We start from the raw sequence: 280575 nt of genomic DNA on the forward strand, positions 1-280575 counted from the left end.
GCTTTATGTATGCACATAACATCATGCCAAAACCTCTATAAATCAGATCTCGATTTATAGAGGTTTTTGCATGATGTTATGTGCATACAGCTCAAGAGTTGTCTGCCATAGCAGATGTGACACAACCACAGCTACAGAGGGAAAATGTGCATTCCCTGACTGGTTGTCATGTGGTTCCTGGTGGTTGTTTGCTGTCACTAGGCAAAACTGGTTGCCAACAAATTATTGGGGTTGCCCATAGTTTGCATGGAAGATGCAGGCATGTCTGCAAACACTTGCTAACTACTAGCAAAATGGCAGTAAAGCTTGAAAAAGTGCAAAACAAACTATAAATGGAGACTATTTGACGTCAAAGTAAAAGTTGTACCTTAGAGCTGTGGTCAACGTGTTTCAAAAGCCACAGCTTTTACTTTGAAGGCAAATGGTCTTTGTTTCTGCTTTGTATCACACTTTTCACAGTTTCACTACTGCCTTGTAAGTATTTGGTGAGTGTGTTCCATGCAACTTGGAACCAAAGAAATCACAAGGTGGTCTTCTTTAACATGGCAAAGAATGTATATTCTTTGTAACCGTATGTCACAAATGGTCCACAAATTAATGTCATGTGGTTAATGATCATGTGACCACAAAAAAAAAACAAACTTAAAATAAGGACTATACACAATTACACTTATTCGTATGCTAAGTATGACAGCATAACATATGCTAATAGCCCGGTGAACAGAAAATGTTAAATATGTTATCCAGCAGTGAGTCTTATTATCAGCTAAGGATAGCTCTGGTTGGCTATCAAGCTTAGTTAGCAAGGCACTCACTAATTGTACATCATGATATAGGATGCAATGCACACATTTGCATGGTCAAAAACAAGTGTAAAACAATAAGTAAGGCTAAATCCTTAGAATTTATTTTAGTTGAATGGAACAAAACCCTTCAAGAATCAAATCCTGTTACTTGGTAGCCATCTTGGGCATTTTCTTAGGTAGCATTAAAAAAGTAACTTTAATTTCAAAACTGCGTATATAAAACTTCAAATCTGACATAAAATGCTTAAACAAAATAAGATTATAAAAACTTTTTTTTCTCCTGCATTTAAGGATCAAAAGGCCTAAAAAGTCAATGACAATCAAGGACTTTAGATGATTACAAGCGAAATAACTGCTAGCAACGCTAAGCGGGCGGTGACCGAGTTAATGTTTTATAAACTTTGAGGTAAGGAGTTGAAGTGACTATCAGTGACACCCTCCAATACACTCAGACAGTAAGCTGCGTAAACAAACTCTCGCGAGATAAAATGACGTCAAATGATACTAATGTATCAGCCTGACCAAAGGTAAACTTTCGTCCTATAAAGGGGATTTAAAGGTAATTGGTCGCAGTAACAGAACCCTGCGGCCACTTTAAACCCGGGCAGAGTCGGTTTCCTCGATGTGAGAAGTTTACTCTTCCGCTTGCACGCTCTCTATTTCGTAAGCGACCTACTTTAGGTGAAAGGGGCAGGGCACTTAGACTGTGAGCAGACGTCTTGAAGTGGTTTAGCAGAACTTCGCACCTGCACAGGTAACAGAAACTCACCTGTGTAGCAGCTGTGAGTGATCCGCTGTCAGATCTGAAACCATGGAATACGATTCGGTGTCGAGGGGAGCCCGAGCCATGTTTTTCATGCTCACACCGAATGAATCATCTTTTGAGGAAGTGGAGGATGTCCCTCAGTATGTGCAGCAGGTGGGTGTCGCCTCGTTCTCGTTCACAACTAATACATCTGGTGTTTTAGGGTTATACTGAACCCGCCCCATTGTCCCCTCACTTTATCAGATACAGTTGACAGAGCCTTTTCACCTGGTCAGTAAAGTATCGATTTGAGTTGAGTCAATCAACTCAAAATCGGCATATTTAAAACCGTTGAAGTATTCGTCAGAAGAAAAAGGGTCAAACAGTCTGTTTTGCTTCTTTCTAAATGAGACTTTTGAACTGAACAGTTTTTATTCAGAGCACTTAGAGCTCTGGGGAGTAAGTGCATGAGTAAATATGAAGTGAAATTTGAAGTTTAACTTAATAAATGTCAACCTATGGAGAATATTGCATTAAGTATGGAAAAGTTACATTTGTATCAACACAGTAACCAATCTGCTTCAAAGGAGCTTGCAAATAAAAGCGTCTGGACTTCTTTAGGTTGCTTGAAGACGTTTCACCTCTCATCCGAGAAGCTTCTTCAGTTCTAAGGTCAAATGGTGCAAGCTCCTTTGACTACGATGACCTGGATGACTGAGAACCTTCACAGACATAACCAATCTGCTCAACTTGTATAAATCTAATTACTTCTGCCTAATGAAAAATTTATAGCAACGTTCTTTCTTTTCTCCTTCTGTCACTTTACAGCATCTCAATTACTCTTTTATTGTGACAAATGGCTGGTGCAGGTTTAACAACACATGTTTGTTATGAGTTTTTATGAGCAAATCAGGGGAGGAGAACAATTACCCTCGCAGCAGGAGTCCTAAAAATCCACTAACAAGTGTGATAAAGCAAATTTGTTGTTGCTGCAGGGCTTACTGGTGATTAATATTTTGCTTGGGCGTGCCTGAGCAGTTTAGTGACTCGGCACTGTTTACAGCATGTCGTTAATTATTCTTCACCACTGTCATTCTGTGATCCCAACAGGCCAAATTAGTCAAAGGGGGGAAAATCACAATGCAATCTTGTGATTTTTGGAGTTATTTGGAATTGTGGGCTGGGTTGTTGCCAGTTCTCTCAGCTGTTTGGTGATTTGAATGCAAACACAAAATTTCTCAGACAGCAGTGATAAAAGTGTTTTGTCAGTCTGCATGTTTTTAGCCAACATCACTCAACTGTGACCTTTTAAAATGGCTGTTTGGGGGGGGGACATCTGGTCCACAAATGTCATTTTCCATGTAGGTTTGAATTCAGAAGAAAATAAAATACAATTATTACAACGCCACAACAAACAGTCCACACAAGCTCAAAGTATACTCAAGTTTAAAAGAAAAAAAGGCTTGTGCAATTTTTAGTTCAAAATATAATTGCGAACAGTGTGACCGCATGCAAGATCATAAAGAACTGAAAATAAAGAAGGTGATGCAAGTATTAAAAAGACAAAATAATGAAGAGAAGCTTTTTTTTTTTTTTTTTTTTTTTTTTTTTGATGCGCCGTTTGAGAATCGGCTTGCCTTGCTGAAAAGTCTTGCCGCAAGCTGTCAAGAACTCAGGGGTGCAGCGGTAAAACTATCTGCTAGATAGGAGAGGGGGGTGATGTCGGGGGGTGGGGGTTTTAGGCCAGCGTCCAGAATGATAATCTCTCTCTCAGCGGGTTTGGAGGAGGTCTGCCTACGCAGCGAGCCCATTTGTTTGCTGCAGCTTTGCAGTCTGCTGCCAGATGTTGGAGTGTTGCGTGTGATCACTGGTCTCTGGTGGTGCTCTCGCCTCTGCTTGTGCGCACACATTCACACACACACTTGCATCACACACCTGCATGTTAAAGTTGAATCATTCACATGGGGATTTGTACACGCACACACACTCTCACTTTAATCCACACATGAATACGCACACTTCCTCCCTCCTCACCTGCAGATGTGCTCCTCTGTGGTCTCGTCACGCCTTTCATTCCTTGCTGCTCTTGTGGGGGCCGTGTGTCCCCTTTATGACTGCAGTCACTTGGTCAATGAGCACATTTGAGCTAAAGCTAAGCAGCAGGGCTCACATGCTGCCAAAGTCGTTGTTGTGACCCGTTTGCTAACCCCGTTCCTCACTAATTTGTTCCATGTTTGACAAACCCATCAAGAGGTTATTACGGCTTTCCACGACTGTTACAAATAAAGGCATGTCACTGACTGTTTGCTTGGTGCTCACCATTTGTTTTGTCAAAAGCAGTTATTGTCATGTGTTCATGGCAACTTTTTCTGTTTGCTATTTGGTTCTTACAATGTAAGAAGTTATTCTTTTAAAGTAGGTTTTATTCATTTACAGGCATTTTACCCCATGAAACTCTTTCTGCTGTTGTTCGTTTCTCTTTAAGTGTGAACTTTCAGTTTTTAACTATGTATCTTTAAAATGAGTAAAAGTTGGTGCACATCTTTCCAGATGAGTGTTTTCCAACTTACGAAAACACCAAAAGTTTATGTACAGTCCATTACAATTGAAAAAGATTATATTTATTTGACTTATGAGCATTTTAAACTGCTTTTTAAAATTATCAAACATTCATCTGAAAGAAAAAAAATACTAAAAACCAACTTGCATAGCAGATGAAGCTCTTCTTAAAATATTATTTGAGGTTATGCTAAAAATGCCATATTTGTTTTCCGAGACTTAAAGAATGAATTTCTAGGCACAGCCAAGTGTTGGGGGGGTTTCCAGTTTGGTGCTTTTTGCAGATTATGTGGTGGTTCTAGCTGCTTCAAGCAGTGACCTCCAACTCACAAGGTTTGCAGCTGAGTATGAAACAGTGTGATAACAATTAGTCCCAAGTATGAATTAGTCCCAATTAGTCCCGAGGCAATGCTTCTCAGCCAGAGAAGGGTGGAGTGTGCACTCCATTTCAGGATCAAACTTCTGCTCCAAGTCAAGGAGTTTAAATATATTGGGACCTTCTTGACTTAGTGGAGAGGGTGTAGAGAGCAGCGTCAGTAGTAACATGGCTGCTGTACCATCTGTTGTGGCGAAGAGAGCTAAGAATGAAAGTGAAGCTGGCAATTTACTGGCCAGTGTACTTGCCTGCCCTCCTCAATGACTGTGAACTGTGAGTATTGAGTGAAAGAATAAGATCATAGATAGAAGTAGTGAATATGAGTTTCTGGGCTCTCCTTTAGAGATAGGCTGAGGAGCTTGGTCATTCAGGAAGGGTTCAGAGTAGAGCTGCTACACATCAAAAGCAGAAACGTTGATGTGCTTTGGGTATCTGACTAGGATGACCCCGCCCCCCCGACACCTAAAACCTTAGACGTCAGTTTGCCTGAAACGCTCAGCTGTCATTGTCTCTTTTTTTCCTACCAGTGTGCCTACCTGATGTCAGCTCAAAGAATTCCATGTTTCATGAAACTGTGGCTCAGAATGTGCATTGAATACAAAGGTGGATGAATCCATGTGTAGATCAGCCAGTTAGAAGAAAATTTGACTGTTTAGGGAGGATGGCCTTAAAGTGATAATGAAGTGGGTTGTTTCTAATAGAAGAGGAACTTAAGAATTGCATAAAGGCACAGTATAAGGTGAGTAAGAATTCTACTGAAATGTGAATCATGCAAAGTTGATTTAGTAGAGGTCCATGATGAAATTGTGGAGCTGGAAAAGGGCACATCAGCCCTTTACGTGTTCCTGTAACATAAGATGCGTAGCTTGTTTACCTGCGGTCTCCATCTACTTACGTAGCCTAACAGACTTAATGCGCTCTCTCTGAACATGTATGACTTTATATTATCAGTGAGCGTGAAGACAATTAGGTTTCTTAAAATAAGATCTTGCTCCTCATTCTATTTTGCTTGGGTTCTGCCTGACATCACTGAAATGAAAGCTTGCTGTTGGTTAGCACTGATGTTTAATTCATCCACTGAGATAATTTCTACCTCCACTGCTGCCGTGCTTGGATAAATGTTTTTGTTCACCAATCTGCCAATTGGTTGTGGTTTTATACCCGTTGCTCCAGGCTCATACAGTGAAACAAACATCATGGATCACAAGACATGAAAGTCCTGCAAGCTTTTAGCTCATCTGCCAAAACAAATGCTCAACACAACGGGTAATGGCAACAGAGGACTTGGAACAGTTGTGTTTTCATGGTTTGTAACACTGCTGAATCATGATTTTGTGTCTGTGCAGGCAACTCCTTTCTTTGTGGGACTGATGACTCTGGAGCTGGTGGTGGGCTTTCTGAAGACGGGGGCCCCAGTGATCACAATCAGTGACGGAATCACCTCCCTATCTGCTGGAATGGTCTCCAGACTCCCACTGTGAGTGTTTAGGCAGGTCAGGTCACATAGCAATAGTGCAAGTAAGGCATAATTTGGCTTCTGTTCATTTTAAACACCGTGTTTTTTTTTTTTTTTTTTTTTTTTTTTTTTTTGTTTTTATATGGCTGAGCAATGTGGTTTTTTGTTTGTTTGTTTGTTTGTTTGTTTTTTAGTTTAGGTTTTTTAGTTTATTTTTTTAGGTGCTGTAACTCTGGATCTTGTATTAAAGAACCATTACCTGTTAAAAGTGAGTTCATGTGAGGAGGCCAGCAGGGAACAGATAAATTAGGCGATAAAAGCATGCAGTATGGCAGGTTTAGGATGTGCAACAGAACTGAATATAACTATTAATCAAACAAACTTCAGCTTACTGAAATTGGTTTTAAGGTGGTTCTTCTAAAATGGTTCTTATAGTGGTTCATCTTCAATGTAAATATAACGTTAGTTTCAAAGTTAGTTGAACATAATCTTTTCTAGTTCTGCATCGTTTTAAAATGTGGATTGAAATGGGGAGCAGTAATACGGCTGAATGATGGGAACTCAAACAGGGGAGGCTTTGTAATACCTGATGTACAAAATTACTTACAAATTAAACAAATTTCTGTCAAGGTAGAACACAAGGTGAACAGATGACTATCGTGATCCTTGGAGCGCAGCTGTACATGATCACAAACTGAATGCTGTACTTGCATAAGCACATTTGAGCCGACACTGAGCTTTGACCTTTCCTCTCCACAGCTTGCTGATGAGAGGCTGTGAGCTGAGCGCTTACATGCATGTGTGGAACCACTACCGCTTGGTGGAGCTGCCCTGGGACTCTGCCTGGACCTGGTGGTTCACCTTCTTGGGAGTGGACTTTGGCTACTACTGGGTCCACCGTTTTGCTCACGGTACCAGTCGTACACTCACCCACAGCTGAAGGGAATTTATTGTGCAGATTTTAATTTACAAAAAAAAAATGTTTTGTGTAACAAGCTATGTTAATAGTTGTTGTTTTTTGCGTGTGTTCTGAAAACACAATTGCTCCTTTACCTGAAGGGTGCAGCTAAAAAGTTCTGAGTCCCGCCCAAAAAAAACCAACGACATACCTGATTTTAAATTTGCGTGCTCACCTTCTGTTGTGTTCACCATTGTTAGTCAGTCAATACAAACTATAGCACAGGAAGAGTCTCTTTTGTTACATGCTTGTTTGTTTTTTTGTTTTAATTACAAGTTTATAGTCATTATTTCTTTGGCTGAAAAATTTGAATGTAGACACATTGTAACATATTAAATGCGAGATTCTATTTATTCAGGAATTTCAACCATAATGAGCACAGTACATTCAAAATATTCTTACCTGTTCCAACAGGTAAGGTTGTTAATTGACAACACATCTTGATTTTGTTTTACTCAACTAAATATCACAACAGGAATAATAGCAAACCAAATCTAAAGTTCAGTTAATTGACTAAAATAGAAATAATAAAAGTTGGATCTTTTTGCCGCTAAGTTGCTCCACGTGGTTTGCGAAGCGTCTTGTTTTCCCTGATATCACACGCAAAATGTTTCCATTCGTCTCTTCGTCCCGTGTTGACATTACTTTTCATTTTCATGGGAAACGGAGCATGGGAGCTAGTTGTACCGTTTCCAAAAAAACCACTGTGCAGTTTCCCAGGGTTGGATTAAATGTGCCCGTCTAACCTTACTGCACAAGAACATTGCTTGTGATTGCATGACTTCCACATTGGTCGCACCTTTCTACACAACTTGATTGGGTCTAGTCTCTCCACAATATTTTCCTTATAGTTGAAGCAAGTGTTCATACATGTCATCATCGTTTTTGTCCTTGTGCGTTAGTTTTTATTCATTGTCTGCATTTCTTTAGAAAAAGGTCGTTGACAAATAATTGCTTTACAGAATTATCACTACCTGGCACCATTGCCACTGGCAAAAGCATAGACCTGAGATATTCCGGTCATTCAGTTGGGGTTGATCCTCCATTTCCATGGCTTATTTCTTCAAGATGTGTCTTGTGTTCCATAACTCCAGGTGCACAAGTATCTAGATCCACACTGTTTTGTAACATTGCTTGAAATCAACTTATAAAGAGCATTGTCCTGGTCAAGGTTGGTAACTCCTGTCAGTTTGGATTCATGGTGTTTGTTGTAAAATATTCACAATGAGCAATTTGTCAATAGTAATAAAACCATTTAAAACATGTATCCAGGTTAATGCTGCTGAGTTGTGAATCACTCTACTGCTTTTGGCTGCTCCCTTATTCACAAGAGGATGTCGTAGCAGGTAGCTCTGCATGTTTGATTGTTAGTAGATTTTATTTCATTTTTTTTAATATACACAGAATGCTCTACCTCACAAAATGGCAAAGGGATTTGTCTCCTCTTGGGATCAAACTGGTGATCTTACGCTTGTTAGGCCAGTATGTAAAGTAATAACAAAAGCTGCAAAGTTAGCTGATGATAAATGGCTGTAAAATATTGATTTAGTTGCCATCCCCACAGGGAGGAGTCGTGAAGATAGGATGCACATCATGCTTTTCTGGACGTTGTAGAGGAAGCAATTATTTTTGAGTTACATCCAGCTGCTTTAGAGCTGTGCAGATGTGAGAGGCCATGGTCTCCAGAGGACTCCGGTCTTAACCCAGAGTTGTTGCAGCAGCAGGCTGTATAAAGTCATGTCTCAGAAGTAGCAACGTCCTTCAGAATATGTCTTAAAAAAAAGAAGCATATTAAAAAAATGTACATGTCAAAGAATTTTGTAGAGTAGTGGCTCTACAAAAAAAGGCTTCTCCACATGTCTTGTCTGATGTTCATGCCAGATGCTCAGCTGCCACTCAGCACATCGGAAGAGAGCTATTTATCTGTGGCCTGCGCTGATGTTTATTTGTGTCAGAGGCACATCAAGCTGACCGCTGTCTAGTCCACATAGCTTTGGATGAAAGTCCACTGGTTCTGTGTTGATGTTAGAATCTGACTAAACAGAAGCTGTGTTTTTTTTTTTTTTTTTTTTTTTTTAACTTTCTGCCACAGCTGAACTGGCCTCTGTGCTTTTGAGGTGACTGAGAACATCAGCTCAAGATGCTGGTGGTCAGTTTTACTTTGACTTTTACTGTGCACTTTCAGAGTGCAAGACATATAACCATCATGGTTATGTCTTTGTGTAAGTTGGAGTTTAGGCACTTTGGAATACAGTGTAAGATGGTAAATTACAATCAGACATTCAGTGTCTGGTGTAACTATGAATGATGAACATACAGCATTCAAGTTTTAAAAATCTACACGGCAACCTCTGTAGTGCCTGCAAAGATGAGTAACTTGGATTTTTTTCTTTCAGTACACACTGTTTAATTGAGGAATAGCTTTAGATGCACACATATTACTTTATTATTTTTATAGGGACATGAGGGATCCTCGTTTCTTGTTAGCATCACCTGCACACTAAACCTTTAAATGATCAATGACCTGGTCATGAAAACGAGTGTCAAAGTACAGATGCGAATTACCTCGTCTTACATGGACTGGGACTGCACCACACTTTCCTGGCAGGATGACAGGATGCTCATATTTTTCTGTGAGCTGAGGAACTCATGAGTCCATGTGGCATCTGTTTTAAAAAGCCTGCTTTCCTTTTAAATGGGAAATGCATGAAAGAAGAAAAATGCATTTTTAAAAAAGTTTAATAACTTAAAAGAAGCAAGTGAATCTGCAAAAAGCCAAAGTTGCAACATAAGACTTGGCTAATGAATACAAAAACATCAGCTTGTGTCAATGTATTGCATCATATTTGAAAAATGAGAAAATCTGTGTAGCTGCTCAGCAGCTGTATTGATGATGATAAGCTTTTATGTTGTCTGGATGCTCACCAGTGATTCAAAGTATCTGTAAATCATTGAGGCAGGGATTGGCAGTCCTATTAATTGGGTCTCTCAGTTCAACTGTTGGGACAGAATAAATCCAAACCACTACCTGATCTGGGAAAAAAAAAAAAAAACTGGGCAAGGATCAACTTTCTGACTGGAAAAGTGCAGAGTCCATCTATCATGTATACAAAGCTCCAGATTTTCGTTTTGACAATCCAAGAAAACTGAGTTAAGTAACATTCACTGATTTTAAGAAGTATTCTGTCTGCTGAATAACATCCAATAACACCTGAAAGGCGATCTCATGACGTTTTCCCACTGTTGTCGTCCTCTTGGTGTCACATGATGCAGAGGAATGTCGCCAATACTGTGACGTATCTCTGTGGTGTGTTCGGTTGGAATTATTTTATTTTTGAACTGCAGAATCAGTTTTATGTCTCAAAAATGTTCCACTTACTTTCATTTCCTCTTTCTCCAGCCTCTTTGGGTTGTTATTATGGAAGATTGTGAGGTTGCAGATAGTCATCTGGTGCAGTGCTTGCTCAGGAATATAAGCTTTTTCCCTTGTTACCAAAGGGAAGTGGCTGTCCCTGACCACAGGACAGGGCCGGCACGGTCCTCACTCCTCACTCTGGTCAGGCGAGGTCATCTTGGTCAACCATTTTCTGACCTCCAGCTTCTTCCAGAGGAAGGTTCAACCAAAATGTTCCAATGTGAGTGAGGCATGTTTCCTATAAAGAAGCACTGAAGAATGAAATGGATGTAAGACGAGCACTGTTGCCATTTGTTGCCTCAACAGTCTGAACACTGCAACTGTAATTGTAGTGTCCAAATGAATAAGATAGAACTTGTAATATTGCATAATAAGAAAAAGATCACAATAGAAAAATGCTAGAAGAACCAACTACATGCTTGGAAACGTCAGCCTCAGCATGAAATATCACTTTGTTTGACCAGCTTTATGGATATTTTCATAGTTTCCCCTCTTTGACTTCCACATGAAAAGATGATTCAAAGATAACTGGAAGGGCAGCAGTCGTCTGTGCTGATGCCATCTTTACTAAGGAGACCTTATTAATTTGATGTTGCTCTTTCCAGACACTGATCTTGGGGATAACATCAAATTAAAGAAGACTGAGCGGTCCAATGTCCAGCTCTGTTTTTTAATTTGAGCTGGATGAAACTCGGGATTCTCATTCACAAAAGAAATGGCGAAAGCCTTTTACTACACTGTATTTATGGCCTTTGGCACTTGGTGTGATTCTGCTTAGGAAAACACCCGTTGTGGTTAAAGTTGAGGCAAATCTGGAATTCCAAACATTTGAATGACCTTTGCGCACACACAGGCTCAAATGAAGTGTTTGTTTATGCTAACTCCCGATATCAGTATTTGCTTGATCACATTGCTAATACCAGAATTTTCACGAATCATTGCTGTAACTTTACTTGGTACTGCTTGGTAATGTTTATCTATCTTTTCATGAAAGAAAAGATGTAAGTGTTCAATTGCTGACAGATTTCCAGAAAATTTAACTCCTCTGGCCTCTGAAATAATATGACCCTTGGTAAACATTTAGCCGCTAGTTTATCTATTAGCAGCCATAGAAGCCACCTTCTATAAACGCATTGATTCAATAACCTGATGACTGACAAGAATAGAAAACAGATTCCCATTTTAACCCCGCGCTTTTTTTTGGGTTCCTTCTCCCCACAGTTCTTTCAGCAGCAGACGCACTATATATGTTAAAAACGCTGCTATTATGAACCAGCCTGAACGCAGATGGTTTTGGGTGAGCAGCAGGCTAGCTTGATTCAGATGCGACCATGTTGTTGACAGCACTGTTGATTCTGTTTATTCTAACCTCATATCGCGAGTGCCACTAATAGCAGCTCTGCTCTTGGGCAGCATCTATATCCAGGCATGCCTGCCAGAGTAAAGCCATTAATCAGCTAGTCAGCTGTCTGTACTCTGATTATATGTGAGGTAATGGAGTTATGCTGCAGTTGTCTCACCACAGTAACTGCTGCTGCTCACAGAGCTCAGAAACACCAGAGCATCACTTAAAGGTCCTGTGAGATGGTATCATTACTTCCACAAAGTGATGTATTTTGAGACAAGGGCAGTTTAATCTGATTTTAACAGCACAGAACTGGAATTGGTAAACAGTGTATGTTGGCATTTTTAACTGGATTTTTTTTTTTTTTTTTTTTTTTTTTTTTAAAATACTGGCTAGTGCATTTCTAGATTAAAGTAGTTTTGGATTATTCATGATGCAAGCTGGAACAGAAATATGATAAGAAGTAGCACTCAAAATTCAGTTGTATATGTTGTAATCCTTATAAAGTAGTGCACTTTACATTTATCCATGATAAAGCAAAGGAACTAAACTATATAAAGTGGACACAGGATTATTTATCTTCTACTTTCGGTGACAATTAGATAGGAGTACTTTAAAAAAATTTTGGTTAATCAATTTTAATGTTTACACACGTAATATTAACCCTGTTAATCATTACTTTTGGTTCAGAGAGGACCATTATAGTTAAAGATGTTTATTTACTTCCTTATATTTGTCATTATGCCTCTAATGTGGGCCCTCTCTGACTTTCTCTGCATGCACAGTAGATCAGAAGCAGCAATATCCAGACAGTGGTGTTGTTTAGTTGGTCAGTGACAACAAATTGTTTTGGTCTGATGCAGCATAGGAGGAGGAGAAGCTGGGTAGAGGTAGGTTTCAACATGGATTGCGGTTTAGCAGCAAATATGATGCAGCTGCACCACTGCAGCTGATACTATGTGACATTTTCCAGTGTCACATATCAGCTGAGGCATCAGCTTGATGGCATTTTATTTTTTATTTTTTTTAAGCATACAAGTTAAAATGATTTAGAGTCAAGGAAATGGATGATTTATTACGCCCACTGTTTTAAAAAGGCCCAAAACATCATAAAAGACACCTCACATCCTGGCCACTCCCTGTTCGAACTGTTGCCCTCAGGCAGACGGTACAGGGCAATCAGAGCAAGGACTAATAGACTCAAACACAGCTGTTATCCAACTGCAATAACACATCTGAATACTACAAAAAAATGTCCATCACGCCACTCTTGTGTTAATCTATGCACGGTCTGAAGCATGTGTGTGGGAATGTATGTGAATGTTTTACTGTTATATCTTATTAGTATTTTAAGTATTCTATCTATTTTATTTATTGAATTTTATTATTTTATTTATATTTTGATATTGCTAGGGATGATGCAATGATCGGGGACCATTCTTAATTTTGTTGTTCTCATGACAATGACAATAAAGTTTCTGATTCTGATTCTGATTAGTTCATACAGACAATTAAATTTAGCTGCAATCCCAGTAGATAACCTGAACTCAACTCGACAAACAAACCTAACTTTAACTTTCTGCTGGTGTGTCCAAACACCCGCTGTCATTCAGCCCTGCAGACAGCAGCAGTTGTTGAGACAAACAGATGTGCTTATCACTGTCCTCCATCCCAAAGGAGAGCTGGGTGGTGTGGATGTTGTTTAAAGAGAAGCACCTTCTGGCTGTGGGGCAAGGTTGAGAGGGTCTGGGCCTTGAAAAGGCCCCCAGGCAGCCAGGTCTTCATAAATCTTTATTCTGACAGCAAGTTCCTGGCCTAGTGCAGGTTGCAGGGCCAACAGAAGAATCTGGACTCCTGCTTGGTTTGCTGGTTCTGTCTGTACAGTTTGGTCAGGATGTGGGAGTCTCACTCACGCAAGCAGAACAGAGCAAGTGAAAGACCTCATGGGAGGTAAAGATAACATCAACAGTGATCTATAGGCCTCTTTGCTCATACTGTCTGCTCTGTGTGCGTTGAGAGGGAAAGAACTGTAGAATGAGACCAAGAAAAACTGGTCTGATTGAACCTACACATCACAAAGAGATAATATCCACAGTGCCTGTATGTACAGCTTTAACCAAAGTGTGGAAAAGAAGTGTGTGTTATGATCACTGAGAGGGTCGCTGAGCTCAGCAGAGGCCAGAGTCAGGCTGTCTGCTGCCCTCGTGTGCTCTGCTCGCTGCATGGACAGACTTCCCTCTGTCAACAGTTTTGACAGAAGAGGTGATTTCAGCTGCAGACAAAGCTGAGGACAAACTTCCACTGAGTGGAGAGATGAAGTGTGAATGTGAAAAATGAATATGAGGATAGATTAGTAAAACTTTTTTTTTTACTTTTGAATTTTAACCAAACCTGCATTTTTACGTAGGATTTTCTCATTTCCTGTTAAATTTTTCACTATTACTACATTGCTTGTTCTTGAGTGGTAAGACATTACTTCAGCAATTATTGTTTTTATTTGATTTGCTGGATATAGTCTTTTTATGTAACATTTAAAATGAAAAATAAAATAATGTCTCTCCTTTTCATGTGAATGGGGTCTGATTACCTGAAACATACACATGCAAAACAGTTATTGAAATTTCTCTTTAAACTTGGACATTATAAATGTCATTTAAACTCTTATTATATACTAAAAACTATAAATGGGTTCAACTGTAAATGTTTTTGTCTTTTCATCATATTATCATAACCCTGCTAGCTGAATAAAATGTAACTAAATATATCTGAACTCTGTATTTAATGGACAGTTTTACAAAGGAAACATATCAAATGCTGAAACCAAAATTAAATTTTTTATAATATACTCAGTTTTAATTTGATGCCACCAAGGCATTTTAATGAAGCTGGGAAAGGTGTATGCTAAACAGTGTTTCACCACTTTTTAAACAGTTCAGTAAACCTCTGGGAACTGAAGAGGTGGATTCTGATGTTGGGTCTGCAACAGAAAGCAATAAAAGGGAGGGCAAAGAACTGGTGCTTTGGATTTCAGCACACTGAAATAATGGACGTGGAAATATGATCAATTAAAGCACAATGTTGATATAACAAAATTAAACAGAAAATCAATTTTATTTCTCCTGTCACTTTCTTTGCATAGTTTTTACACCCCGTTTGTGAGAGCTGCAAGTGGGCCTGACCAGGGTTAGTGTGTTTACTTTAGAGTGTGTGACTGAACTGTGTGGACAGCATGAAGTATGGCAGAGATGGAGGAGAGTTGGCCGACCATCCCACTGAGCCCTGCGTTGCTGTTTGGGTTGGCACCCTATCCAAGAGTCCTCCAATCCAAACACTGGAGAGCTGTTCACAGCCCATTAGTCCTGTGATTGACAGGGCAGCCCACCACTCAGAGGGCTGCACATGATGGCTGAAGGATGTTGCTTATTACTGCCAAGTGTTTGTCTCTGCGGGTGATGATTTAGACATCTAATTGATGTAACTGTAAAAGCATTTTATATGGTTAAGAGTGTCAGTTTGGATCTACTCCTATGGTGATTATTTTTCTTTTATTTAGTCATATTTTCTTCTTATAGAAGCATTATTCAAGGTATAAATTGGCACTTGTAGGGGCTTGGTGGTGGCCTTGACTAGAGCTAAATTTATGGATCTCAATTGGACTTTGGCTCTTGTGTTTACATGACTCTGGTTATATAAACACTGCTCCTGACATGGTTTGGATAGATGTAAACAGGCCGTGTCAAAGTTTAACCTAGTCACATTACATGACTGATTATGATTTCATTATTATGGACCTTGATTACGTGCCAGATAATGATTCTAAAAAAAGTTATAACGTAGACGTCCTGCAATATCTCTTCAATTGAGCCCATGTACTGGGACAGTAAGTTTCTGCTGCTGCAGTGTTTAAAATGTTGCAGAACAAACTGTTCAAAAGATGAATGAAAAGGAAAAACATGAACATTTACACTTAAGGGATTCTGTGGGTATTTTATCCTGGATGAACCCCCATTTTGTTGCAATTGACTCTAGGTTGTAACAAAAAAGTGTGTCCACAATATTGAGTTTTAAGTGATTTATTTACAGGAGGAAAAGGAAATCAGTTGTGTGGTATGTGGTGAGTCTGTTCTTTAGCCTAGAAATCTCTCTTTTGTGAACAGAGAAGAACAAGAATAAATCTCCAGGTCACAAATGGTCCCCAGTGACGGCCAGCTGTTCAGGCTTCCTCTGCTCCTGCTCAGGGTCACATGACGTTAGAAGGCAAACTCTGCCATCACATTTTCTTTCCCAAATAAAATGACATGAGTGAGTGTTATTAAAATTGGCTTCATCACACACTGGATTGTTTATGACTTTGAGACCCTGACCCAGGGGAAAATTTCACTTCCTTTAATAATTTCCTAGTTCGAGACTTTCATCCTCAGCAATATTTGGTCTTTAGTGCCCGTTAGTTATTGCACTAATAGGTATAAATATGCCATAGTTGAAACCTTCTTTTTAGCATTTGCTTACCTATTAAACATCACATTTTAAGTGTTTCTATTCTCGGTCTGTTAGCAGGCTTCCATTAGCATGGCAGCAAAGAGCCCAAAATCCATTACCATTTTTAATCTTAAATCGTGAGTTGTTTAAATTAATAAACTTAAGTTAACTAATTAATCAAAAATCTTTTAGAAAAACATTTGAAAGTTCAAAAATGCCTTTATTCCAAGTGAGTCTTTTTTTGGAGGGGGGGTGTTTTGTTGTTTTGTCTGATTTCGTTTTAACGCATATGAACCATGTGCTGTGGCCATACTTATGTGGTAGCAGTGTCTTAGAAAAGAGGAGCGAGCTTCAGGAGAAAGTTGCAAGTTTTGCTTTATCTTTTAGTTTCTTTAGCTTTTCTGCTAGCGGCCACTTTTAAATATCTGCTAGTTTGGGTTCAAGACAGAGATCCCCTTTTTGATTTTTACGATTTGGCTTAAAACCCTTAATAAAGCTTAGTTGGGGTTGAACCAGGTGACCCTGAGCCATCTCTTAGTTGTGCTGCTATAGGTTCAGCCTACTCAGACTTCCAATGTACTGAACACTCATAAGCACACATAAGTGAAACTACGGTTGCATATCACAATCGTAACCTTTTTAAAAAAAAAAAAAAAAATGCTACGCTTTTATTACCCATCTATTTCACACCTGTGACAGTTGATTGTTTCTCCCTGAAATTGGTTCTGCTGGAGTGGGGGTGGGGGATACTACCACCCTATTTATACCAAGTGCCTTCACATAAGGGATTGTCTGGTTGTTGAGGTTGTTTTTGCTCTAATATTGTACGTTCTGACAATAAATAAAAACTAAATGAACTAAATAAGATTACAACTGCTTTTGGTACCTGCAGTTACACTGATATGCACTAGGGGTTAAACAGTTGAGCAAAGCAGTGGCACATTTAGGTTTCCCAAGTTTACTGGGGAACTGACAGTCACAAACATGTATCTCCTGTGGGTGTGGTAAAAAAGTGTCATAAATGTCCATCACCTGATTAGTATGCACTCATCCTTGTTGTTCCCTAGAAATCCTGATTTAAGGCTCACTGGAGGACAGATGGAAGGGCCGTCCACAGCATTTCTGTGCTCTTGCTGGGAACGTGGGCTCTGTGGCACTGGTTCTCACCATTAACGGGGCTTCCCTCCTGAATAGACCCTGCCAAACTATGCAGTGTCCCGCCGAGTCCAGAGATGAGGACATGGGCTTGCAGTGAAGCTTAGCTGTTCCAACTTCCTATCAATGACAACAAACATCAATCTTAGCCGCCCTTAGTCTTGAACCCCGCCAAGCATGACTCCAGTTAGAAGAAAAAAAGCAAGAGCTTCAGGCTGCTGGAATTGAACAAAGGCTGGCTTATCCTCTGAATATGTCTCTTAGCAGGACAGTTCATCTTTGAATACCCTATGGTTCAGAGCGGAAGAAATATCATAATTTTTGTGCTTGACTGTTGTAGTTCAGTCACTCTCCTTCCTTCTTCCTCTCCTCCCACACTTCTCTCCTCTGCCTCATCAGCAGATTTCAGTGGCACTTAGGTTTAATAAAGTTTGAAACAAAATCCAACCCTGTTGCTTCCATTTTGAGTCAATCCAAAATATGCCATTTAACACGATAAATGACACTTCCAAAAACAGTCTGTTACATTTATTCTCACACCTGCTGAAGTCCAGCAATAACCCTGTTAAATATTAGTGGTGTGGACTTTTGCTCAGGAGCGGTAGTTTTCTGGTTGGTTTTCTGAAACTGAATTCTGCCTCACTGTCACTGATTAGAAATGTGTTAGAACAGATCACCATGCTCCTCCGCTCTCTTACCACTCACCTTAGGTTTTCAGCAGTTTGTTTGTTCAGGTGCAGAGACCCGCGACCCATTTTTGTTTCATGACTGCTGGCCTTAATACAACTCACAGATTTGTGAAATGGAGAGGAAGGAAGAGTTAAACTTGTCAACATTATATATTTGTAATTTTCTTGTTTTTTCTATAAAGGTGTCACTGAGCTGTTCATAAACCATTGTCCTCGAAGTGTCTCTTCCTGTGTAGTGTCCTTCCATTAACAGTGTTCTAATTGGTTTGTACAGTGAACACATGAACATCAATATCAGCAACCTGCAAAACGTGAGGCTCTTGGGTTCTTGTTCACAGCTTTCATCTTTATATGGTGTTCTCATGTATGATCTGGTCCTTGGAAATCCTTAGTAGGCTTCTGTAGCTTCTATGTAATGCTTATTCTTTAGTCATTTGTAAGCAAGACATTGCTAACACCAACCAATCCGTAAATGACGAGCAGATTTGTCAAATATTGATTTACAACTTTATGTATTGATGGGTAATTTTACAACCCGTATTTTTAATTTCACTTGGACATGTTAGTATGGAAGTTCTTGTAATTATTATTTTATTTTTATTAAGCCTGGACTGTGATTGATTTTGCTCTTGTCTACAACTGAGATGTGAAAAGAACCTTTTACCATCCTTCACTTCAGGGGTGGTCATGAAGTGGTTGACAAAGTTGCCTGACAACAAGGTTCCTGATTTGAGTTTTCTATTCTGTGTGAAGGTTGCATTGTAGCCACACTAGGGGCATGCTCAGGTTAATTGCTGCTCTAATTTGGCCATCTGCATCAGCTGTGACAGGTTTCAGGCTGTGAAAGTCTTAGATGAAGATTGACTAATCAAATGTAGTCAATGTTGAAGTCCTAGGAATTCCAAAGAGTTGGCGAACCTAGACAGAAAAGATATGGGCATGTCTTGATGAGACAACATTTAGATGAATGAATAATAATAATAATAAAACAATATAAAGTGCCGTTTGAGCCAATTCTAAGCGTAGGTTATTTAATTTTCAACTACCCAATTGTGACCACATTCACACATCCTAATGCCTAATTTAACTCAAATGTAATCGCATTACACAGCAAGGCTGCCATATGAAACTCAAACCTAATTTAATCGCTGGGGCTTTTACTATAAGGAATATATTACCATATATAGTCTGCATATAGGGTTATGTGGTTCTGAAGTATTTGAAGGTTACTATTCTCCTTGTACAGCAGCAGAAGCCAAAGTAGCCAGGAGGTGCCAAAAAGCACAGACCAGACGGGGTGGTCCGGAAACGATCTGGAGATCCAGTGAAACTTAACAAGCATGTTCCCTTTGGATGTTAAAATGAAGTGTAACACAGATATTAATGTAGCAAGTATCACAACACAGCAGAGGAATGTAAACTGGAGCACTGGGACATCAAGCTGGACGCTAACCAGCTGCAGCCAAATACCCCCATAGTCATAATAGCCTGAAATCCCTACCCCCTTATGACCAGCAAGGCTCAGGTCTCAGGTTTTCTTCACAGCTGGCCAGAAGCAAGGTTAAAATGGCTCCTCCTGGGGATAAAAGTGTATAGTTGCTTATTTGGGGATTGGGCAGGGTTTGATTGGCATAAATCATTTGTTATACTGAGAGGCTTTAAGGCTAGTGCATGAATTGTATATAGAGGGCTACATGGCTGCTGTCTAATCTTTAACAATGTGTGTGTATGATTGCTCTTCAGAGGTTGCTGTCCTTTGGGCTGCTCACCAGGTTCATCACAGTTCAGAGTACTACAACCTTACCACTGCCCTCAGACAATCTGTCACCCAGCCGTTTACCTCATGGGTAAGACAATATTCATTCTTTTAAAGGATGTTTCAAGTGATAGCCTTTGTTTTAAACACACAGATTTTTTTTTTCTAATAGAACAACATGATTGCATTCAAACATAAGTTACAGTATTAGACAGTTGTAATTTGAAAAACGAGATTCGGCTAACTACAGTAACTAGCTATCTCCAAAGAGTCTCTCATTCCACAGTCAAACTCCAAGTCCACTGTAGCAGACTGCATCTTTTACTGCTTGTGGTGTAGAAACCTGCTCTGAGCTGGAGGGCCACTCTAAACAGAACCTGTGCCAGGTGCAGACCTGTACAGCTGCAACGTAGAACATGGACTACCACCAGTGCCAGCAGTAGTTTTAGGTTGATGAGATGATGACTTCACTGAAGAGTCAGTTGATGTCATTGTGACATACGTTTTTAATTTAAGCCTGGGTGCATCAAGTGTCATTGCTAACAACAAGAATACAGTGTAATTTCATGGGAAACATTGGATGATGAACGACTGAAATATTGTCTGCATATCCAAAACTTGATGTTTTTTTTTTTTATTTCTCTGCACCATGGAGCTGCCTCATTGTCCAAAAACAATGAAAAAGAAATCTAGTCACACTTTAGTACTAGATAACTTGATTCTTCTGATCACAGTGGACTTGGAGTTTGACTCGTTTACTCAAGTGCAATCCAACTGCTGTAAAGACTCTTGACCACCAAATCTGCCCAAAATATGTCCCTAACAAATGGACTCCTAATATATAACGTCTAATATAAAACACTTTGAGGCAATTGACTATTGGGATTTGGCGCTACATTTAAAAATTGAAATAAATGACAATAGATGGAATAGAAATATTAATTTAAAGTGCTTCACTTAAATCTTTGAAAGCTTCAAGACTCAAATCTCTGACTGTGGAAAGAGTTTTATTCAGTTTTGAATAATAAACACTTAAACCTACAGGACATTGTTACCTGGATTGTTTTACTTTTGTTTAACATAGTCAGTCAGGAAAATAATAAAAGCATCATTTAGCAAAAACAGGCTTGTAGTTCCACCTTATTGGAGCAATAAACCTGTGTTATTGGGACTCTGTCACATTGTACTCTGGTTCCATTAGATTTCTGTTGAAATCTTTCTTTCTTCAGGTTTTCTATTTGCCGATGGCTCTGGCTGTACCTCCATCCATATTCGCTGTTCACATACAATTAAACCTGCTCTACCAGTTCTGGATCCATACTGAGGTAAATGCCAAACAGGCTCATTCAACAGTGTATGTGTTTGTTTTTTTTTGTTTTTTTTTCTGTGGAAAAATGCCAAAACAAGGACCTGATTTTAATACTAACCCACGGTAGTTTTCCATATTCTTTGCTTACGTTTTCACTAGGTGTGTATTTATAAGAGATTTGGTGTCAGTATATTATAAATATGACACTGTTTCTGTTTAAAGGTTTGGAATGGCATTTTCCTATAAAAACGACTCACTTGTTATGTTTTTATGTATATATATTTTTCCCTTAAACTGAATCTAAATCATTACTGACTCTGGATGTATGTCGTCATCAAACTGCATTTCCTGCCTGGTTGAGTGGTTGCTTGTAGGTTAATAGTCATTTTTCATGGAAGATCTAGAGTTGTCTGCAAACACCTGCTACCTACTTTCTGAGGAGTAGTGAAACTTAAAAAAGTGAAACATTCCCAAAAAGGAGAACGTTTGCCTTCAGAGTTAAAGTTGCAATATTTTTAAATTGTTTTGTTTGCAGCTGTAAGAACAGCTGTTACTTTGAAGCTAAATATTTTAGTGCATATGTAAGAATTCCTTTTCTAACAATAACGAAATTTCAATGAGGTACAATTAAGTGCTGAAATGAAACGTTTTTGCATGTTATATTTGGTTCTACAACAGACTCTAAATGCCTTCAGGCATTTTTGAGCAGTTATTTAGAAGCATTATCTAAATAGACATTAAGTAGTCACCTGGCTATAGACATTGGATGTTGAGAACTGGCAGATAATCACCTTACCGTTGGGGAATTCTTCTGCAGATTTCAATTCAGGGTAGTTTTTCAAAGTTCTGTTTATCTATGGTGACATAATGTCTGGAAAAATGCTTATATGTCAATTATTCAATGGCATAATTCAGTAACATGGCTGCAACTTCATTGTTTAGTCAAAGAGGTATAACACCTCTATGATGCAATTATAAAATATTTTCAGGCAGCATGTAGCACTACCAGATTAGTATTACCTGAATTAATGTGGTTGTTGTTTAAAGAATCAATAGGAAAATAAAATCTGTAAAGTTGTCTGTCTCTCTGTGCCAGTGCTAATCTGTCTGTTAAGCCAGACTTTTGTGGACTCCATGTTGCAGTGGAGCCTGTATTCAATAAAAAATAATGAGATTTTATGAAATATTCCAAACAGAAGCATGACCATTCTGTCTGCCTTTTAAAGTGACTGAGAGTATCACTTTTACAATCCCCACAATCGTTAGAGGGAATGAATGGATTTGGAACGCCCTCGATCTTTTAGTGCGCTATTAGTGAGAACAGTCGTAATAGTCACAATTTTCTGAGGGATGTAATTTATGCCTTCTCTTTTTTTTTTTTTTTTTTTTTTTGATGTCATAGAATTTACTGGCTCACTATTCGCTGCAGCTTCAGAGCTGGAGTGAAGTGGTGGAGACCCCTTTCATTCAAGATAAAACTCTCACGCTCTGCTGCCAGGCGCAGCCATTATGTGGAAATAATGAATCGCAGAGAAATTCTGTCCAACCACGCACATTTCTCCGTCTGTCATACTGATGTGATCCATCGAAATATGACTTGCAACCAAAAGAGAAACATGAACTGTGTGAAATATGCTCAGTGTGACCTCTTTAATCTATAATGACTCACGGAGGAATCAGTTTGGTACCTTCCAACAAGAAATGAATAAGAAAATGTATTCCTGATGGTTTAAACCTCATGGGTGTTGGACTAGACTGTGTGTGTGTGTGTGTGTGTGTGTGTGTGTGTGACAATGTCTTTAACCATTGTCAGGAGTTTTCTGCTATTGCCACAAAGTCTTTTTTCCAACACTGTAGTTGTTGTGCTAACATCACCATAAATAATATTATTTATTGGAGAAATTAACTCTTTTGAGTGTGTTAATCAGGGCAACAAATGTAATTATGGATGTTATGAATATTTGAAAGTGATTCTGACAGCTATAGTAAGGCTTCCAACAGCAATTTGCTGGAATATTTAACTTTTTTTAGTACTAGTTTAGATTTAAAGTTGCCCAAATTATTTCCATCGGCCAGTCTTGGTAGCTGGGTATCGGCCCGCCAGGACCTCTGCTCCTGGCCGCCGCCTGGCTCACAATGCACCCAACCCCTATGGCACCTCCTGTGGGGTCTCTCTCTTAGAGATAGGGTGAGAAGTTCGGCAATTCGGGAGGGGCTCAGAGTAGAGCCGCTGCTCCTCCACGTTGAAAGGAGACAGTTGAGGTGGTTCGGGCATCTGACAAGGATGCCTCCTGGGCGCGGTGTTCCGGGTATGTCCCACCGGGAGGAGGCCCTGGGGCAGAAGGAGGCCCTGGGGCAGACCCAGGACACGCTGGAGAGATTATATCTCTCAGCTGGCCTGTGAAGCCCTTGGTGTTACCCCGGACAAGCTCTAGGAAGTGACTGGGGAGAGGGCGGCCTGGGCTTCTCTGCTTAGGCTGCTGCCCCCGGAACACAGCCCCGGATAAGCGGAAGAAGATGGATGGATGGATATTTCCATTGGTCAGAGAAATGGTTTTGCCAATTGAAAACACTAGGGCAACAGTTTTATTCAAATTCAAATAAAGTTTCATCATTCCACTATTTAATGTTTGTTTCTTAAGCATCCACAGTTTTCAAGAAAATTCATTGTGATCATTGACAGTTTTCTTTGTGGTAGCTACATGAATACTTCTGTGCTGCCACCATCAGACCAGTTATACCAGTTGCCTTCACTTACAGTACTGTAGCATTCCTGCTCTCCAGAAGATGAAACTTCGTGAGTTTACCCACTGCAGCAAAAGGGTTTTCTGTCCACTTCATTCCAAGCAGAATTGTTATTGCATGTAAAGTAATATATATTTGGTACTATTGCTCTGTTTTGGGACCCCCTGCGCCCTTCAACATACACACAGGTGTTAATGACTGCAGACATTACATTGAGATGACTGAATGGGACCAGATGGAAGAAGAGTGATTATTCTAGTGTTTCGACAAACAGGCAGTTGGACTAGTGGCAATAACAGCAACAACTGTTTCATTCTGGTTTCTCTGGGAGATGGAAAATAATAAGTTAGGGTTACTGTCTGAATTTTGTCTTTACTGGAGCATAAATGAAGCAAATAGGACAAAAAGAAATTAAACACGTCAATGCTGTCACTGGGAAACCAAGTAAAGACGGTTTATTTGTATTTTAATTTGTATAAGGAAAATGAAACTTTATTACTTTAAAGTTGATTTTATATCTTTCTTCCAGTTAATCAGAGACCTTGGACCTCTGGAGTGGATCTTGAACACTCCAAAACACCACAGAGTTCATCATGGTAAGAGGACGGTAATTTTATCCAACCTTACGCTGTTTACATCAAACATTGCATAAGGACTGAAAGATTGAATGAGTAGACATGTTGGAGATGTTTTATGGATCAGAGTTAATTCTGAAAATGTTTATATCTATCTATCTAAAATGTGAATAAGTAATACAGCAACCTCACGAATGTAAACTCAACAGGGCGGAACCTTTATTGCATTGACAAGAACTATGGTGGTATTCTGATTATTTGGGACAGATTATTTGGTAAGTCATTTGTATTTGCTTCTTATTGTTTTTCTTTTGAATGCAAGTGAATGTACTTTATTTATGACAGTGTAACTTTTAGTCTGTGATGGCATTTGTAGAGTGTGACAGCTGGATCACCACTGAGTTGTATCAACATTTGTATCTGTTCTAAAATAATAAAATTCCTACAATGGGATTAATTCTTAATGCCACCAGTGCTGCCCCCCACATCTGTTTTGTGCAAAAGGCAAATGGTTCTTCTTGCACTGACTATACCATTTATAGCTGCTGTTGACATGCATTATTTTTAGCCACACAGACCTCAAATACACAAAACTGCATAGTAACCCTTGCACGGGAAACTGTATTTCTATAGATTTTTTCTAAAATTTGAAATCTGAACTTTCCCTTCAAAGATTCAAAGCATTCAGGTGAAATACTTTAATTATGATCAAATTTCTGTATGATGGACTTTCTGTACCATGAAAGTCTTCCAGGTGTTGTTAGTTTCTCCTGTCTGTGATGATCTTGATTACTTGAGTTCAGAACAACTGAAATTCTTTGGTTTATGAAGATATTTTACCTCTCATCTGATTTTCTTTAGTTTCAAAAACTATTGGAGACCCCTATTGAGGTTGTCCCTTCGGAGGTGGTCCTGAGAGTGATTGTGAGTCTACATGAGTGAGGCTGTGAACCCAGGCATGGGTCATTATGCTCACAGGAGTAAAGATGTGGAGTCTGAGACATTGCCATGCCACACGGCCATAAAAGTTAAGGTCATCTGGTTCAAGGTTTGAGTGGGGATTGAAATGCCTGCAAAGGGATGTCAAGACTGTGACTTATAGGTGGGGAATATTTGGTGTCGTATGCTTCAATTTGGTGATGATGGCTCACAGTAGAAATAGATGGCCTCCTCTCAAATTGTTGTCATTGTCCAAAATATGAATATTCAGAGGCACTCCTCCTGAAATACCTGGGACTCCATCAGTTTTTAGAACCAAAGAAACATCACAGATGAGAAGTGAAACCTCTTCATGAACTTGAAAAGAAATCCTGTTCCTTTCAACTCAAATGCTTAAGACTACCGTGGCCTACATAACTGAGAACATGCAGACATACCTGTGATGCTTGGGCTTGAAAAATTAAGGTATCACCCAATACTACAGTGATGAAAATAAAACAGTTTGCCACAAATGTCTGTGCAGGGTATCTGTTTAAATCATGAGAAACACACTTCTCTGTAGTTGATGGTGGTTTTATAGATGTTGAATAGATGTTCCTGGTGTTTTTATAGTACCTTATTGTTTTTAGGGTATATGTTCAAAGAAAAGTCAGTTTATGCAAAGGATACTGACTCAAAGGAGCGTTTCTACATTCCCTTAGTAGCATTTTCACTGTTAAACTGGAGGCCGAATTAACCTTTGTTAACCATTGTCTGTCACTAACCCTCTCAGAGTTTTAGCATCTTTTAGTTCATTTTCGTTTTACACTTCAGTTTTATTGTCTTGGTCAAGTGAACAACAGATAAAATCAATGAAAAGCTGGTGAACGTGGAGCATTTAGCAGCTGGGTGGAGGGACAAATAGCTTAAAGATGAAGAAAATGCTAATAACAATAGAAACATGTGATTCATTTCATGTTTGTCTTTCTGGTGACACGTTTTCTTTGTTGGATATTTAAACATCTTAAACTTTTAAACCTTAATGTATTACCTCAGGTTTTAAGAATAAATAACAGGAATAGAAGTTTGAGTCATTTATTCACATCATTTTGTTTTGCACACCGCTATTCATACCATCCCCAGGTACCTTTGCTCAAGAAGCCAACCAAGTCGTGTACGGCCTGGTTTTCCCCATCAAAAGATTTGAAATCCTCTATGTGCAGGTTAGTCTCATCTTTCATCATTGATGTGGCTACCACAAGTTGGCGATTGGTCAAGCAGCTCACCTCCATCTGGGTATAAACACCTTTGGTAGATGAGGTGTGAGCTCATGTTTCCCTCACTGGCCGAGTGTCCATTTTGTAACCATAACATTATGACTCTACTCTAAACAAACTGCCCAGTTGAGGTGAAAGACGCCAATAAAATGTAATGCCAGGTGGATGTTATGATTATTTTTGCTGCCATCACTGTTGGCAGAGCACTGCATGAGCAATGTTCTGCCCAAAGAAAATAGAAACATTCATTCTAGGATTATTGCTGTTCCTTTGTTAGCATTCATCAGTTAAATGTAGTGTTTGATTATGTATTAATGTCTAATTTGGTTGTATTTTTTTCCCTTTTAGTTGCATTACTACTTGTATTTGTGGAAGAAATCCAAAACCTACAAAACTATCAGCAACAAACTGTCAACTTTCCTCAACGGTCCAAGTTGGAAACCTGGTAAACGTCGGCTGGGTGACCACAATGACAATCCAAAGGTTTGCATCATTTCTAAGGACAAAATGCCCTCATGCTTCATTACCCATCATTTTGACAGACACAACACACAGGCCTAAATGACTCAGAGCATTCCTTATTGAAGGACTCGTATATTCTGCCAGTTTTACAAGAAACTGCCACATCAAATAAAAGCTGCAAAGCCTTTGTAGAGGCGACACAATAAGTTTAGTTTCACTGTCTTTAAACACAGTCTGCGTGAATAAAACCACTTGCAGTTTAGCGTAAATGTGCATGTGTGTGCGTGACTTTGTGTGTATGCAGAAAGAAATACAGGCTCCAGCTGAATGCCCCGGTGGTTAGCTTTGAAATAACGCTGATGGTGTCGCATATTTAGTTCCCTCATGCTTCAGACTGCAAAAAAAAAAAAGTCCCCTTTGACTTTACGATTAAATTGGCTCTTTAAACCCAGCAGGGTAATTCTAAACATGGTCAGAGCTGGAACTTAACTGAAATATCTTGAAAGGCTTTATGTAGGCGGCTACTTCTTGATATCTGCTGGTGAAGGAAAGAGGAAAAAGAGGGGAGTGAAAGAGGAAAAAGGGTTCAACGTGTTTCAACTCTGAGAATAAGCAGAGCAGCAGACTGGAATATCTACAGGGTTGGGGATGGGATTTTGAGGGGGAACCCACATGTGATGGTTTGGTTCCTCAAAATCCTGGGAAACCCCTGAATGAGAAACAGGCATTGCTGATTAGCCAGTTATTTTTCATTCCCATAAAGTCCTCAGGGCTTAATTACTTATTGTCTTGGACAGAAGGGAAAAACAGGTCAAATGACTCAGGGAATTCTTACAGAAGGACTCAGATATTCCTCAGTGTTTAAGGGAAACCGCTGCACCCAATAAATCCTGGATGACTTTGTAAATGGAAAACAACAAGCTAATTTTCACCAGTTCTGAAATTCCACTAGTAGGATGCTAAAGAAAGAAAATGTCTTTTTGAAGAAAGGCACATTGGGTGGGTTTACAAGTTTGTTTGTTTTTTTTTTTAATTAAAGTTTAGCATCTTTTCCTCATCTTTATCATACCCTTTTGTTTTGTTTTTCACCACCAGCATGCAGTGTTTATACATGGCATATTCTCAGAGTTAGCCACTGGGTGCAATTGCATTCTACAAATGGCATTTTCTTTGTTTCTGTTATTACTGGTAGAGAATAATTTTGCCATGCATGACTCAGATGATTTGCTGGAAATGATTCATGCACATATCTGAACATGCTGCAAAATGGTGACATGCATTTAGAGAAGAAAGTTTGGTGGTTGCAGACGGTTTCCTTTAATCCAGTCTGTTAACCTAATATGAGACGACTGGACCGCTTAGCTCGTTATTTGTTCAACAGATTCTGTTGTTGTTTATGTTCTGTTGCATGTCATAGTACCCTTAAAGTCGTCTTTTTCTTTGTCCAATGGGAGCTATGTGTATCATTTTAAGGCAAACTAGCGTGAGGTGTAGCAAATAATAAAACCTATATTGACCTAACACCCTACATCTAATGTTATTAAAAATTAGCATAGCATTGCTGTCAGTACCTGTGTGTCAAATGTTAAGGAACATGCCTCAAATGCCCAAGCATGCAGTTGTACAGGGGTACGTTGCTTGGGCATGGGTGACTATAACTTTGTTTGTGTAAACATAACATCTGAGAAAATTTATTGATTATCAATCTGAAATTTTTAGACTATTGTGATAATGCCACAATCATAAAGCAGACATGTGTTGTTGTTGTGTGTGTGGACGAAGAAGCCTGTGAATAGTCTTGGTGCATGTTCTATCATCATTTGAACTATTTTAACTATTCACAGGCTTCTGTGAATGTGGGGTAATGTGTCACTGGTTAATGGCTTCAGTTGTTTTTTGAGTCAGAAATAATAGCATACATGATGTTTTTAGAAGATTTTTTTTGTACTAGTTTTGAATTCAAATGACAGCATGACATTAAAACTGTTACCATCAGGGTAAAATTAGTATTTAAGCCTTGTTGGCTGTGAGAAACTGTTCAAAAATATCAGGGTTCGGGGAATTAAACATGTTTATTTTCCATTCACAGGTTACCGGAAAGGAAGTGCCTCATAATCCCAGCTGGTCACTGCCTGTACAAATTTATGCAGTCATACATTTCCTTTTGGTGCTGAAGACTTACCATGATTTGTTTGAAAACAAGATGGTATGTATTTGTCACATTAGACAAAGTGATTGTTATTAAACTTTATTTGGAGGGTGACACTTCAGCTCCCTTCATAGAGTTCTTTAAATTCCCTTTTTTTAGTTGGATTTGTCAGATATATAGGATTAAATCTGGGGTAGCTTAGTCTAGACTAACTACTGATTTGTTTAGGCTACTGTAATCCCTCAAAGTATGACAAGGTGGTCCAGAGTTCCCAATTTAAGACTGAGTTTACGTGTTTGTTTTCCAACACTGATTCATCCAGTTATCCAGTTTGTTGTGGCTGGTCCATAATGGAGCAGAGTCCTCTACTTAGCCAGCAGAAAAAGACTAGCTGTGTCTAACATCATGACAGAATGACGGATCAGCATTCCCCTTTAAAGCAACCTTGTCTATTATTTTCCACCCAACAAGCCAAAAGACCCCCTTCCTCCTCCTTCAGGAAAAAAAAGAAAGAAAAGAACCTCCCCAGCAGTTATCTTTGGAAGGATTTTTTTCCCCCAGGCACAGTTTTGGTTAGCCAGAAAGAGCTGTCACACCAAACCTCTTCAAACTCTAAATAAAATGCCCTGTCTTCTCTCCCCCCCTCCCCCCCCCCCCCCCGATTGCTACCTCCATTGGGGCTCTGTTAGTTGTGGTCACCTCTCACACACACCTCCTCTCCAGCATCGAGGGATCCCCTCCCTTTTGGCGAACGAAACACCAGCTGGTGGTCCAGCAGTGAACACAAACGCCTTAATTGTGTCGAGTCAACCATTTCCCAAACCAAATAGCCTTCAGGATGCAGCAATCAGACTTGGAGGGAAAATAACAAAGTGAGCTCCTTGGCCCAACAATAAATCATGTCACTCTTATGTATTTATACCCACATGTTCGCTAGCTGCTTATTTAGCTTGACAATTGAAGACACGCTGCCGGACAATTTATGTGCTTTGTGTTAATTCGAAGCCATGAAAACATGGCTATTTCAAACAAGTGAAGCTACTCTTCAATTACATCATCATCAGGCCAGTGTGTATGCTTTACATGTACGTATTTTAAACGGTTATTATTAGAGGCAGTGAGGGAAATTGACCATCAGAACTTTTTCTCATTTAAAGTATGTTTGGGCATTTCTACCCAGCAGACCAAAAGTGAAACACACACACACACATGCACAAACACAGGTTTTGCTTTCACTCTTTTGAAGTTTTTGCAAATTACCGAAAGTACAAAAATATTCACTATTTGAGCAAAAGTACTGAGCTTCACTGGTAATCTCTGAATTAAGGTGTTCTCAATAGCATTGCCACAGGTGTATGAAATAAAGCAATAAGTGCACTGTGACTTTACAAGCAATGTTCTAAAGAGCTCACTGAATTATTTTGCTAATATAATAGGATTCACTGATGCAACAAGTCAATTTTTGAGATTTTTACTCTGCTAGATATTCCACGATCAGATGGTGGTATTGTGAAGTATTTCAGAACAGCTGCAACGCAGATTGTAAAGTTGAAGAGTGCATATAAGAGTGCATGTAATAGTTACCAATGCTCTCAATAACTGACTTAATAACTACAGACTCCCAAACTGCCAGGCATTAACATCAGCACAAAAGCTGTACGCCAGAAGCTTCATGGCATAAAGTCCCATTTGGAGCCTTATAAGTGAAAGTTTTTTTTTTTCTTTTTTCCCACCACAGTACATTTCAGATTTTTGAAGGTAGACACATGAGCATGGGGGCATTTCTGACTGTAAAATCAAGAGCTACTATAAGCTCATTGGCTAATGAATCACACAGTAGAGCAAGCCCTGCTTTTTTCCCCCCATTTGAATCTAATACAGTAAGAGTGCAATCAGTTCTACAAAATATAAAATGCTGAGACTACTTTACTTTAGAAGAGAGGTTTATTCAGATGTGTGGTCACTTTGGATGATGTCGTTTGTAGAGCTGTCCTTGTTACTTTACATTAACAGGTGTGTTATTTTGTTATCCCATTTAATGGTTTGCTGGAAACACACTCTCCTTAAAATAGTTCAGTATAACAGGAATCATGTTTACTTACCTGATACCTGATTCATTATTACATGTTACTGGCACTGTTTTTTTTTTTTTTTTTTTTTGGTTTGCTTGTTTTTTCCTGTTTGATCAGTCTTCATCAATAATGGCCTGGGTAATTAGTTAATTTGCTCATCTCAAGAGACAACATAACACAATCAGTCCTTACAGTGTTGCCACCAGATGTTAACTGTCATTTCCGACCTCTGCTGATATTGCTACAAGTTGTCAGTTGATCACTTGAAAAATTACCATGACAAAAGAAGCACAAAGTGTTTCTTTAAAAACTCTTGGAAATGAAATGTGAGTTGATGACACTTAGGGCTTTATGGAGGAATTTCTCTCTAGTGTAGTGTCTCAGCTGCATGCCCCCTGGATGATAGAAAGACAAACAAACAACAACAAGAAATAAAGATTAGGTTACTAAATACATCTGGTCTGCTGAGCCTCTCGGGTTATCAGACACAGAAAAGTTCACATAACCTTTGATATCAAAACAATTCTCCTCTCATTATACGCTTACCAAAAATAATGGTATCCATAGCCCTTGAACTCCATTGCAGTGATTAATCTGCCTTAATAAACTATGAATGAAGGTCACCCTAGACTGTCAGTCCTTCACAGATGGACTGAGCTCAAATTATTTCCTTGTCTGATTCATGGAAAGCATTATTGTATCTGTGTTCCTGTAAGAGGCTCCTGGTAATATTGTGCTTATGGCAGCTTATGGGTTATGACTTGGATAAACGTATAGAAATACAGTTTTATTGCATCCTGTTGATGGGTTGATTTTTGTGCTGGCAAGCGCGAGCCCTCTGGGTATTTACAGCATGGGAGCAGTCAGTGAGATTTGGCTGTTAGACTCTGTATTGAGTGTCAGAGAAATATAAACCAAAGCTGACAGCCCACAGCATCCTCAGGAGACAATGGCTTTCCAACGGCTGCCCTTAGCCAAGGCCATAGGTTGGAGAACACAGATTAGAGCGTACGTTACTCTTTGTGTTTATGCAAGTCTGTTTGTGTGTATGTTCCAAATAGCTTGGAAAGGTCAGTGAGAATCTGCATTGGATTTCTCCTCCAAAGTTGGTTGTTTTGGCTCCATTTAGGGGATTCAAACTACAGTCTCTTCAACTGTGGTCAAGTCCCCTGTCAAGACCCATCTGGGATGATTAGAGCGTCTATGTAAACTAGGCATGTCAGTGTAAAGTAAGAGGCAGCATATCGTGTGTGCCAGTACACTTATTCCGAAGGTCAGACATGTTTTGGTTGGCATTACAGCTCTGCGGTTTATGACTGCTCTCCCAGTAAGGTCTCCTGTGATTGTAACTTGACTGGCCATGATATTGATTTAAGGGTTTGAATCTAATGTATTTTTTCCTGACCGCATTTCTCATGGTATGCAAATGTATCTCAATCCTAGATACTGTCCCAGTTAACTATTCTGGGTATGACTGGCTACGTTCTGCTCACTCTCACGTCTCTGGGGTTCCTCATCGACCAGAGGTACAGTACAGATATTTCTTTATGGATTCATTTTCAAAGAGACTTTTAGAGGATTTAAAAATTAGACTAAACAGTTAAAAATGTCTCGGGGAGGTTAGAGAAAAGCAAGACTGAGAACTATTCTGGCTTTGGTAGAGGTTCTCAAGCTTTGAGTGGCAATCATCCAAAGACTGAATTTGAAGGAATACAAAATGTGGAGTGTTAAAATTAGCATTGAAGTAAAAATGCCAAGTTGATTGTACTTATCTGTTTAGATTTCTTCAGTTGTTCTTTATTCTCCTCTGAGCTGCTAATTCCTAATAATGTATTTGCATCTTAAACTCAATGATTCTGAAAATGGCTTGCTTTTAGACAGTCCAACCTCTTTTGGGGTCCAAGAACGAATCAAAGAAAAACTCTCAAAGAATCTCTGGGAGCCATAGGTCTTTGCCAGCCCAGAGTTAAAGGTCTGAACATTAGTATTAATATTACTGTGGGGTGGTCAGCAGTATGTACCCTTGTTTTCAGTAACTAAACTATGAACCTTGCATTGAATCATTTCATTTCTCTTCATTGTTACCAAATAAAACTCTGCATACTTAGCTTGTGAAATTCACTAAAAGAAACAGAAACAAGATAAAGACACACTCCTACTATACATGCTTTGTTGTGAGTGAATATAAGATTAAATTCAGTTGACGCAAGTACCACAACACTGGAGCTGACTTCAAAGTGGGGCGACCGTGGCTCATGGGTTGGGAAGCGCATCTGTAACCGGAAGGTCGCCGGTTCGATCCCCGGGCTCTCTGTCCTGGTCGTTGTGTCCTTGGGCAAGACACTTTACCCTACCGCCTACTGGTGTTGGCCAGAGGGGCCGATGGCGCGATATGGCAGCCTCGCTTCTGTCAGTCTGCCCCAGGGCAGCTGTGGCTACAACCGTAGCTTGCCTCCACCAGTGTGTGAATGCGAGAGTGAATGAATAGTGGCATTGAAAAGCGCTATATAAATCCAATCCATTATTATTATTATTATTATTATTATTATTATTATTATTATTATTATTATAATATATCTCAAACCAAATCTCTCCTCATCAACTCTATTTGATCAGCACAGGAAGTTGATATTAGCTCACATTAAAATATAATTATTCCATCTAAGTGATGCGTTGTTGCTTAATGTGTCCTTATATTCAGGCCATCATCGGCTGTCTTGGAGCTATTTCGCTGTGTCGTCATGATGACATTGCTGAGGTACAACTACATGAAGCCCCTTGCACCTTCACTGGCAGTGCCTACAGAGGTAAGTGCAACTGTAATGTGTGGAGTGCAGTTTAAAATAGGCAGCAGGACTTGAGATTTTCTTTTCATTCTACTTAAATAATAAGCAAATATGTGTGCCGTATATGGAAGATGGAATTGGTGTTCATATCTGGAAAGTGAAGCCAGTGCAAAAGTACCTTAAACCTGCATTTAAAAAAATAGATGGGCTGATATTTTATATTATAAATAATAAATATATAAATAATAAATAGGTGCGCAGGGAAGAAAAAAGCCCTTACACTTAAACACATCTGTGAGCTCTGTCTTGAGAATTATTTAATCCATGTTGCTAGTTGCAAGTCTTGTCTTATGCAGCATGATAATGCAATTTAGCAATTCTAAGCACCTATTATTGCTGGTGTACAGCAGGTGACTTGGAATGTAGGACACACATATTAACAAGCATACAGTTCATGGAAAAACTCTGTTCGTTTGCTTTTTTGGCACTTTTTTTATGATTATTAGACATAACTTGTCTAGGACTGCCACGACAGACACTATAGGCAAAAGTATCGGGCCACATCTCTTAATCTCTGAATTCAGGGGATTTCATAGCACCTAGCTATGAAGTTTGCCTTTGCAAACATTTGTGAGAGAATAGGTTATTTTACGGAGCTCACTGAATTTGAGTGTGGTATTTTTAACAGATGCCACCATTGCAACAAGTCAGTTTGTGAAAAGTCTTTAGATATTCCATGATCAACTCTATGTGGTGCCAGGAAATTGCAGCTCAGCTTTAAAGTGGCAACCAACCTAAAGTTACAGAGTAGGCTCGCCGTGTGCTGAGGCAGACTGTGCATTAGTCGCTAATGCTTTGCTGAGTCGGTCACTGCAGCGCTCATAACTTCCTCTGGTCTTAACATCAACACAAACTGTATGCTGAGGGCTTCGTATTGTTTCCACAAACAAACAGCAAACTGGAACCAACTGAGCCTCAGAAAGAAAGAAACATTTAATAGTCATCGTACTGCGGCTTCAACACGCTTTATGGCTGGCTACTGCTAATGACACGTACTTTTCTGTTTCTGTGGCAACCCCATCAGACCTGCTAAATTGGACTGAGTCAGTTGCACAGATGCAGTTATGTGACAATTCATAAGACAGGTGAACTATGGAGGATTTATATATTTAATTAGCAGTTTATCTGCTCATTCCTGCTGCTTCTCGCTGTTTTCCAAAGTAACACATTGCTTTATTACTAGCTGCATTGTTAAAATGTGCTACTGTGCACCCTGATCTTTAGAGTCACTGCAGTTTCTGCTAAATTTATGATTACAAATACGTATTGCATATTTCAAAGGCTGTTCATTTGCTGGTTTAGCAACATCTTTCTTTAGCATTTTCTTTTAGCAGAATTGATTATTAGTGAATAATGGTCTGTCTTTATGCATTCCTTTGATGGTGTTAATACATCCTGGTAATGATGTTTGCTCTTAGTTGATATGCAAGTTGTAACTGGTTCACATTGCCCATTTGATCCACTAAACAATTTAGTTAAATTTTATCCACTGATTTTGTGATATCATCACTATCTTGAGTTGTTGTGCAACAATAATGGCGGCACCGTTGAATTAACAGCCACCTGTCTAGCTGCCATTTCCCTGTCTCAAAATGAGGTATTCGTCTAGATTACTTACAAAGGTGTTGTCCCTTTCACGAGTTAAACAATCTTTGATGGCGTGTCTACATGCACTGGTCCCAGAGGCCATGTTTACCCATTTTTAAGTTTTTAGTTTGGCCAAGTCTTGGAAATAACATTAATTAGCCACAGTGAAGTTGTTTTTTCAGCTGCAGATATTGGCGGTTACCAGTTAAAACAAAGAATGAAATCTGATGTATTAATCGAGTGCCCGGATCAGCAAAATGCGATGGCCTTATTGCTAAAAGAAAAAAAAAGTAGCACTAAAACATGATGGTAAAATGGATGTTTAAAAGCAGCGCTGTCGACAGAGAAAAATTTAAATTTGGCTAAAATCTTACCTTGAGTTCTCTTTTCACGTGTGTGTGTGCGTGTGTGTGTGAGCTTTTCATCACACGGCATGATGTTGTTCATCCGCAGTCTGATTTTGCTCATTCATCAGGAAATTGTAGCTGTTTGTACTACTATGTTTCTTTTGGCTCAGCAGCCGAGGTTCAAAGATCATGGAAACAGCAGTTGACAAAACAAACTAACCTCAGGTTAGTAGCTGTTCTGGAGCTTCCAGTCATATCGCATGACCTTTTTATTTAGGTTTTTTTAAATACCCCATACCCCATGGAACTTATACCTTTGATATTCACATTCTCAATGTGGTGACCTTCCGAATAATTTCCAAAAACTATTTCATATAATTTTTCAAAGTACCATAATTACATGTGGTGGAAATCCTTTATTCATTTGACTTGATATAGTGTTTGGCCGCATGTGTAATTCCCTCCATCAAAGCATAGTTCAGCTTGAAAACGAGAACCAGTTTTTGTCCAAAATACATTATATGCAACATTGAAACTGTCTAAACACAAAGTCCAACCAACAACACCTAATTAGTCTGTTATTAGGGTGTAGAATAAAGACTGGGTATACAGTGAATCATTGCATGAGCATGTTTTTCTAAGGCTACTTACTAATTGCTTTCTCTGGTGGTAGTATGTTTTCTATCTCTGTGCATGTTGAAACTAGTTTTATTTAGCATCAGTCTGATTATATACTTGGAGCCTAATTCCAGCTTGTTAACTATGGAAAATACTGAAAAAAATGTCTTAAGATGACAGTGGTATGATTTTCACAGTACAGCACTTAGAAATCCTTACTTTATGAAATCATTGAGGAAAAATATGTGAAGCTCTGGTATTAAATGCGCATATGCCTCATGTATCGTGTTTCTTCGGTTTGTGTGTGTCTAGCCTGTTTGCCTGTAATTGTGTGTGTTGTGTGGTCTGTGTTGTGTGTGTGAAATGTGTGAGCTGGGTGCTAAGTCCAGCCTCGCAGCCCTGTGATCTATGAGTCCAGATGCGTCGCCCAATTGACCATAAAATTGGCGTGCCTTTCTGGCTCTGGCAGCTCAACTGTAAGGCGGCTGACCTCTCATTACTTGCCCTCCCTTGCAGCTTTTTTTTTTTTTGTCCTCCCGCTTTCTGCCTCCGCTCACCGCTTGCCGTCTCAGCTAGTGTGAATGAGAGCAACACTTCTGGAACCAATTAACGTCGTCTGCTGCTAACTAGCGCTGGCTGATGAGATTTGCACGTGAGATTTGCAATCGCTGCTTTTATGTCCTCTGACTGCACATCTGTGGCGCTCAGGTGTTCAAATGACAACCCGAGACTCTCCAACCTTTTCTTTTTCTCACCATAAAATGAAATAAAACTGAATGAATAATAATTCATCTAAAATGAACCGCGTAACCAATCACCCCGAGAGCAACGAAACGGGGTGATTTATGCTGCACATGCTGCACGGCTGTGTCACTTTGACAGGGCTGTAAGTTTTATGCAGCCGTTTCCTTAAGCAAATCATTAGGCCTCATTTCAAGTCATAGTACATCAGTTTGAGCTGAATGAATGTCTTGCTTGCAGGTGGGGCTCATTGAAAATCCTCACAATTTACTTGAAATGGTTCCTGACATGTTTGTGCCCTTTGTTCAGAAATTCAGCAAAGGGGAATATGGTTGAACCACCCCCAGACTTTAAGGTACTCAAGTGATATATGGATCTGACGCGTGTTACAGAGGGAGGGCTTGTTTTGAAGTCGAGCCAATCAATTAACAGTCACTCGAAATGTAAAAGGGGTAAATTCCCATTTAATTGTCTTCAGACTCACTGTACATTTGAGAGAGGGGGAGGGGGAAGTACAACAAAAAAAACTAGGTCGGTTTGTGGTCCTTCAAAACCAGTGGTGTGATATACTGCACCCTTAAAACTCACAGTGGTATTTATAGTGGCTCTGGAGATTTCCCTTGTAAAGCTGCAGGCTTGACCTGTAAACCAGGGCTGCCTCTTGCTCCCAGCCGCCCACTCGCCCGCCCAAACCCACGTCTGTGCGGCTCACATGACGGCCTCACTGCTTCAGAGGAGACTAAGCTGGTAACCAGGGCTGATGGAAGCTTTAGCTCTCTGTGCATGTAATATTTATTTGTATTTGTGTGTGCTGTTAGCTTTAATTTGCTTTAATTTATGTCATTTAAATAAAATTTTAATTACATATACATACCACAAAATATTGCAGCTTATAAATATAATCTGTGTCTTTCTGGTGCACAAACTATAGAAGAATAGAAGTTTAAATTACAGTCAATATTTAAGCACTTTATTGTGCGCAACATACTGAGTTTAAGAAATCATTTATACATTAATGTCAGCTTGGATAGCTTATCAGATTTGCATGCATGATAGACAATTTTAAAACATCTAAATAAACAAAGCCTGTTGTGCTGTGGCTGCACAGTTTAATCATTTAGGTTTGAAATGAGTGACATTTATTTAAGAAGGCTATGAATAACTGTACACTGGTCACAGCGCACTTCTGGGTTTTCTGGTCACACCAACACAACCTTTGCTAACCAGCACTACAAACCAGATTTTTCTTCCGATTATTTCCCATTCTCCACACTGAAACATAAGCTAAAGAGTCTCTGTTTTGATGCAGTGGGCAAGTTTGGGCGTGCATGGGGGTGTGCGAGTTGAAGAGGTCAAAATGAGACTTTCTCAGGGTGAAATAAAAATAGCCGCAGTGCAGGGGTGCACAAGGAGACGGGTCAAGTTAAAATGTTATTTTTCTTTTTTAAGCTTTTGTTCGGGCGGACCTCCTTACACCTCGTAAAGGCAGCTAACCGTGGCATTTGGAGAATATGTAATTTATGCTTAAAAATTGATTTAAATAAACATTTCTTTAAATCAGTAATTTGATTCTAAATAACTAAACATTTAATCGATTTAACCACAACGTTGTGCAGTTGAGGATGTCATCACCTAAAAGCTATATTTTTGCCTATGTTTGACCTCAAACATTTTGTTTTATTCTTTTACCCTTTGCGTCACCTATATTTCTGTGTTTGCAGTGTGGCTGGGTGGGTGGGGCATTTGCACTGTGATGTAACACATGGTTTTATGCTGTGTGGGCCTCTGGTTTTGCCTGAAGGCACAAGAAAACAGGCCACAGAGCAGATCGTAGACACTCTGTATCCCAGAGTAATTATGCAACTATTCTCTCAAAGACCACTAACAGCAATTCAAGAGGAGAGCTCATAAAAATTCACCTGCCAGGCTCAAACCAGTTTTTTGGTTTTAGTAAGAAATAAAAAAACAACAACTTTGTTTACAATTCGTTCCCCCCCCCCCCCTCCATTATTCTTGATAGCTGCAGATGGATGTAAAATTTTAAAAAGGCATCCAACTAAAATAATTTAAAAAAGCCAGAGATGCTTTTATTATGGTCTGCTTTTCTTTTCATTTACAGTGACTGAATGGTTTCCTTGTAATAAAAGAATTTAAGTAGTTTATTAGCTCATGCGGGTTTGACTCTTGAAGGAAAAATAAATCTGTGTAATGCCTTTGATTCCAAAACGTATACATGTAAAAAATGTTTTAAACCCTTTAGGATTTTCACTCTCCGTTCTCCTGCTGATACCACTTGCCAATCTCTCAGATCCCTTTTCTGTCAGACTAAACGGGAAGATGAGGTGCTCCACAGCTAAATGAAGAGGTCACAACAATATTATTAAGTTCATGTCAAACACAAAGGCTTCGCCTCAACACACATTCGCTTTATCTTCAACAAATCACCATACTTGTCTTTAAAAATTACAGCTCACACCCCGGCTTTCCCACCATCCCAGCCATGAGTGAGCAGATAAGGCAGTCGGCGGTGAGAGGTCGCTGTGTTGTTTCCACTGGACAAAACTCAGGTGCGAGGGGTTAGCGGTCTCTTCTTTTGAAGCAGGAATGTGTGGTGGCAAGAGGCAGTGCTGAGGTTAACAGGCTTGTTTGGGCCTGTGGAAACTCTGCGAGCATGACATCATCTGAGAGCTCGCAGGAATGGAAAAGGAAAGGAAATCTCCTCCCAGAGAGAAAATGGAGGGATTTGAAAGAGAAATGCTGGGTAGGACTGTTCCATTGGAGTAAACAGCGGGGTGGTCGAGCATACACAGTGTGAAATATTATCACTCAATGTGCAGGGGATCGTGCCCGTCAAAGAGTAACCACTTGGTTTATGTTGTCAAACCACTTGCCAGGTAAAGTTATGGAAATCTAACAGAAAGTGGACCTTTGGGAGATTTCTAGGAATATTTAGTTTGGCTTTTGCGGTATCAGGTTTTCTGGTCTACAGTGGCTTTCTTTTAAATTTGTATTCCTATTTGTGCTTTAATTCATGGGTCATTCAGTTTGTGATATAGCTTCCGAGCCAGCGTGTGAACCTGACTGAACCTGACAAAAGCTCTTCTGGTGTGTGCACGTGGTTTCTCTCTATTCTAAAAGGCACCGAAAGCTGATTTCAGAGAACTTGAATGCCGGTTTCCAAAGAAGTCTGCTCGCAAATTCAAAACATTACAAATTATAAAAGGTTTAAAGTTCAGAATAAATTAAAGTTTTACACTGTAAAATGTTTCGATAGTGCTGAATGAAGGCTTAGCATATTAATTTAGCTATCTTTATCGCAGTGCAAGCTTTCATCACTCAGGACTCAGTTTATTAATCTCTCTTTCATTGGATTACTGGCTAACAATCACACGTCTGATTTTGTAGTAAAATTCTTTGTGGTGTATTTTTTTCCTTAGTAGTTCAAGCTACAGCTTTTTGCCTGAAGTGAGCTGGAAAATGTCTCCTTCTGCCAGGATTTGTGAGCAGTGGGGGGGTTTCAAGTTTGGAAAGTCTTCAAATCTGAGGCTGTAAAAGTTTGAGTGGCTGCTATCAGAGAAGTGACCACAATAAGCACATTCTCTGCTGTCCGGTCACAAAACAAACTGCATGAACTGAGGCTCAATTAATATTTTCTACCCTGACAATTAAAAAGGTGTTTTAAAAAACAAAAAGGTCTGTTTGCCAACAGCATTTTTCTTCTTGGAACTTCATGTGGAACTTTCAGACTTTGTTTGAGTCCTTATCTACCACTTAAAGCCAAAATCTCCAATCCACATTTTAACACCTGCCACATGTTTCTCATGCTGGGGTCCAAACATTCAAGCATGCACCTGCACTTTTACAATCATATAATTGACATGGACCTGGTTTTGGCCACTCAAAATGTGACACATTGCACTACACAGGCAATGCTGACTGTGTGCAGCAGCTTGTTGATAATGTGGTTCATAGTAACAAAAACCAACCAAAATCTTGTTCCTTTCAATGAGCCATACTTTAATGATGAAGATGATAATAAATATAATAATAATAATAATAATAATAATACAGTATATTTTTTGTGACTGTCTTTCAACTTTTCTTTGGATACTAGCTGCTCCCTAACTCCAGTCAGCTCCTTGTACTCGATCATTTTCAAGGGATTTTTTTTTTATTTTTCATTCAAACATAAAAAGGCACCTAACTCAAACAAATTTCCAATTTTATCTTAAGGCTGTTGCTACATCACATTTGCCAAAGATAACAGTTGGACAGTCGTAAAATAGCATTTTTCCAACAGCGTGATGATTCCCAAAGAGCTATTTAGATGAAAACTTGGCGTGTCGTTATGTGATGTGCAGCGTGTCCTTTAAGAACATGAGGAAATTGGGCAAATGGAGGAGAAAGACAGTGACGTGTCTTAAAAAATGTACAGCACATAAACGGTATCAGAAAGTTATGTCCTTAAGAAATTCAGCAGTTGCTGTGTACAGAAAAGACCTAATACAGGACCTGAAGTCTGTCTACTGCTTTGCCAAGGTCTCAGCAGTAGCCATAACAAGGCCACTTATCATTCTTAGATAGTTTTTGTTGGACAAATCCTTCTCTGTAAAGACGAAGGTCTTGAAGCTCTGAGACAGTGACTTACTTGCAAAGGTGACCAAACTCACTAATACTTTCCTAAAATGATGGACTTCTTCCTCTGCAGAAGCTAAAGCTTCATTTTTGCTTATGAAAACCAAATTATCATCTTTGCACGGACGTGTCTTACTGGCTCGTGGTAGATTTGTGTCCTTCTTTCATATTGCTGCCAAATTCCTTAATGTTATCTGTGCTGCTGATTTACGTGTTCTTTTGAAGAGGTCTGATTTTTGTTTCAGATTGCCATAGTTAAATAAACTTAAACTGGGCTGTAGATATTTGTAGAGAAGTTTTGCTGCTGTACCAGTGGTTTGGCTCAGGCCTGTAGAGATGCACTTGGCACCAAACTCCACAGTAGGAATGTACAACAGAGACTGTTTTAATTTTTATAAATGTCAGTGGGTGGATTATAGAAATCAGGGTAAAGATACACGTCTTAGAGGCCCTTGGAGGCTCATTCATGTGTACTTCTTCTTAGAGGAATGTATTGAGCTAATCCACAGTGGACCCAAACATCTTCTCTCGGCTTCATAAAAATACAAACGGGGGCTTCATTTTGCAAGAGCATAACCTCCTGTCTGCTCCATACACTGTTTTTGCTTTCATTTCCTTTTCTGGAGTTTTGCCAAATAGCTCGCCTTCTGCTTTCCTGCTGGCTAGTGTGCTCTTTAGCAATTAACCAGCCAATCTGGCCACCCAGGGAACCATGGTTAATACTGAGGTGATGACTTCTTCTCTTATTGAGGCTGAAGCGGTGCCAGGCTGCTGGACTCTGAAGTGTGCTGAAGAGATATGAAAGCTGGTGTCCTCTGGGTTTTCTCGTATGGTCTCAATGAGGCATAGTGGTCTGGATGAGTTGTAGCTGACCTTACATGTGACCTTCGAAGAGACACATGGTAGATGACTGCAGCTCTCCAGATGTGTAAAGTAAAACTTCTAAACAACTGTATCACTCTAAACTAGCATATCATCAGGCCACTTTGTGTTTTGCTACACTTCGCCATGCAGCCACTACTGTTTCACATGTGTTTTGTCTGGCTGTGTTGTGTGTGCGTGGGAGCGTAACGGCGATATTTCTCATGGCAGCGCTACAGAGTAGGCACTACACTCATTCTCTGGTGGGACGTTAAACTGCTCGGCGTATCCTTCCTGAGTCTGCTCAAACAACCAGCACAGAGACTGTATATCTGCTCATAATGAACAGACAGGAAGTCGTGTGTGTGTGTGTGTGTGTGTGTGTGTGTGTGTCTCTCTCTCTCTCCCTCTCTCTCTCTGTACACATGTTTTGTGTATATGTGCAGGTGTACTTGTGTGGGACTGTGCACAAAAAGCTACCTATGCTCATGTGTCCATACTTCTGTAGATGAAAATGGTGATTAGTTAACTTCCAAGTGTAAATTTCAAACTTCAACTATTATTTACCGCAAGTATGTACAGAGTAAACGCACTACTACAACTGTAAAATTATGTTAAAGCTGTAATGGAAAGTGTGTAAATATTAATAGAAAAAAAGATTTGGTGTTAAAAGAAATGGATAATTAAAACAAAAATCAGATAACACAGAGATGACAAAATGCAAAAACACTGGAACTAAGTGGATGATCTTATTAAACAAGAGGATATGAAAGAGTAACCTGGGGGGGGGATTATAAAGACGTCAATGTTTGGCATTTTAATTAGTTTTATTACTCATATATTTGGTAAAGGTACTTATGAACTGTATACAAAACCTGTGGGCTAATTGAACCCATGTGAGAGCAACTTTGAACGTTTTTCCTAGTCCCAGAATAGTCCCACCAGAATTTTTAATGGTTAAAGGTCACTGTTAATTTGCATCATTCCACACCATGTGAGCAAGTGACTATTTCCCCTTGATAAAAGTTTATATAAGACAGGCTAAAATCTATAATATTGTGCATGTGTATAATATGTGCACTCTGGTGACAGTGGCAGAGAAAGGACATTAAAGAAACTGATGGACATTATGGACAATGCCAGGCATCCTCTGCACACGGCCATTAACAACCAGAAGAGTCTGTTCAGTGACAGGTTGCTTCTCCCAAAGACAAGAACTAACAGACTTAAAAACTCCTTTGTCCCACACGCCATCAGACTGTTTAACTCCTCTCTGGAGGGGAGAGGGAGGGGAAACAGGAGGACAAAGGAGGGGGGAACAACTAAGCTGTAGTGCCTCTTCACCTCATATATATATATATATATATATATATATATATATATATATATATATATATATATATATATATATATATATATATATATATATATATATATATATATATATATATATATATATATAAAATTAATATTCTGTAACTTCTGTCGGTGCTGTGCTTTTTTGGAAATCGAATTTCCCAGAGGAACCCACCCGAGGGATTAATAAAGTTCTATCTAATCTAATCTAATGTGTATATTTTATATACATGTATTTAAAAATAAAATGCAGTACATAAATTTGCACAATTTATAAAATCTTTCTTGCCAAAACCCCCGAAACTTAATTTCTCCCATGTTTTTGTTTGAAGTAAAGAATGCAGAAATTCGTGTAACAATATTCAGACTCTTCAAGATGCTTTTTCTGATCTTAGTGGGTGTTCGTGTCAATCTGAAACTCATGTTAATAATTTTTAACACTACATGAACCTCCAGTAATTAACACCTCACCAGTGAACTAATCAGACACCTGTGTCTGCATTTCTGTTTATTAACAAATGCTATCAAATGTGGCGTAGTTGCGTTAGAGCGCTGGTACGTGGCAAGCAGCACAGAGTTGCTATATAAACTTAAAATTAACCAAATTGTTATAACAAATCAAACAGAATGCAAACTGTAATTTCATTTCTCTTAAGATGCCGCCTAAGAGGAGCAACGTTAATGAGGAGGAACTGGAGGACATAAAGAAATCCCTAAACTTTATGTCTGAAGAAATAACAACAATTTCAAAACAACAAAAACTGATACTCAATTTAATGGATGATATTAAAGAACTAAGAAGGCAGAGCGAGGAAAAGGACAAGAAGATTGCTATGCTGGAAGGACGGGTGTCAGATCTGGAACAATATTCAAGAGTAAATGATGTGATAGTGACAGGACTGGAAACCAAGCATCAGACATACGCACGGGTAGCAGCAGCAGAGAGAGGGGAGCCACCCGAGCAAGAGCTACGCTCTTTGGAAGAGCAGGTAATGGCCTTCTTTAAAAGCAAAGGTATAGAAATGGACAGTAAAAATATTGAGGGATGCCATCCTCTTCCGAGAAAAAATCAAATACCTGCCATTATCATTCGTTTTGTTAATAGAAAACAGAAAAAAGAACTGCTCAAGCAAGGAAGAAAGCTAAAAGGTACAAATGTTTATTTAAATGAACACCTAATCAAGAAAAATGCAGACATTGCAAGACAAGCAAGAATATTAAGAAAACAGAAGAAAATACAGTCAACTTGGACGTCAGACTGTAAAATATTCATTAAGTTAAATGGAACACCAGAGCAGGCTAAGGTTCTAGTCATCAAAGAGATGACGGAACTAGAAAAATATAACCGATAAATGCAAAGCAGTGCTAAATATGATGTGACCGTCCAAGTGCACAACCAACGCAGATGTCTGACAATTTTCAACTAACAACTCATATAGATATTGAAAATAAGACATTGATGTATGACAGCAACATAGATCCTGATTGTAATTTCTTTAACAATAAGACAAATGAATGCAATTATTATACAAATGAGCAACTTAAAAAGGAATTCAAGGTAGAACAGGGTATAACAATGGTTCACTTTAATAGTCGAAGCTTATATGCAAACTTTCAATCCATCAAAGACTACATAACACAGTTTGAACAGCCATTCAATGTGATAGCCATATCGGAGACCTGGATAACTCCTGGAAAAGAAGAAGACTTTAAAATAAATGGATATGAATTCCTTCATGTAGACAGGATCAACAAGAAAGGAGGTGGGGTGGCACTTTACATTGATAAAAACCTAAAGTACAAAAGAATGGGAAGAATGACAACTGTTATTGATGGAGTGATGGAATGTTTATCAGTGGAAATAATTATAGAAAAAAGGAAAAACCTAATTGTCAGTTGTGTATATATAGAACACCAGGATCTAAGATTGAGATATTTAAGGATAATATGGAGGACTTATTTACAAATATAAATCAGAAAAGAATGTTTATTTGTGGGGACTTTAATATTGACTTATTGAATCCAAATCATAATAAGAGTACAGAAGAATTTATTGATTCCATGTACAGCATAGGTTTATTTCCACTGATAACAAGACCGACCAGAATAACATCTCATTGTGCAACTCTATTAGATAATATATTTACAAATATAATAGAAGGAAAGATAAAAAGTGGGCTGTTAATCAATGATATAAGTGACCATTTACCAGTCTTTGCATCGTATAATTGCCATTATAAAGTGAACAACGATGGACATAAGATTATTTACAAAAGAATAAGAACAGAGAAGACCTTAAATTGTCTTAGAAATGAACTTTTAAAGCAAGATTGGAATATTGTATATGAACAAACAGAAGTTAATAAAGCTTACGAAGGATTTTTAAGAACATTTAACACATTACTTGATAAAAACTGCCCAGTAATTGAAATCAATAGGAAACACAACTATGCAGGAAGACCATGGATGACAAAAGGACTACAAAATGCCAGCAAAAAAAAGAATACCTTATATCGAGAATTCATAAAAAAGAGAACAATAGAAACTGAAATGAAGTATAAAACTTACAAAAATAAATTAACTAATATAATGAGATCCTGTAAAAGAGAGTATTACATTAAAAGGTTAGAACACAATAAAGATAACACAAGAGATATATGGAATGTATTAAACAGAATAATCAAAAATGAATCAAGGAATAATGATTACCCTGGGTACTTTATAGAAGGGACAAGAAGTATTAATAACATGGAGGAGATAGTAAATGGCTTTAATGAATTCTTCGTAAACATAGGGCCAAAACTGGCAGAAGAAATAAAGGTTGATGGAATAGAAAGGGACACTGGTGAAAATATTGAAAGGAATAGTAGCTCAATGTTTTTAAGAGCAGTGGAAGAGAAAGAGATTTATGACATGGTTAGAGGACTTAAGAACAAAACCAGTACAGACTGGAATGATATTGATATGGTAACGGTAAAGACAGTTATTGATGGTATCGTAAAACCATTAAAATATATATTCAACTTGTCGTTTCAAAAAGGAGTTTTTCCACAAAAAATGAAAGTTGCTAAAGTTATTCCCATTTACAAAACCGGTGAAAGACATAATTTTACAAACTATAGACCAGTGTCAATACTCTCCCAGTTCTCTAAGATACTGGAAAAACTCTTCATAAAAAGATTTGACAGTTTTGTGGAAAAATATGAATTAATGACAGATAGTCAGTATGGGTTCAGAAACAACAGATCAACAGCTTTGGCACTGATAGATTTAATGGAAAAGATAACGGAATGTATGGATAATAAGAGGTATGCGCTCGGAGTTTTCTTAGATCTAAAGAAGGCGTTTGATACTGTTAATCATGAAATTCTATTAAAAAAAACTGGAAAAGTACAGGTTTAGGGGAGTGGTTTTGGAATGGTTAAAAAGCTATGTAGGGAATAGGCAACAATATGTACAAATAAATGAATATAAATCTAATTTGATGGATATAGCTTGTGGAGTACCTCAAGGTTCAGTACTGGGTCCAAAAATGTTTATTATGTACTTAAATGATATCTGCAGAGTATCGGAGATTTTAAAGTTTGTAATATTTGCAGATGACACAAATATACTGTGTGCAGGTGGGGAATTGCCACAGGTTTTGGAAATGATCACACAGGAATTAACGATATTAAAGAAGTGGTTTGATATAAATAAATTATCATTGAATCTCGATAAAACCAAATTTATGTTGTTTGGAAACCAAAAGAAAAACATCGAAGTAGAAATATGTGTTGACAATGTATATTTAGAAAGAGTAAATGAAATAAAATTTCTTGGGGTGATCATTGACCACAAGCTCTGTTGGAAGCCACACATTACTTATGTTCGGGGGAAATTGGCACGGGGCATTGCCGTCCTGGGAAAAGCAAAGCATATGTTGGATCAGAAAGCACTGCACATTTTATACTGCACTGTAAACCCGAATAAGTTACCAGAACTCAAAAAAATTGAGGCAATCGATTGCCTCAATTTTTTTGAGTTGATCAACTCAAAAGTCAAATTTTTCCAGAACATAAAAGTTTGGATTACATGGTACTTGTATCTTTTGAGAACGGTCAACTCAAATATTTGCAGTTAATATGACTTAAAGTTTCAAGTTTACAAATTCAAAGAAATAAGTTCACAGAACTTATAAAAAATAAGTACACAACCACAACATTTTTATGTTAACAAAACTCAAATGTTTGTTAGTTTGTGTTGTCATTATTTTAAGTACACGTTAGTCAAATATGTTGACTACTTGATACTTAAAAACATGTGACCCAAAACTTAAAATTTTTGAGGCAATTGATTGCCTCAATTACACTGAGTATCGGTAACTTAATATGCAAAAGTCATAAACATCTGCCATTGAACAGTATCTTGCCTGCTCCCTTTTAGCACTATGTTGAAATTAAATACATTAAAAAAAAAAAATTAAATTAATTAAAAATAATTAACAAAAACATTTATAAATTAAAATAAGTAGACCAAAAATTGTTTAGTCAGGAAAACTGTCAGAGTAATGAAAAATAATGCCAAATAATAATTAATAATATCAAAATGTGCTTTTGGCTCTCTGGCTAATATCTGAATAAGACAACAAGGCAGCAATTTGAGTGAATTACAATGCTATTTGTTTTACATTAACCAGTATCAAACAGTGAAATTTAGGTCATCTTGCGCAGCCCACAATGTTTTGGAAATAGTATTATGAAAAACATTAAAACATACAAAACATTAGTGTTGCTTTGCATTATGTTAATGAGAACAAAGGCACATTGTATAGTTTGGACCTATTGGCTGAACACCTGTAGAGTAATGCAATAATGTTTTGAGGCATTATTTAGATGAAAGGAGAGAACTTTGAACTAGCCTTTTATAATGCTTCACCCTGCATCCTTCTTTCAGATGAGTTCCTACATAACCAAGTCATTCTTGAGGGTCTGTAACCTGGGTGACAGTTTACCACTTTCTAGACCAAATAAAATCTTTTGAGTAAATTCTAAAGTGTTGGTCAGGCCTTTGGGGTAGCTGAGGTGAAGTGCATAGATCAGTCCAAACATTACCAGGAAGGCTTCACCAAATCTGGGGAGACTGAACACGGCATCACTTACAATGACGACAGAGATTTTCACAGGTTGGTAGTGAACTGGACTTGTTGTGTCATGGTCACTGATGACAGTGAAGAGGGCCACTTCAACACCATCAAGCTCCAACTCATCAGATTCGTCCTGAATTAATGAAAAAGAGATACTAATCACAATCTAACCCAAGAAATACAACAGACGACATATAATTTCTCATTTTACCAACTCCCACTGAGATCCAATACCTCTTTTACAAGGGAGACCTGAGTCTCACTGTAAGAGGTGAAAAACAGAAGATCCATGTTCTGCACACATAAATCAGCTAATTCACCAGAGAATCAAGTGGTGTGAGATAGACTGAAACTAAGCTAAAGGAAATACACAGGAAAATGTTTTACTAAACATCTTATCACTTTCAACAAAACACCAATTCAGTTCATTCGTAGTGAGGAGACAGAAAAGACCATACATGGAAACCTTATGGGTAGACTAAACAAAGATAAGTCCAAACAGTGCATCAAAATACATGTTTGTACTTTGATGCACTGTTTATATACACAGTAGTATCTGTTAGATACTTAAGGACACTCACAGTGCAGGTTCTGAAAAATCCAGAGACATCCTCACGCAGATAGACAGGAAGGGCGTGGAGAACGGTAGTGCGCTTGGTGTGGATATCATGGATTTCCTATTTCCAGATAAAAACAGAATTGTATATACTGGTGAGTTTACTGAACAACAACAAAAACAACAGTCAAATCAGAACATATGTCCACAAATAACCTGTTCACATCTTTAATACAGTCAGACAAATAGCAAACACAAAGTGGAGTAATAGCAAAATTCAAAAAGCTCATTTAAATCATTGAACCTGTCCAATGTTCCACTGGTTCAACCTATGAAATGTGTAACAATCTATTATTACCTGTTCATTGTGAATTCTTAGAATTTCAGCCAGGGCATCTGCTGTCTTCCCAGTTTTTGATGCCCTGGCTGAATAAGGTCATCAGTCGAGGAAGATGGCGGTCAAGTTCAGCGTAGAATGTATTGGGCAGGTTCTGATTTGTAATCCGCTGAAACTCTGCATACAACTACTAGTGATGGGTCGTTCGCGAACGAAATGGCTCTTAGAGCCGGCTCTTTGACGTGAACGACGCGAGCCGGCTCCTTATCGCGAGCCGTCACGTGGGTTTTTTTTTTTTTTTTCCTTTCTCTCAGCCTCTCTCTCGCACTTTTTTTCCGCTTCACTCTGCACGCGAGCCTTGTGCTTTACGCTGGGCAGAGGGGGGAGGGGCGGTAGTTACACTCAGTAGCACAGGAACAGAGCCAGAGAGAGAGAAAGAGAGGCAGGGACAACAACATTAGAAAGGTATAGTAATCATCCACAACTATTTTCGGTTGCAGATGATAAAGGATTGAGAAAGTTTATTCATGCAGGTCCATATGACAGAGAATATGCATGTTCTTTTAGTTTTCATATTATAATTTATATTTAATTGTGTTGTGGTTTGCAGTGTTTTGTGTTCTTTTCACTTTAAATTTGTGAAAGGAAAAAGCTGAAAATTTAAATAGTTAAAACTTGAAATGTGAATAGTTGATTTTTGTATTATATGATTTATTTATTACATTTTATGTGGAGTGAATAAATAAAAGTATATTTACGGTGGCCCCTAGAGACAAAGCACATACAAACTTCAAATCACGTACGAACTCTGAAGCATGTACAAACTCCAAAACACGTAAAAACACGTACAAACTCCAAAACACGTAAAAACACGTAAAAACACGTACAAACTCCGAAGCACGTAAAAACTCAGAAGCATATAAAAACTCAGAAGCACATAAAAACTCAAAACACGTACAAAAGACAACAGAAGTGCTCCAGGATGCTGGGCGCAGTGTTGAGCCTTTGTTATCTTGTGGCTACACAAGCCAGCAAGTACCAACGACCGGATTTGGTGTGTGGTAATAACAGGTAAATGAACTTTTTTTTAAATTATTTGAATATATATATGAGTGCCTGTGTATAAATATACAAACAATACACACATGCTTTCAATTGTGTAATTTAAGTGATCTAGTAGCTCTGCTTTGGAAGTTCAGTTCATGCTAGAAATGTGTTTTGGAGTTTGTACGTGTTTTGTCTCTAGGGGCCACCGCATATATTTATATATAAACATATATAAATAAAACCACTTGTTTTTACGTTAGTAATTCCTTTTGTGCATAATTTTATATTATTGTTAATAATAAATTAATTAAAGCAACAAAACAACCTGAAGAGCCGGTTCGGAGCCGAAAGAGCCGGCTCTTTTTAGTGAGCCGAACCGAAAGAGCCGGATCTCTAAAAAGAGCCGGAAATCCCATCACTAACAACTACAGCAGAAGAACAATACAGTTCAATTTGAAGAATCTCGCACATCTTTATAAAGCAGCAAAAAGCTGCCACATGAGTAAGAATTACAATTTTCATTTTAAAGAGAGCTGATCCATATTACCTCAGACTCCATTTTTAGAGCAGGCCAGAGGTCCAAGAGCTCCTTCACAACCCTAACCCTGAACATATAGTTTAAAATATAGCGTTTCTAACAAAAAAACTGCTTGAAAGCACTCTCACTGCAGACAGGCATCTCCGTTGTGTAACTGCAGGGACAACGGGCTTGTTTGGACCCAACTATTCTGAGTCATGAGAGGGGGTTTAAAAATTTAGAGAGATTAAAATACTTTGTTTTATACTAGGCGACCAGGCGCCACCTCTAGAACAAGTAGTATCTAACTTTTTAAACAGCCTGCGACCCTCATTACAACAACTTAATGCTAGCTCTGCAAGCGCAGTTTCCTTCGGGGAGAGCAGCAAAGCACATAAAAAACACGGACCGACATTTCTGCTATTCTTTTCGACACGCACCCAAAATACAACTAAATATTCGTATTTTAACAATAAACTAATATCAACATTGAAAACTTACTGTAAGTCCAGTGATGCTAGTTGCTGCCGTTAGGTCCAACTTTCTCCAGTCGTCCGTGTTGCCTCTTTGGTGCTGTTCCCGCCCATATACCTTCACTTCTTCTGTGTTTCCTATTAATGCTCATTAGCGCCGCCTTCCGCTTCGGAGGGTGAATCAGAGATTAACTCGGAATAAAAATTGATTCCTGCAGCTGCTCAACACTTACGGAAAAAATTAAAAATATATATGTAGGACACATTGATAAAACAATGAATATTAAAATAAATACATTTTGTCTTCCACTAATGCATTTAAGACAATTTGATTTTACTTATTTGGTGAAACACTTTGAGATTTTATTGTATTTTAGCATGTGCTACATAAATTAAGTTTATTATTAAATCCTACTTGAAACAACAAAAATAACAGGACTTTACCATTCTTATATGTCCTAACTTAACTGTGTTACGTTGTGCTTAAGTTATGATTTTAAGTGATGCTTACTTAATATAGAAATAGTTCAATTCAATCAAATATTATTAGTTTCATTTACTCAAAAAGAAGAACATGTTATACGAACTTGACATATTTAAGTTAACAGAACTTTTTAAAGACTTTGAGTATACACTACTTAATCTGTTTAATTACTTTGAACATTCGGGTTTACAGTGTGTGCTTTACTACTGCCATATATGAGCTACTGTGTAGAGGTCTGGGGAAACACATACAAAAGTAACACACAAACAATAACTATAATACAGAAAAGGGCCATTAGATTAATAAATAATGTAGGGTACAGGGACCATACAAATGCACTCTTTGTCAAAATGCAAGCTATTAAATTCCAAGACTTGGTGAAGCTTAAAACAGCGCAAATAATGTATAAAGTCAGAAATAAATTGCTTCCCAAAGAAATCTGTAAATTGTTCATAGAAAGAGAAGGTGGGTATAACTTAAGAGGGAAATGGAATTTAAAAATACAAAGTGCTAGAACAACTTTAAGAACTATGTCAATCTCAATTGCAGGAGTTAAATTATGGAACAGTCTAACAGAAGAAATAAAATACAGTCAAAACATAAAACAGTTTAAAGTAAAATATAAAAACCTAATTTTAAATAAGTATAAGAATGAAGAAAACGGGGTTAACCCAGGACGGTAATGTTGCTGGTAATGGTGTTGCGGTTCTTTTTTGGTTGTTTTTTTGTTTTTTTGTTTTGTTTTGGTTTGTTGTTTTTCCATAACTTGTGTATCTGCAAATATACACATTCTGTATTTTTCATATGAAAGAAACTATACTGTGGTGGGGCTTGCTAATTTCTTGTTTTTGATTTATGTATGTTATGTTTTGTTTTACTTCATATGTTTATATGTTTCATATGTTGTTTGTTTAATTTAAGACAAAAAAAAATTAAATGAATGAGAGGTAAAACTTGAGGGGGTAGGGACAAATAAGTAAATACTTCAGCCTACTCCTTTTCAAACAAATAATGGAATGATATTTTGTAATGATTGTGAAGGCACATGTTTGAAATAAAAATGAACTGAACTGAACTGAAGTCTTTAGAAATGTGGCGTTTGGATTATTAACAAGAATTTTATATAGTTTATTTTCACCAGTTCAGCAATGTCCTGATGTAGCACGCTACACCCACACAGGCAGTTTCAAACAAAAAAAGCTCCGAATAATTTTCCGATGCAGTTCAGTCCAGGTCTGGTGGACTGTAGGCAGCCATATGGAGAGGGAGCTCTGGAAACATCCCATTACAGGTCATATATCACACGTCTGACAGCAGCCATTCTGCCTTGTTTTCATTTCAATCACGAGTGCAGCTGCATTGGAGAACAGCAAGACTCCGCCATGTTAACCCACTGAAGGCTGGAAGGTTGTTACTGTTATTGTTAGAGGACACTAAGGCGCACCCTGGGGTGTCTAATGTCTCCTTCATGCTTAATATCCATCAGCGGCACCCAAAATGACCCAGCTCAATATGGTGTTGGATGAGTGTGGTTCTCAAGGCCAATACATGTGTGGGAACTGGTCACATTGAAGCGACATTTCACTGAGAGTAAAGCACTAAAATGTTATCCAGGCAGAGATAATTGTTTACTTACAGTAAAGTTGGTTAATCGTGATTAAATGTAGCTTGAAAGAGACACACAATAGGTGTTGCAAGTCTTTAGATGTCAACTAATCTATATGTTTATGCAGACTTGAAATTTATACAAAGAGCCGCCATGCTTCATTTCATCCCTATTTTAGTTTTGTAGTTTTTGAATTTTTAAGCTATTGCCAAAAACAAGTTCTAGCTTAGCCAAGTGAAGAAAACAGTTTTTCAATGAATGCAGTTACATTTCAGGGAGATGCATTTTTATTATTTATCTGATCTCATTGATAATTTAGGTAAACAAAAACATGACATGACAAATGTCTATTTTTGTAACACGGTGCAGTTTATACAAATCAGAAACTACAGCTGAGCATCCTTATTAAGAATATTTAAACATTACCACTATACTACATAACATATTCGACTACGATAGAGTATTACTAGACTATTTTTTGGTATCTAATAAACTGGCATCTTGAAGTAACTGAGCTGCTTTTGAGCAAAACATGTGGTGTGCATCAATTTCTTAGTGGAGCTTGGAGCGTGACTACTTTCTAACCAGACTGGTATTGAAATGGAATAAGCAAAGGTAAACAAAGAAACAAGAAAAAACCTACAGAACCACATGTTAGTGGCTCCTTGAAGCACTACCCTTAACTAAGTGCTTTCTGCCCCAAACTGAGTGAGTGTGAGTCGATCTGCTGAGATGTCTACTTTGGGAGTCAGTGGTGTCTGGCCGTAGTGCTTATTTGTAGATGATCAAACCTGCTTCCTTCCACTATGTAATCTGTCCCACATGGATTTCCTACAGACTCTATATACATGTAGCATAGTGGCTCAAACGGAGAGATGGGAACAGGGAAAAATTGGTGCCCTCAACATGCGGCTTTGATAGAAACCTCTGTCAGGTTTCGGTCCTTAGTTTGAGTGAAATGTGATTTGCGAGGTTCTGCCAATTCTGCATACTGCTCTCGATCTCAATCCATCTTAGACAAACACAATGCAGCTTTACGGATTTGTAATCTTCCATCTGTTTTTCCTTCTGGGAGTTGTTGAAACTATTGAAATACCTCTACCCAATATTTTGCAGAGGCAGATCGCTGATTTAAAATTTGAGTTTCTACATGATTCTCAAGCCTTATCAAAAACACACTGAACCTAACTGAAAACATCTCACTTAGTGATAGTTTGTCTATAGCATGTTTTTGTCTTTTACTTAATAAATGTAGCAGTAAATTTATTTTTATTTTATTTTTTGCTGAAGTGTTGTTATCAGAAAGTGTTTTCTTACAACTTACCAAAATGTGTGTTGTGTTCCTGTTTTGCTAATCTTACCAGACAGCTGATCAGTGTTTGTATATCCGAGGTGAACTACGCTGATCAAAATGCTCACATTAAAAATAAGTATCTGCAGTTTCAAGGAGGTTTTCCTCTGACTTACATTCAGATATTTTTATCAGTTACTCAACTTTATGAAGATAGATATTATAATTAACAGTAACACTTCATTATTATTATTTTTTTGAGTCAGTGACCAATTATTTCTCTTAATTACGTTTTAATGAACTAAATAGAACTAATATTACCAGTGCATTATAAAAAGTTAGTCTTAGGTTCTTAAAAAAATTATAATACCCTTCTTTACAAATGTTCTCCAGAGTAAATCATTCAATTCAAAGTTGTTTGTATGAATGTAGGTATGTTTTTATTTCAGTAGTACTACTCATAAATGTATCAGCAACATTTTAATGTTAGATGGCAAAACTACAGGTATTTTTATCTACTTTATATACTGTTAGATGGTTTAATCTGTTTGTGTCAAAACACGTTTTGTAGAAAACCCTTGGTGGTGTAGCTGCCAATTAAATGTAGTGTGGAAAAAGTTTGATACCTTCCCTTCAAATCTATTTTCTTTTGTGTATATAAGTACTGGTGTACAGTGTTACAATCAACGTCATTTGAAAAATGAATGAGACTTTGGTTTGATTCTATCATCACATTCCGAGTTCCTTCTTTGCTTTTGTTTCATCCAGTGGTTCATTCAGCAGGGAGGCTGTTCTCAGAGCAGGTAGCGAGAGGTGGAAAAGCAGAGAGAGGTCTGTGCTGTACGTCCTCTCTCTGTCTCTGAGGAGAACAGCTGTCGTGTCCAGGAAGAAATGGGCTTTTTTTTCCCTATTGGCCTTTTTTGCCTATGATGGACAACGGTCTGATTTTGGCTTGAGTTGTAATGTAGGATGCAGTTTATGAGCCAGAACCCAGTGAGGAGTGGAGGCAAGGGCTGTTTTGGGCAAAGCCCCCCTTCGTTCTCTCTGAATAGCAAGGTTCCCTATGGCTGTGACCCTTGTGACCCTGTTGTGAGAGCATCTGGGGAGAAGCCCTGCTTCTTAACCTCTAAGCCTACTTTCTGCATCATCCTGAGACTGGCTGCATCTGAGGTGTCTGTTTTCTTTCAGTTGCAGCATTGCTTTCACAGTTTAACATCATGTTGTAATAGAAATTTTTTTTTAATCTATTTTTTTAACTCTTGTGACAGCACAACATTTTATAGGCTACACTTAAGCTTTGTAAATTAAAGAGCATGTATACATACAAAAGTGAGCAAATATACAGCTTATAGTACTTTCAGTGCTCAAATAGTTCTAAGTGGAGGAGACTTTTTTTGTAGCTTATAAACCAAATGAAGAAAACATTTACATAACATACAACATATTCTCTGTATATTGTCAAGCACCTATAAAATTGTATTACCACTATATTACAAATAAATTAGTTTTCATTCCAAGACCATCATGCCCTATAACTTGTATACATAAACTCAATCCATCCACTAGCGATAACCACATCTTGATCCCAGTCACGTAAAATGTTGCTGTTCTTTGAGGCACAAGAGTTCTGTTGGGCACAATTGTTAATCAAATTTGAATGTGAAAGTTATCAAATGTAAACATTTTCTTAGTCTTACATGATATTAATCACAACAATGGAGTTGTTTTGCAACAAGCTTTGCAGTCTTGTGGCCTGAAAGTGCGACCATATCAATAGTTCACAATTTAAAAAAATTGATCAATGACATAATCTCCCTAAATCATTTGTTACATCCATTTATGTAAATAGAAAGTCAGACTGTGAGCTCAGGAAGTTTTACAGAGTTGTTTTCTAGTCAAAGTTTGAACAGATTTCACTGTGATTTTGATAACACAGCGCTGCAGTTGCAAGTTTTTAGATTTTTAGTTTGTTTTTTAATTTTATCTCCCAGTAATGTTGGTGGTAATGGTAATCTTAACACAAGTATTAACAAACTGCGGTAGTTGTCATTTTGAATGAAATGGATCAACTCGAGTCTTCTGATCCTAACCACCTCTGTCAAACTTGTCCAGGCCTTTGTCTCCCTCTCTCTGCTGTACTGGGCTCTGCACAGCATCGTCTCTCAGCTGCTCGGCATCAAGAAGAAGGCTAACTGATCCAGCTGAAGATGGCACGAAGTGATGGATGGAAAACCTTTGGCATTGTCATTGCTGAAATAATTTCCATATTATCATGATTTTAATCATTTTAAACACTGTGCATCACTTTATGTAGTAGGGGAGACCGGGGATAGTTGTAACGTGGGTCAGTTGTAACACTTCCAATTTCTCCAATCAGGGCTAAGTTTCAAATGATGTGACTCATCCTGTGCATGCCCAATTCAGTTCTGCTATCACATGTGAAAAATCAGCACATTTCGTCAAACACAGACAATTTAACACGAAAAAAAGTAATTTGTATGTCAAAAAGTAAGTTTTTCTACTTTATTTCAATTTGTAATAGCATTATCTGCTTTGCAGTTAAACTCATCAAACTTAAATTATGTTATTTGTTTGTCTATGGGGATATATTCTGTGTAGGTCTTTAGTGCTAATGTTTTAGCCGTTGGCTGTAATGTTAGCTAGTTCATGGCTATAGGAGTCTGGGTCAGTTGTAACAGCAACAGTCTGGGTTAGTTGTAACAATAATGCAGATGTTAAAACTTACCACATATTACTTTAACTTATATTAAACAAGTTGGGGCAACGACATCAGCAGAGAGAGGTTCACTGGTCGCATTTGTATATGCGGTTAAGGCCATTGGCAACACAATTCCTCCACTGTTTGTGTTCCCACACATACATTATGCAGACCTCTGTGTCAGAGATGGACCAGTAGGAAGTACTGGTAGTGGAAATAAATCAGGATGGGTGCAAGAAACAGATTCCCTCATCTTTCTGAAGCACTTTGCAAACCACACCAAGGTAAGCCATGATAAAAAGTAATGGAATTGCGATGCTGGTGAACAACTACATTTTTTCAGCTTCATTGTTATGTTCAAAATTGGTGCAAGAGTTGTAGGTTATAATGCCCACTGAGCCAATGAGGCCAAACTCAAGGAAGACCAACCAAAATTAATGAAATATTCAGTTGCAGAAAATTCCATAATTTGTCTTTTTTGGGGGGTTGGTGTATGTTCAAAAGTTAGATTTCTGCATTCTGTCACACACACACATAGCTACATAAATGGATGTAAGTGCATTCATGTATTGAATAAACAAAGATTACATGTTAATATTTTGTTAGTACCCTTATTTCATTGTGTTACATTTCACCCCAGGATATGTTACAACTAACCCAGACTATGGGGTTAATTGTAACATTTCACTCTTCGTGTTTGAGACCATACCATGCAATGGGTAATTGTGCTGCAGAGAAAATAGCTGCACTATTTAATAGCAGAGACATGTAAATACTTTGCATTACATTTTGAATCCACTACCTTAAAAGAGCTTCAATTTACAGACAGAAATGCCAAAAATGTTACAACTATCCCCGGTCTCCCCTACTGATATCTATATGTTCAAGATAAAACTATTTTTTGCTTGATTAATTTTTACAAAATTTTATAAGTAACTTCAAGGTTCATCTTAAAGGTTTTTGTCATGTAAAACAGTCACAACCCAAGGCAAGGTGCTCACCATATGTTTTTGTTCTCCAAAACAACTCGTTCTGTTTAATGAAGTCATATTTTTTGCGTTTGCTTAAAATGTGTTCAAGTGGTGCTGCAGTAACTAACTCGCTTAATTTCAAAATAGTCACGTTTATTTTCTGTTGTTTCACATCAGTTACTATGCAACTATATATACTTTTTTAAAACAAATGTTCTCATTGATGAATGTTAATCTTGCATCTGAGTTTCAGTTTTTTGCACAACGTTGCACAGTGTTTTTTTTTCTTTGCTCAATTAAATAAAGCATTGTAATTTTTTGCCTTATGTAAGACTCCTTTAATGTCTTAAAGATTCTAGAGGGTGTGCAGCTTGTCAGATTCAACTTAGTTTTGAAACATCAGATTAGTCATGTGAATTATTCTTCCCAACCTCCAGATCTTGTGTGGGAGTGACAAACAGTCCACAGCAGATGGTGCTGTCATCACTCATAGTTGGTTTCTTTTCAATCAAACATCTTGTTCTCAAGAGACACCTGCTCAGCCTTTTAACATTAAGGCATTTATCAAAAGCTTGAGGTTGAGTAAAGGAAAACAAGCCTGATCAAAGAAAGCAACCACCTTATCGGAGTGCTTGTTTGATTTAAAAGACAAAAAAAACCCACATCAGTACAACATTTTCGGCATGGAAATTCAATTTTTTTTTTCATCTGGCTGCTGCTTAAGCTTCATAAGTCACCTTAAAGCCAGAGTCATGAAAGTATCTGGTGATCCAAATGAAAAGTGTGCATTTAAATTAATGTTGAATGAAAGCTGAAGGAGCAAAAGCTAGAAAAAAGGAAAAAATTGGAAAAAGGAAAAAGCGTAAGTGTATGGGAGTCTGACAAGAGCCATATAGTGATGGTTAGATGAGTGGGTCAGAGCTACCCCACAATGGTAGCTCTTGTGAGGTGTTCCTGGTCTGCAGTGGTCAGTATCTATCAAAGGGACCAAGGTAGAAAAAGTGGTAAACCAGCAATGGGTCTTGAGCAGCCAAGGCTCACTGAAGCACGTGTTGAGCAAAGGCTGGCCCATGTGGTGTGATCTTACAGACCAGCTACTGTAGCTCTAATTGCTGAAAAATTTGGGGGGCCTCCATGGTTCTTGTTTCTCTAGCAGATCTCACAGATGCTCGATTAGATTAAGAGCTGAGAGAGCAGGGAAGGGCGACAGGTAAGTGAAGAGAGCGATGCTGGAGTATCGTGAGAGACTGTGAGATCTCTGCATCATTGAACATGGCGCACCACTGAAAACATTTTAGCTACTGTTTTTTTCTGCAAGATTATTCATTGAAGGCTTTTAAGGCAACAACAGGAATTACAGTGGCTTGCAAAAGTATTCGGCCCCCTTGAACTTTTCCACATTTTGTCACATTACAGACACAAACATGAATCAATTTTATTGGAATTCCACATGAAAGACCAATACAAAGTGGTGTACACGTGAGAAGTGGAACGAAAATCATACATGATTCCAAACAAACCGTGACACTTGGACACTATTTTGAGTGTGTTGTTTTTGCGAAACCATGTAACAATGTAACTGTATTCGAAACAAAGCCAGCTTCATCACACAACAGCAACGTAGTGGACATGTTGCCATCCAAAAAAAAGAAAAAAAAAAAAACCCTTTCCATCTTTGACGCACGCCTGGCCATCCTCAAAATCCTCCATAAAGATTTTCAGGCATTACGCCTGCAGCAGGTGGAAACATTCAGGTCTGTGAAATTCCTCACTGAGGGTACGGCCCAGATCTCAGAAGAAATTTTTTTTTTTTTTTAATCTAAGAAACTGTCATCGAGCACCACATGAAGGACAACTTGGTGTTTTCATGAGTACCAGAGAAGGCAGAAGAGGACCCCAAAACAACAGCGAGTCATTTCATCCAGACTCACCTCAAACTTCGGAATATGTAGTTAAAAACATCAGCTTCCATCGTGTCCATTGTTTGGGAGGTTGACGAGCTGATGCACGCAGAAACAGACCAATTGTGGCTAAATTTGAACACTTTAAACAAAAAGAGCTGGTGAAGAACTGTGGCTGGGAGCCTGTAGGAACGGACTTCAGTTTCAATGACTGGTTTCCCAAAGAGATCCTAGTGCAACACAAGGTCCTGTTCCCAATCCAAGATAAGTTTATTCCAGGAGGCTCCTGACTTGTCATCACTAACATCGCGCCATGGCTGTGCCGAGTCAGGCGAAAAAACAATGAAGATTTTGATGTTGTTATTTTTCTTAAGTCACTCAAAATGGTTCTTGGGTGGCTGCACCACCTTATTCCCTTTGTCACCTTTCACATCTCTTCTTGTCTTCTTCTGTACTCAGCATAATTTATGCTATGTCTCCAGTGCTACAATTTACCACATAAACATATGGAAGTCATACAGCCATACCAAAAACACACACATCAATATACACAACAGACATACACAACCATAAACACACCAACATACAGCCATACAGCACCAAGCAGGACAGACGAGATCTGCAAAGGGTGGTGCGCTCGGCAGAACGCATCATTCAATCAGAGCTCCCTGACCTGCTGTCCATCTACACCAAGCGGTGCAAGTCCAAAGCTAGGAAGATTATGATAGACCTCTCCCATCCCAACAATGGACTCTTCTCACTGTTGAGGTCTGGGAAGCGCTTCCGCTCCCTTAAGGCCAAAACAGAGAGAATGAGGAGGAGCTTCTTCCCCCAGGCTATTCGGGCCCTGAACCAGGTGTAGGACTGGACTCTCCCAAACACGTCACTATAAGACTGGACTCTCACACACGTCACCACACGCACCACCACACATTTCCTATAATCCTATAATTCCTATAATTTATAATCCTTATCTTTATAATCTCTTCTGCTATTTGCACATTCTTTACTGTAAATTCCTAAGTTAATTTGTAAATTTTTGTAGTAAATTGTAAATATTGTAAAACTTTTCTTCTGTCATTTAATGGTCGGGCATTGTACAGCTACAAGCATTTCACCCCCATGTCATACTGTGTATGGTTGTGTGTGTGTGACAAATAAAATTTGAATTTGAATTTGAATACAAGACAGACAGACACACACCTCTTTAGTAAACATTCAATAGTCTAAACATGACCATAGTGAGGTTTGTCACTACTAATCTACAGTATCTCACAAAAGTGACTACACCCCTCCCATCTTTTCATGGGACAACATTAAAGATTTGGCACTTTGATACAATGTAAAGTAGTGAGGGTACGGCTTGTATAACAGCATAAATTTACTGTCACCTCAAAATAACTCAACATACAGCCATCAATGTCTAAACCACTGGCAACCAAAGTGAGTGAAAATGTCCAAACTGTGCCCAAAGTGTCAATATTTTGTGCAGCAACAATTATTTTTCAACACTGCCTCAACTCTGTTGGGCATGGAGTTCACTAGAGCTTCACAGGTTGCCACTGGAATCCTCTTCCACTCCTCCATGATGACATCATGGAGCTGGTGGATGTTCGAGACCTTGCGCTCCTCCACCTTCCATTTGAGAGTGCCTCACAGATGGTCAATAGGGTTTAAGTCTGGAGACATGCTTGGCCAGTCAAGTACCTTTACCCTCAGTTCATTAAAGCATGTTTGGGGTTGTTATCATGTTGGAATACTGTCCTGTGGCCCAGTTTCTGAAGAGACGGGATCATGCTCTCCTTCAGTGTGTCTTAGCCATATTACTGTATGTCTTGATGCATGCTCAATCATCCAGGTAAGTAAATCCCAAAAAAGTTGATTCTGTTCATGTGCATGTAGGATTTTCAATGGGAGAAACGTTTAACCACTCATCCAAGTGACTTCTTCAGTCCCAGCGGACTGCAGGTTTCTCCAACCTTATAAACAGTACATTTGCACAATTTAAACCAGCCCACTGAAGCCGAGGAGTGTTGCCCCATAGCAACAGAGAACGACCTCTCTGAGAGGTAGGATTTAAACCAAGTTAAAACCGTACCTTTGAGACCAACAACATGTTCCAATCTTGATAGAAGAATGTTGTGGTTAACCGTGTCAAAAACAGCAGTCAAGTCAAGTAAAACTAAAACCAAAGCCAAAGTCATAGCCAAAGTAACCATAGTAATAGCCAAAGTCAACAGTTAAGAGAAGATCATTAAAAACTCTAAGTAAGGCTGTCTCTGTGCTGTGGCGAGGTTTAAAACTAGACTGAAACTTTTCATTAATACCATTTGCATCTAAAAAGGCTTGAAGTTGTTTTAGAACTACCTTTTCCAAAATATTTTGGAATTAAAAGGGAGTTTGGAGATGGGCCTGTAGTTAGTGAGACCATTAGGGTCAAGATTTTTTTTTCATAATAGGTTGCACAACAGCATGCTTAAAGACAGACGGTACACAACCTGATGACAATGATGCATTCAGCAGAAATAAGATACAAGGACAAATAATATGTAAAGCTTCCTTAACGAAACGACAAGGAAGAATATCGTGTAGGGAACCAGAGATTTTGAGATGATCAATTATATCTTTTAAAGCAGAATAAGACACTGGATGGCTGCAAACTTTCTGCTTTTTAATTCAGATAAAACTGAGGTTATTGTACTCGGTCCTGAAAATCTTAGAAATATGGTATCTAAGCAGATTCTTACTCTGGATGGCATTACCTTGGTGTCAGGGACCAAGCAGTAAAGCATAAAGGACACAGGTGGTTTTAATTTAAAAAAAAACAAGGGGGGTTTTATTGACCCAAAAATATGAAAATAGATTTAACAAAGCCAAAACCTAAACAGGCAGACCAATAAAAGAGGTCAACTCAATAGACTAAACTCAAGATAATAATTAACAAAACCTCAAACAAAACCTATGAAAAACTGACCTGCTGAAATGACACACAGGGGAACTTAAATACTGGTTTAGCTAAACCAAATGACACACATGGGGGAAAACAAGATGGCTGCCGTATAACCAACTAATACAAAACAATTAAACAAACATGAAACACCCCCCAGGCAATGAAGCATGTGGTGCAATCCAATTAAGCTGTCAGTGGTACTTCAGGTCTCCCAGCCCTTTGCCACACCTTTTGCCAGACAAGAGGAGAAGCCAACCCCCAGGTAACTTAAACAAAGATGTATTAACATAACATAAAACAGAACTTTGACATTGCAAGGTTAATATGTGTGCACGCCATATAAACATTGGAAGGTGTGATGGAAAAATAAATACATTTAATAAAGAAACAATATTGAACAATAAGTAGAATATTTCAAAGTAGTGACTGTAAATTAAACTAAAGTGAATCAACGGGTGGTGAGGTGTGGAGCTTACCATGTGTGGCATGCCATCTCATACCTCCCCTCTTCAGAGCTCTCGCTGGAACAGCGAGAGAGCTAGTCAGCAGTAAGGTTCTCCTTGCCTGGTACGTGGTGGACAGTGAATCGGAATGGCTGTAAGGCCAGGTACCAGCGGGTAATTCGCCCATTTGTGTCCTTCATCTGCTCAAGCCACTGGAGTGCTTTGTGATCAGTTTCCAAGGTGAAGTCTCTTCCCAGTAGATAGTAGCGGAAGGAGTCCAGGGCCCACTTGATTGCTAAGGTCTCCTTCTCTACTGTGGAATACCGAACTTCCCGTGGAAACAGTTTCCGGCTGATGTAAGCCACTGGATGGCGGCCTTCCATGGTTTCCTGAAAGAGGACAGCTCCCAGGCCCCGATCTGAAGCATCAGTCTGTAATATGAACGGTTCATCAAAGTTGGGACTGTACAAAACCGGTTGCTTACTTAGTGACTGTTGTATGTCATGAAATGCTGCCACTGCCTCCTCTGTCCACTGGATGTGATTGGGGGAACGTGATCCCGTCAGGTCTGTGAGCAGAGCTGCCCTGTTGGAGAACTGAGGGATGAAACGACGGTAGAAACCTGCCATGCCCAAAAAGGATCTCAGCTGCTTCCTTGTTTGGGGCAGGGGGGCTGATTCCATGGCCTCGATTTTGCTGACCTGTGGCCTGATAACCCCCTTGCCGATGACATGCCCCAGGTATTCTGTCTCAGCAGCGGCGAAAACACACTTTGACGGATTCACCGTAACCCAGCTGAGTGCAGGTGGTCCAGAACAGTTCGCAGGTGTTCCACATGCTCCTCCCAGGTGTTGTGTGGATAACAATATCATCCAAGTAAGCAGCAGCAAAGTCAGCGCAGTCATGTAATACCTGATCCATTAGCCGTTGGAAAGTTGCTGGAGCTCCATGTAGTCCAAATGGCAAGACTGTAAATTGGAAAAGCCCCCATGGTGTTCTGAATGCTGTGAACTCTCTGGACCGTTGAGTGAGTGGGACCTGCCAGTAACCCTTACACAGATCTATTGTGGTCAGGTACCTTGCTTTTCCCAGACGTTCAAGTAGATCATCAATTCTTGGTGTCGGGTAGGAGTCAAACATGGATATGGAGTTCAGGTACCTGAAATCAATGCAGAACCTCATACTCTCATCCTTTTTGGGTACCAAGACCACAGGGTTGCACCATTCACTCTTAGATCTTTTGATGATCCCTAGGGATAACATCAAATCAATTTCCTTCTTCAATGAAGGCAACAGACATTCCGGGATCCTGTAACTTAATCGTCTCACAGAGGCACCTTCTCGTACCACAATATCATGTTCGACAATGTCAGTTCTCCCCGGATTCTCTTGAAAGACTGCTGATTTACACATTTCTCTCACATGCTGCTGCTTGTCCTCTGGGAGATGGCTGAGATCATAATCCAGAGAGCCAGCAGGTGGTAGATATTGCTCATCTGCTTCATCTTCTTCAGGCACTCGCCGTAGGAGCATTGCATCTGCCTTGTGTTCAATACGCTCCACCCACTCCTTCAGAAGGTTTATATGCAAGACCTTGCTGGAGCGCAACTGCCCTGGGGTGGACACCTCATATGTGGTGGGTCCCAGCTTCCTCATGACTTCAAATGGCCCCTGCCACTTTGCCAACAATTTGTTGTTGTCACTGGGGAGGAGCACGAGCACCTTTTGTCCTGGCTCAAACGCACGCTGACTAGCAGATTTATCATACCAAGACTTCTGCTGCTGCTGGGCCTCCACCATATGTGATTGAGCAAGTTCACTCATTTTCTCCAACCGTTCTCTCATCTGAATGACATAAGACAAAATGTTCTTGGGTCCCTCCTCCGCCTTGTCTCCCTCCCAGATCTCCTTTAACAGAGTTGGAGGGCCACGAACCTCATAACCATACAACAGCTCAAAAGGGGAAAAACCTGTGGAGGCTTGGGGGACTTCTCTATAAGCAAAGAGTAGATATGGCAGCCATTGATCCCAATCGTTACCACTGTCGTTGACAAACTTCCTGAGCATCTGTTTCAATGTCTGGTTAAACCGTTCTGTCAGCCCATCAGTTTGAGGGTGGTATGGTGAAGTTCTCAGACTCCGGATACCCAACAACTGATAAACTTGCTTTAACAAAGTAGACATGAAGTTAGTGCCTTGATCAGTTAGTATTTCTCGTGGAAACCCAACTCTTGCAAAGAACTGCACTAAACAAAATGCAATGGGCTTGGCCTTTATAGATTTTAAAGGGAACACCTCAGGATATTTTGTGGCATAATCTGTTACAACAAGCATGTAACGATTTCCTGCTTTGCTCCTCCCAACAGGCCCTACAATATCCATTCCAAGATGCTCAAAAGGAGTGCCGATGACAGGGAGAGGTTGGAGTGGAGCTCTATGGGGGATTTTAGCAGATGTTATCTGACACTGTGGGCAACTTTTACAAAACTGAGCCACATCTTTGCTAAGACCGGGCCAGTAGAAATGATGTTTGATGCGAGCTGTGGTCTTGTGTTTACCAAGGTGGCCAGCCCACGGAATAGAATGCCCTAAGGTGAGAATGGCGTTTCTAACCTTCTGGGGAACCACCAGCTGCAGCACCGACCCCTGCTGACAATAGAGAATGTCATTTTGCAAGATGTACTCACTGTTAAGAACCTGCTCCACTCCAGGTTCCTTTTCTTTGGCCTTCCGGAAAAGAGATATTAAAGATTGATCAGATTTTTGGAGTTCAGCGATTTCAGTTGGAATATTAAACCCTAGGGGTGACTGTGTTGGCTCAGCGTCTGTTAGTGTATCCACAGGTGAAAATTTGAATTTCTCCTGCCTTCTTTGTCTGCGGGTCTTCCGTGGCTTCACTACAGTTATCTCAAACTCCTCATTAAAAAAAGGAAGGGCACTCAGGGTCTCAGAGTGGGTACTGACTTGCTTAGCCTGAGCTCTGGTAACGGCTACATTGCACTCCTCAGTCTGCTCAGACTCCAACAAATCAAAAAGCACAGGAAGGTCACTCCCTAACACAGCAGAGTAAGGCAAACTGTTCACAACACCCACATTCAGCAGACACATCTGGTCCTGAACTTTAATGTAGATGTCAGCTGTCGGATATCTTTTCTCATCTCCATGGACACAACAGATTGAAATTGTATCACTGGTGCGAACAATATTAGGTGGGGCAAAATCTGAGTGAATAAGAGACCGAGAACTGCCAGAGTTAAGAAGGGCATTGAGTAGAACCCCATTCACTTCAATCTGACTCATTTTGATGGATTTGTCACTCTCCTACTCATGATCAGCATTAGAACGGGGGGCAAAGCACATTTGCACCATTTTAACAGAATTTCTTGGGAACATAGGTTTTGTATGGCCCTCAAATCCACAAAGATAACAAATGAGCTTCTTACCGGAGGCCTTTGGTGGTCTAGTGGTAGACTGAGGGGTCTTACTGGTGCTTGTATTTGCTGAATCCAGATGGTTTTGTTGAGGTATCTTCCGGGTGTCCCTCGATGCCTTCCATGCATTATGGCTCCATGCTTGGCCCCTCTTTCTGGCAGCAACAAAAACATCAGCTAACCGAGCCGCTTCCATTGCTGAACCAGGGTTGTGTAAAGAAACAATATGGAACAATAAGTAGAATATTTTAAAGTAGTGACTGTAAATTAAACTAAAGTGAATCAATGGGTGGTGAGGTGTGGAGCTTACCATGTGTGGCATGCCATCACACTTGGCCTCCAGTAACGCTGTGAGGAACCTTGGAGTCATTTTTTACCAAGACATGTCCTTCAACGCACATATTAAACAAATATGTAAGACTGCTTTCTTCCATTTGCGCAACATCTCTAAAATTAGAAATATCCTGTCTCAGAGTGATGCTGAAAAACTAGTTTATGCATTTATTACTTCCAGGCTGGACTACTGTAATTCATTATTATTAGGAAGTCCTAAAAACTCCCTAAAAAGTCTTCAGTTAATCCAAAATGCTGCAGCAAGAGTACTGACAGGGACTTATACAGCCGCATATCACCTAGCACGCAAGTGATCAGCATGGCTGAGGGAATGACATCAATGGAACATCAACAACAAGACTGCAAAAGGAAGCAATTAGGGACATCCGATCTACGAACTGAGCCACTGGAGCATCCGTATCTCACCTTCTATACAGACAGATATTCATACAGGGGAGGAAATTTGCTATGGAGAGATGTGGAACATCGGTACAAGGAAACATCACACAACCTGCCTTAGCTCAGATGGCAGAAATCGTGGCTCTCACCAAAGCTCTACAACTTTCAGAAGGAAAAAGAGTAAAACATCTATACAGACTCAGCAATTCATGTCAATGGACCACAATGGAGACAGTTTTTACAGCCAATATTCCAGTAAAACAGAAAGAACAATTGGAAGAACTGATACAAGCTGCCCAAGGGAAGTGGCAGTGAGGAAATACAAGGACATCAAATGAACCAAACATGGCGGGAAAAGGAAAAGTACCACCTTCTCTCTTCCACACTCTGTTCACCAGCATCTTGTTGTTTTTCTCCCTCTGCATCAGGTTTTCCTTCAGGTGTGACATCCATTATCACTGCATTCAGGGTTGCTGGATGACTGGTGTCCCCAGGTGTGCTGTCAGATTTAGGCAATCTAAAACAGTCAGGTAGTTCAGGGTAGAGTTTAAGCACAGTAGAAACTCCAGGAGTTGTAGTTGGCAGCCCAGTTCTTTGTGATGATGACTGTGATTTTTGGTCTTCCCCTTGTAACTTGCAGTCTGGATCTTGGATTCTTACTCGTCTTCCTTTTCCTCTTAGCATCCAGTAGCACATATCTATTGTCATCATGTGCTCTCGCTTTTTGTCAGTTTCCTTCCTCTTGGAGCCTCCTGATTTCCTTCCTTCTTCCTTCCTTTCTCAGTGTGCTTGCTCATATTCTTCATTAGCTTGTTTCTCTATTTGGAATATGGTTTCACTCCTGGGTATGTAATTTCTTGTTCCATTTGGGCGATCGTGGCTCAAGAGTTGGGAGTTCGCCTTGTAATCGGAGGGTTGCCGGCTTGGACAGTCTCGGTCGTTGTGTCCTTGGGCAAGACACTTCACCCGTTGCCTACTGGTGGTGGTCAGAGGGCCCGGTGGCGCCAGTGTCCGGCAGCCTCGCCTCTGTCAGTGCGCCCCAGGGTGGCTGTGGCTACAATGTAGCTGCCATCACCAGTGTGTGAATGTGTGTGTGAATGGGTGGATGACTGGATATGTAAAGCGCTTTGGGGTCCTTAGGGACTAGTAAAGCGCTATATAAATACAGGCCATTTACCATTTGTTATCCAGTGTAGATCTTGCTTTCTTATCCTTTATACCATCCAGCATCCGGTTGTTGACATATTTCTCTAATTGATCCAAATTCTCCATTCTGGGTGAAATTGCAATGCTCGCCATTACATTTTTATTTAAATTCTCTTTTTATTGTTTTTGTTCAAGTTCCTCCCTTTTTCTTTTTTTCTATCTGGTTTTTGTTTTCTTCTAGGAACAAGGGCTCCCTTACTCCCAGGTTTAATTATTATTACGTCTTTCTTTTATTCTTTGAAACCGAAACCGAAATTCAACTTCACCAATGACTAAGAATTAGACACTCAATGTCTATTTTGAAACGATGACAAAGCAATGGTTTTCTCTTTTCCCAAAACTGCAAATATCAATTTTAACAATAAAATAATACTGAAAATAAAAACTGCAAACTTAATGATTTTAATTCAAAGCAAGCAAAATCACAGCTATTCAACCCAGCTGGTAATTAATTCAAAAAAGAAAAACACTGTATTAAACTAATAAAAGATGAGATCAACCATGCCAAAATTCAGCTTAGGAATTAACTCAAAAAGAATCTCTAACAAGACTTGATAAGAAATTAATCAAACATAATAAGATTTGATTTATCAATAAACGTAACAGTAATTATTTCAGAATCGAACAAAACAAATATGAGAATGAATTGAGGAATTGATTCACTCAGTTAACTATACATTAAACAGATAAGAGTCAATCAAAGAAAATTATACAGCATAAACAGAATAGCAGTTAATTTAGAACTGTTAACATTTATCAGTCCGACAAAAATCAAATATAAGATCAAATGTAAAAGCAAAAACTAACCCCAAGACTATTAACTTGTCACCAACTGATAATGAAAAATTAATCTCAAGATTAACTGCAAGGATCAGAAACATATACCGGAAATTCTATAGCTTTCAGCTGATTACAGACAGATAACAATATCAAATTAAACTGATCAATATTCAAAAACAGACACGAAAACAAATGCCAAACTTTATAGCTGTTTCCTGATGTCAGAAATCAATTTAAGGGAGAATCAGAATAGAAACCCAATTAGCGGTTAACTCTATAGCTGTTAACTGATAACAACAAATTGCAAATCAGTAGAAGGATCAAAAATTCAAAAAATAAACATAAAACAAATACCAGTTAATTCTTTTAGCTACTGACTGACGATAACAAACAAAAAATAAGAGTCAATTTAATATTTATCTTCAGAAACACCAAATTGTTTATCAAACAAAACCAAGTCAGACATTTCACATTTAACCATATCAGATAAAAACAAAACCGTAGGTCAATTTAGTATTTAAGGTTTCAAAATCATTAAACTGTTTATCAAACCATTTAGCCTAATGAGACGAAAGTTAAACTTTCTGGAGATTTTTACTGTGCTATGCAAAAAACAATCACACAGCATTTCATAAAAAGAATATCACATCAAAAAAAGCAGTTGTGGTAGTCTAATGCTTTGGGGCTGCTTTTATGCTTTGGTAACTGGGTGACTTGTCATAGTTTAACATAAAAAAATATATATATTTTTTTCTAAAACATTAGAAAATCCTTCAGGAGAATGTCTGGTCATCAATTTCTGCCCTGAATCTTTAGCACACTTGAGTTATAAGGCTGAGCAATGATCCAAAGCACCCCAAATCTCTCTAAGTTTCACTATTCTCCTCGTTCTCTTGTTTCTTGGGTTGAATGTTCCATTGCAGTTTGAAATCAGTCAATCCTTGACTTGTTAGCTTGGCTCTTAGCTGTGATAGAATGGAAAGATAAGTAGGTTGCTCTTTCAGTTTTTGTTTGTTTGTTTGCTTTTTTTTTTTCCAGAAGCAAAAACAAGGATTTTACCTGCTGGAGGATCTGGGCATTAGTTGCAGAGTCACTTAAGTCAACATCAGTCACAAACTTCAGCTTCACTGTCGTCCTCAACTTTGCAACTTAGAAGGAGACATGTTGTTATAAAATAACAGTAAGTTTTGACAAATTGAGAAACAGGAGTTAGGGTTAGTCAGGACAAGTTTTCTTTATGTGTGTGTGTGTTATTGAACATTTACCTTGATGGCAAATGAAAACATATTTTATTGTACATATGTCGTCATCCCACACGTGGAGGTTATTCTCCACCACACAATGCTGGTTACCCGGAGGGTTATTTGGGCTGGAACTTCGCCAGTTTTTAAAGGAGCTCTGACTCTTGTCAGACCAGGTCCATGGCACTCGGTACAGACCGATCCAAATGTCATCACTGTTTGGTTTTAATGAACTGACCTCAGCGTTCTCCTCACTGTTTTCGATCACTGCCAAGTTCATGCTTAGTTTTATGCAGTGTTCTCGAGCAGAGGTCCAATTTTTTGTAGTAGAGATGTACATGTAGTTTTTCTTGTTTTGCTCTGTAACTGCAGCAGATAGAAAATGAACCAGTGAGGGGGAAACACATGAAGCAAGTGTTTAAGCATCCATGGCAGATGATAGATGTTCAATTTATTAGGGATATTAATCAGTTAGCATTGCAGTGAATGATTACAAGTTTTGGATAATCAATTTAATGTTTTCAAATAAGTTCAAACTTTTTGAGCTAAGGTTTTTCTTATATTTTATACAGCAAATCTTCAGTGATGCTTTCTGTCAAATCTGCCAGTGAAAAATGCAGGTGAAGTCAGTAGTCAGGTCAGTAGGTGAAATCCATGAATGAAAATATTTTCTTACCATTGTAGCAAGCAAAAGTTTTGTTTTCACCACAGTTTTTATCGTACCACTTTCCTCCAAGACCCATTATCACACAGGTTTCTTTTGCAAGATAATAATTTGGCTGAGTAGAGTCCCAGTTGTGGTAATCAATTTTGCTCGTTTCACCAGTTATTGCCCATCTCCAGGAGTTGGTGTCATTGCCTAACGTATTCTTCCAGGATTCAGGGTCATCCTGCAGTCCAATCCATGCCCAGTCGTAGGAAAAAGATGAATTTAGCCTGCTTATATCATCCATGCTTTCAATGGTGGCCAGGTCTGTGTACTTCTCTCTGCAGTATTGTTGAGCATCGTTCCAGCTAATTTTTTTGTCAACGTAGTAGTACTTACGAGGAGGGAACTTTGAGCAGGAGCAGAGACTAAATCCTTAACAATGATAATAGATAGTATAAGTAGTATTAGATTCCTCACAGTACACACAAGAAAAGGGTAAAACAAACATTAAAGATTCTTTTTGCCCTTATAATTTTTTAATTTTTTTTTTGACAGGCTACACAGGGTACCAGTCTACTACTATAAAAACTGCTAAAGGAGGGCAGTAACGTTGCAGTAATGACCAAATGTTATATGATCAATATTGAATTCAGTGTTTGCCATTATATTTGGGATTTAAGTATCTGCATACAGTTTTTGTAATAGAAAACATTTTTATTTTTAAACATATCCCAACAGCATATTTTACTTCGTTGCTGGGGTCATGAATGGGTCATAACTACTCGATTATCTGAAGACGAAACAATAATTCAAGTTTATTTCAACCGTGGCATATTTACCTTTTTAGTCAGAGCTTAGACACAATGTTAGAATTTAGCAACTCAGCGCTGAGTTGCTCCTGAAAGACTTGATTTTGGGCTCTTTTATGGATTCCAGTTCAAATAACAATGGGCAACACTGTAACACTGTAAGGAATCTTGAAATCATTTTATATATGTCCTTCCAGTATATATCCTTCTGTGTGCATATTAAACAAATATATTGGACTGCTTTTTTGCATTTACACAATATCTGTTTGTGTATGCTCTGCAGCTCTCCATTGAAACAGACACATGGAGCAGAGCAGTTGCTCATAAAAGAGAGACGTGAAGTTCTTGTCCCTGAAAATTTATGAGTGAGAGTTGAGGAAGTGTCTGCATGGGAGTAGTTCATGTTATGCACAGTGTCAAAGGTATAGCTTTAGAAGATCATTTTTAGGGGTTTATATAATGCCTGGAAAAGGAGTATCAAGTTATTGTTTCACCTCTTTGCACCTCCTCAAAGTTTTAATAAAATGAAACATATAATTCTTTTTGACACACTGTTTTCATAATTGAATGTTTTTTATGGCTTCCTTTTCAACTTTACAATTCAAATCACACATTTCCATTATACAAATTTGGGATCTTACCAAAGAAGAGGAGAGTCAGTGTTGGGAAACAGCCCATTTCTGATTTCACTGTAAAGAGAAGGAAATAGGTATAAATAAAACACCAACTTTAGAGCTTTTGCATTACTTTGCATTTGTTTCCAGTTTTCTCTGACTGACGTGTTAATCAGTTAAAGAATGACATAACATGCTTTTGAGAATGAGAATAAGCTCAGAAAATAATGACTTTAAAAGTTTACTTTGGGGATATGTTAAAAAAAAGAAGATTACTATTGTTAATAAATAAATAAATATTCTTAGTGCTTATTTGCTGATTATATATTCTTTTATGTATTTTAATAAGAGAGGGCCAGCTCTGAGTGTAAACTAGGTCGCAGGCTGACAGGAAACTGCATGCTTTTGCAGAGCACAGAAGGTGCAGACGGAAAGGTGCGATCTGATATGAGGCGGACACGAGACCGGTCTAAAAAGATTTAAAGGTAAGCACAAGCCTGTTCAAAGAAAATGCAAATTTGTGCACATTGGATGAATTCTAAATTATCTGTTCGCCGAATGGAAGATCTCAACCTTTAAATTGGCTCAGGAGTGGTTAAATTAAAGTAAATTATAAAATCTGGTAAGTAGATTTCGGGTGACATGTCCATGGTAATTTTGGGTAATTTGTGATAAATTAAATTAAAGTTTGGGGATATTTGATGAAAGCTTATTGTTGTTAATGCTGGGGTGAAGTTCAAAGTTGTTGTGACGTGTGTTTTGAAAATATACGACACTAGATATGGTAAATGGTAAATGGCCTGTATTTATATAACGCTTTACTAGTCCCTAAGGACCCCAAAGCGCTTTACATATCCAGTCATCCACCCATTCACACACACATTCACACACTGGTGATGGCAAGCTACATTGTAGCCACAGCCACCCTGGGGCGCACTGACAGAGGCGATACTGACAGAGGAGATACTTAAATTGTAAGAAATAAATGTATAAAAATTACAGTAAAAATTGTTCTAACAGTCTAATTGCCCAGATAAATTATTTGTTTACTTATTTTACTGTAGACACAAGAGAAATAAACAGATTTTTTTTTTATACTACATTATGAAAAAACAGGAACTTTTCTGTCATTTAATTGTTTATCTATTACTTCATCACTTTGATGTAGTTTGAATGGCTCTGGGGGACGTCTTACAGCTAAGAGTCCAAAAGTTAAGCCCTCTGTCACATTGTTGAAAGATGTCTTTCATTTTCTTTTTCAGTGTTTATTTTTGGTCAATATTAAACTAAAAAGAGACAAACACTGTTCATTTATTGACATAGAATATATGCAATAGAATGAATACATATTGTTCCATCTGTAATTTCTATGTAAAGAGACAATAAAAAAACATTAACAATAACAAAATCTAAATGTATTATAACACTCAAATGGTGAAAATATAAAGATATACTTACAAGTTTGTTGAATATTGTTTTAAGGTTGAGATCTGAATGCTCCACATATGAATGCAGACGATGAATTGGCCACCCTTCAGTCAGTCAGTCAGTCAGTCAGTCTTCGACTTTATTTTCATATGTAAATCATAAGACAAATTAGCTGGTAACACGCATCCAATAAGTCACTGTGACATACTTGACTAGAAGACCAACAGTGATGTTGTGTAAAAGAAGGAGATGAGATGAAGCTCAGATCACTTTCTACATGCAGCAAGATGTTAGAAAGCTTCAATCACTTCGCCGGTAGTTGGATGGGGCCGGTCCCTTCTGGGGGTCCTTAAGGATCAGGACTGTCCGGCCTTCTGTTAGCCAGAAGGTTCCACAGAGGCAAGCTCTGAGCACAAGATCTATAAAGGCTGGAGTTCATCACACCAGGCAAGATCCCATGTGCTGTGTAAAGATGCCCCTGAAACAATCCAGCACATAACAGCAGTGTGCAAGATGCTAGCAGGCAGGGCATACATGAAACGCCATAACTAAGCAACATATGTTGTATGTACTTGTGCAAGTAGTTGGACCAGTACATACACTGTAGGCAAATATGTGTTTATGTGCGCTTAACGTATAATGCAAACTTATAGATTACGATCCAGACACAAAAAACTTTGTGTAGTTCATTTTGATGGGGTTGTAATTCACATTACTGCCCCATGAAATCACCAGATTAATTACAGTTTTTGAAAAAAGATCAAAATGAGCAAAATCCCACAGAGCTGGAAACATCTGTTTCTTCTGTTGCAGATAGTGCTGATTTCTGTGGCTTCAAACATTTTAACTGATCTCACTTTAACCTCCAGCAGCTGTTAAAATCAAAACACTTACTGTGACATGACTGCTGAAAGGGATGTGGCCAAGCATTCAGCTTGCTGCAAGGGTTGAAACCAAGGTAGGGACCACATAGGACACATTTCACACATTCTTGTCCCTTTTACATTATGGTGGTACCCACAGAACTGTCATGCCTTGTGGTGTTTTCATCTCGCCAGCCTGCTTCACCTACTGAAAACATCATTTAACAACATTTCAGGCAGTCGTAACTAAAATGAACTTTTGTTTTTTCCTCCTCCCCCACATACTTACAAACATCCAAGTAATATTTCTTTGTAGTTGCCTGGTGTTAAAACCTGCAATGCAGAGGCAGTGTTCTGCTCAATGTAATTTAAGGTTGTTTAACATTCCTTTTTTCTAACTTTAAACCTTAGTAAACAAAAATTATTAGATAAACAGCTAATTGCCTCCAACTCTCACACAATGATAAAAGGTTTTTGCAGACTACCCAAACACAAAATGCAGCAATTCTACTTCAACAATTCAACTTTTTTTCAAGATCTATTGAGTCCAGAGTCCAACCTAATATTTCTGGCTCACAGTATTTCTGGTGCATTAACTTAAACATACAGCAAATGTAAATGAAAAAGACAGAAAACCAAAGATGCCAGTCTCAGTTTCCTGAATGAATGTTGTGCATATTCGTGCCTCTCAGTTGAGTCCTGGCAAAGTCTTCATAGCCTGTGTCCTGTTGTTGGGAAGGTTTACAGTAGTGGTGTTGACTTTAATAAATTACAAAATAACACAAGCAAAATAATATAGAGTATTGAAATTACATATTGAAGTATTTGCATTATTTTTTGCAAGGGTTATAACATGAATGTCAGCTGATAATGCCTTCAAATTATGAAGAAGTGCAAACAAGCTAAGTACAGCTCCATAACACTGGTGGTGAGGCCTGTGGAGGAGAATGATGCCTTTAGCTAAAGCTGTCACTCTGAGTGAAATTAAGGAACCTGATTATGTGATGGAGGGGATGCTGCCAATATCAAATATGTAATGACATAAAGTCAATACACTGAGAGGTCGATTTAATGAGCTACCAACTCTCTGAACAATATCACAAACAAATGGAATGGAATAATTATTTGTACAAATTTTGTTTCTGAAAGTAGGGCTATAATGTAATGGATTACTTTTTTGATAGTAGTAATCTTGATGTGGAGTAAAAGAAATTGTCTTTAAAAGTGATATTGCACAATGCTGCATGTGAATTTCTTTCTATGGTTGGAACAATCAATTTCTGACTAAGTCTGAGGACGTTTTTTTGCTATTCTTGATATTATATCTAAGGTTTTGTTACTATTACAGTTATTTTTCAGTTATTTATTTATAGAGCTAGAGTTTTAAAAGTTATATTTAACTTTTAGTTTTTACCTTTTGTTGGAATTCCAATAGAAACTAATTAACATTAAACATGATAAAATTTGTACCTGCTGATGTAATGAACAGTAATAAAAACTATTATGGAAAACAAATGTGTTGCTGACACCTTCAAACTGTTTTTCAAAATCCCGACTCCTCCATGCTACAGAATGGATCAGTCATTAGGCAGTTAGTTTGCTTCAGGCTCGTGTTATGTTCAGTCTATTTTTACAAATCATTTCTGAGGAGGAAAAAAAACTAAACAGAAATGCTATGAAAAGAGTTTGTTTACAATTCTCTTTTCTACAACAATAAATATGGAACAATGGAAACATTTTAGGTATAGGTGTAAAATGTGTCATTTTACTAAAAATATAACAATTAATCTGTCAACAGTCCTCCTCCTTTCAGCGGTGTTCGAATTCTCTTCAAAGGATGTATTGCTTTTAAATTTATCCACTGACAGAATGAGATGCTGGCATATTGAGCCCAGCGTGAATTAGCTTTCACCTTACTAAAGAGGTGTAAAGGGGATTCTGCCTAAAGCTTCAGTGAACAGATAGAGGAGGTGCTGCTCTAAATACTTGATCAATAAGACATCAATGAGAATTAGGTCTCTCTGGGCTTGTTGCAATGTAAAAGAGAACAAAAATAAACCAGGAATCATTTTGTCCTCCACAATATAATTGCTGTTATTTACAATGATAACCTCTGAATTACTTCATTTGGTTAAGTTAAAAATGTTTTGACCTAAAATTTGTTAGTAATGATACAGGTACGAGTGATGGCTGTAAACTTGTAAAAAGATGGAATATACAAAGGTCTTTCAGTGAAGTCATGGCTATTAATATCTGTGAGTCATACAACAGAGTTTTAACTCAAAGTTCAAAATCGATCATTCAACAGTTTTCATCTTTCCCCACCAGATTGTAGCTCTAAGTCTCGCCTACTGAAGAGATGCAGTAAATCATTAAACAGATCCAATGATTAGGTGCATGTAACAAGCTAAAACTTCAGTATAATTGTGTGTATGTGTGTGTTTTATGTTTTAATTGCTATTTGTTAGAATCTTTACATTATTTTAACAAGTGTTAAATTTTCTATAACAGATACAATGTAGACATCTTTTTTAGAAAATATTAGCAAATGTTATTTAAACAAGAGCAAATGGTATTTGAAGAGGCTATGTTCAGCCGTGGATTATTACACATTTGTTGCCCCAGGGAAGTATTTACTGCAGCAAATATGGAACCTAAGTGCGAACATCCATCACAATAAAGGGGAATCCATTGCTGTGATCTGCGACACAAAGGCTGTGTAACAGTTTAGATACAGGCAATATTAAATGAGTAAATTATGCATTTTGATCTTTTTATTGAAGAGATTTAAAAAAGAAATCACATGGTTTATTGAAATATAACACAAAAATATGTAATCCCTGAATGTACAAAACTGCCCAATAGGCAAACTATAAGATACTTTGGACCTGAAACTATCTGCCGGTGAGAGGAAGATGAATGATTGATGATTTTCCACAATCTGCAATGCTGCTTAATAAAATGTGTCATTCATTTGGTTCATCTTAGCAGCCATAAAATGTACTGCAGCAGATGTCCACACTGTTGACATTTAAGATGATGACTTCTTTCACGCCTTCTGGCTATGTAGACCATTTCAGGGTTTTTATTCAGAGGTCATGGACACTTGGCTCCATCCAGAACTCCTCTCTGCTCATAAATTTCTGCTCTGAGCGAGCTCTCCACACTTCAAGTCAGACACTAGGCCTAGTTTGCAGTATTTGTTTTTAAAGCTTGAAAATTTCAGAATCAGAATCAGAATACTTTATTCATCCCGAGGGAAATTAGGGGTTACAGCAGGCAGCACGCTAATGGCGCATGCGCACTCACAAAGGAACCTTCTGACCAACTTTACACAAACATCACATTGGGCAGACATGTCAGAAGGTAGGCTGATAGGAAAAAAACAACGAAAATACACTACATGAGGTAAGAGGAGGAGAAAAAAAACTCCACTCAGACTGAGCTCCTAGTGGGAGAACAGTTTGATAAAAGAAAAAACACCTCAGCACAAAAGCACATGACTATCAATACACCATAGAAACACGAGACAAGCAACAGGGGCGGGTAAAGGGTAAGAGAGAGCCGGCGTAGACAGCGCATCCGGTCCTGCAGCATCTGTGCTGGTCCAGTTGACTGCTATCATCCCCGGTAGGGCACAAGCATTGAAGGCGTTGGAAAGGGAGGGGGATGAGTGAGTGCTTATCAGTGTAAGTGTGTGTGTGTGCGTGTCCATAGTTTAGCTGAGACAGTGTCCTTCGGCCTATCAGGCTAAGTAAACAGTCCTCCAGCCAATCCAGGTGTCCTTCATGGGGCGGGAAGAATAGTCATCACACAGTCGTTATCAGGGAGTTGTTTTGGTGGGCTCCAGCCTTGGGCCTGCAGCTGGGGCCGTGGTGTCCAAATGTTGAATATTGTTGATTTCTCCTTTGTGAGCAGCTCGAATTCTAGCACTCCGAGGCTGGTCTCTCGATCTCCCGTTGAAGAGCTGCGAGCCTCCCCATGATGGTATCAAACTTCTGTTCCGTGGTGTTGTCAGTCTTTTGATTCTGAGACCTCACAACTGCAGTGATCCGTTCCGCGATGTTTTCCAACTGTCGCTCAAGGGTCTCATTTTGAGCAGGCCTCTCTCTGATGTTTCCTTCACAGCAGCTGTAAGCGTCTCCAAGGTGTTGACCATATTACGTTCGTTGTGAGAGGTCGCACCTCGTCCCGTCGCTTCGAATCCAGCGGGCAGCCTTGTGGGGGTTTGAACAGCCGGTTCCGCTTTCTTATTTCTCTGATAAACCAGGGCTAAGCCAACGCCGATCAGCATGAACCCTGTTATCATGGTTCCGAATAGGTAGATATCTTCAGCGTCCTCGATCGACAGTCCCGCCAGGCACACGGTCCTCCAGTTCTGCCACCCGTCCATCGTGTAACCGGCAGGGAAAGTCCCTCCAGGGCACTCAGGCTCTCCCGAGCCCCGACTTCTCGTTGAGAAAAGGGTGTCAATAGCACTCAGAGACCAGTTGATCAAATCCATAATTCTCTTTTAGGTTTAGAGAACGACAGTGAGAGACTGTTCCAGGGAAAGTAAATTCACACAAGACAAGACAAGGACATAGAGGCGAAGCAGGGAAGATAAGGGTGAGGAGGAGAGGAGAAAGTGCGACCGCCTTCGCTGAGAGCTTCTATGTCCTTGAAAATTAGCCAAGACCTTATCTGATTGAAGAGACAGAAACCATCTATCACCCTATAGATGAATTTGCTGACTAAACATCAGTTTCGAGAATCTCCAACAACACATGCTCTCGCTTCTTACAGTTTTTTGCAGAGTTGATTCCTCCTGCTTTGCACTCAGACAGTTTAATTAAATCAAGCACGTAAATTGATGGATCCTAAATGTATTACTGATCTTGTCATTTGAACTGCAAAAAAATAGAAAATGGTAAATGGAATGAAAATATGAGGTTGGAGAGACGGCGAAGAATGCAGCTCTTATTCTGCTCTGAATGAAGGTAGTGTCATGCCAGTTTGATAACATCGCAGCACTTGTTAGTGTAAGGATGTGTTCTGCTCACTGGGTCGAGGCCGATCACAGCTACAGTACCTGGAACAAACACACACCTGATCATTGTTAATATCGGTGCACAGTGCTGTATCTAAAACCTTTTGTTGCTTTTTGTTTTTGTTTTTTAAATCCACTTTTATTCAAATGAAGCATAAGATTTAGGAGCGCACTTCTGAATCGTTGCCTTGCATTGTTTTTATTTACCACTCAGAAAGTCAGCAGCCATTAAATATTTTGATCCTGGTAAAACAAACATTTGGAAGCAATCCATCATGACTGCTATGGTACTGATTAATAGTATTCAGTCAACCTTTATTATAACCATTATAAATTAATTAATAATCTTAAATTAAACTAATGGAACTTTTAGTTAACTGATTACGTTAATAACTGATACATAAAATAATTTATTACTTCTGTACCTTGTTTAACAAATAATAATTTTATGAATGTTAATATATTTAAAATGGACTCCATAGCTGATAAAAATGACATAATTACAGTGGCTTGCAAAAGTATTCAGCCCCCTTGAACTTTTCTACATTTTGTCACATTACAGCCACAAACATGAATCAATTTTATTGGAATTCCACATGAAAGACCAAAACAAAGTGGTGTACACGTGAGAAGTGGAACGAAAATCATACATGATTCCAAACATTTTTTACAAATAAATAACTGAAAAGTGGGGTGTGCGTAATTATTCAGCCCCCTGAGTCAATACTTTGTAGAACCACCTTTTGCTGCAATTCCAGCTGCCAGTCTTTTAGGGTCTGTCTCTACCAGCTTTGCACATCTAGAGACTGAAATTTTTGCCCATTCTTCTTTGCAAAACAGCTCCAGCCCAGTCAGATTAGATGGACTGCGTTTGTGAACAGCAGTTTTCAGATCTTGCCACAGATTCTATAGTAACCTCATTAGGTATATGTACAGGCAACAGAAAACTGAATATAGGTTATTTAGAAAGCTTAAGTTTGCAGTGGAAATGATTATATCTACAAATAAAGTCAAGAATTGATTTTTGCTGGTTAAGTATTGGAATTTTGTATTCAAGGATGTGATGAACTTTACATGATTTTTTATGAATAATATCACAAATGATCAGCTGACAGTGAGAGGAATTTATTCCCACATGTGAGGTGTTTTGAACTAAAGTGTGTCGAGTTAGCAAGAAGTAACCATGGCTGTTCTTACAGTACACTAAAAGCAGGGATCACTGTTGTTATGAATTCACACTATTTAAAAACGATAAAATAAAATAGAAATGATACCCAGTAACTTAAACCCTCATTTTTGCTGCCATTATATGAAGAGACACCATAAAACAAAGGCAAAGTTCCATACACACAGAACAGTTGAACTGTATGAATTAAGATCAAGATATTTGATACAGGACTGAGTATAGGGCGACCGTGGCTCAGGGGTTTGGGAAGCGCATCTGACACTTTACCCTACCGCCTACTGGTGTTGGCCAGAGGGGCTGTTCTGATATCAAAAGTTTTTAAGGTAGACTGTTTTCTTGGATTTGGTAAATGTTTAAATATGCAATTGTAACTCTCTGGTGCCACCTTAAAACCTGTAGTCTGTAATAGGACATGATGTCATTGGTAAACAGGAAGTAAGTCTGTGAATTAAGGAGAAGGCATGTGCAGCATGGTGGCCTTAGCCAGATAAATCCAGTGGCATCCACATACATCCTATGCCTTTGGTAGCATTGTGGGTATGTATAGACTTGTTTTATATTTTATGTGCATGTATAGACCACTTTCTTTCAAGTAAGTTCATTTTTCTGTAAGTTTAATGATAAAACCAATCTTATGCAGTTTAAGCTAGCAATCGCTTATGGAGCTAGTTAACCCTTTAAGACCTACCATAGAACCAAGTCCGCCAGAGCTTATATTATATTTTTACATGCTGTGGAGCCATTTTTGGGAGCATTTCAAGTTGCTATACATCAATACAACCATTATAGCCCAGATTTTAATAATATGTATTCATTAAGTGCATAGTAATTACATAAATTGCAAAAAAGTGCAATAAACTACAAAAAAATTGAAAATCGTTTTTGATTTTTTAACATATATTTGTAGTTAGAGAAATTTAAGAGTCTTATCCCTCAAAACTGTAAATACAAAAAAGTTGCACAAAATAGTTTCCCACCACAGGAAATTTATTTTGAGTGTCTTCATAGTTTTATTTTTGAATTTTTATACACTGCAGGAAAAACGAAAATAAATATTATACTGCAAATTTGCAAAAAAGCAGCATATGCATCAAAATAAACTATTTCCAGCAGTGCAATATGAGTCCTAAGCATCCCAGAAACGACACAGAAAGTCATAAAGTCAAAGATAACTTTTAAAAAGAGCAGTATAGGCCCTGAGGCCCTGATCGCAAAAAAGACTACATTTCCGCGAAAATGACGTCACTTCCGGTTTTGGGCAGGTAATGGCGGAAATGCAAAAGTTCGCGCTGACGTCTATTCCAACGTAGGAAGTGTTTTGAACAGCTGATCAGATCGGTAAAGCGTGTTTCTGGAATATTATGTTTTTGTTCCTGCAAGCGCTTTTTATGCAGTTTTTGCAAAGCTTTATGTGGAAGGAAACCGTGACCTAGGACAAGCTGATGGCATCAGATGTAAGTACAACTCCTCCGGTTTCATATGCAAAAAAAAATTTTTGCGCTAGCTTACGTGGTTGCAGTGCTACTGGGATTTAAAAATAGTTACGCATAACAGAGCGTTCCCGCTCCGATCGGCTCTAAAGGGTTAAAGGGGAATGACAAACGTATTGGATGCATTCATTATAGCAAGACTTGTTAAAATCATAATTTGATGTTTGTATTTGACTTAAAAAGGGAAGTAATTCATATGAACATTGCATGTTGACATATTAAAAAACTGGGTTAATATATTTTCATCGTTATATATGTACATGGTGAATAAGTACAGTGATTATGCCTTGTACTGTTTGTTACAGTTTCACCTTTCCCTGTGTCAATAAACCTGTGAACCGGGAATCGTGTCGTCAGAGTCTTGATGTGGGGAAGGAGTTTAGCTGACTGCCCAACCATAGCAGAGGCAGTACAGTGAAACCACACTTCCTAGCGGGCAAGATAACGTGGAAACGCCGACAGATGGTAGGGAGACCATCATCACAATCAACTAATGGACAATTAGCACATCTAAGCAGAGATTCGCTGAGAAATTGTTCAGTCCAAGTCAGAAGAAACAACCATGTCAAAAACGCATTCGCACGCTCCTTCTGTGCACTCCTATGCATCATCAACTGGGTCTGCTGCAGCCAAGGCACGAGCACGTGCAGAAGCAGCAAAGGCTCGTCTTTCTTATGCTGAGGAGGAAATAAACCTAAAACTAGAAAAGGCTAAATTGGAAGCCTCAATGCAAATGCTAGAATATAAGAAAGAAACTGCTGCAGCCATTGCGGAGGCAGAAGTGCTAGAAGCTGCAGCTGATATCAATAGTGAAAGACGTAGTTGTGACCTTGTACTAGATTCTGACCCTCTAGAAACTATTCAACGAACACAACAGTATGTTGCGGACCAAGGCAAAGTATCAGAGACAGAGCATCAGTGGCATGAAAGTGTTACGCCAACAAAATCACAGCCGTTCCCCAGCTCACATGGAGTTCAGATCTGTAAGGAAGAAGATGTTCACGAGCCACGACAAGTAAGATTTGAACACAGTTCTGCTACTCCAACCCAGAATCTCAGATCTCAAAATGACTATAGTGGTGCATTTCCCTCAGCCTATCCCATATCTCCTAACGCCAACTATGGCAGCCCCAACCCAAATGATTTTGTGAGATATCTTGCACGCTGTGAACTTGTGTCTACAGGCTTACTCCAATTTAATGACAAGCCACAGAACTACAGAGCCTGGAAACGCTCATTTCTATCTGCAACCAGTGGCTTAGATTTGACTGCGAGTGAAGAGATGGATCTTCTTTTAAAGTGGCTTGGCAAGGAGTCAAAAGAACACGCAGAGCAGATCAGAGCAATTCATGTTAATCATCCAGGAGCTGGGCTGGATATGATATGGGAAAGACTTGATAGAACCTACGGCTCAACAGAGGCAATAGAGGATTCTCTCTTCAAGCGCATTAACACATTTCCAAAGGTAGGAAATCGAGACTATACTAAGTTAACAAAGTTGAGTGATCTTCTGATGGAACTTCTTTCGGCTAAGGATGAAGGAGACCTACCTGGACTTTCATTCCTCGACACAGCAAGAGGTGTCAACCCAATCGTGCAGAAGCTCCCCTTTCGTCTGCAAGAAAAGTGGGCTTCAGCTGGCGCATCGTACAAGCGGCGAGAGCATGTGCCGTATCCGCCCTTTACCTTTTTTGTAGAGTTTGTTAGCCAGGAGGCTAGCATTGCCAACGATCCAAGCTTCAACTTCATCACTCAGACAGACATCAGCCCCAGGACTGAAAAGTTAGCGTGGCAGCCAAACAAGCATAGAAGAATCTCAGTCTGTAAAACGGACGTATCCTCCAGAGCTAGTTCTGATTCTAGTAAGTTCTCATCAAAGCTTGATGATTGTGATAAAGTATGCCCCATTCATGGGAAACCACACCCATTACGCAAATGTCGTGCATTCAGAGAAAAACCGATTGATGAGCGCAAGATGTTCTTGAAGGAGCACAATTTGTGTTTCAAATGCTGTTCAGCATCATCGCACCTTGCTAGGGATTGCAAGGTCAAAGTGCAGTGTTCTGAGTGCAAAAGTGAAAGGCACAACACAGCTCTACATCCAGGGCCTGCACCTTGGATAGAAGTGAAGGACCCTGCTCCAGACCATGGCGGGGAGGAAGTTGAAACTTTGCCTCAATCGGACATCACAGCCAAATGCACAAAGGTTTGTGGGGGAGATCTGATGGACCGATCCTGTTCCAAAATATGCCTCGTGAAGGTATATCCAGCTGGGAACACAGAAAAAGCAGTGAAGCTGTATGCAATTTTGGATGAGCAAAGCAACAGGTCGTTAGTTCGCTCACAGTTTTTTGAAGTGTTTGGTGACAAAAGCCCATGTGCGCCATACATACTGAGAACATGTGCAGGAGTAAAAGAATCAGCAGGTAGGAGGGCAAGTGGCTATGAGGTGGAATCTCTTGATGGGACTGTCCGCATTCCATTACCCAGTCTCACAGAATGCAATGAAATTCCCAACAACAGGGATGAGATTCCAACCCCTGATGTCGCTATTCATCATGCACATTTAAAGTCACTGGCACACCTCATCCCAGATCTGGACCCAAATGCCCAGATCATGCTTCTCCTAGGGCGGGACGTTATCAGACTACATAAAGTCCGCAAACAAGTGAATGGTTCACACAACCAGCCCTATGCTCAGAAGTTAGATCTGGGGTGGGTTGTTGTGGGCAACGTGTGTCTCGGCAGTGTCCATAGGCCATCAGCAATCAGCTCCTTCTATACAAATACCACAGAGCTGCGAAGGCCATCTATCTTTAACCCATGCCCTAATGTGTTTTGTGTTAAAGAAAGGTACAGCGCCATCCAGGTTGCAGACCATCTTCCAACATGTCCTGAACAAGAGTCCATCTGCGATGTTGACCATCTTGGATGCAATGTGTTCAAGAGGACCAAAGAGGATAACCAAGTTGCTCCTTCAATTCAGGACGCTTCATTCATGAAAATAATGAAGGCTGGACTACAGAAAGACACAAATAACAGCTGGGTAGCCCCTTTACCCTTCAAGAGTCCACGTCAGCAGCTTCCTAACAACAGGCCTCAGGCACTGAAGCGTCTCAAGTCTCTCATTCACAACTTTGAGAGGAAGCCTGAAATGAGGGAACACTTCCTTAGCTTCATGGAACAGATGTTCAAAAATGGTCATGCAGAGTTGGCTCCTCCGTTGGGTGAGGAGGAAGAGCGATGGTATTTACCAACATTCGGTGTGTACCATCCCAAGAAACCAAAGAAGATCAGAATAGTTTTTGACTCCAGTGCTCGATTCAATGGTGTGTCACTCAACGATGTGCTGTTGACGGGGCCTGATCTGAACAACACACTGCTGGGTGTATTGATTCGCTTTAGAAAGGAAGCTGTTGCATTCTCAGCAGACATAGAACAAATGTTCTACTCTTTCTTGGTCAGAGAAGAGGACAGAAACTTCTTGAGGTTTCTATGGTTCCGTGATAATGACCTCTCCAAAGATATCGTGGACTACCGCATGACAGTCCACGTGTTCGGGAATAGCCCCTCGCCTGCAGTGGCTATTTACGGCCTGCATCAATCCGTTCAAGTCAGTGAGTTCCATGCTGACCCTGATGTAAAGCATTTTGTGATGCGAGACTTTTATGTGGATGATGGACTGAAGTCTCTGCCTACAGTCGAAGCAGCTATCAACTTGTTAAAGAAGACACAGGATGTCCTCTCCAGGTCTAACCTGAGGCTGCATAAGATCGCAGCAAACAAGAAGGAGGTCATGAGAGCCTTTCCTTCAAGAGACTATGCAAGTGACCTTAAGCAAGTGCACTGAAGCACCGCAGCAATTTCCTAATGTTGTAAACCTGCTCAACATTTGGCAATAAACCCCTTTCTGATTCTGATTCTGATTCTAAAGATCTTGACCTTGATGCAGACACAGTACCGATGCAGCGCAGTCTCGGGCTCAACTGGAACCTTCAAACAGATTGCTTTGTCTTCAGTGTCTCCCAGGAGACGAAACCTTATACTCGCCGGGGAGTCTTATCTATCATTAACAGTCTCTACGACCCTCTTAGGTTTGTAGCACCAGTTGTCATACAAGGCAAGGCCATTCTGCGAGAGCTCACTGCTGAGAATGGTGACTGGGATGCGCCATTACCTCGAGACAAGGAGGAAGCTTGGGCCTCGTGGAGAGCTTCACTGACAGAGTTGTCAAGTCTGACGATACCCAGACCCTACACTGAAACTTCACCATCGACAGCTGTCAACAGAGAATTGTGTGTTTTCTCTGACGCTTCAACAAAAGCTATTGCTGCAGTAGCATATCTTAGAGTCACAGACACTGCTGGAAACCAGCATGTGGGGTTTGTCATGGGAAAGGCCAAGCTGGCTCCTCGTCCAGAGCACACAATCCCGAGATTAGAGCTCTGTGCAGCAGTACTGGCTGTTGAGTTGTCAGACCTGATCTCAGCAGAACTTGATCTTCAGCTTAATGCTGTGACTTATTACACAGATAGTAAGGTGGTTCTGGGCTACATTTGTAGTGAGACCAGGCGTTTTTATGTGTATGTAAGTAATCGGGTCCTGCGCATTCGAAGATCCTCCAGTCCACGCCAGTGGCACTACGTGGCCACAAACCAGAACCCTGCAGACCATGCAACGCGTTCTGTTGCTGCAGGCACTTTAAAAGACACCAACTGGCTTAGTGGACCCAGGTTTCTGTCCAAACCAGAGCAAGACATCCCTGACATCACCTTTGATCTTGTGGACCCAGGTTCAGATCCAGACATCCGACCGCTTGTGTCCACATTAAGCACTGCCACAGCATCCAAGCAACTTGGGTCCCAACGATTCACCAAGTTTTCTTCGTGGCAGTCACTGACTCGTGCAATCGCCCATCTGAAACATATTGCCAGTTGTTACAACATGATCACAACAAACAAACCTTGTAAGGGCTGGCATCTTTGTAAGACAGGATTTAGTGTTGAGGAATCCACCCAAGCCTCAGACATCATCATTCGAACAGTCCAAGAAGAGGTTTATGGCGAGGAGATCAAATGTATCATAATACACAAAGAGGTTCCCAGAAGTAGTCCTCTGAAAAGTCTCGATCCCTTTATTGATGCACATGGCCTACTAAGAGTCGGAGGTCGTCTTCACTATTTGAGTCTTGCTCAGAGTGAGAAGACTCCTGTGATTATTCCAGGGAATCATCATATTGCAACCCTGCTCATTAGACAGTACCACGAACAAGTTCACCATCAAGGGCGTCTCTTTACGGAAGGGGCCGTCCGTGCAGCTGGATTTTGGATAGTTGGTGGAAAGAGAAAAGTGAGCAGCATCATCTACCGATGTGTGACATGCAGAAGACTTAGAGCTCCAGTAAGCTGCCAAAAAATGGCCAGCCTTCCGGCAGATCGTCTCTCAACAGACCCTCCCTTCACAAATGTTGGCCTTGATGTGTTTGGTCCTTGGAGTGTTTCTGCACGCCGGACTAGAGGAGGCCTCTCACACAGCAAAAGGTGGGCCGTGATTTTTACATGTATGAGCGTAAGAGCCGTACATATTGAAGTCATAGAATCCCTCGACACATCCAGCTTTATCAACGCATTAAGGCGGTTTCTAGCAGTTAGAGGGCCGGTCAAAAGTATTCGATCAGACAGAGGCACTAACTTTGTGGGTGCTTGTTAGTCCTTGAAGATACCTTCTAACATCGACCACAGTGGTGTCAAGTCTTATCTGTCAGCCCAAGGATGCTCTTGGACATTCAACCCTCCACATGCCTCCCACTTTGGTGGAACGTGGGAAAGGATGATTGGTCTGGCTAGAAGGATTCTTGACTCCATGTTCCTCCAGCTCAAGGGGAAGCTGACCCATGAAGTGTTGGTAACTTTCATGGCAGAAGTAGCAGGCATCATTAATGCCCGGCCTCTTGTTCCTGTAACAACTGACCCCGACAACTCATTCATTCTTACGCCAGCTGCTCTTCTAACACAGAAGGTAAACTGTGTTCCTGCTCCTCCAGGAGAGTTTGGAGCCGCTGACCTCTACAAGCATCAGTGGAGACAAGTCCAGCACCTGTCCAACACCTTCTGGGACAGGTGGCGCAAGCAGTTCCTTCCAACATTGCAATCACGTAGGAAGTGGCAGTCATCTAACCCAAACATTAAGCCAGGGGATGTTGTTCTCCTCAAGGACAGTCAGGTACAAAGAAATAAGTGGCCACTTGGTCTGGTAACACAGACCTTCCAAAGCAAAGATGGTAAAGTTCGCCAGGTCGAGGTCAAGGTCATCAAGCCAGGAGGAGAAACATTGTTTGTGAGACCCATTACAGAAATAGTACTTCTTCTGGCTTCAGATGTCTAGGTGTTGAACTGTCATTGACAAAGTGTGGTGGCGTTAATCACGCCAGGCGGGGAGTGTTCTGATATCAAAAGTTTTTAAGGTAGACTGTTTTCTTGGATTTGGTAAATGTTTAAATATGCAATTGTAACTCTCTGGTGCCACCTTAAAACCTGTAGTCTGTAATAGGACATGATGTCATTGGTAAACAGGAAGTAAGTCTGTGAATTAAGGAGAAGGCATGTGCAGCATGGTGGCCTTAGCCAGATAAATCCAGTGGCATCCACATACATCCTATGCCTTTGGTAGCATTGTGGGTATGTATAGACTTGTTTTATATTTTATGTGCATGTATAGACCACTTTCTTTCAAGTAAGTTCATTTTTCTGTAAGTTTAATGATAAAACCAATCTTATGCAGTTTAAGCTAGCAATCGCTTATGGAGCTAGTTAAAGGGGAATGACAAACGTATTGGATGCATTCATTATAGCAAGACTTGTTAAAATCATAATTTGATGTTTGTATTTGACTTAAAAAGGGAAGTAATTCATATGAACATTGCATGTTGACATATTAAAAACTGGGTTAATATATTTTCATCGTTATATATGTACATGGTGAATAAGTACAGTGATTATGCCTTGTACTGTTTGTTACAGTTTCACCTTTCCCTGTGTCAATAAACCTGTGAACCGGGAATCGTGTCGTCAGAGTCTTGATGTGGGGAAGGAGTTTAGCTGACTGCCCAACCATAGCAGAGGCAGTACAGGGGCCGATGGCGCTTCTGTCAGTCTGCCCCAGGGCAGCTGTTGCTTCCACCAGCGCTATATAAATGCAGTCCATTATTATTATAGGAACATATATTTATAATTAATGAGGCCTACAGGCTGATGTCAGTATTCTCACTTTTATTTCACAACTTTTAACCTGCAGAATGTATATTTCCCCAGCCATGTACAATAAGCATACCCAAACCCTTTGATCTATGATCTATGAATTGTAGAGCAATGAAAAACACTGCAGTATTAGTCCCTATTAATTTTATGACATTAAATAGACGTTTTAAAGAAAATTCAATTCTCTTTAACGAAAAACGTTTATTTAGTATTGCACACATGTTGTTTGTTTTATATAAATGCTGTATAAATAAATCGATGTCATTCATCAGTTACAATGTTATTTGTCTGTGTGGTTCCCTGTTTTTTCTCCTTTTCCCTCATTACATGGCAGATGGGAAGAGTGAACAAATGTGATTTGCTCCCTCTGAGCCAAGAATGTTCCAGTGACTCATCCTAAGTTAATACTCTATAGTTCAGTGCTCTCCATGGGGACAGATAGAGATCCTACTACACAAACACTGGCATGAATTTGTAATTGTGGGCACATGTACAGAGGCTCCAACATTTCATGGCTATGCTGTATTTCTGTATTTTCGCGGCGTGTAGTGGATTGCCGTGCCCTGCAGTCACTACTGTCTGAGCCACAGGAAGATGTGGATGATGGGCACAAAAACCACAAATTTCTTAGATTTGTGTCATCTGATACATGAAGAATCTTTTTGTTTGTTTTACTGGTGCTTTAAACCTATAAACTTTGTTCACCCACAAATATTTTTCCACTGAAAAGATTTGCAAATTACACAAGCATAGTTTGTCACAGCTGAACATCTGAAAGATGCTTTTAGCAAACACTGGTGCAAATACCATGACAACAGAGACAAAGATACAACTATGAAACAATGTGTCAGTGGTTATACAGTCTGTGTCCTACTATATTATTATCACTATCACTAATATTATCAGTATTTTAAAAATACATTTGCATAAGACATTTTAAAATGGCTAGTATTTGAAGCTTGATATTCCTAACTTATTTTTATATGTTTTCTACATTATGCTTAAATCTTCTGGATATATTTTAATTCCCATTCACCAAAGATCATCAAAAGATCATTGCTCACATATATAAATATGGTAAATAGACTGATTCTTACATAGTGCTGTTCTACTCTCTGAGTACTCAAATCACTTTTTATACAGCGTGCCTTATTCACCCATTCACACAAGCACTTTCTCCTGTTCTAAAAATAAAATCCATCCATCTTCAAAGAACTGATCAAGCATTTGTTAAGAAAGATAAAATAACCAGCGAGGAAGACAAAATTGTGGCATGTTTACATTTAAATTTGCCACATTGGTTTGATGAAAAGTATCATATGTAAATATCAGATTGTATTAAGATTTTATCTCATATAAATGGTTGGAAGATCTTCAGCTGGAGTCATTTGCTGAACATTAAATCTGAAGAAATATTGCACTACAAGGTAGAGATTTTTTAGATTGAAAACTTAATGGATCTATTTGGACATCTTTAATTTCGTTATGCTTCTAAGTATTGGGAAGTCTAATTGTTATAACAGAGGAGTTACATCTTCTCCAACATGTTCAAAACTGAAATTAGTTGTGCATTTTAGTCTCCCTTCCATAACTTCCTGTACACACGGACACACTTCCTCAAAATGACTGCTGCCTAGTGTTTACACATGAATGTTGCTCTACCTCGTAAAGCTCTTTGGCTTCTGCCTGGGGATGGATACATGGCAAATAAGCCCCAGCTGTCTGTGACCTAGCCAGCATCAATCTGACCAACTCCTCTGGGAAGAAAGACCAAGGGTCAGCCTGTGTAGATGCTCACGACTTATATAATGGTCCCTTTATGATTCTGTCTATCTTCCACATCCAGGCTGTTATTTATAGCACAAAGGAAGAGTGAAGTAGAACTGATATGGGCTTTGGACATTTGTTTGAGAAAGAGGTTTGAGTCATAGAACCTAAAATTGCTTTCATTGCAGTATTGTGTAGAACAAAGGGTGTTTATAGTACTACTTTCTTCATCATTCAGTTAAATTTGGCTTTATAAAAACAAAAAAAATTAATGACTAAATGAATTAAACGTAACCAAAGAGATTTTTTTCCACCCCAGACCAGCTCCGATCCTGTCACTCAGGACAAGACGAAACTAACAGAAAGCTGAGTGTACTGTGTGTGTTTTTGTCTGTGTTTCACTCTATTTTTGGAGACAGAAGGGTGTCATTGAGGCAGAGAGGCTAATTCAACCTGCCTCCATTGTGTCTGCCCCACATGTATATAATGATCTCATAATGATGCAGGTCTGTTGCTCCTGGAGCTTAGTGACATCTGAGGGCTATCTTTTGTGTCATCAGGATCCAGAATGTTCTAAAAAAATTTCACAAATAATTCATTTTTTATAAAGAACTGAATTTGACTCGAGCTAAATTGGTGCCACTCTTTAAAATATTTAGGCTCTAAAAATAAAGTGGCTGTGCTGAAAAATCTATATTTGGCATAATGCCAGTAGGCTACAGCTCTACTTGAATTATTTATATTATAAATATTTATTTTTTTACTGTTGCTAAAACAATATTATGCACATCTAAACATTTACTGGAATAACAGTTGCAGTCTGTCACGTCCCTCCACTTTCTTGATGATACAAATATAATTCTGACAAGTCTGCACACATTCAACAAACCTGCCTACTTCCCTGCCTGGTCTATATAATCTAAACATTATTAATCCAGTAGGTCTTATTTAAAGCACATATACATTCATACAGTGTATTAAATACAATATTTTTTCTCTCTCACACACAAGACCTTCAGTCTGTGTTACATATTTATTTATTTTAAAAAATATATTTTAGTTTGAACTACTTTGTAAAATATTTTACTTGGTTAGCCCAACTGGTAATGTTAGGGTAAACGAAACCACCTTTGTAGAGCAGGCCTCACTTGTATTTGTGTGTATTTGTGTTTGGATTCATTAATATTTTGCAGAATCAGTATGACTGGTTTGAGAACAGGCCTTTGTTCATAGATTTTTTTTCTTTTTAATGTTCTGTTTTGGTTCGGTCTGACACGTCCCACTCCCTATAGTCTAATTTGAAACTACACTAAAAATTCTTTGATGAACCTGCCAAGCACCGCAGCAAACTTAGTAATCAGCTAGCTGGTAAACACAGCGGAACGTTTAGCATCTAAATGGCCAGACATTTCACTGAGGAGTTGTTGGATACCAAGCCGGAGGCAGTAAGTACTGACATTTAAAAGCTTGTGTTTGCCTGATATGCAAAGAGGAAGCAGACGCAGCAATGTTGGCCAACATGTTCATCATTACAGCTTTACAAGCTGATAAGAGCAGTGTCTCCTTACAGCTCGCTGCTTAAAGTTTACTTTGTGTAAATAAACTTTAATAGTGACACTTATGTAATTATGTTTTTCCTATAATAGATTTCTTTGTTTTAGAATGAACTTAATTATACTCAAATTATACAGTAAAATCGGCCAGATCCTGGCTGCACATCACTCTGAGAAGCAGATGTCTTGTAGTTAGTCATTGCTAGTCACATGTGAAGGACATGTCAATATTTCAACTGGCTCTGCCACTCTGACACAAATGTAAACGCCCACATGACCTACCCAGATAGCCTGGAGGCGCCACTGCCACACTGCCAATATCTGGGTCATTGTTCAGCAACCTTTTATGAAACTCAATTCATGCTGAGGCTTGTGGGTCGGATTAAATGCTGCTTCCAGTAGGTGGGAGGTTACATAAAAGGTTTCAATGTACAGGTTATCTAAAGGTGGGCTGGTAACTGAATAGGATATATTAGGTTTGTTCCAAGAAGTGAAATGCTTATTACTCTCAAGTCTTTTTCTCTGCACAACACTGAGTGAAAAGCAGAACTGCAGGGCAAGAACTGTTGCTGAGTCACCTTCATGTCTACTGCAGAAGTGTTTTGTTGTGAACATAGCACAAAACAATTCTGCTGCACACTTAAACACCTGTGTTTATGCGTTTGGCACTTATCTTTTAATCCAGGCCCCAAAATCAAAGTTGGAAGACACCCTTCATCATCTGAAATATCATAAAAAGGAGCAACGTCAAATCTTTATAACTACCACAATTTAAGCTATAGTGAAAAGCCAGCTGTCAGTTGAGCTCAGACTACAAAAGCACTTAGTGTGGCTGAAAGGGTTAAATGTGACTCATTCTTACGATAGACATTTCCTGCATCAAACCAACACTGAAACTTGATTTCGGTTAAATTTGTGCCAATTTGTGTCATTCTGTGCCACTGGGGAGATTTCTTACATTTCATATGTTAGTGGTGTGGCTTTAACCCTCTGACTTCATTACTATTGATTGCTTCAACTGAGGCCAAATTGAGCTAATTTGTATGTGAGCACTCAGCATGCATCTCTTTGAATAGGAGTATCAGCTCAAATGTCTAAAATGTCAATGACTGTGTTTTGAATATTAATGAAGGATGAACACCCATCACCTAAGGAAGCTGTCCCTCTTTTTTAAATACAGCCACAAAAGGAAGCATTATTTTAATCTTAGAAATATGACTGTTTGAAAGCCAAAGCAGTTTATTCCCAGTGAGGCGAAACCTTTATTTTTCTCAGGATAGTTTATCGCTCTCAGGAAAATTCTCCTGTGTGCTGTTATAAGTTGGTATGCCATCCTGTGATGCATCCAGTACACTATGTAGAAAAGTGGTAAAAAATAGCTCACCAAATAGTTCCTAAGTGGCCAGGCAGGCAGGACTGATTAACCATGCAAGATTTCTGTGAATCTTCAAGATAGAAACCGCACCAGTGCTAATGGCACATCCACACATGTGCAATAACACTAAGTGCAATAATCTTTTCTGGCATCGTTGTATTTTTACTCAGTTGTATATAGCATTTGTATTCTATTTTTATCTTATTGTATATTTTATTCTATTTTATTCTACTGTATATAGTATTTTATTTTATTCTATTCTGTACAGTTGTGTACTGTATTTATTCTTATTGTATTCTAATTTTTGCTTCATAACTTTTGCACTGTCCACTTCCTGCTGTGACAAAACAAATTTCCCACGTGTGGGACTAATAAAGGTTATCTTATCTTATCTTAAAACATCTACAGCTCCTCAAATGGCCACTTGACACTCCAAAAGCAAGTCAGACTCCCATGTTAAAGCATCTAGCTTGAGTAAAAATGAAGTTAAAATTTTTGTACAACTAGAAACAAAAGTATGTGGAGCCAATAGCCATTGGCTGTCAAGGCTTGAGTTACTGAACTGGACCTTCTAACTGTGTGGTGGCGTGTTGGTGACTTTTGGAGAATTTCTTATATAACTGTTTCTGGATTGCATCACTTTAAAAAAAAAAAAGGTGATGTAATCCAGAAATCGAGAATTCGTGAATTTAAGGTAAAAATTTGCATTGCACTTTTTTAAGCTTTATTACCGCTTGGCAAGTAGTAAGTGAGTGTTTGCAGACATGTCAGTTTTTTTCAATGCAAACTACAGGCAACTGTGACAGTCTGCTCGTGACCAAAGCAAATACAAGGAGGTTTTTGATACAGCAACGTCTTTGCAGACAATTTCAGCAACCCGCAGGAAATACTTGGCAATCGGTCAGGGATTACAGATTTTTCCCTAGCAACTAGTGATTATATCACATCCTGTTTGGCAGACAACTCTTGGGTTATTTGTTTATGACATCACATGAGAAACTTTTATAGGACCATCAGTCTTTTTGTAAGTGCTTTCACCACCAGTTAAGCCTTCAGATAGATTGCTTTTTCTGAATACATTTTCAGACACAGACGTTGTTTACTGTTTATAGCCAGAAACCAGAAGCCGATGTCATGGTGGTTACGACTTTTATACATATATGCAGCTTATACTGGTAACCCACCTATCTACCTTCTTTTAATGTTTAGCAGGGAGAGGTTCTTGCAGTCTGTGATTTCTTTGTTTCATCGATGCTCAGTAACAAATTGAGCTTTTACACCATCCTGGTTTAATCTCTGTAGGCTTTCTAATTCATGTTTAAAGTTAGTCCCAGTGCTATTGTGACATATTCAGTTTTAATGATTGTTTTGTGTTCAGGCTGTGTGGGGAGAAGTGGGCTGCATTTGTACGTAGATGTTCCAGTAAATCTGACTGTGGTGGTGGTGGTAAGACAGGAAATCCTTGATTCACACAAATAGGAAGTTATTGAAACCTATCAGCTAATGCAGAGCTTTAGTCAATACAAAGCATCCTCACATACTATGCCCTCTTCTGTTTAAGATAGGTCAGTGTGACATGGAGAGCCATGGTGATGGCATTCTCTCTGGATCTATAAGCTTTGTAGGCTTACGCTACACAGGGGTAGAGGAAGGGTGGATATGTTCTTTAATGCCAAGCACTTTGACATGATGGGTTTCTGAGCCACTAGTCAGTTAGACATCTGATGCTCATAATATACCTCATCTCATGTTGTTTTTGGTATTGTTGTTAATATTGTTGCTGTGCTTATTGTTGCATATCAACATAACCTATACTGTTTTTTTCTATACATATATTAAAATTACACTGTGGTTGAAGCATCTCGTAACTGTTTTGTGTGTCTATAGCTTCAAATTAATAACTACAAATGGATTTATAACCACCAGTGTTAGGTCCATATATTTATAGATCAGCTACATTTAACAAGCTATTCTAAAAATCACAAATATTCTCATTATTGACTATACTCTTTTGATGGGTACTGAAAACGAGCTTTCATATCTGTTTGATGTTATGTTTGTGTGTCCTCTGTGCAAAAATGGGAGAAGAGAATGGAAAAAATTGCTCACAAAAAGCGTGCCCTCCTCCTCCACCACCTCCTCCACCTCCTGTGCATCATCTCTGTCATTTTCTATTTCCACTCTATTTGTCACCCTTTTTCGTCTTTCATTCTCAACTTGTGCTTCACCCTTCACCCTCTCTCACATCTCTGTCTTCATCTTTCTAGTTTTCCCACCTTTTTTCAGCCCTCTGGAGAGAACATCCTACAGGTTGCTGCACTTACTGCCTGCCGTTTGGAATGCTAATGTGGTCGGCTGATGTGTGACACAGTGACCAGAGTGAAGATAGCTTGAAAGGAGGAGAGAATTGGGGAGTAGTAGGGAGGGAAATGAGAAAGCCAGAGTGAAAGCGAGAGAGCATAGGACCTCCGGGTTTTCAGGGGAGGGAGGAGAAGGTGAATAACAGAGCAGTAGAGGGGAGGGATGGAGGGATGTGACGTGAGCGAGCGGGAGTATGGAAACTGATCATTGCAGGCAGAGCAGCGCTGGATGATTTTACTCTCCCTCATCCTCTCTCTCTCTCGCTCTCTCTCTCTCACCACCCCACATCCCCTGTGATGCTGCTCTGACCAGACTCTGCCTCAGAGAAAAACAAACACTAACCCATCCACATACTCATACACTGACAGGAAGCAGAGAGGGCTGCTGCTGCTCCTTCCTTCCTCTTTTTCTTACACAGATACACACTCTTCCACTCCATCTAATTGCACAACACCCACCTTGCCTTGCAGCTAAGAGAAGATCAAGAGGAGGGCACGGCAGGAATGTGAGTGAGGAGCTGCATCTGAAAACGCCTGCCCAAAAGGACTCCTCCCTCATCTGTCTTGGTGATTAACTCCAGATCTGCAGCAGGTGAGCGAGGCATGTTGAATTCTCATCTGATTCCCTGTGTTGCATGTCGCAGTGGCCACTACCTACTGATTCTCTGTGTCAAAGCATTAGTGGTGTCTGAGCTAAGATCTTCTCCAAGTCGTGTGTAACACATGGTTCTACATGTTATCTCCTCACTGCACTACTAACTGATAATGAAGCTTATCTGATAACATTTGCAGAGCTGGGTTTTGTTCAGAGGATGCCAGCTGAGTGTTTTTGTGGAGATGCACTGCAGTCAGGCAACGCCGAAAAGGAGGATGATTACAGTGCAGTGCGAAGCAGGAACGTACTGCACATACCAGTACTATATTTGAGATTGTATCTCTGTGCTGGAATTAGACTCAGTGGAGATCTGATATAAACAACAAGATTTCCCATCAGCTCCTTTTCTTTTTTTTTTGCTGCCTGTGCAAAACATTAAGAAAGACAGTGCAGAGCGTTTCTAGTTTAAGCTCCAGAGGCAGATCAAAGTTTATGTGAGGGAGGCTGATTCCCACGCACGCAGTGTGTTAAGGCAGCAGCACCGGTGGCTTCATATTGTGTTGCTTTATCTTGGCTATATAGTGCATATAATAATAAAGACACTCAATTAAGTATATAGGCTTGATTTAGCCTATCACCTCTTCAGAGTAACTGTGGCACAAGCTTTCTGAACATTCATTCACATGCGTATTTACACACACACACACACACACACACACACACACACACACACACACACACACACACACACACACACACGATCTTAGATATGATTTCAAACTAAAGTACACAAATTCATACCTCATACCAAGCACATTATTGTATATTAAATATACACAAGCGTACAAACACACACACACAGTTATTCTCCACATGAATGAACACTTGTTGATCCAGATTTTCAGTTCCCAGTTATTGGGTCAAATGCTTCACAGGCAATGTGAAACACACGCGCACATACACACACCCACACAGATGCCTGAGTGACACCTACAGAAACATCCAACTGCATCCACATTCGTTCCACAAAAATAAAAGGGAAAGCAAGGTCATGTGGATCTGAACAGCAGAGCTGTGATTTTGGCTGAATTGGTACTACTTCAGAGATGTGTTTGCATTGCGTGGCAATTCAGTATTTACTTTAATTAAAGGGCAAAAATCAGCGAGGCATGTTATCCATTCTCTGATACGATATCTAATCCTTAATACTCTCCTGTCAAACCTGAAATTAATGTTTGAACACCTTTGTTTTACATGTGATTGATGTTCTGTGTTTTGCCTTTGCTAAGTGGAGCACAATGCTTTACATCAGCCACAGAGTCTGACACGTTTTGTTTGACATCATGCTTTAAAAGCTGTTATAATGCAGACAAAAGTACTGGTGAAGCACAAACATTGACGCTACTTAATTTACCTCCAGTGAAACCCTGGATGTTGGACTCTGCTCAAAAATGGAAGTACCTGCCTACAAAAACCCATTTAGCCTGAACTTGATCACGTTGTCTTCATAGCAACCGCTCAGGATGATGTTTTGAAGCAGCACCAAGGCGGATCTCTAATCTTTTAATGTCCAAATTAGGATTTTTTTTTTTAAATACAAGGATCCCTCCACTTGTTGCAGACATTTCGTGATGTAACCATTTAAGCAAAACAGATGAGCTGACTTTAGATTCAGGGCTTATTTTCTTTCCTGCAGCGCTGCATTTGAAACACCCGGGGCTTAGCCCTAAAGGGTAGTATGCATGTGGGATTTTTTTTTTTTTTTTTTGGAGGGGGGGGGGTGTAGAAATGACTGAAAGATTAATAGGCTCTGTTTTGAGTTTTGTTCAAAAAAGAATGACTTCATATAGGGAAATATATATATCACACATGCAGGACACCTTAAACTAGTTTTTTAATTGAGCAGCAAGGCAGAACGAAGTCGGGGCTGTATCAAGACACAGGGACTAAACCCCAATTCAACCAGACCCAGAACTGATCCAGAATTAAAACAGGACTACAACAGTTCAAAAGCAGGATTACTGAGGACTTAACCAAGACATAACCACAATCAGAACTAGATGATAGTAGCACTAAAAATCATCATAGACCTGCACTACACTTATTTATTTAATTCTACCAAAGTACAATATTTAGATTGAGAAAAGTTTATATAATTATTTAGCCTTGTTGTGCAAACAAGCCTGCATAACTTAATAAATATAGAATTTGAAAAATAGCAAACCTAAAAAGAAACACTAGGTACGAGATACATGAGTACCTATGATACAGTGATACTTTTAGTAAGCAACCATTTGACTAACATGTGTGTCTCACCTGCTCTTGTTCATCTCTGTTCTGTCCTCATTCTCCATCTCAATCTCTGCTCCTCTCTCTCCCTCTTTGTGCTGACAGTCATCAAATATACAGTTGAAACCAGATATTTACAAACTCTTCAGATCAAAACAAACACTTTTTTAATTGTAACATCAAATCAGACTAAATGTTTATTTTTTTAGATTGATAAATATAAAAACATATTTGTTAACTTTAAGAGTAAAGAGAGAAACTGTCTGTGTTTTTTAATTGCAAATGGCACCAAATTGTATTCAAACTTGAGCCACACTTATGGAGCTCCACGATTCTTTTCCTGGTGTTTTGGTTGACATCTCTTGATTTTCCCATGTCAAAGAAACAGACTCTGTGTTTTGCCTTATATGCATCCACAGCTGTGCCACCTGTTTACTCACATGGACTCTACTAACCTATCAGAAGCTTCTTCAGCTCAGAATGGAATCGTCTGGAGTTTCTTATTAATTAACAATAAACTTAGTGTATATGTACTCCTAAATTTAATGAAAGTGATAAAAAATAGAAGCTCTGTCTCTCTTTATTCTGACATTTAACTAATTCAAAATATATTTCAATATTTATCTAAAACAAAAGTTTACTCTAAATTGATGTTGTACAGTAAAAATGTTTTATGTTTTCTCCCTAAAGTGTAAATATCTGGTTACAAATGTGAATATCCTGCTGTGTACTGAAATCCCTCTTGTTTTGCATAGAAATATACTGAACAACATACAAAGCATAATATATAAAATAACATTTACCTGAGTTTTTTCTTTGAAAGAAGCCTCTAATGTCCATTCTTATATTTCAGTACATAACTGAAACCGATTTAGTCGGGGAGGGTAAGAACTGAAAATATGAAATAAACACACGTAAGCTAAGAATCTCTAAAAAATAGCATTGTTGTTGTTCGGCTTTTCATTTCGCCATTTGTTGATTCACTTGAAGAGCAAGTAAAATAATATTGGTCAAGTGATCAGTTTCATATCAATCTTTCGTGATGCACCGTCATATTTACATTATTTGTACGGTACGAATGATTTGCTTTGGTACCTGCTCAAACTTAAGCTCTCCTTAGTATGGCTGGCTCCGTCTCTCCAACAGCGCACTCACGGGCAGCAGCTCCCCCCGCCCCCTCGCTCAGTCGCTTAGTGCCTGAGCTCGGATCATACCAATATCAGGGGGGGATTCACGCACAGTCGTAAATTCCCACAGTGTGCACTATGTGCTTCGAATATTGTGTGTACTTTTTGTTTTATACAGTTGTCAGCCAGGCATCTAACTATGAAAAAATTACACTCCAAAAGACCCCGGGCTTCTGACAAAACAACCCGGGCTTAAGCCCCGTAAGCCACCCCCACGCTCCGCCCCTGATCACACCCATGGTCGAATTATGTATTTTTATAACTGGCTTTATTTTTTGTAATCTCTTTATTGAAATGCATATTCCAAGTACAAGGACCAAAACCACCAAAGCAACGATAGGCAGGAATATACTGCAATATTTGAGTTGTGACATTATGTATAACACAAATATTACACTTCCTGGGTTGATAGTCTTTAATTTTCATAAATTGAATTGTGAATACATGGGACTAGATATCACTTGTTTGTTTTTTAGTGTTGGGACTTGTTTCTATGTATAAAAAGATCAAATTTTTTAATGATAGTGTATTTTGTACCAACATGTCTTAAACTTTAAATTATTCATCCTGCTCTGGCTAACAAACACGAATCTCAATGCTTGAAACACCAAGATCTAGCAGAGGAAGAGGGACATTTTAGTTGAGATGGCAGCTGCAGAAGGAGGAACAGGCAGGAAGAAAAAATGTGCTCTGATTATCAGAGGAAAAATAATGTATCTATTTCTTTATTGCTTTAAAATGTGCCAGCAAATGTTTGCTTTCTCCAGCTAATTGGAGAATATATGTAATCCTGTTGTGTCTTATTCAGCAACAAAGCTGTTGCGTCTTACCAGCTTTGCTTTTTGTACTGACATTATGTAAAGAAAAGATGTCTGTGGGGGTGAATCGGGCTGATTTTGATGTCTTGTTGTGTTCCAGTGTGAGACTCCCTGCTGTGTGTTGCTGCACGGGGAATGCACGGTGGATATAGAGACGTGGCCTGAACACAATGAGCAGCCAGGACAAATGGGTCACACTGACCCCAGCTGAATTCGCCTTGCTACAGGAATACACTCAGTGTGAGTAGAGGAGGTACTCTCAGTTTGCATCTGACTGTGTTAAGGAAGCTGTGCTTTTTCTTCAGGGACAATAAGAGGTGACATTACACAGTCTGGTTGATATCTGTGTCCTTAAACTGCAGCCTAAAATGTATATTGTATACAAAAGTTGGACTTGCAACTGGTGTCTTCTAGTCTTACTGACCATTCAAAGTACTTTCACAGCGCAAACCACTTTATCTGCCTTACATAAGTGTCCAATTTAGAGTCACCAATCAATCTAACATGCATGTATTTAGAATACCAGGAACAGGGAGAAGTCAAAACTGCACACAGGATTGACCACAGCACAGGAATACAGCTTCAAGGTCTGAAAAGACAAACCAGTGCCTTAAACCTGGAATCTTTCTAATGGCCAGCAGGAAGATGACTCCTCTAGTTCCAAAAAAGAAGCTTGGTCATATGGAAGTCTATAGGACAATGACTGTTTGTCATCCTCGATGCCTCAGTAATTCTGAGCTCAGTCATTAGTTGCATGTGTTAATAAATACAACATGAATTTTGTAAATCCCAGTTAGAGCCAAAAAGGAAGAAAAACATGCAGAGCCCCTCTGTTTGTCAGTCAGATCAACCTTTTACTCATCACATCCAATTTCAACAGCAAAAATGCTCAGCCTTAATGTGTCACGACATGACAGTCTATGACCAGACTTCAGAACCATGGTAACCTCAGACAATTTGCTTAGATTCTTCTGAAAGGATGAATTTTGTTTCATTATTTTTTTTTCTTTTCATAATCACAGTCAGGTAGCTTGAGAGTCAATTATTACAAAGTATTTGTGATGATTTAACCTAACAGTAGGAGACTGGAACTTCAGTCTCTTGATCAAATGTTGGTAACTTGATATCTACTGTGTACTTTTTCCATGTTTTGTAGTAGAAATACACCAATATGCTTTCTTGGGAATGCTTAAAGCCAGATTCATTGTCTGGTTTGTGTCTGGTTTATTTAGTTCTTTGTCTAACCAGAGAGGGTTATGAGAATTAAACTAAGGGATAGGCAAAGGAGATGGACTTATGTGCAGTCTCACAAACACCGTGTCACCAAACAGTCATTATTATTCCCTCTCACCTTTTCTTCTGTTTTTCTTTAGCAAGCAGATTTGTTTACATCATACTACTCCTTATTAATTTTTTGTCCTGAAAGTATAAAGTTTTGTCTACATTCTGAGTGCAGGATTTAAGGTGAAAATCTATTTGGTGACATCTTAATAAACTGTAGATCACCTACAGGTTTAAGTTATATACACAGATCCATCTTTTAAACTAGTTTGTGTAAACTGTGTTTTCAGCCTACATTCGGACAGAAGTTAAATCAACAAGTTTCTTGATGTTCTGATCCAAACGATAAATAGTTGAAATGTTGAAGTCATGCACGGTGACTCCTCTGTGTGATACTGAGATCTAGAGTTGCCATTAAAACACTTCTCTGTTCAGGTCAGCATGAAACATGCTTCTCTGTAGATACGTCATGTATAATCAGAGGAGGATAGGAATATGAAAATGTTTCATTGTTTTGATTGAAGCTTAATGCTGACCTTGGTCTTTGAGCAGATGAGTGAAAACATTTATTGTGAAGAAGCAGAAAACTGCAATTGACTTTTCATCAGCAGATTTTTTTAAATAAAAGAGATACTTGGGATTAGATAACTGAGCCGGTAAGTATACACGGACATTTCCTGTAATTTCTCATCCCAGCATTCTGGAGAATATTGTTCTCTTACTGGGATCTATACAATAAGACTGGGCCTCATTCTGCACTTTATGCTTAGAAATGTTTTTCCTTACAGACAAAATGGATATGCATGCAAAATTACAGTTTCATGAAATGCATGCACCTCCCAGTTTTGTTTTTACCACCATGTTTGTCTTAGTGAACCAGAATCGTTTTAAATTGAAAAGCCTGCACTCTATATTTGGAATCAGCATGCTGTTACTGCCACATTTCGTTTACCTCAGGGTGTATCACAGGGAGAGCACTGAAACTGAGAAAAGCCCGATCACTCACTAGGCCAGTTTTAGTTATGGACAGAGTTGAGCTAATCCCACCCAAACCATCTTCCTGCACAGCCAATTGAAAAAAAGCACAGAAAACACTTCTGACTGGAAAGACAGATTACAGCCCACCTCCAAAGTCTCCTATTGCACAGCCTTTAAATGCAATCAGTTAACACACAGAGGTGCTCTTCTCCCTTAGTTAACCCACGCACTTTAACATAAGGGTAGATCATCACATCATGTTTTTTTTTCTGCAGTTTGGAAAATGAGTATTTTGCTTCTGCTAAGTCCATAGGAGACTTTTCCATTAGTGCTTCTTTTCTCACAGGCTGCATGGCACTGAGACAGAGCCTACGACTGTGTGACTGCATTTACTTTTCCAGTAGATGTGTGTTGCGCATTTTATTCTTTTTATAAAAGGATATTTTTACTTGTGTACTACCCTGGCAGTGAATGAGCATCATAACAACAAGAAAATAAAAAAATAAATAAAAAAAATAAATAAAACAATCCTGAGAGAGGAGAACCCACCAATTGAACAAGGACTCAAATCAGCATCTACAGGTTACATGTCAGCTGTTATAACATCAGGTCTTTGTGTTGCCCTCCTATTATTTATGACATGGCAGGCTGGAATTGAAAGCAAAGCTTAGTCTGCAATAACTAAGGCAATGAATGTTTTGTTCCCTGAGTGGTTGAGGCCTATAAAGATTAAAAAAAAAAAAGAGAGAAGGAAACCTGCCCTTGAGGAATATCACTTTTGTTGTTTAGAAATAAGGTTCTAATAGTAATTTACTCTACGTGCCTTTCATATTCAAGTAAATGTGTTTTGTAATGAATTTAAGTCACTCTTAGTTAGGTTCTAATTGGCAACAGGTCGACATAGTTTTCCTTATATAAAAAAGACGAGAATTTAACCTCTGCAACAACAAAAAAATGGCTATCCTGTTTGCTAACAGGCTGAAACATTAAAGCTGTTAGGATAAACATATCCTAGACTGATCCCTCCACAAAAAAGGAAATAGATGACGTATTCTGCTCGAACTCTCTGCTACAAAAGCAAAACAAATATGTTTAAGTATCTCCTCATTAACTCGTGTCACTGCTTTGTTTATTTAATTTTCTCCAATTCACACGTGAGTTTTGAGTTGAGGCAAGTTTTCACTTCGTCACTGGAAGTTCTTGGAAAGCTGGCAGGATTTCAGCATCATGCCTTCCGTAATCCTCCTCATAAATGGAAGCAAAACCCAGACGTTCCCGTGCACTACGCACAAACACATATTCTCTCCAGTAGCATCAAACCACCACGGTAACAACAACAGTGTGTCTGTTAATGTAAACTGCAGTGCAGTTAGAGTCGCTGTGGTTAACATCAGTTGTTCTAATTATATAATCTTGACGTTGTAATTGCCTGCTCTAACTTGTCTTGCTGATGTAGAAAACTGAAGCTGCTGAAGCGTTTAATCTTTGTGGCGAGCTATGATTGATTCATTTGCAGCCCAACAGTTGGCTTCCCTGCTCACCAGGCTGCGCTCTGGATTCCTGGAGTTTATGTTACGCTCCAACATGTTGACACATTTCATCATTTGAAATGGTACCAGGAATGGAAAATATGATGATACCTGGCATGCTGCAGGACGACGTGCACCACCCACGCATAGTTTTGGACAGACGCTGGAGATACGAACACCAGTCACAGTAAATCGTTTAAAGTGAGACAAATTATGGAACTAGCTGTGGAGAAGAATAGTTGTTACGTATTCAGTGTTTCTACAACCTAAGTGGTGTTTTTGTAGTGTCCTTGTGTAACGTCACAGTAGATGTTTCATATGTCAGTTATTTTCAGTCCCAAACAAGACATCTTTTAGTCATTTGAAACAATTTTTTATTTCATTTGCTCTTAGTTTGAATCTTAATAATTAATGCTTTCCATCTCTTTAGCTCTTGTACCAGCTTCTCACTTGGTTTAAAACAACATTGTTCTTCATTCTGTGAAACGCTCCTCTTCTTTTTGGCACATAGTGCATTATGGTGGGGTTTTTACGTGTTTTGCAAATATTTTGGGTTTGAATCATTCAAAATAGAAGAAAGGGGAGAAGGGAAGAAGTATAATAAAAAAAGAGACACATAGTGGTCATAATGGGCAATTATCTACACATGTGTGGAGGCACATGCACGTGGATGTGTGTGTGTGGAAGACAATTTCTGGATAATTATGTTTCAATGAGCTTGGGGCGATTCTTTGTGCCCTCTGCAGCTACAGGTTATTAAAATATCCCTTTATCTGAGCTATAACAATGGACATCACATCCCCTCGCCTTCCTTTTTAATCTCTACTTTTATCTCCCTTGTACTGCATCTCACCCTTCATTCTCATTAAAGTGAGGAGTTCACACTTTCATAACGATTTAATGGCCGTGTGCTGAGGCAGGCACCTAAGATCTGGCTCACAACAATTAAGAGCTTCTATCCATATAATAGATTTACTAATGCAAGTTATGTGGCAGTGAGCTGTTTAACAGAAGGGCAATTATTTACCAAAGAAGGTAAAAAAAAAATCCTCAGAGTGTTTATGAGCCTCAAAAACATTACATTTCTGTTCTGTTGTTCCTCATTATTGTGTGGCACAGAATGGTTAAATCATTATCCTGATAGAGAAAACACACTGTAATTCAGCTGTGCCTGCTGAATGTAACAGGCAGTGGATACATAATCACTCTGCTCGGTAATGGTTTTGCGTAGTTGGTGTGCTCATAAAGATGGTCAATAATGATGACACACAGTCAGTTCAGTGTGGGTTGTTTATTTCTAATCTGTATTGGTAAAATGCGTCCTGAGAAAATCAAAGATCCAAAGCTATTAGTGCAGGAGGTGACAAATTGCTGTCGAGAGGGCAAGAGAGCTCAAATGCAAATGCAAATAGAGACAGAATACCTGCTATTATTAGCAATAACACATAGATTTTTGGACATGTCTTTTCTTCAGAATCTGCAGTGTGGTAAATAAGGTCCAAGCTCTTGTATAGTAACTGGTGGCTCTATAGCAGACTACATCTATTTAAGGTCTGATTCTCTGAAATACGTTTTTTTTCTATCAAATTCTTTTTATACAGGTTTATTCTTATTTGCTTTATTTCCCTTCCTTAACTGCAAGGCTAACCTCTCAACAGATCAGATGATTATAAATCTGGGGCATGCTGTTCGGTTTCATAAACAGCAGCATAACCTCAGCTTCCCGGGCTGCTGGATTTACCTCATAGCAGGTTGGGATTTTAGTTCTAGAAACATTTATTCAGCTCAAACACACAAGCAGACAAACATATGTTCACTGGACACTTCAGTTATGCCCTGTTGGAACTGGATTGGAGCCCATTTTACCTTGAGAACTGTTCTAATTATTCATGGTACAGATTCAACAAGGTGCTGGAAACATTCCTCAGACATTGGTGCATATCGGCATGATAACACCACACTATTGCTGCAAATCCTTGATGTAAATCTCCTGTTTCAGCACACCCTGAGCTGCTCTAGTAGATTAAGATCTGCTGACAATGTAGTGAACTCACCGTCAGGTTCCAGAAACCAGATTTTCACTTTGCAACATAGAAATGGTCAGCGCCAATACTCAGGTGGCCTGTGGTGTTTGTTGATGCTCCACTAGTACTAAGGGGCACAACGTGTTTTTACATTATTATTACACAACCACATTATTACATCACTACCACCAGTAACCACTGGTACCATTCATGCTGTCTTATTGTTTGCACCCAATTGTAACCCTACCATTCCAGTGCTGCAACAGAAATCAAGACAAAAAGTGAATTATGTGAATTATAACCGCAGCTTCATGTTTTTAAGCTAACAGAAGTGGCACTCAGTGTGGTCCTCTGCTGCTGTGACCTGCTTCAGTTTTTTTGATATGTTGTGCATCTAGAGATGGTCTTCTGCATTCCTTGGTTGTAACAAGTGGCTATTCAGGGCTATTTTATTCTTCTGTCTGCCTTAGAAGTAGTACCTTATACAAGTTAAGTGTATTATGTTTGTGTATTATTTTATACTTTTTCCCAGAACTTGTAATTTACCACATTTTTTACATCTTAGGGGAATTAACCTGATGCATTTTCCTTTATCTAAGTACTAATTCACTTTGCAAGCAGCCTGCATATTTCATTAATGGTCCATCTCTTCCCTGCTGAAAATAGTTATTTGGTATTGTATTTGTTTTAGTATGTTATTGTGACCTTTACATGTGTTCACAATTCTGTTTTATCTAGTTGTTATCCCCGGTTGGTGTTTTCAACTCCTGCCCTGTATTTGAACTTGAGGTACTTTTACAAATGTCTGCCATGCCTGTTTACGTGTCCTGTTAAAGGCCATGGCTGGTTTGTAGTTGTACTAAATGTGGATGATATATTTAATGAAGCCCTGAATAATGGTTAATATAAAAAATGATCTAAAAGATATTAAGTCAGGTTTCATTCATGGTCTGACCTTTACAGTTGGTAGAGCAGAATACATCTTCACAGGTCTGACTCACATATGGAGGTGTGTCTCCCTGTAGGCATCAAAATGCTGCATCCAAGTTAAATCAGCAATACTGAGTGCATGACGTGCATGCCTCTATAGCACTTACAGGTGCATCCACACCTGCATGGGTACAGAAAAAAATGACACCTACTGCAGATAGGGTAACTCCATGAACCCACATTTGTTTTTATAAATTAAAAACCAGAAAATGCAAAGTACTTTGAACTATATAATATAACTGAATTATGTAGATATCAATCATATATAAAACATAACACAAATAAAGCATGTCTGAATGTTTTCTCATAGACTCAACCAAGAAGCTGAAGGATGTGCTGCAGGAGTTCCATGGAGATGGTGTGTTGGCTAAATACAATCCAGAAGAGGTATGTTCAGTTTATACTGGATTATATAACACATAGTTTATAGTCTATTGACTCAGGAAATGCCAACAGCAAGCATATATCACACTTCAGCATTTCTTTCCGAAAACATGAGTAAGTGATTTAGAGAGATTTTAAACATGCATACATTTTAAAGATAAAACAATAATCAAGAACGCAACTAAAATAAAAAAATACTCAACTACTAATTGCTGCATCATAACAGTTCACAAATCTCTAATTCAATAACAGATAATCACAACTACATAACTGCATTTTCAAAATGTGTGTAAATATGTGATGTGCTTATTTTGTGCATTTTAAATGACATAACCATGTGATACTTCCATGAATATGTCGCGATTCTTTCTTTCTTCAATGCTGCGGAGTGTAGAAGCAGGAAATTCTCAGCCAGGTATCTGCTGTCTCTTCCTCTTGATTTATTTTTCATTTATTGTCTGTGTTTTTCTAGTTTCTCTAATCACTAAATAATTGAACTCTCTTAAGGATTGTAGAAACTTCTAGAGGCAATGCAACCTATTGCAGGAAAATATTAAACCCTTAAAGTGTTTACCACAATCTGGCAATAACCATGTGCGTGAGCAAAATGACATTAAAAAAATAGGCTCACTGTTGTATCTGTCTGAACACAACTTGCAAATTGATACAGCTAGCAAAACACAACAAAACAAAAACAGTTGTCATCAAAGCTGCATAAAAAGGCATCTGTATGTAGGCCACACATAGTGCAGTAAATAAAAGAAGCTAAAACCCAAAACAATTCAGACATAGCCAAGTACAAAAATGTGCAACATTTTGCAAAATATTGAAAACATGATACTGAAAATCCTCGGCATTTCACTCAAACCTGAATTCAACAACTAGCGCTCTTATTTTTATTTTGTTTTAGGAGATTGACTTCCAGGGCTTTAAGGTCTTTATGCAAACATTCCTGGAGAGTGAACTCCCTGAAGAGTTCTGTCAACACCTTTACATGTCGTTTAGCAACAAAGGACCCAAACCCAGTCCCTCATCTTCTGACAAACCTCGAGTCTCTGGTAAGTGTAGAAAAGAAATTCTTTCCCTAACATGCCCTCAGTTCATAAACACAGCATGTTGGTGTTTTATAGTCAGTGATGTGTATAAGAAAACATCCCCACTTGTGTTGCTAAGGTTCAGCCAATATGTCAGTTATTCTCGTCCTTCACTGCGCTTCTTTTGGGGATTGTTATTGTCATCGTAGAGAATGAATCACTTTACTCTTCCTTTGCTGTGTGAAAAAAAATGGCGCCGTCACTGTTTCTGTTTTGTGCCATTGGACAATTTATTCAATTTAATGCCAAGTCCAGCCCGATGGCACTCAGTGTAAATTGTAGTGTAGAAGCTGCCAATTGACTTGGCAATAGTTTTGTTTGTTTATAGCAATATACTAATGTCTCATTTGTGTGTGGTAATGACTAACTGATATTAAAATAATACTTAACACTTCAGATCAGTCCTCGTTCAGACAGCATCTCCTGCACTGCCACTTGGCTTTGACACCTCCTTGACTGCCTACCAGCTCAGATAATTAATAATAAAGTCTGTCTCGTGTCACTGAGTGCTAAAAAGCAACATGTGTTTTATCTTCAAGTGACCAGGCTCTCTAGCTCTCATTAGATAAGGTTTTTATGAAGTTTCATTGTCCACAGAGGAAGGAGGTTGGGGTGGATGATTTGAATTTTTGAGACAATAAACTCAGAGTAAGTTGGGCAAAACTGTCTTGGTATTGTTTTTATTACACTTCTAATATTGGCGGCCTTTAATAAATCCTCAATAAAAATGTCAAAATACAAATGTAATCTTAATTTATGGTTTTCATAAACTGAACAATAAACTTGTATAACCATAATGTTCAGTTTATTGTGGTATATTTCTCCAGTGTGATATCATGACACACAAGGTGACTAAGCAGTGAGAACAGTGTGTATGTGAACTAGCTATTGACTATACTGCCAGAGCTTGAGTTGGCTAATATCCTGGTTCAGCTTTACTTCATGTATAATAGGTCCAAAAGGAAAACTTAAGCAGATCACTCAAGGTTTAAAAATAAATAAAAGAAAATGAGGGAGAAATATTTTCTCTTCCCATAATAAATAAAAAAGGTGTTTAAACATCTGTTTGTCTGCCTTATAAGAACAAATACATGAAACATATATAAACTTAATAGCAATGTTAACAATATTAATAATGAACTTTCGTGTGTGTGTGTGTGTGTGTGTGTGTGTGTGTGTGTGTGTGTGTGTGTGTGTGAGAGAGAGAATGAGTAGATAAATAAATAAAAATAAATACAATAAAATAGATAAAGCCCAAACCAAGAGATTCAGTTAAAACATAACATTTCTGGTACCAAATATTCTGAATTTTTTTGAATACATTCAACCATTTTTAAGATATAGCTTCTTTTCTTTTTACATGCAGTGAACAAATCTGTCATAAGCACTCTGTTTTTGGAGGATACCTTTTCTGGCATAATGCATAGATGGAAAATCATATCTAAGACATTAGTTGTAAGTGTATATTGTTATTTAAGTGGAGAACTTTTTGGAATAATGGGTTGTCTAACAAAAACATCAGCTTTGTTTCATGAAACAAGACAGCTGCACCATCTGTGTGAAATGTCAGCTTCAGATAAAGTACAACCGGACCTCATTCTAAGTGTCCTAACAATAATTACAAAACAAACTCAGAATTGTCATGACTCCCAGCTTTGGGAAAGATAACCTTGTAGTAGAGCTATTCACAAATTTCTGTTAAAACTATGCAAATAATGTGTAGCAAATGTTTGTGTAGGCTTGATTAAATGTAAAATTTTCATTACTAGGTTTCCTCCAAAAACATTGTATTGTTCCTAATTACTGTGAACTTAAATAACAATAACTAAAAATGATGTGTGATGATGTGTGTGGGCTTTAGTTGTTACATTTGATTTGAAGCACAGTTAAAATAATGGAATTGCCTCCCAGATTTAGACATGTTTCTGCCATTGAACCACAGGAAAAAATGAGTTTATTATAGAAAGGTTATATAAAAAAATGTTCTCCAGTTACTAGTCTTATTCTGTGACTGGAAATTGAAAACTTTCCTTGTGGAGATTGAGGAGTACTGGAGTACATTTACAGCAAAACAATGAGGTTTCTATAACTGCCATTCTATAAATTCATTTGTAGCCTTACATAGAGGCATTATTTTTTTCTTGAAAGTAATACTTGGTTAGCTGGTAGTGCATTAGTAAGTAAATTAATAATCATAAAGAGTGAACATAATATCCTAATATAGTTTGAATACACAGCCTGGTAATTGGTTTGATTCAAAGGTTTAAAGAATCTTAACAGGTTACTGTATTTACTCATGTATTAAATGTAAGTTTAACTCAATCAGGACAAAAGCTGTCCACAGAATAAAAAAACTTAGAAAAATAACAAGAAATATAGTTTACCTAAGGCCATTAACTTAGATTATTCATATCATGATCTTTTGCACATGCAGCATTTGATCACATTGTTTGCCCCAATTACGAGGCTGTGTGAAACTGGATCAGTGCAGCCTGTGCGAGTGTTTCGATTCGCCCTTATTGATCCAGCATGCTAGCTATAAGCCCTCCCATCACCCTTTGTGTCCATCTAATGACACAGAATGAAGCAAGTGATATGTTTTAAAGAAGAAACTCAGACATTAATGAGAAACCAAACCCAAATTCCTGTTTTCAGGTCCAGTAAATTTAAAGCTTAGTCTTCACAGTTCATTTGGTAGACGGTTGCCCTAATTTGTGTCATTAATAGCGGACCTTTTCTTGCACTTATAAAGGACATATTTTTCTAATGTATCCGTTTTCTCTTAAACAACAGAACTTCTCTATTTATGGTCACTTAAAAAACCCAGTATTCTCTTCAGTTCATTGTGTGTCATGACCTATGACATTTATCCACCCATGGGATGAATGTGAGGTCGTTATGGAATCATTATTGTTAAAGTTACCCAATCTCGCTACTGCTACTGCCGTCTGAGGAATTTTGCTAAGTATTAACTTTTAATGGCACTCATTTGTCATGATTGATTTTCCCTCTCAGTTAGGCCATTGTAACACTATTTAAACTGGTATCAATCAGAAATCAGTCAGTAAATTAAAAATGCAATAGAAAGACCCCTAAAAATTTGTTTTCAAAGTGACATTAAGATTTTGTTATTACTTTAAAGGCCCTTCATGGCCTGGGAGACAGTAGAATTGGAGAGACAGTAGAATTCATGTCTCAGCACAATCTGACATTTTGTCATTTTACTTCTTTAACTATTACATTTAGTTTAGGTTATTAGGTTATTATTTTGTGCTGTTTTGACTTTGCATTTGAGTCTTGCATGTCTTTATTGATGTGAAAATGGTTTCTAAGATTTAATCTTAGTGTTTAAATTTTTTAGTTTTTTAATCTTTGATTTGATGTTGTGTGTTTTAATTTTGTAAAGCTGGTTTTTCTACATACTCCTACAGAGTAGGAGTACAGATGTTACTCACTCCTGTAGGCTTTATTTTGAGCTTTAGTTTTCCCATAACAAGAGAAACATTATCTATTTATGTTTTCTGTTTGCTTTATTTTATTTTATGTGAGCACAGTGAATTGATAATGTAGCTAACACTACTAAGTGTTTGCCTCTGCCCTACCCTCTCTGCTCACACTGCATTTTAACACTGATAAATTTCGAGTAAATCTGTTCTCATTTGCATATTTTTCTCTTTTTGTTGTCACACTGTGGTACAAACACGGAATATTGAATGAAACACAACCCATTAAGACTAATGTAAAACAGCTGCCCCTTTCAAAACATTTATAACCTGCTTCTCTGCACAGCTAAAATCCCAGTGTTACAGCTTAAAAACAACAAGAAAGAAACAAACAAAAGACAAACAAACAAAACAGCTGATTGGGTTTTTCTACATGTTGTACTTGACTGTAATGTACGTGTTATGTACTATATTGTGACGTTTACAGCATTTTCACTGAGCAGCTTAGTTCTCCAATACTCACAAATGAGAGGCTGTCACAGTGGCATTAACCTTTATGTATATAACCACTATAGTCTCATCTTCAGTGGACCAGCTGACCTTTCAAAGGAGAGTGGGACCTTAAAAGGACAAGAGCTAAAGCAGAGTAAACAGCAGAGTTGCAGCAATGTAGAGCATGAAAATATGTGTCAATTTGTTCATTTTATGCCAAATTATGAGGCTGTAAATAATAAGTATATTGATTTGGACCATTAAACACAATGTGATAGGGCTGAAGTATTGTCATCCCTAGACACCATACACATGCAGATTGTTCTGACTATATATGACTGATATCAGACATCCAAACCCAGTAGCTTATTGGGCTAACATTAGAGGTGGCATAAAGGATGTTTTAACCTTTCATGTGTTGGTCCTGCAGGACTAAAGCTGATCAAAGGCAACTCCACCCCTCTGAAGACCCCTACTCTGCCCAGGCCCCTAGATACAGTGCAGCTTAAGGACATTGTGTGTTACCTCTCCTTGCTAGAGGGTGGGCGTCCTGAGGACAAGCTTGAATGTGAGTATCATCCTATGTCACATGTCTGGGGCCTATGTTAATATGCAGTAAACATCAGCAGTAATGTGCAGATAGTGATTGTACTTCTCCTAACACTATGCAATATGCAAAAAACACTGGGAACCTTGAATATACAAATAAAAAGATAAAATGCAGATGCCAAACAACTGAGGTACCAGTAGGCAGAAGAAATGTCACTGGTTGTTAGAGCTCAGTGGGTGAAAAGCAGTTTTTCAGGCCAAATAAGGTCAAACTGAAGCCCAGTGAAAAAGACAAGAGAGTGAGAGGGAGCAAGGCAGTGACTCCTGGCAAAGCAATATCTCTTTGTCTGTGGATGCATGCTCTAGTGTGTGCTTATTAGCAAAATAATAATAAACCACACATGCCTCATATGTACCAACCTTTCTGTTAAGAAACTGTGACTCTTTGGTCAAAAAAATAACTCATGGTCAAAAAATAACCAGTGTTAAAACACATCTCTGTGAACTGAATGAGATCTAGAAAAAGACTCGTAACAGTGTGAAGTGGTTCCTTCTGAATGTGCTTTTTTAAGTGTGGGGACAACCTTAAAAAGAACCTTCAGTAAAGGTTTGAAAAATGTTGACCTTTGTTCTCAAGCTGTGATTGTGCTCTGAAAAGCTCTCGGTCCTTGACTTGCCTATGGATGTTTAGCTCAGCCAGTTTTTCACATTTTCTTTTTCTGTTTGGGCTTTGATGAAAGATTTGTGGAATTCTTAAATCTAAAAATATTTCAGTGGTAGACTTTTTTTAACGAATACCCAAAGAAGATTTTTTTTAATGTAATATATTTCCTGTTGCAATAGTAAATGTTCATATAGACCCATTCATGTTTTGGTGAGGATTCAGTGCAGCTTTATTTTTTTAATTTTTTTGTATCCAGTAGGAGTTTGTCTGTATATAGTCCAATTTCTTTTAAACTACTTTGAAGTATAATTTGAGTGATAAAAACTTTGCTTCATGAGGTAGTCAATTGAAATGGTTTTCCAACAAGATCTCAAATTTGGACTCATCAGACCAAAGCACAGATTTCCACTGGTCGAATGTCCATTCCTTGGGTTTCTTGGCCCAAACAAATCTCTTCAGTTTGTTGCTTTTTCTTAGCAGTAGTTTAATAGCAGCTATTTGACAAAAACGGCCTGATTCACGCAGTCTCCTTTGAACAATTGATGTAGAAACATGCCTGCTACGGGAACTCTGTCTTGCATTTACAGTGGCTTGCAAAAGTATTCAGCCCCCTTGAATTTTTCCACATTTTGTCACCTTACAGCCACAAACATGAATCAATTTTATTGGAATTCCCCGTGAAGGACCAACACAAAGTGGTGCACACGTGAGAAGTGGAACGAAAATCATTCATGATTCCAAACATTTTTTACAAATAAATAACTGAAAAGTGGGGTGTGTGCAATTATTCTGCCCCCTGAGGCAATACTTTGTAGAACCACCTTTTGCTGCAGTTACAGCTGCCAGTCTTTTAAGGTACGTCTCTACCAGCTTTGCACATCTAGAGACTGAAATCTTTGCCCATTCTTCTTTGCAAAACAGCTCCAGCTCAGTCAGATTAGATGGACAGCGTTTGTGAACAGCAGTTTTCAGATCTTGCCACAGATTCTCGATTGGATTTAGATCTGGACTTTGACTGGGCCATTCTAACACATGGATATGTTTTGTTTTAAGCCATTCCATTGTTGCCCTGGCTTTATGTTTAGGGTCGTTGTCCTGCTGGAAGGTGAACCTCCGCCCCAGTCTCAAGTCTTTTGCAGACTGCAAGAGGTTTTCTTCCAAGGTTGCCCTGTATTTGGCTCCATCCATCTTCCCATCAACTCTGACCAGCTTCCCTGTCCCCGCTGAAGAGAAGCCCCCCCAGAGCATGATGCTGCCACCACCATATTTGACAGTGGGGATGGTGTGTTCAGAGTGATGTGCAGTGTTAGTTTTCCTCCACACACAGCGTTTTGCATTTTGGCCAAAAAGTTCCATTTTGGTCTCATCTGACCAGAGCACCTTCTTCCACATGTTTGCTGTGTCCCCACATGGCTTGTGGCAAACTGCAAACGGGACTTCTTATGGGTTTCTGTTAACAATGGCTTTCTTCTTGCCACTCTTCCATAAAGGCCAACTTTGTGCAGTGCACGACTAATAGTTGTCCTATGGACAGATTCCCCCACCTGAGCTGTAGATCTCTGCAGCTCGTCCAGAGTCACCATGGGCCTCTTGGCTGCATTTCTGATCAGCGCTCTCCTTGTTCGGCCTGTGAGTTTACAGTGGGGCAAAAAAGTATTTAGTCAGCCACCGATTGTGCAAGTTCCCCCACTTAAAATGATGACAGAGGTCAGTAATTTGCACCAGAGGTACACTTCAACTGTGAGAGACAGAATGTGAAAAAAAAATCCATGAATTCACATGGTAGGATTTGTAAAGAATTTATTCGTAAATCAGGGTGGAAAATAAGTATTTGGTCACCTCAAACAAGGAAAATCTCTGGCTCTCACAGACCTGTAACGTCTTCTGTAAGAAGCTTTTCTGTTCCCCACTCGTTACCTATATGAATGGCACCTGTTTGAACTCATCATCTGTATAAAAGACACCTGTCCACAGCCTCAAACAGTCAGACTCCAAACTCCACCATGGCCAAGACCAAAGAGCTTTCGAAGGACACCAGGAAAAGTATTGTAGACCTGCACCAGACTGGGAAGAGTGAATCTACAATAGGCAAGCAGCTTGGTGTGAAAAAATCAACTGTGGGAGCAATCATCAGAAAATGGAAGACATACAAGACCACTGATAATCTCCCTCGATCTGGGGCTCCACGCAAGATCTCATCCCGTGGGGTCAAAATGATCATGAGAACGGTGAGCAAAGATCCTAGAACCACATGGGGGGACCTGGTGAATGACCTGCAGAGAGCTGGGACCAAAGTAACAAAGGTCACCATCAGTAACACACTACAACGGCAGGGAATCAAATCCCGCAGTGCCAGACGTGTTCCGCTGCTGAAGCCAGTGCATGTCCAGGCCCGTCTGAAGTTTGCCAGAGAGCACATGGATGATACAGCAGAGGATTGGGAGAATGTCATGTGGTCAGATGAAACCAAAGTAGAACTTTTTGGTATAAACTCAACTCGTCGTGTTTGGAGGAAGACGAATACTGAGTTGCATCCCAAGAACACCATACCTACTGTGAAGCATGGGGGTGGAAACATCATGCTATGGGGCTGTTTTTCTGCCAAGGGGACAGGGCGACTGATCCGTGTTAAGGACAGAATGAATGGGGCCATGTATCGTGAGATTTTGAGCCAAAACCTCCTTCCATCAGTGAGAACTTTGAAGATGAAACGAGGCTGGGTCTTCCAACATGACAATGATCCAAAACACACCGCCCGGGCAACAAAGGAGTGGCTCCGTAAGAAGCATTTGAAAGTCCTGGAGTGGCCTAGCCAGTCTCCAGACCTCAACCCCATAGAAAATCTGTGGCGGGAGTTGAAAGTCCGTGTTGCTCGGCGACAGCCCCAAAACATCACTGCTCTCGAGAAGATCTGCATGGAGGAATGGGCCAAAATACCAGCTACTGTGTGTGCAAACCTGGTAAAGACCTATAGTAAACGTTTGACCTCTGTTATTGCCAACAAAGGTTATGTTACAAAGTATTGAGTTGTATTTTTGTTATTGACCAAATACTTATTTTCCACCCTGATTTACGAATAAATTCTTTACAAATCCTACCATGTGGATTCATGGATTTTTTTTTTTCACATTCTGTCTCTCACAGTTGAAGTGTACCTCTGGTGCAAATTACTGACCTCTGTCATCATTTTAGGTGGAGGAATTTGCACAATCGGTGGCTGACTAAATACTTTTTTGCCCCACTGTAGGTGGACGGCCTTGTCTTGGTAGGTTTACAGTTGTGCTATACTCCTTCCATTTCTGAATGATCGCTTGAACAGTGCTCCGTGGGATGTTCAAGGCTTGGGAAATCTTTTTGTAGCCTAAGCCTGCTTTAAATTTCTCAATAATTGTATCCCTGACCTGTCTGGTGTGTTCTTTGGACTTCATGGTGTTGTTGCTCCCAATATTCTCTTAGACAACCTCTGAGGCCGTCACAGAGCAGCTGTATTTGTACTGACATTAGATTACACACAGGTGCACTCTATCTAGTCATTAGCACTCATCAGGCAATGTCTATGGGCAACTGACTGCACTCAGACCAAAGGGGGCTGAATAATTACGCACACCCCACTTTTCAGTTATTTATTTGTAAAAAATGTTTGGAATCATGTATGATTTTCGTTCCACTTCTCACGTGTACACCACTTTGTGTTGGTCTTTCACGTGGAATTCCAATAAAATGATTCATGTTTGTGGCTGTAATGTGACAAAATGTGGAAAAGTTCAAGGGGGCTGAATACTTTTGCAAGCCACTGTATCTGTGCTCTAATCTGAGGTGCTGTTAACTTGCAATTTCTGGGGATGGTGACTCGGATGAATTTATCCTCTGCAGCAGAGATGATTCTTGATCTTCCTTTCTGGGGGTGGTCCTCATGTGAGCCAGTTTCGTCTTAGCGCTTGATGGTTTTTACGACTCCACTTGGAGACACATTCAAATTTTTAGCAATTTTCCAGACTGACTGACCTTCAGTTCTTAAAGTAATGATGGACTGTCGTTTCTCTTTACTTAGCTGATTGGTTCTTGCCATAATATGAATTCTATCAGTTGTCAAATAGGGCTCTCAGCTGTGTACTAACCTGACTTCTGTACAACACAACTGATGTCAACAAAGCAAAGGGAGACTACTTTGAGGAATCCAAAATATAAAACATATTTAGAGTTATTTATAAAAATTTTCTTGACATAATTTCTTGACATTTTTCTTTACATAATTCCATATAAATTGCTTCATATATCTGATGTCTTCAGTATGTGTCTACAATGTATAAAGTAGTAAAAATAAAGAAAAAACATTAAATGAGAAGCTGTTTCTAAACTTTTTACTCTAATGTATATATAATCTACTAACAGAAACCCACCTGCTGTTCAAACTTTTTGTTTGGTTGGCCGATGACAAGAAAGTTGGGTCGGAAGAAGGAAGAAAGAAGCTAAAACTGGTTCTGTAAGAAATTGGATGGATCGAATCATCCAAAACTCCTTGATTAGAGTCCAAGAATAAAATTATGGAATTGGAAATTAGCAGTTAGTTCCCTTTATTATAAATGATGCTCAAACTGTCTTGTTGCAGTCAAAATATTTCCTTAATAACTTTGTACCTGCTGGTTTCTTTGTTTGGTTTGCTTTTTTTTCTCAGCATTTTATCTGAGTGAGTCAGACTTTCCTGAGATGTTTTTGGTAATTAAGAAGTGCATTATTCTTTACTTAAAACGAATTAAGGTAAAATGTTTCCTCTTGCAGCCAGTCTTATCAGCCATTAACATATTGGGTTTTCTAAACTCAGAGGTTCTAATCTGGCCACAGCCTAAATGCCTATTTTATTATAAATGTAAAAATCAATCTTTTTTTCTGCATCTCCACTTTCTGTCTTAATGCAGATCACCTTCTTTTAAAGTGATCTTCTGAGCTCCCATAAAGCTTCACCAACAGGTGTTTGATACCTCATTTTGGCAGTCTATTGACACACCTCTTAATTGCAGTCATTGCATATATTATTCACAACGTTTTCTCAATTGGACAGCAGCCGTTTTTTCTGTGTTGCTATAATGCTCATGCTTCTGCTAAATTATCGAGTAATGTTGCTCCCATTAAGCAAAGGGGATTATTAAATAATTCAGCAGATGGTACCTGTGACTGGGAACACATTATGGAATTAACTACGGGTGATGTGTCATTGCTGCACCCTGTCCCTGTAAACCGCTGTGGGCTTTAACATGTTATTTCGGTAGAGGATGGCTCCCTCTTCTGGACTGTTTGAAAAGGCACAGCACAGATTTAAAGTGGTTCTTAGACACATATGTGCTGCTTTATTTACATCAGGTTCATTAAAAATTAAAATAGCTTTAAAAAAATACAAATTGCATGTAAATGTACAAATAAAAATGAGAAAGACAATAAAAATAAATTTAAAAATTCCCACTTTCAGGTATTTTTGCTACAGGCCATTAAAAACTTTAAGAAAACACTTCTTATGATAACAAAATGATTAAAGGTCAAAACTAACAAAAACTTACAATACCGTTTTTTCTTTTTATTGTTGATTTTTAAATAAAAGGTAGTTTATATCATTTAATTATTTATACCTAATATTTATTTCTGAAATAAAATGTGTAGTGAAGGGTTTGTAGTAACATTATTCCACTAATAAACAGGGGGCAGTAGTACACATATACAGCAATGCACCCACACTTTCTACTAAATGTGGATGCAAACTTAATCAAGTTGTGGCTTATTAAAGCTGTTTCTGTGGGGGAAAATTAATTTTGGCAGTTTGTTAAAGGTGAGTAAGTTTTTTATTAATTAACTTTTTAAAAATTATTTATTTATTTTCAATGCAGACCTCCTGGGACACATATCAAGTTTCACTTACAACTGTCACACTGCCGTTATTTATGTTTGATCCCTGTTTACAGTTTTAACTGGCCTCACCAAAGTCCATAAAATGTAGTTCTCATTTTTCTTTTAGATGATAACAATGACCTGAATAGTAATCAGGAAACAGCTGGGTTTGAGTGAAGATACATTTGAACTTATTTGCAGTCACAATTATTTTAAAGATTTGTATGTTTGAAAGAAATTTCTTTTCTTATTTCAGCCCATTTGTACTACATGGTATCATGTCAACACCCTTTTCGCTCTCTTTACTTTTGGGTCCTCTTTGATCACTACAGTCACCCCCTTCTAACACCCTCAACCTCCACCCAACAGCAGACACCAGGATCAGCCACCACCATCACCTCTGTTTCCCTGGAAACTGGCAATTAGCTCCTTGTTAGTGGCCTGACAAGCTGCCATGTGACATCAACTCTTTAGTGATGATGTCAGTAGCCACGATGTGCTGCACCCAAGCCAGGCTGGAGGTGGGGCAGTGTTTTTTTTCTATTTATAGGCATTAGCCTGAAACAGTGTGCACAGCCATTTCCTGTTGATGTTGTTGTCACAGCTCAGCAGGACTTATAGTACTGTGCAAAACCATTCATATCATTATATTTTGCAAGGAACATTAGAAATAGTTTTAGCGGCGAAAAAACTGCAAACACACAGAAATACATGGAAATACCATAGTAAGGCAAAAAAACAGAGTTTGTGCAATTATAACTAGCTTGAAAATAGCCACCCTTGGCTTTGATGTTGGACAAGCTTTTAAGTAGTTCTTCAAACTTCTTGGAGGATATTACAAAAGTCTTTGGGTGATGCTGGCTTTTGTGCTGTTCCCTGTCAAGATGTTCCCCCACTGCTTCAATAAGCAAATAAGGTCTGGGCTCCTTTCAGGTGCAAACACCAAAGACGTCTAGCTAGTATTTTTCCTGGAAAATTAAAAGTAGAGAAGTGCTTAAAACTTTATATAACTCTGCAAGAGATGCACATATGCACATATGCTATGTGTAAGGTGTTTTTGCCTCAAGTTGTGAAACAAGTTTGCGGTTCCCACCTTTAGCTGGAAGTTTTCTTGCATATTTAGCAAAATACTTCACTTTGTTGCAGTTTGATGAAGCATTTTAGGTACTAAATCATCATTGAAGGTTTACATGCAGTTCTGACTCTGTTGCTATTGCAACAACATTGCAATATGACAGTTTTGCATCAGGTAAAAATTTCTAACAGGCAATATGATATGCAGCAGGCCTAATTCCAATGTGAATCATAATCTGCTGATACCTTTCTGTGTTCATAATTTCATTAATTCCGACAATATCCCCAACACCACTGATTGAAATGCAGGCCCCAAACCATGACACAGCCTCCACCATGTTTTACACATGACTGTAGATATTCAAATTTAAATTCGTCACTCCATTAGGCCTGCTGCCACTGATTTTCAGTCCAGTTCTTATGTAATTTGACATACCCCAGGCTTTTCTCACCATTTCCTTTCCTTCTCCCGGGTCCTGTGTCAGGTTTTCAGATACTGTTTATATGCTCATCTGCTGTAAATAGGATTTTAGGCCTGCTACTTTTCTGTCCTCTACTTGCTCAGTTTCCCTACGGTTTTTAAGGACACACTGCACATCGTCTCGAAATACGCGTTCAACTCTTCGGGGATTCAAAAAACAAAAACACTATTTTGCCTATCAGACTGTGCTATCTTTTAAACTTTTTAAATAGTCAACTAAACAAATTGTAACAGTAGACAGACTACTAGTAACAAAGTTGCTAAATTTTCTGCTATGTGCTCCCTGGGGGGGGGTGGGGGGGGGGGGGGGGGGGGGGGGGGGTGGTAAGGGGTCTTTTTATGCTTGAATGATCCACAGATCATGGTTCAACTAGTCCAATACATTCCCCTGTAAGGTGCAAAGAACCAGACTGAAAATAAGAGCAAGACTAACCAAAAAATAAAGGTCAGAAATATTATTGTTTAAATCACAAAAAAAAAAAATTGCTTTTTGACACAAAAATATAAAGAAGTGAGGAATGATTCAAGATTTTGTCACAGCGCCATAAAATTACTGACGTTAAGAGATGATCAATCACATCTGTGATTTAGGAGCTGTCCGTTTCCATGGTGACACTTTTAAATGGTAATTGGGGGACACTTAAAGTTGCAGCTTCAGAGGCTGATGAGACAGCTGCTGAGATAAAGACTTTGGTTTTCCTCTGCGTACACTGACGTGATATTGGCACTGAAGAGTGTAGCCAAAGCTAGAGTGGCACTAAATACTGACCTGAAAGGCGGAGAAACTTTGGAGAATCCAGGATGTTACTACAATAAGCTGACATTTTCTTTTTGTCTCCATAGTCATGTTTCGACTCTACGACACAGATGGAAATGGCTCCTTGGACAGCTCGGTAAATATTTCCCTTTTGGAGTGTTTGTTTTGATTTACAAAATCAGGATCCTACCTCAGAATACTTTAGTTTTTAATGAGCAAAATGGTTTTGTTATTGTTTTTTTATGAGCTTTTATGGCATTGATAATATTATATATGCAACATTATATAAGCTCAAGTTCCACTTGCCAATTAGTATTCTTGACTGACAAATGGCTGACTGGCTACTGTGATTTACCCACATAAGCAGATGAGTTTATAGAGAAAACCCATATGAGAGAAACAGAAAAAAATCCAGCAATTATATGGGGAGAAATGGCTTGTTGATGCCAGAGGTCAGTGGAGAATGGCCGGATTAGTTTGTTGTAATAGGAAGGCAACACTAACTTGGCTAAGAACAGGAATCTGAGGCTGAAATTCACACGGGCTCAACAAAATTAGACCTATCTTCCCATGTGATGTCTGTGCTTTGGATGCATGGTTGGAGGGGTCCTATTTCACTGCAGGTGTAAACTTTGCATGTGACAAATAAAAGTCTCCATCCATCCATTCATCCATCCATCCATCAAACCAAACACTGGGAAAATGTTACCTGGCTTCTTGAACATGACAATGAGTTCACTGTACTTAAATTGCCTCCACAGTCACCAGATCCTATAGAACACCCTTGGAATGTGGTGGAATGGGAAATTCCTATCATGGATTTGCAGCAACTGTATGATACTATCGTGTCAATATGCAGCAAAGTCTCTGAGGGATGTTTCCAGCCCCTTTGTTGGATTTATGACATGAAGAATAAAGTTAATTCTGGAAACAAAAAGTGGTCCAAACTAGTACTAACAAGGAATATCTACTGTCATAAAGTGGTCAGTGAGCATTTAAGCAATCCAGTGGCTTGTCCGATGACATAGATTTTCAGTTTTTCAGGGTTTCTGAGACTTTTTTTCTGTCAGGTAACAGATATCCAGCTCTGTTCACCACTTAGATAACTTTTTAAATAAAAAATTATAATATTTAACAGCTAAACTATCATCAGATGATAGTCGATGGTTTCAAGGGTGGATTCATAATAATAGACTATATGATTTGCAAGCTGTCTTTTGTAAACGTAAGATAACGTTTTTTGCTGATTATCTTTCTAATATCTCTGTATTTTCTTCTTCAGTTCTTCTCCCTTGATCTTTTTTTCTAAATGTTATCAGTTAATCTCCATTTTTTTTAATCATTTCTGTCCATCAGATTCTATTTCTCTGTATGTCTGTTTCTCCATCAACAAAATCATTTAAATAAATTAAGTAAATTAATGGATGAAATGGGAAGAGTAATGGAGAAAAACAGGGATGAGTAAAATCTGTGGATTGGACATAGTTATGAATGAAAGAGCACTGCTCATTATCTGTCCAGAGTGTGTAGGAGGGGGTGGGGGTTTAAATTAAAGGGTTAAAAGGGAGATAGAGAAGGTGGAGTGGGTTTGGTAACGTATTCAATTATTAGTCATCTCTCACCCATTATTGGACGGCAGATAGAAAGCATAATAGAAAACAGAGGACTAATGAGAGGGCAGAGAGAATACAAATGTAGGCAGAGATAGCCATTCAGTGGGACCCAACTCATACTCAGAATTTAAGAGAAAATGAAAAAACAGTATGAACTCTTCATTTACACTCATACACTCTAGTTTTTAAAGATATCCTAAGTGCATCATAGTGATTCAGTGTGGTACTAGATAATAACATCACCCGCCTCTGCCCCCAAAAACCAACCATTGTAATTAAACCTTCAGCTTCAGAGTGCTTCCCACACTGCCTTTGTTTTTGCTGTGTGCAACTCTTCTCTGCAGAAGAATGACATTTCCAACCTGCTATTACGAGCTGTTCATCAGTCTATTCATGCCAAAGAAATTTAGTGACATTAACTTAAGGCTGCGACATACAGAAAGGTAAACACAGTGTTTTTGTGCCTATAATGACCGTCTGTGGTGTCGCCGCAGGAGTTAGAGCACATTGTCTCCCAGATGATGCATGTCGCAGAGTACCTGGAATGGGATGTGACTGAGCTGAAACCAGTAAGGAGTATATTCATACCCTATGTTGCTTGAGAAATAGAGTATGCATGAAAATATTGCTTACTAGCCTGAGACAATCATGTGTACTCAACTCAATATGGTTTTTTTTGTTGTTGTTGTTTTTACTGTAGATCCTTCAGGAAATGATGCAGGAGATTGACTACGATCACGATGGTACTGTATCACTGGAAGAGTGGATCCAGGGAGGGATGACCACCATCCCCCTGCTAGTCTTGCTGGGCCTGGAGACAGTGAGTCCACAGAGAGAGTCACATTTGGTGCTAATACTGAGAAGCCCAAAGCTTTCTTAGATGCACAGTGCTATGCTAGTACAGTACTATGCTAAAACTAAAATTCTCCAAGTCTTTAGAAATTGGCTGCTTTTTCACTCATTTCTAGCCCAGACGAACACTTTTTGTTTGATACAGCAAGCTGTACAGTAAGGCACATAACTCGAGGGATGAAGCTAGGCACAGAACCAATTTAAAGTTGACTATTTAAGTTGTAAATGTAAAAACATAGCATAGTTTAATTCCCAAAGAGCTACAGCATTAGCTGGACTTTTCAGTTCACTCATTTTCCACTAGGTGGAAGCATTTGACTACCTTTTAATAAAAACTTACCACGTATCCTTTTTTATGAATGAATATTACTACAAAAGCGTAACAGAAAATCATGCCTTCTGACCTTACTGAATTTAGACTGCTTGACCTAGAATAATATACAAAGAAAATCAAAATGCTTTGTCTTGATGAAATCCCCCCAAAAGTTGATTCTGTTAATCTGAATTCAGTGTTTTCAGTGGGAGAAACGTTTCATCACTCATCAAGTGACTTCTTCAGTCTCAGCTAACTGCATGTTTCCCAAATTTTATAAGCACTACAAATACATAATGACGGAATCTAGCACCATTTCCTAAGAATGAGCCATGAGGGTAGTTTCATGATCATTAATATGCAAATTGTCATCGCCATTGATTTGTGGCCATGAGAACTGTTCACAGAGAGTTGGAGAATGGCTGCAATCAAAGCTGTAAGCGAGTGAACAGCATCCCAGCGGACTGGGAAGCAGAAGAACATCATATCAAAGAAGCCCTGAGTAAATGTGGTTATCCCAGCTGGGCATGGGAAGCTGGGAAGAGGCTTGGAGAACACTCCAGGCAATCCAGGAGAGAAGACGGAAAAATGCTGCCTAAGCAAGAACCATTGGCGATCCGTTATGTATCAGGAGTTTCGGAACAGCCGAGACACATTTTTTCAAAACAGTCTCAATGACTTTTAAAGACCAAAAAACTCCAAAGATTCATCCACCGCAAAGACCCAGTTTCCTACCTGAAACAGAGCGATATGGTGTACACGATGAAGTTCAAGAGGAAACCAAACACAGCGCAACATGGAGGAGCTACCCTGTCAGGCCACTCATTCAGTGATGAAGATGTGCACAGGGAGGAAGGCTGGTTTGAGCATAGAGTCAAGGAGGCCATTTATGTGAAAAGGAAACAACGGTGGCTGAACCGAGGAGGGGGCCTGAGATGGTGAAAGATGGACTCTTATCTCATCTCTTGATTGCAGCTGTTTCACAAATCAGCTGAGACTGAAGAAGTCACTTGGGTAAGTGATGAAATGTTTCTCCCACTGAAAACGCTGCATCCAGAAGAACAAAATCAACTACAAAGTGCTTTTGTACAGAATTCAACTTGCGATAAAAGGAACAAATTTAGTCAATCAGATGATTAACTGGTGATTGTCCAGCCTGAATATGAAGCCATGTGATACAGCGGTGGATTAGTGACTCGTTGACTGTTCCATCAGTTAATGGTTGCACCTGTTTCTGTTGCTGCAGAACGTAAAAGATGACGGGCAGCACGTGTGGAGACTGAAGCACTTCAATAAGCCAGCCTACTGTAACCTGTGTCTCAACATGTTAATTGGACTGGGGAAGCAGGGTCTCTGCTGCTCATGTGAGTAATTCAGTCAGTGTTACAGGTTTGACAGATGCACTTATCTGTTTAAAAAGATGAAATGTAACATTGCAAGATCTGTAAGATCTGCGTGGCCTTTCATGCATGAAAGGTAGTGATAAGGATATTTACATAAAACAACTGACATCAAAAAGTAAATGTCTAATAATTTTGATTTAGTGCCACATGATTGTCTAAAACACAGGACAGGTGGAGATAAAGGAGAAGTAAACAGTTTAACAGAGACTTTTTATTTTAAAAGGATAAGACCTGCACGTGTTTCAGCCTCCTACAGTGCACCCTTTACTGAGTTAGAAAAAGATGAACAAACACATAACTCAAACCCTAGTGTACATACTTTACAACAAAAGAGAAGTTCTTCTTTGTTCTTTTGCTCATTCAAAACAATGTTTTTGTGTTTTGTTTTTTGCTCCAGTCTGCAAGTACACAGTCCACGAGCGCTGTGTGGCTCGCGCTCCGCTGTCTTGCATCAAAACCTATGTCAAGTCCAAGAAAAACACAGAGGTACGTCCAATTGGAGTGTTTACCAGTCGGCACGCTTGGATCAGCAGTGCTCCGTGGAGCTTAGGATAAGGGCTTCTCTTCCTCTCATGGAATTGCAACAACTCAATCTGCTACTAAGCATTTCTAATTACCAGGATAAACCTAGTTTAGAGACGGGGATGCAGACAGCACTGTTTGCTTTGCTTTCTCCTCCTCACTCTCTGTTTTTCCTTCTTGTTTCCTTCTTGTTCCTTCTTGCTTGTTTTTCCCTTCCTCCTTGCTTTCTTTAATTGTTGTGTCACTTGTGCTTTTGTATATATCTTGTTTTTCTGCACCATGTTTCTTTTCTCACTTTTTTCCCTCTCTGTGTGCTATCTCTCCTTTTCTCTGCAGGTAATGCATCATTTCTGGGTGGAAGGGAACTGCCCCACCAAGTGTGACAAGTGTCACAAAACCATTAAGTGTTACCAGGGTCTGACTGGGCTCCACTGTGTTTGGTGTCAAATCACGGTGAGCCGACACCCGAGGAGAGCCAGCCACCTCCTTATTATATTCCCACTGCTTCTTGTTGTTTAGGGTTTCATTTTTGCACCTCTCCTACCTCACAAGTCATCCCACCAATTTACACTCCCAAAACACTTGTTTGCAGTTGCACATTAATAGAAAATAAAATGGAGACAATGACACATGTAATGTAAATTAGTCTGGAGCATATACCTGAAATTGTACACTTAAACATGAACTCTTATTGACACGAGTTGGTTGTTAATAACGGTTGCCACCTCCTCCAGCTCCATAACAAGTGTGCCTCACATGTGAAACCTGAGTGTGACTGTGGACCCCTGAAGGATCACATCCTGCCCCCCAACTCAATCTGCCCCATCGTCCTGGTAAGACTTCACTTCTGATGGGTCAGCAGTCCCGAGGCTTGGTGAACCTGACCTCGTTTGGAACTGTTACCCGAGGATCCAATCATCAGCCTGTGTTCTCCCACTGAGCTCTGAAATGGCACCAAATTATTTTGTAGAAGTTTATTTCCAAACTTGTATGAGTGCGCTTCACGAGGAAGGACTCTTACTTACTCAATAAAAACTCCATTTAAACTTATGTGGGGAAAGTTTGCCAGAAAAGGTCAAAAGCCAACATAAAAAGTTACAACATTAATTTTTTATTAATAACCTCGTTGTTTTGTATTTATGTTTGTAACTTTTTATTTGGTTATGGCAGATTTGTAAGTTGCAATATGTAAAATAAGCTTTTCTTTCAGTGAAATTCTTCAACTAGCAACAGATTAAATGTGAACTTATAGGAAAACTACTGGGAAATTACAGATATATAATATTAAGATTGACAGTTTATATTCTGACTCCTTCTTTCTGCTAAAAGTAAAAAAAAAAATGTTAGAGATTACTAAATCTGCAGCCTACACTAAGCTGTTCACGTCATTGTAGTCATAAAACGATAGCAGGTCTCTAGAGACGACTTTACAGCAACAGATACGAGACACACAGTTCACTCCAATTCTGGCAGTAAACCATGTATTTACCTATGCACTATTCTATCCAATAATAATAATAATAATAATAATAATATCACGGTTCGATATTTTTTCGATACAAAAAAATGTTCATGCCGTTTTAATTTGTCATTTATTAAAATTATAAATATATATTTTAACTCAAAAGTACGGTTTTTAAATGTAATGTTGCTGAAACAACAAAATAATTTAAAAAAAATAATTTGTCTGATCGAGAAATCACTCATCTTTGGAAAAGAGAGTTTATTACAGAGAAATGGCTCTTTCCAAAATAAAAGCTATACTATAGCTTCTTCTGGGCTATATTCTCAGCAGCATATTAAACATATCAGGTCCCCATAAGGAGAATCACGTGCTAACGGCTGTCTAAATGACTCGGGTAAAGTTTGTAGCATGCGTGCTTGTTGTTTTTGTCTGCTTCCACTTGTCTTTGCACTAGGGTGATGTCGGCGTAAATGTGCAGTCATATTCGTTGTGTTCCCACTAGTGCTGTCTGCGTTAATCTCGTTAAAATGACGTTAACGCCATAACGCGGCAAATCTCCGTTAACGAGTTACCGCGGATCGCCCCGTGCATGGGGCTGGACGTCAACACGTTAACGAGCTAACTGCGCCAACGCACTAGTTCCCACCCATGTAATTGAGCATTGCGTGGCACATCTGACATACTGTTTTATGGTGGGGAGGTTTAATTTCGGCTACCATTTAGGCAGTTGCCATTTGCAACGACCTTAACTTCTGTCTCGCTAGCTTGTGCTGTGCTCAGTGGATCTGCGCTCGACAGTGCAGCCTAGGCGGAGTAGTTGAATGCAGATCCACTGAGCTCTCAACACAGACAGCATCATCAGAAGAAAAGTTGATAAAATAAATTACAAATTTTGAAATTTTGTATTGTTCGATACATATGCGTACTGAACCGAAAGCACTGTATCGATATGAGTATTGTTGCACCCCTAATGTATATATATATACACATACATATATATATACATATGCATGTGTATATAGAGCATTGTTTTTTTCCCTGCAATTAAATATATATATATATATATATATATATATATATATATATATATATATATATATATATATATATATATATATATATTTAATTGCAGGGAAAAAAAACAAAGCTCTTGTAATTGTGTGACCTTTGACCACAGGAAAGACAGTCTACACTGAGGAAGGACTCTCGGTCAAGTCAGTCAGGCAGAGGAAAGATGCAGAGAGCCAATTCTGTCACAGTCGATGGCCAAGGACTGCAGGTTGTACTCGAGACATTTGACAGTTTTGTGCCTTAATATTTTTTTATAGTTTTTATTTACTAATCACAATCCCATACTACAGTGAATGCAGAATTCGTGCTTTGTTGTTTATTTGTTTGTTTGTATTTTATTTGTTTTTAGATATTTCATTGATAATAAGGTTATGCTTCACAGTTTGAAAAGGCCCACAATGAGGAGAGGGGGTTTGAGAAACCCTTAATTTTCAGATTCATTAATTTATTTTAAAATTACAAAAGTTGAAAAATCTGTTAGTAGTTGGAAAAATCTGTTTTAATCCAGTGAAAGCACAAGTCTTCACTTCACAAACAAGCGAACATACGACAGTCCGATTATTTGGGGTGCAGGTGCAGAATAAGTGGTTATATGACCTGAAACGTTTTGTGGATGCCAAGAAATAGGCTCATTTTGAAATAAATAAAAACAAAGAGTAACTGAAATACATGTTAAAAAGCTTGCTTGCTAAATTCTGCACAGCCATAAATTGGATACAGTCGGATTATTTTAAGGTCCCATCCAGAAATCAAACCGTTTTTCATGAATACTGAGTTTTTAAAATGAAGCTCTGTATGATGGGACTCTGCAGGCCCTGCTGGTAATCAGTATCCCATGGCAGAGCCTTGTCCAGCCTGATGCTCTCTAATATCTGTCAGCCAGCATGTTGGCGATGGAAGCCTGCCGCTGTCTGTGGCGACTGCACGTCTACGCGTGGATGAGAGAGAAATATGATGAATCATATTCCAGGCACATCCATCTATGCTCCTCGCTGGCTAACCAGCGTAATAATCAAGGTTATTATTTATAATTACAGGAAGTAATGGATCACTCTGAACTGGACAGGGAGCTCATTAATTCACCCTTGGCCTGCTGGGATAGCAGGCAGGGGGAGTTAAGTGCTTCATCTGTGTCAGGGAGAGCACTGGGCGAGTTGTTGCAGACTAACTGCAGGAAAGGTAATTCAAACGGGGGCCGCTGAGTCAGAGCTTGTTTATGTGGCGCTTTGTGAGATCGGCCTCTGACATCGCAGGCTCTGCCTGTCCACAGATTCACTACCACTCAGAGACACTGGAAAATCCGTTCTCATGTCACTCAAGGCAAACTGTCTGGCTGATTAGAAAGCAGTCGCAAATAAGTACTTGGTATCAGGTTGAGTATTGACTGACTGTAAGATAGAGGACTTCTTGTTTTTTATGTCAGAGCATTCAAAAGTTGAGTTTAATAGTCCCAAACTTTAAAAATAATATTTAAAAGTATTTAAGGATAATGTTGTTGTCAGCTTGACATTTTATTGGTGTCAACAAAACCCCCAAAATAAAACAAAACAAGACAAAAAATATCAAAAAGTGATGCTCAAACATCAAGCAGGATATGGCTTATTTGTCTTTGATGTAGAGGTCTGTTATTGTCAGAATGTTTAAAGAGAACATGAATTAGTTTCTGTAACGTAAGGTGAGTTGTTTCCGTGAGTGATGTGTTTGTGACTTTAATTCACCAATCAGGAGTGGCACTGCCACACTTGTGTTTTGCGTAGTGTAACGACAATAAATGCTTTCTATGCTATTCTATTTATTGCTGCCAAAAACACAGATGCTGTAGTTCATTTTGAGGCAATCCTGATTAATTGTCCTGGACCTGGAGCTTCTAACCACTGTAGTTCACATGTATTAATTACCTACAATGGTGGTGCAATTGCCCACCGGTGGACAGTGAAGATACTGCAAGAAATTGTAATTAAAAATTTTGCAGTGGAATTTTACATTTTCATTCCAATTTTTACTTTAAAAAACATGTAAAACAGAAAACTAGAACCTATGAAACAAACCTACTGGATTTCAAAATGAGATGTTATTCATCATTTTCTGACCTATTCTTGATCATCATCATTAGTGGGGAAAAAGTTCAAATGGAGCGGTTGTTATGAGGTCGTAGTAAAAGTATTAACAGAGATATTGTCTCATGAAGCAAAATGAGGAAAAGATATAAATGAACCAGGGGGAAAAATAATGAAGGACATCCTTTGTCATATGCTCATCTGCTGGTTGAATATCCAATGAAAGATCTGAGTGGGTCGGCGTAAATTTGAGAATGACTTGCCTGCGGTGAAAAACTATATTTACTTGAATTATTTGAGTAAGAATGAATACATGATTTTTTTTGACAATAAAAAAGCAAAACAACGTTTCTTTGAAAAATAAAGGTATCAGTTCCTCAAAAATCAAGGGACCTGTGATAGTGTATAATGTAGTTTCAGAGATACTGGCTAAAATCTCCATCACAGCTCTTCCTTTATAATTAGACATTATAATTAACCCAAGATTAAGTTTTTACTCAGGCGAAGAAACATGAAGCACACACAGACATTATCCCAGCCAGGTAACAGGAAAACTGCAGTATGTAACGAATCAGATGACTGGCATGCCTTGAAAGTGCTGTATATACTTGGCAAAATTTCTGAGGGATATGGCTTGAAAGTGAATTCCTGTGAAGCATCCTGCAGTCTCCAAACACCAACAGTTTGTTTTGACATCTCCCATTCAGATCACAACAATAGAGGGCACTCATCCTCTGCTGGTGTTTGTCAATCCGAAGAGCGGGGGGAAGCAGGGAGAGAGGTAAGTACACAATCTGTCTCAACATGCTACATGAAGCCTCTAAAGCCCCGCTCCTCAGCCGCAGAGGGAAGGCAACAGCGTGGCCTCTGGCCACCAAGTGCTTTAGGCTTGCTCAGTCAAATAAAAACAAAATAACATTTACCTAAAGCACTGGACGCCTCTGCCGTCAGCTCTCTTTTCTTTCTTTCTCACACACACATACACACACACTCTTGCTTCAGACAGCCTTCTCACTGTCATGTCACTGGCTGGTTCCCCTTCTTTAACCCAGGGCTAATTGGGTTATTACTGAAACATATTCATTCACTCCTTATTACTCCGGCCCTCATTTGTTTAAATTATGAGATCAAAATATGACTTCAGCCAGTTGATATAATGAAATTGAAATTAAAATGAATTAGTCTTTCTAATGGTTTCTCCTCAAGGGGACTTTGGGTATGTCCCACCCCACTGCCCAGTCCACTGCCTCGTTACATTGTGATTGGACCCTGGACTGCATTTGCACTTAACAGGCTAAATTCCCTGAAGTGGAAACGAATGTGTGATGTTTGAGAGAGCGACATTTGCATTGCTTCTTAGTTTTTTCCGATGTTATTTTTTTATTTATTTCTTCTGTAGGATTTACAGAAAGTTCCAGTATCTTCTGAACCCAAGACAAGTCTACAACCTGGCTAAAAATGGACCCATGCCAGGGTACGTTGTTGACCAGATCATCTTTAGTGATATCTCACACATCTGTAGTGTGAGATACCGTTTTAAAAATGTATTATTTCCATGAAAGAAGCTAAATGTCAATATAATATATTTTTTCACAGGTTACTTTTTTTAATGTTTAAAGCATCCAAATTTCACACTCATATGACGATTGAGGTTTGCTTTTTTAAAGTGTTTCAGACACGAGAGGAAAAATCTGCAGCCCTTTTATCAATCTAAGATCTAAACCCTAAAAGCAGGTAGATATTTTCCAAAATGATTTGTGTTTAAAAAAAAAGATTATATTTAAAAACACTGTAGCTTATAACCACAGATAAACACAGAAAGCACATTAGCAGCCTTAACAGAAATGAAAAGGCTGTTTCAGTGTACTCATGAAAATCAGAGTATTGTTTTCTAATGGAATTAAAAAAGTGAACATGACTGCTCTTAGATTATTAAATCCCAAAACAACTGCCATGATACATCTAAAGAACTGGAAAAAATAATAAATAGTAATAATAACGACTATAGTATAAACAAAGCAAGAAAAAAGGAAAAATAAAGATTCACATTAGTTTTATATTTTTTGTTTTATGTGTTAATTTTTCTTTATTAGCTTTATAACTGGCAGCAGTATCTGTAGTAAGTTACTTTGCATTAAGAAAATTGTCTTTTTATATAAATTATTGTGGAAAAATTGAAAGAACTGTTTATAAAAGGAGAAGAAAATATAGGAAAAACACAAAATCTAAAAGCATCCCTTTGTTCGTTACCTCACTAATCAGATCAGCTAATGACCTTCTGTTTACACACCCAGTAGTGTTTTCGGTTGTTGCCCACATATAATAACCACCATCACATGCAAGAGAGGCCTGTAGCATTAAACCTCTCACTCGGTTCCCTCAGACAGAACAGACACAAATGAGGTGAGTTCACACATAACAAATCCTGGAGACGATAGCATCATGCTGACGAGCAGCGACTCCATATGCATAAGGCTGAACGCAGAGCTGGTGACACAAGTGACTGACGGATAGAGAGAGGTGAAACGCTCGCCATACCACATGTGATCGCGCATACAGACAAGCAGCTCACTGCAGGCTGGTGGTGTGGGCAGCTCCAGGTTTCCTATGGTTCACATTTGTGATTAAGAAAATGAATGGATGATTTACATGCACAACGCTCCTCCACTTTGCTGTTTGCGTCCAGCAGCGTTTAAACACACAGGAATGCCTCAGCATCGTGCTGCCACGTTGTTTGGCTTTGATTAGATGTGAAAACAGAATCTTTGTGTCTTATAAAAAATAAATACACAGCAGCACTCACAGGGTAAAAAAAAACCCTCCACGAGGTTTAGACTGGCACAGCTTTCACTGCGCCAACGCAACTCCCAAGTTTTAGGGACTGACCTTGTGGCCACTGTTTGTTTCTCTGTTGATGTGGCTGAAGCGTCACCTGCCTCTCCTCTGCAGTCTGGGGTCGAATCCGTGGCTTCTTCCTAGAGTTGAGAACATTCCAGATGACCTTCTCCTACTCTAACCTTGTTAATATTTTGTCAAGTGTACTCACTGCAGCACACATTAGCAGGGTGAACGGTCACCGTCGGACACTGCAGGCCGAGGCAGCCGCACGCACTGCTGTCAATTAGCTGCCTCAATAATGCAATTACAGCAAATTAAGTGTTTGTTTCTTGGTATTTAAATATCCCCAAAGTTGCCTTTCATGTTTGCGGCCGTCTGTTTTGCGTCTAATATGGTTTGTGGTCCCAGTTGGAGAGTAATTGAGCGAATCATTTACCCGCCATACGAGGCTTGGAGGCTGGCTCATTCAGTTAGGGCTTTGTTATTGTGAAGGAACGGAAGAAGTTGGACTGAACACTGCCTGTCATGATCCAATTAGGCCTCGAACAGGCAGGCTAGCTCACTGAATGAATAATTATCAATGCGACATGTGTTATTTTGTGGGATTAGATGGGGGTTTGCAGTGAAGCAGTGTGCTGTTGCAGTAGGCTCAAAAATATGCTCATAATATGCACACTGTGTCTGTGTCATGTGAATTTTAAACGCAAGAAAGACTGAAAAAAGAGACATTTTAATGCACCTTCACTTTTAAAATCATTTTCAATTATTTTCAGGGAAAACTGAAGATAAAAGATATCTTCTGTAACCAGTGCAAGACATCTAAAAGTAAGACGTTTGTTACAGGTTGAATTTCTTCAGAGATGTTCCTGATTTCAGAGTGTTGGCCTGTGGAGGTGATGGCACTGTGGGCTGGATCCTGGACTTCATTGGTACAGAATATGCTACTTTTCAATTTTTTTTTTATTTTGTCACAACTTTGCCAAGAATTTGGTCCTCATGTTCATTCCAAAAAAAAAACAAAAAAAAAAACTGCAAGCCTTCTGAGGTGCTACAGTACATGTGCACATACTGCATTCAGTTACCTGTAAAGTAATAAACATAGTACTGTAGCACTTAAACACCCCATTTCCTTTTTTGGCAAAATTGCCTTTGTTTTTATTATTTTTCAAAGGCTGCAGCACTCTTGTTGTCCAGCCTGAAATGGTAAAGCGTAATAAATGGGTTGTATATGAACACTTTCATTACATCCAAGCCTGTGTATTCAGAGGTGGTAAAATGGGATGATTACGTGAGTTGGAAAACAACATATTAGTCATCATTTGAAGGGAAAAAAAACACCCGGCCTTCTCTGTTTGGTCTTGAAGATGTGTTACTTGTTTGGGCTCTCAAAAATTGCCTCAATTTTTTATCAATCAAAACAAAGAGAGGTAATAACTGTCAGGCAAAATGTGCCTCTTGAAATAGACTGTACAACTGGACATTCATGTTGACTTCTAGTATTACTAGTTGGGCTGAAAAAGGGATTTGATGGTTTCTTTGCAAGTTCTTGCAGTGAGTTTGTTTTCTTGGTTTGGCCTTGTTTCACATCTTGTTGTGATATTTGTCCTGCTGCTCTAGATAAGGCCAACCTGGACAAGAACCCCCCTGTGTGTATACTTCCTCTTGGCACGGGCAATGACCTGGCAAGATGTCTGCGATGGGGCGGAGGTACTGACAGAAAACAGATACATAACAGTCAACAACATGGCCTCACATCCCTTTGCTGTAGTGAAAGGTAGAGGTATAAATGTCCTGCATTAGAAATCCAGTGTTAATATTGTTTGTAACGCTCTAATTATTCTGGAACATCAATGTGGCTAAAACTAATAATTACTTTATTTGGTGCTCTAAAAATAATATGCAAATTAACTGATTAAATAGAGCAAACAGTGGAATGCCCAGAGTGATGTCTACATGTTTTGTACTTTCCAGGCAAATACATAAATATTCAATTGTATAAAACAAAGAAAAAAAATGTTATTTATTTATTTATTTTAAGAGACTGCTTTGAGTTCATGGGCAAGCACTTAGAGACATGCGGAAGGAAAAACTCCCTTTTAACAGGAAAAAAACCTCAAGCAGAACCAGGCTCAGCCATCTGTCATGACCAGCTGAGGTGGATGTATTGGAGAATTGTACAGAGACCAATATCACCTAAATAAAGCACATTCAACAATAAATAAATAACCGTAGCCAAAGCTGCCCACACAGTGTGTTAGTCTGTTTTACTGCTCAGGAATTTATAGATTTGTATTCTATATTTCACAAGCATTAAAAAAATGCTGTCTTGGCCGTTTTTATTCAAAGCTGCTACATCTCTAGAAATACTTATTTATAAATCAAATCAAATCAAATCACTTTTATTGTCACATCACATGTGCAGGCACACTGGCACAGCACATGCGAGTGAAATTCTTGTGTGCGAGCCCCACAAGCAACAGAGATGTGCAAACACAACAACACAAACGAGCAAAATACAAGAATGGCCAACCTGAAACTAATAAATATATGTACAATATATAATAGTGTATGCATTTCTGGATGTGTATACTAAATATTTTCCTACGTGTGTGTGTGTGTGTGTGTGTGTGTGTGTGTGTGTGTGTGTGTGTGTACACACATTTTTACAAATTAAATAGTAAAAAAATAAAAAATAAAAAATAATAATAATAATAATAAAATATATAAAATATACAGAGTTGAATATGTGCAGAACAAGTGGCATTTATATACAGTGTGGAGTGCATAATGTTGAAGTTCCAGTAGTGAAGCTGAGGTGTCTATGACGTGTTCAGCAGTCTGATGGCCTGATGGAAAAAGCTGTCTCTCAGTCTGCTGGTACGGGACCGGATGCTGCAGAACCTCCTTCCTGATGGAAGCAGTCTGAACAGTTTATGGCTGGGGTGACTGGAGTCCTTGATGATCCTCCCCGCTTTCCTCAGGCAGCGCTTCCTGTAGATGTCTTGGAGGGAGGGAAGCTCACCTCCAATTATCCGTTCAGAGCACCGCACTACTCGCTGGAGAGCTTTGCAGTTGTAGGCGGTGCTGTTGCCATACCAGGTGGTGATGCATCCAGTGAGGATGCTCTCAATGGCACAGTGATAGAAGGTCCTGAGGATGCGGGGGCTCATGCCAAATCTTTTCAGTCTCCTGAGACAGAAGAGGCGCTGCTGCGCCTTCTTCACTGTTTTGTTTGTGTGTACTGACCACGTAAGATCCTCAGCCAGATGTACACCAAGGAACCGGAAGCTGCTCACTCTCTCCACAGCAGCGCCGTTGATGGTGATGGGGGTGTGTACTTCTCTGCACCTCCGGAAGTCCACTATCAACTCCTTTGTCTTTGCGACGTTGAGGGTGAGATGGTTGTCTTGACACCAGTGGGTCAGGGCGCTGACCTCCTCCTTGTAAGCCGTCTCATCACCGTTGGTGATAAGACCCACCACTGTAGTGTCGTCCGCAAACTTCACAATGATGTTGGAGCTGTTAGTGGCTGTGCAGTCGTAGGTGTAGAGTGAGTACAGGAGAGGGCTCAGTACACACCCCTGTGGAGCACCAGTGTTCAGTGTGATGGGGGATGAGGTGATGCTGCCCAGTCTGACCACCTGGCGTCTGTCAGACAGGAAGCTAAGGATCCAGCTGCAGAGGGAGCTGCTCAGTCCTAGATCCTGCAGTTTCCTGTCCAGCTTCGAGGGAACGATGGTATTGAATGCTGAGCTGTAATTGTCAAGTGTTCTCTGACTGTGAGGTGCCCACACTTGAAAAAGACCAGACTTTGAATTTCACTCAACTTTATTTTGACCAGGTAGATAGGTAAGTAGCAGCAGGTGGTAAAAAACCTTTCAACACAAAAATAAAGAACATGTCATTAACCAGTAACCATTCAGATGAATTACATGCATTACACAGAAGACAGATGAAATAACAAAATACACTTCAGTAAAGCCATTTACCATGTGGTTAACTGTGTTAATTTAACTGTGGTTCTTAAATATACAAAATGTGTCTTCTTTGCATTTAACACTTTTTTATAAACAATTGTATTTTAAAGTATACATTTTAGAGTTCAAACATTTTACACAAACATTTTAATAGAGACTTTAACTAAGGATTTTCTTTACAAAGAATTATTTTCTTTAAATCAAAACCAAACATTTATTCACTAGTTTTACGATCCACCCAAGGATTTGGGGGTAACTATTTTTAATATTAAGTAACATAAATATGTGGGAACACTAACTGCACAAACAATTTATTCAAACTTAAACATTCTTAACTTAAATGCAGCAACTATTTCCCTAAGCGTAAAACATTTGCATAACTGAACTTCCATAGTTCCAAATATATGTGCAGCGAATGTGAGCTCAAGAGCTTACCGATAGCCCGTCTTGTTCAAAGTCTTCCTCACAGTGGAAAAGTGCTTTGTTTGCTGTCCTCTCAGTATGTTGCTCACGGGTCAAATGACTGCTGCATGCATTTTAAGGTCTACTAGGCACGCCCACCCTTGATTGCTCTAATGTGGCTCACCTGGCAGGGCGGCGCACACCAGGCCGTGCTTAGTTGTTGATTGCACCCAAGGTCTAATCAGCGGCCATGCACAAGCAGCAGCACCGAACAGGTAGTGGGCAGGAGGAGGAAGAGAGGAATAACAGCCACACCTACTAGGTCAGCGCGACACCTCCCACTCGATCTTTGCTCAGCACTGTCTGGAAAGATCGCACTCAGGTGGGCTGGTCCCTTGCTTGATCTTCCACCGGTAAAAGGACCACAAGACGCCGGATGTCCCGATGTAAGATGGTGCCCAGCTCAGGACTTGAGGTAGCAGATTTTGGACTCTTGATCGCAATGCTGGAACTTGGAGTGACCCTCACATGCACATCTCGAACGATCCCTTTGGAATCAGGATTCACGCTGATGACTTTTGCGAGTCTGAACTTCCCTCTAGGGGCATTTTGGTCGCAGAGCCAAACTATGTCTCCAACAGCAATGTTTCTCTCTGAAGTATGCCATTTACTGCGGATGAACAGGTTTGGTCCAGCGAGTTGGCTCCAGGACCTCCAGAAGTTGTTGACTGTGGTTTGTATTTCCTTCAGCCTTTTGAAAGGATAATTTGTGAAGTCGACAGTTTTGAAGTCCCCGCTTTGTGTGGCTCGACCAAGCAACAGATTGTTCGGTGTGATGTAGTCAATGCGATCTTCCCGGCTCTGAATTCTGGCATCAATGGGTCTCTCATTTGCAAGGTTGGCGGCTAGCTGGAGTGCTGTCAGAAACTCACTAAAGGTAAGAGCCTCTGTATTGCCGAGAGTATGGAGGGCTCTCTTGGTAACTCTGACAGCAGCTTCGGCGGCCCCATTTCGGTGAGGTGAGTCAGCGGGAAGAATCTTCCATGCCCAGATGGTCTCATTTTTGGCAGAGTATTCTTCAAGCGACTCCTTGTTTTGTTGTTTCAGGTAAGCATACATTTCTTCCAAGACAGGTTTGGCGCCGACAAAGTTTGTGCCAGGATCTGACCAGATTTTTCGGGGATGGCCTCGGACAGAAGTGAACCTCTGGTAGGCAAGCAGGAAGCTCCCTGTTGATAGTGTGCTCGCTAGTTCGACATGAATGGCTCTGCTTGCCATGCAGCAGAACACAACTCCCCAAACTTTCATGGTCACTCTTCTCTTGACATCATCCCTCACATGATAGGGTCCAAACAGGTCGACAGATGTGAATTCGAATGGTGCAGCAGGATTTGACCTCTCTTCGGGTAAGTCTCCCATTACTTGCTTACAGGTTCTTGCCTTTGCCTTCTTGCAGATGATGCACTGGTCAACGACCTTTTGGGCAATAATTCTTCCTCTGACAACCCAAGCCTTCATTCTCATCCGCAGTAAGGTTCCTGCCACTCCGTCATGTCCCTTGCCGTGTGCTTCTCTGGCAAGGAGGGTGGATAACCAGGCTTGGAATGGTAGAAGGGGAACGGCTCTGCGGTCCTCTTTGAAGGTCTGGATTCTGCCACCACAAACTAGAAGTCCACTTGTTTGGTCTTTGTAAACGACTAGTCTGTCTGTTGTGGTGCTTGGGAAGTTGACGCCCTCTTGTGCTGCTAGGCAAAGGTCTCGAAAAGCATCTCGTCTCTCGCTGACTGTGAGGACACCCAAAGATGGTACTACCTCCCACTTTTCTTGGTCTCTGGTCTTTGATCTCATGAACTTTTTGGCAACCCTCCAGCCCCACGCCACGGTCCCAATCAGCCTTCTCAGGTTGCATGAATCGCCTTTCATCAATTAGCTGTTGGGTTGCTACTCCTGCCAGTGGTCTTCTTGACTCTACGTGTACTAAGTCCTGAGCCGCCTTGACGTGGATTCTGGTAAGGACCGCAACAAAAGTCTTTTTCTGTAGCTTTGTGACCGTTTCCCAAGCTTGGGCAGCGACTTCTCCGGCGGATTTCTTCCGCCACTCATCTTCAGGAAGTTGGAGAAACTTTGGACCCGACTGCCACTCGTAGTCCTCGGTTAGGGCATTCGGACTGGCCCCTCTGGTGAGGATGTCTGCAATGTTTGCTGACCCAGGAATCCACCACCAATCTTGGACATCAGTGCTACTCTGGATTTCACCAACGCGGTTTGCAAAGAAGGTCTGGAAACCGTAGCTCTCACGCTGGATTGCACCCAAGACGGTCTGGCTGTCGACGAGGTGGTACCATTTTTTGACCTGGATTCTGCAGTGTCTCTGGAAGTAGGTCTTCAGACGGGCAGCAAAGACTGCGCCACACATCTCTGCTTTAACAGGATCGCCTTTGTGGTTGAGAGGCGTCAGTTTGGCTTTGGACTCTACTAGTCTCACAATGACACTATGGCTGCAGCTCCAGCGAAGGTACATCACTGCACCATATGCATGTTCACTGCCGTCAGAGAACGTGATGGCACTGGGCTCTGCACAGGGATCTGGTGGAGTCAGGGCTCTAGTGAAATGCAGTTTTTTCAGGTCAGCATACTCTTCCAGAAGCTTTATAGCGTCTTCTCGGAGACCTTCAGACAAGGCTGCGTCCCATGTGTCTTCGAGGCAGTGCTTTACTTTTGCTTCTTGGAAAGCTCTCCTTACCAGGATGGCACCCTTTTGTTTGACGGGAGTCACTAGACCGAGTGGGTCGTATAGGCCGGAGACTTGGCTTAGCAGTTCTCGCCTGGTGAGTGGATCAGGTGTTTGCGCTCTGACTTCTTCTCTGAGCACGTCTTGACCAAGGCGCATTTTCCTCCTTTTCTTTGAGAAGTTCACTGCAACCATGACATGAAGCTTGTCATCATTGATGGTGTAGCCAAGGCCAAGGGCTTTGTTGTCATCTTCCGTCAGCTGGTTCGGCAGGATCATAGTCTTTGGCTCTGATCGAGGCAACTCTTTCTTCGACTCCTCCCTCCCACTTTGACTGGAGTAGACCCAAGGCTTCATGTAGAATCCTCCAGCTCTCAGGATGTGCTCAATGTTGGCTGTTAGGCGTCTCAGATGGTCGAGGTCATTGTGTGATGTCAGGATGTCATCGACATAAGCATCTTCTTCCAGCACATGTTTCTCTTCTGTGAAGTGACTGAATGAAGGTAGGTTTGCGGTTTCTCTCATGGCGACTTGGGCTATGCAACCAGCAGATTTGTCTCCAATGTTGACTCTTGTTATGGCATAGTCTTCTATGTCTGCATCTTCTGTGTCACGCCACAAGAATCTGTGCAAGTGGACTTCTCGATCTTCCAGCCAGACGGAGTTATACATCTTGCGGATGTCACCAAGGGCGGCGTAGACACCAGCTCGGAACCTCAGCAGGACAGCTCTTATCGGATTCAGGACATCAGGACCTTTGATGAGGATGTCATTCAGGCTGAGGCCTCTGTACTTCTGGCTGCTGTTCCACACCAACCTCACTGGGGTAGAGACAGAGTGTGGATTTGGCGCGATGAGGTGGCTTATATACCATACTGGCCCAGTCCAACTCTGCAGGACTTCTTTGGACAGCTTCACTGCAGCTTTGCGGTTTACCATCTCATGAACTTGTGCAGCATAGGCCTTCTTCCATTCAGGTTCTTTAGATAGCTTCATCTCGGTTCTGATGAATGTTGCTTCTACTGCTTTCCTGTTATTTGGCAAGGTTGCTGGATCTTCTACCCATGGGTATTTGGCATGCCAATGCGGTTCACTGTTGTGGTCATCTCCAGTTGAGTAAGTCAGGCCATTCCTCACGATCTCCATCTCCCTCTCGTCTGCAAGCGTCATTTCTTTACCCCCTGGCTGGCAGCTCCCACAACGACACCCTCCACATCTCGGCTGGCAAGCGGCTCCGATGCTTTCCCACCTCCACCACTTCAGAAAGTCTCTGCTGCTGGTAGCTGTGGTGGATAGAGTCTCAGGGTGATCAGGGTGCTGACAGGAAGCTAGGTCTTTAGTGAACTCTTGGTACTTGAGTGCAGCAGCTCTCATTGATCTTGCGAAGTGAGTTTTGGAGGTGTGGGCCATCAAAGTGACTTCCTCAAAGAGGTCTGGATGTGCGCCCCCAATTGTCTTGCCAAGTGGACCATCCCAGAGAACCAGGTCACCGATGGAACGGATCTTTTGGGGCACCAGCTGGCCTTCTTTATGGCTGATTAGAAGCTGGATCTCTCTGGGTCTGATGAGGTCTTGGAGAGGGATGTCAGGGAAGATCTTTTGTAGCTTCTGAGGTGGAACATGTCTTTCCACTTCAGCAATCTTGTCAAGACCATAGCAGACTAACTGGTGAGGCTTTAAAGTTCCTTTTGAGGTGTTGACACGGATCTTGAGAAGGTAGCGCTTGGTTGCCACAGACACCTTCATACCTCCGATACCCTGGATGACAAGCATGACGTCTTCACTGCGAAGGTTGAGCTTACTTGCAGCTTTATGGGTTATGTAGTTTGTGTCAGATGCTAGATCAATTAGTGTCCCAATTCTCTGCCCATCATTGGCGATGACGTCAAGGAGCATCAGGATCACAGGGTACTCTTTTAGACCAGTCTCCTCCAGTAGACCTCTCTCTGCTGCCATGGAGTTGAAGGCTCGTGATGAGACGTTGCAGAAAGCTTTCCGACACTGCTGCGCTAGCTCTGGCGATAGTTTAGAGATGAACTCTTCTTGAACCTCTGTATACCTCCTCCCCTCAGCTCTCGCCGGACCAGACTTGGGCCTTTGTGATAAGGGTCGTGGCAAGGGACAAAGAAGGTAATGATGCTGGTCTTTGCACTCTGGTTTTCCACACAGCTAAGTAGTCTTTCTGCAGGGTTCATCGTGGATCTCGAGGCATCTCTTGCAGGCTCTAAGTTGCTGCACTGCATCCTCTTTCTCCTGTAACTTTGTGTTGGTTCTAAACCGTCTGCAGATGTAGAGCTTTCTCTTGTGCTTTGGGTCCCCACAGATGATGCAGCCTGCTGGATCAGTACTGGATTTAACTGACTTGGTACGGGCGTACTTCACTGGGAACTTTATTCTCTCCTTGGCAGGGTCGATGTCTCTCAGCTGGTCTAACTGCTCGTAGATGGACTCTTGGGATTGGAGGTATGCGAGCAGCTTGTCAAACCGGTTCTGATGAGTCACAGCATTCTTTGGATCAGCAGCGTGTGTAAGCCAGTCTTTCTTTAGGGACTCAGGCAGCTTGCTTTCAATAGACTTTATTACTAAGAGGTTCTTTATGGCATTTGCTTCATCCAGCTCACTCAAATCATAGAGGGCCTTTTCAACTGCGTGGATAAGCTCTATAATTCTTCTAGGCTGGTTGCTACGAACAGGAGGGATAGCTTGAAGCTCCTCAATGATTTCAATGGCGATGGTGGCTTGATTTCCATAGCGGTTCTCGAGGACTCTGAAGATCTCATCGGCCGAGGTGTATGTGGACAGGCGCAGATCTTTGGCCACTTTATCATCGAGGCTATCAAGAAGTTGGAATTTCTTTACTTCCACGGACCCGGTTGGTTCACCTTGCTTTTGCAGAGCCTCCCATTCCTTCCGCCATCTGTAGAACTCACACTGGCTGCCGGTGAACTTTGGTAAAGCTGTGGCTTTCAATTTTATGGCTGCGACCGGGGCTGCATTGCAGACTGTGACAACTGCTTGGTCGGCATCTCTTTTAATTCTCTCTGCTTTGATAACGGCGGCCTTCCCTGACACCAGCTTTGGAAGGCAGGTTTCGAGCTCCATTAGTCGACGATCACAATCTTGCCTCTCAGCAGGTGGAGCCCAGCGGTTCCATGTCTGGTGTGCCTGCTTAGCTTTCTTCACCAGTTCTTCTAGATGGTGGAGCATAAAATCATATGCCTCCAGGGGTGTATCAGGCTGAGTGGATGTGACGTTCTCACACGCCATTTCTGCTGATTTTAGAGCAAGGGTCAGTTCTCTTTCACCATATGATGTCCACAGTGTCTCTCTGATCAGGTGCTTCACCTCCTTCAACTTCTGCTCACATTCTTTCTCCGTTTTCTCGACGTCTGCTCTCTGTTGGCCCATCAGCTCCGGTGTGCCCTCTGCTTCACACTGCGTGATGTAGGCGGCCTCAAGCTCCTCATTCACGTCAATCACTTTGGAGCCCTCTACTGTGAGTCTCTTGAAGGAATCCTGCAGCTCCTCTACAGACATATCCATGTGGGTCCTTATTATATGGTTGGTGAGTCTGGAAAACAGTCTCTTTGCAGTGGTTCGCTCTATTTTCAGCTCTTCGAGTGACTTGGACTCAGCCATTCTGTTTTCTCGGTTGTTGATTGGACAGGCAAACTGTGTGCGATTTCCTCCAGGCCCCCAGGTGGAGTCTTCTCCATCTTTGTGGTGAGCTTTTGTGGAGTCTTCACTGGTCAAGGCCGGTTTCTCTACTGGCCAGGCCGGTTTTTTACTGTCAAGTGTTCTCTGACTGTGAGGTGCCCACACTTGAAAAAGACCAGGGGCCTGTTCTTCGTACCTCGCTAAGTAAGTTAGCTGGATTAGATTGTTGACGATTTCGCGTGATCCTGGATCGTTCGGTTCCCCGAAGCTCATCCGGGACTTGCTGTCATAGCAACAGAGCCGTAAGCGTAAACCTGCTCGGGAGCAGGTTCACTTTATGTAAACAGGATTAGATCGTGGCCACGCAGGTATGTCCGCTTCATTTATACGAAAGCAACAGCGATATTCCACCACTGTTTCACCATAAATAAATAACATCAATGTAACTAAAGATAATGCAGCACCTGATCCTTTTATTGATGTCACACAGATACATACAGGTCATTTCCTAAAAAAGGGAAATGTACTATTAACATTCTATTACATGTATGTGATTATTACAGATGTAATTCATATTTCAGAGTAGTAATTGTAAATTACTTCGTGTAATCAAGATGAGAGACCACGGCTATAAAAGCCAAGGTGGATTTGGGAAGCCTGTCGCAGCCATGTCCTGTCCGTTTACGCGAGCCACCCATTGCGGAAGGTGCAAGATTGATAAGGAGAGTCCTCAGAATTCAGCGTATATTGCGGGATAGACAGGATCCTTTAGCTCAGCGCGACAGTGTGCTCATTGAGAGATATCGATTTCCCCGTGAGGGTATTATTTACTTAACCAACTTGTTGACGAGGGGGTGCAGGACCACCACCTGTCTTTTTTTGCTCTGCCCTTTTCTTGGTTGCTGTTATGAACAAACAAACAGATTATTTCAGGGTCTCTTTCCAAGAGACGAAAAGCAATATAAGTGATAGATATTACCATTCTATAGAATATTCTTATATTTCACTTTTACTTGTTCCCATGTTCTAGTGGGTCCTGTTGTGGCTCTAATGTGAAAGAGGATATAATATAACAATATAATATAATGTAATATAATATTGGATAATATAGTGTAATATAATAAATCTACCCTACCGCCTACTGGTGTTGGCCAGAGGGGCCGATGGCGCGATATGGCAGCCTCGCTTCTGTCAGTCTGCCCCAGGGCAGCTGTGGCTACAACTGTAGCTGCCTCCACCAGTGTGTGAATGTGAGAGTGACTGAATAGTGGCATTGTAAAGCGCTTTGGGTGCCTTGAAAAGCGCTATATAAATCCAATATATTATTATTATTATTATTAAATTACTTACGAGTTTAATTTGTCAGCAACTTTCTGCCAGCCCTCTCTCCTTGCTTTTGCAGCCTTTGCAGTGTTCCCTTGCGTTCTGATTTAACTCTGAAACTCCTGAAATCCCTCACTCAGGAGTTCTTGCTCTGCTGCCGAAAAATACCGAGCCGAGCGCACTCCTTCGACATTTTCGCCGACCAATCAGAGGGTTGCCGATCACTGTTTCTGCTATCGATGCGTATCCCCTTTTACGGCACCCAGTGATCGCACATTACTTCATCCAGCTGTACTAATCGTCAACAGCAGGTGTGTTCGGGGAACCGGATTAGCGCGCTCACGGTTAGCGCGATGGTTTGGTCTTGGATGTTTCATTTGATCTTGGATGTAGTAAGCGACGTACGAAGCACAGGGCCCAGACTTTGAATTTCACTCAACTTTATTTTGACCAGGTAGATAGGTAAGTAGCAGCAGGTGGTAAAAAACCTTTCAACACAAAAATAAAGAACATGTCATTAACCAGTAACCATTCAGATGAATTACATGCATTACACAGAAGACAGATGAAATAACAAAATACACTTCAGTAAAGCCATTTACCATGTGGTTAACTGTGTTAATTTAACTGTGGTTCTTAAATATACAAAATGTGTCTTCTTTGCATTTAACACTTTTTTATAAACAATTGTATTTTAAAGTATACATTTTAGAGTTCAAACATTTTACACAAACATTTTAATAGAGACTTTAACTAAGGATTTTCTTTACAAAGAATTATTTTCTTTAAATCAAAACCAAACATTTATTCACTAGTTTTACGATCCACCCAAGGATTTGGGGGTAACTATTTTTAATATTAAGTAACATAAATATGTGGGAACACTAACTGCACAAACAATTTATTCAAACTTAAACATTCTTAACTTAAATGCAGCAACTATTTCCCTAAGCGTAAAACATTTGCACAACTGAACTTCCATAGTTCCAAATATATGTGCAGCGAATGTGAGCTCAAAAGCTTACCGATAGCCCGTCTTGTTCAAAGTCTTCCTCACAGTGGAAAAGTGCTTTGTTTGCCGTCCTCTCAGTATGTTGCTCACGGGTCAAATGACTGCTGCATGCATTTTAAGGTCTACTAGGCACGCCCACCCTTGATTGCTCTAATGTGGCTCACCTGGCAGGGCGGCGCACACCAGGCCGTGCTTAGTTGTTGATTGCACCCAAGGTCTAATCAGCGGCCATGCACAAGCAGCAGCACCGAACAGGTAGTGGGCAGGAGGAGGAAGAGAGGAATAACAGCCACACCTACTAGGTCAGCGCGACAGTAATCTACAAACAGCATCCTCACATACGTGTCTCTCTTCTCCAGGTGTGACAGGGCAGTGTGTAGTGTCAGGGCTATGGCATCATCAGTGGACCTGTTGTGGCGGTATGCAAACTGTAGAGGGTCCAGTGAGTCGGGTAGTGCAGAGCAGATGAAGTCCCTGACCAGCTTCTCGAAGCATTTGCTTACGATGGGGGTCAGGGCTACAGGTCGCCAGTCGTTCAATGAGGAGATGGTGGAGGATTTGGGTACAGGGACGATGGTGGCCATTTTGAAGCAGGCTGGGACTACAGACAGAGAGAGGGAAAGGTTGAAGATGTGCGTGAACACTCCAGCCAGCTGAGCCGCGCATGACCTGAGGACGCGTCCGGGAATCCCGTCCGGACCAGTAGCTTTGCGTGCGTTCACCTTCCTGAAGCACTTCCGCACATCCTCCTCAGACACAGTGTGCGCACTGACGTCATCCGCGGTGCGCACACTGTCCGGTCTCATGGTGTTCGCTGTGTCGAATCTAGCGTAGAATACGTTTAGATCCTCACACAGAGAGGCCGTGGTCTGCGGTATGGGGATATATGGGGAGTTCACATTTGAAATGAATATAGAGATTAAACTTTGAGACCAGAACTGGGGTTTTTTTCCCAACTAGGCTGTAGACATTTTTTTTCTGCTGTAAGTGAGGCTATTTTTAACTTACTTTGGATCCAGCCTCAAAAGGAAATGCCGTTTTTGGCACTTGTGAACTGACGTAATTTTTTCACCATAGGTCAAAATACCAAATAAAGACCAAACAAAAATGTCCAACACAATATAACCCAAGGATTTTATAATAACAAAATCATTAAGTATAAGTAACAAAATTGAGTAATACTGGAAGTAAATTGTCCATATACATGTATAAAAACTTATTTGGAAACTCACTTGTATTTTCGTGTATTTGCCCATGCACCTGTGTTTGCAAAGTGTCAGTCATGTGGCACGAGATATTCTAGACCCATTTTAACATCTCACTTGTCTCATCTTATTCTTCCTGAGGCTATGAGGGCGAAAGCCTCCTTAAGATCCTGCGGGACATTGAGAACAGTACAGAGGTGATGCTGGATCGCTGGAAGATTGATGTCACACCCACAGACAAGGAAGAGCGAGGGGACCCAGTGCCTTACAGCATTATAAACAACTACTTTTCCATTGGAGTGGTAAGTTGAACACTGAGACAATAAGGTGCAAAGATACCTTTTGTTGGTATTTTATGTTATATGATTTTGATGTAATACCCTTTGTCAGATCTTCTCACTTTGAACAGTATTTAATAGTGTTTAGTGCTGAAGAAAAAAACATGATGTCCACATTAAATACATTTAGATGTAAATAGTCTTTGTATTTGATTTTATGTATAATTGTTTCTGCACACACACAAATGGCAGCTAATTGCATGTTGCTTAGCAATTGCATGATGCCTCTCACTACAAAAACACCTGCTTGTGAAGGGGATTGGGGTAAGTCTCACGTTCTAGGTGTCAGATGTGACGCTCGTGTTGAAACAAACAAAAGAAAAAGCAGTAAACTGTTTAGCATCTGCATATTCTCAGGGATTTTGGTGTTATTTCTTCACACATTTTTAATAATCAAAATCAGCAATGTAAATATTTTGACTGTTTTTGATTGAAACAAAAAAAAAATCTATGAATAAGTAAACTTGCTAAGACTATAAAAACAAAGAACGATGTGTAAAAGAAAAAGGCAATGTGCAAATTAAGATAAAATTAAAGATTTTATGGGTTTAAAAAGTACTTTAGCTTTAGCTGGAAAAAAAACTACAATGAAAACCAAAAATTCAACCTTAGGCTCAATGTGTAAAGTGATGTGTTGAAATATAAATACTACTAATAATACGATTACAATTTTAACTTATATAGATGCTGCATTCCCAGGTTGGGTGTAAAGGCTTTAACACACTTATATCACAATGCAAGACATAATAATAAACAATAAAAACAACCACAATAAAGACTCTCAACGATGAACCAGTTGCAATATAAATTTCCTTGTGGGGCTCGCGTGCTGTCCACTAATCACAGGGTTGATAGTTTGATCCTCACCTTTAGCAAGATACTGAACCTCAAGCTGTTTCTGCTGGGAGGCCAGGGCCATTGCTGTGTGAGCATGTGTAAACAGGTGAATGGGAAGCATTGAAAGTGCTGTGCTGAAATACTGTAAAGGCTCTCTGTAAGTGGAGACAATTTATCACTTGTGCACTGCTGAGAGAATGTGAATATGGCACCTTTTTACGCCTTACACACCAAAGGAAGGTTCAGTCTTTGTAAGAAAGAGTCTCAGACAAAGAATGATACCAGTAGACAATTTAACCTAGAAAAAAAAAATAGAAATAGCTGCTAACGTGTGGACTCCTGTGCTTAAAATTAAAATTCCTCTCTCAATAATTCTTCTTTCTGACTGTTTTGGAAGGTTGAATACAGAAGGTAGAACAGCGAGTGGAGTACATGCAGTAACAGCCTAATCAGTCAATTTATTTGTTGTGATCACATTGTGGTTAGACCTTTATTGAGATGTGCTCAAACCTCTACCGTCTCTGATCGATAAACAGGGCCTGTTGTGTATTTGCATGAAGTTACGCATCCATTAGCACCTCCCCTGTCCATCAGCACCATAATGACACTGATTTCACGTAGCTCGTGTTAGCCATTACTGATAAATGTCAGGGGGAAATATGGTAATTGACATTTACAGGTGGTAGAGGAGGGAGTCGCTCGGGTTTGTCAGATTTGTAGAGACCATGGCAGGGACATAAGTGATGCATGGCCCTAGAAATGTTAGTTGAATAACACCTCCAGCCCTGGGCTCTTAATGACGATGTTTGAGGATATTAGAGGACGGGTCTTGTTAACATTGTGATAAAGGAGAACAATAGCTGTAATCTGTCTACAGTGATGAACATATGGTGATGTGTTCAGGGGGAAGTGGTAACAGTTTGAAATACATCCCAGAGCATTCATCCAAATGTTCAAATGCATTAATAGCCTAGCATAAATGTCAGACACACAAGTTACTTCATCTGCTGCTTCATTTGGAGAACTTTCAAGTCAGATTTATTGGTGTAGCATTTTCAGAAACAACAAGTAAGTGAACATTCAAAGATCGACTTCTGAAAAAGGCGATCACAAACAAGAAAATAAATGTATTGCTATCAAATTATATAATATCATTTATATATTAGCATTTTTCATCATTATGTTAAAATGGTACATTTTTGTCTACTTGATTGTAATGGAGATTGTTGATGGTAAAAACAACATTCAGCCAAATGCAAATGGGCCTTTTTAAAAAACACAGAATGTACAAAAGATTGTTGTTACTACTGTGAAGCCATCTTTTGTTTTGTGTCCTCTCATAGTAGCTGCAACTGTGCACCATGATCTTTTTTCTTCAAAGTCAGAAGTGACTATGTTTGAATGCGAGGGTAGAGTACTAAGTCAACTAAAGTTAACACTTGCTATCTTTATTAGCAAAGTGTATCAATACCCTATATGCATGCATCATGCAGACATAAGTAGCTGCTAATGTATCAGGAACACAATTTAGTAGCAGAATTCATGTAGCCAGGTGTGTCAACACTGACTTGTTACCTAACAATGCATAACATTAACTCTTAATGCATTTTAAAAAGTGAGTTATACTGCACAAAAATTCACCCCCAAAGAGTTAAGATAAAAAGCTTTTTTTCTTCTTTTTTCCCAAACTGCCAGGCAGACATTTTTATTTCTTGCTTCGAACTTCGAAACTGATGTTAACTCTCTTTTTGGTACCTAAAAGTGGTCATTCAAGAAATTTTTGATACTTCTGCACTGGCAAGACTGTGATTGTTTTAAAGGTACAACATGCAGCTTTGAGCAGTCGTAGAGTTGGGTTTCATTCTTTTTCACTGAACATTTAACTTAAGTGAAATCTTCAGTGTAGTCACCAGGTTACCATTGATTTTTCCTAGTTGCAAGGAGGCTGCCATCCTGTTTTTACGCTTGTGTGACTGAAACATAAAGATGCATAATTTTGCTCAAAATGTGGTGGATTTTAATGTTAGTATGTGCAGTCAACCAAACATGCAGTACTCTAAAAAAAACGTGAAGTTTTAATGCTTTAATGATTGCTTCTTGTTGAAGCAAACATTGAGAGAAAACGTCTTTGGCCTGACATCTTTGGTTCATAAACTCATTATAACCCCTATTGTCTTTGCTCTGTTGGTGGGATTAGTGGGCGCGATGATGACAAATAAAGTTGTTTGTGGGGGATTAAGAAGACTTTGAGGTCTCTATGGATTTGAGTGTGATACAATATTTTGTTTGCATCAAATTTTTTGCTTTCCGTTGAATGAGAGAATTACATTAAAGATTATGCGACAAGTCAAGCTAATAATTACTTCAGAGATTATGCAGATGAAGAGTAGATTGTTTCTGTAATGACACTGTTGAAATCAAAAGATCAGCAATAGCAGCCAACTCGGACGATGACTGTCACTGGCAACATATGCTTGAAAGTCATTTCCATGAGTCCTTTTAAATTTGTATTCATTTTAGGATCCATTTGGAGGATCCTAAAAGCAGAGTGGTTATGGCACATACCAGACAGATTTTGGCCATCATCTCTTTGTGCATTTCCTGTCTTTCTTTCTTATGTCCCCTTGTAATAAAGGCCAGAGGTGTTTAAACTTGACTGACTGCTCTGATACTGGTCAGTCACCAATAATGCGTTATAGTAACCGAAGAACAAAAGAACAATACTTTCTCTGATCTCATTCTTGTCCCACAGCACAGGTATTTCTTCTTCTTTCTTTTTCTTGAATTTTTCCAGCCTAACCTTCTGCCATGGCCCAGTTGGGTTGAGAATTAATGACGCCATCCCTTTGGGAGGATGTGGAAGTGACGTGAAGTGTAATGATCTCAATCAGGGCCAGGGGTGAGAGACAGAACTAATCACTGAGCGCACTCCGCTACCATAATGCAGTCAGTCGCCCTAATGACCCTGGCACTCCTGTCAAAGCCATTACTCTCCACTGTAGTGAAAGGCACATCAAACCGCTGAAGCCCACTCATAATTGGACTAAACTTTGAGCTATGAGAGGACATTACACATGTCCTGTATTAATTTGGGTGCCAGATTTTTACATTGGTAATTATTTGAGGGCAGCTGGGGGTGAGGGGGGGAGTGAGCTGACGGCGCATCAGACCTGTGAGGGGGTCAGTGCATAAGAATGTGTCATACATGTATTCAAGGTTTGGCCCACTACTCCTGTCATATTGGTGTTTTATTGTGTTGTTTTTACACATAAAGTCAGAAAACTAGTAAAATGTATCCAGTTGGACAAACACAACATCTTAACTAACTAACTTTTTTTTTCAACTCAATTTTGCAGAACAGCTAAAATTACACTCAACCATGAAAAAAGCTCTTTGTAACTTACAACATTTTTTTTTAAGTTATTTATCAAATTCTGCTTAGATAAACATAATTAGATATTAAACAAACATTTGAAACCCATTGAAATGAAAAGATATTTCTTGATAAGTCGTGTTTGGCGCAAAAAAGAACCCTGAAACAATTTTGTCATTTTATACTACACACATTTTGAGTGTACCCTTGACCAAGATGTGCAGTGCACGCTGGTGTATTAGCATGGTGCATAGTGAATAATTTAAAAAAGAAAACAATGAGCAAGGAAGAAAAAAATAGCTATTCACCTGCTGCTCACTTGTAATTTATTACAAGAATGGAAAGAAAATAATTTTATATTCAGAATATTACAGTATTGTAATTCGCAAATTTCAATTTTATATTTTAGATTGGTCCAAATTGATTTTCACAAAATAATTTAGGAGGTAAAAGAAAACATCAAAAGCACAAAGTGATTTTGTTTCAGAAGCTTTCCAGGTGGGGTTGTTTCTATTTGTTTTCTATTTTTGTTTGTGTTTCTGAATAAAAAAAAATTAAATAAAGCTAATATAATAATATTTTTGTTTTTGTTTTGATAGAGGTTTTGCTTTTCTGTGTAAATTTGTATATGACTTTGAACAGTTTTCATGTTTTTATCAAACATTTGTACAGATAAAATTATATTTTGTTATATATACTATATGTGAATACTGTAAATGTTCTGTATTTTGGTTATAGGAGCATTAGAGTGTTTCTTTTTTAAGTTTTTTAATTTAAAGCAAACAAACAGTACAGCAATGTAGAACGACAAAGTGCTTTATCCACTCTGGGTTGCTTGAAATCGCTGTTTACTGTTGCAAAGCCACAGCTCCACTTGTACAGATCTCAGATAATAGACCCCAAACCAAAGGGGAGACAACCTCTCCTGGCTTTTGCTCTCTTGTTTGCAGCTATTGTCCTGTTTGTAAGAAAATCAAGTTACAATCTCTCAGATATATCCATCACCTCACCTTTCTTGCTCACGATGGAAGCGTGAGGCGAGTCTGCGGGGATCTTGAAGAAATCTTTTGGTCTTCTGCTTACAGCGTCTTGAAGAGACATCAAGAGAAACTCCATTGATTTTTCTCTTTTGGCTTCTTCTAAATTTCTGTACAGAGAGCTAGCAGGGGGTCCTCCCTGTAGGTGCTGTTTCAATAGTGCCACTCAAAATGGAGTGGGTCAAAACAGATTGCTTCAGCGGAGGGGGGGCGAGGAACAAGCCCAGAAAGTTTACAGCAACTTTTCCCTCACTCTTTCTTGAGATGTCTTCAGAGCAAGATAAGTTTTCATCAGAGTTTTTCACAAAGGCCAGTACACGTTTTTCTGCTGACACGGACTTGGAAGTGTAAATTAAAGGAAATTTATGTTTTTCCTTCATTAGAGTCAGGCCTCACGCCCTGAGAGGTTTTGTGCATACTTTACGGCATATTTGAGTTCATATGTCATGTTCACCTGCTTACTGGTGTTCCGATTAAATACCCTGTTTAGCATTTTTGCACAAATGCTCTTTGATATTAAAATATCCAATATATTTTAACTCAAACTGCGGTGCTGTGCTCCAGTACATTTAAACAGTTAATGCCCAGGTTAATACAAAGAAAGTATACCACTGTGAAGGGAAATTTATTAGTAGGCAGTAGTCTTTTTTTTCCATTTCAAAAATGAGATTACAGGTAAACTAAAATGAAACACTTCATATACATTTAAATCGTTTATTTAAAAGTACCTTTGACTGCATTGTGGTTTTATGAAAAACTGTGCAATATTCAAAATGTTATTGTTATTAATCAACAAAAACCTTTGTCATGTGAGAGAATGATGAGTGATTATGGGTATTTAGGTTTAGAAGTAGATTGGAGAAAATCTGAACTGCAGAGAGACGAGTGGTGAGGTACATACAGAGAAAGAAAACAACTTGGTTGCTGAGGTTTCAGCAGCTTCCTGTAGGGTGGTTAGGAGCAGTATGTGTTTAATTAATTAGCCCATATGGAAGCAGCATGTTTTCATCAGGGTCTCTGTCAACTTCATCCAAAGCTTAGCAACCTTCTGCGTACTACAGCTCCTGTAATCTTATAGCGATAAACACCATGGACATCCAAGATGTGCCTGCAATGTTTGAGAAGTGTGGAGTAAATATCAGCTGACATAAATTTAAACTTTAACGTAATAAAATTTTGCATGCTATTAATTGTTGTAATGACATGAGTACAAAGGATTATTAGGGCCACATTAAAAAAATATATTAAAGAGAAAAAACTTGAAATGTGGTGATTACAGTTGTTTTTTCAAGACTGTACCCTCTACAAAATGCCTTGTGTGGATGATTTAGTCAAACAAATTGATCTGCCGTTTTGTGATACAACATACATCCTCTTTATTGCACGAGGGTGTAACCATCAATAACCTCGCATCTGTCCATTACCAGTCATTTCATTTCGTACAAATCCACTCTTCCAACTTTGTGTGGTTTTTTTCCATCTGACCATTTGCAGCTTTCTGCACCATCTTTTCAAAGTCCTTACACTTTATCACCGCACTGTGTTTATGTGCTAAAAGGGAAATCATTTCCTTCCTTCTTACTAAAACTGGCAGTTTGTCTTGAAAGAACAACTGTAAGCTCCACCTTTCGACTTTTTTCTCAAAATAGATTTTTGATTTTATTCTCAGAATTTTGACTTTAACCTAAAAATGATAAATACATTTTTTTCTTAATGAGGTCCTAATACTTTGTTGTAGAGAAGAGCTTGTTTATTAATTAATTAATTTTTTTACCTAGAGTTCCATACACTAAAGTGTCCAAAACTAGAGGTTGCAAGACTGTAATTCACTTATGATCTGTTGTTAAACTATTACACCAACTTGCTTCAATAAAACATACAATTTTATTGTCTCTTTCAGGATGCCTCAATCGCACATCGTTTCCATGTTATGAGAGAGAAGCACCCTGAGAAGTTTAACAGCAGGTATGTTTCTGTTTTGTTCTTTTGGGCCATTGGAGCTATTGCCATTGGGCGAGAGGCATTGCACATCCTGGACCAGTAAATGGCAGGGCTCACCCGAAGAGACAGACAACCATTCCCCGTCACATCCACATCTATGGTTAAATTCAAATCACCAATCAACTTAACATGCAAAATCCTCAAAGAGGGGCCCTGCTTAAAATCAATATCTCTTAACAAACATATTGATGAGTGGTTCCCCAGTTTTTCAGCTGGACCACTATTTTGTAGATGTACCCAAACAGGCATTGTTTGAAACATCCTTTTGTTGCATTGTTTTTTTGAAAATATTGACTGCAGTTAATACATACAGTTTGTTTTGGACGTTACTAATGGTAGAGATCTATTGTCTGGTTTGGGTTTACCTAGCACTCTCTTCACTAACTTGTCCATACAATCCTAGCACTACGGAAGTTTCATGGCCTCACTGTGCTCCTCCTGTTTCACTATGTGCTAGATTGTCTTGTAATTTATTAAATAGCAATAGTTCTCTAGTCTTTCTAAAGGTCTTTAAAAGGTTTTTAGGGTTTTTGTTTTTAGGAAAGGGTTTTTTGTTTGTTTGTTTGTTTGTTCATTTGTTTTGTTTTTTGTTTGTTTGTTTTTTGGACATTGGCTGATTGTGTCTGACACCTTTTTTCTGCAAAATGAAAACTAGCACCCTCTGAAAGACAGCTTAACAAAGAAGCAACTCTTTAAATTGTATCTTTACACACTTTGCGGTCCTTGTTCCCATTTCTTAAGCTAAGATAAAACAGTTTGACATAATATTAGGCATAATTATTGCACCAATGGGGTGATTCCGAGAGAGTTACTACCTGAAAACTAAAGCATGGACATGCTGAGATATATATCTTGGCATGTGGTGTCCCCCAGTAGTGTCCTCAACTAGAAGGAAATGGAAATGGCAAATTTCAAGGGTAAAAACTATCCACAGTGCAGGAACAGTATCTGAAAGTCAGGACCACAAGACCTGAGATATACATCTATCCTTTCAATTGATCCACCTATTGTTGCATGACAGTAATCCCCAAATCACACAAAAAAGCATCATCGGTCATGGACTGGCCTCCCCAGAGCGCACGCTATGTGGGGTCATCTTGACAAAATGGAATAAAAAGCAGCTGACATCCAAAGAAGACATTTGAATGTCCTTCAAGAAGCCTGGAAAATTGTTCCTGAAGGCTGCTTTAAGAAATTACAAGAAAATTTGTGTTAGAGAGTTCAGACAGTGAAGAATCAAGGTTTTCATACCAAATTGCTACACCCATTTCACACTTTCCTTTTAAATATCAAGAAAGGAAAGGTGACTTAAGACGTTTGCACAGTATTGTTGATCTGTAGCATTGTAATTTGCTAGTGAAGGGAATCAAGGAAAAATCTGTCTCACTTATAACTTGTATTGGACCCCCTGCCTATTTTTGGATGGTACACCATCATTTAATGAGTGTGGCAGTGATTGCAAAAGTACAGGGTTTGTGATTATCTAGTATCTTGTTTATTTCTTTCTTGGAATAAAAGCTATTATGTGACATTGCAAGGTTCAAATTTTTTTCATCTACCACCCATGTCTAACTACAAACTCCTCCACCTTTATTCTTATATTTCTTATATATGTTGGTACAAAAAAGAAGGACATTATGATAGATCATTTCTACCAACAAGCTCAACGTAAATAAATCTCAAGTTCATAAAACATAAAAAGAAAATCTCAGAGAAATCAAATCATGCATTTTTCACAGTCTAAATAAACCTGCAGTGCATTTGCAGAACCTCTGTTTGACCCTTTTTATGACAGCACAACATGTTTCTTCTCAGCAGGATGAATGGACAGGCTACATGTTTAGCATTTGTGATTACCTTGAGGAGATGCGTTCACCTTTGGAGATGAAAAAATGTGGCATCTATGTTTCCATCAATATTTAACATCTCCAATACATCTCCACTAGCGCCAGGGAGTAATTGCAGGCCTAATTGAATTTGCTTGGCTAGTTTGACATCATGGATCAGTCAGACTGATGACACACAGCCTCCTAATAATCCCATTTGTACTCATTATCATATTTTACTCTGGCCTTAGTACAACATTTAGCCAGCTATTCTTCTGCTGCACGAACATGCAGATAAGCCAGTGAAATGGTCCAAGCGGAAGTGAAGGGGGTTTCAAATAAACACGGGCCTGTTAGTCAATGCTGACAATGATTACGACAGATGTGGCAACATGTTGGAAAAGAGCCAGCAAGCAAGAAAGGACTATATCAACTCTGAATTTCCTCATTAAACAAAGAGGGTGTTATGTGGTCATCATCCACTCCAACATGGTGCCACATCCTTTGCAGATGCTGGTAAATTATTTTCCTGTTTATCACACTCCATCACATTGTGCGTCTACATTTTAGGCATACAGACTGCATCACTGTTGTTTTACCCCATCTTAAGTCCTAGTGAAAAATGATTGAGATATTTTAAGAAAATTATTCTGTCTGTTATTTGAATTCAATTAATAATTCACACAGGGGAATGAGTTTAGGATCTCTCTATTACACACTATCCTTGCCAATTCAATAATGCATGATTATAGTTTTTCAAGGTAGCATAGATTTTGTTAGATTTGTCCAAAGGGCTTATGTCCATTGGAAGTATATTGCAACTTATCACTGAGTCATTTTCCTGCAGCTGGAAGCTCTTTTTCAGGAACTTCTATGACAACTGAAGCAAAGGGTTGCATGTCTTGAGGGGAAGATTTCATTCCACTGTTATTAAGTAGGCGTTGGTGCAAAGCGAATTAAAGAAGACTGAGCAAGTACAATGTTTTTAACAGTATTCAAAAATCATGAAACTGATTTAATATATTAATTCACTTTAAGGTTTCACTTAAACATTTGTCACTATACAGAGCTATGTAATGATACTTACAGTTTGCTTTAAAATAAAAAAGTAAAGTGAATATACCTTGTAAGCAATATTTCAATAAAAAGAAAATGGAAGCATTGTTACTACGAAACAAGTTCAGAAAGATCCAATTTTCTTCTTCTTTTTTTTTTTGTTGGGTCTCATATAAAATATACACACAAGGTGCACACGATCTTTAGAGCTGAGACGATGCAACATATGGTTTTTATTTCTGTTATAACTGATTAACTCTTAACAGATGATGTTTAAATAAAATTGAAATATTCCTTTTTCGGTGATTAATATGCATGCTACATTTTTTATAGTATAATTATAATTTTCGTGATTCTTAAATTAAAGGAGTTCCTAATTGTCACTAAAATAAGACAACAAATTAACAAATTTACCATGTGTGGGACTAATAAAGGTTATCTTATCCTAAAAAATTATTTATTGTCCTTTCTACTCATTTCATTTTAACCCCCTTGTTTTGCTTTAATTCTTCACAGCAAAGATTCGACAAGGTGCTAGAAACCTTCTTAGAGATTTAGGTCCATATTGACATGATAGTATCACATAGAAGCTGTAAATTTGTCAGCTACACACCCTGTGATGGGAATCTCCCATTCCGTCACATCATAAAGGTCCTAATTGGACTAATATCTGGTGACTGTAGAGGGCATTTGAGTTTAAACCAGTTTAAAATTATTTGAGCTTTGCTCTGACCTCTGATATCAGAAAGTGTTATTTTTACCCAGAGAACTATCATTCACTTCATAGTTTCTTCTTTCTGGACCATTCTCTGTAAACCCTAAACATGGTTGTGTGGGAAATTCCCAGTTGATCAGCAGTTTCTGAAATAGTCAGACTAGCCCATCTGACATTGACATTTGAATCTTTTTTCTTTGCCGTTCTAATGCTTTGTTTAAACTTTAGCAGGTTGTTTTGACCATGTCTACATGCCTAAATCCTCTGAATTTATACCATGCTATTGGTTAATTAGATACTTCTGTTGATAAACAGATGAATGTACTTCTCTTTTGATATCACTTTAAGAATACAAGCAAAGTCTGCAGTTTTATAAATCCCCAGTTAATAAACTTCAATGCAAACCTAAGAATGTCGTCTTAATACTGATATTTAAAATGTAGCCATTGTTTATCTGTCATCCTTTTTGATGCTTTGCCTTTGCTCTAGATTTAGTTTCCAGGTCACGATATATAATAAAAAGTAACGTATGAGACATCAGTACAATGTGTGAAGAGAGAAATGTCAAAGCGTGACTGTTTTTATATGACAGCAGTAATAGGTGTTTTATGAACAAAAATCTATATATTTATGTCACCGCTGTGACCTTACAGAAACTACGTGTTTAACCAGCTTTAATTGCCAGAGAAATAACATAATTAATGAACAGCACTAATTATGAAATGAGGGGATTTTGTTCATGAAATGCTGGGGTCATATTCTCTCTCTCCTTCCATTTTTCTCATTCTTTCTATCTCTTGTATTTGCACCTTGGGGTGATTACCAGGGTGAAGGTGTGAAGATTTGACACTCGGCAGATAGATTCATTTACTGCCACTGCCGGACCTGGAGGTGATAATGAGGTCGAGGATTAAAAGCAGACAATCAGTCGGCCCGTGACGAGGGCCGCGCCACCTCCTCCCCCTCATGACACTCCTCCTCGACCGCCTTGGTAAAATATACTGGTCCCTTTCCCCCCATTTTTTGCTGATCTCCCATGTAATTATACACTAATCTCTAACTCTGAGGGGAGAGATGGATGGTGAGAGAAACAAGGAAAGAGAGGTGGAGAAGCAGAGAGTTGAGAAATTAACTTTGATTTTTGTGTACAGTTTCATTCTTTTATACTGTTAACTTTTTTCATGTTCTAACCAGTGCTCAGATTTGGCACAACCCCATTAGTTTACACTAATGTCATTTTTTTACACAATGTAACTCATATGAAATAAAGTGACAGCAAATTGAGGCAAAATAACAGTCACAAGAAATATTTTTCTGTCTTTCCTTAAAAATGATTGGTAAAAATGTTCTGGCTTGATAGTTGTACATTTCCTAAACAATCATCTCAGCTTTTTTGTTTTCTTTGTTATCAGTTTGTAATTATTTTTCCAGTGTTTAGCGCATTTTACTTATAACAATACTTATTTGAATTTCCCTACAGCTTACAAATTCTTGTAGAAATTACCTACCAAATTGATATAAGCTGCTCTAAGACTTAATTGCAATGTGTAACACCAGAAAAAACAGTGCACAATAGAACCCAGTGTAATCACATGCGGTGTGATAGTCTTGAACCATTGTTCTACCACAACTATATAACAATGCACAGTACTAAACAGAACAATGTATTTATTGTAGTCTTGTTTCAAGCCTCATTTTATATAGAATCCACACATTGTGGCTATAGCATGGTTACATCTAAGAAAAGATGGCCATATAAACTGGATGTTAACAATGGGCATGTTAAAGTGTCCCTGTATAAGATACTAAACGGGAATCAGAATGTCAGTTATCAAATAAACTTCTATATTAATGTGCGTGTGGATGTTTGGATGAGGCTTGTCAAATAGAAGTGTTCTGAATTCTCAGTAAGCTCTTTTTCAGGAACTTGGATAAAAAGAGAATGGTTGGATGGATAAATGGCAGTTTGTTGTTCTCTAGCTTTCAGGTGTGTGTTAACTCAATGCTGCAGTCTTCCCAGGAGTAGGTATTTCATCAAAATTCAGCCCAGGGTTAGACCATGTAATGCTGAAAAAAAGACAGCTACATCTCAGGCCCTCAGGCAGCGTGTTAAATGTTAAGGTTCATGACAGTACTATTAGAGAAAGGCTAATATGGCCAGGGAGAAAGCCTCTTCTCTATGAATAAAACTAACAAAAAAAAACATTGCAGTGCAGCTTAGGTTTGCAAAGTTGCATCTGAACAAACCACAACATTTCCGCGACGAATGAGACCAAAGTAGAGCTTTCTGGTGATCATGCACAGTCCCACGTTTGCAGAAGATTTATCACAGCATATCGGCACAAGCACTTCCTGCTCGTTGTCAGTTATTTGGGCTTGTTTTGCAACCACAGTGCACTTGGCAGTCACTGAGTTGACCATGAACTCTTTAATATACCAAAGTATCCTAGAGTCATATTTTGAGATAATCTGTTCTAAAAACTAAAGCCTGATGGAAATTGAGTCAGCAAATCTGTGACAGAATGGTTGAAAAAGAAAAGGAACAAGGTGTTGCAATGGTCCAGTCACGTCCAGATCTCAACCCAATTGAAATGCCATGGAGGGACTTTAAGGGAGCTGGAAATAAATAAATGCTGCAAACCTCGATGAACTGAAGCAATGTTGGAAAGAAGAATGGGAAAAAATACAGAAAGCAATTACTTCATGTTGTTGCTGCTAAAGGTAGTTCTTCACATTGCTGAATCATGGGGTGAAACCAAGATTGCTGTGAAAACGTTCTTATTCATATAACTGTTTGTTAAATATGATTTACATTCCGTTTTTTCCCATTGGCATCGCTTTTCACTAGAACAATGATAACATGATAAAAACAATGAAGTCTCTGTGCAGCATTTTCCACGTTAATCAGATGATTTTAGATCAGTGAGGGAAAACATCTGATTTGGGACCTTTCGGTGTGAAAACTGCTCTGGCTGCAATGTTTGTTTGTTATGTGGCATCCGTCGTGGCACCTTGATGTTCCGATGATATTTGCTCTGCTTACCCAGATCTATTTTCGGTCCTGAGACATCTAACACCGTCAGCACACTCCTCCAGAGCCTCTCTGCCCCTGTGTGCCCACAGGTTCTTGCTGTGCTGTGTAACCATCCTGAGTTAACCTTTCCTGAAGGCACAGGGAAGCCCAGGCATGAAGCACTCTTTAGCATAATGAGTATGTTCATCAAAGCACTTCGTTGTGCTGGATGGGGCTGCTGGATTCACCAACGCACACACACCAGACAGCCCATGTTAATGTGTGTGTATGCATGTAGGTGTGTATGCGTTTCCTGCTGAGCTGGAAGCAGTGCCACAGGTGATGGCACTATTACACACACTCAATTACACACACACACAAGCATGGTGGACCTCAGCGGAGGCTGCCCTCATTTGAGGATGAAATCATTTCTGCGACCAAAGTGTCATCTATAATTAATGACCATTTGTGTGTAATTTAGAGGGATCTCACCTATGGCCCTGTCCTCAGCTCAGTGGGAGCACAAACAGACCCATACGCAGCAAAAAAGGTATAAACTGAACCAAACGCGCAGGCAAAAATGTGCACATAGGTAGCAACCTTTAGGAACGTAAAAAAATAAATAAACAATTAAGTGATGAAACTTTAACCTGTTCAAATTGATACTTATACATTAAGCTAAATCACATGCCCACCTAACTGAAACAAACAGCTCCCTGCTGATGTGCTGCTGATGTGTAGACCGTAGATAAATGTGTTACTAAAGTGCCTGAAGTCGTATAAATAATATAAAATCATTAATAACAGTATTGCTGTGTTAAGTTTATTTAAGGTGTATAAAAACCCTAGAATCTCTTTTATTTCATCTGTTAAATAGACATTTATTTACTCAACGATTTTTTTTTTATTAATGCACAAAATAAAATATTTAACTCAACCTACGAACACAACATAACCCAAAGCACTACCGCTGTTAACTTTGCTCATCTAAGTAACGTTATCTCGATTCAATTAGGGTTTTACGGGTTGGAGCATGTAGATGTCTGGACAGATACATTTTAAGGAAGCGAGTCACAGTGATGAAGCAACTGGAGATGATAGAAAGTCAAAAAGATTCAGCATCCTCAACCGGCGGGAAAAATGCTAGTAGTACCAAATGGGCAGGTTCCGAGTTAAACTTTTCTCAACATTGAGGCAAGTGACTGAAATGACTGCCAATAACCACAAACACCTGGACAAAAGTACTGGGCCACACCTCTGAATCTTTGAATTCAGGTGTTTTTAATACCATTAGCCCAGGTGTATAGCATGACCTAGCCATGCAGACTGTCTTTACAAACATTTGTGAGTTCACTGAAGTTGAGTGTGCTATATTACTGCATGAAGCAAATCTGACAAATTGCTTCTTGATATTCTTTAATCAACTGTAAGTGGAAGCATTTGAAACCACCATGGCATACAGACCTCGAACGCTCTGCTGACTCTGCTGGCTTTACAATCAGCACATCTGTACACCAGCAGCTTTTTGGCTTGGGTTTCCATGGCCCAACAGCTCCTGTATGTGTAATGTATAGGTGGCCAAATACTTTGGCTGTATAGTATATATTTGAGGCTTTCAAAAGCAACCAGTGCTCGTAAAGTCCACTCCAGCAGCCGGTAGTGACAAAGTGATGCATGATGAGCAATCACTTCCTGCATCACTTCCTGCATCACTTCCTGTGTGTGCACATGAGTTTAATTTAACAATGAGAATTTTAAAGACATTGTGTTAGCGAGGCCTGTCTTTGGCACACAATTAATTTGCTTTTGTTTATTAACTTATTTGGTTTTTTGGATTCCAAGTGAAAATTTACATCTATCTATCTATCTATCTATCTATCTATCTATCTATCTATTAGAGATATTTCTATATCTACATAGACTCAGAAGCGTATGTTAGCAAAAGGACACCTATTGCTTCTGCTTCAACAATTTCATTTAAAATAAGTTTATGTCAGTTTACAATTGTCAGCATTCATTGATAAGTTAAGTACAGGAGTAGAACCACATCATGTGTACAGCTGCAACAACATAGCTTTATTGTTTCATATTCATGTGGCCACTGAAATGGTGAAGCGCGCAGCTCTGCTTGCGTAACTATTTTCTGTGTTAACCAAAGAGATTTAGGATGTCTGGCTTATCATTTCACTCACAGCAATGCAAGATTTTATACATCAGTTTTATCACTTGTTTTTTGTTAAGAAAAACACACACACACCCTTGAATCCATTGCAGTGCAGCAGAATACCTTTATCAAGCTGCTTGCTACATCTCTGAAGGCAAGAAGCTGCACCATGGGTCATTTCTCAAACTGCCATTCGGAGTTGGAGCACTCCAGGCAGTGTCATGTTAAACAAAACAGTGCATTGATGCAATGCACAAAGAGTTGGTTATGTCAATGTGATATTTATCACCTCTGATCAAGAAGAAATTAGTGTGAAAATAAGGTCGTAGATCATTGTGGGTTAGATTAAGTGTCAGAGGGGGGGCAAAAAAAAAATCAATGACCATGAGCTTCATGTTCAGTGTGGCCAGTCAAAAGTGCATCTAAAGGTGCTGTGGCCTCAGGACAGCAATGCTACACTGAAGCTCATCACCTATGACATCCTTTATTTGTAACCAAGCAGCGGCAGTTTTATAAACATTGTTCAGATTCAGGCTGTTTTGTTGCTTTCTCCTTTTTTTCCCCTTTTTTTTCCCTTTTAGCTTGTAATGTTTTTCTAAAGCTCTTTTCTTTTTTCCTCTTAGTCACACAGTTTGTGTTTTCCCTCCCTCTTTCAGTTTGGTTTTGTGATTTGTCTGTGCAAATAAACCACACTTCAGTCACTCTGGAAACCTGAGCCACTGTTTTCTTTTGGCCTGCCAGCTGTACGTACTACAGCTGATCTGACATGTACACCGCTAAAGTTATTACTGCAGTGCATTTTGCATTGATACACTGCAGCTACAATCACAACAGAGGTGCTGCAGCTACTCGGAGAACTGCAAACCTGCTGCACATGTTATTATTGCTGATGTTTGGGGGTTTTTTTCATCCTTAAAATGCAAATTGCTCTCACCAGCAATATAATTTACTTCAAAGATGACTGCAAGGGTTCGACAGCATAACATCAGCCAACATTTAAGTAAATGGGTACTTTATGTTTGCTTTTATTACACTTAACATAATCCTCCTTACAAGCATCGTCTTATTCAAATGGTCTCCCTACTCTGGTCTCTCTATTGAAGATACTCCTCATAGTCAGTCTGTCAGATGAATCCAGCGTTTGGCATCGGGTAGCAGATAACAAATGACAGGACGATGTAGCCAATGAGATTCTCCTAATTATCTAATGACCAGGGACATGAGGTGATTTGTTGCCCCAATGAGCTTGTTAGGTTAAGTGGTGGGCATCGACAGGGCGGTCAGATGTTGTCTCTTGCTGTATCTCTTATTAGTGTGTTTTGCTTAACTGCATTTGACTGTAGTTTTTCGGGGTCACTTGCTATGAAAACCAAGAAATATTTTCCCTTTCATCATACTCATGATACAATACTCTTGGGATGTGATCCGTTATACACACGATATGTTCCAGAATGATCATCTATGGAAAATCCCAGTATTTGTGTAACTGAAGATTAAAAATTACCCCCGAATAGGACTCACGTGGTCTGCTTTCCAGCTATATTATCTTATATAAGTTAATCAACTTTCAGTTACTTTAGGTTATGCAGCAGTACCTTTTGTTATGCTAATGTTATCATTTGTTTTTTCCATCTCCTACTCACCTTATTTACTTTTTTAAACTGCCATAGAAGTCCATATCCATATTTCGTCATAGGCCACAATACCAGAAGGAACATGAGATACTGTTTCCTCAACATTTTGCTCACGACGAAACTGTACAATAATAATGGATTGCATTATTCCACTATTCATTCACTCTCACATTCACACACTGGTGGAGGCAGCTACAGTTGTAGCCACAGCTGCCCAGGGGCAGACTGACAGAGGCGAGGCTGCCATATCGCGCCATCGGCCCCTCTGGCCATCACCAGTAGGCGGTAGGCTGAAGTGTCTTGCCCAAGGACACAACGACCGAGACTGTCTGAGCCGGGGCTCAAACCGGCAACCTTCCAGTTACAAGACGAACTGCCAACTCTTTGAGCCACGATCGCCCCCCCCAATGCATATTTCAGTTTCTGTGCTTTTATACTACTACTAATTTTGCCCCTCCCCCTAAAAAAAAATTATCCATTTTTTTATCTGTCAAAAATGAACCAAAGATATCATGTTTGTTTGTTTCTGCCTGTCTTACTGTGTGGGGTACAAGTTAGCTACAAGTAACTAATAGTTATGATAAGGAGTAGGATACAAAGCACTCTGAAAGCACTTTCTTAACCCTGAAACAATTAACACAATCACAGTGATTCATCAGATTTTACGCTGATCCCTCTGGAGTTAGAAACTTGTTACAACTTCTGTTTCATTACTTAGTAATTGTCCCCAGAAAGCAGATTTTGGTTTCTTGGTGCATCTTCTCATTACGATGTGTTCACATTGAATATTAAACAAAGTTTATTTATTTGGTTAGTTTTAAACTTTGGGTTTTATTCCTTTATGTCACAATATTCATATGCAACACTTCCCTGTGTTACTATATCACAACCAAGCTGGTGAATTTAAATGAGGAGTGATGTGAGGAACAATCCTGTGTTTGACAGCTAAGATGCTGATTGCAAAATGTAACAGTTGTATTTGTTATTCCACTTTGTTTTCTCACCGTTTTCGTCATGCCTCCATATGTTCTACATTTGCACATTTTGGAATAAGTGCAAGGTTATATCTCCAGTTAAAAATATACATTTATAGAAAATCTCCAGCTAAGTTTATGGCACTTTGACACAATCTGTGTCTGTTAACTCTCATTTTGTCAGTGAATGCAGTTGTTGTCTTCAAAACTCTTAATTTGCATTACTTCTAAATATGCCTAAATATGCCTTCAGCTACATCTGTCTCTCGCTCTGGTTTTGCTGTGTTATATATATATATCTATATATATATATATAGATATATATCTATATATCTATATATATATATTAGGGGTGCAACGATACACAAAATTCACGGTTCGGTTCGGTTCGATACTTTGGTGTCACGGTTCGATATTTTTTCGATACAAAAAAAATGTTCATGCCTTTTTAATTTGTCATTTATTAAAATTATAAATATATATTTTAACTCAAAAGTACAGTTTTTAAATTTAACCCTAACCCTTGTGCGCGTTTTTTATTTTGACAGCGAATGCGCACCTGCGGACCACTTATGTGCAGCCCTGGTTATTTAGCTCGTCATATCGCAGCCACAGAAATTCTTTTGTCCATGAAACCATAAAGCTGCACTTTCTTTTTGCCTTATAGTCTCATTTGTCATAACTTCTCCGTTTTGTGGTAAGCTTTTCTTTGGCTGTCACTTCTTCACCCCGACCTGTCTTATTTGGCTCAGCAGAACTAAAATATATATACTGCTGCTTTTACACACGGACTCACATAAGCTCAGCGATTCTCTGCGCGATCAACCTCTCACATGTTTAAGCTTGCTGCGGGAGATTTCACTTGTCATGTTTGCATAGTAAGCTAACGATTAATAAGACGATGTCAGAGGAATTGGTGCACAAATTATCATCACTCACAGATCAGTGCTGTCGCTCTGCAAAAAAAACAAGCGCAAATTCAAACGCGATTTCAATATGTCACATATTGACAGTGGCTCACCGATGCCAATGACATAATTACCCAGCTACATTTCTGAAAGAATGCAAAAGCATTGACATATATTTTTCCTTCCTACAATAGCCCGACGGGCAGGGTAGCCCGTCTGAAAAAAATCGCTAGCCCCAGGACGTCGGGCTAGCGATTTTGCAAGCCCTGTATCTGATTGAGGAATTACTCATCTTTGGAAAAGAGAGTTTATTACAGAGAAATGTCTCTTTCCAAAATAAAAGCTATACTATCCGCTTCTTCTGGGCTATATTCTCAGCAGCATAAGGAGAATCATGTGCTAACAGCTGTCTAAATGACTCGGCTAAAGTTAGTAGCATGCTTGTTGTTTTTGTCTTTGCACTAGGATGATGTCGGCGTAAATGTGCAGTCATATTCGTTGTGTTCCCACTAGTGCTTTCAGGTTAATCTCGTTGAAATGACCTTAACGCCACAACACGGCAAATCTCCGTTAACGAGCTACCGCCGATCGCCCCGTGCATGGGGCTAGACGGCCAACACGTTAACGAGCTAACTGCGCTAACACACTAGTTCCCACCCATGTAATTAAGCATTGCGTGGCACATCCAACATACTGTTTTACTTTAGTCCATGACTCGCTTACCTTCAGGGTCATACGTCACATGAAAACCAAAATAATTCCAAACGCCAGATCTGAATGAGAGTGGGGGAGGTCCATCTTGCAAGGAGAGCTTAACTTCTGTCTTGCTAGCTTGCCCTGCGCTCTTCCTTCTGACTATGCTGTCTGTGTTGAGCGCTCAGTGGATCTGCGCTCGACAGTGCAGCCTAGGCGGAGTAGTCGAACGCAGATTCACTGAGCGCTCAACACAGACAGCATCGTCAGAAGGAAAGTTGATAAAATAAATTACAAATGTTGTATTGTTCGATACATATGCGTACCGAACCGAAAGCACTATATCGAACGGTTCAATATCGATACGAATATCGTTGCACCCCTAATATATATATATATATATATATATATATATATATATATATATATATATATATATATATATATATATATAAATAAATAAAACACCCAGCACGCCCCTGCGGGCGGTTTATCCTTCAAGCTCGGGTCCTCTACCAGAGGCCTGGGAGCTTGAGGGTCCTGCGCAGTATCTTAGCTGTTCCCAGGACTGCGCTCTTCTGGACAGAGATCTCCGATGTTGTTCCTGGGATCTGCTGGAGCCACTCGCCTAGCTTGGGAGTCACCGCACCTAGTGCTCCGATTACCACGGGGACCACCGTTACCTTCACCCTCCACATCCTCTCGAGCTCTTCTCTGAGCCCTTGGTATTTCTCCAGCTTCTCGTGTTCCTTCTTCCTGATATTGCTGTCATTCGGAACCGCTACATCGATCACTACGGCCATCTTCTTCTGTTTGTCTACCACCACTATGTCCGGTTGGTTAGCCACCACCATTTTGTCCGTCTGTATCTGGAAGTCCCACAGGATCTTAGCTCGGTCATTCTCCACCACCCTTGGGGGCATCTCCCATTTTGACCTCGGGACTTCCAGGTTATACTCGGCACAGATGTTCCTGTACACTATGCCGGCCACTTGGTTATGGCGTTCCATGTATGCCTTGCCTGCTAGCATCTTGCACCCTGCTGTTATGTGCTGGATTGTCTCTGGGGCATCTTTACACAGCCTGCACCTGGGGTCTTGCCTGGTGTGATAGACCCCAGCCTCTATGGATCTTGTGCTCAGAGCTTGTTCTTGTGCTGCCATGATTAGTGCCTCTGTGCTGTCTTTCAGTCCAGCTTTGTCCAGCCACTGGTAGGATTTCTGGATATCAGCCACCTCCTCTATCTGCCGGTGGTACATACCGTGCAGGGGCCTGTCCTTCCATGATGGTTCCTCGTCTCCCTCCTCTTTCTTGGGTTTCTGCTGCCTGAGGTATTCACTGAGCACTCGGTCAGTTGGGGCCATCTTCCTAATGTATTCTTGGATGTTCGTTGTCTCATCCTGGACTGTGGTGCTGACACTCACCAGTCCCCGGCCCCCTTCCTTCCGCTTAGCGTACAGCCTCAGGGTGCTGGATTTGGGGTGAAACCCTCCATGCATGGTAAGGAGCTTTCTTGTCTTTATGTCAGTGGCTTCTATCTCCTCCTTTGGCCAGCCTATTACCCCAGCAGGGTACCTGATCACGGGCAGGGCGTACGTGTTGATGGCCCGGATCTTGTTCTTACCATTCAGCTGACTCCTCAGGACTTGCCTGACCCTCTGCAGGTACTTGGTGGTTGCAGCTTTTCTAGCGGCCTCTTCATGGTTCCCATTCGCCTGTGGGATCCCCAAGTACTTGTAACTGTCCTCTATGTCTGCAATGTTGCCTTCTGGTAGTTCAATCCCCTCAGTTCTGACTACCTTCCCTCTCTTTGTTACCATCCGACTACACTTCTCCAGTCCGAACGACATTCCAATGTCATTGCTGTATAGCCTGGTAGTGTGGATCAGTGAATCGATGTCTCGTTCACTCTTGGCATACAGCTTGATGTCATCCATGTACAGGAGGTGGCTGACAACTGCTCCGTTCTGTAGTCGGTATCCGTAGCCAGTCTTGTTAATGATCTCACTGAGGGGGTTCAGGCCTATGCAGAACAGCAGTGGGGACAGAGCATCTCCTTGGTAGATCCCGCACTTGATGGTGACTTGTGCTATGGACTTGGAGTTGGCCTCTAGTGTTGTACGCCACATCCCCATTGAGTTCCTGATGAAGGCTCTTAAGGTCCCATTGATCTTGTACAATTCTAGGCATTCCAGTATCCAGCTGTGGGGCATTGAGTCATAGGCCTTCTTGTAATCAATCCAGGCAGTGCACAGGTTGGTCAGTCTGGTCTTGCAGTCTCGGCTGATTGTTCTGTCTACCAGTAGCTGGTGTTTTGCGCCTCTGGTATTCTTGCCAATTCCTTTCTGTGTCCCGCTCATGTATTGACCCATGTGCCTGTTCATCTTAGCCGATATGATGCCTGACAGGAGCTTCCATGTAGTACTGAGGCAGGTTATTGGTCGGTAGTTGGAGGGGACCGGTCCCTTCTTGGGGTCCTTGGGGATCAGGACCGTCCGGCCTTCAGTTAGCCATTCCGGGTGTCTCTCGTTAACTAGCAGCTGGTTCATTTGTGCTGCCAGACGCTCGTGGAGTGCAGTCAGCTTCTTCAGCCAGTAGGCGTGAACCATGTCGGGCCCTGGTGCTGTCCAACTCTTCATACTGGAGACCCTTTCTTGGATATCTGCCACTGTGATGGTTACTGGACCCTGTTCAGGGAGGTCGCTGTGGTCAGCCCTCAGATCCTCTAGCCACTGAGCATTGCCGTTATGGGTTGCATCCTTCTCCCATATGCTCTTCCAGTATTGCTCCGTCTCCAGCCTTGGTGGTGCTGTTCTCTTATTATTATTGTTCCCTTGCCACTGAGAGTACACCTTTGCTGGTTCTGTGGAGAACAGCTGGTTTATTCTCCTGCCTTCTATCTCTCTGGTGTACCTCCTCAAGCGGCTGGCCAAGGCTGTGAGTCTTTGCTTGGCAGTTTCCAAGGCCTCAGGTATGGACAGCTTGCTGTATTTCTTAGGCACCTTATTTGTCGCACCTTTCTGCAACTCCGTTAGTTGGCTAACCTCCCTCCGTGCTACTTTGATCTTGCCCTCTAGCCTCCTTTTCCATGGAGGGTACTGCCCCTTGTCGCTGTTCAACTTGTAGCCAAGCATCTCACTGATCACTGTTGCCGTATTGTAGATCAGCTTGTTAGTGTCGGTAATCGTGGTTGTAGGTATTGCTGCATTAACATCATCTAGCAGACCTTCTGAGGGAACTTCACGTAATCTTGGTAACCGGCTACGCGGGATCGAGGTTTCAAGCTTGGCCATGATCCTATTTTTCAGGTCAGTTCCTCTCGCACTCAACGCTCCTTCTCCTATCGCACTTGGGGCTATGTACCCAATCTCGGGTGGGGGTGATGATATCTCCCCCCTGACCTGGCGTCCTGACTCCTCCTTGCCGTAGCATTTGTGTTGTACCTCGTCAATCTCTAGCTGTGAGAGCAGTCCCTTCTTTCGAATGTTGGAACACTGAGCTACTAGTTGTTTCGCCGTCATTGTGGATGTTGGGTATCGAAGAATCCATAGGTCCCTCATCCTATTCATGTAGCCCCTTCCGCCGGGGTTACTTGCATAGTAGCATTCCAACAACGCCCTGTTTTCGTCTCTTGCCCACCGATGCCTTCTTGTTCCAGTAGCCCACTTTTCGTCAGGGTGCCCTGGTTCCTCAACACCTGACGCGGACCTTGTTGATCCGGGCGACGTCCGAGCCGGCATGCCTTCATATTTATCTGTCTCGCTCATGTCTGCGGTAGGCTTGCTTAGCATAGGGGGTCTAGCCTTAGGACCCTTACTGGATACAGACGCCCCAGGCAGGAATCGAACTTGCGATCCTCTGTTCCAAAGGCGTGTAGTCTAACCACTACGCTATCCGTGTGTGTGTGTGTGTGTGTGTATGTATGTATGTATGTATGTATGTATGTATGTATATATATATATATATATATATATATATATATACAGCAAAACCAGTTTCAGTACAACAGCAGTAAGAATGGAAGGTCCAAAACATTGCATGTAGTGTATCTGGGTCCATTCTCTGCATTAACCACAAGATTTGATTACGCTTTTCAGAGTAGCCACCTTCATTTGTTTATTTGCAAATTTGCACAGATTTTGTTTATGTGTTCTCCTGGGCTTTCCCTCTCGTCTGGCCAGTTTACAGACTCATGATGACAATGGTGGTGTGGTGGTGGTGGAGGAGACGTAGGAATGTGTTATGTAAATTCTCCCAGCATGGCCCTGGTCGTCCTTATACCTCTTACCACCTTCCTCTGCTTTCTTCCCTCTGCTATTGACCATGTTGCACATTATAAATCAAGTGTACCTTGCTAGTACTCTAATGAAAGCTCATTTATAAAGTGGCTAAATGGTCCTGACAAAAGTCCTAATGAGGAAATCAATAATTCAGTGATTGTTGCTGTGCTTATACTAATACGTTCCTCTTGTAGTGCTTTGATCCCAGCTAGGAGAGTAACATTTGTTACTGTATTCAGTTCTGCTTGTCAGCATTGTTGTAGTTTTTTTTCTTTCCTTGAATCTTTGAGATAAACGATGTCCCGTTAGAAACATCAAAAGCTGTCTCACATGTTCTTCAATATCCAATAAACTTCTTTTTGATGAGGAAAGAGTGAAGAAATGTAAAAAATATTTTCTCTTGAATTGTTAATATGAAACATTACTCTGGTATTTGCTCGGCACAAATCACTGTGATTAATGAGAGGTTTGATGTTTTTATTGAATTGCTTGCAATGACCATTTTTTCTCCACCATCCCACCATCTACTGCACTAAAGTACTTTTCACTGAAGTCGCCAGCAGGAGGTTTGGTTATTTGCCAAAAAAAAAGAGAAAGTTGAGAAGAAACATGTTGAGTAATTTACCTCATAGCATGGTGAAAAAAGTTAGTGTTGACTTATTGTAAAGCAGTAAACAGAGCTGAATGTAAAAAATCTATGACCTAATTCACTGTATTTGTTTCACAGTGTCATAACCTGTTAAGCAGTTATTTTTATTAGTATCACACTCACATTAGCAGTGCAGTGTTTTACAAGTTTTCCATGACTGTCTTAAAATAACCGCTTCTTTTACTCCATCCACATTGCCCCATAAATACAGTCATTGTGAAGCTGCTGACCTGATCTAACAAGTTTGGCTTAAAGAAAATAAGTTCAAAGATCCAGCCTCCTCTAATTGCATGAAACCGAGCTAGTGATCAGTAATAGTTCTTTCAAGTCTTGTTTAAAGCAAAGTTGATAAATTCTTCTTGTTCAGGGGTTTAAATTATTAAAGAAATAAAATAAATAATGCAGTGTTCAAATTATCCTTGACATGCAGTTTTACTTTCACCTGTTTTACACAAAGATGCACATATTAATGTTACTTTATTAATGAAAATCAAATTACAATTACAGTTTTATTTTATTTGTGTACCTGAGAGAAAATACAATACAGTATAGCAGTGTTTGGACAGATGGTGACTCACCCCTGCAAGGTCATTGATCATCAGCCTTAGGGACTGGAGTGTACACTGTAGGAAGCCTGGGGAGCAGCACCCTAGTCCTATGTTAATTGCCAGGGCAGGTAGATTACCCTCTTATGCCCCTCCCTGCTCCTTAATGTTGGGCACAGCCACCCGAAGTGCTCCCTCAGATGCCTCCTTAACTAGCTTTGAATTCAGTGATTAATGAAACACATTATACTTCTTTTGGATTAATGGCTGTGTGGTTTTAGCAAGCTGTAAATGGTAAAAGTACATTTCCTGTGTAGATTAAAAGATTCTTTTTCAAACACGATTCAAGCACAAACCCACCTTTATGGAGTGGTCTTCTATTTTTTTATATAATCCAGTATAGGAGACTAAAGACAGAGAGCACAAGCTTCAGATTTTGATGTGGGGAAAACACTTCCATGTTTCCTTTTTTCTCGGTCCCTTTGCAGTTCCTGTTGTTTTGTTTTTTTCAGAACAAAGAATAAGCTGTGGTACTTCGAGTTCGGCACGTCGGAGACCTTTTCGGCCACATGTAAGAAGCTCCACGACTTTCTGGAGGTTGAGGTAACTCAAACCATGTATTTTGTTTTTGGAGACTTTTCCAAGAAAAGAAACAAAAGCAAAAGCATATATTTTGAAATTTGTTGCTTTGTAACTTATTCTTCTTTATCTCAGCTCTTAGATACGAAGCAATCATGTATTCTTTATTATTAAGGGTATTTCACTAGCAGTCAGGTAAGAATATTGATGTCATTTAAGATATTCTCATCTTCTGCTGCTCCATAAATAGCACTAATGTATACTAGTTTCAGATTCACCCAGACAAAGTGTGGATGTGTGAAGGCTATCTGTGCACCTCCCCACCCACTTCTCACATAACCTTAGTGTAACACACAGGTAATTAACCCTACACGACCCTGCTGTGTGTGATATTGAGTGATAATGAAGATGGTGTCTATACAATTCATCTTCCCTCTTCTCAGAGCTATCCACACAGTGCAGAGGTCTTCATTAATTAGGGCTGAGTAGTGCTTACATTACTGAAGAAGGACAGGTAGGGAGATGATGAGACATCCCTGAGTCATAAAATGCACCATTTAGAGTAATATATAATACAATATTTCTGGGTTAACACAGAATAACTATAAGGACACTTGCCCCTTCATGCTGGGCTCTTTTAAGCATAATTAAAATGAGTGCAGGATGGGTCAAGCAGTTAGTACAAAGTGTACTTGTGTTTTAAAGTTAAAACAACCAGCTGCTCTGGTTCTCTCCCATCTTTCTAAAATTCTGATTCCTAGATCTCTACTTAATAAGATTAAGCATATATTAGCTATGTGCCTAAATTAAACCAAATAGTGGAGAGTAAGCAGAAACTAAAACTTGTCTTACCTTAAGAACACTTTAGAAATAAAGATTTGATTTTAGGTTATAAGAGTAATATTTGAACATCTGGGTTGTAATTGAGCTTATTTCAACTCTATTTTTCTAATAAAGTAGTTTTTATACTTTGCTGAACAGTAACTGAAAACAGAACTACACAAAGTGGACTTCCAGTTCATGGATTGAAAAATTTATATCTTACCTTCTCTTTCAAAGATGACCTCCCTGTGCTTACTAATATTTTTAAGAGCCGTGTCACGTTATGGCACAACAGCAGCATTGACACTCTGGGGTGAGAACTGGTTAAGGTTCGTCTTACTTAGACAAAGCAATATATTCTGGTTTAGACATTGGGGAAAAACACTGTTTAGGGTTCATCATCTTATAGATTATTTCAGTATCAAACTGTAGTACAAAGCTTGTGATGAAACGGATTGTATCTGTCCTTCTCTTTCTGTGTTCTTTTAAAAGTGTGATGGTGTTACTCTGGACCTTAGCAGTATTTCCTTGGAAGGCATTGCCATTCTCAACATTCCCAGCATGCATGGTGGCTCCAACCTTTGGGGTGAAAGCAAGAAGAGGAGGGGCTACCGCAAGGGAGGAAAGAAGGGTCAAGACAAAAGGACACCTGTGCTCGACCCCAAAGAACTCATGTTTGCGGTTCAAGGTAGCTCTGACACCCGAGTTTTACGGTTGTTTACATAAATGCTGAAATCATTGTGGTTAGAAAGCTTAATTACATTACAAATCTAAACTCACAGAGAAAATGTGTTATTGCTAAATAAAATGCTTCAATAACCTGTGTTATACTTGGCTATGTGGCTACAAAGCCACATTTAGCAACATAGCTTGAAGGAGCATGTTGTAGCCTATTGATTTTTTGGTAAGTGGCCACTTTGGTGTAGTATATATTCCGGCTCTAAAGTTCAGGCTCTAGCTGCTGGGCTGGGGTCTGCACACACTCAGCTTTAGCATCACTCTGGGGGTTTTCATAATCTTTGTGTTAGCATGTTTTCTGTGCACATGCTTCCAGAGTGCCAACGTAGTGTTAACAGAATAATGTGGCTGTGTCTGTCTGTGAAGCATTTCGTATTTGCATTCGTCCTTTCATTCAGTCAAAATAAAAGTAAGGTTCATATCCCTATTCCTCAAAGCTGTAGACCACTCCAGCATTTTCCTCCTCCTGCACACAAACTTAAATCAGCTGACAGTTTTGGAGGGTTTTTGTTGTCAACCTTGTGTCCAGATATATGAAGAAGATGTATGAAGTAACACGAGTAACAAAATAACTGACTGAAAAATGTAATGTGATTACTATAACACACTATTTGGGAGTGGTTACGCCCACTATTTTTTCAATAGCTGAACATTTCTGGCTAAATCTGTCGGCATGTTGTAACGTAATTGGTGAGTCATCAACAGCAGTCAAACCTCTGCATGCTACATACCATGGTTGGTTTGCTCTGTTAAACAATAATAGTGCAAGTTAAACAGCTTTGACAGTGTAGGAGGTTCTTCTCCCTGAAGCCCACATCAGACACTAACAGTCTGTGTCCTTGCTCCTATCAGACAGATCAAAGACTAAACTTTGGGCCAAACTTTTCCTGAGCACATTAATATTTCACTGATGACAAGGTGAATCACAGCCAGCAGGTTTTGTTTGCAAAGAAGAGGTACAATCATGTCACAGTTTGGAACTGTCACTTGTGTATTAATGGTCTGTGTGGGCACCAGTGGACAGGCTCTGTTAATAGGAGCTGACTGAGTGGGGTGTTGGGCATACCCCTGAATCCATTTACGTCAAAAGGAAGCCCATCAATGGGAATATATGAATGAACGAAACACAATGAGTCAGCTGCTCTGTGGAAACTGGTGAAATTGTGTGAGCCGCTTTAGGGAGTTAATAGCAAAGGGTAGAAAATATCCAGAAAGCAGAATATTCTAGTACTGCAGTGAAAAATTACAGACAATATAATTTTTCCTTCAAATACATAGTAAGAACTATATATATGTGGCTTAATATATCATCACTGCACAAGTGTTTTCAGTTATTGTAGTCCTGTTGAAAGGGAATACAATTTAGTTTTACTTTTTGTTAAGCTTTCATATCAATATGCCCCAATTTTATCCATGTTTACAACATAGCTTGAATGACAGCTAATCTGTTCTTTATTGAAATAATTTTATTACTAATAATTGCTGTTGAGTCTTTCTAAATTCTTTTGTAGACTCACAGCCGTGAATTCTGGATTTACTTGGCTTTTGTATTTTATTTCTATCATGTCTAACTGTGCCTGTTCAGGTGATGCACAGTATGTTTTTTAGGTTTCCTGCTGAGATGGTGTGTTTGTACCTGGGGATGAAGTGGATGTTACAATCAGTGTCTGGCTTTGAGACATGACGAGCCAGCAAAGATCTCCAGACATGGCTGCCAGTGATCCCTTATGAGACTTCACTGGCCATAGCACAATTTCTGGAAAATAAAAAGCCCTCTGTGAAGCACACTATGGAGCATTCATTCTTTTTAGTTGTGATTCAATTTTCTGTTTCCTTTGGTGCTGTTTTGCCTTTAAAGATGGTTAAAGGTGGCACATTTTAAATTGGACTCTTTTTCACAGTCACAGCATTTATTGTGCAAAATGAATCTGTTTTATGTTGTTTAAAAAACTGAGAAAACAAGTGAGAGACAGTGAGGAAGTAGACAAGGAAACACAACTCAGTCCGACAATAAATAACCCATAAAAAAGTCATTCTCCAGTACATTAACATCACCTTTTTGATGCTTCGAGCTGAGCATTTCCGTCAGTAGGCTTGCCCTGTAACATACTCTGCTGTGTCATCTTGGATATCAAACATGACCATCATTTAGAAAAGAAATGCAGTGTTGTATTTAATAAGACTTCTAATTTGCAACCAGGACCATAAGATTATCATGGACATGTTCACCGATGGCAGTTTTCTCACTGACTTCCATACAACCAGACTTCTTTTTTTGGACGACCCCCTGCTCACAGTTAGAAAAATCGAGGTTTAAGGATTTCAGTAGACTTCAGGTTAAACCAATGCAAAATCATAATAAAAAGGAACCATGTGGCACATGTGCACTGTGAGGGACACATTTGATCAATGCAAAGCCCAGCTTTGCTATGATGAACACTCCATTTATCCCTGAAAAAAAATCAATCACTTCTGTGTTTGTATTTAAAAAAAAAAATAGAGGCCACAGTCTAAACCTGGAAAGGCACTTAGTGTGAGTGGGGAGTATTTCCCTTTGTTTATGTGTGTCCATACCCATTTGAGCCTGTGTATTGATGCGGGTGGGTGTGTTTGTGTTGTCCACCTGTACTGTATATCTTAGAATAGATGCCCTTGTGGAAGGTGCCCTCAAGGTGAGCAGCCAAACTTGTTAGATCAAGAGAACAGCGTATTTAGAGGTAAACACACAGGAGTGCATTAGCCCAGAGGGGCAGAGGGTGACGCACATGACTGTTGGCAGAGATCATTTTTTGTCAAGTTGTATGTGTAGTTGCATCTGTGTGTGGATGGGTGGGCTGGTGGGTGGCTAGGGGATGAAAAAAAAACAAACCCTGACCTTTCGGGAGCTGTTAAATCGTCCCGCTGGTGACGCCAGGAGACAAGCCCCTCAGGTGGAAGGGAATGGCTGCAGAGTGAATTATTTAGAATAGGGGCTTCATGTGTGGGTGGAGGGGTTGATGCTTGGGACTGATCCCCCGTGACAAGCCCCATGAAGCTTTCATTGGAGGATCGGCCTCCACATGCCCTCCCTCCTTGTTCCGCCATTCCTCTTTAGTTTTACTTTCAGCAGATCGGCTGCTGGTCCTGCTCTGCTCCGTCACTGTCTGTCTTTTATTCCTCTGCTCTCACCCTGTCGCTCCACATGTGTCAGTGCAGCCACTGGCCTGGACAGGTAGTTGTGTGACAGTGACAAGGACGTTGTTTCTATTCTCTCTCTCTGATGGGAAGATGTGGCTAAGATTAAAGTCGCAGTGTGCTGCTTTTTCATGTCCCATACGGACACTGGTTCATATCATTGTTTCATTCACTATCACTTGTAGTGTTTATCAATTTGAAATCCTGATTTCTTGACCTACGTAAGGGACATTGATTCGAGATTAGATAAATAAGATGATTTGGTTTATATTTGGCCATAGACTGCTTATCATGACTTTTTATAAATTGGCCTTTCTAATCGGTTAGGTGATTCAGTTTTTCTCCCAGTTTATCTCTGAGAACATGTTGGTTTTTTACTATATTTAGGCGAGTGTGCTTTGTATTGTAGATCCAGGTGAATCATTTGAACTTCCCGTAAATGGAATAATTGATGGTGATTCAAGAAAAGAAAAATGGAAATTCACAAAAAAAAAACCCACTCGAGATAAAATATGATTTCAGTCCATTAAGACCCTTATTGAAGTCGTGTGTCCTCATTTCTTAGAAAGAGATGAAAATATGTCTAATTTTAAGTTTTGCCTGAAGGCCATTTCTCCTCCAAGACTAGTGCTTTTGTACTATTTTGCCATATTTCATGACATTTCATGGAGAGGTGGAACATGGACAGATTAGAAAAGATTCTGATCAGAATCAATTTCCTTACAATTCTGAGACAGAGGATAGCTTCTGTAATTTTTTTTTATCATTTTGAAAACTATTTTTTTCAACTCTTAATTTGAAAGAACAATTTTTACCTGAAGGTTCATTTCAGGCTTTTGTAAAAATGAGACCGAATGCTCCTATCAGGAAATACAATACAATTTAATTTGTAAGGGTACGGGTGTGTTGAGTTTTAAACAGTTTCATTATTCTGTTTAGTTGTGCCAATGGACATATTTTAATTTCTTTGGACTGTAGATCCAGGCAAGGTATCAGCATCAATGCAAATAAGTGTACACTGCAAGGCACTGGAGTGTAAGAAAGTCGGTAAACTCATTTTCAGAAAAGAAAATAAACTTAAGTTACAGTATGTCAAGTTGTATATTGCGGGTGAACAATATACAACTTGATACATAACTAACATTAATGATTTGTCACAACCTTAATATACTGCATCAGCATCTTTACTTTTAAATTAAATATACTTGATATACTCTGGTGTAGCTGACTTTAGAGTAAATAAACTTAGAAAATGTAATTTTGGAAACTTATTTGGACCTTTAAATAAAAGTACTTATATGGGAGACAGATGTTGTACAACATCAGAAATGTAGCTCAGCTCTAACCACACTACTCTTCTAGAGTACCGTGCAAAAGATTTGAGCCACATCACATTTCTTTACATTTTACTAGGACACGCCCTCGGCTGTGTTTTACAGATGGCTGTAGACATTCACTATTGTACCTCTCATCTTACCTCCTCCATACATTTGGATTCATCTCATTTCTAATGGGGAGTCAGTGAAGAGCAGATAGATAAACTGAAGGCCTATATCAGGTCTTTATTGGCTTTCAGATGCTGTTCACCTGTAGATAGTTGGAGTGCTACTTCTCCTTTTGTCCTCTATTTTACACACAAGAAGGCCTGAAAGCTCTAAAAACAAAACAAATTATAAAGAAATGAGTGATATACAGGACTGTATGTCACTGCAGCAACACGATTTACAAGAATTCACAAAATAATAGGCTCGTTTTTTTCATCAGGGTTGGTCTTTAATTCTTTGAGACATCGTAAAAGTTGTAACTAAAAGCAAATTTGTGTCTGTGAGTGTGTTTTAGTGTGTGTGTGTGTGTGTTGGCTGCACAGGGTCCTCCTGCCCTTCTTAAACCAGCACAGCTACAGCCTTTGCATTCTTTCCCAAGCTAAGAGCTCTAGAGTATAATAGATCTTTGTAGCTCGGGGCAAACAGGAATCCCTATCGCTTTGGTGATGCTGTCCATCATATATGTCACCATGGGCCTGCATGAGCCGTTCACATCAACGTGAGAAGTCACGTGACGGGGGGAGCAACTTTAAAGCTCAGTGTCAGGGAGGTCAACCTGCTTTGGATTGTATGTGTACACACTCTTCCACTCCGACCCTAGAAAGTGCTGCACTCAAAGTCCAGCGTTGAGATAGGGGCAGACGCATGTCCATCACCATGGTGACAGCTGGACACCACAGCTCGGTGGCGGCAACAACATCTCACCGCAACAGCAACATTGCCCACGACACTCCTTCAGGAAACCAACACGACTCACGTACACACGGCATTGCGGGGCTAACACGCTCACACACACCGAGTGCCTAAAAATGGGTCTTAGTTTCAATTAGTGTCTGTATACTACCAACAGCGAGGCAGCAGCTTCTTAATTTGTGGAGGGATGAGTTGATGGAGAGTCGGAGGCAGAGCGGGCCTCCGAAACAGATGGGCCCTGCGTGACACTGGGCTTCCAGCAGGGGCAAAATCAATGCTCATAACTGAAAAACAGAAGAGAAATTAATAATTATATTATCACAAGATTGCTTTGCATTGCCGGTGCAATCTAATTAATAGCTGTTTTGTTTGTAGCTTGTTGCCTTTTTTCTATCTTTTTTTTTAAACAGTGAATATTAAATATTTCAGCAACAGAAGGCAAACTCTGAAGTGAGGAACATCACATGTCATGTTCTTTTATTCTTCCTCACCTCCTTCTCACTTTCCTCTTCCCCTCCTCGCTTTTGTACTTTGTTTCATGTGTCTTCTCACTCCTAGTACGAGTTTTTTGCATTGTTTACCTCTCATGTGAATGGTAGCTACATTCAAAAGCAGCAGTGATACTATAACATAATGAGGACAAAACTTGGCTGGACTTTGCATGGTTAAAAAAGTGTTTTTTCTTTGCTTTGTTGCTTTTGTTTGCTTTTGTCTCAGACCTGTCTGACCAGCTCTTGGAGGTTGTGGGACTCGAAGGAGCCATGGAGATGGGTCAGATCTACACTGGCCTGAAGAGCGCTGGACGACGCTTGGCACAGTGCTCCTCTGTGACTATCAGGTCAGTCTTTAACAATGTTTTGTGCCTGTTTCTTCCAATTATTATATTGTTTTTAGTTTATTATGGTAGCAAATGCTATGGCATATAAGAAAAAGCATAAAAATGCTACGAGTATAAATTAAGGTGATGATTTTTAAGCATCCTGGTGCAGAATGCTTTTATTTGGTTTTATTGTGAAGATTTGTTACAGCATGTTTTCTCGTTCTTCACTTACAGAACCAGTAAATCCCTTCCAATGCAGATTGATGGTGAACCTTGGATGCAGACTCCGTGCACTGTAAGTTGAACTGCATTTCCACAAATGGTTCATCCAAACTAAAGACAGTTATATGCCAATATAAAGTAAATTGTAAGGGCAGTGAAAGAAGAATCGAGCAAAGTATTTTGTAATCTCCATTTACAAAAAAAAGATTTGCAAATGAAAAAATATTAATACGTTTTACATATGGAATCTGCAGTCTGACAGTCATATTGATGCTTGAGAATTTTTCCAACATGTGGCAATGAGCATCCATGACTCATTCTGTAAATTCAAATTTTCAAAAAGTTCTTTGTTTGTTTTTTATTCTGAGCTTAAAGAGTAACATCAGACTGTTTGAGGAACCTCTGAGGAAACACATAGTTACTGTTGTGTGGGAGATCTTGAGTTCTACTATGAAAATGCCCCACACGGGCATCATGAAGATAAAAAACAAAAGTGAAAAGTTAAATGCTTGTTAGGTGAAAGACAATGGTTTTGAAACCACATCAGCTATTTAACTGTATGCTAACAAAGCCTGCTCTATTGCAACTGCATTATAAAACCAAAACAGAAAACTTATCCCTTGTCTATGCATCTGCATATTCATAAGAAGGTATTGGTTTATAGACATTATGGTCTAAGATGTTAAGATGTCCAGGAGTCATTAATGCGACCCACCTTAGTGACTGATTAAATCTTCTTTCAATGACTTCTCCCATATGGAAAAGAAATAGTAAAAACTTATATGATTTACTCCTGAAAGTGGCCACTTTCTCATTACTTTCATATATTGTTTTAGTAAGTATCCAACACATACAAGTTTTATTATAGAATTTTTCAAGGGATCTTATATCTGTTTTCACTCTTGTATGCTTTTCATACAAGTTTCACACAAGACAGATACAAACTTTAAAAGATTTATATATATCTTATATATAGCTTTCTGACAAACAAACCAAAAGCTGATACATGTTTAAAAAAATATCAAATATATATGCTTTAATATTAAGATTAATATAACAGTTCAGCTGTTGCTGCTTTATATTCTAGTGCATTAATTTATGATAACAAATTCTTAATGATTCAAGTCTTATTTCTTCTAATTTGCTCATCGTCTAGATCGCAAACGTGTACCTCGATAAGTGTTTTCTCTCTGTCCAAGTTGCTCGTTTTTCAAAAGGAAACTCCTGAGTTTGCGTTGATTACGGTTGTGTTTAGCTTTAATTAGAACACCACTGCAGATGAAGTGCTGCCGAGATTTACATATGGATCGCCCAGCCATGACAAAACAAGTGGCCTGCAAGTGCTCTTGTATCTGCTGGCACAACTACACAGAGCAAAGTTGGGCTCTGACGATACATAATTGTGCTGCAATGATTTCCAAGGAAAGTTTTTCATTCTGTATGTCTGAACTGCATCTGAATCACTTAACACGTTAAATGCCTACAAAAACATCACACTTCAAATTGGATGTTGTTCCACTAATTATTAACAACAGCAGCTATGCAAATGCATATCAGTCTCTGCATGCATACCATGTTTAACACCATAACCATTTAAGATTTTAAGCTAAATGCAGCATGTGTCACTCTGATGAGTAGATCTAAAATAACTGGCACCATATTTCCAAATTTGATTCTGGTACAATGCACCTTCATTAGGGTCTAAGTAAAATCCCCCCTCGGTTTTCTTAATTTGGATGATTAATTGTGACCTGATAGCTCATTACATCCATGCTTCATTTGAGCAAATTATTTTATTTTCTGTCTAAAAGCCATATTGTTCCATGGGCCCTTGAACCACATAAATACTTAATCCTGCATTTTAAAGAAACAGAGCTTGATTACCATCCAAATTTATTTCAGGTATCACTTTAGATCTTTTTTTCTTTTTTGGCCACTGTCTTGTCAGAATCAGAATCAGAATCAGAAACTTTATTGTCATTGTCATGAGAACAACGAAATTAAGAATGGTCCCCGATCATTGCAGTCTGTAAAGACTATCATGTTTATGGCAAAGTACTTGATAAACATTAACTTCAATCATGTTTAATGATGGCAGAAAGCCCACAAAAGCTAAGTAATTGCTCCAGCGTCAGAGTGCAAGCACAATAAATGGCATCTTTCCTTTGAAGTGAATGTGGTCCTTTGAATGCAGATGGTAGCATTTCCCCTCCCCATTACTGCGTTTAGACTCTTAGTGCAACTCTATAATGATGTGCTTAATATGACAACCCTTGATGGTTGATATTTGGGGTTCCATCGATCTACAGTTGCAACTCCTAAAAGAAATTGCATCATTGCAGGCAAACAGGATATTGTCAGATAATATAAAATTCAGTCTTTACAGTAATCCACAATAATATGTTATCGGAGTCACTAACCCCAGGGATTCTCAAAGTTTGTTGTAGTCAGGACGTTCAAATATGCATTCATAAGCCACTTGACAAGAACCCATTTGGATGCAACATCCATATGGAGGATTTTTTTTTTAATTGTTAATGCATTGCTGAATTTGCTTCTGTGGGGATAAAGTGCTGGGTATAATGAACAGTGGATAGAGACCTTATTATTTCATGGGGATAACCTTCTGAGATTTAAAAGAAAGGTAAACATAATTCAAAAAAGTCATTTGTTGATTATGGAGGCACTTTCATTTTATAGGTAAAAGTCTTCTGTAAATGAGCTGTGAAAACTAAATAATAGTTTAAATACCATTGTTTTTGTTGTGTTTGTGTTTATTGTTGTTGATTGTGGCATCACATCAATATATATATGAAGTATAGCTGCTGTAAAATTATCGAATTATGTTTATCTGAAAACAAGAAATGTCGTACAAAAAACCCCCCAAAAAACAGACCAAACAAAAAAAACATAGTTTCACAGTATCAGGAGCTGTTTCAAAAACATGTGTGACATGGATTGTGCACTAAAACAATTAAATACAATAATAACAAAAATAATTAATACAGAAAGAAAATTCAAATTTTCAAATTTCAAATTTTTCAAATTCAAATTTTTCAAATTCAAATTTCAAATTTGTGCTTAAATCAAAAGATAAGTAGACTATATTATGTGTTAAGTGTTATGTGTCAGTATTTTAGCTTACAGTCACGTCTGGCATATATATTTCAGTGGTTTAAATCTAAATCAGGGGTGTCAAACATGAGGCACGTGGGCCAGAATCGGCCCATCAAAGACTTCAGTCTGGTCCGCTGGATGACTTTGGAAAAAGTCAAGGAGAACAGAAATTTTGTACTTTAATTGTTTTTTCATAGGTTTACAAAGGAGTCTAAACCTTTTCAGACTGACTGATCCTAAAGAGTTTCTTTTTCATCTGTTTTGTGTTTTATCTTTAGCCAACTGCACTTATATTATACGCAGGTTCTATTTAAGTCATTTCTTGATTCAGAATATCATAGGGCCTGGGTGTGGTTAGTATTTTTTTGGTTAATAAATGAAGTCATCATTTTACAAACACAGTTTTGTGTTTACTTGGGTTGATTTTGTCAAATGTTAAAATTAGTTTGATAGTGTGAGCGATGCAATTATGACACATATGCAAAAAACTAAGAAATAAGGAAGGGAACAAATACTTTTTCACAGCACTGTACATAGCAGGCGTGCTGGAGTAAACAAATAATAAGAGTGGGTGAATATGGCTTACAACACTTGGCAAAGCAGAAAGACAAATTGACAAGACATCAGTTTTTTTCATCGTGGATTAAAGAGTGAATGCTCCCTATAAGCCAGGCAGCATTGGGAAAACTCCCTTTATAGTCTACTGTATAGTAAGCACTGAGTGATTTCATAATGCTACTGAAAAATGCTATGTGAAGATGTTAACAGACAGCTTAAAACACATTTCCTTTCTGAGCTAAATCTCAGCTCTCTCTTTTCTTATACCAGATTGAGATCGTTCACAAGAACCAAGCTCCCATGCTAATGGGACCACCACAAGGTCGAAGCTTCTTCTCTTCACTGATCAGACGAACTCGCACTGAGAGCAAAGACTGAACCTTCAAGACCTCCGAGTGCTCACACACACCTGCAGGGCAGTAGTCACCGGTTGATCTTAGCTGGGCCTGTTTGTAAAGGAGCCCTTTGTCTGATTGATAGCCCAGCATACAGTAGCAAAGTGTAGGATCAGGATGTGTCGCCTGCAGCATGGAGATGTCACTGAGAAGCCCACATTGAATCCAAAGCGAGGCGAGTTTAGGACTGACACTTTCTTCTACAGTCTGTGGTGTAATTTCGCTCCAAAAATATTGAAGCTATTTATGGAAGTTCACTTCTGTTCTTCTATTTTCTAAACTTCTGTTTTTATTTTTGCTGTTGTGCTCTGTGCCATGTGTAACAAACCCACCGCTGAATGTGTTTTGTGAGATGTATTTATTTATTTATTTATTTATTCATATTTAACTGCTATTGATGTTTTCTAATGTTTTATTTTTGTATTTGCATACCCCTGATGCATGATGGACAGTGAAAGAGGCTGGTGCTGTTGGAGATGACATATCTGGAGTTTGCATCTGATTTTTCCCAAAGTGTTTAGTAAAAAGTGAAGTGTCTCTACCCGACATTTCTTCTACGCTTCAGTCATGAATGGCTTCAAATAGTGCAAAGACAGAGAATCTGCTTTCGTTTCATGTTTCCTGCAAGTCATCCTTGTCATGTTTTGATTGGCTGTTTTGCTTCTCCGTCAGTGGAAAGATTAGGAATGATTATTGATTGCTCATAAAAAATGCATGACACTCTTTGTTTTACGTTGCACGAGAGATTTCGAGACAGTTTTACCAGATCTGTGCACACTTTCTGTTGCATGAGTGACCATGATCTCTTTTGACACTTATGGAAATTGATCATTTTTGAATCTGCATCTACAGCACAGCTCTGTTTCAACCACATCATCATTTATCTGCATTTTTATGGGATCCTGTGCTTTCTTAACAGGTACTCAGGCATAATAGAATGAAAATCTTTGAAAAGCCACAGAAAACAACAATATTTATCTTGTATAGTACAAGCACTTGTATAGTTATGTTCACAAGAAGCAGCTTGACCTTCTATGGTAACTCATTTTTTTCTGATGTTTGTTGATGAGGGTTTACAGTCCGCTGCACAAGTAAGCGTCCATTAAACAGTGAAAGATCTACAAACTTACTATTGACATTCATGTATATACATTGCTGTGCAAATTCCTCATTTCTTTATATTTTGCTTCTAAGTATCCAGACTGTCTTACAGGCTTTCAAAGTTTTCCTTTGGATATTGGCTGTTTTTACACTCATTTTCAGTCCGGTCCAATTTTAAGAGGATTTTTTGTTTGTTTGTTTCTTAAGCTACTTAACACAGATTTTTAAATCACTCAGTGTTGTCTACGTAACAGACAAGTTAGCAAAAAGACAGTTTTAATTTTTAACTTTAGCACCTTGTTAATAGCATGATCCCATTTCTTTAGTTGAATATCCCCCCAAAAAAGTTAATGCCAAAGATAACTTAGTTTACTGGCATAAAATAGTGTTTTGGACCAACAAGGGGATTATTAGCCAAAAATCTGGCTTATTTTAGCATGTCGTGCACTATGTCCTTAAAACAGCATATGGAAGTCGTGTCCTTCAGAAACAGCAAAAACACCTGAGTCAGGTCTCTTTGTCAATACAGACTTGACCCAGAGACCGGAAAGATGCATCTGGCCTTTCAATTGATCCATCTCCTTTCGGCAAAGCCCCATCATAAATGTTCTCAGTATGAAGGTGGCTATGAAGAAGCCATTCTTAAAGAAGGGAAACAGGGAAAGAAATCACAAAAAAAGTCTATAAATCAGCAGTAACAGGTCTTGTGGAGTTGATCCAAATGTTACATTTTGAGTTAAAATATGTTTGGAGCAGGTCAGGAGAGAGCAACCACAGTGAGTGTCTACAGGCATCTGTAATACACAGTGGAGGCTCTGTCATGGTTCTGGGCTGCATTTCAACCAGTGGTGTTGGGGATTTTGCCAAAATTGGAATTATGACCGTGCAAAACTACCAGCTGATTTTAATCCACCATGATGTACCATCTGGAAAGCATTGGATTGGCAAAAGCTTAATTCTTCAGCGTGACAATGATCCCAAACTCACTGCCAATGCAGTAAAAGTATACGTGGATAGAAAAGCACAAAACAAGACACTAAGTAATGGCTTGGCCTCCATAGAGCTTAAGATAATTGCAGCACTGGGGGATCATCTCCACAGAGAAGAGACCAAAAGGAAGCCAACGTCCAAAGTAGAGCTTTGAATGTCATTCAAGGAGCCTGGAGAACTATTCCTAAAGAAATATCTAGAACGCTGCCCAAGAGAGTTCAGAAATTCAACATGTTGGTAACAACCTTTTAAAGAATCAATACTGAAAATCAGTCACATTTTATAACAGTCACTAACATATGCACAGTTGCCATTTATAGATAGTAATTTCCTATGAGTATCCTCCTTAATACAGAGCATTAAGTGGCTGGATGGTATTGGTCTTATTCAGTGCTTTTCTGCACTAATTTCATTCAGGCTGACCAAAGACTAAAAGTACTCACTTATTCATATTCTGGGGACATTATGTTACAGACCTACCAGCGAGACACACTTGATAAATGCATTTGTTTTTATAGAACTTCACATTTGCATGTTTTGGGAAGAATTTTAGGCTTGACTGTTTCGGTCTTTATAAGTGCCATATGCCGGCGGAGACGATAGCCAAGGAGTCTCCCATGTCTTTTTGCTTTGTATTGTGTAGCGTTTATACAGTGAGGTTGTATTTTTGTACACAGTATTATTTATTTTTCTGCTTTTTGCTTCACTCTAGAACTCACACCATTTTGTTGTTGTCTAAAAAGAAATTATGCCTGCCAGTGTTGACTGAGAAAAGTGATGGAAACAATAAAAAAGCTTGTTGTTTGGCATTGTGTTCAGGAATTTTTTTTTTAACCTTTTACTCCTTAATGATGCATAGTAGTCACATATTAGTCAAAAAATTGTTGGTATAACAGATTCAAATTCTACGGGCGTCACAGTTAGCACTGTTGCCTCAAAGAAAGAAGCTTTGAGGCAACAGCACGATTTGAATCAGTGCAGTCTTTATGTCCTCTCTGGTCCTGTGTTTCCTCAGGTGCTCCATCCTCCTCCAGAGACATGCATGCTAGATTAATTGATAATTATATGTATGACACAAATATGAGGTAGGCGCTTTAATTGCAATTATAATATTGTGTTTTCTGTATGAACAAAATTGACAAAAGGGCGACATAAATGCAAGGCTGTTATCGGTCAGGATATTGTCTCCATTGCTGTTTATCAAATTTAGCATAGCAGTGTATCAGCAACGGTCTACTGCTTGCTTTCACACTACTAGAAATGTTTAAGTAGAAGTTAATGATTAGAGTAGAATTAGCTAAATTACCAGCTCTGTTTCCACAGAGGCACAATGGGACATCATGCAGTCTTTGTACTAGAAAAGTAGCACTTTATAGAACACTGATGGCCAGTGTGACTAAGTTGGGTAATTTCTTTGTCACATGCAGTCCAACTCTGGGCAATACAGTTAGGTCTATAACTTTTGGGGCAGTTACACCACTTTTTGCAATGTGCCTCTGTACACCACCGCAAGGTTTGTGGCCCTCTCTCCATTCAGTTTTGTATTTAATAATTAAAAAGCATGTTCTACTGGGTTGAAATGAGGTAACTGCCTTGGCCATCGAAGAATAGGGTTAGGATCCCATCTCTTTGTCTTGAGAAACTCTTTTGCAATATGCTTTGGTTCATTATCCACTACACAATATAATAACACTGCCAACACTAATAGCCCAGTTCCACTGGCAGCTATACATGCCCAATGCCATAACATTGTCTCCACCATGTTTGACAGATGATGTCGTATTAATTGAGTCATGAGCTGCCTCTTTCCTTCTAGATGCCTTTTTCCTTCCCATTATTTCAGTACCAGCTAATCTTGGTCATCATCTGTCCAAAGTCTAATCTTTCCTTCCTGTTCTTCGGTGTAAGTTGTGGTTTTGACCTTGTTGCATTTTTAACATTCATGAAGGGATTTCATGATTGCAGACCTTGACAATGATACTCCCCCCTCATTGAGTGTTCTTGACTGGGCTTTCTCTATCCAGTCTTCTGTGGTCTTTGGGGATGTTTGGTTTTGCTGAACTGGCCAATTCCTCCATGTTTTATAAGAATGTAACAGATTCTTGACTTGGACACCACTAAAGTTTTTGCAATCTCTCTGATAGTTTTATTTTGGTCCCCCCCCAAATCTAATGATTCTAAGGCGTCCTTAACTTGCAACAGTATCTCATGGGACTTCATACTATGCAATAAAAAATACCAAATGCAAGTTTGACCCAAGTCCAGATCTTTAATCTGCTTAATTTGTCATGGGACAATGAGGGAACAGCTCTCAATTGTCCAATGATTCTGTGCCTATGAAAATGGGGCACAGATATAAAACATCTGTAATAACATTTGTCAAACCCCTTGAATTAAAGCTGCAAGTCTATACTTCAATCTAATTATGATCATTTAAAGTCAAAGTTAAATGAGGTGGTTTACAGAGGCAAAATTACAAAACTTTTGCTGCTAGCCAAAAACCTATGGACCTAACTGATTCTCTGAGACAATGGCTTTAGTTTCATTTTTGTGCCACTAGTTTGCAGCCATTTGTTTCTAAGCAAACCCAGATAGTACATGGTTTTTCATCTCTTTTCACCAACAGGGAGATATTGACTTGGAATTTGAATCTACATAACTCTAATCTCTGTATTATTGTAGAGTCTTTGCTTACAGCACCTGGAGACTGCTATACTATAGCAATCACTATTGCTATACTACATAAATAAAATCGAATTAAACTGAATAACTACTCATTTGTTAGTATAACTTGCCAAGATTAATGCTCATTCCCATTAAATATATTCTGTTCATGTTAGTTTAACACCCTGTGAATTCCTGATCTTCAACATTTGTTTTTCATCTTGCATCCTAGAGGAGATAGCTCTATTTCTCTCTCTCTCTCTCTCTCTCTCTCTCTCTCTCACTCCCATGTGAGTGATAGTGAAATTACTAGAATGTAAAAATGTTTGGCAATAAGCTTTCACTTGCCACTAATTTTTCTTCTTCTTCTTTTTTAATAGTACAAAAGAATGCAAGTAATGTTTCAATAAATGCTCAAAGAGGATAAGCAGCAAATGAAGTGGTTAACTGTCTTTATAATGATTATTCTTGTCCCCTATTTTTAGTCACCTCAATTTTGGCTAAATAAGTACAAGTGAAACACAGTGTAGTAATCTGGAGTAACTTCAGTGTCTTGAGTTTTATTTTTGAAAATAAAACAGATGGGGAAAACCCCAATTATATTCTTTTGGAGTGGCACTTGGTTTAGGGTATTGGCTGTCTCAGTGTCAGATGGGTAGACTCCTGCACTTGACCTGCGTTTCTCCATCCTCAGGGTGTTCAGCAGGAGTGACACAGTACTTCACTTCACATCCACTTCACCTGCCTGGTAATGGAACCCTGCCTGGATCCAAGATGGCACCAGCGTGACCACCACTGACTTCCGATATGCCCGTCTTTCAGTCAAGTGTTTGATGCACTGGTAAAGTTCTCTTTCAGGGTTTTATCCTAGATCTGTTCTGTATCCTGGCAAGCAAATCTATGTTGATTGTTATGCACCCAACACACATTTTTACAAATTACAACTTAGCTGCAACAGCGACAAAAAAGCATTCCTGACAGTGGTAATGATTTTTTTTTTTGCCCATGACCTTCTTTCAAAAATAACGCCTGTAAGCTTTAAATATAGGTGTGCAACCAGGAAACTGCAGACATCCTACAACAGTCAGACCAAACAGAAAAAGAGATCTAAGGGGAGAAACTTATCAGATTCACAAAACAAAGTAGTATTTTATTCTAAAAAGTCTGATTCTTTAAATCTCGCAGAATATTTCTTGACATGTACAACACGTTCAAGTTTATTTATTGTTGTGATGTACATGCTGTTCTATTTAACTCAAAGCCACGGTGTCAAACTTCTTTAGTTCATAGACCACATACAGACAAATTTTCATCTTAAGACCAGTAAAATCATTTCATACACACTTAGAAAAAAATTCTAAGAATAAAGAAGTACATTCTGAAATTGTTCATCAGAGCTGTAGCCAAGATTTTTAAAAAGCTGAAACCATAAACCTAAGAAAGACATTCGCCATCCAAATCCCTTAAAAATGTGCCAGACAACAGAAGGCATTATTTTTTATTAATTTTGTTGTCATGTAATGAGTGATCCATTTATAGAACAGATGAAAAACAGCCTGAGATGCATGAGGAAAAATTAGAAATTCCAAAACTATATCTCAATGTTATGATTCAAAGATTCTGTTAAAAAAACATATAAAACCATGTAACTTTCCTAATACTTTCACTCCAGGCTAGAATAATTCCAAAAAACAAAAAGATTTTTCTGTCACTGTATTGTTGTATTTATTGGCAGTTTTGGTCCTCGGGGCTGTATGTTTGACATCCCTGCCCTTAACTACTTTGGTATTGAAAATAATAGTTAAATTAAGATTTTGTTATGATAAATAACACTTGCTGGATGTCACATACTTAATATTTTTAGAGTTTATTCGGGCTCTGAGAAGAATTCATGGTAAATTGCGAAAGCGTGTTCATGCGAATAACAAATAAGTACCCATATGTCCAATACAAAATCTTGTTTTGAGTATTGACACCAGTGTCATCAGTTTAAGGCCTAAAAAGAGAAACATAAGCACATCGATATTCTCCGAAATGCTGGTGTTTGGTTATTTCACATAACTAACATTTTCTATGTATTGTTTAAACTGAAGAAAAGAAATGTACAGATCAGACGTAACCTGTTATTAGTATACATTATCACAGTGGCTTTTTGAAGTCATGCCATATTTTTTTCTATTGAAAGAATAAAGTGCATTTGCAACTTTTAATGTTTTAATATCGGTGTTAACTGCTAGTAACTGTACTGGCGAACCTTGGTACTGGTATTACATAATATTAAATGTAAAGCAAATGTTATGCTTTAGCTGTAAAACTGCACGATTAAAACTTTCCATGACATTCAGGTTTGGGATCTGGACTTCCCTCTTAATTTAAAATGGTTTGAGGGGTTCAGTGGGATTTCTTTTTTTCTTTTTTTTTGTAGGATTTTTTTTCCTGCCCGCTGCTCCTGGACTTTACTTCCAGGTCAGTGCCTTCTGCAGGTCTCAACAAAGTATCCCTTTACAGGAGAGGGAAGAGCTGGCGCTTCAGCAAGTCCCCCTGGAGGCTCTTCAAAACACCGTTACCATGGACACAAACTTGACCGGGAGAAGAGTGAGTGGTGTGTTTGTGTGTCTCACACTGTATGCGATTGCGAAAAAAACGAGAAGGAGAGGGGGTGAAGACGTGCGCGAGAGGGCGGGGGTGTGCAGGTGCAGTTTGCATGTGTTTCAGTGTAAATACAAAATAGTGACACCAAGTTGTCATGAAGTTTGGTGGCTAGTTTCGGCTTAAAAACGCAAAAGTCCAAACTTAAACAAAGCGAGATGAGCGCACGACAATGTTGTCATTGACTTCGCCCGCGCTTACCGCCTGCAGCCGTGCGTGATTGACTGCCAGCAATCTGATCCAGTGAAAGACATTGACAACCAATAGGAAACGGAGTGCGGCTTGTTTCCATGGGAGGCCCCGGGAGGCGATGCCAAGCCGCTAGAAAGCAACACAGTGAGCGGGGAGAGGCGCAGGCAGCAGCCGGGACTGTGGAGATCCTGCAGCCGCTCTGTAGCTCTCAGCAAATGAAAGCGGCGCGAAGTTGGTAGGTAAGTACCTGCAGTTTTACACACTTCCTCTCATTTCTAAGTTTATTACAGAGCGAAAAACATTTGGTGCGCCCTCTAGCTCAGCGCGCTGCTCGTTTACGCACCAACTTAACTGTACCGCATGATCGCCGGAGGTGCCGTCGGTCATTCCGGGCTCAGAATAATATCAGAGGGTTCATACACTGAATAAAACAGAGATTTAAACCCGAAGTTCTTCTCCTCCTTATTCCTGCTTCCTATTTATCTGCCTGTTTGAAGGGTGGCCGGACAGGAGACTGGAGACTTTGCAGATTGCTCGCCCGTTAAAGCCACAACAGTGCAGAATGGATGGATTTCACGATCAGCAAGTGCCTTACTATAACTCCAGAGTGAGTGATCACTGCCTCAAAAGAAGAAAAGTTGAAATGAAATCAGTTTCACTCATCCTTCTCTTCTTCCAGCTCCCACCCCATTAAGGAAAATACTTCATCTTGATTTTTTTCTGCCTTTTGTACTGTGGATGGCTGTTCTCTCTAATGCATTCTATTTGTTCTGATCTCACCTCTGTCTTTCTCTCTGCTGCTGCCAACACTCATTTTTCCCTTAGGGACCATTTAAGTTTCATCTAATCATCAAAGATAAACAGCCAAACAAGGTGCCCATTACTTTACCCTGTGTTATTGGTTATGCACCATGTAACAACTTGTTAATTATGCCTGATAAGTGAAGCACAGACCCCTTTGCATGGGTCAAGCTTTAGAAGTGTGTGAGGCATTAATCAGAGGCTCACTGAGGCTCTTTCATTTGCTATTTCAGTTGCACATGTGATGCAGCCAACAACAGAATTACTGCTCCAGCAAGAAGAAGAAAAATTGATGAGTGTGTGTGTGTTTTCTTTCTTTCCCAAAAGCTGCAAGAAAAGACAACGAGCTGCGAGAGGCCAGCAAATGACAGAAAGAGAAAATTCATTAAGTCCGACCTGGCTCTGGACACTGAAGGTAGGACAGAGGGAGAAGTTAATTTCACGGCTTCTAAACATTTAGCAAAATTCAATTGGTTTGTGGCCACCTGTGCTGCTAACTACAGAATCTCAATTACAGCACAGCGGCCTGTGATGATTCTCACAAGCCTCTTTTCAGTGGTCAGAAACACAAATTGACTTGTTATTAGCTGCACACATGCCCAGTGAGCTCCAATGGCATATCAGCCAGTAATAGTGAATGCACTTGTTTCTGATACTTCTCTTGAGCTTTGACTGTTTTTCAACTGCCTTCAAACCTTGATCTCTGCCTCGGTTTCCCTTTCAGAGCTCTTCCAGGACCTCAGTCAGCTGCAGGAGACTTGGCTAGCAGAAGGTGAGTGTTTTAAATCTTGAGCAAAAAAAGGAGGAGAGATGGGTAAAAATGAATAGGTTATGAGTGTTGGGGGGGGGGGGGGGGGGGGGGGGGGAGGCTGCTGCCTGGAGTTACATGCCTAGCGTCGCAGTCCAATTAAAAGCCTGTGTGGAAGAGGCACCTTGTGTGTCATGCATACATTAGAGACTGTGAGCGAGGGGTCTTGAGGGAGACCGAGGAGGCTCTACCCAGAGAGTGTCATCACAAATTACCAGGAGAAGGCTCTCCGACGCTCACTGTCTCTTCTGCTTTTGGCAGGAGCTAACGCGCTGCACGCCAGCCGCCACTACCTCCACCTCCACCAGAGCTCTGCTGTAGCCTACCAGCTCTCTTACTCTCACTCACTCTGTCATCTCCTCTCTCTCCCCTTTCTCTCTCTCTCTCTTTCCCTCTCTCTCTTTGCTTCCTCTCAGCACACCTCTCTATCTTGTACAGCTGTACCTTCACCTTGTCTTCTTCAATTTCATTTCTTGGTGGCAAAAAAAGAGAGAATGGATCTATGAGAAATTTTTTTTCTCCGCAAACTTCCAAAACAGCAGCCAGCTCTCAAAGCGACAATTGATTTTTTTTTTTTTTTAATATTACAATTTTCTTGCTTTTTAAATTTTTTTTCTCTAATGGCAAGACTTGCTCATTGTGGTCTAACTGAGACGTGATGCTTCAGGATTTAAGTGCGAGCGTCCTCTTTCCTCCGTGTCTGCAGCACCGAAGTTTTGGTTAGTGGTGAATATTGTTCACTTTTGCTGTATTTCTTTGTGCATGCATGTTGGACTTTTTTGTCGACATCTCAGAAAGATGTAACGTACCTTAATATTGCATGTAATCTCAAAGTTTATATCCAAGTAAAAAAATATTTTTACAGTAAGAAGTATAATTTGAGATATATGTGAAGTGTTTGCTTTGCTTGCAAACAGATGGTGTAAAGTTGTACAGTGTGAGAGAACACAACTGTTTTATAAAGTTGGATTTTGAAGTATTTTTTGCAAATATATATAAACCAGAACAATTAAAACAAATTCTAGTGTTTTGTCTGCAAAATGTCCAAAGCACAGGGTTAAAATGAAGTTTGTAAGTCACTTGATTACAATTGCCCCTATTATTGTACTAGACTATTATTATACTAGACTAATTCTAGACTTTGCTTTACTATAGCTCGTTGGCTAATGTATAAAGTGCTATATGTGTTAGAAACTCACTGATTTATGTGCATTTTTCATATAGTTTTAAATTAAGGTTTGATAATGAAATATTAAAATTGAAAATTTCGTAGAAGTGTATAAAACTGGAGTTGGAGTTATTATATTGTAATGCTAAAATGTTCTGCTTCATAATTTGGTTCATTTAAATACATTAACACCAAAAAGCATTTAGTCTAATGAGACGCTGATGTTAGTTTTACTGTACTGTCTTGTTTCATTTAAGTCAATCAAGTCATCTGCAGTTTGTGAATTTAGAATTTTTGTGTTCTGTTACCCGTTTGCAGCAATAAAAGGCTGCCTTCTTTTTTTCTAACAGTTCACACGTCGTAAAGCAATAATTCTAGTTGTCGTAGAATAACGTGTGCAATATAATTAAATAAACTTTAATACTTTTTTTTAACCATAGGATAGAGTCGTAAAACATTTACTGGAAGAGTGTCGAGATGAATTTTTCGCTTGCTCCCTTTACGCAGCCAAAGAAGACTCAATCATTTATTCGCTCCATCTATTCTTTAACACATGTAAAAACGCTCGCAGTGCAATCCAAAGCTTTTAAAAAATGAGAAGTATTCTTTAAAACAGATATTGGAAGAGTTGAGCCGACTCGGAGCGGCAGCGAGGTGAGATGAGGCGTCGCGGCTCGCACCGCAGGGTGTGTAAAAGAATAAGACACGATTTTAATATTTCAGTATCCAAAGTGGGAAAAGAGACAGCGGCTGATAAGAGGTATTACTGTTAAAGATTACAGTTCTGCCTGTCATGGATCAATGTGATGATGTGCGCCTCAAGATTGTAGATTTAATGAATGACTTCCTGTCCATTAAGATGAAAAGGAATACCTTCCCATTTCTGAGATTTATTAGTTCAGGTAATTGGAACGAGAGGAGAAATTATGAGCGACAGACTGAATTTCCGACTCCCGAGACCCAAGATGTTGAAGGTTGATCGTTGACATGCGAATCTGTGACCTCCCCCCCCAAAACTACATCTACCTTCTTTCTTCCATTTAGTATTTTAAACTCATTTTATTTATTTATTTTTGTCAAAACAACAACAAAAAATGTATTGTACTTCTCAGATTTTTTGCTTTAAGATTGTTTTTCCTTTTTCCTTTGTTCACGCACTGGTGTCTCTGCAAAATTTTTGTGCTGATAGCGTCATTTGTCTTGGAAATCGTCACAGGCAGAATGATAAATTTGTTTAAAACTCAGCCCTGCTTACTGCTGTTGCAGGTTTAGACAACCATTCAAATAGTCTCAGGCCTCGTGTTTACAACCTTCCTCTTCTTTACCTTCGCTCCTGTTTTCCTTCTGTCCCTCTCCCTCCTTTTTTTGGTTTTGTGAATGGCGGCAGATTTCCAACTCTGCCGTTCTCCCCAGGAGTTTGTTGCAGAGATCAGCTGGCTCATTCACAGACTGAGGCCAGTGACTCATCCATCCTGTACTTCCTTTTGGTCACAGAGAGACTGCCACCTTCTTTGTGTTTAATTTATTAATTTATTTTTATTGTTTCTCCTCTGTGTCCGCTGAAGTTTCGAGAGATGTTGTGGTGCTTCAGCTGATTAAGAACTTGGTTTTTTATTAGGAAAAATTTGATTTCTTTATAAGGTTTGAGTAAGTGTTTTCCTAACACTGTATCTGTTACATATTATTACATTTTCTTTAATTTATTACAAAAGTAGCCCTGTGTAAAATCTCCTGTTATGTCTTAATTGTTTCCCACCAACTTAATTCCAAAAGGCCAAAATAGAGAGCTGGTAGCTCTACTACACAAACATATGGAGTGAAGTTGCTTGTGCATATTTATTTTCTGGCGTCTGCACCCGCTTGACATTTTTAGAAAATAAGGAGCAATATCTCCTCTTCATCTGTTAATTGTTTACCCTCCTCAATTCTCACTTCTGGGAAGAGAAATAAACCCACGCTTGACCACATCAAGAGTGACAAAAAAGGAATATCAGTCATTTAAAAAAAAAAATAGGATCTCCAGACATGTCAAGGCATGCTGCACATACTGTGATAATGAGGATCCAGCTCATTTTGTTTATAAATAGATGTGCTAATGACACATTTAAATCTCTTTTTGCCTATCACCAGAGAGACTGAAACTTAAGGGACATGAAGAACTGTCACTGAGTGTAAATATGTGTTATATAAATATGTACATGCCTAATTGGAGCCCGAGTGGAGCAGGGCTTCATTATTTTAGCATTAGCCTGAGTGCAGGGGTGTTTGAAGCGCAGGTGAAGCTTTGGAGGGTTTGGAACAGACCTAACTCGGTAGGTACAGGTGGATTCACCAGTAGGGAAGAAGCCAATTAGATACTGTTAACAATGGGTGTTTGGCTGCTGGCAAGGAGCGAGAGCCGAGGCTGCAGAGCAGTCAATGGACAAGTCGACCTCAGGAAGTGAAAGTAGACGGTCAAAATATTATCTGTCAGGTATGAGTTTGTTGGAAAATATGACTCAACTGCTTTAGTAAATATCAGGGAATGTGTTAGTCACAGCAGTTCAAGGTTATTTAGTCTTTTGATTGCATCAGAATTGTCGTCTTGGGGACTTTTTGTCCCTTTTCAAGCCGTGAAAGTCAGATTTTATTTTCAGAAAGAAAAAAAAATTTAATTAAGCTCTTTTTCTACAACAAATCAAAAGTGTTTTTGCTGTTTTGTTTTCTCTCTCTCTTTTTTAAGGGAATGATATAGATATAAAATTGAAAAGAAGTGCATAGAAAATGGACATTTGAACAACTGGGCTATATTTGGATAACAAATGCGTAAAACGACTGAAAGTTTAAGAATGGATAAAAAAAATCTTTATTAAGATGTGTTTTTTTTAATTCATTAATTGATTTTAATTTGCATGATTATTTCTATGACTCTGAAGATTTACAGCATATTGAAATCTTCTGCACATTTAAAATGATAAACACATTAAAAACACTTTTTTAGGCTTCTTTTCTTTTTTTTTTTAACTGACAACAGAAGCAGGCAGTGCTGGGATTGGCCAAACTAACATCCCAGAGGACTGTTTGCCAGAGGACAAAGCTGTGATCAGTGCTGCGGTGTCCATCAACATCAGAAACAATCAATCCCTTTCTTCTTCTCTGCTCGTGTCTTTAGCTCAAGTTCCCGACAATGATGAGCAGTTCGTTCCAGATTTCCAGACTGAAAACTGTGAGTAAGAAACCATGTCGCTTTTCTCTGTGTCTCTTTGTCTGTGCATGTGTTATGTTTATGTGTGTGTGTGAACATCTGTGGTGTTTTTCTTTTTTTTTCACTCATCTTCACTGGTGTGTTTGTACTGGCGTAAAAAGCAAGTGACTGTGTGTGTTTTTCCATGTCTCTCAGTGCCCTCACCTTTGCTTGCACAAGTGCTCTCAGGAGAGCTGCAGCAATCGTGCAGGTCTACAGGTGCATGGTTTGGGTTGGGGGGTTATCTGTGTGTGTGTGTGTGTGTGTGTGTGTGTGTGTGTGTGTGTGTGTGTGTGTGTGTGTGTGTGTTTTCCCTTGTTGTTCTTGGGACCGCTACTGAGATATTATTGCACTGTGACTTATTTGCATAAGAAAACATCAAAATATTGTGGCTAACTTTTTTTTAGGTAGTTGAAGTGGTATTTTTAACTCCAGGTAGTCCAAACTGCTGTCAGTTGATGTCTGTTTTGAATTTTCTTTTTTAATAAAATCTTAAAAATATGCTCCTCCTTGACCTTTCCCCAAACTCCTTTTTTGTGCAAACCATGGAGTGTGGTTATATTTTCTAAATCAGGCGGTGTAATATTAAGTACTCCTGCATTTACTTGGAGGTTGGCTGGCCTTCTTTTACACTCCCTATCCTTCACTGGAGATTTTAAAGCATGAAAGCAAGTATGATCTGTTTTTTTGTGCTTTTTTCCTCCTTGCTCTACATATTTTATCCAACAAAAGGACAAATTCTGTTTCTAAGAATACTTCCTAAAAGTTTTAAAACATTTTCCAATGTCTGACAAGAGTTCATTTTTCACTCACAGTGATGAGGATAAGCTAGTTGGTCGTACTTCACCTGGCTGTATACGGTGGTTGCACACGGTGACTGGTTACTTGGCACGGCCCATTTCTGGAGGAAGTAGTGCCAAGGTGGGGACAGAAATTGAGTGAGTGGAACTCAGTGGGACCCAGATAGAGCACATGTCTTTCATTTGAGCCAAAATGCACATTAAACTGTGAGAAAAAATACAAAACCTCCCGGTGTCCTCAACACCCTTTAACCTGCAAATGAAAGTTGAACAAAAGGCAGAAGTTAGAGTTTTGAACAGGAACAAAGAGAGAAGGTCACATCTGACATTTAGTTTGGCAACTTTAATTGCATTTCAAGATTTAGTGGTCACAGATAACAGTTTGGTAAAATGAAGCTGTAAGAGATTTGGCATCAAGCGAGATCACAGGCCTTTTAACTCCATGTGACTCAGATCACAGCCTGAGATTATCGAGAAGGTTCCCGTTGGTGGGCTAGATTAGAAACCCGAGAATGGTTTTTCTTTCTTCTCACTTTATTTTGCCACGAGTACTCCTGCTCTCTGGAAATGACAAATCTGAGGGGATTTGCCTGGCTACAGGCACTTGACTTTAGATGTCCTAATCTGATTTGGCTTTTAATTTAACTTATGATTTAAGTTGCTCCAAAAGTGAATAAATGCGCCTTAAATCTAAACACATAAAACTGCATTAAACTAGTTATAATAGTCTAAAAAATCCATTAAATGTCTGCACTTTATTTGATTCGTTTCATTAATTTTACTTTTTATAATTGTTCAGAACGCTACAACACTAAAGACAACTGCTGTGTTAAAGGCAAAACATTTAAACTATGGGTGTGACTTAGCCTTGCCTAAAACCCAACATGGACTAGTGTGGTGTACAGTAGATAACCAGAGGTCACCAAGACTGTCCTGATGCCCTTCAGAGGTAGCCAGGGTGGGTGGCCATAGTGGCAGGAGACTGCTGACCATCTGAATTGTCCTGTTGGCAAACCTGCAGCAGGCTGGAGAGGCACTAACAGATGGCAGGAGGGTGAGGGCACCGTGGTTGGGCGCATGAGCAGGCATCCCAGCCGGCAGCTCTCCCATATGGGTTTTCACCAAGCCGAGAGATGGAGAGGCAAACGGTGAGACAGGGAGAAAGAAAGGTGAAGGTGAGGAGAGATAAAGCTGGAAGTTAACCCTAAAGAAAAGGCAGTGAGAAGATAGGGGCCGTTATGAAAATGGCAATATTAAATACTTTTAATGTCACCGAATCTAGTGAGAAATCCAAAGCTAACAGACAACTGATTCCACACAAATCAGTTACAGCAGCTTTTTCGTCTGTGAGCTCCATTGTTGCTCCAAAAACACTGAAGTGACTCACACTGTTGCACTGGGTAACATCTCCCTTTGTTACGATCAACGTGGGCACTCTCTGTTTTGTGTAAATCCCACATACTACCTCCTTGCTCCAAAAATACTCAGTACTGCCCATGTATGTGTTGTATATGTGTATTAATCTGAAAAAGACTGAGTCTGAAAAAGTGTTTGAGCCAAATTTGTAAAGGTTACAGTGCTTAGCCCTTTAAATAATTTTCATCCTATCCTCAATAGCGTGGTGAAAATAGAAAAACAATACATTATTTACTCAGATTTAAAAAACTAAAAATTGAATTTTACATTAAAATAATTCACAACAGATATTAATATGACAGTTGTGAATTATTAATGAACTTATCAAATTTGATTTAAATCAAATGTAAAACAAGCTAACAGTTAGCACAGTTAGCATTAGCCAAGATGTCCTATTTAGTTTGCTATCGATGTAAGCTAACTGCTACAATTAACAAGAAACATCTTATTTTATTGAGATGAATGTTTTCAAAGAAAATAAATGTTACCCCTAAATTTTTGTTCCTGTACTGCTGAAATAAAATTGGCAACAATAGTGAAATAGCTGTGATTTTATATTCCTAACAGAATAATAATAAAAAATCTGAAAAGAATAGGAAAGACATTTATTTTGAAGGCTTAAATATTGCAGCACATAAGCTGGTGTGTTCTGTATTTTCATGGCCAGACTCATCTTTCCTCATGAGAAGCTGTTGCAGCTTCTCTCAATGTCAACTTTGCACTCTGCGTCTATGCGACACAGAACCAGCATGTGAGCGGCCTCGAAGCGAAAGTGTCCTCAGGCTGAAGGAGGAGAGGAGAAATTTCTTTGTCTCAAACTCCAACACAGATGCTTACCATTAGCATAACTTAGCAGGGAATGGAGGAGTAGAGGAGGTGTAAAATGAGGCCACACGTTACCAGCAGATCTGAGCCTCCATCATTTAACAGCAAAGGCGAGCACCTACAGTAGGTGAAAATGGAATGGAAGGTTTTTCGCTGTTGCCAAAAGACCTGTATTTTTTTATGAATGGACTAGAGAAATATCTGCCAAACGTAGGCTCCCGTTCTGCCAAAACGCACAATTTGTACCTTCAAAGTTGACAACAGCCGGAGCCAACAGTTATCTGATAGTGTACTGAAAGGACTGGCAAACAAACGGCTGCTAAAATAAAAATATTCGAATTAAGTGTTGTTGGAAAATGCAAAAAAAGGTTTTTTTTATTTGCATGTGCCACGATGTTTAAAGGAAAGATTTCTGTTTAATCTGTACTGCAAAGGCTAAAGCAAATTGCCCAATGTTTAAGTCAGTGGTACAACGAAGAAAAGAACATTTGCATTCAAAATAGACCCAGTAATTGTTCTAACTGCCTCTTCTTTAAAACTGCCTACCATCTTAGTTAATCAATATGTAGATAATGAGAGCAATCAAGCAGTGATGGGCATGACATTCTGGACTAAAAGGGAAGTCTCTGTTTTAGTCAGAGGCAATGCCCTCGCTATTGATTTGTGTACCTTGGCACCCCGCTGACAAAATCTATTGTGACATTTCCATTTCTAATTTAATGCCCTGTGCTGCAGCACACATGAAGCCATTGTTTAGAGCTGATGTGGCGCTTACGTTTAACGGCAGCATTTTTATAGACGTTGTTTTAATGTCATTTATTGTTAAATAAAGAAAGAAATTATGGTTCAGCTTCAGGTGAGCTGTAAACAAGAAGCCGGTGGAGTCGGCTCTTAAACTAAACAAATTCATGTGTGTTTAATGTAAACTGTAATTAGCCTGACACTGATTGTGATCTTGACAGCCAAAGCTGAGGTATTGTTTTGAGTCCATAATCTCTTAACAAGGCTTTGCGATGCCAGCGTCAACAAAGGTCTCCCCTCAGGAAATGTCTCTTTGACCTCCGATCGATGACCCAGAAAAGGTCAGGCCCCCAGCGAGGGCTGCAAACAACCCCTGAGCTTTGTCATGCCGGGCCCGTGTGGCCCATCACCCAGGGGGCTCGACTGTGCGTCAGATGGGGTGTTGGCAGATCGACCCCTGCTCGTACAGCAGCTGTCTGTCAGCCGTGAGAAAACTCCTCAAAACATCCTTCTCTCTCAACTCCTTGTAGCCTCAGAGACCTTCTTGTATTTAAAAGAAAAACAGTCCTTAGCCACATATTTAAGTTTCTCTAGTACTCAAATATCTAAATGTTTGCACTTGAGTTGGACCAAGAGTTGATGGACTTTCTCCATTCATAATTCCTGGTTATAAAAGGAGAGGGCCATCTCTCAGTCTAAAACATCAATCAAAAATAATCGTCTTCAACCGCGGCTGGTCCTCTGTTGTGTTTGATAGAGCGCTGTGGGATGGCTTCGCTGTTGCTCTGTGAGCCGTCGCGGTGAGACGCGATTGGCGAGGCAACCTGAGCCTGACTTCATTCTGACTGACTGGCTTTTTCTTCAGAAGCACAGTCAATTGGATTAGCGTTGATCATGACTCTAGATGATGGGATGTTAATCAGGACTGATCAGGCACTTAACAGCCTCTCAGATGCACCGGGCTCACTGTGGGGCCATAGGTAGAGATCGCAGGCCCCCATTCAGATCAATGAGACTTGTTGTTGTCGTCTGGAACTTATTGACAGCCAGCTGAAAGCAGATAAAGCATTTATCGGAGCTCACCGCACACCCTGTTTCATGATTGTCATATTTCACTACCAGAGTCCCCGTCAGGAAAGGCTGAATAAATGGGATTTGAAGTGAGTTGTTTGTGTAAGTGATGGCCTCAGATGTCATATCCTTTGGCAGATGGATGCTTAGAAAAGCAAGTGTTTTTAATATATCCATCACGAGTTCTCTTAATTAGTGATGGCTTGGCACATTCATGCCTGCTTGTATCTGCACTGTAACATGACTTTTTCCATTGTGGGTAAAGCTGCTGTGTGCAGTTCTGAAATTTAATTGTATTTTAAGTTTTGAAATTGAATCTGCTGTACTTAAATAAAACAAGCAGTATTTTTTTTCCAGACTGTGATCATCTCATTTAATTTTTGTGAATGATCTGTCAGATGTAAATGAAGACAGCGGTTTTAGTTTTCATTCATTTATTTTTTCCGTCCTGTGATTGTACAAATTCTGTCTCAGGTACTTACAAGCCAATCCAGAAACAGTCTGCTGCTAAATGAAGAAAAAAATAGTCACAATGTTAAAAAATGTTACAGTTTGACAGAGTGTAAATGTTAATTGTTCTTCCTCCTTCCCATCGTAGTGGCGTTCCACGGACTGCAGCTGAAGATCAAGAGGGAGCTGCACAGCCCGTGTTCAGAGCTGAGCTCCAACTGTAGCCAGGAGCGGCCCTTCAAACTCCAGTATGGAGAGAAGTGCCCGTACAGCATCAGGTGGGCTCCCCCCCACCGACACTTAAAACATCTTTTACAAATTATTTAAATGCTTTTGTACATGATACCTTTTTCAGATTTGCAAAGAAAACACAGAAAATAACATTTGGTTCCACATTCCTCACTTTAACAGAGGAATAAATGCAGGTGTGAAGGTTTATTGTAGGACAGTGATGACTAAATACTCACTTTAGCTTATCGTCAGTTTACTCTTGGTGAAGAATCTTTATGCTTTCTATACATTTGACACTTTTTTGGCTTTTTCATTCTGCATTGTAATTTTTATTTAACTGGAAATGACTTGCTAATCATTCCAAACTGCAAATCAAAGGACATCGAGATATGTACAGCTTTGGGTGGTGACTCTGAAGACATTAACGAGATATTTCCAATCAGAGGTATTTATGTGAGATTATGGCAGTCATGTTAGTTTTAATTGTCTGTTATAACTGAACTGAATCAGAGGGTTTCTGGAACCGCTGATTATGGAGTGGTTTAAAATGCCATTGATTCTAACTGCAGTCTGACATAAATGCCCTGAGGTAGTTTGTGATGCATTTCTTCACTTTGTGACATCTGCTCACAAGGCTTCATAATTTATACAGTAAATCAAATCGGTTTAGAAAACAGTGAAAGGATAGTTGAGTGGGTAGGGCATTTGTTCCAAACTACCCTAAATACAGACATCTTAAGACGAAGCTATCAGTTAAATAATCCTTAATTAAAAAGAGTTTAAATCGTGTAACGTACACTGGCAGTAACACAGGCATCTTTGACTCTTGCTATTACCCCAGTGCCTATGAGCAGAAGCAGCCCACAGGAATGAAGCCCTCCAGCCCAGTGACACCCCCCTGTAGCACCCCTGTGTCCCCACTTCATCATGGCTCACCCACGACGGCCCCAACGCCCAAACCAGACAGGACCTACACCCACATACCGCCCTCGCAGCCTCTCCCTGATAACGCCTACACTATGGACCACAGGTACTGCAGCCTGCAGCCTCTTACATTTACATCACATTTACATCTGGTGATCTTAGCTGGCAGTTGTACCAAGGATAGATTACAATAAGGTCACAGCAGCAGATGCACATCTGAGTTTCTGTTTTTCATTGAGTGAATCCTCAGTGGGCGGGGCCTGCAAACGACAACTTTCCCAACCATCGAATGCCATGTGGTCATCACTTGACTTTAGTGCTTTGAAATAGAGCTCATTCAATAAATCAATAGCAGAATGGAAAAAACAAAACAACAAACAGACCTACTAAGTTAATTATTTCAAGCAAAAGATCTTTTTAGGTGTGAATTTTCCAGTTTAGGAGTAAAAATGTCAGATTTCTCTTATAATGTAATATAATGGATTTAAATGACACTTCCTTTGTGATTCTCAAATTCTTAAAGGAGAATAGAGTTAGCTAACATTAACATCCCTCTGCACAGTAACACAGTTGGCGGATGTGCACTGTATATAGAAAATACTTTATACATGAAACTTTTCAAAACAAGTTTTGTGGATTTTTAGAGTAATCAGGACACAAGAGGCATTTTACTTCTGAGTTACTCCCATGAGCACCACAAGCCAAGTGCCATAGGATAAACATGTATATTTGATTTTGGTTTGAGATTCTTTAATTCAATTTTCAGACAAATATTCCAAACCTTTCCTTTATTTTTTGCTTTTTTTGGTCACCTGTAGGCATAAACATAGGGGAAACAAAAAGGCAAGCACTTGAAAACATCATTACGGATTTCAGAATTTTCACTTCTATTATTGATTCATTGATTAGTAAAACAAAATGTACATGTTCTTGATTTATCTCCTTTTTGTCTCATCAAGTCGTTCACAATCAGGAGTCAGTGTCATGAATCCACTGAATTTGTCGTCTGTCTCAGATTTCGACGTCAGCTCTCAGAGCCTTGCCACTCGTTTCCCTCCCCGCCGACAATGGCTCGGGACGGCCGGCCCATCTACCACAGGCAGATGTCGGAGCCCAACATCCCTTTCCCTCCTCAAGGCTTCAAACAGGAGTACCCCGACCCCCTCTTCGAACACCCGGCCATGATGGGGGCCCCTATTCCCCACACATACCCAGCCGGCATGATGATCAAGCAGGAGCCGAGGGACTTCACCTATGACTCAGGTGAGCGATTTGAAAAGATTTCTCTTGTTTGTGCTCCTTCAAACTCCTCTGGTAAGTGAAAGAGCAGAGAAGTGATAGCTGCCAGAGCATTATCATTTCAGGAATGAGAGAAGACATGGCGGGAGGGGGCGGTTTTATTGAGTTTGCCCATTATTAGGGCAGGGGATCTGGTTGGGCTGGGTGTCTGTGCTGTTCGCCATTTCCTGTGGTGCTCTAATAGAAAAAAAGGAGGGGGCTGAGCCTGGTCACAATCCAGAATCTGCCCTCCCACGCTTGTCCGCTCCCTTCGGTTAGAGAGTAAAGGGACCTAATCATCAGCCAGAGGCTCTGTGGAGCCTCTGTGGAGCCTGAGGCTACCTCGGGACATGAATGAACATTCGCCGGACTGCCGGGTTCATTCAGAAGGCGACAGAGTGGACCCAGGAGAGGAAGAGCTGGAGGAGAGTGTGTGTGACCAGTCAGGGGGAAAAAGCAACCTCCAAACACCAAAACATGTGGTGCCTCATTCACATCTCTTTAAGTTACACCTGGTTTTCCTAACAGCAGCTCTGCAGTTTTTGTCATTGAGGAGTCAGGCAGCTGTGATTTTTGGTGTTTTCTCGCTTTTCCAGTGGCAACGTTACTTTGCAATAGATGTGTTTACCGAGTTTCACAACTATGTGGCTTCTAAATGCCAATTAGCACAACTGAAAAATGTATCAAAAAGAGAAAAAAAAAATAGAAAAGAAAAGAAAAACAAGGTTCGGTCCAAAATAACCCTGTTTTTTCACAGTTTCTTGGGTTTCTTCTGGCCTATTTGCAGCAATGTTATTTGCATCAACCATTATTCTCTTGTTTTATTCGGGTTTTTTGTTCGCAAATTTGGCCAAATACAGGCAAAAATTACAGAGCCCAAAATGACACTGGCAGCTTGATTTTCTCTTTAGTAATAACAGTCAATTCTTACATTTCACCGGGTGAAGCAAAGTGTTTTTTCATAGATAAATGAAATGGCTTTAACAATTAGAAGAATTGTTATTGATACAAGTAAACTGTCTACAAAGAATTGTGTGCACTCATAAAGCAAAAGTGGTGAAATATATTCGATCAACTGTTAAAATACCAAAAGGTCTTCCTTGTGTTGTGTCCACTACTTGGACCAAGATGTCCAAGAAGGAGCATCAGAGTGAATTTATTAGCAGCCACAGTGGGGCATGTTGACTGGAGCTGGACTGTTGAGAAGGATGGGAGGGGATCTGGTAATTTCATTAGCAGCAATTTCCTCTACAAGTCCATTACTTTGATGAAGCTCAGAGAAATGTTTATGGGTCTAAATGAAGGGCTTCAGTCTGTTTATTGAACATTCACTTTGCAGCCCATTTGGCTGTTTTTTTGATCGCAGCATCTCATCTGTGTTGTGGGAGGTTTGGACATATACAGTAAATGGAAGAGTCGATTGGACAATGTAGTAAATCCAACCGGTAAATGAAGGAAGAGAATTATGTAGTGGGGCATTTCTATCTTAACCATTTAAACCTACGGTTTAAAAAACTGCTTATGTCTATATAAAATTACATTTTTGGTTTAAGAATTATTCAAACCACAAGTCTTTATTTGATCTCTTGTTATAGCCATGATATTGATAAACCACGAGTGAGAACTTTTAAAGGTGCAGTTCACTCAAAAATCTATTTTAATTGGTTGGTAGATCTTATAAGGAAAAGAGGTGCTTTGAAATCAACAAGGTGGGTGCGATTTAGGAAAAGGCAGATATTTCTAGAGCTGATATCTTTAAACCTGGCAAATTTGCATTAAAACGATCTAAACTTGGAAAAAAACAGAACCAGAGGAAGTGTGTTGGGGGGGTGAATTGTTCCTTTTTGACCCCAGAAAAGTGACCGTCTGCATTTTGCGCAGTTTATTTTAACATCAGCTGAAATGTTGCTCAAACATCAGGACTCAATGTTAAATATGTATAAAGTATAGAATCAGCGAGTATTTATCACCACTGAAGAACTGAGCTGATCTGTCTCCTCAGGCCAGTGTGGGCGTGGCCTGATGAACAGCGAAAAGCATCATAAACAACATCAAAAAGTGTTTGTTCACGTTTTGAATGTATTGGTAGTATATCTTGACTGTTTTACAAAAGCATGTGTTCATTTCAAACAAGTGAAGAACTCGTGAAGAAAAATAAAATGTGAAACAAAGCAAACAGCTTTGGCAGAAAACTGTATACTCACACTGGATGCAGTCAGTCATAATAAGAAGCTGATTGAGAAGATACACGTCAACCGTTTTAGCTAAACGTGCTGCAGCTGCACAGCGAAAACGTCAAAGAAACTAACACCTGCAGGTCCGTTTAGTTTTGATCTCAGAACGTGTGTAAAATAATCATCATGAGCCCTCGTATTATGAAAAAACTTACATCGTGTCAGCTCCTGTTTTCACACGAGCGCTGTGTTTTATTCAGTTGTAAATCTTCCTCTGAGTGGAGATGCTCGGGGCTCGTATCGGCAGTGTGATATAGTGAGCTCGCCCGTGGCTGGAAGCCATCGCAGCGCTGATGCTGAAGGGCATTTTCTTTAATCAGAGCCAGTGGTGCATTGAGTGAACAGGCTTTGACTGCTCTCAGATAACTGAGATAGTGTTCTTAATGCTGCCTTCGGGCCCTTTAACACCCACTCTCATTCTTGCCTGGGTTTCAGCAGAAGTGCCTAGCTGCCATTCTGTCTACTTACGGCAAGACGGCTATCTGGCTCACACTAACAGGACTGAAGGTACCAACGATGTTACGTGTGGATGTTGTGGTGGTGCACGTATAGGTTTTTGCTTCATGTGATATCAAACTATCTTTTTTTTTTCCGATCTTGTTTTCCAGGTTGTATGTTTGACAAAGTGGCGAGGCACTTCTACGACGATACCTGCGTGGTGCCTGAAAAGGTGGAAGGTGAGTCCTGCAGTGACTCTTAAAATGAAAAGTATGCCACGTACCAACGATTCTGCCCATCATACAATAACCATTTTGCCCCGTTTTCTGTAGGCGACATCAAACAGGAGTCGGGCTTGTACCGTGAGGGCCCGTCGTACCAGCGCAGAGGCTCGCTGCAGCTCTGGCAGTTCCTGGTGGCTTTACTGGATGACCCGTCCAACTCCCACTTCATTGCCTGGACCGGCCGTGGCATGGAGTTTAAACTCATTGAGCCAGAAGAGGTAAGAGACAAACAAAAGGCACTGTCACAAAAAATCGTATTTTTCTATATTGTAATCCTCCTTTAAAAAATCAGTTTTTATTTTTCATGGCTTTTATACTTAAGCTTTTTGGACAGTCTTAGGTAAATGTTGCATTGTATTTCACTACATATATTGTTCAATAAAATCTTTAAGAGGTTTACCTACTTTCAGCTACTCAGAAGTAAATATTTGCTGCTTTGGACCGTTTTATGTAATTACAACTTAAATATATTTGGTTCGTAGACTTTTGGTTAAAAAAATGAAGTGATTAAGCAGTGAAAGAAGGTAAGAAGGTAAGGTAAATCACTGCAAAACCAAATGAGGTCAGAGGTCAACGTGTGAATCAGTAATATTTTCTGCTCTCAAAATGCAGTAGACTTCTTTAAAAAATAGTTCTTACCGATCAGAAGACAAAGAGAGGAATCATTCTAACTGACAGGGAGCAAAAACGTCTTACATTTAAAAATATATATATTATTGCTTTTCTTTAACACACAGGTTGGGGTAAGGGTTTGGAGTTAGGATTGGGATCATCACAGACGATGACTTGGACCTCAGAGGGTTATATATTCTACAGTCCACACTAAAGCCAACCAAGTGACCCTGATGACCTGCTCCTGTTAAATATTTCACAGGACATATTCCTAAAAATATAACCCATGTTGGCGGTTGGGCCTTTTGAAATGGAAACAGAGGCAGGGTTTGTGTATGGCCACATCACACACAGTGGGGCTCAGTCACTGCTGGAGGATGAAGGAGGATGCAGGGTGCAGGCAGGGGGTGAAAGTGTAGAATGGAGGAGATAGATGAGTACCGGGCAGTGGTCCATGCAGCCCGATGGTGTCTAGAAGCACGAGCCAGCTGCACCTAACAGGGGGCCCCATTCATGCCATCAGGTGACCAAACGCATTTGCTTTGAGGCGCCGCAGACAAACGTTAGGTAGCGGTTTCTGCATTTGCAGCATGTCAGCGGTTGTGGGGACAAGAAAAAATGTGAAAAAGAAAAAGCAGAAAAAACACAGTTGCATTGATCGGGGAAGGTATTATAGGAGATAAACTGTGAGAAACAAACAAAAATGAAAGTAAAAAGCAGAGTTTAAAAAAAGCAAGCAGCTAAGAGAATGCCGTGGGGCTGTGGGTTTGGACCGTGAGGCCGGGTGGCGGGTGGTCTGGTAGACAGGTGCTGTAACATCTGCTGCCTCCTCCGCTGGGTGTGTGACAAGCTCCTAATGAACACATCCCTGGTCAGGTCTGCACAAGCTGGACGCGCTCTAATTACTGTTATTAGGAAAATATGGATCGCTAAGTTTGTTTAACATTTTAGCTGCTGCAGCGTTCCTGTCTGGAAATCAGGGCAACCGTGCTCGTTTGTGTTAGATAAGTTTGCTTTCTGATAATGCTCTGTTTACTGACTGTCTTTATTGTCTTCATGTTCGTGTGTGTGATAAAGGTGGCACGTCGGTGGGGGATACAGAAGAACCGGCCAGCGATGAATTACGACAAACTCAGCAGATCATTGCGCTACTACTACGAGAAGGGAATCATGCAGAAGGTAAAAAAAAAAAAAAAATACAAAAATTGTATCAACCAATTATAGTTCATCTGTTACACTGAAAGGGATCCAAAACTGTTCACCTTTTTTCTAAAAGATTTTTTTGATGTAAACATAGTATGAAAACTACTCATTTGGCTGCTATACCTGGCCTGTGTTAAAGGTGCTCCCATTCCCCCAGGTGCCTTATATAAGGAAAAGAGTGTCTCAAAAATGGTGAAACAGCTAAAAAAGTTCATTTACACTTTATAGCTGAGAAATTGTAATTGTAAAGCTTTTTTCTGTATTGTGTGCAAAAATCAGTTTTTGCCAGGCTTGCGGCTCGTGTCCGCTTTACTAAAGTGAAACCCAGATATGTATGTTAATTTATCAAGTTATTCTTTGAATTAATCTTCATTATAGTGCATGTAGTATTTATGTAGTATATGTAGTAATGCCAAAAACAGATGTTTATAAACAGCAAACAAATGAGTAATAAATACATATATTTCTTCTTCTTTGCAAGCTACATATTCATTATATAAGGGAAAGTAATCAGTTACATCATCACCATCAAACATCACTGTTTGATGAACCAGCTACGTCAAAGTGTCCCTGCAGTAAAACAATTGTTCAGCAAAATATTTACAAAAACAATAGATGTGCAAATAATGACCATTCTTTTTGAGATCAGCTACCACGCATGTATAATTTGTAAGGATTTGAGTGTTATACAAATAATTTCCATAAGCTGTATAGATGTTGATTAACTTGGTACTGGACTAAGTTTCTTTCAGATCAATTAGTGCGTTTAGAGTTAGGACCTACACTGCATATGCTGTGATCATTGTCATAAGATTATTTATGCAAAAATACTTCAGATCAAGAGTAATGATTTTTTTTTTAACAGAATACTGGATAAACACACTTTTCTGTCAGGTTTTTTGTTTCCTGAGGTATTAGTTTGACAGTTAGAAGCATCTCCAGAAAGCATTCATTAATAGGCCGGTCAGAAGAGGTTGAGCACTTTTAGGTGGAATTATACTTTGCTGGTTGGAGGTCAAGAACTGCTGGCCAAGTTTAAATAAAATAAGGAAGAAACAGCAAAGAAAACATAAATCTGCTCCTGAGATCACTTTTACCTCTGAGAAGCGATGAACAGTTTATAGCTCCTTTATTTTCTACCAAATCCACGTGTGACATAAGACGTTTAAAAAAGCAATCAGTGTCTCAAAGATAATTTTAGAAAACTTAGTAAAACCACTCTATATAATTTATTCTGGTGTTTTAAAATAACTCTTTTAATGGATAAGCTGTTTTCGCTTAGGTTGGGGATAGTTCATTTGTTTGAAGTGGGTTTGTATAAAACACTGATCCACAAAAAAACAAACAAAAAAAAACAATACATGGTGGTTAGGATGCCCCAAAGCAACAAAGGGTACCAGCACAGAAGCTAAAGCCACGTGCTGCTGTGCTCTAGATCAGGAGCACGAAGCATTTTAGTCACCTAAAAGTAGTTTTTGTGCACTTTTTAAAATATTTGACTATTTAACGATTGGAGAATTGTCAAGTCATTGTATCGACATCAAAGCCAGCAGATACTATTTACGAGTTACTGGACTATTGTTGTCTCGTTTGGTTGGTTGGTATGTGTTAATGTGTGATGCTAGTGTTTTAATGGCTTAATTTAGATCAGATTCGATGTGTGAAAACGCAAAAGTCACACGGCATTAGTGAGTGGGGGCGGGGCTCCATGAGTCAGAGAGTATAATGAGAGAGCAGAGATGCAAATACTGCAGATTTTAATGAAGCTTTTTGTAAACAAACATCAAATGATATGGATACAAATGCTATTAACTAATCCTGTATCTTGTTTGAAAACACTTAAAGCTCAAAGCACCTCTTCTTTAGTGCAGTGTGGAGGCCAAAGCAGAATTGTTGATGACATTTGGAGATCAGCTTTAAAAGTTTAAAAAATGTTTGTTTGTTTTTTTTTTTAAAGATATTTAATCTTTTTTTTCCATCTGGTGGATTAAAGTGAAAGATTACACTCAGTCACTGTAGAATATGCTGTGGAAAAATGGTTTAAAAACAAGACCTCTCCGTCTTTCTCCAGGTGGCCGGCGAGAGATATGTCTACAAGTTCGTGTGTGACCCCGAGGCCTTGTTCTCCATGGCGTTTCCTGACAATCAGCGGCCGGTGCTGAAAACTGACATGGAGCGGCAGATCAACGAGGAGGACACGGTGCCGCTGTCGCACTTTGACGAAAACATGGCATACGTACAGGAGGGACCCTACTGCCAGCCGCACCCCTACAGCGAGGGCTACGTTTATTAACGTCAGCCCCACAAAACCCACACCTCCACCCTACCCTCCTCCCAGCTGCCTCCATCCGTACACATGAGACTGTCGTGTCCTCTAACTCGCAGCCGCTCGGGGAATTAGACTGAACACACACATGCAGCGGCGCTTCCCTTCCCCTCTGTCTCAAACACGTACGCGTCCTTTTGCTCTTGTCTTTCTGACCGCACAGCAAGATGGAGAGTGCACTTTATGGACCGGAATGGCACGATGTTAGCCTGCCGGGGGCTAGCTATGTGATTGGCTTTTTACTCATTTATGTTTGTACATTAATGTGGGAATCATTCCGTTTGTTTGGTTGTTTTTTGAAGTCCTTATGATTTTGAGCATGTGCCGCCCTAACGAGACTGGACTAATTTACGGTCACTTTGATCTCCTGCTAAAGAAACCGTCTCATCTACACTCACAAAAGATGGCCATTTGTTTGACTGTCTTTCTTTTTGTCTTCATCCTGTACTGGAAACGTGTTAACGATACTTTTATGGTGAAGTGACATGATTATAGACTTGAAAAAGTAATGTGATTATAAAAGAGACATTTAGCTATCAGTGAGAACTGCCTCGCCACCGGTCTGAACACCGCACCTCTGTCCGTCAAGGCCCGTCGTCCAATCAGACTGTAGATTTCATCATGTAGGTGTTGTAATGACATAAACTCCACTGGATCCTCAGCAGCTCAACAACCTTGTGGGTCAGTAAAGATGAGACTTTCACTTACAAGGACGCACTCCGAGAAAAAAAAATGTCTGGATGACAAAAAAAATACTTTCTCTGCGTCACACGTGAATGGCCTGTGTTTAGGATCGAAGACAAAGCTACAGGCTGCTGTAAAATAAGTCATTCACTGTAAACAGCAGTGTAATGCGTCAGAGCAGGAGTCACTCATTCGTCCTTCAGGTGTTCAGTTTTTCAATGGATAACAGGTGAAAAGTGTATGTACAGTCGAAGTGGTTACAGCAGCCAGTCAGTTCATATTCAGGATAATGTTTGCATCCCCAGCTAAAAAACAAAAAACATCTGATTTCATTGGCACAGACAATAAAAAGGAAAAAAAAAGATATAAAATCGAATTTCTCCCTTGAATTGTTTTCGGTTTTGTTCCAGGTGAACGAGAGGTGTATATTTTGCTTAAAAACTGTTGCTTTGCCATTAATAGGTTGCTTTTTGGTTAAAAAAAAAAAAAAAACAACGTAAAAGAAATATTTAGAGTTTTATAATGTGATGAATAAAAATCATGGTATATTAAATTGTTCCATTGTATAATCAGGTAAATGCACATTTTGTTGCTGCTTCAAATTGTAAGTGTATTTTCTAGTCTCGAGAAAATGACAACAGGGGGGAAAAAAGAAAAAAAAACAGTGCAGCAGCTATGGCCTGCTATTCTGGATTTCTCTTTATTTTTTGTCTCTTTTTTTTCCGTCAATTTCAGCATTAAAAAAATTACTCTGAATTTTGTTCTCAAGATTCACGTGTGTGGGATGGGATTGGCAATAGGAAAAATTCTGTAATAAAATAGTTCTGAAAAACAAAGTGATGAGCACTTCTCAAATGTTTTAATTGATCATAATATAAAGAAAAGTTTAAGAGCTTCAGTGTTTCTTCTCTTGGCAGTTTTATGTATTCCTTACATATGATAAATCTTTTTTTTTTCAATCAAGCTGAATATTTATCATGTCTGTCCCGACAAGGTCATAAATTTACAAAGTGGAAGTGGGAAAAGAAAACACCATAGCAGGTGTGTGTGTGTATGTGTGTGTAGACTAGCAGATTATAGACTCTTGTCAATTTCCAAGTTGGAAAGAAAACTCCCAATCACAAAGCATTTGACCAAAGTGACACCTGAGGAAAAATCAATGGCTAATTTAAGACCTCGCTTTTTCATGTAGGTGAATTGTTTCTGTCCTTTTGTGTCTGGTGCTGGCAGTAATGGAAAAAAAAAACAGCAACAAAAAAAGCAGCAACACTCCCTTAAAGTTATCATTTCCTTTTGTAAGGTGTCACTATTGCTAAAAATCAATGACTAATTTAAGGAAGCATTGTTTAATTGGTTCCACTGATTTGAAAAATGAAAACGGATGTGTAAGTAATGAAAAAACACCACTTGCCTTAATTTGTCAGAGCAGGTTACAAGCCGAGCCTATTACAGTCCCCACGCTTAGGTTTTTCTTTTTTATTGATTGTCTGTAGGGAAGGGAATTGCCCTTAACTTTAAACACCTGATTGCTTCCCCGAGGATATTTAACAACATCTAATCCGACATATACAAAAGTAAAAACAGCAGTGCGGCTTTTAATATGATGAATGACGCTTCTATTTTGGGTTTTCCTCTTAAAATGGCACTAAACTGGAGTAAAGAGTGCTTGTTCAGTATTGAAAAAGTAGGTCAATGAGGTGAAGACGGGGCTACCTTTTTAGATAATTAGTTATATCCTGTGTATTTACTGTCTGAGCACTATAATCAAATGTAAATATTTTTATCAAAAATATTTCAGCACCACACTTCTGTTCTTAAGAAGAAAATGCACATAAGAAAATATAATCCAACATTTAATTTAAGCAGATTATTGGAACATGTAGACATTATCATTGGTGGTGGAGGAAAGAAATTAAGTGCATTTATTCAAGTATAATTCTTTGTACTTTGTATTTGTACTTTTTTTTTAGCTCTTTACCTTCTACATGTATTTACAGTCCTATCTATATTTAAAGATAACAGATTCCAAGTTGTTTATGCCTTATAGATGTAAAACACTATATGCTATACAGTGGTTTACAGTAACATATAAAACCCAGCAGTTTATGTGCAGGCCTGCTACTTTAACAGCAGGACTTTAACTGAGTGCATTTCACTAATTCAAAGATGGGTTTAAAGTATCTTGACATTCTTTCACTTAAAGGATTTCCAAGTGGTAAGATTCCTTCTGTAAAGTGCCGGACTACATAGGCGGACTATCCCTGAGCAGCTCTGTGCAAGGAGAACCAGTTTTTGCGTCAGAGGCTGTATGTGGTTTGACTGTTCAAATGAACTTCACGGTTACAGACCGAACACAAATGACTGTGGTTTATTCAAAGTCCCATCATTGAAATCCAATGCAAACACTTTGGTGCTTTAAATATGTGGTGAATTTTCCATGTGAGCGGTGAGCTGCTGGTGGGACAACAGCACTGCAGCATTTTCCACCTGTATGTCGTGAATAGTGTGAAGGTCACTTGCAGGATTAGTTGTCTTACACCTTTTAAAGGCATTCTGTCGCCGAGGCTGAAAATCGCCATGCAAATCCTGTTATCTGGCCCCAACTCAGGGAATCAGGGCCTCAGCTATCAACATATTTACCATTTATGGACATATGCTTTACATCCTGTGCCACCAGCCAAATCCTCCCCTCCTCTGCTGCACTACCGGCTAATATTCTGTGTATCTGAACTGTGAATTGTGGTCCTCCCCCACTGTAACAAACAGATGGCCGCTCGATCTTGAGTCATCACAAACCCATTACCAGAGTGACTTGTCCTCAGCCAGGCTGCCTTGATTCGTGCCCGATGGCTCTCGCCAGTGTTTGCTCAGGCTCTTAAGTCATCCTCAGGCTTCACAGCGCACTGTGTTTGCTCAGGTTAAATGGCTTGTGCTGCCCCTGGAGTCTCCTGATTGGCTGTGACACTGCAGTGTTTGACAAGTGAAATGACACCGAGTGGCCCCCGTCGCAGCAAATGTGTTTGGCTGTTTGAAACAAGTTGGCTTTTAATACAGCGTGTTTGCACACCAAAAAGCCCTAAGTGTGTTTCTATCTGTGTTGCCAGGGTCTATCAGTGGCCAGACCAGTGAGCATAAATCATTCAGAGGTAATTCAGAGGAACAACAGAGGCTCTAAGAGGAAAAAGCAGGGAAATTATAAAGCCTCTATAATGGAGGCCCCTATTACAGCTGCTGGTCCAGTTTAAGACGGCCTTATAAATGGTTTTATTATCTAGGAGGCTCTATTTTGGCTACATCTGTTCAGAATCACCATTTCTGAGTATAATTCTGAGCAGTAATCAAAAAGTTTTTGAAACACCTTCATTTTCTTCAGAGGTCGTGATTCCTAAATTCAAAGTACAGTCAACTCTTTACTCTTGCATTTCTTTTTTTTTAATCAATTAGAGAGCACTCTGCAGTGTGCTGCAGGACACAAGCACACACACACACACAAACCTGGGTCATAATTTCTTTCAGTCACCGGGGCCGGCGTGCGGATCAAAGGTCTTGGAGAAGCTGCTGACTGCTGAAACAAGCGTGGTTGTTGTCTAATTTAACAAGGATCCTGTGTTTTTGGGAGGTTTCAGGCAACACCACAGGTCCCTCACTCATTACGCTTTTTTCTCTCTTGTTGATCGTCTTCCTGCTTCGAAACAGATGAAACACAAAAGCTAACTCCCCACCCCTTCCACCCCCCAACACAAAGACTGTGACAGTAATAAATAGCCTGTGTGATCCAGGTTTAGAAAGCTGTGAAATTGGATATTGAGATGCTCTCCGGAGCTGCGGGTCGGGAGTAGTTTCAGACTAGACTGTGGGAATCGTCTAATCCGATCACCCGGAATGTAAGACGGGCTAATCGCCTAACAGGCCGGGCCTCTTGTGCCCACGGGGCATTGGTGGTGGGGAATTGATGCCTTTCTCTTTTTAAAATGGGATTTATCAACTCTTTAGTTTCACTGAGAATCATAGAAACACTTTTAAATCTTTTGTTTGCCAGAATGTTGGCATATTTCAGGAGTAATTAACTGTTACTGTGCAACGGAGTACATTCTGTTCATGTTTTACAGTAGCGAAAACACTCCAAAAAAGGATTTTTTTTTTTTTACTTAGTCATTTTCTTGAGTCCATGAAAAGCTTTTCTTCCATTTAAAAAGCTCCTCATAAATTCCATTCAAGAAATGATAATGCTGTAAACAAAATAAGTGAAACTACTTTGGTATAACGAAACAGATCCTTAAACCTAAACTAAATACCATTCTGTCAGTTGTAAAAGTTAGCAAAAACTCACAGTAGACCATTATCAGTACCCATTGAATAGAACATACTGCTCTACAGTCAATGTGTTTGTGCAAAAAAAATCATTCCATCCAAGTGAAGTAGCCACATGTTATGTTCTCATTTCGGAGACTCTATGAAGACACCAGCGTTTGTGCAAACAGCTTTGATCAGAGTCTGATGAAACCTAATGAAAGCTGTTTGCTGTAATGTTGGTGTCTTAATAAACATGAGAACACAGCGTGTGGCTACTTCATCTCAATGAAAAACTGGATATTGGACACTCCTGTTTTTCACTGTCGATGTAATAAAGAGTTGTTTTTCTGACTAACCTGACAAAATGTTCATATTTGCTCATATCTTCAAATTATATTTGTTTCTATCACTTTCAGGATAGCATATGTGCATGCACCTTTCACAGTACTCTGTGCAAGAATATATATATATATATATACATATATTCAATGCACATGACATGTGCACATGTGGTGTATCAAATGCTTTGTAACTGAGAAAAACTCGAGTTTTATTCCTGGAAACTTATTTTGTCATTAAAAAGTTAAGCATATTTAGTGTATTTCATGACAGCCTGTTAGAGAGGCTAGTACTATCTCATTAGGGTATTGTGGTTTTAAGCCTCACAGAAAGACATCCCTCAAGACTTTTTTTTTCAGGTAGTATGCAAACATGTAAAATATCAGCTATCTGTGAGTTAGTTCTAAAAATATCAGCACTAGCAGCTTCCTCCAAAACCCTCGAATTGAGCCCTAACACCGTCTCTGCCTCTCTGGCCTGGCACGCCACCCGTCTCTTCACCTTCCACAATGTCGTTTGATCTCCGCGACGCTGTCAACGCCACAGATCAACCTCACGACAGACCTTGTAGCCACAGCCACCCAGCGAGGTGGCCAGCCATCTGTCACAGGGGCCTGGAGACCTTGGGCTGCAAAGGGTCCAACCCCCTCCCATGCACCCCACACCCCCTCCCAGGGCCCATTAGCTCTCCCTAATGCAGCCAGTGTAGGCCCTAACAGGCACAAAATGGACTGCTACTCATCCTCTTTAATTCCCAAATGAGTTCTCTTTAGCATATACATAATTCATTTCTTGAAGTCACTTACGGGCGTCTTTCACCCATTTAGCAAATACTCATGTCGGGTTTATCTTTTTTAGTTTAACAGTTTTCAGGTGCGTAAATCTGATCACAGCTGCTATAAAGAGAGATTAATCTTGGTGGGAAAAATAATCTGAGTGTGAAATACACAAGCAAAAGAGAGGTTGGATTTCAGAGTCATGCAATGAGATTTAAATAGCAAGCAAGGAGCCTGGAAAAGTATACTAATGTAGTCAGATGAAGATAGATAATACGGGGTAAATTTAGACCACCTCACATTCATAATACCTAATGCCCTTTAAATAGGCTTAAGAGGAGGACTAGAAATAGGCTGTGTTAATTAATTATTTTCACTAGATTCCTTCTTCTTCTTCTTGCTTTCCTTTCCACGGGCGTGTTAATTCTTTCTTGGCGAATATGTGGCAGCCATGTCAAATCTACTAAATAATGCACTTGTTACGATACACCTTAATTTCTTGGATAGAGAGGAATTCATGAGGTATTCGCCAGTTAAATTGAATACAGAGAGTAATATTTTTTCTTAATATTATTCTGGATTCCTGCTCAGGGTTAAGTGTGGAGACTAATGCGAGGAAAGCTGAGGAAAACTGTGTGCTTTGAGAAATGTTGGACAGTAAATAGCAAGTGCAGCAAAAAGGGAGGTTTGGGAGTAGATTTTGGGAGTCATCAAGCAGACAAGCAAAGGTGTTAAACATGATTATAAATACACTATGATAACTCTTTTTGCACTTGTCATTAAATATCAGATAAGACTAAAAAAGCACCACGGCCTTGGTGTTAAATGAAAACATAGTAAAATGTATTCCAAGTGAAAATAAGCGAACAATTATAAGCACACAGCAGACTCTAAAAATAACAGGAAAATAAACCCCGCTGTGGTTAACTCATATTTGAGGCTCAGTCTCAAAACACATGTCATAAATAGGAGTGACAAAGATATCTCTGGCTATCATAAAAACTGCAAAACACACATGGGACAAGCGCACCATTGTCCTCATAAGCCACATGAGAAACATAGGCATAGTGTGATAGTACAAATGGCACGCTTCCAGGATCCCCTCCGCAAGCCACACGATGAAGAGCAGAGTAAATACATTACACTCGAGGACCTGTAGGCACAGACACAAAGGCTGCAGGAGCAGGCCGAGGCAGCAAGCTGACCAAACCGCTCATGTGAAAAGAGATTCTGCTCTGGACCCCCGTTGTCCTGTTTTGGCAACAGAGGGCAGGGGGACCAAGTGCTGAGCCAGGACAATATGTTTTTTCAAATGCCCCTCAGCCAATATTTATTTAGCTACAAGCTGGCATGTCTGAGGAGCCCGTGGCAGCCAAGACGGGCGTGCAACCGTGATTTTCAAGATGTTACAAACATCAGGCTTCAGTATGATTCTGACCTTGCTAATGTCCAATAAATTACAAATGAGTCATGTGTGATAACTGCTGCAATGCCACATTTGGTGCTGAATTATGGGATGGCAGTGAAGGCAAAAAAAACAAATAGACAATTATGTTATTTACCAGGAAAACAGATGGAATAAAATAGTTTTCTGACAGGCTACTCCTTCATTCAGAAACAATTTTAAAAAGCCAATAAAGGGCAGTCGAGATTCAGTCTAGTCGCAGCAGTAATTTTGGTAACTAGCTGTAGATTGCAAATGATGAACAGTGAGGTGCAGGATAATAACATAGCCCTGCATATTGTAGACTTGTGTTAGAAAGAGTAAATGGGGGAGAGAGGAGGAAAAGAGAGGGAGAGAGGGGGGACTTTATTTATTTCTTTCTGGCTTTTAAAACAGATGGTTCCTTATGTGCTGAGCGGAAGTGTCTGTTAACTCAGTTGGCTCACTATTGGTGGCTGCCGGCCAATGACAACAACGGGATCGGGGAGTGTGAGCAACAGTGCAGTTTGCTTTCTTCAGATGCTCTGCGAACAGAAGGATGGCAGCCTGCAGATACTGTTGCACGGCCACCCAAGCCTGGCAGTGCCAGCGGAGGCACCCATCACACCTCTATGCGGCACCCTCTCCATCTCACTGCTGCAAGTGTGGGTTACAGGACAAAACGAGGCCAAAAGCTCAGGGAAAGAGTTCAAGTTGTAAAGGAGGAGAGTTTGTTTGTATGGAATTCATTTAGTATTCGTTTCTGTCCAGCCCATCTCCACTTGTGTTTCAAATAACCCGCAATATTTGCATCTCAAGCAAATCATGTAGGGATCAGGACAATATAGGTGCATTAATAATTTCCTGTGTTGACTGTCAGCTCCAGACAATTCCTTTTTTGCATGTTTAGTGGTAGTGTTTTTTTAAACTGTTTTGCTATACAGGAATATTACGTTTCAATGTCATCAATAGCGTCATCTCAAATGTCTCTCAAAAAAGCTTTTACAGTGTCATGAGAGCATCGTACTACTTCTATCATTGCTTCTTGGAGAAAGAAGTAAGATCAAATCCCCAAAGTATTCACAGAAATTCAATGGTTACTGGATTAATCGACACCACTCTGTACAGTGCAAGAAATGGTGAGACTTATCAAGGAAGAAAGAAAGGGTGGTGGAGGTTGGGGTGGATGATGGGCATGCATTACATCACATTTGGTCCTTTTTATTAAACATAAGCATTTTCTTGATATTTCCCAAACTGTAGGATTAATGTTGCCATTTGACGTTGAAAAGTTGGATGTTTGACTTTCCCTGTCATGCGTATGATTTATACATGAAAAAGGTTTCTTTGTGCTCACCTTGGAAAATATTTGTAGAAAATACTGAAAATATACTCCTAGAATAAAAAGACTAAATGCAATATTAACCATTTTAACTTGCTAATTTAACTTTTGTCTTAACTTTAACTGTTAAAACAATTTAAAAGGTTAAAAACAACAACAGCTGTGCAGTGGCCTTTGGAATTTGCATATTACAGAAAATATCTTTTTAATGGCGGTGCTTTAGGTGAGGACTGAGCTGCAGGCACCAACATTTAAGTGCAGAAAAGTGCAATTCCTCCAATGTCCACTTGAGGCTTTCTTCACAACTGAGTCGATGCTCATAGACTTCCATGTTAAAATACCTGATTTTATGGCAGACATACAGACATTCACAGCCTAGCAATACAGACGGTTTTGGTTTCTTCAGCTCATTTACAGCTTTATGAAAACTGAATGGATATGTTTTTTAAAACTGTATTTTTTCTTTTTAGGAGTGTGGCTTATTTGAGTAATAACTTGGTAATTTTTCATGTTGACTGTTGTAATAAAAGACACTTGATGGAGTTAGTTAAGTTTCTTCACAGCCTGCTTTTAACTACTTAAAAGTTATTGCATTACTTAGTATTAGAGTGAATTACGAAAATGCCAGATGAAAGCTCCTCAGTTCTACCCTGTGATCCAAATGTGGTCATTCCAGATGAAAGTAAAAGGCTCAAAATCTGAATTCAAGGCTTCAAAAATATCTTATTCAGCCACAAACAACATGGCATTTGTATGCATGTTTTTCCAACTGACTTTCACTATTATGCGGGCATATAAGCACACTAACCTCAGAATATGTTGTAATGCTCCTCTGGTCTCTGCTACATGTTGCATTTATGCATTATCTCAAGAACTCTAAAATATTTTGTGTCAACAATACAAAAAACAAAAAAATTATGATGCATCATCTGAGAGTTACAATAATTAAATTACTCTATATGTCTTCACACTAAGAGGTCCAGGAGGTGTAATCAGTCTATAGGAAATGTGTCTAATTAACTAGTTGATTAATCAGTATGCTAATGAAACAATATTGATACAGTTCCATGTATCTGATTTGGGGCCTAGCATGGAATGAGATCAAATCAGAGCAGTGGGACAGTTGTTGTGCTGAAATGATGGCTCCAATATCTGACAATATGCTCCAGAGCAAAATACACACATGGAAACACTTGTGTGTCTACCCATATGGTTGCATTTGTAGTGCATCTGGCTCAGCATGCCATATACAGTTACCAACCTATACTTCCAGTTGTATTCGCACCTCACGATGCCACGCGCAAAGTGAAAATTAAAGGCAGAAGGCTTGTGTGATGGGATTAATTAGACGGAGGCCAAGTGAAGTCACACTCCTCGTGGCATACACGCTGCAACCCTCAATTACTCACAGTGAACAAAGCAATTAAAAGGTCTGTCCTATAGAGTTACCTAGGACTGGATTGTGAGCTGTCTATAGTGAAACCCCCAGGGGCCTAAGGAGCTCCACTAGCCAGGTCCACAGGTAGGTAATTACTATTGATCAACTGGCATTAGAGCATGAGAAACGACATTGTTATTTTTGCCAGTGCTCTATTTTAGGCGTCCTCTTGAACAGCAGGGTTGAGCTTATGTGCTGATACAAAGAAAGGGATTCAAAAAAAGACAGGTAGGCAGATAGCAGAACTGCTCTGGAAGTGCATATATGCATGAGGTACAATGCATTTAATATACCTGACTGTGATGAAAAGAGGCCATCACCCTTTCTTGATGTGCAGTTTTCCATATTTTGGAATAATACCTGTTGTTAGAGTTATGATAAGTAAGTCAAAGCTAGAATAAGATTTAGTTTGAAATGAGAAAAAATAAACACAAAAATACAGGAAAAAAATAACCATGAGAATAATTACTTTAATAGGCAAATTACATAACAGTTTGGTGCTTTTTTGTAAATAAAGATGTATGAATAGAAGATTTTAACCAGTGAGCCAATTATCAATTTGTAAGTTTAATTAACATTTAGAGACACTTGACTTACCATCAACCTCCAGAGAAGTCACAGTGAGGCTTGATGAGATGCCTCCTTTAAAATACTTAAAACCAGGGTAGGCAACATGTATTTGTCATGGATGAATATTTTACAATAACCATTTGGTATATTGTAATTTCAGTAATCTGAGAGGGAGCCCTGCAGCTCTGCTGAGCTTTACTTCCAGGATTTATGAAATCTAGCCCATTTTAGGAGATTGGGATTAATCATATTGATTCCAGATCAGATCCTACGAGGACCATAAAGAATTATAAAATGGAAAAACCATCAGCTCAATACTGAAAACAGTTTATGTTTGTATTAGCACATTCCTTGACTTTATCTGTATTTGTACTCAGTGAACGACAGGATGCACAGTAAGCCTTTGACCCCATAATTCTGTTATGCTTAAAGAAAGAAATAATCCACATTGGTAGGTTGCAGGTGTGGTGGAAGCATAAACCATCTCCTAAAGGCATATGAGTTATAATTCCACAAAATTCTTTGTAAGGGTTATTAAGGGTTACTTTTAGAATAAAAATAAACAAAGATTTTACACGCCCTTCTTCAGAGCACACAACTTTATACTTGTTATGACAACTTTCTTCTATACTTGACAAATACCCAAATCACTACTGAATGAAAAGATCCTTAGCTGTCAGCTTGGCAGACAAAGCCATCTTATCTCCTCTCCAAGGCCACTGCAAGATTTGAGAAATAACAAAGTACAAATACTCACCGCTCCTTATTGTTCATGTGAAATAAGCTAAATATATAGTTTATTTATCATTAATAGTGCTATACTCAGTGGTTAGAGTGAGCTGAAATGATCTGGAAAAATGGGGTTTTTTTGGTGCAGGTGTCTAGAAGTTGTAGTCACGGTACTTCTGCACCTAGCCAGCATTACAGAAGAGTAGCGAGCATAAAGGAACTTATATTTGTAAATGGCAGGTAATTTCATATGCAGTGTGTCTAACAGCTCAACAAATATCAGCAAACATACAAACTGTTTCAGTTTGTCACCCAGTGTGTCTGTTAGCTAAAGGTACAGCTGACATATTTCCCAGGAAGAGAGAGGACTTAACAAAGATATGGAGAAAAAGGTAAGAGAGAGAGAAGATCAAGTAGCAAGAAATTTAAAGCTGACTGTGCTGACTGTAGTGAAGTTCATGGTGAAAAACTGATAGTGTCATGACAGCTGTTCATATTTTTATTTTAACTTCTGCAAAAGGAAATGTAAGAAAGGAAAAGAGGTAAACTAAACACTGATGTTGGACAACAACCGAGTTGTGCATCATGTAACTCTTACCAACATGGATGCACATAGAGTACACTACGTGGCATCTCCAACAATGAAGCAGTGAACTTAACATGTTGGCTTCCTTTACTCAGTTTCTTCCATCCAGACGCTCCTATTAACTGTATACAGACTGCAGTATCTCAATAGATTCATTGACTGTTTTATCCCCCTCCTACACGCACACACACCTACACACACACAATGATCTTTTATTAACTTTGCAGCATGCTATGCTTCAATTGACTTATTCACACACTTGCACGGGTAAATACAGTATATACATGTGTGACCAGAGCAGTGACCTCGGAGCAGGGTACTGCCATCACCACACTGATACCATCCAGCACTATTCACACACATACACGCACGCACACGCACGCATGCACTCTCTCACACACACACACACACCATGCCCTTAGACTCTTGACTGATTTAGACTGATTGTCCCAGTGTCGTGTTTAGTCCTGAGCCAGTCCAAGTCACTGCCGGGTTACACTGATAATGTTTACATCGTTTGACTCCTTGACAGAGCCATTGTCTCATTCACACTCCCTCCTGGGTTATTTTTTTTTCCCCCACTGTCACCCACTTCCTTTTTTTCTTCCCCTTCATTTTCCCTCTCTTTCTCTCTACCTTTCGTGTTGCCTCACTTTCTCACTTTGCTGCTTTCCCCTCCTCTCCTGCAGCTATTCTTAGCTGGGAGCTGTATGCAGTGACTGTCTCCACCTCAAAAACAAAAAACCTTGAGGGAAGAGTGATTTGAATACAGGTTTGTACCTCAAAGCAGTGAATTTTATCCCTTTTTTTAGAGACTCTAGAAGTCCATCCAAAAAGTGCCTTCACTCCCGGTCCTTGGAGGCCTTTCAAAGTTTAATGTGCTGTAATTGAGATTCCAACAGAGGATCCAAAGAGTCTTCCAAGAAATGATCTTCAGCATCAAGCTTCCATCGTTTGAGTCTTCACTTAACAAGAGATTTTCTTCAGACACAGGATTTTTAATCAAAACATTTAACATATCGTTTTTGAACTCATCCCAAAAGTAAAACATGTTACTAGAAAAACAATATGTATATGAGAAGTTCTTAGAGTACACTTACTATGTTTTCTTTATTTTCTGTCATACGTTGTTTGTCATATATATATGGATATATGGATTCCCATATTAAACATGGCCAAAGTTTCAAATAATGAAGTCAACATATGTCGGAGTAATCCATGTGAGCCAAAATCTGAGATTTCAGACTGCTTTCAACACTGTTTTTCCCCTCTGTGCCCTTTATAATATCAGACACATAGCTCTGGTTGTGAGCACAGCAATCCCATCCACTTGCTCTTTAAACCTTCTGTTTGTGAGGTGCAACCAATCAGAAGGCTAAAAGGGACAGGGACCCAAAAGGACCAGCTTGTTGCTATCAGTAGATGAACTGAGGGTCTGCACCAAGGGCCTCATATAGGCATTATTATTATGAACTGTGAATCATGCAAAGCTACTCTACTATAGTAAAATAATTAAATTAGAACTGTAACTGTTCCCCTGAAAATCGGATATACACTACCACTCACTTTTTTTACTACTTTCTACATTGTAGATACAGAAGACATCAAATATAGGAAGGAAGATATATGGAATTATGTAGCAAAGAAAAAATGGGTACGTAAATCTCAATATGTTTTATATTTTAGATCCCTCAAAATAGCCGCCCTTGGCTTTGTGGACAGGGTTGCAAACCCCTGGCCTTCTCTCAGTGAGCTTCATGATGTAGTCACCTGAAATGTTTTCAGGTCACAGGTGTGCCTTTTCAGGGTTCATTTGTGGAATTTCTTGACTTCTTAATGGGGTTAGGGGCAATTCGTTGTGTTGTGCAGAAGTCAGGTTGGTACACAGCTGACAGCCCTATTTGAGAACTATTAGAATCCATTTTACGGCAAGAACCAATCAGCTAAGTAAAGAGAAACAACAGTCTATCATTACTTTAAGAGCTGGAGGTCAGTTAGTCCGGAAAATTGCTAAAAATTTGAATTTGTCTGCAAGTGCAGTCACAAAAATCATCAAGCACTACGGCGAAACTGGTTCACGTGTGGACCGCCCCAGGAAAGGAAGACGAAGACTCACCTCTGCTGCTGAGGATAAATTCATCCGAGTCACCAGCCTCAGAAATCGCAAGTTAACAGCACCTCAGCTTAGAGCCCATATAAATGCAAGACAGAGTTCCAGAACCAGACACATCTCTTCATCAACTGTTCAAAGGAGACTGAGTGAATCAGGCCTTTTTGGTCAAATAGCTGCTAAGAAACTGCTACTAAGGAAAAGCAACAAGGAGAAGAGATTTGTTTGGGCCAAGAAACCCATGTTATGGACATTAGACCAGTGAACTTGGTGCTTTGGTCTGACGAGTCCAAATTTGAGATCTTTGGTTCTACTCGCCTTGTCTTTGTGTGACGCAGAAAACTTGAACGGATGGTCTCTACATTCATGGTTCCCACCATGAAACTTGGACATGGTGATGTGATGGTGTGGGGGTGCTTTGCTGGTGACACTGGTGGGGATTTATTCAAAATTGAAGGCATACTGAACCAGCATGGGTACCACAGCATCCTGCAGCAATATGCCATCCCATCCAGTTTTCATTTACTTGGACCTTCATTTATTTTTCAACAGGGCAATGACCCCAAAAATCCCTGCAGGCCAACAAGTGCTCGTGATGTCTGGGAACTCCTTCAAGACTGTTGGAAAACTATTTCAAGTGACTGCCTCATGAGAATACCAAGAGTGCGCAAAGCAAAGTAATCAAAGCAAACAGTGGCTATCTTAAAGAATCCAAAATATAAACCCTCTGCATGTCCTCCTTCACTAAATCTATGAATCATCTATGTAGTTTTCCTCTTTTTGGCATTCCAGCACATTCAGTCAAATCCTAATAGACTAGATAAATACAAAATCTTATCATCAATATAATATTGTCAAAAAACTATTGATTGATTGATTTTTTTTTGTGAAGGCAGCTGGTGCCCCAGTTCCCACCTACACACTCTAGACCAGTGATCCCCAACCCCCGGGTACTGGTCCATGAGTCGTTTGGTACCAGGGCCTCGGGTGTGAAATCGATGGTTTTCTGTGTTTTTATAGCTTTTTATCGTTATTTTTCCCTGGGTCTTTTCCTGTGTGTTATAAATAATCTTTTTTTGGTACTGGTATTAGTTTTTTTTTTAAATTGTATTTATCTGTGACACCGTAAAGCCCGGTCCGTGAAAGTATTGTTCGACATAAACCGGTCAGTGGCGCAAAAAAGGTTGGGGACCGCTGCTCTAGACGTTCTTTGTTTTTTGCCTTCCAGAAGCTACCTACTTCTGCTGATGAAGTGCAACCATAGATGGTGTAACTTGGTGTTTGTTTTTTTTAAAAATGGCAGGTAATTTTAAAGGCAGGTCAACAAATCATTTCCATGCAAGTTTTTTTTGCCAGCAAAGCAGTTGCTATATTTTAAGGCAAGGGCTGTCCAGCAAGTGACATTTGATAAAGAGAACATTTAAAAGTTACATTTAATAATAATTTGTGTTGTATTTTTTAAATCAGACAGTGGACCTGTACATGATGTGTTTCTGAGGTTATCCGTATATTTCATATAGAGAAACAACAAATTAAACTGAAAACTAATTTCATGTTATTCAAAGGTCATACTGACATTAATTGGAGACTAAGCTGAGTTAACATGATATAAGTATACAGTTATGTTACATTAGTGGTAGGGTAGACTGTAATATCCATGCTTACTGCTACTTTAGGTCCTGTCTAGCAGCAGAAGTATAATATGAGAGAAAAACGTGAGAGCAATGACAGCAGCACAGGAGTCATTTTTGCTTTTGTGTACATAGAAAAACTTTTATCCTATATATTGTCCTATCTACAATACCCTGTAGATGTGGCTTCAGAATAACAGTCCAAACAAGTGCCAGATGTGGTTTTAGAGTATCTTGACTTGCTTACAGGAGGACTTTGGAGTCATATATTTTAATGTATGTAAGACTTGCCAAGTTCCACCTTAAAAACTAGCTTTGTAGTGGTAGAAAATCAGCTATAACAACATGAATCTCAGATAATTCACTTGGCCAGGACCACGAAGAACAACAAATCATACAGTAGCAGCACAGGTCAGCTGATAATAGCCAGTTCCAAAGAAAGAAAACTGATTTGTGTAACTTATTTCTATGCAAGTGAAGCCTCCTCCTGTCAATTCCCAGATTAACCTCCAGTCGTTATATGATCAAAAGCAGCAGCTAAGTGTGCCTTTAGGTGAGTCAGATGCTGTTGTTGAGAATAAAAATTGCCTATGAAAAATATATGGAAATAATCTCATAATTTAACAAGAATATTTACTCCGAGGATGCCAATGCTAGAAAACATTCGCCCTGCTTCTTTCCTGTTAAGCATCAAGACATCAATCAGGGATTAGAAATTAATTTCTTGAATATCAGATTGGCTCAGACACAGCTCTGCATCTGTTCTGCTGCTTCTGGTGTGTATGTGTGTGAGGACACAGCTAACACAATCAGGCCTTCTCAGGAAAGAAAAACAGGTTTAACTTCAGCAATCCTTGGCTTAATTCTCATTGAAGCCCCAAATTGACATGTCTCCCTTATGATCTTGACATATTATTAAGATTTAATGGTGGAATTATGATCATTAAAACAACATGACTGATACAGGGGGCAGATGATGAGCTATTAATTTAACCTACTCTTCCTGTAATAATATTGAAACAGACAGTCTGCCAGTTATTAGATCATAATTAGCTGGTGCAATCTGTACGGAATCCAAGGAAATGACGCCAAGTTAGCCGCACGGAGCGGCGCAACTCACTCGTCGATTAGCCTGAGAGACAATCAGACGTCGACAACCTCTTTTCAGTCAGTTTCACGAAACAAACAAATTGTACGGCGCAGGAGTCCGTGTTTGAATAAGGACTATATAATAGACCAGATGGTAGAAAAAGAAAATAAGTGGCACTGCTTTCATTGGTTTGCTGCCACCCAAACACCAGGCTTTGTTTGACTGACGTGTGTTTGTCTGCCGTTGTTGTTTTCTGCTCTACCATGAAACTAAAATGAGGCCTCACCGAGTAGACCTTTATGCCCACAGTTTTTTCCTCCTTTTCTCTCTTCCATTTGTCTTTTCTATCCCTGCATGCAGTAAACATGAATTTCTGTGCTTTTAATGCTTTGCCAACTACCACACCCTGGCTCTCTGATTTCCATACAGAGTGTGTGAGCCCACTTATGTTTATGTGTGTGTGTGTATGTGTGCACCTACATTAGCTGTGCCAGTTTAGCAATGAAAAATCTGCACCCTCAGCTGTTTTACCCTTAGCACAGAAGAGAGAGAAAGCACACCACACTGTAGGCGTCCCTCTCTCCTAACTCTCTCCTCCGGCATTTCTCCAGGTAGCGTTCGCCAAAGTCGTCCTATTAATAAGCAACATATTTGATTTTCAATGCGCAACGTATTATCTCAGGCCCCCAAAACACCACGAGATATGAGACGTATGGTCGGGGCAGAATTATTCAGAAGAGTTGAAGAGTGTGGGAGAGGTGTTACGCCGCCCTGGGGCGCCCAACATGCTTTGGGTGGGTGAGAACGTAGAGCTGAGAACATGGAGCTCAACAGCTCAGACGCCCCAGGTGAGCGGGGAGCTGAGAATGCCAAATCTTGCAATTAGATTTCATTTTCCTTGTCACAAAGAAAAGAATTGTTTACCACATGCAGCACACGGAAGCTCAAACTGTCCCGAAACAACTAATCGTGAGCATTGCGTCACAGATTTGGTAAAAATTAAATAATGTGGCAGAAACTAGGTGTCAACAGAAGATTAAAATAGACATCATGTGTCATAGCTAGTGTTCGAAAACACGTACCCGTAAAACGTACTGCCATGTAGATGTCTTGTAATGTGATAGTTTGGACTCAGTACAAACAATGTGATACAATGAGTTCTGAACTTGGAATGCACTTGATGTGCCAATTTTAACAAGTGCTCAAAATTATTAAATTGTGGTTTCTTCCCACTTTCGTAAATAAGCATTTTTTTTAAAATAATTTATTTTTATTTAGTTTTAGGAACAGGACGTAAATAAGCATTTTAAGAGTTCCTGAAGCATGGCAATGCTTCCACTTCAAAGGGCCAAATCAGAAGAAATCTAGCAGAAATCTAGACACAGATGCTACAAGAAAGATCAACATTAAAATGTCAGACACTGGTTTTTGTTTTTGAAGCCTCAAAATTAACATTTTAATTGCTACTATGCTTTTTTGGAGCCAGAAATGACCAAATATAGACCTGAGGTTGGAGTGCTTGCTAAGTTCATCACTAATAATACAAAAGCTGTTTAGCCAGCTGCACCCATAAACTGTACAGAAACAACACCAGAAACAGCAGCACAGTAAGTAAAAGAGTAATACAAAAGGCATATACAAATAGAATATAACTCTTCTAGAGAGGAGACAAAGGAGACAACCAGTTTAGTTACATAAATTTTAACCATTAAGTTAAGTTTTTACCAAGATTTCATGACAAATCAAGTGAGCATTAGAGTTTATACTTTAATTCTATACTGTTGTAATTGTTTTTGCTATCAGAGGAGTCGCCCCCTGCTGCCCATGCAAAAAAAATACAGGTTCAAGACAAGTCTGTGTTTGCTTAATTTTCAAGCCCTCGTTTCCATCTTTTGTATACAGTCTGTGTGCATCACCCTGATTTGGTTTGTTTATCAAAGCTGCAGAAAAGATTGATACAAAAAGTATAAACATATATATTTTTTTTTACCTTAAGATTAAAAGTATCCTTGTCTGTTTTGCATGTTTGTTGAAATTTTTTCGGCTTATCGGTGAAAAAAAAAAAACAGCCTCAAAAACATTAATGATGATACAGAGCCAGGGCCAGAATACATCATATAAAATAATAAATAATAATAAATAATAAACGATGATTCATTTTCAGAAACATCTGTTTGTGATGCCCCTTAACAGTGGAAGGTGGAGTTTTCCTCTAAGCTCTGTTCACTCTGGTACCTCCATTTGAATAAACTCCACTCAGGAGGTTCCTTTATAGATTTTACTAAACTAGTGGTTCAGTGTTTTTGTTGCAGGAGAAGAATTTACATTTAAAGAAAACAAAACCAAGAGCAAGAGACAAATTAAAGCTAACATTATAACAAGTGTGATTCACAATAGAACAAGCAGTCATTTGAACTTTTTCATTTATTATTATCTGTGACTGTATTTAAAGTGGCTGATTTTCACTTCACTTCTCCCATGCAGTGTTACTTTATTAGCTTAATTAGGATTAACCGTGACCTGCATCCACACCAGTTCCTTATTGCCCATTTTTACTTTAAAGCAATGTAAGTCTGTCATTTCTCCGTTTGGAACTCTGACCTACTCTCTGCACTTTTTTGTTCCCATACTTCTACGATTTTGTTTTCTTTGCTCTTCTTTTTGCATCATTCAAAAGCTTTAGTCTCACACCAACAATGCAGTTTTACACCCCCCACTCAGAAAAAAAAACAACAGCGTATAAGATGATATGGATATGCGGAGACTCTGACTAGATCATGTCTCAAAATCACAAAGTTCCGAGACTATTTGCAGACAAAACAATAACATGAGATGGGAGCCTGCTGCTTGGCCCATTGCTGCCCTTGGTTAGGGAGTGGTGAGCAGCGGTGACTGTGTCCTGTGCTGATTACAGTACTGATGGGCCTCCGTTTGTCACTGCTCTTGCGAGCTCCAGCACAGAGCAGCAGGGATCCCTGATTACTTAATTGCTTGTAAGAGCTCATTAAAGCTTCCTATCCATCATAAGTCATATGGCGAGTATCAATTTCAGAGTGAGAGATGGAGAGAGAAAGAGACAGAGAGATGCTTAGAACTCTGATGAGCAATTAGTGACGTGAAACGCCTTTGAATTGTTAAAGTCTCATTTCTTTGTGAAATATCTGGAATTTATCACATGGATGGATGCTGCTGCGTTACCATCCTCTCAAAGTTTTAGAGTGACGATACAACAAAGTGAGTTTCCTTTGGAGATAACAAAGGAAGAAGTTACACGGATCCAAGGAAAGAGAATAAATGTTCAGATAGTTTTTATTAAGAAGTTGGAAAGAGTGTTTCTTTTGCCCCTGTGTGGTATGTTTGTGCAGATTTATTTTTGTATTTATATCACATTGTTGAATCAGAGTAAAAGACCCCACACGTCATTGCATTTCTCACCCCTCAGCTAAATTCTCTTTTCATCATCTGAAGAACAACACCTTTCAAGCTAAACGGTCATTTTCATGGTTTCCACTGATGTTGGTCTCAATAGGTTATGGACTTTTGCCATCTTTTTTTCTTTTCCCCCTTCTGCAATCCCCGAAGGGAGGGGGGGAAAGCATCCAGTAATTTGGATCCATAGCTTAGAAGAGCTTTACAAGATACTCACAATCTTACCAGGTGCAAAATTAGAATTGGATGCTGTTCGTATTAATTGGTGATCATTTGCAAAGCGGGTGGAAAAAACGTCTTTTGCCAAGAGCAAGTCTTACAAGCCCCCAGCTGGGGTTGTCAGGGGCAGGCTTGTTGGCATTGTGGCAGCATATGTTTGGTGCCAAGAACACCATTGATTTGCATTTCTTTTATATGAATTTTACAAAGCAGAAATGCTCTTTTGTGTAGAAGTGATCCCAAAAGTGAGTGTTGCAATTAATCACAAGTGAAATTTATCGGCTGATGAAAAGCCATAATTCTACTTGCAATCTTTTTTTCTTTTTTTTTCTTTTTTTTTTTTTTAGGAAAAAGTGGCAGCATCTGCAGTGCACTCGCTTTTTGATGAATGTGCCTTTAAAGCTGTGCAGTTTGGCTCCATTTAAAACTGGCTTGAAGGAAGAAAAACAGCAGTGCGATCTTTGAGATACTGCAAATGCCATAAGTCATGAAAATAGTTCTTCTGTCTGGAAAACAAGCACTGCATAATGTCGCTCAGTGACGCAAACTTGAAAAAGTGCTTGCATGATTGAAACGAAACTGTGACATGAGCAAATGGATATTAAGTAAGATTTAAAACTTGTGTAGGATCATATGATCGAGATCCAAATAACTCTTAGCACATAACAACCTGGATACAAAAACCACTTCAATAATATTTAACTCACCTACCGCACATCAACCTATTGGGATACATAATTGATCCAATTAAGCAATTAATTCTTTGGTAGGATTAAAGACGATCCGCCTCGTATGTGTACAGACGAGACTGCCCCTGCCAAGAGATGGACAAGCTCCAGCTTTTTGCTTCATCTCCAAGGTGGCTCCAGATGGGTTGGGGGCTTGAGACTCATCTGTGGCCAACTGGTCTAAACCTCACACTGAGACTAGCCTACAGTATCATAAACCCAAAGTCCCTGAACAAGACTCAGAAACGTGTTCCTGCATCTTCTTGTCAATATTGGAAAAGCATTATTAAATGATGCATTTCCCTGCTAATCTCTCTCCTCTCTACGCTGTAAAGATACCCTTTGGAGCTTTCTTGTAAACAGCCTCACCTTTACTTCTTCTCACCAATGCATGTCTAGCAGACAAATCAGTTTCCAGCTCAAACAGCTTTAATCGTTATTTTTTATAATAAATATGTCAATGTGGCAATTTTAGAAATCTAAGGCTGTCTAACTTTTAAAAAAAATCACCTAAGTCTGCCTCTGTTTTGGCTCACTCTCACCGCAGCTGTTTTTGTTTTGTTTTTTTTACAGAAAAACTTATATTTATAGTTAATTGATATTTAAAAAAGAAACAGAAAGATACACCAATTGCACTGTTTGCTAACATCTTAGGCTTAAAGGTCAACCTTAACGCTGTAAGACCCAACCCATCAAAAAATAGCCAGAAAATTCAGATTTTTGGGGGGGAACTGAGATGTTTATTAACCCATATAACAAAAACCATTTTTTTCTTGCTTTATCATGTTGTGATGATATATTTTTATTATATATTTATTATATATTTTTTGTATCGCGTTTGATACATTGGCAACTTTGCTTCACAGCTTACTGTTGGCGACCAGTTTGGCCAAACAATACATGAGTTGTTGCAGATTTACAAATTAACCAGAAAATATGAAGACTTGAGATGCCAAAACTCTTAAAACATGAGTTTTATCAATGATGTTTTTAGTTTTCAATACTGCGCTCTTTTTACAGTGGTTATACTGTGTGGTTGTTGCTGATCAGTTTGTTCAGTGTCTCATTTTAAATTCCACTTTGATCATGTGTAATATTTCCATTTACATCTTTAGTGCAACATAGAGGCTTCCGCAATAAAATAAAATGCACAAGGATATAGTGAATTTTCCTTTAGTTTATATAATTTATTAAAAATCTATTAATTAAGTTAAAATAAAATTGAAAAAATAGATAAAACAAGGCATTCACTGAATAATAAAACCTCACTGCAATTAAAGTGACCTTACTGGACCTGAACATATGAACGTGATAAAAACAACAACAAAAAAAACTTTAAATAAACTGAAAAAACGTCAGACGGATGCTCAGTTTTCACTTGTGCAATGTAACATTTCATTTTCTAATTATTACTGGCAACTGATACGCTGATATGCTGAGCATGAAATACAAACAGAACTTCAATGTGCTTAAAAATGAAAAAACATCTCCACAGCAACACAAAAGAGCCCAAAGTGGCATGTTAGAATTTTGCACCAGTGTCTTGTAGCCTTCAGGTAAACCTTCAAGGCAATATTGTAGTTTAAACGTCTCATGTATCTCAGTGGTTTCACTAAACATAAATGTTAAAACAAACTATTTTCAACAGTGGATTAGGATCCAGATCCTGAGTGCGTGTCAGATTCACTCAGACTGAGCTACAGTGTGTCCTCATTGTAATGAAGGAACATATTCCTTATGCAACAATGATTAAACTGCGTGGTTTTAAAAGCTTTTGTGCAACAATGGAACTCCACAGCACAAAGGAATTGCACACTTTAGACTTCTGTATTTGTTTGAAACTATTTGTTGCTGGTTTTGGTCTTTTAATGTTTTTATTGGTTTTACAACTGAGGAATCTTTTGAGATCAAGATTTCCTTCCTTCCTTAAACTGTGATGATGCTGATTTAGAAAAGGCAATGGCACAACACAAAGCGGATGTCACATGCACTGGAAGATAGATGATAGATCACTCAGTGTGGCCCACGAGACTGAAAAAAGTATTTGAGCTCGTGACACTTGTGAGAAAGAGTAAACTGTTGGTTCGACAAACTTTCCCAGCCTCTAAGCCGACTTTCTGTTCTCCAAGAGTTCCCCAGTGATCAATATTAAAGAGGGGAAGGACAGAGTTCCACCAAGGGCTCCGTGGATAAAACTGCACCCGTCCTCCCCACTGGAGCAGCTCTCTGAAAGCCTTGAGTTATATTCCTGTAATTAGCTAAGTATCCACACCAGCTCCCGCTCTGGTCCCCGTCGACTTCGGTATGCTCATCCCCGTAGATGCGACGCAATCATAAAAACACCAACATGGGGCGAGGCGGGGGGAAATCAACGCATCACAAAACAAACTTTAAACAATGACCCTACTTCTCATCTGGAACTTTTTTCCCCTTACACCTAGCATTTTTTCTTCTGTCACGAGTATAAGGGGCAAGAGCGATGCATCCCTTTTTGCCTCTTCCAAGGATAATGATTTACAAAATGCCTCTCATCAAAGAATTCATTAACAACGAACGTTAATTAAAAAATAAATGAGTAAACATCAATATCAAATCTCAGCACTGTGGAAGGGAATACATTATGCAGAGTAATGATGTTTGAAAGGGGCTTTAGCACCTCTGTGGGACTCTTTTAAACCCCTTACCTCTTAGGCAGTTGCTTATTTTGCAACCCTTTGTTGTTTAACAACAAAGAGAATGGGCTCTCATAATGTTATATTAATCAGCGGATTAATATTTCAATTTGATTTGCTTTATAGTTGAGGTGCTGTTGGCATTTCCATTTTCCCTCCATATGTGCAGCGATGTTAAGTGGTATCATTACCATTTTCTACCTGGGGGTTCAGGGAGATAACAGGCACCAGTGATAGCTCTATTCGGTGGGGGGAGAGGGAGGATTTTGGGGGGCACTCATGCATTTTTAAAGGTCCGTGTTTGGTGTGCCTTCACATCCATTATTCTCAAATGCTGCACGCAAACAGCTGAGTCACAGGCTTTCTGCCCAGCCACAGGACAACAAGAAACAATAACACCCTGAAAGTCAAGATTGGAGTGCCCAGTGTAACGGTGTCCGCAGATATACAGGCAAATAGGATTTCTTCAATCTAAATTGTATTGGACAAATCTTTGTTCCCACTGGACTCTATGGATCGAGTCAAATGATGTGTTAAAATTATAGAGGAAACACAAGATGAGCGCGCTTAATTTATTTTTTCTGAACTCTTTTTGCAGGTGAGAACAAAGATTTCCCACTTGAAGAAAACCAAACAGAAATAAATACAGGTTCAGTCCACGTTCAGGTGCACTGTGAGATCGTAATTAGTCACCAATAAGAAAGAACACATGAACAAACCAAACTTTGAGTATGAGAAGCCTGACTTTGATATTAGTTGAAAAAAAAACCCTACATAAAAGCTTTTACTATTATAATAAAATGAATTTATGCCAGCGACTGACATTTACAAAATGTCAATGGCAGAATATCTTCACCTGTTTTGTGCAAAGGTTTTTCCTAATTATAACCCACTCCTGGGTAAGTACATGTCGCTCTAGGTTTGTAAGTGTTAAAGGGTAATAACAGAAGATAGTTTACTGAACTATACTTTTTGTTGTGCATAAATACTCCATTATACACTCTTTGGCCATTTTCTTAGGTACACCTTACTGTTGCTGGGTTGGACCTCCAATTTTTCTGTCTTATATTGTCTATTTTTGATGACCCTGTGTGAATTGTAGCCTCAGTTTGTTGCTCTTAGCTGACAGGAGCAGCATCCAGTGTAGTCTTCTACTGCTGTAGCCCGTCAGCTTCAAGGATCAGTGTGTTTTGCATTCAGAGATGCTCTTCTGCATACCTTGTCTGTAATTAGTGTGAGCTTATTTGAGTTACTTTGACTTTCATCCACCTCAGCTCAGTCTGGCAATACTCCTCTGACTTCTGACATTAACAAGGCATTTTCACCAAGAGAACTCCTGCTCACTGAATATTTTCTGTAACCCTTAGAGATGGTTGTATAAGAAAATCCCAATAGATCAGCAGCTTCTGAAATCCTCAGGACAGCCCATCTAGCACCAACAACCATGCCAAAGACACCTTTCTTTCTCTCTCTGATTCTCAGTTTGAACTTCAGCAGGTCGTCTTGAGAGTGTCTACAGGCCTAAATGTACTGAGTTGCTTCAACAAAGAGTGCATCTAAAAAACTATGTAGTGAGTGACTCTCACGTGTGGATTAATGTGTAGATAAAAATTGCATCTTAATTAAAGATAAATGTCATTTTTCATTGTATTTGTCCTCTAAAGAAAGTCAGATGACTCAGGATGGGTTTAGATGAAATGAAGGTGGTCTGATGCATCAGTTTGAAGAGTTCAGTCTTTATAGAGTAAATCAGCTGAGAGATACTTGTTTGCATGGATCAAGAAGCTATCCTTTGACTTTTTGTTGGAGCATAGAGGAACCCCAACTCTTGTGAGGTTTTGGTTGCCACCAGTTGCTACAGTCCTGCTCATCATTCCCTTAAGCAGTCTCCCCATTGTTTCTATCACTAGTAGATTAACCACCTTTGCCGAACTGACAGCTCAAGAGGCTATGAGTGCAGTGCTCACTTTTTTTGCTGCTTGCTTTTAGACATGTCGACACATGCCTGCATTGTTTGAATGTACTTTAAAAGACTTAAAGTGTGTGAGTATTTTTGGTTTCTAAGATTTAGAGATACTTTTTCCATATGTAACTTTCTTTATTTCCAGTCCAAATTTACAACCAAGAATCATTTTGTACATTTATTTAGCTTTTTTAAAAGAGTATTTTAAATATTCATTTCCTGTAACTAAAGTGTGATATTTTAGTTTAAAAGTGCTGCATTTCAGTTGTTTATATTTCATTCAAGGTGCTTTTGTGTTGTTAACACTGGTCAGATTTCAAACAGTGAACTCAGTCACACATAAAACAATATTTCCTGGTAGGATTAAGTGGTGGAACTATTCTCCTAAGTGGAGGCATGGGCATTCATTTCAGTATCATTACTTTCTTACTCTTACTATTTCATTAGTAATCCAGGTTTGATGTGCCACTACATTACAGAACTAAGGGCCCTGCCTAAAACACGCCCTTTGTTCTTGTTTGAATACTAGGCAGCTGGTTTGGGTGCTCCACTTGGTTCTTGGAAATCAAGCTCACCTGGAATCTTTCCTGGAATTGTTTGACATTCTTGTGGGAACTTCTTATGTTTGTGGCTGCAGCTGATTCAGTCTACTACTGCTTTTCTACACCTCAAATACATTCCAAAAACTTTCACCAATGGAAATGTAAAAAACACAACCTTATCACTGGGTTCACTAACACCGATTGATATGTTACCAAAATATACTTTTCTGAAGTAACAAGCTGTCTGTGCCTGCTCTGTGATCACTCTGTCATCATTCATTACTATGTCGACTCAGTAAAGTTAAAAAGTCCCAGAAGACACAAGGGAGACAAAAGACATGATTGCATTTGGACTCCGCAAAAAATAGCTCCCTATATATTAGGTAATCATAAAAGGCCACGCTCTGCAGATAAACATAACCTGTATGATCAGTGTCAACTTTGGTTTACTTCTCAGTCCCCAGCTAATCACATCCTATCAGCAGTGCACGACTTAAAGAAAACAGACAAGCAATTAGGACATGAATTATTTGTCATAAACATCATTCACTGCCATGCAAATGCAACATAATTGCCCAGCAGACCTTGAGTGACAAGTCATTAGATGATTGTTCACAACGGTTGATTACGATATGACAGGCGTGTCTCACTTCATACATAGCTCGAGTTAAGTGTTGATCATTTTAAGATGCCTCTGCTCATCACATCCAAACCCTCAATAAACAGCAACATTACTACAGTACAAATATTGGCTGTTTTTTAATTATTTTTCAAGCGTTTCCTTGTAGCAGTCTCATTTAGCGCTCTGAAAACCAAACTGAAAGAAGAAAATCTTGAAATAAACGAGATCTGAAAATAGAGCATGACTACATCAGGTACAATGTGTCTGGTGACGATATCAGGGGGTCAGATAGTCTTTGACTGCCTTGATTTGTATGTTAACTTGTCCGATTTCTTTCTGTGCACTATCACTGTGAACACAAAATGTTTACAGATCCTGCAGTGATCATCGGATGCAAACACATACACCCTTAGCTCCAAACTGAAGATGGCAAATCATTTTCACAGCAGACAATTTGACTTGTTATAGTTTTTTTTAAGTACAGGTGTTATGAATGTTAAAATCTTTGTTCTTCAAGTGTTCCCCCAATGGCATAAGTGTAAGAAAACTGAAAGTGAAACAGCTAAATGAAATTCTGCAGTCATTATTTTTATCATGTTGTTTGTCTAATAAAAAAAAGAATTACCTCTGATTGTAGTTCCTTAATAGTTTTTGCATCTTTATACTATAAATACTGTGTGAGCCTAAATGGTTTTATTCCTAATCATAACCAAGTGGATTTGGTGTGTAAACCCAACCAAACAGTCAGCGAAAACAAAGCTTAAATCAATAACAATAGTCACACGGAGGAGTGGAACCTTAGGCCGCGGGTTCAAAATCTGTGTATTATACATTCCCCACTCTTACTGTCTCTTCATGTGCACATAATCTGTTATAAACTGGGATAAAAGTTGGAGATACCAAAAGATTTACCTCTAAAAGAAACAGAGTGCAGTTTTGCAGGATTTGCTATCCAGGCTAGTCACGTTTCATGTAACATTATTTGCATGTCAAAGTGTTATGCAGACCCTGGTAATCTTTAAAATAGGATTAAAAAAACTGTGGGTTAGAGAAAAGTTATCGTCATAGTTATAAGCAACCTGTGACAGTGTTAACAGGACTAATCTTTGTTCATTCTTACTTTTTATTCTTTTTTTTAATAATTATTTTTATTTACAAAAAAACCTCAAAGGGTCATGCAGGGTCCCATATGAAATGTGTTGTCCTCTCATAAATCTGTGATGCTTCCTAATTACCACAGTGACCCCTTTATCTACAGTATGTCTGTGAATAGGTGTTCGTACGTGGTGTACTTACACACGTTGGTGTACTTACACACCTGTTAATGTGTTTGTGTGTGTATGAGCACGTGCACGCTGCCCTTCATAATCAGGGGTCTGAAAGAGCCCCCACTCTGCCAGTGAATTGCTCACAGCTGTGGCCCCTTGTCGCGCTGGCAACCTCGGCCCTGTCATCGTGCGTCCGCCTATCTGACCTGCTAATTTGGAGCATATGTAAGTGCTCTTAAAGTGGCGGGCCTTTTGACATGCCACAAACAGCAGCTGTGGCAGCTGCCCCGAAGGAAAGCTTTATTTAATTCAATTACATCTTTTGGAGATATGTAAACGAGGAGATGAGGGGCAGGGAGGGGTGGGAGAGAGGAGGAGGAAGGGGAGGGGGTGAAGGGGAGGAGAGAGGAGGACAGGAGGTGGTCTCTTCTCCATTCACCACTACACCTATACTCATCACACCCCTCTAGCTTTCCCTTCTCTTGCACCCAGAAGACCCTCCACCCCGTTTGATCACCGTCGCCTCCTTTCCAACTCCAAACCCGAAAGTGTCAAGGCCCAGGTGGCTCGATAGCAAATGATTGGGTGAGTAACAGTTGCAAAACCCTTACCTCCCCTCCTCTCCTTTGCAGTACCCTCCACCCCCCTCTCACTGTCTCTCCAGCGGGGGAGTCTGAGGGGGGATAATCAGGGTCAGGATCCTCTGCCACACTGATCAGTGCGTCTCAACCCCCGGGCAGCCCTGCAATTAATGCGCCGTTGAAAGGGAGCAAAAATATTCACCATCTGGCAATTAGGGCTCATAGGCTCCCTCTTTCTGCCTCTCCTCCTCTTCTTTGCCTCTCTGGGCTTTAAATGCAATTGTGATCTTATTCTTGTTCCAGCTTCAGTGCCTAACACTGGCCCAAGGCCCATTTGCCACTCAGAGGGCCTATATAGGAATGAACGAACGCAGGATCGCAATCCAGGGCAATTCAGAAACCCCTCTTAGTCCTAAAATGGAGACGTAATAACGACTCTTCTTGTTATTTTTCTCCCCCTCACTCTGCTGAGGATTCATCCCATCTCTTGCTCTTCCAGCCCCAGCTGCTGCTGGCCTGAAAAGGGGCTTGAAAGAGACTGGTGTCATCACGATCAAATTAACTCTTTCTCTGTGGATGGGAGCAAAGGTTGTCAATGGTACTGTCGTCTGTAGTCGTTTTTTTAACACATCAATGATGTTATGATTAGTCATTTTACTGCCAACAATGGCCGCCAAATGCTTGTGAATGCCCTTTCCTTCAAAGAGGATCGGAGGGCTGTTGAAAGACATTGATTTTGAGAGAAGTCAGACATCTTTCCAGTTTTTTTCCTCCCTTCTGCTCTTCTCCACATGCTCATTGTGAAATTCAAATCTCAGAATGACAAATAGAGTGATTACGTTTACCATTGATCTGGCTAGTTTTGAGTTGCAAATGTGCAACCTCGACATTTGGCTAGTGTGTGAATCAAGGTCTTGGGGACAATGGAGAAGCAAATTTGAGGAAGTAGTTGGTCGCAGATACCACATGCACAGACAGGCATGCTGCAAAGGAAAGCTGTGGATCTCATAAAGGAGGCCAAGAGGGTTTTCCCATTGATCGAGACATTTACATTTTTGTAAAATCGAGACGAGAGCATGTTCCAAATGATCTCTCAAATGAAGACAGAGCGAAAGGAAAACCACACCGACGCTTTCTTTCGGGTTCTTTCCTTCACGTCACGTAACAGGGCCTGTAAGGTCAGCGATCGTCGACTCAACAAGAACCCCTCCGACGCCTCCCCCAGTTCCGCTGACCTCGATCTAGCTCGTCTTTAATTGCTACCACCATCCCTACAGCAAGCTGCCGCCATTGTGCTTTCCTGTAAAGCGATAATTACACATGTTGAATTATTAACAGTCATTATCAAAGCTTGTGCTTAACTTGTTTTGTTGTAGTGTAAGGTTCCTGTGATCTCGGGCAGTCATTACTTATTAACAGACTGGATGCTTTTCCCCCAGTCACCGCGTGTCGATGCGTTAATGACGCACCCATCCTGTTTTCCCCCATTTTAGCTTCAGTTAAATGGCAAAAATAATATTGGGGTTACATTAAGGGGGGGATAGCAAAGATGACTATTTATTGGCCCTAGATGAAATCATTATCATAAAGGGAAATTAATTAAACCAGTATTTTCAATTGACTGTTTGCATAGTCAAGGAGTGTTTTCTGTCAATGTTTTTCTTCGGGGAGGTGCACACTCATAACTGAACCCAGACTGATGACCAACCAGGGCATCTGCAGGCATTATACTGCTCTCAAATGTTTCTTCACAGTGTGAACTTTGGAACAGATTTAAGAACTGTTTCTCATGATTATTTATGTATATATTTTTGCTGTTGTGGAAAGTAGCGAGTCTCTACATAAGGTACACCACAGTGTATCTCTGCTTTTTCAAAGAGGTCATGGGAAGATCTAGCAGCGGTACAATCAGGAGAAATGAAGAAAATGGCCTTTTTTAATTCCACATGTAATAAGAACATTACATTTCAACAGTTGAACCCAACAGTTAGGGTTCAACTGTTGGTATGTATAAAAACTGTTTAGGTCCAGTCAAAATGAGGTCTAAAGCTTGACTGACAGTCCTGCAGTACAGGTTAAATACAGTACTATGTGTTAAGCTTTAGTCTGCAGTACCCTGACCTTGTGTTTTAGAGAAAAAAGAAAGTTTTTCATGGCAAAAATAATAATAGCTATTTTCCCCTATTGCTATAACTTTCAATAACAATTTCTAAACCCCCAAAACCACTTACTGTGTTAGCATATAAGTTTAGGGATTAGAGTCTGGGTACTTCTTAACTCTTGGAAAGTCTTGGAAAGTGCTGAAAGATGTTTCTACTTTGAGCACTAAGTGACTTTTATTGTATTCTCTGCTAGAAATAATTTATTAGAACAACAAGTCAACATTTAGGAAAATGACCACAGACTTTGATTATTATTTTCTCTATATTTAACCGTCATGAGGTTGACAACACACTTGTAAAAGTTGCAGGGTAAAAATACAGCTTCATTTACAGTACCTTTAATTTGATTATATATATATATATATATATATATATATATATATATATATATATATATATATATATATATATATATATATCCCTTCCAAACCCTGTAATTAAACAGTTTGTGTTAAATTTATGACACAGGATCGTGGCCCAAAGCAGGTGACTTTCAAAACAACTTTGACTGAATTTAGTCTGTCAGGTGAACGTTTGCGGCCAGATACTCCAGGAATACCCGCGTGACCTTCAAAAACAACCACATGGCCTCAAAATTCAACTATCCAAATGGAATCAGAGTACGAAAATAGAAAAACAAACATTGAGGGCAGAAACCGTGACAGACAACGGTGACCTGCTTGTCCTTTTCGAACCCCTCCCCACACAGAGATATCTCCTGGAGGAAAAACAAGAGCCTGGAAAAAGCAGGTATTCCATATCAAAACAACAAACCGGGTCTGAGAGACGGGCTGTGGCTGTAGATGAGGAGCTATCATAAGCACTTAAATCACAAACAGGTTGACCACACACGCTGAAAGGGGGTGGGAGGGGTGGTGCAGCACTTCAACACAGGGGTTTTTTGCACATGCAAATGTAGCATTTGTGTGACTGGCACACCAAACTGCAGCCAGGCAGGGATAGAGCCAGGCTGAACCTTCACCTGCAAGACCTCCACACAAGCAAAACCCCAACACAGATGCACTTAGTTCTCCTTTTATTCTCCCTTCCGTTCTTTTGTTGCTCCATAGTTTGTAATTCTATTATAGGTCATCTACCAGCAGTGCTGAACATAGAGCGTGTAAAAAATATTCTGCTTAAAGTCCAAGCTGTTTGTCGAAATTTTCCCTTGAATAAATGCACGTTAAAAAATGATTCAGTATGTTTACTTTTTTATTTTCTGCACTTTAATCACCAATTTGTCTCTATTTATGCTGTATGATTTCTTTAATAGATCCTGTTTAACTACTTATATGTCACTTGTAAGTTAATCCATAACAATTCAATTTCAATTCAAATGGAAAATGATAAGAATATGGAAAAAAGATGTGCAAAATATTAAATCTACAACATAATTAGAAGCTGTCAAATAAATGTGTTGGAATAAAATAGCACACGAGTAAGAGAAAAATCCTCTCTTATAATTTCAAATCTCCTCTCCCCACCTCCTTTCCTTTCTTTCTTTCTCCTCACATCATCTGGTCCTTCCATTCTTCATCAGTTACCTTATCTGAAGCTCTCACTCCGCTCTCCCCTCACTCACCCTCTCTCCCTCTTTCTCAGCGTTGAACAAATGGGTAATAAGCGCCACTTTGTACCTCTCTCGTCTTTCAGATCCAGAGTGAAGAGTCTGATTAAATAATCATTGGAGGAGCGGTGTGTGTGCGGCTTTCCCCCTACTCCTCACCTTGGGGACATATTGTCCCCTGTCACTGAAACCTCGGGGACAGAAGGCTCCGCCGTGGGGAGGCTCAGTGGGGGAGCAAGGAGCTGATGAAACGAAGATCGGGTAATGAAGGCATGGCCCATGGCTTCCGTGGCTCTGCCATATGTTTCACCAAATGCAAATTGCCCCCCAATTCAAACAACTTTTTCATCTTGATATATGCAAATGTGTTTATAAATACGGGCTTATAAATATAGCATTACAGTTTATACGGAGGGAGCTTTGAATCATTTTCTCCCTCGCTCTGCTGTTGTTATATGTGGCTGCGGCGCAGCGTGACAAGCTTTAACAAACAGACACGTACCTAGCAGCGGCTAATGGTGTCCTGGGGGACAGGAAGTAAGGTGGTCAAACTGGGAGAGCAGCGCTGACTGGCCTGAGAACCAATGAGAGTTGTCCTGATGAATCTCTTATCCAATTAAAATTAACCCAGTTATCACAGAGGCCAATGGCAAATCAAAGAGGGCACGTTGACAAGTGAGTGCAGGAGATGAGGTGAAGTGGCCACATTTGAACTTTTGACATTTTGAAATCTGGAATAATTTTGCTTTGCCTTGAATTATCTTGAAGGTTCAAAATCCCACTTCAATAGTGCACAATCAGTAATCCTTAATCCAAAAAATATGTGGATTAAGAAGCAAAAAGTCCTGAGTGTACATGAGTTCTGTAAGGCACGTCATCTAAATACTAAAAAGAGAGTGTGAGTGTGTTTGTGTGTTACGCTCAGAGCAATGAACCCAAAACATCAACATCAAAGAGGCAAAATGTTAAATAATGATAAGGCCTTGATTGCAGTCTAATTAACTTGATTGAGCTACCCAAGAGCTGAATGGCTTATATATTTCTAGTCTGACCTGGAAAAACTTTGTGACATATCTTCATCCAAAAGTTTAAAAAATATATATGTGTTTCATCTTATTTGAAAAACTGATTATTTATCAGGTCACGGGCCATTCATAAGCCTCCTGAATCTCTGTCACTCAGGCTTCTCGAGGACAACTGAGGGTGTTAGCCAATCCAGGTTGGGGGTGCAGTCAGGTGTCAGTCGCTGCAGAGATGATCAGATTGTCACAGTCCCACTGCTTCCCTTGGAGACGGCACCTGAGTCGATGCCTGTGCCAACATCTTCATCATCACCCGCAGCAACAGCAGCTGGCCGCTCTGGACTGGACCGCATGGGTGAAGCGGGCCAAGTGGGTCAGACCTCACTGAGAGCGCAGAGCCAGTCAGCCGTGAGGCCCGTTGTTGTTCTTTGTGGGAGTGTAGTGCATTCTGTGTAGTGTATTCCTATGTACTGGTCTGTTGACAGTGATGTTTATATATCCAGTTTCTTGGAACACTCCTTTTTATTCATATTTCAACAGCGTGACAGATCATAGACGGGGTAAATATTAATCGCGGTAATTATCAGATTTGAATAAGCTCTGATTACCATTACAGTACTTCTGCAATTCAAGTGCAGTTTTACCATCTTTATTCTTACGTGTCAATTATGGATGTCAGCCCATTTGTAATTTCTTTGTTGCAGACTCCTCTCAGTGCCACAGTCTGCTCACTAAGTGTGTCACAATAACCCTGTAAAGACGGTAACAGGCACACTTTTGTCAATAATGCACATCTGATATCTAAAAAATGGTGTCTAACTGTTCATTTTTAATGCTTTTGCAATCTTGCCACCTTCAGGCACAATGATTTGAGAATGAAATTAAGCTGAATTAAACCAAAAATAAAATAAGATATAAATAGATATGGATATTGTTAAATTTATCCATGATGACCACGGGTTCAAATTCTGTATCATATGAGAGTCATGCTATTCCCTGTTACCAAAAGCCTGGAAGCCCCTTCTATTTCATAAGCTCTGTTTGTTTTGGTAGCACTGGATGTCCTAAGTGTTTGGTGTCTTCTGTTTTGCCTCTAGAAAAGAGCTCAAGGACACTTTTGCCTCTTGTTGATAGTGTAGACACTCACTGTGCTCTCTTATCTGGAGGCAGGTATGAAGAAAACTTTGATACGTTTCATGTGTTTTTCCTATTTCACATTATTTCAGCATGATGCATTGTGTTATGTTTCCCATAACACAATGCATCAATAACACGTCGCTGAGCAATGTGTTGAAATGACGCAAGAGTCACTGTTTCAGGAATCAGCATGTAAAGTGAAAAGATCTTACCATGAGGCCCATTTAGCAGCTACTCTGCTGTTTGTTCCTTTCTTTTCTTTCTTTTTTATTTGGATCACAAAATCTTCCTTGACATCTGGAGTTTCTATAAATTTCTAGTTTTTCACTTTTTTGATCATTTCAAAACTTCTCATTCGTGTTCAAGTAGCAGCTGAGGTTCATTCTTGACCTCAGAAACAAACAGTTTTTATCTCCAGAAGACATGGGAATAAAGTCCTTAGTAAAGTGCTCAAGAAATAACATTTGAACATACACAGCTCACTTACACATGGCAATACCGTGTACTTCTCAAGATCTGTATAGAGCAGCTATTAAATACATATAGTGAGATTGCAGAGACTGTCAGCTAGTCAGCTAAAAGGAAAAAGAAAAGCAATATATATTATCTCCTTAACCTTTTGGGAGTAGATATGCATCCAATAAAAAAAAAATATGTTAAAAATTCCATAATTGATGCTTTGGTTTTTATACATCTTTGTTAGGTCTAAGAGCTCAAATAAATACTTTAAGGTCAGAAAAGCGTCGTAGTCATAGTGGTTACAACAGTAAATCTGCAACGGCACAGAAAGGTTATTACAAAAAGGAACACAGACATTTTTTTTCCATTATGTTGAAATAAAAGCATCCTCATAAGTTGAGGGCATTGTGAAGTAAATAATCCACCCTGACCTCTTCCCTCTGTGGAATTTGTGACTCTACAATAACATCAACTTAATTTGTTTGCTGAAAATTGCCATCCGATTGGGCATTTACTGGAGTACCAAAGCAAAACAGACATTAACAGGACAAAAGCCTTAGATTAAAGTTCATTCGAGAATTGGATTACACAGCCCTGCTGTTGTCTTCCCCTTTTTATGTTATGTGGTAGCAGAGACATGATAAGAGAGAGGCATAGCAAGAAAAATCCTGAAAGGAAATCTACAGGAGATTTCCACAACATTGCAAATGGTGGTAGAGGTATAACAGCCATGGGGAAAAGCTTTTTAAATCCAGGTGTTGCTTAAAAGCCAGCAAACTTTTGCATTTGACTCAGCCTGCCATCATTCATTATTCTATAGAAAATAAAATGCAAACGAGGACACACATGTAAGTAGTTCACTCAGTAGCTGCTGATGTCACTTTCATGCTCTCTCCTACACTGATAACCATCCAGCTGATCTGAGGCCTGCATGAGTCCACTGGTCTTCAGGTCTTGACAGATGAGTTGCGCTGGTTACAGTAACCTCCAGGTTCACAGTGAGCTCATTAGCCCGAGTGCTCCACTGCTAATCAGGGGGGTTATAACTGGATGCTCATTAATCACAGACATAGACCTGGCATGCAACTGCAGTTAAAGCAGTAGTGAACGCTGCTGCCACGTAAAGTATACTACAGGTGTAGTGTGTTGGGTTAACGCAGCAAGACAAGGGTTACAGTATTCACTGCTGCTGTGGAAAAAAAGTAAACAAAGAAGGCAGTGAAATAACTGTGATCACAGAGAGTTTAGAGACAAGCCGGTTAAAAAGGGTGTGATTAAAGCCCTTAATTGGTCTTATGAGAAAGAAAGGTTGTGAATTAGATCTACTGATGAAGATAAATGCAGATTTTGACTGGTTGTTCAGAAGATGTTTGACTGTTTATCTAAAGATATATAAAGTATGACCAATCACATTTTCATTGAATCGAGACCTTAGCTACAATCACTGTAAAGCCTTGATTAACCACCAGCTAAGCTAAATGCCCCGAGCACCACATGTTTCATTATTCTTGATGAAATCATTCATTTACACTTAATTTTATGCTAAACAAGGACATTAGAGATGTTTTTTTTTTTTTTCAAATATAGTAGTATAAGGGATAAATATAAAAATAAGGCAGAACAAAACGTTTATTGCCACTGAAACCAGTGCTTACTTGTTTGTTTGTGTTGGTACTCTTCATTTACGCAGGAAACTATGACATATTCTCACCTGATCTCATGAGTGTTTAAAACAATAACATGTTTCAGTTCCAACATAATGGTGCTACCATTTATTTACATTTGTGGTCTTTTTTAAGCAGAAACGTGTGGACCTCGTTCCCAATTGGACACTGGCACCATGTAGGTGGGAAACAGACATATGTTCAAAGCTGGTTCTAACTTTGACTGTGTGCCATCTGGTCCTGAGCAGGTAATGAATTTAAGACTGAAAGTCACCAAAAGACTCTCTAGAGCTCCGTAGATGAGCTTTCACCTGTAAGTGATTCACCACCAAAGCTTTCATCTTTCCGAGTGGCTCTCTTTAAAGAACTTTAACTAACTTTTGAAAGTGGTTTTGCTCATATGGGTGAAGTCTTGTCCTTCATGCTGAGAATCTCCAGCAGAGCTGTTTCATCAACAAGCACCAAGACACTGTCTAATGTCTGTCACATATGTTTACTGCGGGCATGAGACACATCTATTAAGCATCCTAACTGATGAATTTTGCCAAATGTCACAGTGAGCCTGGCTCATATATCTCCGCAGAAAAAACATGAAGTTGTACTGTAATAAACTTTACATTAACTGGATGCTTGCGGGCTGCCATGAGCTCTCCGTGTGTTTAGAGTTACAATAGCTCCCTCTTGAGGGATTGATGTGAGGAAACAGGAGGGCAGAAATATAAAAGAGACAGGCTACTAAAACAGTGGATTCACTCTGTATTATTTATATGATTTAAACTTCATTTACATACAATATTTATAGTTATTTATATGTGACTTTTGCATCTATTTTTTCTGTGTTATTAGTTATTATAGTTATTATATAATTATTATTGTAGTTACATGATTTTTTTATTATCATAGAAATGTAGTGGGAGTAATTCACACTGGTCATAATATTAAGATGGAAAACATGTTTGTGATCGAATTTATTAAAGATACATATCAAAGACAAAAGTAAACGAAGTATCTTTGTACTGTGTGTTTGTACAGTGTGTACAATCACCTACATAAACAGTTTCTGTTTGCATGTGTGCCACACTGTCCCCGGTGCCCTCATTAACACCACAGTGTATTGACTGAAATGAAGCATCAGCCTGCTGCATTGTTGATCACATGACTCTCAGATGGATGAGTGTTGGTGAGAAGGTTGGCAAAGGAAGTGCATGGGTGTCCTCTGTTTCATGTGAGTATTAAAACAACATCCGAGGTGATACTAAAATGAGTGGCAGCAAGAAAATTTTATGTTAGACTGATTTAACTGATAGGAATCAACCAGATAACGGAATAAAGAAATTTGCTGCCTCCACATTTAAAGTCCAACATAATGAGTGTGAATCACGAGAGCAGGGCATCACGGCTGTACACCAGAGGGCAGCAAATGACAGCATGCCAGTTTGAGTCAGTACAGATAGTATAGTCCTCTGTAGCTCCACATAAATAAAAAAAAGTGATTAGTAAATGTTTGTTTTATATGGATTCTATGTCTGATACTATAACATATTCTTGTAAACGCCCCCTTTTTTCTATACAACGTAGTTCTTAGGTTTTATTATGACACCAGTCAACAACATGTGGAGGAACAAAAATGCAAACACAGCCTTCAAAATGCCTGTTGGAGACATAAAATCGGTAAATATTGCTTTAACACAGGAATTCTGTAAAATCACTTTATGGTCAAGTGAAATAAGCTCTAAATGCAACATTTGCAACTCACTGATATGGTCCTGCAAATCACCTTGGGGGAGCGGGGGTCATCAGAACACTGGGCAGCATAACATTACCTATTGGTTAGTGAAGTCCTATTGGTTCATCATATTGATGTTTTAACACTGGGAGTGACGAGTGAGGGTTGGCTCTGACTGTGAAACTGTACACTTGTTAGCGTATCCTGGCCGATCCACTTTTCTGTCTCTTAGAAACGCCATTATCTACAAAATGGACTTAATGTTCTACTCAGCATCAAATAAATCTAGCAACTGAGCTCATAAAGACGCCAGGCAACTATTTACTGAGGTTACATTGCACGGCCTTCAGCCATAAACTTCTACACAATGGCAGGCCTTTTCATAACCAAAGCTAATGCCCCCTGCTGATCACTAAAAGAATTCAGGTTTAAAGCCTTTTTCTATACCCATCTACTACAATGCATATGATCACAAGTTGCCATGAATGTCTCAACTCACTGGCCTGGTCAATATTGGCCACCACGAGAAAGCAGTCCTGTTCTGCAGTACAAAATCTATGAAAAATGAAGGTGTGGCAATACATCACCGGTTTATCAGCGAGATAGCTTCCCATTTGGACCTTTATCTTGCAATTCATTTTACATACCTTCTGCTGAAAAAAGACAATTTGAGAGTCATAGACCCTTTTCACAGATGCCATAACCTGGTTAGTTGCACAGTACTGTCAAAGGACACCCTGACCATAACTGAAACACATCAGTTACTTGTATCATTCCATACCCCGGGAAATGAGAACAGCTTGGATGAAGGTAGTGAGTCTGAACCAAAACATTAAAACTCTGAAAATGATCAAAACAAAGACACTCAGATACACTTTAGAGCTGAAGCAATTATAAAGTTGACATTACATATCTGTGGGGTCACCACTATGCGTATTATCAGGATTTGTTGTAAAAGCTAAGTGCAACTTGTATATAAAATATTTGTTTATGTGTGCTGTAGGATGCATCCAGTGAAACCCCAACACTCCACACAAATAGAGTACATTTACTATTTCATGAACCACAGGAGCCTGCAGTTTAAATGCAGTAATCTCAAAATCAGTGTCTCTGTGCATTTACAGGACAAGAGCACTGAGACACAGCAAAGCATTAGAAGGAGCTTTTTTTGTTTGTTTGTTTTTTCTGTGGCAGTCACCAAAACAAATGTCTTGACTTCCCCCCACTGCTCCATGCAGTCAACCCCCATGGACCAGGAGGCTGAGTTACACACAAGCATGTACACACACCCACAGAGATCCATGTAGTCCTGTTTCCCACACTCCTCTCATTGCTCACATTAAGAGAATTCCCTCCAGACACTCATGCATTAAACAGCCAGGGAGTTGAATGTATGCATGTGCTGTAATTGGCGGATTATAAATTCCAACACTTGTGGCACTGTTGACTTTCCCATCTCTGATTCCCCCGTGTATTCTTTTCAAAGGACTCTGTTTATAGGCTTTTTGGTGAAAAACCACAGTTTAATACGAGTCCTGCAGCCCCAGTCTGGTGAAATACACACACGTTATAATTGGGCCCTTTTACATGGAGATAAATTATGCATGAACTTAATGTTGGGGTTTGTGGCCCCTGCTGTAATGGAAACTGCAAGGGTTTGAAAATCTCTATAGGGAATCAGCAGAAATATATAATGTATACTTTGTTCATTAAAATCATACGTGGTTACTTTAATGCAAGCCCTCAATCATTACAAGGAAAATGAGTGTGACATTTTCCCTTTTTCTCCAATGTGCCAGGATTATAAACGCTGATATCTGCCTTTATTTTTACTGCACTTGAGACATCAGAGCTTCTCTCAGACTCAATAACAATAGACTTAAACTGTAGCTTCTCCCTTGTCTGTCAACAATATAAAGAAAATGCACAATAAAACTTTGGAGCACACCTCCTTCTGAGCATGCGAACACATGCACACCTTCACCGCACACACAAATTTTTAATGTAGCATGAAAACCACAGGCTGAGTGGAGAAATAACCACCAGCTAAATGCTGTTAAAGACTGGCAGGATATCAGCAACTATTTTAAAGTCCCATTCAGTTGTTCAGATCATTCAGTGTTTGGCTATTTAAAAAAAGAGTGCCGATGCAGTTTTGAATCCAGCAGCTGAAATTAATGGAGGAAAAAGCTGTTTTTCTGCCTTGCATGGAGTCAGGCCAACTTTTAAGGGTGTAAATCACATTTCTTTTGAAACAGTGACTAAAATAAACATAAAACTTGCTTCATCACCCAGGCACTTTGCACATTAAAACTTGCTATAGGCAACAGAATCACATAGAAGTATAATAATTCAACCTAATGTCTTGAGATTAACTGATTTTACAATGTGCCATGTGCTTACTTGAAGTATGAACCTAATCGGTGTTGGTAGGTAGACAATAGGTGGGCTGTAGCAGTAACAACCACCCTAACTAAGGGTTAGGGTTGTCAAACATATAGTCTGTGGGGCAGACTGGGCCTACCAGAGGGTCTAGTTTGGCCCAGTTTAAAACTTTGGAAAATACTGGAAATTACAGTGAAGTCATAAAATAATCCAGGCAATCAAAACATTTCAGGTCATCTATGTTGGAGCACAAACCAGTCAAAACATCAAAACACTCCAAGTTGAACACAACCCCGACTGCTGGCACAATAACAACAATAAGAACTGTCTCAGAAATAAAAAAGAAACTAAATCCAAAGTGAAGTAAAGCTTTAATATAATCATTTTTCTCAGGGACTCCTTTCCAGCAATATACAGACCTCCAGTCCCACCTGACTGCAGACTCTACTGTGCCAGCCTCGGTGTGTTACCACCCACACTCCTCCAACTCTTTCTGTCTCAGTGAATGAGGGGAATGTCGTTAAAGAGGAGCTTGGAACCGTTTGGGATTTACAGTTAAACCAATTATTCATGAGGTCATGCAAAGTCTTTGCGTTTGACCGATCACTGATAAACCACGTTATCAGGCTTGTTGGAGCAAAAGAACCTCTGAGTCACACAGAAAGGATGAGAATGTTACTTTGTAGGAAAGCCAAGGGCCGGATTTATCAAAACAAGACAAAAGCCTGAAGATTTAGAAAGGTTGCAGTAAATTGCAAAGGTGAAAAAATGAGCACTGAAAGTCAAATAAGAAAGGAAAAAAATTATACATTACTGAAGAACATAATGGAGGGATATTGGTAGTAGCTATACACAGCTAAACATGAAATGCTACATGCAGCCTTATAGAAAGTAACCTGTACAGAAAAGCATGTTTGCACATAGGAGTACACTCATGTGTTGCTCATTTGAGCCGATATGGAATGAATGCAGGTTTTGCCTTATTTAAAGAAGTCAGGCATTGAACTATGAGTGTGTGAGGTATAAGATTCACATGATTTGGATTTACCACTCACAAGTAATCTGGCTTCACAAGTTCTTTGAAAGCTTAAATTAAAATGTTTTGGTTTGAGAGGACTGGGAGGCTTTTTTCACGCAAATGCAACTACAACTCCATGTATAGAGTCCAAATCATTACATCAGGTTTAGGATAAGTACAGCTTTATGTACAGTGTAAATAATTTAAGCAGCAATCGAAAGATATATTCTGTTATTACAACTTGGTAATTAATTGTGTTTTTGAGGTAATTAATACTGCTTAGTGCTAACCCTAACCCTTACCACACAAGGGTGCCCTTACCCTTGGGTATTGCTGCTGGGAGCTAATTGCTTCTCTTTTCCATTTTGTTTTGTAGTTGGCACTCTGTTAGTCTACCTTTGGTTTTCTTCCTTTTGAGTTGGCAGCACCCTGCGGTTTGTCTCTTATTGTGCTTCCTACATATATTTTTCAACAATAAATATTCTTACCAAAGCAACATCTGCTTGCATGTTTTTTCCTTCTACCCTAGCTGAGATGGGGCAAAGAAAAATACTCCAAGGACAACTGTTAAAGCTCCTAAAATCAGCATTTTTATATTCATAGTGGTTGAAACGCCTACTTCATGCATTCATTATGAAGTGCCAGCAGAGAATTATAAACCCAACATTGCAGACTTGCAGTACATTTATATCTCACAACACGTTAAGTAACCTCAATGATCTCCCACGAGCAGCATTTGGCGATAGTGTGAATGGAAAATCTTCATTAAGCTAAATTTAGATTCAAAATGTACAAATTCTTTTAGAGTCGGCTTTTCAAAAGCTCAAAAATGACCCAGTTTGATTGCTAGTACCCCCACCCCAGCCCCACACGACTGATGTGCTGCTGTCATGTCATGTGAACCCATAAATAGCTGCTGCTGTAGTTGTAAATAGAAGCAGGAAATTCTCACATATTTTTAACCCCCACCCCACTTAAGACTGAGGTGCCTTAAGATTGAGCTTTTTAAAAATGTATTACTTTCTATTTATTTTTCCATACATTTTATATGTATTCCATTTATTATATAGATAAATGTGAAAGTGGACTTCTTAGTAAGGTAAAAGGAAAGATTGGGGAAAGGAAAAGAACAACTGAGCTACTTTTCAAAGTGACCCAGTGCTTTGCTGTCATTAAGATGTTGCACAATCATGTATTATGACGCACAATGACTGCTTTGGCAAGTGGCACAATAGCAGTTTTACTGAATGTATGAATGAATATATTTAGATTTGATTCTGATGTTCTGATACTTGATTTGCAGTTTTTTTCTTCTTTTTTCTTTTTGGTGAAGTACATGCTGGTCTAATCATCACTCTGATTATCTTGGTTGAGACTGAAAAAAAAGGACATTTAATCTAAATATGAGGATACTTATGTTAAAAGGAGAACATGCTTTTTACAGAAGGTTCAGATCATGGACATCAAAGGAGACAAACAGAGAAAGATAATAAAGAAATGTTTGTTCTCTCTCTGAAAATGCTGATCTAGCTCTGTACTAAATGATTAAACCCACCTGATTGTGATAGCAGAGATAAAAGCTCTATATACACATCGGAGAATCACTGACATTTTACACCCTCTCATCCCTGTGACCTAAGATGCCCTTCAGCTCATTTGTGTATGTTTCAAACTCCAAAGCAAATGAACATACATAATGTATGTTCCCTTGTTGACGAGACAAAAAGAGCACTAATGACTGTTGTTGCTTGACTTCACAGGCCATAATTTTAGGTTTTGAGTTACACTTTTGTCCCCACAGAGTGAGCTCTGAGCACCTGCCGAGGAAAGCATCAACAAACTGTGGCGGAGGAAGTGCTTTATTGTTAGCCTGCTGACTTTTGTGTTTGCTCAGTGACATCATGGTAGGATGTCAAGTGAGTAATGGAGGTTTGTTTACTGACAGGGTGTACCAGGCATGCCAGCAGAAAGAAGTAAGGTTGGGCTTTTATGTACTGGAGCTGGAGGCCTAACACTCTGGTATTCTAGTCCAGATTAAAAGTTCTAAATACCGCTGCAGGGACAGCATCAAAATTAAAAGTCAAGCGAAATAAATTTGACTACACTTCTAGCAACACATGAAACAAGAAACCAAAAACTCTTATCCTGAGAACTATGTCATGGTGTAAGGTTTAAGTTACTGAGTTTTGTTTGTTCGTTGCATTTCCTCTTTTATTTGAAAGTATTACTTTCCTTGTGTGTCCTTAATTCTTTTACTTCCTTTGTTTTCTCTCACTTTTGTTTGCTCTGCCCTGATTGTTTTCACATGTATTTATTGTACTGTATTCAGTGCTTTAGTCCTCCAGATTTCAGATCCCTTTCTCTTTCTCCCCACATGATGTCTTATTCATGATATGTTTTTTTAAAGTTTTTAAAGACTGCTTTTAATTATATTCAGAATATTCCACACAGACAAACAGTGAATGGCAGAAGAGCACACAGTTGTTTTAAATGACTAAAACAACTTACAAAGATACTTTATAAAAAAACAAAGACACTTTGTTACAAAGATACTTTGTTTGTAAAGTCTTCCACCCACCATGACAGCGTGTACCACACCCATTTTATACAGTGAGGGTAAAAAGCCACAGAATGAATAGACAGATTGTTGTATCTTCCAGATCTGACAAGTTAACCCAAGTCGAAATTTCAGGAACTTGCATTCTTTTCACTAGCCACATCTGGGCAACATAAATATTTGCAAAATGACTTCCAATCAAAATTTTGGTCATTTTAAGTGTCATATAGGTGGATTGCACAGGGTATGTTCACTGGCTAAGGACTTGTAGATCACAATAAGAGTGTGGTTTCACAGTCAGACCCACACCTCTCTTGTCACAATGAGTTTCAAAACAAACAAATGTCAAGCACCGACAATGTTATGGCCAGTAAGCGAATCCGTGTTGATGTTAATCATAAACCATGGATGAAGTGAAGTCTAGGCACTTCTGAGAGACTTTAACTTGGCCTTCGTGTGAAGTGACAAAGCGCTGCACAGCTCGGCCAGAGAAAAGGAATCAAAAGTGCAAAAAAGGCCTAGAGAGTAAAATGGAGGATCATCTGACAAAAAACAAAGGCAGCACACCACTGGCAGTGTTAACGTGGAGGCTTTGTTGGCACTGGACCTTAATCACTTCTTTGCCTGTTTTGACTCAGACAGGACCAGTTTAGCTATACACACCCCAGACCACAGAGTTGCCTACACTCTCTTTCCAGGCACATCAAGTGAACCATGTGTTTAGGTCTGTGAATCAGAGGAAGGTTCCTAAATCAGACGTCCCCAGCAAAGTTCTTAAAGTTCAGCTCGCAGTGGTCTTCACCAAGCTCTCCAGTGTCTGCCTGTCATCCTCTGCTGTCCCACCCTATCTTTAAGATGCTACCACAACCCCTGTTCCCAAGAATTCAACAATGAGTTATTTCAGACTCATCGCTCTAACAGCTATGGTCAAAAATGCTTTAAAAGGCTTGTGTTTCAACACATCAAAAATTGCCTTTCTTCCACCTTTGACCCCAATCAGCTTATAAAGCAAACAGATCCACCGAAAAAAAAAAAAACATGTTCACAGCTAACAGAATGCCAACATCAGTACCCACACCTGCTCCACCCTCATGCTCAGCACTGTCTCAGGGCTGTGTGCTCAGCTTCCTCTTTTATGCAGTATCCACACACGACTGTACTCCTACCCACCCTAGAAATGCAATTATAAAATTTGCAGACTGTAATCCAATTGCTTTTTTCAAGTAACGAGTAAAGTAAGGGATTACTGTTGCAAAAGAGGTAATTAGATAACTGTTACACCCCCGTAAGCACGCTGCGTTACCAAAACTGTGATTTTTTTTGCACGAGTCTCTCATGACAATGACGTAAGCGAGTCCGACGTTCGTGGCAACAGCTGTGTGCATATCAACAATGGATAATATAACGAGTGTGGCAGAGAGTATGAGCGTGCAGCGTTTAAAGCGTGGAAGTACTGACCTTACTTTGAGTTTGATTCCGTAAAAAGTGACAAAAACATTAGTGTCCGCTGTTCACTGCGTGGGAAGAAAACTTCTTTTTACAGTGAAAAAAACCCCTAAACTTTTGAGCAAGCACCGACAGTACCCTGCCACGGGAATGTGAAACTCCCAGATCCTTCCACTGACCGCTGCGACACATGTGCACCAGGGCAAACCTCCGCCTGCCCCACTCCTGCTATACAGGTGAAAATAGAGCAACAGGACCGCTGAGTCTTTGATTTCATTTATTTTCTGCTGTGTTTCACTTGCATTTATTTGAAAGAGTGAGTGTAAACACAAAAAATATTTTATTTTATATGCTGGAATATGCAGAAAATAGGTTTAAATTAAATTTAAATTAAACAAATTTCTTCCAGTCAGAGAATGTTGCATATAATTTAATGTTTGCTTCAAGCTTAAAGTTAAAATAAAACTAGTTTCAAAAAGAGACTTTTTCATTTGATTACATTTTATATGATGGATTATGCAGAAAAAATAGAATTGGGCTGAAAGATCTATCGCTTCATTACCTTTTCAGGTTGTACATCATTTTTTAAGTAACTAATTACTTTTGAAAATAAGTAATCAGTAAAGTAAGGGGATTACTTTTGGGGGAAGTAATCAGTAATTAGTTACTGATTACTTTTTCAAAGTAACTTGACCAACACTGGATACCACACATGAATCATATGCGGTAATTGACAGACTGGTGTGTCAGGAACAACCTTAATCTGAACACCAACAAAACAAAGTAAGTGGTCATGGACTTCAGGAGGCACAAAGCTGAGCCCACCTCTCCACACAGTCTCAGTTGATGTGGAGTGGATCTCTGTTAAATTCCTGGGTACTTACACCTCTGAGGATCTTTCCTGGTGAACGCAGCATCTGTGCTAAAGAAGGTTCAGTAGCACCTCCACTTCTTGATGGTTTTCAAGAGGAATAAAGGATGCTGCTTGATGACGGTTGACAGTTGAGAGTGTACTGCCATATGCTATCACTGGCCAGCTGTAATGTGGCTGAAAAGAAAGGACTGCAAAGGGTGATAGGTAAAGGGTCTTTTCAGAGCAAAAGTATCATTACAGACCACTTTGATACTGCGCAAAATTTGTTCAGTATACTGCCCTCTGGAAGGAGGTACAGAAGCATCAAAAGTAGAAAAGGTAAATTACGAAATAGCTTAGAAAATAGCTTCTCTTTTCAGGGACACTAAATGCACCCTCCAAACTCCTAATCTTCAGAACATGATTTTAGAAATAAGTGGGTACAGTAACTACATCCATCTTTAACACTGTCTTTGGTATATAAAAAACACACTTCCACAAAGGATACACTTGTGCATCCTCCATCACAGCTCCTCTGCCAAGTCTCTTCTGTCCTTAATCCTCTTCCCTTATAATGCCTCTAAGGAGTTGAGACATGTTTGAGATTGACTTCTGGGTCACAGACATGTGGACAGAGAGGTAAATTAAAGAGATGAGAAAAGCCCTGTTTTTGTTTGTTTGTTTGTCAGATTGTATGTATGCTATGCTCATGTTTCATCTGAGCTCCTACACCATCCTCATGAGTTTGTTTGTTTTATTGGTATCCCCTTACCATTACCCTTAGTCTTAAGTTTTCTTCCTGGGGCACTCCATGATGGATATACATACAACTGACATTCACAAAAACATCACCATGAAACAAACAAGATCTTTAAATACCAATAGTATTTGAATTTACAGAAGAGAAGACATTAAAAAATAATCAAAATAGATATGAGTAAAACTGTTTTCATAGAATAAATAATCATTGTAATAAACGTTAGTAATAAGCATTCGTTTGTTTCTTTTCCGGTTTTGTATATGAATTAGTTTTCATCATTTGGACATTTTATTTTGGAGTTATCACCGTTTAATAATGTTTGCTATTTGTTGGATTTGCTGATTTTTAATTCAGCATTTTGTTCCTCTTTCACTACACATACAAAAATACGGTCATGTATTACAATCAACTGGACTAATCTACACAACTAACTAATCAACACTGATACTGCATTAATGCATTTACTTGCTAGCAAATGCATTAATGTTTTTCTGTTAATGTGTAATAATGGCATACAATAAAGGGAACACTGAAAATAAAAGTTTTTAAAAAGTAAAGAAAATGATGAAAGTCTATAAATTTGAATAATGAAACATTTATGATGTAAAATACAGAGCATGTAAATCTGAATCAGAAAAACGTCTGACGGAGTTATCATAGCAACAAATATGCAACAAACAGCAAGCATGCATATAAAATAAGAGTAGAAACTGAGTTATGATAGATAATTATTAAAATAAATAGATAAATATAGAGATATAGGAATAAAATACAAATATACATATAAATATAAATATAAATATAAATATAAAAGGACATGTATATGTGCAAATATATGTCGTGGTGTACAAAAGTGACAGGGTGCACTGAGGTGTGATTAATTCTGTTCCACATGTGTGGATCTGACCCATGTGGATGACTTAAAGAGACTGATAGCTGCAGGAAGGAACGACCTCCTGTAACTTTCGCTCAGACAGCAACGTTGAAGGAACCTGTTCAGTCTGTTTGCCTCCTTTGCTTTGATGGCTGCATGCTAGCATGCCACGGCAAAGAAGATGGTGCTCGCAGCAACAGACGATAAAACATTTAGAGCAGCTTGCTGCATACATTGAAGGATCTGAGCCTTTGTAGAAAGTAAAGCCGACTCAGACCCTTTTGGTAGGCAGACCACTTCAACTTGTGATCCAGTTGAACTTCCAGATAGTTGTAGGATGTGACTATTTCTCATCAGTCCCACCAATGTAGACAGGGGAGAGTCGGGATCTGTTTCTGCCAGATGAGTAAAATGGCTGTAATGTATATGCACAACTGATTAAACAAGAAGCATGAAATTTACAAATAATACAACTCATCAGATACCTAAAGGTAGAACACTTCTACAGTTTTACTCAAATAAAACTAGCTAAATCAGCTCGAAATACTTTGCCAGTATAAGTCTTTTTCCCCCCTTTACTAGTATTTAGCTTAAAGTGTAACTGAGTCTTGCTTGTGACTCTGAGTCTATAGACTTTTACCATTACTTGTATTTTTATATAACAGAAGAAATTGCGGGAAGTGCAATGCAGTGCTTTTTTCTAAAGATATGGTAGCTGTCTATTTCTAGTGCGATACTTCTCAAAAAAGCTTAATTGCTCTTTAGTGATATATTCAGCAATTCCTAAATACCCATCAAACTATGTGATTGAACAGGAAATGGATATAGTCTGACCTGCTTGAATAATTCAGGCTTTCATTTAGGAGGACCACATGCAATCAATCAGCAGCACAGGGGGAGGGAAGTCATTTTTCATTACTTGTGCACATTGTGCACAGGTATGTCTACAAAAACAGATTAAAATTTCTTTCCATTGTTATCACAAACAGGCTGCTGTTATGCAACTGGAGGTTATTGGGTGAGGTATTTTGCTTCCTGGTCAGCAAGCATAGGAACTATGTGGAAAAGTGCATTTCCCTCCCCTCTGGCTTCATTGGGATGCAAGTGGGGTAAGGTCTTCATTGGATGTGAAGACCTTTGTTTGTGTCTGGTTTTAAGTAGGGCCCATTTGTCCCACTGTCTCAACAGACACACGGGAGTTTATTAGCTGGAGGTTGACCTAGTTGACTCGTCTAGCCTGCGCTTGTCTATGAGACCATTTGAGAGTGTAAAGAGAAAAGTGGGGGTTGAGAACAGAAAAAAAATGGGAGGAACTGGGGTACGCCTGCACCTCCTCCCCTGCTGAGTGATGGGACAGCTGAGGGCAACTGCGTAGCAGCTAAACAAACCCACATTTTCTCACTGCTCTCACTGCAGAAATAGAACAGCAGCATCCATCCAGGCATTTGCAACAACTGATGCTGGAGGGCAAAATGCTGTTGTAATACTGCTCATATTACATGCAACAGATTATTAATTTGTATGAAAATATCAGAGGTGTGGACTCGAGTCACATGACTTGGACTCGAGTCAGACTCGAGTCATTAATTTTATGACTTTAGACTTGACTTGAAAAAATGTTCTAAGACTTGTGACTTGACTTGGACTTTTACACCAATGACTTGGGACTTGAATTGGACTTGAACCGGTTTACTTGAAAAGACTTGATATTTTACCCCAAATATAAAATTTAACATGCATATTATATAGAGATTGAAAATGTGACGTCATTCACGGGTAGAACCGCAAAGGATTCTGGGAACTCGTGGCAAGCGGTACTAGCGCACGCAGGCTTTCAATTAAAATCAGTTATACAGCGATAAAAAGAAACACAAAAATGTCAAGAAGCTGTTGTATTATTAACTGCAATAGCCGGTCGCATGACAGCCACGGGAAGCCGACGGGTAAAGAGATCGGTTGTTATCGGATTACGTCGTTGAAGAGAAATTGTTCGAGCCATGTTTCCGAAGTAACAAAGACGCGACTGGATTGCAGCCATTCAAAGACCAAATATAACGTCCCAGAACACTCCAGCTCACAGGTTAGTCTGCTCCAAGCATTTACACGAAGGTCAGTGTTTTTTAGTAGTTAATACGTCATTTTTCATAACATAATTGGTGATATAGGTTACAAGCAAGTCTGGCGCTGAACAGAAATTGTCGCGCTATGCTTCTTTGTTTATTGTGCATAAATAGTAAATTATCCTGACACAATATTGTGTTTCGCTTCTGTTATTATGGTACACTGATAAAAACATATACTTTTATTCACAGGATAAAACAGGTTTTTTGTATCACCAATTGTCCAGTACGATTACAGCATACAATATTGTTGTCACTGCTACATTTCTGTGATGGGTACCAGAAATTATTTCCACTACTAATTAATTACCGTTGAGCTCAAAGGTCCTATTAATAAACGGTTAAGGAATGTGTATTTATGACGACAATTTGTGAGACTGGTAAACTTATGATACGTACGATGGTCTTTCGTTCTACACGGTGCATTTCAAGGTCCTGTACCCATCTGTCGGTAAACTGTACCTGGGCTTGTTGCAGTGACCTGAAGTTACTAAACTTCATGAGTGTATGCACTCACTCCAAGAACCGTATAATTATAAATATGCATATAAATATGCTAAGATGAGATAGCTGACTTCATCCAACTAGCAAATGTTGTCCAGGCTATGTTGGTGATACAGTTTTTTTTAATGTGTATGATATTTTTGTCATGCGATTTTAAAGCTGGTCCTACAACCGCATCCAAGAATAACATGCAGCTTATCTCAGAACTGTCGGTGAAAATTATTATTGGAGCTAGGTTTAATTGAGCTGCATTTTAAAGAGGTGCAATTTCACAATTTGTGTATATTTTCTAAGTTCACTATTTTGTCATGTGTTGAGAAAAACACAGATTTTAAAATTACATGGTCTAATATTTACATTTAGCATAACTGCAACATTATTTTTTCATTTTTTTTTTTTAAAGACTCGAAAGGACTTGAAATTCAAAGTTTCAGACTTGTGACTTGACTCGGACTTTTACACCAGTGACTTGAGACTCGACTCTGACTTGCCTGACATTACTTGAGACTTGACTTGAGACTTGAGGATAAAGACTTGAGACTTACTTGAGACTTGCAAAACAATGACTTGGTCCCACCTCTGGAAAATATGAATAGGATTATTAATATAAAAAACTGCATTTGATTACTTTAAAAATCCTTGGACTTAATACTGTAACTCAATGCTGTTAAATTTGTATCTTTTTTTTCCTTCTATCTTTAACAGGAAGTGAGACTTTTCTCATTTCTTGCAAGACAAATTTATAGTAAATAGTAAACATTAACCCCGTGTTTTAAAAACCCTTTCTGCTCTTTCTCTGTGTTACTAAAGTATAGTAGCTTGGTTAAAACCTACAATACTACACTACCAGATGGGCCGATGGCACGATATGGCAGCCTCGCTTCTGTCAGTCTGCCCCAGGGCAGCTGTGGCTACAACCGTAGCTTGCCTCCACCAGTGTGTGAATGCGAGAGTGAATGAATAGTGGCATTGTAAAGCGCTTTGGGTGCCTTGAAAAAGCGCTATATAAATCCAATCCATTATTATTATTATTATTATTATTATTATTATTATTATTACAGTTACCTATTGCTCACATGTTTGCTGACATGTTACCTAGACTGATTTTACAAAGCCTACACTGATAGTCACATCGTCCATATTTTCTTGTAGCCAGCAGGAAGTTAACACTTTCACCTGACGCATGAAAAACTGTACTGAGACTTATGTAGTAACCGGAAGAATTCCATGTCAAGTTTTTGTGGTATGAGTTAACCATACGTGTAGTTTCTCAGGAGGTGCACGTCAGGTTACGTAGAAGGTTGTGGCATAGGGTTAAAATGGGGTTCCATTTATGGCGCAAGTTATGATGCAGATGCAGAAGTATAATTCGCAGTAAGATCCTTAGTTTGATGGTGCATTCCTAAGATGAATTTGTGGGTTCACGGGCAGAATTCGAATGTGGAACTATCCCTCAGTTTCCCATTTGGAAAGTCAGAGCAGCCCCAAGAACCCTGAGCTAACAATACAAGATGGTATTGGATGTCAACATCAGTAAAACTGTAAAACCTTTGAACTGTACTGCCACTGTTGTTTATTTGTGGACTACATAAGTCATACACAAACCACCGACAAGGCTCTGTTCATGAATGTGCTGCAGCTGTGTTTTTAAGCCAAAAATATAAGTATTATACTGCATTGCTAATACACCTGAATGGCTCTACCGTGCTAAGAATCAAAAGAAATCCTGTTTTTCTTTTCATTAGATTTCCAAGGTATGTGGAACGCAGCATAAGACTGGGATAAGACAGAAAGCTAGCCTCAAAGGAAAACAAGCTTGTGTACCCATTGTGGTAGGATACTAGGAAGCTAATTGGAGAGTTGTGTCAGGAAGCCCATCCAAGTAACATTCATGCTAAATCAATTATGTGGATCCATCCTCTGTGGGAAACAAAGGGGCAGTTTTTATTTTTATTATGTTTTTATGCTTTTCTGCCCCCTAGTGGCCCAATTTTGTAAAATGCAGCTTTAAGTAGAAATATTAATATTACAATTTTAAAACATAGACCTGGTTTAAAAAAAGCGAAAACATTTAAAGCAAAACTTTAGTAGTTGTATTAGTGCTTAAGATTAAAAATTGAAAAGCTATTCACATACCAGTTGTTATCGGACTTCAATAAAAACATCCTAAATTTTAAATTATAGTCATCTGAAAACTGAATTGACTTTAGAATACACAAAACATCAAAATAAACATGTGTATAAAAGTACTAAAATCAAGGCCTTTGTTATAGAAGTACAACACTGATTAAGGTGGAGACGTAACTAATCATTTACTTGTATGTCTGCCTAAAACATAACCCCCCCCCCCCCTCAAACATAGCTATAACTCTACCAAAGGCTATTTATCACACAGATTATGGAGATGTTTATGCGAGAATGGTGACTTCACTTGCTTCGAATGTGACATGTAAACACTTTTCAGACATCAAATAACTGCATGATATTTCACTTGTGATGAATAATAAGTGTAGGGCTTCTCGAAATAGAAATAGAACCTTTACTGTTGAGTAAATTAGCCTACTTGCGTCACTTTCCAAGACTGGAAGGACTTGCAAATATCTAAAGCTAAAAACATACAAGGGATCTAATCTGCAGTGCCTGTTAATTTCCATTGCAGTGCCCTCATTTCCTTGTAGCCATCAGGAAGTGATTTGTTTACATCCTAGAAACGCTTACAGCTCTTATCACCTTTTAACTGTGTTATACTACCTTTTTCTCGCTTCTGCTCTTTTAGTAATGACTGAATTTAGTCCTAAGGTTCCATAAAGTTCATCATATCTCAGGATGTTTTAGAAAAAGATATGCTGTCAGCTCTTACATGTGAATGTCTTAATATGCTTCATGCCAAATTTAAAGTAGCCTTATCAGCAGCAGCACCCATCAAAACGAGACAGAAGGAATCAAACAGGAATAGATATTTTGTCACCATTCCCAGACTGGGATTTAAAGCAGCAGATCAGAATGGGAATACAGACCCAACCCTTAAAATGTCACATGCCACAATATGTCACGTGTAATTCTCCAGGCAGTATTGCTAAGGTTAGGGGAAAAAACAGCTATGCAAGTGGTAATAATAGGTGTTGATGGAACGTGCACTTTTAGGTTTTGCTTCCCAGAACTGCTTCTGCTCGTGTGCTTGAGTGTGAGAGAGTGTGCAGGGCCAGTAGTTAAACACTTCCTGAAGAACTAGGATGCACCTGCTCTGCCTGAACAGTTCTTTTCCAACACGTCACAACTGTTCCCTGTAGTCCGAGTCCATTGTATAAAATGCTGCTGAACTTGCAGAACACTACACAGAGGTCACATGCTCTTATGATTTGTTGCAATGTTTACTTTCTGATCTTGCGCAAATCTAAGTTCTTCAGTATAGAGTCCAACTAATGTGGCTGAATTTATATTTATATATGAGTCAGGGTTTATCTAATAAATCATACATTGTATAAACGATGGCTGTGTCCCAATTCAAGGGCTGCATCCTTCGGAGGACCCAGCCTTCGTGGTCTACGTGGGCCGGGTCCACTAAAGACCAAGAAGGCTGGAAGTGTGAATATGTGATATCTTGATAAAACCGAGCAGATATTTGAAATTGACACACCTACATTCTTGCCTCAAAATATGTTGAAAGTTTATTTTGTGACCCAGAAAGAGTAATATTTCAAACTCTTTAGCTGCACTAATTTGCTATTGCTGTGTTTAAAAGTATTTTTATATTATTATACAAATATTATGAATAATAATTTAATTAATAAAGTATTGAAAAGAGTAGTAAGAGTCAAAGTAGAACTAAGTAGCTGCTGCCATTGTTGGAAACTGGAATTGGCTGGGCCACGCTATGAATTCTGGGATAGGTTGGGCCATGAAGAATACACCGAACCTACAAATTCGGGGAAAAGAAGGACGCATTTGTCAGCCACATTTGGAGCAGCCTTTGAATTGAGACAGCCTTCGTCATCTGGCTGTGATGTAATCGGCCTTTAAATGTGGCCTTCGAAGGATGCAGCAACTGAATTGGGACATAGTGAATTTGGAGCCTTTAACCTGCATTTTTGCCAAAGGCCATTAGAGGGCAACTCATGTGGTTGTAAGTGATCTTGATATATGGTCTCAACAAACATGATTATAGTCAGGGTTACAAGTTCCTAATTTTCTCAGTCAGATTCCACTCACGCTCATCATGTTTGGATTCAAAACAGCAAGATGGCTTAGGCCAAAAATGCTCTGTTCAAGGCTTCATAATAGCAGTTTTCTAACCAATGAGTGACATCATGGCGGTGACATCTATACATTATATGCATCATATGGACTGATTCAATGCATTTTGCTCACTGTTGGAACACCAAGTACCTAAAGATAATTCCATTCATTCATCCATCCACCCACCAAGTCCTGCTGCTGGTTCTCCCAGACTATGGTGTTCGCAGGTCATCTGTGACATGTAATCTGTCCAGTGTGTCTTGGCTTTAGAGTGTCCTACAGTTGTACATGCCTAAAATACCTTGCATATTCATGTGCTTGCTATTTTTTGTGAAAGTGAGGCAAAATGACAAGTCATTGCTCCCACTGCAACAGATAGAAGATGTCGCCTTTCTTGCAACCTGCTTTCCTCTGAATATTTTTCCAACAGGTGGAAAAAATGTTGGCTATTACAGCAGACCAAGTGAAACAAAGAAAAGCTGTGTTAACTCCAGGTTTTCCCAAACACGTATAATTGTGATAGACATGCACAGTTTCTACATGGTTTCATACGGCAAATGTCCATATATCGATGGTGCAAAACATAAATACTGCAGCGATAATAGTGCTGTAAAACATATATGTAATCAATGATTTTTTTTTCGTTGAGCATGTTGCTCTCTTTCCTCCTGATTTAACTTCCTCTTTTTTGCGTCATCCACTTTTCCTTCCATTCAAATTTTCCCAAAGTCAACATGCATAACAGACACTGAAACCAACAGCTGGTAGAAAGACAAACTTCCCCTGAAACCCCCACGCTGAAGTCCCCTACTTATTTGACAAACAAATAAAAAGCTTTTAAAATCTAGATGGCCTCCAATCGTCACACATAAAAATATTATTATCTCAATAAACAACTTTGTAGATGTAGATGCTTGAGTTAATCAGGATAGCAGTTTAGGGGAATCACTAAAATGCTCTGATTGGTCCTTATGCTGAACAAGGAGTCATCTGTCTTTTCTAAAGGTGAACACTGGCTACTTTTGAAGTCTCTGCTTTCAGTCCTTGCTGTCTCTCTGAGCTCAGGGGCCCCGCTTCAGCATATCAACCCCTGCCCAAAAACAAAGCCACTTTGTGTGTGCGTGTGTGTGGTTTTCCTCAATGCCACAAAGATAGATTGCTAATGAGGCTCTAGTCTTTAGACTCAGATCTGGCTTTGGGACTCTTGTATCAGATTTCAGCTCCCATTTATAAAAAGGGGGGTACCATTAGTTTACTTTTGTTTCTGAAGATCAAGCAGAGCACAAAGGAATTTTTAAACTTTTGTGTGTGTGTCTTTTTGTGCTTCTTTGGAATAGATTGAAGAAGACAGAATGCATTAGTGTTGACTTAGGTATTGTTTAAATCAGTTGCTTGTTGCACATCACATCAGAAACTTCAGTGAAACAGAAGGGATGTGCAACTACTGTGATAAAGAAACTAAAATAAAACCCTTGCTGGAGTGACCTGTTCTTTAGGTTTGTGACAAAGAACAAAGCACGAGAATTTAATCTGGGATTAAATGTGTCTATGAATGCAGTCAGGTTTGTATGAATGTGATCTGTCTTGTTGGCTTTTTTGACAGAAAAGTAAAACAGTAAATAATAAAGAAGCTAAACTCAATACGGTGAATACATGAAATCAAAACAATACCACTTGTTTTACCCCTAGCAACTATTTTGATTGTGTAGTATATTGATTTAAAGATTTTTACCCACCTGTCACTGGGGTCAGACAGGTGTTTTGCAACGTTTTTTTCAACATCTGTAACTCTCTTAATCCTGAACAATTTGCTCATTTCCAACAGTTCCTGAAAGCAGTGACTCTGTGCTTTTCTGTGATGTTAGGGTCATTATGATACGGTGTCCCAGCAGCCTGCGAATGAGTGAGTGTGATGAAAATTTACAGAAAACAGACATTTGGGCTCTTTTGTTTGGGCTCTCAGCCATACACCATATGGTCGTCTGCTGATCCAGTGAGCTACAGCGGCACCTACATTTGGGCTCTTTTTGCCATGTTTTTTAGTTTTTGCTATGTGCTGTGTTGTTTTCTATGTAATTTACGTATCTCCCCTTCCTGGGATTAGCATAATGACCCTAACATCACTGGAAAAAAAAGCACAAAGTTGACGCTTTTGGAAACCGCTGGAATTTTGCAATTGCGCCAACGGTTTATGAGTTACGGTAATTTGACCTAAAACCAATGCGTCGGTTTTAATGGGCTAATCTAAAGTCTCAGTAAATACTTCCTTACTTACTTTATCACCTAAATCACATCTTAATGTCCAAAATGAACATAATTCAAAGTGTACTTTATACAGCAAGCGTATCTTGCAAATTACAAGTTTATATGAGTGTGCAGTTTTCTTCAGTTTCAGTCAGATCCAGCACTCAATCGCAAGCTTTTTGTTAATTGAAACATGACTTGAGATGCCTTGTATAAAAAAGAAAAGAAATGTAAGAAAATTTTTAAATAATTAGTATATGAATATGTGCGGTTTACTCTGCCCATAAAACAAAAACACGTCAATGTTTAACAATGGCAGATATTCAGCTCCAGGTCATATTCTTGAACATTGCTTCCAGTATCCTTCTACATTGGACCACTCCCTAGAACCGCATCTGTTTTGTCATTGACCTCAAGCTTGCATGGAAGTAATCACCATTTTTCTGTGTCAAGGGCAATTCTCGTCATGTCATGGAAAAAATCTCTAACTAACTCGCCCAGCAGGTAGGACATGGTGCTATCATGGTGTGATATCTGTGGAAATGTTTAAATCTAGTAACAATTATTCAGTAACATGAGAACAGGTGACTAGGCGGGGATCTTTAACCAACCAATCATCATCACAAAAGGTTTCATTAGATGGATCCACAGAGCCATTGCTTTTGAATGTAAATCAACTCATTACAGCAGCTTGTGTCAAATGGAGGTGATGACGGATTCTTTGTTGTCACTTAACTCGTAGCCCTGTGCATACTGCTAAGGATTAAGCTGCATGTTGACTGTCACATTTCTAAGAAGATTGCGTTCATTTACAAGAAAGATTGTTCAGCTAAGTCACAGACTAACTTCATGTCATCCCACAGCAAAAAGCTCCAATCTGGCAGGTTATTTAAAATCAAACATCTGAACACATGAAAAAAATGCGACAATATTTGTAGTGTATTCTTGCACAGGTATTCCAAAAATGTACCTTTTTTTTCTGGTGGAAACACAAATTAAACAGAGATGTTACTAACAATTATCTGCAAAAAAATCAGACATGAATAAATGGGAGTTAGGAGTGCTCAGACAAAAGACCACTGTGGGAGTGAAAGTAGTAAGAGGCTTAACATTGACAGTACACGCTATGTACAGTGAATTTACTGCCACTGGAGATGGCGCAGAAAAAGAAAAGGGAGGTGAAGATTGTAGGGGTTGCAAACAGTCCTATATTTTATCCTGATAAGAAATAGGTGATGATAAAAAATGTTTGCAGAGGAATCTCTCACTTGTACAGCTACCAAAGGTATTTGTTTTTACAGGACAAGGCTACTTTTTATTTAAGAATGATATGTATATGTAAAATTTTGAAGTTATGGCATTTCTTTCCATACAAGAATAACAAAAACAGTTTATCTGTAACTGTAAAAATATTTCGATTGATAGCTTTGTAAGCATTGTCTAAGGTTAGATTTGTTGAAGATTTTTGCACGAGAGAAATAAGTCCTCCACAATGACAGATTCAAGTGATAGAATTATTAAGTATTTGTTTGTATATGTAAAATGATTATAAATTATGAAGATCCATATGAAACAGTTTGGTTTTTAAACATATTTGAAAAAGTCTACATTTAAGTCCAACTTTGTTTGTGCTGGTGTTCGTATAAATCTGTGGGTACAGTTTCACAGAGTGAAATGTTTGTCTAAATATGTAAAAAAAAAAAAAAAAAAAGCAAGAAAAAAAAAGAGAGAGAAAATTTAGTTATGCCGACACATACAGATGTGATCTGATGCAGTTTGCTAACGTTAGTTTATATCTTTGCACCAGCACTAGCACTCCATTCCACATTACAAAAAATGCATGTCACTTTCACACAGTGTCTGCTTTTCAGGCTTGGAAACTTTGACTTTATATACAGTTCATTATTGATGGTCTCATATTTTTGTGATCCACATTTCTTGATTGCTTTGTGTTTCCTGACCATCTGCCTTCCCAGGTCACTATCATCTGTGAGTTTCAGTCCCAGTTTCACTTCGCTCCCTGCTTTATTTTGAAGGTTAGTTTCTCATGTGGGTTTGCTTTTACTTCCCTCCTTTCTGTTAGATTTACATATTGAAAGAAGTGGATACAATTTACACCTACTGACTTCTTTCTATTGCATCAGTTGCATGCTTAAACTTTGCATAAATATGTACAGGATTTTATACCCATACTCATCAGAAACATACTTCTTTCTATTGCCGGATTTTTGATCTGAAAACTCGACAGATGTTTTCAACTAATTTGTTTTTTACTCTTTTTAAATTTACATTATGCTGCTAGGTTCAATATGTCATTGGTTTAAAATGATCTAGTAATAGATTTACAAATACAATTAAGCACAGTCTTGGTTTGGAAAAGTCTTGTTACTGTGGCTACCATATGTGCTGTGGGAGTCTGACTTTAATTTATTTTGATTTATGGCTTTGGGGGCAAGAAGGGTAACCCGCTACACTCCTGCACCCTCTCCCTCCTCCCTACACCGTAGGAGTTGGAAATCTGGTTCTCATAGAAAACCGGCAACCTGGCTTTTTCATTCCACATGACGCCTCTGCCACAACAGCAGGGGACATCCAAATGCTGACTTTTTTTCTTTCTTTTTTTTTTTTAGCTATTTTTTTAAGATAAAGACCTAATCTAGGTCTACAGGTGTTGACACCTTTCAGTTGCCAAGACAAAGAGCAGTCTTTCCACCCTCAGAGGTAAGACTGGTGTCCCCAGGCATCCCTGAGACTGGTGTAGATAACAGGGCCTCTCTGTGCATTAACAACCATGAAACTCAGACTCTGCAGAAACCTCAGCAATCCCGTCTTATCTGTTTCTTTGCCACGGCTGTGGGGCAGATGGTTCACATGTGCACCACCCTTCAAAATATCTCTGATCAATGTAACCAGGCATAAAACTTTAGATTCATAAAGCCAGAGGCTCCTGTGGTGAAGGGCCAGCTCTAATTGCCATGGAAATCGGGGCAGATTGAAAAACTCTGGCCAGCGAGTTGAAAGCGTTAATCATTGAGGAACATCAATATAACCGCTCCTCCCTTCCTTGTCCCTACTAAAAAAGGGTCCAGTTCATTATTCAGCTTCTCCTTTCTTTGCAGTTAATGAACTCCTTGCAGAGACTCCTCATGTTGTGGCTGTTTAAATACCTCCATCGGTGCTAATGCCAATATCAGGGGAGTCGTGCTGTTTATACAAACTGGAGGTCGGCAGCAGCCAGCTTCATTACAGGGGAGTGAAGAAAAACAACAAACCAGCTGAGACATCAGTGCCTCTTATTTACTGGTGGAATGAAATGATGTCTGTTAGGTTTCACTGCAGATTTCATTAAAGTCCAATGTGATTCCAATAAGAACAATTAGATTTTGAGAAATTGTGAGTGGCTCATTGAGACCTTCTATATTTAGTCTCAAAAGACATTAAAGAAAAGGTCAAGAAACATATGAATCAATGGCACAGGCTAAAATCCTTCAACTGGTTTGTGAAGTCCTTAATTTTAAACTGACATTTTATGAAGTGACTAAATTAAATCAGAATGTGCTAAATAAGTACAGGTTGGAGAAAGGACCCATGCAGAACATGCAGATTCCACACATACAGGCCCAAGTCAAACCCAGTACCATCTTTCTTGTGTGAGGCAACGTTGCTGATCACTGCACCACTCTCCTGTTGGACAATCAGAAGAAAGTGAATGGATGGATTGTTAAATCTTCTGGGTTTTGGGACTATTGGATTTCTGCCCAAGTCCTAATAAGAAGTTTCCAATTTGCAATCCTCTGTTTTGGTTTGTGATTTCATTGTTGTGTTATTTTGAAGAGTTTCACTGAGTTCATGAAATTGTGGTTACCTGTTTATGTGACAAGCAGTGTTTGGGAATTCATGGTGTTTATGCATCTTCATTTTCTGTATTTAAGTTTGTTATTCGCTTGATTTTAGTTTGTTCTGTGTTTCTTTTCCTAATCACTCATTGCACTGTCTCAAACTAGTTTTCTTTCTTTTTCTTATTGTTTTTACGTCTTTGGCTTCCAGTATTCTTTTGTCTTGGTATTTGTTGATGTCAGTTTATTGTCTCTGTGTTTAGTGTTTCTCTTGTTTATTCTGTATTTTACTTTGAGGTCTTCTTCAACACATTTCCATTTTCCTAATCAGCACTGTGTGAAAATAGCCCTCTATCATTACTCTTTATCCCAGTGTATGTTATCATCTCTGTATCTATTCCCTGTGTGCACCCCTCAGTCTCATGTTTTGGATTTTTATTTGTTCACCTTTTGGGCTTTGATA

General features: G+C 39.3%; 4 protein-coding genes across 7 annotated transcripts; 3 read left to right on the forward strand and 1 right to left on the reverse strand.

Moving 5' to 3' along the window:
- Positions 1 to 1290: 1290 nt before the first annotated feature.
- Positions 1291 to 58138, forward strand: agmo (alkylglycerol monooxygenase). 2 transcript variants are annotated; one of them, XM_085366668.1, is made up of 13 exons: positions 1291 to 1725; positions 5833 to 5963; positions 6702 to 6853; positions 19727 to 19830; positions 20969 to 21064; positions 24323 to 24389; positions 24578 to 24643; positions 26430 to 26509; positions 26912 to 27046; positions 29115 to 29231; positions 32690 to 32772; positions 33948 to 34053; positions 57786 to 58138. In XM_085366668.1, the coding sequence occupies exons 1-13, from the start codon at positions 1618 to 1620 to the stop codon at positions 57867 to 57869; spliced, it is 1329 nt and encodes a 442-aa protein (XP_085222794.1). In that variant the 5' UTR covers positions 1291 to 1617; the 3' UTR covers positions 57870 to 58138. The 2 variants fall into 2 exon arrangements, with proteins under 2 accessions (XP_085222794.1, XP_085222793.1); XM_085366667.1 differs by lacking the exon at positions 57786 to 58138 and adding an exon at positions 44894 to 46884.
- Positions 58139 to 71672: 13534 nt separating this feature from the next.
- Positions 71673 to 72327, reverse strand: LOC146623327 (C-type lectin lectoxin-Thr1-like). The gene is made up of 3 exons (XM_085365877.1): positions 72072 to 72327; positions 71866 to 71954; positions 71673 to 71771 (listed from the first exon to the last, which is right to left on the reverse strand). The coding sequence occupies exons 1-3, from the start codon at positions 72325 to 72327 to the stop codon at positions 71673 to 71675; spliced, it is 444 nt and encodes a 147-aa protein (XP_085222003.1).
- A 26620-nt stretch (positions 72328 to 98947) lies between these two features.
- Positions 98948 to 190061, forward strand: dgkb (diacylglycerol kinase, beta). The gene is made up of 25 exons (XM_085365879.1): positions 98948 to 99018; positions 103416 to 103555; positions 110428 to 110504; positions 110896 to 110916; positions 111412 to 111559; positions 115961 to 116098; positions 125019 to 125068; positions 127040 to 127114; positions 127246 to 127365; positions 128957 to 129074; positions 129511 to 129599; positions 129972 to 130088; positions 130370 to 130468; positions 132278 to 132379; positions 134936 to 135009; positions 135628 to 135702; positions 137910 to 137995; positions 138684 to 138773; positions 151515 to 151675; positions 158859 to 158923; positions 177929 to 178019; positions 179310 to 179505; positions 185684 to 185804; positions 186021 to 186081; positions 189954 to 190061. The coding sequence occupies exons 2-25, from the start codon at positions 103486 to 103488 to the stop codon at positions 190059 to 190061; spliced, it is 2352 nt and encodes a 783-aa protein (XP_085222005.1). The 5' UTR covers positions 98948 to 99018; positions 103416 to 103485.
- Positions 190062 to 198236: 8175 nt separating this feature from the next.
- On the forward strand, positions 198237 to 218474 carry etv1 (ETS variant transcription factor 1). 3 transcript variants are annotated; one of them, XM_085365880.1, is made up of 13 exons: positions 198237 to 198281; positions 198500 to 198547; positions 198803 to 198890; positions 199200 to 199247; positions 203603 to 203656; positions 209126 to 209255; positions 210050 to 210238; positions 211148 to 211395; positions 214080 to 214151; positions 214253 to 214321; positions 214415 to 214584; positions 216056 to 216157; positions 218253 to 218474. In XM_085365880.1, the coding sequence occupies exons 1-13, from the start codon at positions 198237 to 198239 to the stop codon at positions 218472 to 218474; spliced, it is 1485 nt and encodes a 494-aa protein (XP_085222006.1). The 3 variants fall into 3 exon arrangements, with proteins under 3 accessions (XP_085222006.1, XP_085222007.1, XP_085222008.1); XM_085365881.1 differs by lacking the exon at positions 198500 to 198547; XM_085365882.1 differs by lacking the exon at positions 198500 to 198547 and having other exon boundaries at positions 214083 to 214151.
- Positions 218475 to 280575: the final 62101 nt, after the last annotated feature.

This window comes from Diplotaxodon limnothrissa, linkage group LG11 (assembly GCF_057381915.1).
Source record: "Diplotaxodon limnothrissa isolate DT_005_m linkage group LG11, D_limnothrissa_male_GT1.1, whole genome shotgun sequence".
In the NCBI taxonomy this organism is placed as follows: Eukaryota; Metazoa; Chordata; class Actinopteri; order Cichliformes; family Cichlidae; genus Diplotaxodon; species Diplotaxodon limnothrissa.

Excerpts from the sequence above, each read along its gene's own strand:
- etv1 (XM_085365880.1), top strand. The coding sequence starts at position 198,237 with ATGGATGGATTTCACGATCAGCAAGTGCCTTACTATAACTCCAGA. Across the intron at positions 214,152-214,252 it reads TCACACTAACAGGACTGAAG|GTTGTATGTTTGACAAAGTG; the intron begins GTACCAACGATG and ends CTTGTTTTCCAG. Across the intron at positions 214,585-216,055 it reads AACTCATTGAGCCAGAAGAG|GTGGCACGTCGGTGGGGGAT; the intron begins GTAAGAGACAAA and ends TGTGTGATAAAG.
- dgkb (XM_085365879.1), top strand. The coding sequence starts at position 103,486 with ATGAGCAGCCAGGACAAATGGGTCACACTGACCCCAGCTGAATTCGCC. Across the intron at positions 111,560-115,960 it reads TGACAAACCTCGAGTCTCTG|GACTAAAGCTGATCAAAGGC; the intron begins GTAAGTGTAGAA and ends TTGGTCCTGCAG. Across the intron at positions 130,089-130,369 it reads GTGTTTGGTGTCAAATCACG|CTCCATAACAAGTGTGCCTC; the intron begins GTGAGCCGACAC and ends CACCTCCTCCAG.
- agmo (XM_085366667.1), top strand. The coding sequence starts at position 1,618 with ATGGAATACGATTCGGTGTCGAGGGGAGCCCGAGCCATGTTTTTCATG. Across the intron at positions 19,831-20,968 it reads CCCAGCCGTTTACCTCATGG|GTTTTCTATTTGCCGATGGC; the intron begins GTAAGACAATAT and ends TTCTTTCTTCAG. Across the intron at positions 24,390-24,577 it reads ACACCACAGAGTTCATCATG|GGCGGAACCTTTATTGCATT; the intron begins GTAAGAGGACGG and ends TAAACTCAACAG.
- LOC146623327 (XM_085365877.1), bottom strand. The coding sequence starts at position 72,327 with ATGAACTTGGCAGTGATCGAAAACAGTGAGGAGAACGCTGAGGTCAGT. Across the intron at positions 71,955-72,071 it reads TGTTTTCATTTGCCATCAAG|TTGCAAAGTTGAGGACGACA; the intron begins GTAAATGTTCAA and ends TCTCCTTCTAAG. Across the intron at positions 71,772-71,865 it reads ATGCCCAGATCCTCCAGCAG|CTAAGAGCCAAGCTAACAAG; the intron begins GTAAAATCCTTG and ends ATTCTATCACAG.